The sequence below is a fragment of the Lygodium microphyllum genome, chromosome 8 (assembly GCF_053477565.2).
Source record: "Lygodium microphyllum isolate KBCC chromosome 8, Lygodium_microphyllum_v1.1.10, whole genome shotgun sequence".
Classification (NCBI taxonomy): Eukaryota; Viridiplantae; Streptophyta; class Polypodiopsida; order Schizaeales; family Lygodiaceae; genus Lygodium; species Lygodium microphyllum.
Window position 1 is genome coordinate 95,393,697 of NC_141142.1, and position 288,358 is coordinate 95,682,054.

The 288,358-nt window shown below is 41.3% G+C and overlaps 1 protein-coding gene and 1 long non-coding RNA gene across 2 annotated transcripts; one reads left to right on the forward strand and one right to left on the reverse strand.

The window, feature by feature from the left end:
• Positions 1-105,258: 105,258 nt before the first annotated feature.
• LOC148032622 (uncharacterized) lies at positions 105,259-106,196 on the reverse strand. Its single transcript, XR_015691761.1, has 2 exons — positions 105,845-106,196; positions 105,259-105,745 (listed from the first exon to the last, which is right to left on the reverse strand). It is a non-coding gene; the product is annotated as an uncharacterized LOC148032622 (long non-coding RNA).
• Positions 106,197-203,616: 97,420 nt separating this feature from the next.
• LOC148032623 (jasmonate-induced oxygenase 2-like) lies at positions 203,617-206,685 on the forward strand. The gene is made up of 3 exons (XM_087683242.1): positions 203,617-204,470; positions 205,700-206,024; positions 206,402-206,685. Exons 1-3 carry the CDS (start codon positions 203,911-203,913, stop codon positions 206,663-206,665), a joined length of 1,149 nt encoding a protein of 382 aa, XP_087539368.1. The 5' UTR covers positions 203,617-203,910; the 3' UTR covers positions 206,666-206,685.
• The last annotated feature ends 81,673 nt before the right edge of the window (positions 206,686-288,358 follow it).

The following is a 288,358-nucleotide window of genomic DNA, read 5'->3' on the forward strand; positions in this document are numbered from 1 at the left end:
AGAGCATGCAAAATGTAGTATTTTTTCTTGGCAAGAAGGCGTCACCGGAAGTCCCTTCCTAGATGAAAAATATTGCATTCTCTCCCTCTCATCCCCTCTCTCATCACTCTATTACTCTCTCTTTTCCCCATGCTCTCTATTCTCCGACTTGTGGATTATTATTATTCGATGAGAAGGGGTCGTCGACAACCCCTTCTTGAGCGAAAAAAACCCATACTTTGTTGCTCTCTCTTCTCCCCATGCTGTCTATTCTCGAAACCATGGTTTGTTTTTTTCACCAAGAAGGGGTTGTCAGCAGCCCCTTTTACTGGGTTTTAAAAAAAACCACAAATGTAGTTGGGCAAAAATTTACTCTCACCAAGAATGGGTCATTAAAAAAAACATCCAATAAGGGGCTGGTCGGTGACCCCTTTCTGGTGAGAAAAAATTACACATATCGCATGCTCTCTCTCTCCCCCCATTTTCTCTCTCCACCTATTAAAGAACCCATCCCCCCTCTTCACATTGCAAATCGTTTCCATGACTCTCGGTATGTGACTCTCTCTCTCTCTCTATCCCTCCCTCACTCTCTCTCCTTTGTCTTTAAAAGGACCCCCCTCCCCTTGCAATTCAAGTTCATGTTTTCTGTCCCCTACCCTCGGCACAGTTCTCTCTCTCTCTCTCTCCCCCCTCTTTGTCTCTCTCTCTCTCTCTCCCTCTCTCTCTCTCTCTCTCTCTCTCTCTCTCTCTCTCTCTCTCTCTCTCTCTCTCTCTCTCTCTCTCTCTCTCTCTCTCTCAGCCACACATACTCTATCTCACCTTTCTATCCAAGGCTTTTTCCCTCTCTCTCCACCTCACACTCTCTCCCTCCCTCTCTCTCTTAATCTATCCCCATCTTCCTTCCTTCCTCTCTCTCCTCCTTCCTCCCCCCTCTCTCTCTCTCCCTCTCGCTCTCTCTCTCTATCTCTCTCTCTTATTCTCTCTCTCGATTGGTATTTGATTGGCAGGAAATTGAGGAAGCAATATATCTACAAGAAGTAACCATAAGCCCCTCTATCATGGCCAAATCAGTTTTCAAAAGACAAGATCATATCACCATTTTCGAGGGCGATAAAAGGATTGCAGAAAGTTTAATTCAACAAACATTCCCCTCACTGAGCTTGCTTCTTGGATGAGTGGGAGTTCTTATCACCATCATGCATTAGAGGGATGTGAAGGCCCGTGGCAAAGGCAATATTGAGATTGATGTTGAGGAAAATGCAATTCTACAATGGCCAATAGAACAGACGGTAAGCAACCGTTCTCTTGATTTTTGTTACAGTTGCTCTATCTTCCCCTCTTACCCTATTTTGAATCATTGTTTGCAAAAAAGAGAGTAACGACCGAATGAGTCTCCCAAGGACTCTGACTTGCCTCTTGTCACCAGCAACATGTAATCACAAGGGGGGAGTCACCCTCTAAGAGTGAGAGGGAGAGCAACACAAATGCGATCATTGACTTCCGCCGAGCTACATGCAATAGTTGCAATTACATGTGGGAAAGGAGTGACATCAGGAGAAGGTGGGCACGCTTCGATGATGCAAATGAGGAAGGGAAAGAGCAACCTCTTAGTGTTGGAGAGTGATACTAATGAGGAATGTGATGGCCATCAAAGCATCGAGTCCTTTAGTGCACAGTAGGGGTATGGCCCCATGCAAACCAAGAAGAAGCGAATGCAAAGAACTGAAAAGGAGCGCATGACAAAGGCCAGTGAAATGACTAGCGAGACCGCTCTTCATAGTCACTTGCGATAAACGTATTGTGCAAGCATGCATAGAAGACCAGTTGGAAACGTTGAGGATGAGTGCTTGTAAGAGATGGTAGCATGATTTAGATTATGGTTTTTATTTCTTTACATTGATTGGACATTAATCACTTCATCATCTCATTCAGATGCAGACATCCACCCCTTTGTCACCCATCCCATTATGTCATTTGGTTTCCATGCCTACAATTAGACAAGTCACATCGAGGTACATGCAACTCTCATAGACCTTTTTCAGCAACGGGTGCGTTAGAGGGATGGGTATATTCATAGTATCATTAGAGACTCCAAGGCTCCAATGCAAGGAGGTTGATGATATGATTAGAAATGAGTAGGACCCCCATTGGCTAAAGAAGCATGAGGACTTTGAGACAGAAATCAATCGCACCGAATGGGCCTTTTTGTCAAATTGCATGTTTGATGTTTGGGATGGTAACCATCGGCTCATAGGATGGATGAATGAGATACACACATGTGAGTGGCCCTAAACTGTAGGACCTTAACATTTTGCAATGTGTTTGTTGCTTGGGTCATCGTTAACATAATTGATTGTTTGCAACAGCCTTTCCAGATAACACGAGGCAACATGTGCGCGTTGATTGTCACCTTGTGAAAGTGACAAGTGTGGCAGAGGGGGAGATTTTGTCAGCTATTTCTCATACAAACATGTATGCAATGGACCATATTCTCATATGCTTGGATTACCTTTGTGCGCTAAAGGTCACGTGAATGATGAAATATGCATGAGATCCTAAAATAGAATGTACACAGGCTTGCACAAAAGGGGGTTGTTCTAAACTTGTGTCCACCAGACCTTGTTTATAAAGTAAGGATGCCAGGGCAAGCTGACCACAAAACTATTTTTGACAAGCTAACTGATGAGGCAAAGGCATGGGTGCAAGTGCACAAAAAGCCGGTGCCCATTCTCACATGGTACAAGGCACCATTGATTGCACTTGCCCACGTTATGTGGAAGGTAGGTAGTTCTTCAAGCTAACTTAACAATTTTTTTCTTGATGCATTTTTTCCTAATGCAATGATGTTGTCCTTAATTACCAAGTGCAGGATGAGTATGATATGGCAGTGTAACCAATCAAACATAAACGAACACAGCTCTCCAACTGTGAATTCAGAACCAAGTGGGGCAAGGCGTACTATAATGTCAATGAAAAGCTCGTCAAGAAAACTCGACATTTGCTAAGAGTTGCAGACCCCAACCTCTCGGAGAGAAGTGGTATCAGTAAGTTGCTACCTCTTTGTACCTACCATTTATATGTACTCAAACTACATTAGTCCAAAGCAACAATGTTTTTGTCAATGTAGAACTGTCTCATGCTTGAAGTGGGGCTCCAAGACAGGGGGTGTATTGAACAAGGAGAGAGTATACACATTGGCATCCTCAAAGCTAAACAAGGCAGATCGTGTAAGGATATTGAAGGCCATGGAGAGTTCTGACAGGAAAATTTGAACATTGATGGGCATGCTTGAACGTAGGCTATTCTTGTTCGTCTAAATTATGTGTATCATAAGTTTGACGAATCAGTATTAAATGACATAACTTTGACTCAAGAAGATGGAAATGTGTCGTTTCAAAGTTGGGTAAGATAAGAGACCTTTTGGGCCATGTTGCAAGACAATAGAAAGAGATTACTTTTGAGTTGGAAGGACTATTATAACATTCGAGTGAAACACAATTTGTTCTTCCAATATACCCATGAGATAAAGAGAAAACATGGAGAGCAAATGTTTCGCACTGTCTTCCATGATTTCAAGCCAGATGAAGATATAGAGTCATAGAAGTCAACGAAGTTGGCAACATGGAGGCTTCTGTACAAGTAGTTCACAATATCCTTCTTTAGTAGCATGTCTACGGTGCTATCTTGCCAATCCATTCCAGAAATGTAATGGTGACTTTGCAAGTTAGGTTCATGTGTACGGACAGATGGAGAGGGGGGCTATACAAACTCTATTGAGAGAGTGTGAGGATTGGACAAATGTGCAGGAGGATTTCTGCATGTATGAGGATTACCAAATAGAGCAAGAGTGGGATGAGGAGGTATATTGAAGTTGCCCTATTTTCCTCAACTATACAGAAGGTGAAAACCCCTCCAATGAGAAGGGTTTGTACCAAAAATGTTCAAGGAAAAAAAAAACCACAAGAGACACAAGCATCTAGAGGCATGGTAAGTAAAATGATTTGCATCCTTAGGAGTATATTGCACTTTGTTATCTCCTAATAGAGAGACTATTATGGGTTCAGTAGTGCGATTATTGTAAAAAGAAAATAGAAGAGCAAGCGCACATCCAATATTGTTGAAGAGATGCCAAGCAAAGATCGACCCTCATCACCAATTAATTTGGTTTCTCCATACCTAAAAGGTTTGTTGATGTTTTGAAGTACTATAGCCAAGACATCTCTTGTGTCCCTATAGTGAAAATATTTCCTTGAATATGAATCATAACCACCAAAACATGTAGGCCCCTTGATTGATACCACTGAAGAGCAAAAGATCACAATGGAACGCATCACTGAGGAGGTTCGTGACATTGGCATGGATAGAAGGATACAACAAGTTCTTCCAGATCTTGCGGTGGAGAGTGTTACCTTACACACCGCTATAGAGAGATGCATGACAATGATGAGAAGCGGTGAGGCATCACATCGAATTGACACACATATTATAGAGCACCAAGATGGTAAGCTTGCTTTTGCACAAAACTCATGATGTGAAGGCGCGTAATTCTTGTTTATCACCAAAGTAACAATAAAAATATTTTTAACCGTGCAGAGAGTGGAAGAACTGAGTGTCTTGGATTTGAGGTCACATCGGACATATAGAGGATATGCCAGCCACAGACACTAGTGAACTAACGTGTCTCAAGAATACTATCTACAATAACATTTTGAACGAAGCATATGTTGCTAATTATATATTCATCGTGCAAAGGGCCATACTAAAAGTCATGTGGAAGTCCCCTTGCAAGACATCGTCTCCCACGAAGCTACAATGGTGCAAGATGTTCCAACCACACACGTAGGTAAACAAACGTGTAAGAAGAATATGATCTATCATTAACATTCAGTAAGAAGAATATGTTACTAATCAAGGAATCAATGTGCAGAGGTTCACAACACTGAAAGCCCCATGGAAGATCTCTTGCAAGTTGCTGTCTCCCATGCTACTATAATGGCGAAGGTGGAGTGGCGTACTATTCTGTGTGACCCATTTGAGATAGGAGATGCATTGCAAAATGATAAGCCAAGTGAGGCATTCTCTTGATTAGTAGAGGCATTGGAGGAGGTCAACAAACACAAGATGGTCGAGGTTGACGAAGAAACCACAAACATAGCATGTGATATCATGGTGGTTCATCTCCTTGAAGATAGTGCCATGCATGGATTGGGGGATAAATTTCCGTCATGGAGCTCCCATATTGAAGCAGAGTCGGTTAATGCCATATATCTGGCTGATTGTGTTATCAAGGACATAGGGATGTTACTTTTCCTTGCCACAACACACTCCATGGTAGAGCTTGTCGAGCAGGTTGTGGAGGGGGGACACTGACAGATGGAGTTAGGGCAGAAGTGTTGGGCCTTACACATGGCACATGTTGTTCATTGCAAGACGCATGTCTGTGTCATTGGAGGTAGAGAGATGATAGTTTTAAAGTCATGATGGTCATGCCGGATATTGTTTATGTATCACACTTGTTGATTCCATTTAGTGAGTGCAATTACTAAAATTAGTATTCCAAGCTTTAAATGCAAGTACATGTGCTATATCTTCTAGTGTACATGCGTTCAAATATCCCTTACAATGGAATCGTCCCTCATAGTTCACAAAAGACGACATTACTGCAAAAATGAGTGGGTACAAGATATATCAAGATCCCTAGTGAGAGGTCAATATGAGATCCAATGTTGTACAACTACTATGGAGATGTTTTGTAAACATTTAGTAGATTCATAATTTATTATATGACTACCAAATACTATATGTGGCATGCAACGTGGCATGGTTTTTTTGAGCTCATTCTTGCAAACATACACAAAAGAAGGGCACACCATTTTAGATTGCAATGCAGGATGTGGTGACTTTGCATCGATAGCGCTAAATTCCAATAGACAGATTGCATGTCTGTATCGCTTTACCGAAGATGGAAGATATCTAAGAGCAAAGGTAACATGTTTTCATAAACTTGTACAATATCTGATTGTAATGTAGTGTTCTTTTTCATCATACCAATACATGGGTGCTCACCCTTCCACGTGCACCTGTACAACTACCTCCCACAACCCAAAATTTAATCGTGTTCAATATGAATGGGGTGCTTCTACATAGGCAGCCAAAGTAGAAGGGATCATTATCAATGAAGCCCCTAGAAGTGGGCAGCTATTGGGTGATTTTGCAGCCAGGGCTCGCAAGGTTTTTGAAGGAAATATCTATATTGTTTGGCATTGCCATCTGGAGCTCCATGAAGGAAAACAACTTAAGTGAGCTACTCCAATTGGTTAGAAGTGAATGCGTGAAGTCATCAAAGCAAGCACCAACCTTGTATTTCAATATGGACAAGGCAAGTGCAGAGCAACTCCCACAACAACTTCTGTTGGAAGGAGTTACATAAAGCCCCTTTTCATGAAATGTTTTGATGACATTGATTGGCTGCACTTCAACCCAACAACAATACTATTTGTGGATGATAGCATGGAGAAGATGCATATGACCCATCCAACGCCTTTATATGCCCACTCCCGTTTGAGAGAAAACCCGTGGACACTATCCTTTTCAAGCACATGCTTCCCTACTTGATTGAGCTAGTGTGCTTCCGTGGTTCAGTCCTAGACTTTGTTAGGGATCACAAGGAAGAGGAGAAAGAGAGAGGAATGTGCAAGTGAAAGAGATTGTGTATAGGTATTCGTTTAATTGCAATACTACAAGATGTGTAAATAAAGCACATGCAAAATATCTAGGGAAAGGTGGAGTGTTGAAACATGCATGCATGTGAATATATATGTGCATAGTGGATGAGGTAATATTGTTATCCTGATATTAACTATTCGAACAAAGTGAAAAACAATAGATATCACACATTATTGCAATGAGTGTAACAAAGTGTTTGATATCCAATCCTCTTGTAGTAAGTCCACACAATAATGCTCAATTCAAAGTAGCGAAAACATGTGCGATGTAGTTTTGCTTATGTGTGCACAATGGAAGTGTTATATCAGGATATAATATCAAATCATGCACATAAACGTGAGAGGTACGTAAATGTATATATGCATGTGGGAGTAACAATGTGATATTCTTTTCGTCTTGATATTAACACCTAAAAGTGTCCAAGACAATCGCCTCATGCAAACCCTTGATCCTTACAAAAATAAGAAGGCTGTGAGAAACAGATGGATGACCCTTGCAAAATTAAGAGGGGGGAGAGAGATAGAAGTTGCTATTATAGAGAGAGAGAGAGAGAGAGAGAGAGAGAGAGAGAGAGAGAGAGAGAGAGAGAGAGAGAGAGAGAGAGAGAGAGAGAGAGAGAGAGAGAGAGAGTGTGTGTGTGTGTGTGTGTCTTTGTGAGCGCACAAGGAGAGAGAGAGAGGGTGAGTGTAGGAGAGGGAGAAAGTGAAAAGTTGCTAATTGAGAGAGAGAGAGAGAGAGAGAGAGAGAGAGAGAGAGTGTGTGTGTGTGTAAGAGGGGAAAAAATAGAGGAGTTGTTATTTGAGAGAGAGAGAGAGAGAGAGAGAGAGAGAGAGAGAGAGGAGGAAAGGAGAGGGAGAGAAAGAGAGAGAGAGAGAGGAGGAAAGGAGACGGAGAGAGAGAGAGAGAGAGAGAGAGTGTGTGTGTGTGTGTGTGTGTGTGTATTTGTGAGCGACACAAGGAGAGAGAGAGGGCAAGTGAGAGAGAAGGTGTGTAAGAGAGGGAGAAAGCGAGAAGTTGCACACACACACACACACACACACACACACACACACACACACACACACACACAGAAATTGATTGCTACATGGGACTGGGAGAGATGGAGAGAGAGAGAGAGGGAGATACGGAGGAGAGAACCAATAGGTCATCACTATGTTATCATGATGGATTACCATAAATAGAATTACTCAATACCCCTCTTAACTTTTTCAAATAGATTTACATCTAACCTTCTACATGCTTTAAGAATTCTACTTTTAGAATTCCACATAACACAATGTGAGGATGTTGTCATGGCATTCATATGATTAGAAGTTACATGATAAGGTGCATGTAAATAAACGACAGGTAGACTCTCGAGAAGATTCAAGTGACGAGACTCTTTCATTGGAAGAGAGGAAATTACCTATGACACCAAGCCGTCTATTATGCGTCCATGAAAGCCAAATGCTACGAGTTCGATTGCAGTAAATGCCCACCTCCGTTAGAGGAAGAGGGCGCGGGCTATTCATGAGAGGGGCGGCCTGTTCCAAATGCTTTGGTAGGTGCAAAAATTTAAGGCAGGAAGCAGACATCTCTCCAAGACGGCAGATACCTAAAGAAACTGCACCAGCCAATATAGGAGAAGGAAAGAGTGCAGGGTGGTGGACTGGATACCATGGCAGATTAGTAGGGAGCAAAGCATGCAAATAGGAGCACGCCATTCCTGATTAGACGGTTAATATGGCGGGACCCACCCACAAGTATGTGTATCCTTAGCCGTGTGGATTGCACGCCCACATCTACCATGATGCATGCATGTGCTGTGTACAATGATGGTTTGCACCCCCACATCTACCACATCTACCATGATGCGTGCATTGTAGGAAGGAGCTAGTGGAGGAGGATGGGTGTTAGGATGGTGCAAATTAGCTCTTTCTTCCTTAGCTAGAGTTTGGCAAAGGAGGAACTGGAGGGCTGCCTATCTCTCTTTTTCACTTGCCTCCTTCATCCTTCCAACAATCTCTTATTGCGTGAGAGATCTCTCTCTCCAATACGATGAAGAGCTCGCAGCCTTACAACTTAACATGTAGAAGTAGAGGACTTGCATGTTCTTTGACCCTTGCATCAACAAACTGAAGCTGAGAGCCTACATGATCATTGGGCTTTTGGAAGACCTTCTTGAGCTTCAGCCCTTCCATCGATGGATATCACATGCCATTCAAACATGGCTTGCATACTTACATTCCTAGCCTTGTGATCTTCTAGCTGCCTTTGATTCTAGTACATCTATACCAAGTAATTTTAAAAAAAGCATGTGGTCTTAACTTTATGTTCGATGACATACATGTAGATATGCCAATGTTTGAGGAAGGCACTTACTTTGTAGCAAGGCATAAAATTTGAAGCTATCAATAGCAGTGTACAAAGGTGTTCATTCAATGATAATTTTATTGTCATGTCGTCCTCTGAGGTATCCTTCATTCTCTCCCTTTTCATGTATTTTATTAGTGTGAGATATCCCTTCCCTCTCCTGCCAAGGGTTGCTCTTAGTTAAAGCACAATATGGTAAAACCAGCTTCTATTCTTTAAGTGATTAGGGGTACAAAATAAGAAGAAAAGTTGTGCAAATATGTGTACAAGTTACATTGCAATAAAGAGTTCAGGAGGAGTTGTGGCACCAAATTGGACAATCAAGCATCAAAATATCCTATACTTTAGCTCACTATTTGTGTTTTTTGTAAAGTTTTGGACAAGCATTCATAATCAATCCATTAAAAAGACATTTCTAAAGTTGATTACGATTGCATTTAAAAGATAGTTTTAAAGATTATCATGATTACATCAAATCTAGCAGAATGTTTTATGTCAAATATATGCAAGTATTTACACTTTTGTGCTTTTCGATATGGATGCATGCTCTATGCAGGCATGAAGCATGCACACGTATAACAAGGACAATGATTTATCACATCATGTACATTAGGATAGCGAATTGGGACAATAGATGTATGTGATACTATTTGTTGTGAAATAAATACTTTGGACCATCATTAATCTCCTTGGTGGACTTCATCATACCAAACTTGCAAGGAAAAGTCCATTCCACAGATGCACGAGAAAGGACTTGCAATAGCAGCAACTTTCCTTGGGTACTTTTTGAATGTGTTGGTCTTTTACACACACACATACACACATAGAGCTTAAATCAATAAGCATGTGCCCTTTAACCACCATTGTGACTTGCTTAAAGTGATTGATCAAAGAGGGAGTAGAGACTAGAACAACTTGCAAGTGTTCCTTTTTTTTTGGTAGAGAGAGAGAGAGAGAGAGAGAGAGAGAGAGAGAGCCCTTACCCTTAAATTACTAGCCATGTCCCCTTTAACTACCATTAGAACGATTAAAGTGATTGTTCAAAGTAGGGAGTAGAAGAACACATGAGAGTGTCATGACAAGTTGGCATGCACTGTGAGGCATCTAATATGTGCAAGGTTTAGGGTATCACTAGGACGGAAGGTGTTTAGAGAGAGGAGGGGGAGAAAGTGTGTGAGAGAGATGGATTGAGGGGGAGAAGAGGAGAGGGTAAACATCATCACTATATAGTTGCTCTAACAAAGTGCGAAGCACTAGATATATAATATAAGAATATAGATTAAATCTTGGTTTTTTGTGAACACTTTCAATGTTGCACTCAGCACCCCCCACGACTCTGCGGAGTCCAACACGACTCCGGTGGCTAGTCATCATCAAAAGGTCTAAAGTGCCGATGCTCTTGAGTCTTGGTGTCTCGAAATGGCGCAGTCGGTGAGTTCTGGACTGCCGCCACTCCCTCTCGATTTCTCGCTCCACCTTCGTCACAGCAATAATGTATCATCTCCCTGCAACAACCAAAGCTCCCACAGCAGCAGCAGGAGCACCCCCATAGCCGCGGTCCCTCCACAAGCACCACAGCAGCAGCAGCGGTATTTTGCCACCTGTGCCCCCGGCCTCGAGCCAGTGGTCGCGGCCGAGCTTTGCACCCCCGCCATCGCCGCGTCCGACGTCAAATTGGGGTCTTCCGGCGTCTTCTTCACAGGGACCCTTGCCACCGCCTTCAACGCCAATCTCTGGCTTCGCTCTGCCATCAGGGTCCTGGCCGAGCTCTCGTCCTGTCGCCTGCCACCTCGTAGGCGATCAGGGAAAGACGATCCCATCTACGAATTTGTGAGAGAGTCCGTTGACTGGCCCACCTTGCTCGCACACGAAGAACCTGGACAAATAGATGATGATGAGAACGATAATGATAACGATGAAAGCGGCTTCTCGTCGTCGTCGTTGTCATCATCATCATCACAGTTCTCTCATGCACAAGCCAGACGTAAAGGGGCAAGAGCTCTGCACCGTTCACAGAATTGGAGATTCAGGTCCTTTTCGGTCCAAACAAGAACGTACAATTGCCTTCATGTTAACAACTCTGTTTTCGCATCGGTCAGAGCCAAGGATGCCATTTGCGATGCCGTCCGTGATGCTTGTGGTGGACACAAGCCAAATCCTAGTACCGAAGGAAGAGCCTCAGCTGATGTACCTCTGTTTATGTCTCTTTACAACGACCAAGCTACTCTGTACAGGGACATGAGTGGTATAAGCTTACATCGGAGAGGATATAGGGATGCTATGCACCGGGCCAGCTTGAATGAAGCCATTGCTGCTGGTATTTTAACTCTTGCTGGATGGAACACAGGGATTAGTGGATTTGGAGGTTTTAATAAGGAATTTCCGGGGAATTTCTGTCTTCTGGACCCTATGTGCGGCTCAGGAACTTTTTTGATTGAAGCGGCACTAATCATATGCAATAAGGCTCCTGGCTTAATGCGTTCCCATTGGCCATTCCAGGTTTAGATTTGTACTCATATTGCGTGAAAACTGGTCATAATTGTTGTAGCGTAATTTTTTCTCCCTTTCCAGGGTCCTTGTACAGTTATATTTATTCCAATAGCAGTAATTTGCAGGTTGAACAACCGACAAATTTGGCTTGCAGGTGGATATAAGTTATCCCTTCCACAAGGGAAGTACTTTGAGGTCTCCAGATTTTTGAGGGTGTGTATGGGGGTTGGGATGTCAATATGACATTGCCCATCAAGATCCAAACACAGACGATGATTTCAAACTCCTGATGGGCCTTTTTATAAAAAAGACGAGGTCACAGTTTTCACGTGTTGATTTTGTAGGAAAGAAGCACGTCAGCTCAACATGACGTTGCTATAATGGTACAGAACTTAAACCTTGAACTCAAAGTCTCCCCTGATGATGCTAACCTTTTCTGCTGATAAAAATGCAATTAGAGACAGCATTTGCTGTTGAGGACTTGGGCAAAACATGAAACTAGTTGAACACAATCTCGATCAGCAACAGTACAGCACTCTCTGATCAAAACACATTCTGAAATTGAGGCACAGCAGTATTGGCAGCTGGTGACACTAGGCAGTAAATGCAGCCTTTCAAAAAAAAAAATGAGGTCGCAGTTTTCACATGTTGGTTCTGTAGGAAAGAAGCACTTCAGCTCAACATGACATTGTTATAATGGTACAGAACTTACACCTTGATCTCAAAGTCTCCCCTGACGATGCTAACCTTTTCTGCTGATAAAAATGCAATTAGAGACAGCATTTGCTGTTGAGGACTTGGGCAGAACATGAAAACAGTTGAACACAATCCCGATCAGCAACAGTACAGCAGTCTCCAATCAAAACACATTCTGAAATTGAGGCGCACCAGTATTGGCAGCTGGTGACACTAGGCAGTAAATGCAGCACTGATGAACTGAAACTCACAGGCAGCAAAGTACATGGCGAACTGGGACTTGAACAGCTGCCAACTGGAAATTGTTTGGCAGCTGGGTGACACTGGGAATTGAAGTGCAGCAATGACTGACTGAAAATTGCAGGCATCAGGCTAGAGAAGCTGATACAATTAGGTGCCAGTAATACAGAGTCAATTGGGATGCAAAACAACAGCAGTCAGATGCAAAACATGTTAGCCTGCTCTATTTTCATTCTCAGTCTGTCATCTCCTGGTTGTGAGCTCCTGTCAGAGTCTGGCAGGAGACAGAGGAGCTCTGTCAGTTTTGTGTTTGCTGATTTTGTCTGCATTCCCTTCTCGGGTGTCACTCAGCCCAAAATGGGCCTTTTTGTGTGCAGTCGGCCCATATTTGGGCAGGTCAGCCAGTTTCAGCCAGGTCGGCCAGTTTTTCTGGCTTGGGGCTATTTATAGCAGCCCCCCCAGTCATTCTCTCACATTCTTCTGCAGATTCAGCACACACTCCCTCCTCTCCCACTCCGGCATTGGTGCTGCCATTGCTTCCAGCCTGTTCTGGTTCCCTCACTGACGCTCCGGGCTGCGTGCAGGGACTGATCAGTCCACTTTGGTGTATTCAGCATTCCATTTCAGTCAGTGCAGATTTTCTTCCTTCATTTTCTGCTTCCTCTCTCTCTCCTCCTCTGTGTTCGTGTTCTTCCGTTGCGCACTCTCACATGGTATCATCGCCTGACTGAGAGCACGGAGGACCTAACCTTGTGGAGAGATACCTCACCCCTCTTCTGCTGCTGTCGCCTCATCTCCAACTGCCCAGGCGGCCATTCTTCTTGCGTTTGCTGCAGGCGACTCCTCCAGAGGCTGCCACGTCATCAATCGACCCCTCCTGCTTGCGTTTACCATCAGGCGGCCTCTCCTTCAGCTGGGCGACACATCATCAGGCTGCGTTTTCCTGATCTGGTGGTCGTTTCCACTCCTGGCGGCTCATCTCCTGCTGGCGACCCACTCCCAGGCTGTGTTTTGGTGTTGGCGGTTTCTGTTCTGGTGATCTTCATCAACTACCTTTGCGTTTTGCAGCTCTGGTGTTTGTAGGCTATCACAGCCTGCGTTTTGGTGGTTGATGACCATACTGCTGGTCATACTTCGGCTTTGGCACAGTTTTCTTTGATTTTTGGTATTTTGCAGATTGGAAGATGTCTTACCAATATTCAGGCTTTGACGACTCAGAGGATGAGCTCCTTTCTCATCATTCCTCTGAGCGGAGGCGGGATTATCAGGAGTTTCGACGTCGGGAGGAGACTCCTCGCACTCGTCCCTCTTCAGTCCATGCATCTCAGAGGGTTCCATCTACCGTGAAGGTGCCTTCCGTGAAGACTGCTTCAGATGTGTGGATGCCTTCCTTGATTCCCTCTATTCAGGTGCCGATTCTCCCTTCCTTTCCGAAGGAAGATAAGTTGGATGGTTCCAACTACTCCCTCTGGTCGTACAAGGTGGAGTGCATCCTCGATACATTCGATCTATGGGAGCTTGTTTCTTCGCCCATCGACCGTCCTCCCGTGGATTCGTCAGATGGAGTCTCTATGGACTGTGCAGCCTTGTGGGATAGGCTCAACTCTCGAGCCCGTTCCTTTCTTTTTATGAGTTTACATGATTCGGTTCTTGTACATGTTCACAGGTTAAAGACCGTGGCAGAAGTGTGGAAGAAGCTTGCGTCTTTGTATCAGCACAAGACGTTTGCCCACAAGATTTCCTTGGAGAAGAAGTTGCGGATGCTCAGTCTTGATGATTCTTCTTCCATGAAGGAGCACATCACGAAGATGGAGGACATGCGAGGCGAGCTAGCCTCTCTTGGTCGTGTGATATCGTCCGAGGATATGGCGATGATTCTGTGGACTCAGCTGCCATCACCCCGCTATGATGTCTTCTACACCAGCCTCATCACCTCGAGGACCTGGGAGAAACTCCTATGGGAGGAACTTTCCCTGCTTGTCTTGGAGCATGACGAGCGACTCAAAGAGGTGGGTGCCAGTGGCTCCACCAAGGCTTTTACTGCAGGTACAGGTGGCGGCAAGAAGAAGAAGCAACCGAAGGAGAGAAGGCCAAGGACAAGAAGGAGGAGGACAAGAAGGATGCGAAGGAGAAGAAGCCCAAGTGCCCCCATTGTGGGAAGGGTACTCATCCCGAGGAGAAGTGTTGGCAGAAGTACCCCCATTTGAAGCCCAAGGAGAAGAACTCGAAGGCGGTCCCAGCCACGACAGAGTCTGCGTTTGTGCATGTCTTTGTTGAGGAGGATACAGCCTTAGCTTCTACCACTCAGGAGAAGCCTTGGCTTGTGGACAGCGGAGCATCTTCACATATGACCTTCAGACAGGATTGGCTTCAGGATCTTCGTTCCAGAGGGGGCACTGTCACCATTGGTGACAATTCTACAGTTCCTGTTCGAGGCGTGGGGACTCTACCTATGTTTTCTGACAGGCGGTCTTCTTCCGCCAAAGTTCTCTATGTACCTGATTTGGGCTTTAACCTATTGTCTGTGCATGGTCTTACTCAGCTAGGTACCCGAGTCATTTTTACATAGGATGCAGTCACAGTGGAGGATGCTTCTACAGGTGATGCTCTTTGGACAGGTACACAGGATGGTGGGCTTTATAAGCTCACAGCCTTGGTTGCGAGGGCTTCCCACGAGCTTGGGCTGCTTTGGCATGCTCGGTATGGTCATTTGAACCTCGATTCTATTCGGCGGGCTTCCCGGAGGAAGATGGTGGAGGGACTTCCAGATTTCCCTCCTCTCCACACTTTGTGCCCTAGCTGCTTGAGGGGCAAGCAGCATAGGCAGCTTCACCCTCCTCAGGTTGCCTCTAGAAGGGCTACTTCCCCGCTTGAGTTGGTTCACACCGACCTTTGCGGACCTATGGGCACGGTCTCCCTTGGGAAGGCCAAGTATTTGATGCTGATTGTGGACGACTTCAGTCGTTATGTGTGGCCCTATTTCTTGGAGTACAAGAGCGAGGCGTACTCCCGTTTCTGTGAGTGGAAGGTGTTTGTGGAGACACAAACAACTTCCAAAGTTCGTGGCGTTCGAGCTGATCACGGTGGCGAGTTCACTTCTCACCTTTTCTCTCAGTTTTGCAGGGATCATGGCATTCGGGTGGAGTATTCCCATCCGAACACACCATCAGAGGATGGTGTGGTGGAGCGTGCGAATCGGACCATGGTGGAGATGGCCCGATCTATGTTGGAGCATAGGAGTCTTCCTCATTTCCTTTGGAGTGAGGCGGTGGCTACAACGGTGCATATTCGCAACCGCTCTCCGACTTCGGCTTTACAGGACATGACTCCTTATGAGGCTTTCTTTGGGAAGAAGCCTTCCGTGTTCCACTTTCGCATCTTTGGGTGCGATGCTTTTGTCCATGTGAACAAGAAGAAGAGGAAGACGAAGCTCGACTCTAAGTCGAGAAAGCTTATCTTCGTGGGGTATAGCACGACCACGAAGGGATATCGGCTCTACGACCCGACGACACGGAAGATTGAGGTGAGCAGGGATGTGATCTTTGATGAGGCCTCGACCTCCGAGGATCCGATTGATGGTTCTATTACAAGTGCTTCTTCGACATCGACGGACCCCCCCCCACCTTCTCTCCCTTCTCTTCCTTCCAGGATACCTCTTAGCACCCCTCCTTTGTCATCGCCCCCTCCCCCTCCCCTTCCTCCTACTACAGCTTCCCCTTCCCCTTTGGCGGATATGACTCCTTCTTCTATGAGTTCTTCCACCCCTTCAGACTCCCCTCAGGAGTCTTCTCGGGATCCACAGCCATCAGATGGGGAGCCTTCTTCAGATGAGGAGGATCTACATTCACTTGGTGAGGGGGAGTCCCTTGCAGACACAGGTGCTTTGCAGGTTCCGGAGACTAATCGGTCTCCCTCACAGCAGGAGGAGTCTCTTAGGATTCCCTTATGGTATCGCCGGCTCATGCAGGATTCAGGTGTTACTCACTTTCCTGCTTCTTCTACAGGTCTACGCAGATCAGCCCGCTTATAGGCCCAGTGGGATAGTTCACTATGTGTGAACTATGCTCTTATGTCTCAGATTCTTCAGGATTCCGAGCCTTCCATTGTGGAGGAGGCTCTTGCACAGGATATATGGAGACAGGCTATGTAGGCAGAGCTCCATTCCATCGAGCGAAACCATACTTCGGAGCTTGTACCGCGTCCCAAGAAACGGAAGGTGATAGGTGTGAAATGGGTCTTTAAGACCAAGTATCTTGTAGATGGCTCCTTGGACAAGCATAAGGCTCGGCTTGTTGCCAAGGGTTTTGCACAGCGAGCAGGATTGGACTACTTCGAGACTTTTGCTCCTACAACTTGGATGTCTACCATTCGAGTTATTTTGGCTCTTGCAGCTCACCACCGTTGGCCTGTTTATCAGATGGACGTCAAGTTAGCCTTTCTGAATGGCGTCCTTGAGGAGGAGATCTATGTTTCACAGCCTCCTGGTTTTCTTGTGCAGGGGAAGGAGGATCATGTCTATAGGCTGCGGAAGGCTCTTTATGGCCTGAAGCAGGCTCCTCGTGCTTGGTACCAGAGGATTGACCGCTTCTTTCTACAACGTGGTTTTCAGCGCTTCGATCATGATCCCAACCTCTACTTTCGGGTTGTGGGTTCTCTTTGTGTTTTCCTTATTTTGTATGTAGATGATCTTATCATTATAGGGAGCGACACTCAGCAGGTGGAGCATACTCGGTCCATTCTTCGGCAGGAGTTCGACATGATGGATCTAGGGATCCTTCACTTCTTTCTCGGACTGGAGATCTATCAGCTGGCACAGGGCATCTTTATCTCGCAGCACAGGTACATCTCCGAGCTTCTTTCGGAGTTTGGTATGGCCGAGAGTCGGCCTCTTTCTTGCCCCATGGACCTTGAGTCCAAGCTTTTGTTAGATGGAGTCCCCCTTACAGATGCCACTCGTTACAGGTGCCTTGTAGGCTCTCTCATCTGGCTGATTCACACTCGGCCGGGTATCTCTTTTGTGGTGGCTTTGTTGTCTTCTTTTATGAAGACTCCTACACAGGATCACTGGCGGGCAGCCTTGCGTGTTCTTCGGTATTTACAGGGGAGTCGATCCTATGGGATCATGTATGGAGATGGGATCACCCTTTCTGGATGGAGTGATTCTGATTGGGCAGGTGATGTGGATTCGAGACGATCCACTACAGGTTATGCTTTCACCCTTGGATCCGGTGCTGTCTCTTGGAGCTGCAAGAAGCAGCCTACTGTGGCACTTTCTTCTACAGAGGTTGAGTATTGTTCGACCGCTATGGAGGCCGTTTGGCTCCGTTGCTTGCTGGCGGAGCTTGGCTTTTCCCAGACAGGACCTACGGAGCTGCGCATGGACAACCAAAGTGCCCTTGCTCTGGCAAAGAACCCGGTGTTTCATGCTCGCACAAAGCACATTGAGGTTCAGTATCACTATGTTCGAGAGCGGATCGTGGATTCGGAGCTGGCGGTGGTCTATTGTCCCACGGCGGACAATGCGGCTGATCTCTTCACGAAGCCTTTGCCTCAGGCTTCTTTGCTTCATCACATGCGGTTGTTAGGTCTTTAGACCCTCCCAGATTCTAAGAGGGGGCGTTAGCCTGCTCTATTTTCATTCTCAGTCTGTCATCTCCTGGTTGTGAGCTCCTGTCAGAGTCTGGTAGGAGACAGAGGAGCTCTGTCAGTTTTGTGTTTGCTGATTTTGTCTGCATTCCCTTCTCGGGTGTCACTCAGCCCAAAATGGGCCTTTTTGTGTGCAGTCGGCCCATATTTGGGCAGGTCGGCCAGTTTCAGCCAAGTCGGCCAGTTTTTCTGGCTTGGGGCTATTTATAGCAGCCCCCCCAGTCATTCTCTCACATTCTTCTGCAGATTCAGCACACACTCCCTCCTCTCCCACTCCGGCATTGGTGCTGGCATTGCTTCCAGCCTGTTCTGGTGTCCTCACTGACGCTCCGGGCTGCGTGCAGGGACTGATCAGTCCACTTTGGTGTATTCAGCATTCCATTTCAGTCAGTGCAGATTTTCTTCCTTCATTTTCTGCTTCCTCTCTCTCTCCTCCTCTGTGTTCGTGTTCTTCTTCCGTTGCGCACTCTCACAAAACAGCCACACAATCATGTAGGTCTGATCCTCAATCACTAATGCACAATCAAAGTAGCAGATGCAAAACAGCCTTGCAATCATGTAGGGTTGGTTCTCAATCTTTAATGCACAATCACACTTAAGCACTCAACACTCAATCTGACTTGATAGAGGAATGCTATAAACGAGTTGCATGGCCTTGCAAGTGGCTTAGCCAGTTACATCAGATAACATCAGACTAGTTGGTTGTGAGTTACTTAGACATGTACACGAAATGTATCTCCACTTAGATAACACGAGCAAGCACAAAACGGCTAAAGTAGTACAATGACCAGAAAAAGGTACAAAACTAGACCAGACTGAACAAAATGACTGACATTGGCTAGAGCTCCTCATGTCTCTCACTTAGTGTAGGGCTCTCAACTAAGAGATCATGATGATTGCTAACTGGGCCCTTCTTGGAGTGTGGGTGTTCTGAAGGAGTGCAAAATAAAGAGAAGCAAAGGCAATGGAAGAGCCTTTATGGAGATGTCTGCCACAATTGTCCCATCATAGGGTAACGCACAAGCTCCTCTCCTAGACCTCTATGTGCTTCATGTAAGTGTGAAACATTCTGTTCTTGGCAATGGCCAGGACGCTCTAGCTCTCTCATTGAAGAACTATCGACTATCCTTGTGGAAAGTCGAGCTCAGCTAACGTTTGCCTCAACCAGATAGCATTGACTTTGCCTCTATAGAAGAAGGAATGATGGTAGGCTGTTGCTTGTTGTCCCAAGCAGTAGCACTTGAGTCTTGGCCTCAAAGGAAAACATAAACTTGTAGTGGATCTCCATGTCGTGAAGATATGCTAAGGTTTACATAGAGAAAACTGTTAGCAGTCATGTGTGCCATGTTCAGTCATCTCTTGCTTGTGAGCTTCATCTGAGCTAGACGAGGATATTAGGAGCTCTAACATTGTGATCATTTTTCATTTTTTGTATATTAGACACTTTGTGTGGGTTTTAGGTGATCAAGCCACCATTGAGGTGCCTTGGAGAGAACTTGATGTTGAAATTAATCATACCAAAACCTGAAAATAGAGAAGAATCATTGCAGCTCTTTGTGTTTGTCAACAATGCCTTGTAGCATACATGACCATCCAGCAAAAAATGCCTCTGAGCATACGTGACCATGGATTCCTGGACTGCCAATGTGTCCCCTCATGTGAGCTTGGACTAGGAGCCAATCCTGCTCTTTGTCAAGTAACAACCCATCATGAACCTGGATGTCAATCCTAGCTCTAGGATTTCAAAACCTACCAAACTTCAATCAATGTGGAAGGGAAGTCCCTCTCTGTGTTGGGAATAAAGGGCCATCGTGCCTTTTATATGTACACGGGTATGAACACACCCTTGCACATTTTTACTTTCATATATATCTATCTAAAACCTAAAGAGGTACACTAGTCTTTGTATCGAACAAAAAAAGGTGTCATGCTCACTCTCCTTTCTATTGCTCTCTCTACTCTGTGTGTGTGTGTTGTCCGTCACGTTCACTCTCAGCTCCGCGTTAGGCTCCAACAAACTGGTATCAGAGCGGGTGACGGCTGTGAGGTAATTGGCGTGAGGTGACACGCCTGAAGTGATAGGTGACAGTCAGGGTGTGCGAGAGTTAAGGCGAGTTGAGGAGACGCCAGGTTGTATGTGGGCACGACAAGTGTGCGATAGACAAGTCAGAGGCAGGCTCGATAGGCAGGTGCCGCAAGACCGGCTTGATGGGCAGTAGTTGGCAGCTTGATGGGCAGCAGTCGATAGGTTGGAAATTGCTCTATTTTGGCAAAATTGGCCTATTCTATGCAGGTCAGAGACAGTGCAGATGTATGGTTGATGCTTTGAGTACAAAAATTTTGGCGCTTTTGACAGTGCATGTCAAATTTTGTGCCCGTGGGTGCATGTACAACAGAAATTGCAGCTAAAATTTGGGACTTCTCATGTATTGTGATGTATTTGTCCTTGGAACAGCTGTAATCAGTTGTGGAGTGTTGTAGCACATGACAGTCTTCAAATGTGTCAAACACAAGCAAACGCAATTAAGACAGTTGGATCTAATGCCAAACATGTAGAAGAGAGAGAGAGAGTGCTGAAAACGTAAGTGTCAGGAGAGAGAAGACAGCAAATGCAAGCAATAAAGAAGGTGGCAACAGGTGGAGGAGAGACGCTAATGACTGGGCAGTAGTTGGAACTTGGAAATGTAGCAATAGGGCTTGACGTGGTGGGCTGTATGTATCCCCTATTAAGGTAAGACTAAATTTTATGGGGTTATTCAAGTCTAACCTCTAATTATTCTATCAATAAGCTTTCATGTTGCTAAAAACTAGATTTTAGGGTTTATAAGAACATTTGTAATCATAATATATTACATCATCACTTAGTCCCTAGGCAATGATGCCTAGAGCTTTGTTATTAATTCTCTTCCATTCTTTGCTTTTTGGTGTAGCCACTGCAAGGATCCCACTTTTTGAATCTTCTTTCCTGCCATCTGCAACAACTGGATCATCTTCAAAGAGATCCCAGAGGTCTTTTATCATGAGGTGGTACATGGTCTTTTCCTTCCAGGCATGAAAGCCTTCACCATTAAATTTTGCTATTTGTTCAAGTTCAGCCATTTTGGGAGAAGGAGGCCTTACCACGAGTTCATGAGACACTCGGGTAGTGTCTATCCTTTTACAATGGCCAATAAGAGAGCTGAAACTAATTGTGTCAAAGGACACAGGAGCATTAGTGTCAATCAATACTATTTGTATCAAGAGATACTATGCTTGAAGCTTGATGTTGATGTTGAATCTTCTCTTCCTTACCGATTTGATGTGGCAATCCTCAGTGGTATAGTATACTAGAGTGGCAGGGACTTCAATGAACACTATATTAGGAAATTTCAGAATTTCCATGCACTTTGGGAGCCCCCTATACCTTTATTATTTGACCACATGGTTAAATCATGTTGTCTTACTTAAAGGTGAATCTACCCTAAATGCTATATAAGCTACCTTCCCAAATTCCACTTTCAAATATGGATCAAGATTTAGCGACATGGTCAAATATTTATCACTTATTTGAAATTCAGACTTGGAAAATTCCAAAATTCTCTAATATGGTGTTAATATACCAAGGAGATGAGAGAAATGAAGAGTTTTAAGAGCTTGAGTGAAACTGGCTATGGCTTCTTGCATTGGGGTTTTGCAGGCGACTGGTCTTTTCCTTACACAAATGTGTAGAAGTGATCATTCAAGGAAATATTTTATGGGGAGAGAGCTTGGATATGGAGCTTCAAAAGCTCTATGATCGCAAGACAAATGGCGGCTTGTATGCGCAACAACGACTGTATGACCACAAACTAGTGCAATCTAACCAGTGACCACGAACTCTTGCAATGGTGGGCAAGAGGGAGGCCAATGTTCCATTGTGATGTAACAGAGAGAATCTCCAGGAGCAGAGAAAGAAGTCCTCAAAAGAAATCTCAGTGAGATATGCCCTGGTTTAAGAGATTCAACTCCAATGACGCAGGTAGGTAGGTGCTGGCTATGGTAGTCAAGAGAGAGTGTGAAAATGAAGTGAGAGATGAGGTCATGAGCTAAAATTGAGCTAGATTGAGGTTGAGGAGAGCTGAAGAAGCAGAGAACTAAGTTGGAACCGTGCTTACAATAGCTCTAATACCATGTTAAATAGCATGGATCTCGAGCATGGTTTAGTTATGGAGGATAGAATACATAGACATGAACCATGATGACATAGACAAGAGACAATGACTATTACTTAAGTGAATTAGGTTCCAAGATTAAGTGCTTGGACTCATAAACACAATCTTGAGTAGGACATGACAATGATTGAAAGGACAAAGTACAATAGCATTTTTAAAAAAATTAGAACCAAGTACATGCTTATGTAGCTGTAGGGTTGTTCCATTCTCCTCATTGTGCTTATGGAATACAGAGTATCTCTTCTTAGAGCATATATCGTTTGTTCTCATCTTTCAACAAGGAGCGTGTGTGTAGGAACGACACTCAAAGGCTTTAAGGTGGGACCTTTCTGTAGGCTGATCTCGCCAAAGAATACCTCTTAGAGAGTCCGCTATTTTAAGGGATAGCCATGGTCGGATATTGGTTGAGGATGTATATTGAGGTGTTAACAGTCTCAACCCATAGACGATTAGGGAGCTATACCACTAGAGTGGGCCATGTTCATGAGTGTCCAGTTCCTACGCTCTACTCTATTTTGTGAGGGGGAGTTGGTAGAGGCGAGCTGGTGGGAGATGTCATGCTCCTGTAGAAACTTGAAGAACTCATGGGAGGTAAACTCACCACCGCTATTATTCATACAATCAACATGACGGCCCGCAATACCCAAGAAGAGAAATATGTGAAAGCATTTGACTTATGCTTGAGAAAGTAACCCACATGTATTTAGAGAAATGGTCCACAATCAGCAAGAAATAAAGCGTGTCATTCAAGGGGGCAGTGGGCGTCGGTCCACAAACATCATTGTGAATCAATCTTAGAGGAGCCTCAGCTATATGATGGGGTATGGTGTTGTTTTCTAAGTTGACATACTTACAGATATCTCGAGATAGCTTTAGGCGGGAAGGCCCTCGACCGTCTGATGATGTGACAACTCATAAAGAGAGTCATACCCAAGATGTCCTAAACGAAAATGCTAGAGATGCTTAGTGTCTGTAGGCTCTTGTGCAATGGCTAAAGCTTGGAAGTGATGGAACTCGGAGCCCTCGACTGTCTGCTTGGAAAGAAACTGTCATGTGGTACATGCCACTAGGCTGTGCCTTACTGTGAGTAGTCACTAAACTAGTTTGAGAGTCATGGACCCTGACTGTGGTCAATGTAAAGAAGACCACTTGTTCCAATTAGCAAAGTTGTTGAATGGATAACAAGTTCATCCCAAGTTGGGGGACATAGTATAGACATTATCGAGTGTAGCATGATCTAGGCCTTGGTTAGTGGCGAAATTGACGCAATTGTGAGCCTGAATCTTAATCGAGGAGTTGTTTCTGACACGGACTAAAACCGACATTCCTTCCGTGGAGGGGTGGTAATAACCTGATTATAACTTAATTACATCAAGCAATAATTAGTGAAATGCTGAAACATAAACATTGACCAATCAATCTTGGACATTGGACACCTTGTTGGCCCCAAAATTGCCCCTTTCGGTATTTCTTTATCTTTAGTTGCAATTGAATTTGAATACAGTGGGATTCCTTCAATCCCCTTTGCAATCCAACAGCCCCTTGTTGCCAATTATGACCAGCAGGTCTTCAAATTGATTTGCCCCTTGATTTACTCAGGCAATTGGCTTTTACTAACTCCTTGGGAAATGAAATTTGCCCCAAATTCGAATGTTGGCTAGTCCATCACTTGAATCTTGCTGAGAATTAATTCTCAGCCCTGAAAATTCAAGTCTTGAGGCTTCAATCCCTTGGCATGCTTCCTAAGGTTGCTGTCAAGCCCTAATTTCTATTGTAAATTAGGGTTTATAGTAGAGAAAAATACAATTTCTCAGCCTCTAGGGATTAGAATGCTGAAATCTTTAAAGCAAGCTTAGAAAATGGTTGGAGAATGAGAGAGAATGCTGAGGAGAGAGAAAATTCAGACTTCCATCGCAAGAAAATGGAAGAAATCAGCTTGTTGCCTTGTCTAGGCAGCCATGAAAGCTATCTCCACTGATGAAACACACTGAATACGATGTTGTTTGGTTGAAATAGCCCTCAAACTGTTGTCACCTAGTGCTATAGTCTCTTTAGGGCATGTCACCAGCTCCCGAAGGGTCTCTTGCTGGCTGGAAATGGCCTGTCAATTGTTGTAGCAGTGTGGTAGCCTTCTCTTTGTCTCTCTCAGCTTGCACAAGGTTGGAATGACCCCCCCCTCTCTCTGTCCTAGCCTCAAAAACGTCTTTCCCACTTGCATAGGCAAGTTTTGCTAATTGGCAGCCTTCTAAACTTAACTTTTCAGCATTATTTGCATTATTACATTAATTTTCAGCTTTAAACTTTTGAAAATTAATTCAATAATTATTTTAGTGCCCAGAAAATAGGTTTGACCAGCCATCAATTAAATCGGCTAGGCCATTTCATCTCTTAAGTGTTCCCAAGTCTTCTTTAGTCCTCGGATTGGCATTAAGTACCATTAAATACCAAATACCTAGTGTCACCAATTGACACTTATGGCCAATAAAATGTCTTAGGTCAAATCTGGCTCAAGATACCACCTAGTATCTATGAAACATTACTTAAGATAACTTTTGCCTTTGACATTGATTTATTTACTTGTGTCCTTGGCTTGTAAAAATGAAATAATCTCAGTTGCACTTCACATGTACAACACATACTTAAATATTTAATTAAAAATCAATCCAAATGTTAAGTAAAGCAAACAAAATTTCATGTCCTCGTGACACGAACTATCTTGATTGTAGGGGTTCGGGAGATGAGAATGTCCAAAATAGGGGTCATATGATGAGTAGCTCCATTGTCCACAATCTAAGTAGTAATTGAAATGCTCAGTTGAGACGAATAGGTCTTTGCAATCACCTGGTCGGGAGATAACTTGCAGATGTGGATGAGACTCCCATCCTTAAATGTCTCTATGGAGATGATGTGGGCCTCTACGAACCAGTTAGACAAGTCCTTAGGTCTTGAGAACGTTGTTGACTATAATGGCTGACCGTGGATAGTGTGAGTTTGACCTCTCCACGGCCCTTGAGATTGGTTGCCACCACCCGGCCTCCCTTGTTGGGGGTTGCCGGATTGGGGAGCGAGGGTCTGGGACTTGGGTTTTGGTTGTGTGTGCCTTTGATTGACACCCCTCATCAGAATGGCCAATCTTTCAATGTTAACAATACCTATTTTTCTTAGGTACATTCTGCCGCCCAGATTTGAGAGTTAATTAAGTGTTCCTTGTTGAGCTAAAAATGCATTAGCTTGACTTAAGTAGCCTTAAAACATGCTTAATTGATGAAGAAAACATTTTATTTAAAAAAGAAATGCGATCCTAGAAAGTTATTGTGTCCCACTTGCAAAACCCTAATTTGGGTGTCCCAAACTTTCTATAAATATACATGCAGCCCACCACTCTCCCCCAATCTCGTTTTTGCAGGTTTCAGGAGCCATAACTCTGCTGCCCACACCCCGTTCGTGGAGGACATTGTGGTTAGAGCTTCCACCAGCCACTTGCTATCATCTGACACTTGATTCGAGCCTTCTGCACGTGGTGGTTGTTGTTGCTAGGCCTATGGAGCTGTCGCCTCTACTGTTGGGAGCTGTTGCCCACTATTGGATGCTATCGTCACCTGTTGTCTATTGTTGCTAGGATTTTCTCTCTCCTCTAAATGTTGTTTTTGCAGTTTCTGGTTGCTGATTGACATTTTCTTACCTCTGACATTTGCGTTGTATCTAACAATTGTCGCCCAGTTTTTCGCTCTCCTCAAGTATTTGTGCTTTTAGTCTTTCTCTCTCCTGCCCTACCGTTTGCATTAGATCCAGCCTTCCTTGGTTGCGTTTGCTAGTGTTCGACACTCAGAGGCTGCCTCTGCTGCTACGATTTGGGATCCGTTTCAAGCACAACACACTCTATAGCTCGTAACCTTTGCCTTGATCCCAGAGATACGAGAGTTGGAGGTTCAGTATTCATTGCATAGTGTGTTTGCTGCATGAGCATTGCATTGCATATTGATTATTCATTTACTTTATTATTCATTGTGTGCATTGTCTCTGAGTTACCCTAATCCTAACCCTAATTGTGTTTTGAGTTTATCAGTTTGTGCTCTGTGATATGATTGGTTTCATGCTTTTTTTGTGTTTAGAGCATTCCTTCACATTCCCTTGGGTCCCACTAGATTGATTTTGATTTGAATGAAATATTGAGATTTCTTGCCCTTTCCTTTTTGCTCCTTTTGGGAAGAAACAACAAGAGTCCCCTCTATAGGAGATGCCCCATGAAACTGATTGAATAGTTGAGGGTAACATAGTAGAGTGACACTCAAATTCATAGAATGTGGGGATAGTGGGTTGTAAGATCACCTGTTATACAAAGTTGAAATACAATGTGACTTGGTCATTAGGGGACTTAGGAGCCCCTGTAGTGGAGAATTCAGCGAGGAGTTACCGATGCTCTGTTAACTTGGCCTTCAAGTCATCCCTAACAGTGATTTTGAAATATTGAAGCTTATGGTCCAAGTTTATGCAATGGGTCGTGTTATGTCCTTCAATATATGGATGGGCGCTAGTAGCATTGGTCCTAGTGATTATGAAGTGACTTAGTGCGAATGTACTTAAGACACTTTGGGGTTAGGATAGCCAGATCTTATAAATAGGACTCAAGACTCTATTAAGGATATTCATTGTGTGATCACGACTCTTGGACTCGATCGATGCATCTGTATACCGGGATCATGTGGGTTGGTGGTATGGGATTTCAATCCTTGGGATGTGGTGGTTACCTGGAGTGCTTCTAGCTCCCAAGCTTGGGGGCGAGCCTATTTGGCTTTATAATTGAGAGGTGAGTTTGATATCTAGTTTTTTTTATATTGAGTTTGACTTTCGTCGTGTCTCGTGTGTAGGTTGGATCCTAGGGGGACGTTTTAGATCCTAACTTGAGCCGCATAGTGGTCAATCAAGTGTCCCCAACACTTGGATGCTAAGTCAAGTGTTAAAGGTGGAAATGAAACTTAGGCAATAAGCTATACATCAACCCAACAAAAGCAGAGGTGTTCGGAGCCTTCTATGAGCGGAGAACCTTGTGTGGAATAAGTGCAGGATGAGGTTCAAATTCCAACCCTTGCACAATATTCCATAGGTTCTGAGTCAAGGACATGTCTCATTAGGTTTGACCAAGTAGTATAGTTAGATCCGTTAAAATGAGTCTTTTCATTAAATGCATGCTTGGTTGACGAGTTTGAAGAACCATGAGGTGTTTGAGAGGAGGTAGTGTGCGTAAGGTGGTGGAGGTGAAGAAACAGGATGACGAGGAGGGGGGTTAGGTAGAAATAGGATGTGGGTGTCCAATGAGTGCTGATTGATGGGGAGGCATTGGAATATAAATGTTTCCATAAGGTGTTGGTGGAGGTGGAGGCATTGGGACATGTAAGCCCTATCCAAATGTTGGCTGGGGCACTACAGAATGAGCAGGTGTTCCACTATGTAAAGCCATAGAGGCGAATTGTGGTACCAAATCCTCCACACTCAAAGTTGTCCATGGGGGGGGGGGGCGGGGAGGGGAAATAGCCCAAAAGTGTGTGTGGGGGGGGGGATAGCCCAAAAGTGTGTGCGTGGGAGGATGAGCCTCCATCACGGATACAACACCTGGGTAAGAGAAATGAGAGGTCCTAAAGGTTATGCCTAAGTGTGAGGAACCCCTCGATGTGGTGTGTGGAGTGTAATAAGGTGCACTTAATGGAGGTAGAAAGGAGTGTGCAATGGAAGATGAGGGAGGGATGGGTGCGAGATAAAATGGATTTGTAATTGGTGTAGTGGGAAATGAGTTAGGTTCCTTTTGTCCATTAAATGCAAATGATGAGAGTGTTGTACTCTTGAATGGATCACGAAATGCAGAGGGCAGCTTCTGAAGTTGTCAGACACCAGCAAACGCAATTGAGACAGTTGGGCAGACAGGCAAATGAGAGTGTGTGCTGAAAATGCAGCTGTCAGGAGAGAGAAGACAGCAAACACAGGCAGCAAAGGAGGTGGCGATAGCTGGAGGAGGGACGCTGATGGCTGGGCAGCAGCTGGAACTTGGAAACACAATAGTAGGGTTGACGTCGCGGGCTGTATGATAGCAGTGGGGTGAACAACAACAATTGCCTGGCTGACAGCAGCAAAGAGAGGGTTGAAAACAATCATGAACAGTGTGGAATGGTTGGACAACACGTGCCTGATGATGGGCAGCTCCAGTAAGATATCCTTTGCAGTGTGGACAGCAAGGATCTATCATGTGCAATCTGAAAAATGAGATTAAGACTGAATGGAGGGCACCATGCCTATTTATAGAAAGTTTGGGTTCTCAACAATCTAGAAACTCTCCTTGTTTTAGCTCTCTTGAACCGCTCCTTGTTTTAGGGTTTTTACATTAAATAGGCATATTTTAGGCCTATTTAAGAGGCTAATTAACATGTACTGCATGTTTTAGCTCAATAGTTAATCCTATACCTATGTAACCCTAAGTAAGAATGATATGATAGTATCCTCTGGCTGGAACTTCATTTGTTGAAGTTGTCCATAGAAACAACTCAATTTCACCAATTTCTTGTGACAAATCTTTGAATTTTCTCTTTCTATAGCTTCCTATCTATTCTCTTAGCCATATCACAGCTTGCCTCAAAAGAGCTCAACCAAAAATACAATCCTAGGAGGGTGTAATTGAAGAATTTCTGCTGCAACCCTTAATTTTATAGCACAAATTAGGATTTGATAGCCACCTCGAGAAGTGTGCTCAGAATTTGGGGCCTATGACTTGGAATTCAATAGCTGAAATTTGGAATTTCAGGGAATTCCAAGAGGCTAGCTAGCCAACATAGAATTTTGGGCTGAATTTGTCATCCAAGGAGCAAGGTGAAATCCCCTGCAAGATCATGGCGCAAATTAGATTGAAGGTTTGCTAGTCATTTATGACAGCAAGTGGCATTTGGATTAGTGGAGGAGATTGACGGAATTAATTTTAGTGTACTCCAACAAATTGTAATATAAGCTAAAAAAATACTGCAAGAGATGCGAATTTTGGGGCCAACAAGGTGTCCAATGTTCAAAATTTAATTGGTAACATTTCAATTTCAGTTAATAGTCATTGCCACGTGGCATGTAGTTGCTTGCTGCATTTTCTTTGTTTTTATGTAGTCGGCCATATTCGGCAGCAGACGGCTAGATTTAGCTGGCCTATTTGGTTATTTTCTTGCATTATTTTGTGCCTATATAGGAGCCTTGTCCATTGGTCACAATCACTTCAGTTTCTTGCAGGTGTGAGAGCGCTCTAGCTAGTGATATTCTGACAATCCCGTTGTATATATCTGCCTTCAGAATTCAACATTTATACTTTGGAGTCTTCAACATTCTATTGTCTCCTTTCTCTTTCTTTTCATTGTGTTCATCTCTTTCTTTCAGTTTGATTATATACTTCCGTATTTGCTATATTTTGATTGTCACCAGAATGAGAAATAAACTTAATGATTTAATTAAACTTCACGAAGATTTTTAATTGAAATGAACTTTAATTTTGGTATCCCTAGCTCTTGGCATGGTGACCATTGTTCCGGCAATGAAGGATTTGACATTGGGGCATGCGGTGGGGCCATGTAGTACATGGCCAAGGCTAAAGGAGCAAGGTGCAATGTGAAGTCTTCTTTGCACATAGCCATGCTTTCAATATGGCTAGTGATATTCCGACAATCTCATTGTATTTACCTACCTTCAGAATTCAACATTTATACTTTGGAGTCTTCAACATTCTATTGTCTCCTCTCTCTTTCTTCTCTTTGTGTTCACTTGTTTCTTTTAGTACAATTATTTGCTTCCGTATTTGTTGCACTTTGATTGTCATCAGAATGAGAAATAAACTTAATGATTTAATTAAACTTCACGAAGATTTTTAATTAAAATGAACTTTAATTTTGGTATCCCTAGCTCTTGGCATGGTGACCATTGTTCTGGCAGTGAAGGATTCGACACTGGGGCATGCGGTGGACAAGTGTGCAGGCCATGTAGTAGATGGCCAAGGCTAAAGGAACAAGATGCAATGTGAAGTCTTCTTTGCATATAGCCATGCTCTCAATACACAGTCTTCTTTTCATTTGCACATATAGCAATCATGTATATTGTTTTGTCTCTTGGCATGGGGATTTCATTGGGCAGCCTCGAAACTCCATATATAACAAGGTATGCTGCTATTTTTGAGCTAAATATAAGAAAAATAGGTTATGGCAGCACTATAGACTGAGATCCTTTCTTCTTCTTCTTCGAGATCTCAAGCCAAGTGCACTTTTTGGGCAATTTTGTCACGAAGAAAGCGGCATTCTCATAGTTTCATCGTGAGGAGGACCCCCCCACCCCCCCCCCCCCCCCCCCCCCCCCCCCCCCCCACACACACACACACACACACACACACACAAAACACACACACCCATCCAAAAAGTTAAATTCTTTCTTTTAGTCCGATATAATACAGTTCTGCATTTGCTGCACTTTGATAGCAACCGCAAGATTCGAGTGGCCAAAAGGTGCAAACAAAATACCCAAACCCTAGGCATACTGCTGTCTTCCAGACTCTAGTGGGCTTAATGGCAGCTATGCTATATGGAATCTAATTGATTTACAACAGAGATTTGCCACACATCTAACTACTATGAAAACCCTAGGCACTCTGCTGTCTTCCAGACTCTAGTGGGCTTAATGGCAGCTATGCCACATGGAATCTAATTGATTTACAATAGAGATTTGCCACACATCTAACTGCTATGAAAACAACTATGTTACGTACCAAAGGTACAGCTGCAAGACTTCCAATAGCACATCCATCGCTTGAGGTTCAATGATATTGTAGCTCACCAAAACTCAGAAAACTCTAGGAATGTTTTGTGGAGTCTCCAGACTACTCTAAAGTTGCAAACAGCAGTTGCATGCTAGTGTATTGCAGGAGATACATTTGTGATTAGGTGGATGCTCTATCAATTATGAAGCAAGGTTTTTGTAAACCTTCAGTTTTGAACACACATTTGAACTGGGAAATATTTGAGTGCTTGTTTTTCTTTTCAAATTTGCACATGGCACAGGTACTTTCACTTGGCAGGCATAGCATGATGAGACTGAATACATGTTTGAACGGGGAAACAAATGAGTGCTTGGTTCTCTCTTTTCAAATTCACACATTTGTTAAAGCACAAGTACCTTCATTTGACAGGCATGGCATGACTTTGATGGTTCCCTATGGAAGAAGTGTAAGAAACTGGCTGCGGCAGCCAAAACTTTACCTCCTCCAGGAGTCAGGCTTCTAGGCAATGACATACATGAAGGTGCTCTTTCCTTGTGCATGAAGGATGCAAGATGTGCTGATGTAGAGGATCTTCTTGATCTTTCTTGCAAGGATTGCAAGGATTATTTGCCTCCAACCAAACCCTCTCTTGTAGTTGTCAACCCTCCATGGGGTGCAAGATTGGACTTCACCAGGTGAGGTGTTGTTATAAGTGTAGGTTTTTTCTCTTATTCTGGATTGTTGTAATCATATTTGCAACCATAAACAGCAATGCTTTAGAAGCCTTGCATGCTTGTGACCTATTGAAGAAGAATCCAGCTTGTTATTAGTTAACCATAGTAGCTTACTGATTTCTCTTCACCTTGCATTCGACTACAGAGATGATGGACTGGAGGATTCCTGGCAAAAGCTTGGACAGCTCTTGAAGCAGCGCTGTAACAATTCAGACGTGTATATCCTTAGTGGAAATGCATCTGCTACGAGAGGCTTAAGGATGAAAAATGACAAAAGGTGGCCTATCACTGTTGGTGGTGTTGAGTGCAAACTACTGCATTATCATGTTCTGCCACCCAAATGCACAGATGTTCTTTGAGGCGTGATGCTGAAAACAAATTTTGTCTTCTATGAAGTTCTACACTGTCTCATTGGTATGGATCAACCTTTCTCCTGGTGGTTCTGATTCAGCCTAAATTCTGTTCTATCAATTTTGACACAAGTCAACAGCTGCTTTCTTGATCTTATAACTGATTGACCTATTTAATGGTCTATACTAACTGTGACATCTTGTACTTTTGTAATCATAATCTGTGTTGAACTTAAAAAGTGCAAATTAAGCACTCGTCTTTTTTGTGCAAGCTTTAAGCTGTGAAATAACTTCTTCTTTGTCTTCTTGTCCTCGTTAAGTCCCTTGTCTGGTGTGTCTCTTTTGCAGAACACATGATATATGCTATGTAATTATGATAGCCATGTGAATTGATTACTGGGTATTAACTTAAAAAAAAGAAAGATTGGTTGTGGGGTTTTGGAATTTTTTTTTTGTTTGGGGGGGGGGGGGGGGACACATGCAAGACTCTTTAGCCATACTTGCATTATCTAGAAACTTTATGCAAAGAATCTCTCTCACATGATACCCTGTCCTACACGTTTCTATGTGAACCTAAAGCTAGCTTTATATTATGAGTGTGTGCACTGACACACACATGATGCAGGGATTTATGTCTCAATAATGTTCACATAGACACGTTACACATGATGCGGGGATTTTTGTCTCAATAGTGTTCACATACACATGTTACACGTGGATATTTCTCTCTAAACAGGCCCCTTCCCCCTTAGGCCATATCTTGCCTCTTCAAGTGTGCACATCATATTCTCATTCGTGTACATATCCAATTCAATTGCCCTCATATGGAGGAACAAATCATAGATCAATGAGAAGTCACATTTTGGAGGACTCATGATGAAGATTAGTCCATGATAAACATTGAAACATTTTTGGGGGTTTTGCCTGAAATTGGTATAGGAGTGTGCTATATATGTTTTTGAATATCCCTTGTTAAGTTTTTATCCAATTAATGAGCTTTGATATAAGCTTGTGCTCCAGCCCGTAACAATCATTCTGCAACAAATCCCATCTATTTGTTTTCTCTTTCCTTTTCCCAAGCCCATCATTTTATCATCTCCTGGCTGTGAGCTCCATCAGAGTCTGATGGAGACATAGGAGTTCTAACAGTTTTGTGTGCTTTTCTTGTCAGTTCCCAGCCCCTGGATGGCCATGTCAGCATTTTACCTGCTTGAGAGTGCCACCTCAGCATTATCACTGACATGTCAGCATTTCTGCACTTTTTAAATGCAGCTGACTGCAATTAATGCAGTCGGACAGTGCAGACAGCCATATTATGGCAGCAGTTTGTTGGGAATAAAGGCCTCGTGCCTTTTAAATGTGCTCGGGTGTGAACACACCCTTAGCACTTGTACTTACACATATATATCTATCTAAAAACCTAAAGGTACACACTCGTCATTGTACCTACAAACGGGCTCATTCTCTTCTCTGCTCTCTCTCTCTCTCTCACTACGCGTAACGATAGTTTGTCTCGATTTCCGTGCCTAACCAGTCCCTACAAACTGGTATCGGAGCTGCGATTGAGGCGTTCATGCCTCTTGGAGTTCGAATAGGATAGGCGAGCAAGTCGTGAGCTACGGAAGGTCCAGCGTGGACCACGGCGACAACAGGCGTGTGATAGGCTGGGCGAGTAGGCAATGGCCTGATACAGGCGACTCTAGCAGACGTGACGTGTGGGTAGCGGGAGCAGCAATTGACTGGAGCAGGCGACTGCAGTTGACGTGGACCAGGTGCGCGATGGGTAGCAGCTGACGGGCGACCAGCTAACGGTGATTGCAGCGGACCGGACGACTTCAGTGGGCGACCAGCAATTTGGCAGGCACGATAGGTCATGGACTTGAACGGCCCGTTGACCCACAATTTTTTCTCCTCTTGTTTTTCCAAAAATATGCAGCAGTCTTGGACTGCGGGGTGTTACCACCTTTTCCATAGCCAGCTTCCCGTCCAAGGGTATGTGCAACATTTTCTTGGAACGAGGCCACAGAATTTCTTCCTTTTCTTCCATAACAATTTTTTTTTCTATATATATTTTTTCTTTTCTCCTGCCCTACTCCGGAGGGTGTTTCCACCCTTTCTTGAAGAATAGGTTCGCATGACAAGGACTGAAGTCCTTTTCTTCCATGAACAATATATTTTTATTTTGTTTTTTTTCTATTATTATTTTTCTACTGGAAGAGTGGAATGGTAGGAATTCCATGTATCAAAACCATTATTGCCACCTTTGCTAGATTAGATGAAAAGGAAACCAAGGAGGAGGGGAATGTGATTGTGAGGGGCTAACAGAGCAAAACCACATCATTAGGATCAGCAAGAGGGTTATTAGGAGCATTAGGTAAAGTCGTATCAACCATCATGTAAGGAACAAAGAAGCTATCAACGGTAATTATCAGGATCCCCAGGGAGGGTAATGTGCCTTGAGGCGATAGCCATTAATCAGGAAGGAGTCATCCGAAGCATCGACTGTCTGGATTTGGACAGAGAGCCACTAGGGTTGACGACAAGTACCTTATAAGGGCCTATCAAGCATCATTGAAGCTTTCTTAGAAACTTGCCAAATCAAAAATCATAGGCTAGGACTAATCACCTTCCTTGAACTCTCCTCTCCTCCAGGTGTTCGCGCGCGCAAGCATAGTGTGCAAAATCTGTGCAAAATTGAGCCAGAAATTTGGGGCTTTTCTCGAATTTGGGGATCTGAACACAGAATTGGACAATCTAACTCAAAAATTGCAAAGTTGGTGCACATTTGCCCGGGAATTTTGAAACTTTTCACATTTTAGTGAAATTCTTTCAATTTCAGTGTAATTAGTGCACGCAAGACTTAGAAAATTTGGGGATTTGTCCAGATTTGGTGCGCGCAAGATGCAATAGTGATATCTTTCTCAGAAATTGCAGGAATTTGTGACATTTTGTCCCCGACATTTGGGGCTTTTAATGTACATGCACAAATTGGGCTGAAATTAATCCAATTTCTCGACATTGAGGCACATTGGACCCCGTGCAATTTGGGGCTTTTGCAATTTGGGCAAAATCTGTGCAGCATTTGGTCATTTTATGTACATGCAGGTTGAATTCCACGCAATTTGGACATTAACACTTGGTAAAATTTGGGGGTTTTGTTGAAATTTTCCTATTTTGGCAAAATTGGCCTGTTTTATGCATGTCTGAGAAAATGCAGATGTGTGTTTGATGCTTTGAGCACAAAATTTTGGGGCTTTTGACCGTTCGTGTCAGATTTTATGCCCGTGGGTACATGCACAACAGAAATTGCAGCTGAAATTTTGGGATTCCTCATGTAATGTGATGCATATGCCCTTGGAACAGCTGTAATCAGTTAGATAATGCTGTAGCACATGGTTTGGTGCTTCTGAAAATTTAATTACAGATCTGAAATCTGTGCTTCTGTGTGGTCATTTATTGCTGATTGGTACTTGTTTGTACCTTGGTCACTTGGGTGACAGTTTGGCCTGCATTTGCTGGTTTTTTGGTCACATTTGGGCTGAAAATCATGGCTGGCAGCAATGACAGCAGTAATCTGATGCACATAAAGAAGCTTGAAGGCGCACATAACTTTGCAATTTGGCAAAAGCAGTGCTACAATATCCTATTACAAAAGAAGCAGCCAAAGCCGATCAAAACCAAAGGGGCAAAGCCCACAGACATGGATCAGGACAATTGGGATGAGTTAAATGAGCTTGCAGGCTCAACCATAGAGCTATCGATTTCTGATGCCTTGCTCTTCAACATTGAAGGTTTGGATTTTGCATATGCTATATGGACTAGATTGGAAGAACTGTATGCACAAAAGAGTGTTGCAAGCAAAGTGGATTGGTTGAAAAAGCTTATGGATTTGCGTATGAAAGATGGTACAGCAATGTCTACTCACTTGAGTGAGTTTAACTCAATTTTCAGCCAGCTGGTTGCCTTGAAGTTCATGATTGATGAAGAGAGGTATTGGCAGTGTGCCGTTACAATTTCAGCTTGGCTCTGTCTTTACATTTCAGCATGTACAGCATATACCTCAGCTCAAGAAGAGCTTGATTAGCATAGGGCAGCTAGATGATGATGGTTTTCATACCACCTTTGGTGATGGAAAATGGAAGATCTGTAAGGGATCAAGAGTGATTGCCAGAGGTTGCAAGAGTGATACTTTGTATCCACTTCATGTATCTAGTGTGTGTGACCATGTTGTTGCCGTGACCGAGTAGCCAAGTGTTTCTTTGTGGCATGGCCGGTTGGGACACATGAGTCAACAGGAATGAAAGTGCTCTTTCGTTTGGGTTACTTGCCTTGTCTTCGTTATGTTGATTTTAAGTATTGTGATCATTGTATTTATGGCAAACATTCACAAACGTCTCACAAAAAGTTTCTTTCTTTGAAATCTTCTTCTCTAGAGTTAGTACATTCGGATGTATGTCAAATGTCAGGATTATCTTTAGGGAGAAAGAAATATTTTGTCACCTTTGTCGATGATGCTACACAGAAAGCATGGGTTTATCCTATTCGTAGCAAGGATAAAGTGCTTGACAAGTTTAAAAAATTCTTAGCATTGGCTGAAAATCAGACAGATAAGACTCTTAAGCGTCTTCGCTCTGACAATGGTGGGAAATATGTGTCCAAGGCCTTCTAGGTATTTTGTGACAGCAAAGGGATAAAGAGGGAGCTCACTGCCCCTCATAATCCACCCCAAAATGGAGTTGTCAGAGCCTATGAATCGGACCATACAGGATAAGGTCCGTACGATGTTGTCTCATGTTGCATTACCCCATGGTTTTTGGGCAGAGGCTGTTATGACAGCTGTTTACTTAATTAATCGGTCAAACAGGTCTTTTGGGGGGGAGTTCCCCAAGAAGCGTGGTCGGGCAAGCCACCTTCATATGCTCATCTGAAAGTGTTTGGCTGTGAGGCTTTTGTACACATTCGTAAAGAAAAACACAGCAAACTTGAGCCAAAGTCTTGTAAAATGGGGTGACGAGGGTGAAATGGGGTATTAGATTGTGGGATCCCGAGAAAAGGAAAGTGGTATGCAGCAATGACGTTATCTTCCGGGAAGATTGCATGCACAAACAGTCCGAAAAGACTGAGGAGGTCCGTAGGGTACCTTTTGGACAGCAAAATGTGCCCGATGTAACAACAAATACCTACTGTAAATGAACACGGAGGGAGAGAGAGAGAGAAAGCAGAAAATAAGGAAGAGAAATCTGCACTGACTGAAATGAATGCTGAATACAAACGGGAAGGCGGAAGGAGACTGATCAATCCCTATACGCAGCCCACAGCGTCAGTGAGGGCATCAGATCAGGCTGATGATGATGGCAGCACCACCACGGGGGAGGAGTGTCGGAATTTGCAAGAAGGCAAGTGATTAAGTGGGGAGGGGGGCTGCCCATAAATAGACAAAAGGACAAACCCTAACCCTAACCCTAAAAATGCCCTAAAATGGGCGCCCCACAACAGTGACCAAAAAGTGGCCGGGCAGCCAGTGGCTGCCCACTTAAAGAGGCCAAAAAGAAATGCACATCCTAAGACAGCCAGTCGAGAGTGACTAGCCTCCCTCATCATAACACATGACAGACATGTTAGAGCTCCTAATGTCCTCGTCTGACTCAGACGGAGGCTCATAGGCAGGAGATGACAAGGCATGACAAACATGACTGCTAACACCCCCTCTCAGATCCTGGATGCGGTTAAAGGCCGAAGAGGAAATAGATCCTGGGGTGGCAAGAGGAATGCCAATGTCGATGAAGTCCGTCGATGTAGACTGTCCGGTGAAGGAGCTCTTCACGATCCTGGGAATCCCCCTCTAAAACACTAGGGGCCAGGGAATCCATAGCCACATCACCGAGATCGTCCCCCTCTGAAAGGGATGGGGGGTACGAGGGAACCACCGGAGGAGAAGGTGGGGGATGGGAAGGAACCTCTGGAATAGAAGGTGCACAAGTGGGAACGGGTGTAGCAATAGACTGCCTCAGAGGACCTTGCATCAAAGAAGGGGAATGGAGCCTGTAAAGCCCGCTCTCTTGCCAACCTGTAGATAAGACAGCTCCTGTAAAAGAATCCTCAATAACAACGGCATGCTTGGTGAAGATCACTCGTGTGCCAAGCGTCGTAAGGCCATAAATTGAGAGGAGGGGAAGGCCCAAATCCGAAATATGTAGGGCCTGTGAAAAGGAGCTCGAAGGTCGGTCGGTAAACAAAGGCAATGTGCCAACACCACTAATAGGCATCGATAAAATGTCACCAACAGTGACTGAACCCTCTGATGGATGGAGATCCTATAACAAATCATCTCGGGGAGTCATATGACTCGAAGCACCATTGTCCACTAACCAAGGCTGCGCAGAAGACATTGCAGCCACGGAAGAAGGATCCTCCTCCAAAGCATGGATATGAAGGAACACTGACTCATGGGTAACAGCTGGTGTAGAGGTAGAAGAAGGCTCCGATGTAGATCCACCTTTCGCTCCCGGACGAAGGTAAGGGTACTTCTTCCAGCATTTCTCCTCGGGATGTGTTTCTTTCCCACAGTGTGGGCACTTCGGTCTCTCTGAATCTGAGTCAGAGCCTGAAGAACTGTCCTTCTTCTTAGCCTTTGACTTCTTCTTCTTCTTCTGTCCTCCTGAACCTGCAACAAAGGCTCTAGTGGAGTCGGATCCACTAGCACTGACCTCTCTGAGTCGCTCGTCATGCTCCAAGACAAGCGGGGATAGCTCCTCCCATAGAAGCTTCTCACGGGTCCTCGATGTAAGAAGGCTGGTGTAGAAGACATCAAACCGAGGCGATGGCAGCTGAGTCAAAAGAATCATAGCCATGTCTTCAGAAGATCTCGTCCGACCGAGGGATGCAAGCTCATCCCTTATATCCTGTAATTTGTTGATGTGGTCCTTCATGAAAGGACTATCATCAATAGCGAGTATCCGCAACTTCTTTTCGAGAGATATCCGGTGGGCAAACGTCTTCTGTTGATAGAGAGACGCGAGCTTTCTCCACACGTTGCTGTAGTCTTCAACCTATGAACATGAAAAAGGACAGAATCTTGCAAACTCAGAAAGAGGAAAGATCTTTCTCTAGAATTGAGCCGATCTCATAAGGCTGCACGATCCATAGATGTCCCATCTGCGGGATCCACCTTAGGCCGGGGAATAGGAACAGAAACAAGCTCCCAAAGATCGAAGGAGTCCAAGATACACTCCACCTTGCAGGACCATAGAGAAAAGTTGGAGCCATCCAACCGGTCCTCTTTGGGTAGCTGAGGAAGTACGGGTACCTGTACAAGGGGTACCAAAGGCTGCATCTTCGGCCCACTGGAAGGGGCTTGCCGAGATACATGAATAGAAGGGGGACGGGAAAGAGGAATAGACTCCGGACGACGGTCCTCGTGATAGAAATCACGCCTCCGTTCAGATGAGTGTCGAGACAAAAGCTCGTCATTTGAGTCATCAAAGCCCGTAAATTAGTGAGACATCTTCCAATTTGTAAAACACCAAACACCAAAGAAAACTTTGCCGATGCCAAAGAATGACCAGCAGTCTGATCATCAATCACCAAAACGCAGGCTGGGGAGGCCTACAGACACCTGGAGCTGCAAAACGTAAGGTTGTCTGATGAATAGCACCAAGACAGAAGCCACCAGCACCAAAACACAGCCTGGGAATAGGTCGCCAGCAGGAAAAGAGCCGCCTGGAGATGGAACGACAGCCAGATCAGCAAAGCGCAGCCTGGAGGAATGTCGCCCAGCTGTAGGAGTGGTCGCTCTGACTGAAAACGCAAGAAGGAAGTGGTTTGTGATGATGTGGCAGCCTCTGGAGGGGGCGCCTGCAGCAAACACAAGGATGGTGACCTCCTGGAAGGGCCGCCTTGGCTGTTGGGGAAGCGACCAGCAGCAAACGCAAAGATTGTGGGTGTTCTCCTGCGTAAATCTCAGCTCTGTGTACTCTCCTTCGGCTCTGATACCATGTGAGAGTGCGCTGCGGAGGAGGGAATACGAACACGGAGGGGGAGAGAGAGAGAAAGCAAAAAATAAGGAAGAGAAATCTGCACTGATTGAAATGAATGCTGAATACAAACGGGAAGGCGGAAGGAGACTGATTAGTCCCTGCACGCAGCCCACAGCGTCAGTGAGGGCACCAGATCAGGCTGATGATGATGGCAGCACCACCACGGGGAAGGAGTATCGGAATTTGCAAGAAGACAAGTGATCAAGTGGGGAGGGGGGCTGCCTATAAATAGGCAAAAGGACACCCTAACCCAAACCCTAAAAATGCCCTAAAATGGGCACCCCACAACAGTGATCAAAAAGTGGCCAGGCAGCCAATGGCTGCCCACTAAAAGAGGCAAAAAAAAAGCACATCCTAAGACAGCCAGTCGAGAGTGACTAGCCTCCCCCATCATAACACATGACAGACATGTCAGAGCTCCTAATGTCCTCATCTGACTCAGATTGAGGCTCACAGGCAGGAGATGACAAGGCATGACAAACACGACTGCTAAAAGAAATGATGTTGGAAATGATCAGCCAGCTATTGCCCATGAAAATGAGCCATTACATGTGCAGGAACAGCTAGGACAACAAGCTATTAATGCTGATTTGCAGGCTGAAATGCCAGGACAGCATGTGGAAAATGAAAATTTGCAAGAACAGCCAGTAAACAATGACCATTGGGTTAGGAAATCGTCTAGGGCTACTAGACAACCTGACAAGTTTGTTCCTGATGCAATTAATGTGGCTGATTATGTCATGTTGACAGACTATGGTGAACTGTCTTGCTTTAAGGAAGCAATGGACAGACAGGACAACAAGAAATGGTATAAAGCCATGCTGTCAGAGATGGATTCTCTTGAAAAAATGGCACTTGGGACTTGGTGCAGTTGCATAAAGGGCAGAAAACCCTTCCATGCAAATGGGTTTACAAGATGAAGGTCACTTTTGGTTCCTCACCAAAGTATGAAGCAAGATTGGTTGCAAAGGGGTATAAGCAGGAGCATGGAATTGACTTTGATGAGATTCTCTCTCTTGTAGTCAAGATGACTACATTGAGAACCATTTTGGGCTTGGTTGCAGTTGAGGATATGGAGCTCATATAGATGGATGTAAAGACTGCGTTTTTACATGGTGATCTGCATGAAGATATATATATGTAGCAGCCTAAAGGGTTTGTTGAACAAGGGAAGGAAAAAATGGTATGTTAACTCAAAAGGAGTTTGTATGGGCTGAAACAAGCACCGAGAGAATGGTATCATAAGTTTGATACATTCATGCAGTCCCAAGGCTTTCATAGAAGTCAAGTGGATCACCGCTTGTACACCAAGAAGGCAGCAGATGCTAGCTTGATTATCTTGGTTTTGTATGTTGATGACATGCTGATTGCTGGGAGGGATACTCATGCCTTGGATTCATTGAAGCAAAGTCTTCATGGTAGCTTTGATATGAAGGATCTTGGTGATGCAAATCACATTCTTGGCATGCGAATACTCAAAGATAGATTGAAAGGCTTACTTTCAATCTATCTCAGTAGGAGTATATCTCCAAAGTTTTGCAATGTTTTAATATGGAGGGGGGGAAAACAATTGGGGTTATGTGAAACTTAGTGCAGAGGATAGCCCTATATTTGATGATGAGAAGGCTGAAATGGCCAAGATACCATATGCTTCAGCTGTTGGCAGTTTGATGTATGCTATGGTTGCTACACGTTCTGACATTGCCTTTGCAGTGGGAGTGGTTAGTAGATACATGATGGCAACCCCTGGCAAGAAGCATTGGGATGCCGTGAAAGGTATTATGAGATACCTCAAAGGCACAAAGGAGTTGTGCATCTGCTTTGGAAAGCAGAAGGCATCTGTTGTTGGCTTTACAGATGCAGACTATGCTGGTCATGCGGATTGCAAGAAGTCCACTTTTGGGTATGTGTTAACTTTCACAGGAGGAGCAGTCTCTTGGATCTCCAGGCTACAAAAGTGTGTTGCATTGTCTACTATAGAGGCAGAGTATGTGGCTATCGCTGAGGCATGCAAGGAGGCTTTATGGCTTTCATGTCTGGTGGGAGAGCTTGGCATCATAGAGTTACATGTTCTCCATTATGATAGTCAGAGTGCTATTATGCTAGTACGGAATCTTGTCTTTCATGCAAAGACAAAGCACATACATGTGAAGTATCACTTTATTAGAGATGTCCTTGACAGCAAGAGCATTGAGCTTGTCAAAGTGCATACAGATGATAACCCTACAGACCTTCTCACAAAGGGTTTTCCAGCTGAGCGGTTTGCTCATTGTTGATAGATGATGGGAGTTGGATAGATATATGTATTTCAGCTTTGTATATACCTAGACTTAGCTGATTCTTTTTTCCTCTTCAGGCACATTGCCTTTAGGTGGGAGGTTGTTGGGAATAAATGCCTCGTACCTTTTAAATGTGCTCGGATGTGAACATACCCTTAGCACTTGTACTTACACATATATCTATCTAAAAACCTAAAGGTACACACTCGTCATTGTACCTATAAACGGACTCACTCTCTACTCTGCTCTCTCTCACTCTCTTTGTCTTCACTGCGCGTAATGACAATCTGTCTCAATCTTCGTGCTTAATTAGTCCCTACACAGTTGGCCAGTTTTGTCGCTTTTCAGCTATTTATAGTTGATGTTTAGGCTGGGACAGATCACTTTTGTCATGAGGACATGTATTTTTAAAACCTCACTTAATATGTGGATTAATTTTTAATCACATGGTTAAGTAAATGTTGCATATGTGAGGTGTAATTGGGATTAGAGTAAATTTACGAGCTCGAGACCCGAGAAAATCGGGCGATGTCAAAGGCAAAAGTTGCTCTAAGTTATGCCACACAGGTTCTTGGTGGTATTTGGTGCCAGTTGTTGGCCTAGGTCATTCATTTGGCCATAAGCGTCAGTTGTTGACATTAGAGAAGTGGTATTTAATGGTACCTAACGCCAATCTGATGGTCAAAGATGGCGCAGAGACACTCGGGAATGAAGTTGCCTAGCCAATTTAATAATTGGCCAGTCAGATTATTTTTCATGGCACTGAAATAATTATTAGATTAATTTTCAGTATTTAAGGAATGAAAATTAATATTTAATTATGAATAATGCTGAAAAAACCATTTGGGAAGGCTGCGATTTGTAAAAAATGCCCATGGTAAGAAAAAACCAATCAACAATAGGTGACAACATCTATAGGTTGCTGAAATAGGGCAACAGTAGTAAATGATTGATTTTCTTTAGTTCTTTGCATCTACAAGCTCTTGAGATAGGGAAGTAGTAGTAAATGACAGATTTTCTTTAGTTTTTCTCAAAGAAAGTTTGAACTTTATCTCTCCTCAGCATTCTCTCTCATCTCCCAACATTTCTACAGCCTTACTTCGAAGATCACAACATTGAGATCACGAGAGGTTGAGAAATTTCAGATATCTCTGTTGTAAATCCTAATCTGCAATAGAAATTAGGGTTTAGCAGCAGCCTTGAGAAGCATGCCCAAAATTGGAAGCTCCAAGACTTTCATTTAACAAGGTTGAAGCTGTTGTCAGCCAAATTCAGGTGGAGGAACCAAAAAATCAATGAATTTGGGGCATTTTTCATCTCCATCAAAGTGAGTGAAGGCCAATTGATTGCTGAATCAAGGGGCAAATGAGATTGAAGACTTGTTGGTCATTTTGGACACCAAGGGGAGTTGGAATATTGAAAGGGATTGGAAGAATCCCATTGTACATCAACTTCTTCTTCAATTAATTTAAATAAATACTAAAAGGGGCTCCAGTTTTGGGGCTAACAAGGTATCCATTGTCTAAGATTGTAAGTTCATTTGCATTTCTCAGTTGTGTATTAAACGTTATTGCTATAACTAAGTTGTAATTAGGGAATTACCATCCATCCATGGAAGGGAGACTGGTTTCATGGTTCCATCACCGGGATTACCACTCAATCCTTTGATTTGGTGGGCCTGAGGCACCTGATTGTAAGCCAAAGCTTTGTGCTAGTGTTGATTTTCTCTCAGTTGAGAAATTACAGCAATATGTCTTTATACAGTGAGATGGACTTGAGCAGTGATGATACCTCTCAGTATGAACATTCACATGGGAATGAAAGAAATGCAATGCCTGACCTTGGACAAGGCTCAGACCATGGACAAGAAGTTGAAAATGTTGCTGTTGGGCAAGTTGCACGGCCTTCAGGGCATAAGGAGGTTGATGATTAGCAAAGATATAAGGAATTTGATGACCACTGATGGACCTAAAAACGGGCCGGCACTGGCTCATGCACTAGCCGAACCTCGTCACTATGCACAAGACAACCCCTCGGCCTCGCGGCCAGGAGCGTCTATCAAAATCTCTGCCTTCCTAAACATTGCGTTTGTAATACGTTGTAGTCCAACTGATCCTAACCCAATATTACTCCTCAGAGGGAGTCCCTTTCACATAGCCAAAAGGCTCGAATCACATACACATGGGGTTCCTCCTACAGCTGAATGCCGTCAACCCTCTGCGACTCTCCTACACCTTGGGGATTGGCCCCTCGATGCGCCGCTCAACATTTAGACATTTCGCACAAACGTCACTCAAGGTACCAAATAAGCGTATCCAGGAATGTACCATTTCCTCACTTGCTATCCCCTATAACCCTCGTCTATCCTACAGCATAGGAACCTCACGCTCTCAACGGTGGGTCAAAGGCCTACTGAAAACAATTGCTATGCGTATCCAGGAGCTAACTCTGATACTTTTAATTTCCTCTAAATGATCATGCAAAGAGGTGGATGCCTAGTGCTCAAACATTTTAAAAACCAGCAGCGTGCAAGTGCAAAACATCTCCTTCATGCTTTTCTTTCTAACCGCTTTGTGCTTCGCTGCAACACCTAGCACCGAAGTGATCTTCGTGCTACTAGGTTTTAATTTTTATCAGTATTATTCCGTCCTAGATGCAATGCATATAAAATCAGCAAATTATCCCTCATGCTCAGCGGCATTTAACCATTTTTTCCACAACTCTACCCTTCCCCGTTTTGATAGTGCATCATTACATTCATTTCTTTCAGGGTTTCTTTGTCATTTTATGTGGAGAAAGGAAGGAAACACGCACTAAAACATATAAACAAGACTGAACTGAAGCATAACTTCATGCCCCAGCCTTGCTATACATCAACAAACATAAATCCTATTTTCCTATATTTTTCGCAGCCCCAAATGTATTTTTCCCCTATTTTTCATGGTTTTTTTATCATTTTCCTGCCATTTTCTTCATTTTCTTGTATTTTTTTTAAATTGCTGAAAATGAAAACCAGTTTGTGGGCTGTGGCCCTTAGTTCATTTGCAACAAAATTGAAAGATTAGTTGATGTGTATCGACGGTTTTCCCTATTTATATGCCCAAAACCCTTGTTTTTCCCCATTTTTCATACGTTTTCGGGTTTCTTGACATTATTTCGAGCCATGAAATGCATGTTTTTCATAATTTCTGGTTATAAGCAGTAAGAACTCAGAAGAATCAGCAGCATAATCAAATCTTAGTCCATATGAACGGCATTCCATCAATCAAAAGCATAAAACACTAAATTTTCTTTGTAATTTTTTAGTTTACCGCTTAAACGCGTGTTTCGGGTTTCTTTTCCATGGCTGTAGATTTGGAAAACAGCAACACTTCATGTCCAGCAACATCACAAATCACCATTCTCAGTCCGTGTAGCAATCCGGTCCATGCCGGACAAGCCTCCATCATTCTTTTTTCATTGCTCCTTCCCACACATGAACTGCCTCTTAGAAGAGAGAGAGGGAGGAGAGAGAAAGACTAGAATCAGAAATTTCAAACCAGGCCATCATTCGACGGGCGAAGGGCGGCGATATGATCAGCATACGGAGTGTAGGCAAGGGCCAATGTCAAATAGGGGGGTTGTGTGCAGGCAGGGATCTCCATTGATCAACATTGAGCGCAAAAATCGGCGCCTTGCAGACGTCGTGTTCCTCCATCTCTCCACGATTTTTTTTCATCTAAAATGTCAAGTGGCATCAAATGCCCCAACTCCCCAAAGGTCATGACCACTTGACCAAATTTTGTCCACCTTTTCAAATCTTGACCGATTTCTTGGCCATGTCCTCGTCCGGACTCGGAATCGAGCTCTGAAAAATCCTGGGCGTCCGGCTTAGCATCCCGCATTGGCCAGTAGCTTGTGTCAACCCGCACGACTGTCTGAAAAATTATGAAAAATCAACAAGTGTCGCTCGGGCGCCTTTAAAGCACTTTGGCGCTTAAAATCGTCCTAGATCGAGCCGCCGCCTTTGACAGTGAATATTTTTCCCTTGATCTTCATAATTTTTAGCTATTTTTAAGCACTTCCCGTCACCTAAATTCCGCTCTCATTGGCGACCACGGGATAGGGCGACTCAGCTCGTCGAATCCACGAACATATCTGCACATAAACAACCAAAGAAGCATCAAACTGATACAAAACAATTATCATCATAAAACTCAGCACAATGCTCCCCCTACCCCTGGCAGAACCAAGGCATAACATCCACAAGGAGTAGGCCTAGCATTATTTAATAGAAGATCCGAAGCGAATCACTAACCAGCTGCTCCAACACAGCCAAACTAAAAAGAACTGCCAAAGAGGTTGCCCTAAGTGGTAGTCTGAACTACTTACCAACTAAAGACAACACAACTAGGAGCTCCTACAAGGCGATGACTCCTATAGCCTGATCAAGGAATATTTTCATTCAGTACATGTCTTCTTTTAGGGTTTTTATTGGATGAACATACTTGGGCATGTAAAAAGGAGGGAGCTGAGCGTAGTGACCCAAGGAGAACAGGGCATCGGTCTCAGGACCTGTCTCGGCACCCAAGAACCTACCAAGCCCTCGCAAGGCGACACTTAATCCTTTTCTAACGCTCACTTTTATTTTCGCTCCAACCTTCCTTGTTGTGATATTATGTTTCCAGCAAGAAGCCACCCCTAGGAAGACAAGGTATCGGCCCCGGGTCTGATTCGTCCCCAGGAACCTACCAGGCCTTCGCAAGGCAATGAGCAACGGCTTATATATTTTCATTTTTCCTCTTCGTTGATAGGGGTTAGAACCCCTTTTTACACACCTTCGCATTTATATTCATCTTTTAGGACAGTCAGGATTTCTTGACATCATCATTATGATTTTCTAGCAGGCTTCTCTAACTGCCTCGCTACTAACAAGAACTCCTAGAACGGCTGCCTAGCAGGTTAGCAGGACAGGGCCACTAGGACTTCCTTCTAAAACAGGTCTTTCAATGTCTAACAATGTCTTTACAGGAGGCAATGACTACTCCGACCTCCCTCAAACATACGTAGCCTAAACCTGGGACTTCATGCCTTGGTCGTCGGTCCCCAACAAAAAGTATCCCCTCAACAAGTACAAATACACATATAACAGGAAAGAAAGGTACTCGTAAAGGAGAAATATCACCTGGAGTGGCCACAAGAAGCTTCCATCGCAGCAAAGGCTCCTCCAGGCTCCACAAAATTCCACAACCCGCGAAACCTGTCCAGCACAACACTAAAACAAAAACCCAATTAAACGCACCCGCACTAGACAGGGAAATGACCCTCTTGGCCTAATGAAATCAGACATGACTTTGCTACAAAACTGAATCGGCCCTCTTGGCCTAATGAAATAAAACAATACTATGCATAACATCCTCCTGGAAACAACCATGATAGACATCAAAGCATACTATTCCCAGGGGAACAAAGGCGCATAGCCCTAAACTAGGTGCATTAAATTATGACCTATCCCTCCTGCGTATATCGCAAGAGGTGTTCGCATCACATGTCGTCGAATCAGTCTGTGGGTCCGAGATAATAAAGGTAGATGAGTCTCGCTTACCCTCTACATCACCCAAATCAACCATCGTCTGCCAAAGAGGGCATGTTCAGAAAGCATACCCCACAAACGACCAGGTCCTGTCTCACCATCAATAGATATATCGGGACAAGGGCCACAATTAAAGAAGAGGTCCTCTTCATACGCAAGATTAGCCAATGAATCGGCAAACTGATTCCAATTCCGTGGAATCAGCTGAAAAGATACTCTATCGAATTCGTCTAGCAGGGCTATGGCAGTGTGATGGTACATACAAAGGATCGGGTTCCGCACCATGTACGTCCCATTGAGTTGATTTAAAACCAACTGAGAGTCCCCTTTCACCAACAACTGGCGGATACCACCCTTCTTTGCAATATTCAAACCCATTATCAGGGCTTTGTATTCTGCCATATTATTAGTAAAATTCGCCTCGAGATAAGCAGCTAACTTCATGACAATGCGTCGGCGGGGGTCTCGGATGACAACTCCTACACTTCCTTTTTTGTATGCACCCCTGGACGCCCCATCAAAGTACAAGGTGTACGTCCATAAAGGGTTTACATATTCTGCCATCCTGAACTCTACCCGTAATTATGGTAATCGAAATTCAGCATATTCAACGGGTGGACTGTAGGCTCCATCCCTCCATCATCATTGAATTCAACAGGGATGCTCGTCAAAAGTTGTAGGCAGTGATGGCAGAAGACCTTGATTTCCCAAATGAATGTCCCGCCTTCTTGCTCAATCACCTTGTATCCTTTGCTCCACCAAATGAGCTTTCCCTGATGATACCTCTGTTCCAAATATGGGTGTTCTAAATAAGGGATCAGATGACCCATCAACCTCTATCACGATTTCCTTGCAGATGTTTGATCAATCTTGTCTAGACCTGCAAGGCAGTCATAGCATTAGTACAATCAGAAGTAATAAGGTTTAATCTTATTAAGATTAACCTTATTTTTAAATTCTATCCCCTCAAGGTCAGCTAACAGCATTGTAGATTTATTCTTTCCTATTCTAACGATCTTATAGGGCCCATCCCATTTGGGTTATAGCTTGCCTGGGAATAATTCTCGTCGTGCGTCATAATACAGAACAAGCTGTCCTTTCTTGAAGGTGTATTTCTTGGCTTTGAGGTCGTGTAGCTTCTTCATTCGGCGCTTCGCCACTTCTTGGTGCAATAAGCTCTGCAACTTAAGCTCATCTAAATGTGCCAGTGTCGTCAAGCGCTCAAAAAGAGCGTCTTCATCGCTCAAAGAATGATTGATGGCAAACCGAATAGTCGGCAGCTCAATTTCTAAAGGCAAGACACACTCCTCCCCATATACTAACTTGAACGGGGTATGGCCAGTGGCTCGTTTGAAAGTCGTATTATAAGCCCACACTGCCACGTATAACTTTTTATCCCAATCCCGTTTCTTTTCCGACACAGTTTTGGACAGGATGCCCACAAGCTGCTTGTTGGTGCTTTCAACCTGACCATTGGCTTGCGGATTATATGGGGTTGTCTTGTTATGCTTGATGTTCCACAACTCTGTCAAACCTTTGATCACCTTGTTCAGGAAATGAGTTCCGCGGTCCGACACTAATTCTTTCGGTGGACCAAACCGGCATATTATCTGCTCTAAAAGGAAACTAGCAGTTTCTTTAGCATCATCTTTCCTTGTTGCACGTGCTTCTGACCACTTTGTGAAGTAGTCAGTTGCTACAATGATGTACCGCTTTTGCGTAGTCGATGACGGAGTAATAGGACCCACAAAGTCTATTCCGCACTTCTCAAATGGAAGTATCGCCATAATAGGGGCGAGTGGTCGTTTCCTATTCTCTCGACTATCATGTCGTTGGCAAATATCGCATCGCTTAACATACGCAAACGCATCCTGGAAGATGGCAGGCCACCAATAACCTGCTCTTAAAGCCTTTTGTGCTGTAAGCCGTCCAGCAAAATGGCCACCGCAAGCAGAATCATGGCACTCTTCCAAAATGAATGGCACCTCGTCAGGCATCACACATCGGCGATAGATGTCGTCAACCCCTTGCCGATATAATGTACCTGCGATCAAGGCAAACTTTAACGCTTGTTGCTTAATTTTCCTTTTCTCAGTCTTAGATAATTCGGATCCCGCCTCTCCTGTTGATAAATAATGCGTTATTGCAGCATACCAGGAGGGAATAGATGCCGTATCTATTTTAAATATCATCTCCATGTCACTACCTTCAGCCACAGATTCTTTCGGCTCCCCAAAGTCCACTAGACATTTCACGATGCCTTGCAACCTTGGTGGCTTACTCTTGATTTCATAATCAAATTCCTGCAAAGTGATCAACCACTTCGCTAAACGATCAGGCGGCTGTAACTTATTCATCAATAGTCGAAGTCCCTCCGCCTTCGTATAAAGCACCACTTTTTCATAGAGAATGTAATGCCTGAACTTCTTGGTCCCAAAGACCATTGCTAGACACAGCTTCTCCATGTAGGTGTAATTGATTTCGGATACCCCCAGCTTCCGACTAGCAAAAGCAATCGGGTGGTACCACTTCTCTTCCCAAAATTGGGCTAAACAGCAGCTGATACTATACATGGTGGCTGCTGAAAATATATAGAACACCTCACCTCTTTTAGGTGCTTTTAAAACGGGCGCTCTTGCTAGCTCTTGTTTCACATCCTCGAATGCTACCTTACAAGGGTCACCCCACACAAACGAACAGCTAAAGGACAATAAATTTGTAAGTGGCAACGTTCTTTCTGCTAAGGCGTTAATGAATCTACGGTAGTAACCAACCGAAGACAGAAAGCTATGAACTTCTTTCGGAGTGTGTGGTGGACCCATGGCAACTATAACTTTGACCTTCTCGGGGTCTGTCGCAATTCCTACCGAACTGACCACATGGCCCAGCAATAGCCCATAAGGTACTCCAAAAGTACACTTTCGTGGGTTTAGGGCGATGCAAAATTGTCTACAGCGCTCAAAGCATTTCCTCAAAATGATCAACTGCCTTTCTCTCACGGTGGCAGCCCCTAAGTCATCAATAAACACCCTCAACTCGTCAGGGGATATGTCACCGAATGTCTTATCGGCTGTTCGTTGCCACGAACCAGGCGCATTGCATAAACCAAAAGCCATCACGTGGTACGCAAAAGTACCAAATACAGTGATAAAAGTTGTTTTCAACTTGTCCTCTTCTGCAATTGCCATTTGGTTATATCCTGCAAAGCAATCCATAAACGAATATATCTCCCTACCCGCTAATTGATCCAAAATCTGGTCAATAAATGGCAATGGGTAGTAGTCCTTAACTGTCTGCTTATTCAGCTCCCTAAAGTCTACACATAAACGGATCTGATTATTATTCTTCTTTCTAATCACAACTGGCGAACACCATTCCGTGTGTTGCACAGGAAAAATCAAACCCGCTTTTCGAAGCTTCTGTAACTCTTCAAACAGCCCGTCCCTCAATTCGAAAGGCATACGCCTTACTTTCTGCCGTACAGGACGACTGTCCTCTTTCAACGGAATTGTATGAACAGCAAGACTAGGAGGAATGCCTCTCAACTCATCATAACTCCAGGCAAAAATATCACGGAATTCCTGGATCAAGGCCACATAGTCCTCCCTTTCTGCTGTGCTGAGCATAGAGCCTAATTTGATTGGCCGCGAATCACCAAGCGTACCAAGGTCTAGCTCGATAACATCTGCATCTCTTATACGCTCTTGGCCCTCTATCGGCTCGTTTAAAGTGATCTGATAGATGTCCTCCGTGGTGGATCCCTCTTTGGACTCATCACTCGATGATGTCTCACTAGCAGATAAATCTTCTAATGTCTCCAATTCTGTAGAAGATAGAGGAGCTCTCTCACTCTGCGGGGACTCAGGGTAAGCATCAACCACCACACGCTGGGCACCTCTGCCGAATATTAATCGACCGGCAGGTATATCCACTTGGCAATCCGCTTGCAAGATCCAAGGTCGTCCAAGTAATACTTGATAACTTGGTCGCCCTGCAAAACGAATCACCCTAAAGTCCAACAGGCATTCTACATTTGCAACAGTGACATGGACCTTAGTAATGCAGCCTTCCGGCTGTCTCAAACTGTCATCTGCCATTCTGAGAATTGTGGAAGTATCTTTCTGAATCGCAAGACCCAACCTTTCCATCAGTTCAGAACTCATAATGTTAACAGATGATCCCGTGTCGACAATAGCATAATCTACTAATATCCCATCGACATAGGCTGCAACCCTTGGGCAATGCTTCTCAGCATGCTCGAACCAGTCATCACCAACTCGCGCAATACCCAAAGGTTCTACGATATACCCGGTATATAGGATCTTTCTAAATTCCTTGCGTACTCCTGGGGAAAGCTTAATAAGCTGCAAAAGGTTCACATCCGGTTTGACTTCGCAAAGAGAGCCCGCCAAATCGAATTCATGATAGTTCGATAGAGCTCGCTTTTCACGCCAAATCATCCGCTCTTTAGGTCGCTGAACTGGCTTTATTGCCTCTTTCTTAACTTTCACCTTCTTCTTTGGTGCTTCCTTATCGGCTTTACTCTCTACGGGCTTCAAAGGTCCCCCTTCTAGGGCAGGATCCAAAACTTGCGTTCCTTTGTCGCCTTGTTTAGGGTTTCCGTCGACAGGCTTATCCATGTCGGCTTCTCTACCCTTTTTACCTCTTGTAAGGACAGCTCGTAGATTAGAGGTTTCAGCATCATTAACGCGTACAGCCTCAATCAAACTAACCCCACTACCACTTGGTAGCTCCTCCACTGTAGTCTTTGGTCGTTGAAGTATTTGTTTAGGCCCGTTTTCTGGCTGGGAATCATTTCCTTGGGCACGATGATTAACAGGCCCTGGTTGCCGACTACCACGCTGGAGAGAACTGATCTTACTCCAGCAAGTAGCTGCTAGATGGCCGGATTTTCCACAAATGTCGCACTTAACATTTGGGCAATTTCTTGGATAGTGCTGCCCGCCACACCATTTGCAACTAAACCTCGACGGTGCACCCTCCTCTGGGTATCTACTTCCTATCAAATTTTGTTGTTTTTTAAGGAAGTTGACATCAACGGCTATTTGTCGATACTGCTCCGTAATCATATCGGTATAATGCTTCATCATGTCCTTAACCTCGCCGAGAACATTGGAAGAACTCGACTCATAGCCTTGGTCATTACCATGTCGTTCAATCGGCCTAACAATTCGATTAGGCACAGGCTGTTGAGTCACAGGCATGGTATTAGAATTGACCGCCTGGCCTCCACCATTTGGAGCCATTTGACTGCCCATAGGCATCGACATGCTAGGGGGAGCTGGTAATAAAGGGACATTCTGTATCATGTTCCCTCTCCCATTAGGGTTAGCCATCGCTATCCTTTGGCCACTACTGCCATTGGCTATTGCCATATTGTTTCCCAATACTAAACCCATGTTCGAATTGCCTCTAGAAGCATAGACTGCTTGTAGTCGGGATTCCACCTCTTGTGCTCGTGTAATGGCAGTATCTATATCCCCCAAGGGGACACTACTCAACTGCAATTGGATATTAAAGTCCAAACCATGTAGGAAATATTGCAATTGGGCAGCTGCGGGGATAGGAATAGAGGTGTCCAACTTACGGAAGACCTCTTTTATCTTCTTCGCATAAGCACGAATATCCTCGTGTGGATCTTGGCGGGTCACGTTGAGTACACGCAACCAATATTGCCCACCCCTTTCAGGGGCAAACTCCCTTCGAAAAGCTCCATAAAATGCATCAATGTTCAATATAGTTCCGGCTTCTAAACCATGATACCATATAGCGGCTCTTCCTTTGAGAGTCATGTTGAAGAACATCATTAAATGCCCTTCTTCTTGAATGCGACAGTTAAACATCAGCTTTTGAAACTCCCTAATGTGGAGTTCCGCATCTTCCTCAACTAGCCCATTAAAAATGGGTAGCGGGTAACCTAGAGCCGGCAAATCCGTCGTTCCTGCTGGAATTGCAATAGGCTGCGCCATGACGAGGATTGGATTTGCACTAGGAATAGGGAACGGTGGGGTTACACCTCCCGCAATTGATGTGGACTGGCTTATGGAAGGAAGGGGAGCACTAGAGCTTCCACCTTCTCCTAACTTACTGCTTGTGGTCCTAAGACCACTAGATCCACTCCCTCGTAAGGGTTCAGCACCGCTACGCTTAGGGGAATATCTCCTAAAAATTTCAGCACCTCGCCTAGCTCTTTCGTCTCTTTCTTGCTTTTGGATTTTTGCTAGACGATGCTTATCAATAAATAACGGGTCAAGCTCAGTATCCTCTGGCATACACTACTAGTTGGTCCTTAAACAACCAGGATTCGAGAACCGCCACTTTTAAGCGGCTCCCGGCAGACGCACCACTGATGGACCTAAAAACGGGCCGGCACTGGCTCATGCACTAGCCGGACCTCGTCACTATGCACAAGACAACCCCTCGGCCTCGCGGCCAGGAGCGTCTATCAAAATCTCTGCCTTCCTAAACATTGCGTTTGTAATACGTTGTAGTCCAACTGATCCTAACCCAATATTACTCCTCAGAGGGAGTCCCTTTCACATAGCCAAAAGGCTTGAATCACATACACATGGGGTTCCTCCTACGGCTGAATGCCGTCAACCCTCTGCGACTCTCCTACACCTTGGGGATTGGCCCCTCGATGCGCCGCTCAACATTTAGACATTTCGCACAAACGTCACTCAAGGTACCAAATAAGCGTATCCAGGAATGTACCATTTCCTCACTTGTTGTCCCCTATAACCCTCGTCTATCCTACAGCATAGGAACCTCACGCTCTCAACGGTGGGTCAAAGGCCTACTGAAAACAATTGCTATGCGTATCCAGGAGCTAACTCTGATACTTTTAATTTCCTCTAAATGATCATGCAAAGAGGTGGATGCCTAGTGCTCAAACATTTTAAAAACCAGCAGCGTGCAAGTGCAAAACATCTCCTTCATGCTTTTCTTTCTAACCGCTTTGTGCTTCGCTGCAACACCTAGCACCGAAGTGATCTTCGTGCTACTAGGTTTTAATTTTTATCAGTATTATTCCGTCCTAGATGCAATGCATATAAAATCAGCAAATTATCCCTCATGCTCAGCGGCATTTAACCATTTTTTCCACAACTCTACCCTTCCCCGTTTTGATAGTGCATCATTACATTCATTTCTTTCAGGGTTTCCTTGTCATTTTATGTGGAGAAAGGAAGGAAACACGCACTAAAACATATAAATAAGGCTGAACTGAAGCATAACTTCATGCCCCAGCCTTGCTATACATCAACAAACATAAATCCTATTTTCCTATATTTTTCGCAGCCCCAAATGTATTTTTCCCCTATTTTTCATGGTTTTTTATCATTTTCCCGCCATTTTCTTCATTTTCTTGTATTTTTTTTAAATTGCTGAAAATGAAAACCAGTTTGTGGGCTGTGGCCCTTAGTTCATTTGCAACAAAATTGAAAGATTAGTTGATGTGTATCGACGGTTTTCCCCATTTATATGCCCAAAACCCTTGTTTTTCCCCATTTTTCATACGTTTTCGGGTTTCTTGACATTATTTCGAGCCATGAAATGCATGTTTTTCATAATTTCTGGTTATAAGCAGTAAGAACTCAGAAGAATCAGCAGCATAATAAAATCTTAGTCCATATGAACGGCATTCCATCAATCAAAAGCATAAAACACTAAATTTTCTTTGTAATTTTTTAGTTTATCGCTTAAACGCGTGTTTCGGGTTTCTTTTCCATGGCTGTAGATTTGGAAAACAGCAACACTTCATGTCCAGCAACATCACAAATCACCATTCTCAGCCCGTGTAGCAATCCGGTCCATGCCGGACAAGCCTCCATCATTCTTTCTTCATTGCTCCTTCCCACACATGAACTGCCTCTTAGAAGAGAGAGAGGGAGGAGAGAGAAAGACTAGAATCAGAAATTTCAAACCAGGCCATCATTCGACGGGCGAAGGGCGGCGATATGGTCAGCATACGGAGTGTAGGCAAGGGCCAATGTCAAATAGGGGGGTTGTGTGCAGACAGGGATCTCCATTGATCAACATTGAGCGCAAAAATCGGCGCCTTGCAGACGTCGTGTTCCTCCATCTCTCCACGATTTTTTTTCATCTAAAATGTCAAGTGGCATCAAATGCCCCAACTCCCCAAAGGTCATGACCACTTGACCAAATTTTGTCCACCTTTTCAAATCTTGACCGATTTCTTGGCCATGTCCTCGTCCGGACTCGGAATCGAGCTCTGAAAAATCCTGGGCGTTCGGCTTAGCATCCCGCATTGGCCAGTAGCTTGTGTCAACCCGCACGACTGTCTGAAAAATTATGAAAAATCAACAAGTGTCGCTCGGGCGCCTTTAAAGCACTTTGGCGCTTAAAATCGTCCTAGATCGAGCCGCCGCCTTTGACAGTGAATATTTTTCCCTTGATCTTCATAATTTTTAGCTATTTTTAAGCACTTCCCGTCACCTAAATTCCGCTCTCAACCACTTCAAGAATCAGATGAGGACAACAGTAAATCTACTTTCTGAATTGGAAAGGATCCTCAATTTACCCGATTTTTAAATGTTCCAAAGAAGGACAGTAAATGCAAGATGAAGAAGACATCTTTTACACCTTTGGGACATCATGATGCACTGAAGATAAAGCCAAACCCTTCATTTGAAGCTCCCAAAGATGCTAATGCAATAAAATAGTTGATACCTACAGGGCAAGGAATGCAAATGCAAGGCCATCACCAATCCAATGGATTTTGGATAGCCAAGCATGCATGATATGATGGGGCAGCTAGGATATTTTGGTGAAAGTATGATTTTTCAAGCTATGGTTGGATAAGGATTGCATATGGGAATGTATGGCACAAATCCCTATGGTATGTAGCAACCAATGCATGGTGTGCAAGGCCTAATGTATTCGGGTATGGTTGGAAATATGCAAAACCCTATGTATGGCAGTATTGGCTTGATGCATGTGTACCCCCAATGCTTGAATACTGGTCATGCAAATGCTCTGTTTGGTGTTGGTTTTGATGTAAATTGAGCAAATGTACCCTTTTTGTAGCAGCCAATATATGACAACTTGACACCCAAAGGTGCAGCAAAAGACTATGATGTGTTAGCAGAGTATTTGTCAGCTCATGTGTGAGTCTGAGCTTGATCTGGGCTGGGCATTTTTATTAGGTATTTTAGGTATTTTTTTAGTGGCATTTTATGCCATTGGGGCATTTTATGCACCAGTCGGCCAACATTAATGCTGTCCGACCAGCATTATTGCTCCCCTTTTTTTCAGCCTATTTATACTCAGTGCTCCTCCTCAGTCATCATCATCATCTTTACCATCTGCAGACTCTATGGAGAGAGGAGCCAGAGCCAGTGCCAATGCCAGTGCCCACGCAGCCAGTGACTCACTGTTGTATGCGACTGTCTCTTGTTCAGATATATGGATTCCATTTCCTGTGCATACATCTGAGTTCTCATCTGTATCGTGTTCTTTTCTTTTCTCTTTTTTGTCTTGTGTTTCAGCAGTTTATTTCAGCACATGTTTATGCTTCCACCGCTGCTCCACTTCTGACATGGTATCAGTTTTCAGGATGTGTGTTTCTGCTGTGTTTTATTGGTGATTTCAAGACTGTTTTCCCCTTTTCTGCTCAGGCGGCTGCTGCTCCCTACAGGCGACCTGTTTCACTTGCGTTTTCTGCAGTCTTACCATCGCCTGCTGCCTACGCACCCTCTACTGCCTGCGTTTTTCATCTGCAGCTGCTGGCGACAGTTTTCTACCTGTTTTTCTCCAGTTTACAGCCTGCGTTTTGCTGATTCAGCGTCTCTCGTGGCTGGGTGACTGTTACTTCAGGCCGTTTTTGCTGTTTTTGGCAGTTTCTGACTGATTTTTTGACTTTCTACAGCAGATTTTGTCTTCTATTGCTCAGATTTTGGGTTATCTTGCATGTGCACTCTCATTTTCTGCCGTCTGTGCTTGTGTTTTGGCTGTGTTTCCTCTCTACATTCCATCTCTTCTCTACTTCTCTTCTTATCCTCTCCATATGGCTCCTCCGTGCACTTCCACTGATGATAAGTTACATGGACCTGATTATCTCACATGGAGTGCTGTCATGAAAGCTTGGTTTGTGCAGAAGCGGTTATGGTACATCGTCTGTGGAGCTATTTCTCGACCTCTCCGTCCTTTTCCTCTTCCTGACGACTTTGATGAGGACAACCATGAGGAAGCGGTGCTCACATGGGACTCGGACGATGCCCGTGCTTACTCGGCGTTGCTTCGGTGTATTTCTAAAGCGGTCTTACCGGCGGTTACCTCCTGTAGGACATCTCCTGAAGTATGGCAGAAGTTGCAGCAGATGTACAAGGCACCTTCCACCATGCGGGCAGTCACACTTTATGGCCAGCTCCAGCAGATGAAGTTTGAGCCGAAAGATACTATTTAGTCTTTTCTTCTTCGTGTTATGCAGGTACAGGACCAGCTTCGGCACAAGCAATCTGCTCTTCCCGAGGCGCATCTCGTCGGGACGGTACTCTACAAGCTCCCCCCGGAGTTTGATGGAGTGGCCAATGCTTTGCGGGCGCAGACATCATCGACTCCTGTCAGTTTTACACATCTGACCTCGATGCTTCTTGAGCATGAGACATCCTTGAGATTACAGGGGCGGCTTCCGGCACATTATGGAGGCGAGGCTTATGTAGCTTCAGAGAGGGGTGACGGGAAGAAGAAGTCGAAGGCCCAATGTTACCACTGTGGCAAGAAGGGACATTTGCGGAAGGACTGCAAGACGTTAGTGGCTTCCAGGAAGAAGGAGCAGAAGAAGAAGCAGGCTCTTGACTCTACCGATGAGTCCTCTCCTTCATCAGACTCCGACTCAAATCCTCCGACCAAGGTGAAGTCCAAGGCGCGGAAGGGATCATCTTCTTCGGATCGCGGGAAGGGCTTGGTGGCTCCTTCCTCGGCTGCTTTCTAGTGGTGGTGATGAGGGCATTCCTCACGACTCTCTTGTGCCAGAGAGGGAGTGTGAGCGGGTGTTCAGATGGGGCAGCCGCGCCTCATCTATACTTTTATACAGGTGCACAAGTTCCAGAGAGGGACGTCCCTGACGCATCGACTTCAGTTTGGCGGAATCAAATCCTGGAGCTGGGATTGACATCCAGGTTCATGATGAGCTGGTTATCTGACAGAGAGAGGGAGGCTTTCGTTTGGCGCTCACACGAGGGGACCCCTCGGCAGTCTGGCCAAAGGTGGGGAATCCATGGTCACCTATGTTCAGGGGCATTTTTGACAGGATGGTCTTGTATGCTACTGCGAGATATTGGTGATGGACACAGAGACATGCTATGATATTCTCTATTTGCAGGTGTTTGGTACGATCGACATCGATATCAGGTTCTCTTCGAGGCACCTTGGTGGTGGCTTGATCACCCACTGCTTGGGTATCCATGGTTCTACTTGGTGGTTCTATGTTGTATAGTTTCTGATCCCTTTTCATTATCCTATTGTATTGTATCAGATCACTCATGATCTGAGAAAGGGTGTTAGCAGAGTATTTGTCAGCTCATGTGTGAGTCTGAGCTTGATCTGGACTGGGCATTTTTATTAGGTATTTTAGGTATTTTTTTGGTGTGGCATTTTATGCCATTGGGGCATTTTATGCACCAGTCGGCCAGCATTAATACTGTCCGACCAGCATTATTGCTCCCCACTTTTTCAGCCTATTTATACTCAGTGCTCCTCAGTCATCATCATCATCTTCACCATTTGCAGACTCTGTGGAGAGAGGAGCCAGAGCCAGTGCCAGTGCCAGTGCCCACGCAACCAGTGACTCACTGTTGTATGCAACTGTCTCGTGTTCAGATATATGGATTCCATTTCCCGTGCATACATCTGAGTTCTCATCTGTATCGTGTTCTTTTCTTTTCTCTTTTTTTGTCTTGTGTTTCAGCAGTTTATTTCAGCACATGTTTATGCTTCCACCGCTGCTCCACTTCTGACATGATGAAGGTGGAAAAGCAGTGAAGTTTAAGTCATTCAGTGGTGTACAAGATAGGCTGAAAGGTTTAACTTTCATTCAGTAGTTTGATACAACCTATTTAGGGAAAAACTTCACGGAGTTTTCAAAAATTTGAAAGGCAGCCACTTTCTTGAAAGGGAATGCATTACAGTGGTGGTTCACTCTTTTGATGCAAGGTAGAGCACCGTCAATGTGGGTACAATTTAAGCAAATGTTTGTATCGAATTGGTTGATAAGTACCTTTGAGGTGGACATCATGACAGCTTGGAATAAGCTGGATGCTAAGGAATGTATGAATTTGGAGCAATATAATAAGAAGTTTTGGGATGCATTGCTGCTAATTACTCCTTATCGCCCTGTACCTCATGAGCAAGTGGAAAAATATGTTTGTGGGCTATCCAAAGGAATCAGGGATTTTTGCATTAAATCCACCGTGTCTAGTATGTCTCAGCTCATAGAGATTGTTGCTACAGCCAATGCTTGGCTGCATGGGAAGGAGTCGGGCTTCCTAGAGAGTGGGAAGAGGCTGAATTAAAAGTTGTTAAAGGTTGAGAGAAGGGGCATATTTGAAAAACAACTAGAAAAGTGGCCAAAACAGTAAAAAAAGGGCTCGAAAACATTGGCACAACATGGGAATCGATGGTTGCAAATAAATGTTTTATTTATGTATATGAGACTCACATTACAAGGGACTGTCCCAATAGGCAGCAAGCTGGAAAATAAGAAAATCACGGAAATTCTAAAGGAAAGAAGCTCAAAACATCAGTGGGATTGGAGTTCGATGTTGTTAGCGATTAGCCCAATGATGATGCTATTGAGTTGTGTAGAGCATGAGGCAAAATTAGGGATTAGTATGCATTGAATTTCTTTATGTAACATGTCTGTTTATCGATTGTCCAGGCACATTTTTAGCGGTCAATTGAATCTAATCGACGCTGCCCGGCTCTCCCATGGAATGTTACGGGGTTTGTCGCTTAGGGTTTCTGGAGTCCACCTCGCAATGGAATGTTCGCGACCAAACCCATTGGGATCGACGTGAAATTTGTTATTGGCTCATTATTCTGGCCTATTTACACTTTCTGAGATATCTCCTTTGTGGTGGCATTGTTGTCTTCTTTCATGAAGACTCCCAGTCACGCTCAATAGAGAGTCACTTTGCGTGTTTTGCGCTATTTACAGGGGACTCGATCCTATGGGATCATGAACGAAGAGGGGGCTACTCTTTTTGGATGGAGTGATTTAGATTGGGCATGTGATGTAGTTTTGAGATGATCCACTATATGTCATGCTCTCTCCCTTGGATTGGGAGCTACTCGTGGAGTAGTAAGAAGCAACCTATTGTGGCACTTTCTTCTATAGAGGATGAGTATCGTGCCCTTTATTCCATAGCTATAAAGATGGTTTGCTCCATTAGATGTTGGTAGAGATTGGTTTTCCACAAACATGTCCCACTCAACTATGCGTGGATAATTAGAATGCCTTAGCTTTGGCTAAGAACCCTTTGATTCATGCACTCACAAAGCATATAGAGGTTCAATAACATTTATGTATGGGAGCAGATCATGGATTTCGAGTTAGTAGTGGTCTATTGTCTTACGGTGGACAATATGACTGTCTCTTCATGAAGCCTTTGCCCAAGGCTTCTATGCTTCATCATTTGTGATTGTTGGATCTTTGGACTCCTAGGATCTGAGAGGGGGTGTTAGCCTGCCTATTCTGGTATGTAAGTTTGTCATCTCCTGGTTGTGAGCTTCGTCAGAGTTTGATGGAGACATAGGAGCTCTGACAGTTTTGTGTGCTTTTCTTGTCAGTTTCTAGTCTCCGAACGGCCATGTCAATATTTCACCTACTCAAGAGTGCTAGGTTAGCGTTATTGCTACCACGTCAACATTTTTCATTTTTAAAGGCAACTGACTGCATTTAATGTAGTTGGATAGTGCAGACGGCCATATTTAGGCAGTAGTCAGCTACATTTTTTTTCCTTACACATTGGTACATGCATTAGATCATCATCAATGGTGTCATATCTCGATACAAATGGTCATGCCTTATGGTGATTATAATATTAACATCTTTTATGATAGCCCCATTTATGTGTATACCTAACCCCTTCAAGTGAATGAGAAGTCAAAGTTTGATTTTGAGATTCCTTTGCATACATGAGTGTCAACATCTTGACATTCCACATCATCATCTAGTAAGGGTTGTAATTATCCACAAATTATCTTGAAAACACATTCCCATCAAATACATTAAAGATCACTTTTTTAGATTGAAATACGAATACAATGTAATTCTTGGTGTGAAGGGACCTTAGGGATGTGGTCTCTCTTTTCTTTTGTTTATCTTTTACCATATCTCTATTACTTGTTTGGCTAGAGGTTTGCTCTTGAGACAATGAAAAAACTTGAAATTTGACTATAAAGGCTGATGTGTCTATCATATGGATAAACATGTTGCAACCTTTGTATTTGAATGCTGAATTTGCAAAAAATATTAAACAAGGTCATGATAAATAATTTGGTCTTCTTATGCCTTTTTCTATCTTACTCAGAACATGATATTGATCATCATTGATTGCTTTAGCAAACATGCTTACTTCATCCCATGTAAGAAACTATTATCTCAACCTCACATGTTGCTCCCTTGTTTTTGGAACTTCTTAATCATGGTTTGCCTTAAGTTATTATGTTTGGTTGTGATCCTCATTTTTGTACTTTGGATATCTTTATTCTTTGACCTTGGGGCTAAAATTGATTCTAGTTTTGCTTTTCACATCAAAACTAATGGGTAGATTGAAGCCACAAACATCACAATTCTTGGCTTTTAATGTTCTTATATTATCTTATGGCTTGGCATTTGGGATTTTTACCTAGATCTTACACTATCTCAGGAATTGATAATTGATATTCTTACCTAGATCATCTACTATTTGTATATAGCAAGCACCTCATACAACCAAAAAAAGGAATGTGTTGAGATTATTCATTTTATGCTTATACTTGCACATCTTTTGGCTAACCGAATTCTTGGTGTTGATATTAACTAGATGCCACTAAAATTTAGTTGGCCAAGCTAACTTCATCACTAGAGCCCAGCAAGCCTATTGGACATTCAAGAAGAGAATGGTTATGTATGGCTTAGATTAGAAATTTAGAAAAGCATCAATTTAAAATATAGAAAAACATCTAGTTGTAAACTTACCTTTAAGATTCTATGGTCCCCCTTTAAAATGGTTCACAAAATTACTAAAAGTGCATTTAGACTTAAATTCTTTCCCATTGGAAATATTGTTTTGTGAAAAAGGTGTGCTCATAAGAAGTTTATAAAGAAGTACAAGGTCTTAATAGTCTAGTTGGGGGCTAGCTACAAATTAGAACATAGTTACACATTCAAGTCTCTCAAAAGCGATGTGGGGGGATGGGGAAGAGAAGCCATGGAGAGGGGATGTAATGCCATGGACAATAACTTGCTTGTAACATGAAAAATAGGCCATGTTCAACCCGGATATGAATGAATTATTGATGAGGCTCCCACCATTGTTGAGACTCACCTTGTAGCTATTCCAATTGGCCATGATGTGAGTGCATGATGGAGAAGTATCCCATTGCTAGAGTAGTGTACACTAAAAGGATCCCATTGTTGAAAATCATATGGTAGTCTGCCTTCTAGATGTCCTCTTGATCTCCCAAACCTACTATTGTGATGTTGTAGGCTTCAATACTTGGGGTTTGGGCAAGACCTCTAGGCCTAATATGGCCCATGAGCTGGGTGCAACGATGAAGCTCATGTCAGTATCTTTGCTTTGTACTATAAATGGCGGCCTTGGGTAATTGATTGCCAGTAGAGGGCCCTCCACGAAATGCACTCCAAGTTAGGTGCAACTCAGTGGACTTGTCAATAAACTCCTTACCAAACCAATTGTGCTACCTCGCATGACTATATGTAATACTTTCGAGTCTCCAAGTGCGATTGTGGGTAGTGCTTGTGAGACTTTGTCTTGCTACATTTGGGTCAGTCAACTCTCGATTGCTAGCCCTTACACGCTATAAGCCATATGAAATGGGATACTCTCCTTGATTGCTAGTAATCCCACATGCATAGCCAAAAGGTCACGTAGAAAGTATCTGTAATGCTAGGCTTTGCCCAATGTTTGTTGCCTATGGGGTCTCATCCATGTCAGCTTGCATCACTGAATGTTGGCCAATCTTGACCATGTTAGCAAAAAAAACTTAATAGCTTCTAGGTGATTCCTAAGGTTGGCTAGAGCCACTCTCTTTGATCCCAACCCAATTGATCCAAAGGCCGCCTTGTATTCAAACTCAACTCATCCCAACCCAACTCATCCAAAGGCCACCCTCCCAAACCTAGAGGCACCACTCTTGGATATTTGACTAGGTAATGAGTGGATCCAACTGCCATGTCTTTCTTTGGAGGTTTATGAATTTGATCCTCCTTTAAGGGATATCAAGGAAGTCTAGACCCTACTATTCTCTACCTAGAGCTTATTGGCCACCCTTCTATATTGAGAAGAAGGTGGTTTGTTTTGGGGTGGGGAACCCATGACTCTTAGCATCACATGTAATGCATTAGGGAAATATGGACTTCCAAAGGGCCTCATAAGAAAGAGAGTAGGAGAGGATTGCTTTTTTCGATCTTGTACCATGGTGGGATTAAGATGTAATGATGAAAGGGAAGGGAATCTAGTTTTCTTGTGAAAAGAAATTGGTGATTTTGGAAGAAATTTGAGAAAAAAGAGACCATAATTTTAGTTTATGACAATAACAAATAGGTGATACTTCACAAGTGGCTCTTTCTCCTAATGGTAGGGTAGAGGGCCCATAAAGGCCGCCTCAGCAGGGGGTGGGTTTCTCAAGGGCATTATCACTTCCCCTGCTTTCCCCATACAAAACTTATGTGGCACATGGGAATGGAATTGCTTGGTGTGGGGACATGTAGCATGCACTTTTAAGCCTACATCTTTTGGCTCTACAAAATTTCACAATTTTTAATTCATATTTCTTCCCCCAAGAAAAATATTCAAATTTGTATTTGAAAACTCCCTCCAACCACCTTTCCACATATCAAGCCATAAGTTATTTTAGGAACATGCCACCTTTTTTAAATCCAAAATTTTGTCTTTTAAATGTAAAACCTCTCAACTTTTTTGCCAAACCACTTTGTGGGCCAAAGGTAGAAAGATAAGTTGATAAAATGTGCACACCACCCCTATCTCATTGGTCCATCTCAAATTTTGTGTGAATAGAGAATGGACTAAATATAATCTAAAGGCCCGTTCTTGAGTCCATGTTTCCCCTAATAGGATGCCCACAGGTGAGGACTGTGCTATCCATCCTTGTCTTGGGTATATTGGCTCCTTTGGGGAGGGGGGCTAGCCAATCCTGGGGAATCACTACTCATCCCCCACCTCTTGACCTCTACCTCTCTTTGATATCTTACTACATATTGTAGAACCTCCAGATTCGCACTCTCATAGATATCTCTATAGCCTAACATATTAGGCAGGGTCAACCTCCTATATGTTTTTTTTTTGGGGGGGGGGGGGGGGACGGGAGGGGGCATCCAATCCTGGGCAATCATTGCTTATCTTCCACCTCCTAACCTGTCCCCCTCTCTGACATCTTATTCCATATTGTAGAACCTCTAGATTTGCACCTCCATAGATCTCTCTCAATACCCTAACATATCAGGTAGGGCCAACCTCCCATCTAGCCCATTGTGTATGTGCACTCCCCAAGCTACATTATGTCATGGTCTCAGATTTGTTGTAGGCTTTGCTAAACCTGTATCAAATTGTGAGGGAAAGATGTTCTAGGTAGTGTGGTTGGTGTAATAGTAAAATGTAATGTATCCACATGCCAATATCCCTTGACACACATGAATGCTTCTAAAGCACATATATTGTCGACTAAATAGACATGTGAATGGCCGAAACATGTGCAAATACCTTCAAGCTACAAGTGAGCATAATAATAATAATAATAATAATAATAATAATAATAATAATAATAATAATAATGATGATGATGATGATGATGATGACGATGACGATGACGATGACAATGACGATGATAATAATGATAATAAATGGATTAGGTTTGTTAGTAATGCGAGTCTGTAATTAGTTATTAATTAGGTTACCTATACTTAATTAGTATTCTATAACTAAGTTAAGGTAGTTGTTGATGTAACTAACAACAATAACAATAACAATAATTAAATAATTAACATTTAAGAAAATGAAAAATGAAGGTATGTGTGCAAAAAACCATACCTTATCCTTTTTTCATATCTTTGCAAGAGCCATTCTGTATTTGCTCGAATCATATTTGGTTCAAACATGTTAGCTTATTGTCTCTTGATATTGGTGGAGCTTTACACAACATAACACTTAAAGCACGTTGTTTGTCTTTGTTTCTATGAGCAAAGGGAACCAATTGTACAATAGCAAGACTCGTTCGCTTTGCTCACAAAAATGCAAAGCAAGTGAGATGCATCCTTGTGAGCTTTGTAAGTCCACAAACTATACAACACATGATTAGCAGTCCTGGTCATTGACAATATCAACCAAGCCAACTAGTATAAAATGAATTGTAAAACTTACAAAACCTCTTTCAAAGTTTAAAGAAGAAGGTTTAAAGTTTTGAGCTTTACAAAATCTTTGGTTATTAAAATGACAATTGCATGTAAATTTAATCCAAAAATCCCTCCAAAATTTTGAGTTACAGGTTTTTGTATCTGCTACCATTTTTTTTTTCATGAACACTAGCACAGATGTATAATGCTTATGCGTGCACACACACAATGTAAACGTTCTTATTTCATCATTGTCCAATAAGAGTTATTTAAATTATATATATAATTTTTAGACCTCTTTTCATTCACATTTTAGTATTATTGACTCACGTTGTTAGATCTAAAGATATCATTAAGCTTACTAGATTACATCATTTGATGATAGTGAATATTGATTGTTAGGTCTAAAGATGTTAGAATTTGTCAATTCCATGGGCAATGCCCAATGTTTTAGTTAGTTGGTTTGTAGTGTGAATACAATAAAGTCGTGTCACCACTTCTAGAGTTAGTTCTAGAGTTAAATTAACTCTAGTTGAGTTCGGGCTAACTTAAGACCTATTGTACTTTCATTCTATCATTCTAGTATTTGCATCTTTTGAGTGTGAAATTGTTGTCCACTCTTGCTCATTAGCTTGTGTTCATTGTCACTCACTCTCTTTCTTCATTTCCAACATTTGGTATTAGAGTTAAATACATGGTTTCTCTATTTCCACTCTTTAGTTGGTGTTACCTACGCGAAGTTCACTTAGTGGACAAAGAAAGACGATTTGTTGTTTTGGAAGGAGAAGTTGCTGTTTAGGAAGAGAAGTTACTGTTTTGGAGAAGGTGATGCTGTTATTTTTAGCTTGATGCAATCTTGTACATAGTCTTGTGTGAACCTCTTCACACATAGCCTCTCTCAACCTTGCTCATGATATTCTCATCTTGCTGGTCATTTTCTCAACCTTGCTTGTTATTTTCTTAGCCCTATCTGTCTTTTTTTTTACAAATTAAAGAAAAAATACAAAATCTTAATTTTTTAAATTTGGAAAAGTTTAAAAATCTTTGCAATTTCTCATATGTCTTGCTCATCTCTTACTTAATTTCGAAGAGCTTTTTATTTTCTCACACTCCATGTTAATAAATATGGGGATTTCTATCGACTTTTTTAATTTTTAAACATTTTAATTTTTTTTTGAAAAAAAGTTGGGGCTTTTTCCTGATTTGAATTTTCATGCATGGATTTTCATTGAAATTGCAACATTACACAATTTCTTTGATATTAGTTTGAGAAATTTGAGGCTTTTTAGTTTTTTAGCTTTGATATGCATCATGAGGTGGATTTCAAGTGTTGGTTACTATTGGTACACGTCTCAAGGTGACACTTTTGTAGAAATTCGAATTACAAGGTATAATTTTTTTGAAAATTTTAAAGATTTTATGAAGAAATTTGGTACTTTTGCTCGACACGCATTCCAAGGCATATGACATGTGGTATAACACTATTATCTTGCTATGAAAGTCAGATTTGGTCGCAAATTTGGGAAAATTCAAGAAAATTTAGTGAGAGTTAGCATTAAGTTGCTACAATTTATACTTTTAAAGGCATACATTTCGAGAAAAGTGTGGTACAATGGTGCATTGCTGTTATTTTTAGACTTAGTGCTCATTTAGATGACATTGTGCACACCTTGACATTTGTGTGACATTTTGGTGCTTGTTTTTAAATATAATGGGGATTTTTGGTACTTTGAAAAGTATACACAATACTTCAGCACTCAATTATTTGGTTTGCAGATTTTGTCCATTACTAATAGCATTGCATGATAGGGAAATAATAATCAGAGTAAGATTCTTGGTGTCCTTACTTAGGAGGACAAACTTGATGGCTCAAACTATCAGTTGTGGAGTTTTATGGTCCGTAACCTTCTTGTTTTTGTGAAAGACTTGTGGGACTATGTTATAGGTGACTTGCAGTAACCAAGAGGTCTAGTACCTTAGACACCTCACTATAATATTGAAGGATAGGTTGATGGTGTTGCTAGTGTTGTTGTTGCTCGTTCCCCTCCTACGGAAGATTAGACGAAATGGGATTGGAAGGATGCATAGGCTTTTCTTTGATTTCCTTGCCAACAAAAAGGGTCATTATAATGTGAACATGGATGAGGGTGATTGCATGATAGATTACCTTATTTATATATAGGATTTGCGTGATCATTTGCTTAATGTTGATGAGATTATTCAAGATGTTGAATTGATGAACATCACACTAAACTCTCTTCCAAAATCATATCTTGGTTTCCATACCTCTTTGATGTCGTCTTTTGGGTGGGAGGGGGAGGGCTGCAGGCCTTTATATTTGTGGAGTTGGAAGGCCTCTTGTTGCAAGAGAAACAGTCTCAAAAGAATGTTACATTTCGTTAAGGTGATATTGCTATGCTTTCCAAGTTCAAAGGTAAGGTAGAGTCAAGCAAAATGCAAAAAAGTAGCGAAAGGGTGATGCTAAATAGCCATAAAAAACGTTGTCCAAGACTCATAAAAGTCTAAAAAAAAGAGAAAATGCCATTATTGTAAGAAGCCCGGTTACTATATTGATGGATGTAGAAAGAGAATGACCAAATAGAGAAAGAAAAACTTCGGTTTTGGTTGTCCTAGGCTAATGCATATTACATTGGGATAGTCACTATTACTATTGCAAATGGTTTTGATTTCATGCTTCTAGATGCCTTGTTTGTGCTTGGCATTACAAAGAACTTATTGTCTATCTTTGGTTTTAGTAAGCATGGTTTTTAGGTTATCTTTGAGGATGACAAATGCATTGTTAGAGACATAGAGATGTATTACGCACTGAAGCTCTGCGACACCCTATATAAGAGTTTATTCTTGATAGATACATATGATAGATAGTCTCATGATGCTTTGGTAGTCACTAGTCTTTCGCTTGCTACACAGAATGCAAAGCTTTGGCATGCCCGCTATGGACATACAAGCTTTGGGAGTTTGATGACCCTTCGGAGGCGTCATATGGTAGACACATTGCCTCTAGTGTGGGAGCCCCACGTCCTCAAGCATGCGATGGATGTATTTTGGATAAGATGCACAAGTTTGTCTCTAGTGGAGGCTCCACATCCTCAAGCATACGAGGGATGTATTTTGAGTAAGATGCATTGGTTTGCCTTAAAAAAGGATGGTGCAGTGCGTGTTGTTTGAAAAATATAGCTTATTCACTCTGATATTTATGGTCCCATGAGGACATGTGCACTTGGGGGTTGTCCTTACTTTCTTACATTTATTGATGACTACTCATGGTATACATGCGTATATATGATGAATGCTAAGTCTGATGTATTTATGCATTTTAAACATCTTGTGGCAAAGCTTGAGGCTGAAATTAGCTTAAAAGTATAGACATTTCACATGGATAGAAGGGGGGAGTACGTGTCTTGTGCTTTTGAGATATATTTACTTGATCATGGCATTATACATCAAGCCACTATAAGAATGACTCCTCAGCAAAATGGAGTTGCTAAAATAAAGAATCACACTCTCATAGAAATGACTTGTTGTATGTTGAAAAGCAAAGGGCTACCTCATAAATTTTGGCTAAAATGCCTTTAGTGTGCTAATCATGTGTTGAATTGTATCCCTACTAAGGCTTTGAAAATGATGATACAGTTCAAAGCTTGGAATGGCAAGAAACCCAAAGTTGACGACTTTCGGGTGTCCAATTGCATAGCTAATGCGCATATTCTGAAAGAGCTTCGTGGGGGAAAAGCTTGATCACAAGGCTATACAATGCATTTTTACAGGCTACACTTTGGAGATCAAGGGCTATTGTTTATATGATCTATGCACAAAGAAAGTTTTTGTTAATAGGTATGTCATATTTATTGAAAATATTACATTTTTACATGAGCGGTTTTAAATGCTAGGCACCCATGACATTGATGATGTATTTAAGGGTCTTTTGCCACTTTCTTTAGAGTTTGTGCCTGTTATAAATGGCAAGACATACTTATTATAACAAGCTATTGTTGCACCATATGCTCCCACATAGTAGTGTATTGATGATGGTTTACCACGTGTAGTGGAAGAAGCAGTGCAACATGAAAGGGTGGTTGTAAATGTATCTAAAATAGTCTTGAGATGGTTGTTACAAATTCTCCATGAGAGTAAAATGGATGCTCCTTTACCTTGGTGCACTAGAAGGGCTGCTAGACATGTAGCACATGATGCAGGGGGTGCACATTTGGCTAATTTTACGGAAGTAGATGATTGTGATGAGCATGTATTTATGAGACAAGTGTTTGATGATGATGAGTCTACTTTCTTACATGAAGCTCAGCAAGATGTACATTGGATACATGCCATGCAAGAAGAGTTAAGACTTTATCGCCATTAGCTCTATATGGGATCTTGTGGATTTACCACATGGTAAGAAGGCCATAGGCATGAAATAGGTTTTTAAACTCAAACGTGATGTTGATGGCACTATTGATAGCTGCAAAACACGGTTGGTAGCAAAAGGCTATGTATAGAAGAAGGGCATAGATTATGAGAAAACCTTTGTGCCTGCATGAGTAGGTGAGATTTGTGATTGTTATGGTTGCAAATTATGGATAGAAAGTACATCAATTGGACTTAAGACTACATTTTTGAATGCGGATCTACATGAGAACGCGTATGTGTCACAACCTCAGATTTGTGATTAAGGGAAAAGAGTACATGGTTTGCAAGTTACATAAGACTTTTTATGGTCTCAAATAGGCTCCTCGTGTATGACATTCTAAAATTGGTGCTTATTTGTTTAGTAAAGGATTCAATAATAGTCCAAATACTCCTACTCTAGAATAAAGGGGGGGGAGGGGAGGGGGGGACTCGTTAATTATACTTCTTTATGTGGATGACATGTTGCTTAGTAGACCTAAAAGGGATAAAATTGTAGATTTCAAAGTTGAATTGAAACATGCATTTGCTATATCAGATATGGGCTGCCTATAGTACTATTTCGAGATTCAGTTCACCCAAAATCAGCATGGCATCATTATGTCAGAGTCATAGTATGTAGACGAGCTTTTACATAGGTTATGCAAGATTGTGAACCTATGTGCACTCCCATGGATCCAATCTATGCATGATGGTGAAGAGATATCTAATGTTGCAATTTATAGCCAAGCTGTTGGGTGTCTTATTTATCTTTGCAACACATGCCTTGACATTTACTATGCGATGTCTCAGGTGAGTAGGTATATGCACATCCCATGGACTATACATTGGCAAGTTGTTAAGCAAATATTCAAATATTTGCAAGATACTCAATTACATGCATTATTATTTGCCATGTGGGGAGACTTGCATCTATAGACTTACACCGATGATTCAGATTGAGCTAGTGATGCAAATACTAGGCAGTCTACTACTAGACGCTGCTTTTTGGGCTGCTCATGCATTTCATGGCTAAGTAAGAAACGACCTACAGTGGCTACATTGTTTTGTGAGGCTAAGTATAGGATTCATTGCAATAGTGGAATGTGTACGATTGTATAGATTGTTGGTTGATCTATAGATTTATTTGGAGGGTCCTATACCCATTCTTTCTAATAGCCAAAGTGCTATTGTAGTGGCATGGAATCATGTGTGTGTGTGTGTGTGTGTGTGTGTGTGTTCATGCTTGCATGAAACACATTGTGGCACATTACCATTATGTTAGAGAGAGATGCTATGTAGGAGAGATCAGTTTGATGTAAGTCCCTACACATGAGAATATTGTAGACATTTTTACCAAAGCACTTCCTCATGAAAAGTTTGAGGCTTTTTGAAAGTCCTTGAGCTTGCTACTATTTGGTGATTGATTTTCTTGTACGTCTACCACATTGGCATTGTAGGGGGAGGGGGGTTACAATTTGCCAATTCTATGGGTAGTGCCCAATGTTTTAGTTAATTGGTTTGTAGTGTGAACACAACTACATTAATAAGTTGTGTCACCATTTCTAGAGTTAGTTCTAGAGTTAAATTAACTCTTGTTGAGTTAGGGATAGGTCTAACTTAAAATATAATGTACTTTCATTCTATCATTTTAGCACTTGCATCTTTTGAGTGTGGAACTAGTGTCCACTCTTGCTCATTGGCTTCTTGTGTTCACACACACACACACACACTCTCTCTTCCATTTCCAACATAAAGATATCATTTAGCTTACTAGATTACACCATTTTGAGGATAACAAATATCTAGTAGCATAGAACAAGTGGGTCTTGATTGTCATTTGAATAATTATGAGCATTTCTTAATCCATTAAATTATCATCACATAAGAAGAGAGAACATTGACACGTGAATAATTATGAGCATTTTCTAATCCATTTAAATTGTCGTCACATAAGAAGAAAGAACATTGACTACTTTGTTTGCAAAAATCTCAATTTATTACAACTCATAGGTTTAAAGTGCTTTTGAGTGCATGTTTATACTTGTAATTTATACTAAACATGTAAAACCTTTAAAATTCTCTCTTTACAATAAAGGTAGACCCATGAACAAACAATACACATATGACAATATATACTTGGGTTAAAACTTCTCTTGAAGACACTTGGTAGAAAACCTTGCATTCAAGAAACATGTTAACACTTTTATAAGTATTTGGGGTGTATTTCCAAGTATTTTGCTTGTATTGATGCATCAAATTTGAGTGTGTATATGCACATTTGAATGTCTTGGTACTACTCTTAGACTAAGGAATGTGGCATAACTTTAGGTGAAGAATATAACATGAGTGAGATCTATAGCATGTAACATAAGTTAGTTGCACATTAATGTTTCAGGAAAATTCCTATCATTCCTTCATGTCTATAATCTCTTGTAAATTCTATTTGCTATGAACAAAGTGCTTTCACTCTATGGTCATTTCTTAGGAAAAGGTAAAGACTACCATGTAATGAACAATTGCATAACTCTCATGCATTTTTGGGTATTTCTCGAAGGCACACAACAAGCAAGCCACCCTTTTGCATCCCTACTAATTACATAGCGAGTGTGGTTCAAAGTGCATTCAAGTGTAGTTCTCACACTCAAGTTTTTTGTTTGTGGCTTATCATGCCAACATCTTCTTTCAAGGTTTATCAATAAAGAAATTCATAGACGTTAACTATTCAACCTAACAAAATCATTGAGGATAGTATTGAAAAATGGCTTGTAACACACCAAAGGAATATTGACTTATTGGTGTACATTCTGTCTTACATAGAAGTTTAGAAAATATTATCACATAATAAGATTTACTAGATACTTTGAAGAGGAATCAAACTCCAAGCACACCAAAAAAATATGCTTGCAAAGCCATCGACTTGCAAAAAAATTTAAGAATGGGATAATAAAATTCATGAGTATAGGGTCTTCTTGCTTGGAATTGCACACCTAGGTGTCCAAAGAGTATTATTTGCATCCATTTTTATCCTTTGCTAATATGTCGGTGTTGTTCCAGTCTAGTTGATGGGATAAAGGGCAATTAATTAATTTTGGTTTTTTGATTAGCTTCAAAGCCCCATATTTTCCTTATTACAATTGAACTAGACCTATCTACCTCGCTAATTTGCCTCTACTGTTGGAAAACTACCTTCGGTTTACTAAGGGTATCATGTTGGTGAAAATGATAGCTCCTTTGAGAATAAAGTCAAGGATCTCAATTTATTTTTTATTTCATTTTTGAAGTTTGAAAAATTTGTACGTCACCATGTAGGCTTGGTAATTGGCATGCCAAATTTGGTTTGCCTTGGTGGGTTTGAATGTAAGAGATACTATCAATGACTAAGACACTTGGGTTAAGGAGGCATCACATGATGGCACCCATGACATGGCAATACATCATCCATTACAAGGGTGTTTATATATGATTAAAAAGGTTATGATCTACAATATATATGATTCATTCATAAGGAATAAAAGATTATAATTTACAAAGAGTAGTTGACTTATACAATCAGTAATCTTTAAGGCTGGTTTTAGACAAGGATACACATTGGACCATAATTTTCACATTAATGGAAATTATTGAGGAAGGTCGAGCATGCAAGCAAAATATGAATTACCATTTTGTGGCTTTTCATAAGCCATTTGATACTATGTGACGTGCCAAACTCACACCAAGGAGGCTACATGATATTGGTGTCTTGAGGAGATACAATGGAGTATCCATGCTTTATATGACATAATGACAAAGACCTTGGAGATATCTCAAATGCTAGAGCTCAAACAATACCACTATTGGAGTGAAATAGGGATGCTTGCTCTCACCCACTTTGTTTAGGCTTTATATACGTGACATACAACATAACACGAAAACATAAATATGGAATTACAAGAGAAATAATACTATGAGGGTATTGACAAAAAAGGAGAGATAGGAACATAATAGACACAAAATACAAGGCACATCCATAATCTTCATTCATTTATGTCTCGAGTACATTTCCTTCATGAAGAAGTGCAATCATGATCTGCAAAATCATGTGTGTAGTAATATGCAACTCAAGCATATTCACATTTGCTCAAAATATAATATTGCGGTATCATAGTAATCTCAAGGCATGACATCTGGAAAAGCTCAATGATTGGCTGGTCATAGCTAAGATCCAAACCCTTAGTACATGAAGTCAAATGCCTTATCCAACACAAACTACTCTAGAGAGTACTAGTAGGCCCCGCTGGAAGCCTTCTCCCTCAAAATGAGCCACATTGAGCAACCATGGATAGAGCCCCTCTAGGATATCCATAGCCCTCTTATGTAGAGGCATAATAGTCCCTAAACATAGTTAGATAAAAACATAGGCAATACAAAATATGAGGGTAATCTCCTTAAATATATTACTACCGCATGAATTATACTGCTCATGAATTACTACATGAGTATTAGAACTAAAAATCTATGTTAGTGCTTGATTTGTGGACTGATCTATATGATCCACAACTATAGTACATCACCTACAAAAATTAGAATAGAACTAATGTGCATGTCATGGAGTTTATTGACTATTAGCTCCCTAATCTTTAATTTGGTGGTTAATATTAGATAATATGTCAATAATTTCAGACCTAAGAACATCAATTCACTTTTGGACATCTAATTCATCATCATGCTTTTCACCCTACAAAGTAGACAAAACCTTGATCATTTTATCATGCTTTGCTTGCATACTTTCCACCCATTTTTGAATTCTATTCTTTTCTTCAATCAAACTTTCAAACCTTTTGATGTAAACCATGCTAAAATACACCATAAGATCTTGCAATTACTTGATCCATGTGATTAGCAATCAATTGCCATTGCTTATGCATATGCTTAGTCAAAGAGGCTTTCATGACATTCAAGTCCTCTTGCATGAAGAATGATCCTTTCAAATCTACTTCCATATCATGCATAGTTTGCTTCTCAACTTGCAAAAAAGATTGTAGCCTTTCATCACACAATATTCTCTCAGCCCTCAATGTAGTATTGTCTTGCATATCTCTCATGCATATCCACTATCCATTGTTCTCTCATGCTCTTTTGGATCCAAATCCAACCATTCTGAAAAGTCATCATGCAAATTAGTATCCATAGACATTTTGGCATTATGCAAATCTTGCTCATAAAATCCAATTTCTTATCCTCATCATCATGATCATCATGTGCTCCATGATTTCCTTGCAAGTCTTCATCATTAGACTTGTTTCCATCCATATGTATATTTTTGGCATGCTTTACACCCTTTCCATGAGCACCATGCATTGGATTATTTACCATGACATTCCCACAAACTCTTCTTTACATTTGGATACATATCAATAAGCCAAGCATGTAATGTTGCAAGTAAGGGACTAATCCTGCTCTTTTGATTCATATATAGGACAGTTGAATATCTTAGCCCCATAGGCTGACCATGAAGATTAATTTGCTGAATTTTGAAATTGCACTATTTTTTGTGAACCATAATATTCCAAATGTATCCTTAGTTATCATATTCATCTTTATGAACAAAAGGAAGTGCTCCATGAAGTGTCTAACAGGATGTTTTTGAAAAGGATCTAATTGTTGAAGCCTCGATTGGGTTGAGTTGACCAAACTTGGCTTGTGTAGCTTCATCCGTGCATCTCTAATGCTTTAAATTTTCATTAAGATAAATATGAAACATTTTAGCTAGAAGAGCAAGGGTAAGCTCCAACTTTCCACTCACATTTTGTGTTTTCCTAATAATATCAATTTGGAGGCCAGCATGAAGATTGCTTCACCATTGCTCCCATGGCAATCCAACACAGTGAAGCAAACCAATTTGCATTGACCAAGCCCTAGTATTTGCATCAAGTGTGTCCAATTGCAATGTACAATCCATAAAGGGTGTGAGCTAACTAGATATATGAAACAGTCTACAGGCTTTGAAGAAAAAGGCAGGGAACACCTAGTGTGCAAGTTGTAAAGAGCCTTTATGGCCTTAAGCAAGCACCTAGGGAATGGTACCACAAATTTGATGTGTTTATGCATTCACACAAATATAACTATAGTGCTATGGATCTATGTTTATACAGGAAGAAGGCTCATGATGGAAGCCTTATGATTTTTCTCCTCTATGTGGATGATATGCTTATTGCTACAAGTGCTCATGATGAGCTAGATGCCTTGAAAAATCAGCTTAAGAAGAGCTTTGAGATAAAAGATATGGGACAAGCCTTTCATATTCTTGGGATGCACATCACATGTAATCACTCAAGGGAGCTCCTTTATCTATCACAAAAGGAGTATGTCCAAGTCCTTGAGCACATTCATATGCAAGATGGTAAGCTTATTGGCTATCCTCTATCTTGTCATGTGAAGGTTAGTCATGTTGATTGTCCACGGTTTAATGAGCAGAAGGCCGAGTTGGCCAAGATCCCTTATGCATCCATGTGGGAAATTTTATGTATGCCATGATAGCAACTTGTCTTGTCATAGCATTTGCAATGGGAGTTATGGCACATTATGTGGCTACACTTAAAAAACGGCATTGGCATGTCGTCAAGGGTATCATGAGGTACCTAAAGGGAACAATAGCTATGTGCATATGTTATGATAGCTAAGATGCAAGAGTTGGAGGGTGCACTGACTTTGGTTATGTAGGACATGCAAACAGTAGGAAGTCTACCTCTAGCTATGTCTTCACCTTTGTTAGTGGACGTGTTGTTTCTTAGATGTTCAGAGTGCAAAAATGCATGGCCCTCTTTTTACTAATGAGGCCAAGTATATTGCAGCCACTAAGGCTTGCAAGGAGACTCTTTAGTTAGGCCATCTAGTGGCTAGACCTTGGTATTACTGATGTCATTCCTACATTGTATTCAGATTCTATGAATGCCTTCAACATAGCATTTTGCCTTCCTTAGGACATTGATGGTGGGTGTTGGATGAGATGATGTATTTTCTTATCCTGTTGTACTTATGTACATTTGTACTTTTAATTTTTTCTTATTCTCTCCTTACTCGAGGCACATTCACCTTTAAGGGGGAGGTTGTTGGGATTAAAGCCGCCCATATAATACTACACTAACAATACTTGCACACATGTACACTTCAAGTGGCACACGTGCCCATCACTGTCACTTCATTCTTTATTCTTTTACTGACATTTGAATAAATGGAAGGCCGATCACACATTGTAACTGTTGGAGTTCCCACATCTTGTATCTCTCGCTCTCTCTTACTCTTTCTCCTTCCACCATAGCTCTTACTTCTGCTCGTGTGCTTCCACTCTGAGCTCACTCCCTTCAATAATCTACACAAGAGGGAGTTGGATCTCCATAAATCTATAGAATAAATTCTATAAATTTGTTTTATTTTTTTCCAATTTGTAGGTCCTTTTCTCTTTGCGATTAATAATGTGCCAATTCCCTCAAAGACCATTGTTTCTCCTTGTTCCATGAGACTATTAAGGGCAAGTTCAAAGTTGTGACAACAAGAGATGATCCTTGCTAAGAAAGCTAAAACGTTTGACAACACATGTCAAATGAGTCTAACACATTTATGCTATCTCAAGTTTGTCCTGGTCAACAAGGGCCTCAGGAGGCCTAATGATTCTCACCACGAGGAAGATGATTCTCAAGTTGCCTTATCTTCTTGTACATCTCAAGTATGGATCTAGGAAATGGAGGCCCAATGGTTCTCACCACTAGGAAGATGGCCCTCACTCTATATGCATAACAGTGTTATGCCACAAAACATGAAGTTGTTACACTACTTCGATGCCCAACTCTTGGTTTTCGTGTAGGTGGACACCTTCCTCCCACTTCTCACAATGCAAAAAAAGGAAGGATACTTAATGCAAACAAGCAAGAACTTGCAAGACAAGCTAAGCATCATGCATGCTAGATGATTCAAGAGAAGACTCCTTCCCCATGTTCCAAAGAAAAACGTGGCAAAGTGAAGGAGACCAAATGATGCCAGGAGGCATATTCCACGGTGGATTCCGTGAGGTTTTACGGTGGATTCCGTAAACTTAGATGACCGGGGCTCATACGCAAAGAGGATTCTTTGTGCGAGAAGTTGATGGGGACGCCTGTCCTTTTCGGGCGTTTCATTAATTTAGTGTGTACATGGGTGATTCCATAGCGGGTGATTCCGCAAAATGCATATTAAATTAATAAACGTTTATGAGTTTAGAGTGCGCACTCGTAATAAATTAAGGTTAGGATTTATTTCTAACCAGTTGATTTATTTATGTAGCTGAAGACTGCTAGGTATTCACTTTTGTCGGTTTAATTGTGTTATTTTACTAACGATTGTGAATGCTTCAGTTGATGTGTAGAGATAGCAGCAGTGGCGGAGGAAAGCATTGGAGTCTAGCGGGTTTTCGACCTTTCGACTATATTTTGATAGGCGCCACACCTATATTTTGATTATGTCTATAGAGACATCGACTATTTATTATTATTTTGTATGCGCTTATGCGCCTGGATATGTTATTTTTATTTGGACATTGAGATTGGGCGTGCCAGACTCTTTGGGCACCGTCCATTAGCTTTATTTTCCTATTTTTGGTAGAAAGCAAACTCAAAAGCTAAAAGCTTGTCATATTTTTGTAATTGGGCTATTTTTGAGCAAAAAGATTAGAAATATATATTAAATACATGCTTTGTGAAGCGCTCACACAAGGCATGGGGGAGATTCAACCCAATTTGTCTCTTGTCTTATGTCGTGCTTGCTTTCACATTGGTTTTTGTGCTAAAAAGTAGAGTGCTTTGTTCTTGGGGACCTTTGGGAATTCACTACGTGAGCTACCTGCGTCCGATCTGCGCACCAGTGGTATCAGAGCGGAGCAGAGATCAAGGGCTTCCAATCGCTACCAATCTCGGGCGAAGGCGGAGCTCCAGGAACAAACGGACTCTACAGTCAATCTCGTCGCGAACCGTAGATACAGACAGACTTCTGGCGATCAAGAACCCCTGTTGCCACTGTCAGATCGCGAAGGACCACTCTCTGTCGGCGGAGGACCACTCCCTCATCTTCATAAACAAGTCGTGATAAACCAGTAAGAGCCATATCTATTTCTTCATTAAAAAGCTTAGTTTTAAGCTTAAGAAGCTTATTAGCTTCAAAACGTCTCATCGTGATCAAGAAGTGGAGCCCCGAAAATCGCGCGAAGGAAAAAACGGCCCCCCCCCCCCCTCACGATCAAAAACGACGGACTTACTGATCTTCTTAAGCTTATTAGCTTAAGCTTAATTTATTAAGCTTTAGTCATTAAGCTACTCTGCAAGTTCTACTGGGCAGACAAGTCTGCAAACTTTCGGTCACGCACTCCAGAAGACAAGTTTCGCAAGTCGACACTAATCAAGTACTGCAAGTCCTGCAAATCAGCTAAGTTCAGCAAGTCAACAACCCTGCAAGTCTGTTAAGTTTGCAACTCTGCAAGTCAGACTAAATCAGAACTGACTAACGCTCGAAACTCCTAGAAGACTTGTTCGTTTGCAAAAACTCAGAACTGGAAAGTTGTTCGCAGCAAGCTGTTTTACCTATCTACAAGTTCGTTGAAGTACTTTCAGCAAACGGAGACAGAAATATTGCAGAATTTCTGAAAATTGAAGAAGAAAATACCCAAAAATACATAGCCTTGTAACCCCAAATTTGAGCTACGCTCATCCCGCTAACTGATTTTGAGTGAGAAAGGTTTGTTGAGTTTTACAGGATGACTACCCCACATATGGATGATCCTATGGCTGAAGACGACCTACCCGAGCCTACCATGGAACAAAAGCTGGATCTTATCATGTTGCAATTAGACGAAGAGCGAAGAGCTAGGCAAGCCTTGCAAGCGCAATTGACAAAGCTACAAGGAGCGTCTACTGATAAAGAAGAACCTCAAGCTGAAGATCTGATTCGCCGTACCATCGACGCCACTCTTGAAGCACAAACCATTCGCAAGGAATCCAAGATAAGTAAACGAAGTTTCAAGTTTCGCACTTTCAATGGCATAAGAGAAGGAAAGACTGTTTTATCATTCATTAGCCAGTTTGATGACTATTTCCATGAGGAAACTTATCCTGAGAAAGATAAAATCAAGTGTGTTACTAATCATCTGATAGATAGAGCATCACTTTGGTGGACTGTTGTCCGCAAGAGCATAGAATGTCCTGCTACATGGGAAGATTTCAAGAAGAAGTTCATGCAAAATTTCTTACCACCGCAATTTCATGAGAAGGCAATCAAGCAATGGGATTTACTCCAACAACGCGACCGTGAGCCTATTCCACAGTATACAGAGCGTTTTTGGAATGCACTCCTACAGCTACGCATGCTTGAAGACGTACCAGAGACGACCCATAAGCGGAAGTACATGTCTGGACTTCTTGGACATTATTACGCTGAGGTGAATATGTTCAAGCCTACTACTCTTGAAGATGCCATCTCCTTAGCTCACGACACTGAAGATAAGTTACGTGGAAGAGATCGACGACCGCAGCCATTCCAAGCAAACGGTAATTATGGATCTAAACAATTCAATTCAAATTTCAGAAGGTTTAATCCAGGTCGTTTCTCATCACCATCTTTCCGCAAGAACTGGCCTAAACCACCCGCATTACCAACCACTGTCAACCCAAATCCTAAGCCTATCCAACAAGGAAATCCAAATATACCCAGACTCCCAGCCATTGCAAATAATGTGACCAAAGCCAAGCCTATCGTATGTTACAAGTGTCACCAGCCAGGCCATCTCGCAGCAAATTGTCATTCAAAGAAGCCATCAGCACATATCAACTACCTTGGAGCTATGGACGAAGAAGAGCATGAGGATATGCCGGACTTCACTGAAGAAGAAGATGATCCTACTACTACTTCCGACACTTTACCAGGTATGCCTACTTTACATTCATTGTTGACTATGAAATGTATGGTGCATGGAAAAGAAAGAATTATATTGCATGACGACGGTAGTACGCATGATTTTATTTCAGCAAAATTGGTAAAGGAATTGAAATTGCATACAGTACCTACGCACTATCGCATAAAAGCTGCATTTTTAGGCACTAGGTACAATGGCACACAAGAAGTTCAAAATTTAGAAATTCAAATTGGTCCATATATTGAAAGAAGAAATTTCTTAGTTGTCCCATTACAGTCTAGCGACATTATTCTAGGAATGCCATGGAGACACCAACATAATCCCAATATAGATTATTCCACACACACAATGAATATAAATTTTCAAGGAAAATCTATTACATTATTTGGTATGCATGCACCTCATATGTTTCCACTGCTTTCGCATACTCAAGCAAAACGTGCACTACGCAAGAATACTAAATCATATCTCATTTGGGTGAATGAATTACACGCAAAAGAAACTCATATGCACCCTAGACATAAGGAATTTCTTGCATATTTTAAGGACTGTTTTGCAGAAGACCTACCACCAGGTTTACCACCATCACGTCCAGAAGACCATAAGATTGACCTAATACCTGGCACACAACCACCTTGCAAAGCCCCATATAGGCACAATCAAATAGAGCAAAAAGAAATCCAGAGTCAAGTAGAAGAATTACTAAATAGAGGCTTAATTCGACCTAGCAGTTCTCCATTCGGTGCACCTGTGCTCTTAGTCAAGAAAAAGAATAATACTTATCGGATGTGTATTGACTACCGAGCATTAAACAAGATCACTGTAAAGAATAGGTATCCTATACCTAGAGTTGATGACCTTATGGACAAACTGCAAGGATCTTCTATATTTAGTAAAATTGACCTTAAATCTGGATATCATCAGGTGAGGCTAGATAGATCTGACATATTTAAGACTGCATTCAGGACACAGTTTGGCCATTACGAATTCTTAGTTATGCCATTCGGATTAACTAATGCACCTGCTACTTTCAGTAGAATGATGAACCGTATTTTTCTAAAATATCAATATTGTGTGATTGTTTTCTTTGATGATATTTTAGTATTCAGTCAAAGTGAAAAAGAGCATTATGAGCATTTATCATTAGTTTTTCAATTACTGAAAGAAAATCAATTGTTTGCAAATCCTGACAAGAGTGAATTCTTTAAGACAGAAATAGAATATCTAGGTCATATTGTATCAGAAGAAGGAATAAAAGTTGATCCTAAGAAAATTGACGCAATATTGCATTGGCCTACTCCTAAAAATGTACATGAATTACGCTCATTCCTTGGTCTTGCTAGTTTCTATAGGAAGTTTGTACGTAATTTCTCATTACTTGCTTTACCACTGACCAAACTTCTTAAGAAAGGCATTGTTTATCAATGGACTGAAAACCAGCAGAAATCCTTTGATTTACTTAAACGTGCATTGACTAATGCCCCTATTCTACAATTGCCTGACTTTAACAGACCATTCTTTCTAGTTGTGACCGATGCTAGCGGATCAGGAATAGGAGCCGTGCTAATGCAAGACAACCATCCAATAGCATATTCTAGTTCTAAGCTGAAACCCTCTGAGCTCAAATATTCCACCTATGACAAGGAACTCTTAGCAGTTGTCCAAGCATTGAAACAATGGAAGCATTATTTAATGGGTTCAGAATTCATGATAAAGACTGACCAGCAAAGCATTAGACATCTACTTAGCCAACCCCAAATTTCTGACCGCCATATCAAATGGGCTTCATTCATTCAAAGTTTCCATCCTATCATTCAATACCAACCTGGAAAAGAAAATGTAGTTGCTGATGCATTGAGTAGAAGACCTGCAATTCATAACATTTCTATCATATCTTTTGATTCTTTGATTGCTATGAAAGACACATATCACCAGGATATTACTCTTCATTCTGATTGGCAAAAATTAGTTCAAAATAATTTCATTCCTGTTGATTCATTATCATATAATGATGGATTTATGTTCTTTGAAAAGAGACTGTGTGTTACTATTCCATTCCGATCTTTTATCTTGAATGAAATTCATTGTCCCCCATATCAAGGTCATAGAGGTATCATTTCTACATTACGCATGTTAACTGAAGATTTTTATTGGCCGCATATGGATGTAGATGTGTCTAATTTTGTATCTGAATGTCTGATTTGTCAAAGAATAAAAAGACACCACGGTTAACAGTATGGGTTATTAATGCCTTTATCTATTCCATCTAAACCTTGGGAACATATATCTATGGATTTCATTACTGGATTACCAAATACTAAATCTAACCATGACATGATTTGGACAATTGTAGATAGATTTAGTAAGCAAGCATATTTCATTGCATGTAAGAAAACTTTAACAGCATCACAAGCAGCACAATTATTTTTGAAAACTGTTTTTACTAACCATGGATTGCCAAAAGTGATTATTTCAGATAGAGATTCTAGATTTTGTAATAATTTCTGGATTACACTGTTTGCAAATCTAGGCACAAAGATTGATTTCTCATCTGCATTTCATCCAGAAACAAATGGACAAACAGAAGCCACAAATAGCACTATTTTAGATCTTTTACGTGCATACACTATCTCTAAACCTCAAACATGGGATACTCATTTGCATTTATTACAGTTTGCTTACAATAATACACCGCACACATCTACAAAGAAAGCACCTTTTGAAGTTATTTATGGACATAGATTATCTACACCTGTTGCATCTTTGTCTAATAGAATACAAAGTGCTGATGATATTGCTATTATGCATAACACTATTTTTGATGAGGTAAAGGATATGATTGCTAAAGCCCAACAATCATATACCAAACAAGCCAACAAGAAAAGACAAGCCATGAATTTCAAAGTAGATGATTATGTTTGGCTTAGAATAGAAAAGCGTAGACTGCAAAGTGTAGATAGACATCCAGTTGTTAAATTAGCCCCTAGATTCTACGGACCATTTAGAATCATTCATAAGATTAATGACAATGCATTCAAGTTAGAACTGCCATCACATTGGAAAATTCATAATACATTTCATATTAGTTTATTGAGACCATTTAGAGGACAATTACCTATCCACCCTGTCTATGAAAACCCACCTTTACTAGAAGAAGAGACTGAAATCCTTGAACCAGAAGCCATCATAGACACTGACTACATGACTACTAGAACTGGCAGAAGGTACTCTAGATATCTCGTGAAATTTAAGAACCATCCTGTAGAAGAAGCACAATGGATGCACGCTAGAGACCTAAATGCTTTCCCCACTCTGTTAGCTCCACATTGAGCTAATAGCAATTGAGGTCAATTGCTATCCCACCCCGGGGGTATGATGCCAGGAGGCATATTCCACGGTGGATTCCGTGAGGTTTTACGGTGGATTCCGTAAACTTAGATGACCGGGGCTCATACGCAAAGAGGATTCTTTGTGCGAGAAGTTGATGGGGACGCCTGTCCTTTTCGGGCGTTTCATTAATTTAGTGTGTACATGGGTGATTCCATAGCGGGTGATTCTGCAAAATGCATATTAAATTAATAAACGTTTATGAGTTTAGAGTGCGCACTCGTAATAAATTAAGGTTGGGATTTATTTCTAACCAGTTGATTTATTTATGTAGCTGAAGACTGCTAGGTATTCACTTTTGTCGGTTTAATTGTGTTATTTTACTAACGATTGTGAATGCTTCAGTTGATGTGTAGAGATAGCAGCAGTGGCGGAGGAAAGCATTGGAGTCTAGCGGGTTTTCGACCTTTCGACTATATTTTGATAGGCGCCACACCTATATTTTGATTATGTCTATAGAGACATCGACTATTTATTATTATTTTGTATGCGCTTATGCGCCTGGATATGTTATTTTTATTTGGACATTGAGATTGGGCGTGCCAGACTCTTTGGGCACCGTCCATTAGCTTTATTTTCCTATTTTTGGTAGAAAGCAAACTCAAAAGCTAAAAGCTTGTCATATTTTTGTAATTGGGCTATTTTTGAGCAAAAAGATTGGAAATATATATTAAATACATGCTTTGTGAAGCGCTCACACAAGGCATGGGGGAGATTCAACCCAATTTGTCTCTTGTCTTATGTCGTGCTTGCTTTCACATTGGTTTTTGTGCTAAAAAGTAGAGTGCTTTGTTCTTGGGGACCTTTGGGAATTCACTACGTGAGCTACCTGCGTCCGATCTGCGCACCACCAAAAGATGTGAATTCAATGGACCTACATAGAAGCAAACAACATGCACATACTTGGGATTACTCCTTCTGCATAAGGAGACATGATGATGGCATATCTTCAAGTCAACAAGATGGAAAAAGTGGAAAATTTAGTCACTAAGGTCCAACTCTACAAGGGGAGGTGCAAGCACCTGGCTTCACATCTTTCATCATAAGAAGTACAAATCTCTCCAGACATTTCATGCTCCTCTCTTGCAGTAAGGTGTATCCACATGGACTCTTGCTTTTCTACCTTGGCATAACTAGTCTAAACTTTTATGTTGAGCTCATGCCAACTAGCAGCTTTGCGCATTCAAGCTACCTAGCCAAACAAGGATTCAAGATATGCACATTGGATATTCCAAGTTACCTTCTTCACACATGAAGGGAAAAGTGAAGTACCAAAGAATAAGCATTATCTTTGCTATTCACAAAGCATTGTCACCTAACAAGCTAATCATAATCACTTTTAGGTTACAGTGGCCAAGAAAGAGGTTCTTTCATAAAATTCCCCTAAGCCTCCATGCTTTGTCATTTCTGCTAAGCCCTACAACATGATTCCAACAAGTCTTGTAGAAGACTCCACTCCAAATTTATAATCAAGCCATAGGTGGAGGTAATTGTATTTGAAAGACCTTGCTCCTCACTTGTAATCAAGTCAGAGAGCAAGGCACTTGGCACCTATATTATTGGGCAAACACTAACCTACTTGATAGTGGTAAGGCCCCCAAAATATTTCAAGTTTGCTTTGAGTCATGATGAAAACTCTCCATTTGATTCTTGGAATAGTCTTCATACTCATGAGATATTGTATTTCTCACTCTTTGAAGATGAAGAGTTCCCCAAGGGGAGGTGTGTATGGAGGATGTGAGAAATTCTCTTGTGCTAGTCCCTCACACATGGTTTGGTCATAAAACAAATGTGCATTAATAGCTCCTCCATCACCCATGAGCCCCTCATTCCAAATCCCCCCCCCCCTTCTAAGAGGCCTTTGTCTTTATATCTTCAATGATAATAAAGGTTACCCCTAAGAAGTGCCATTGCTCACCCTTGTGCCCATAATTACTCTCTTGTGTCTTCACATTGCATCCATGCCATGTTATGCTTCCATGTGGCTTTGTGTAGGGCAATTTGTGATGAAACCTTACATCAAGTCCCCTTCAAGGATACTCCACCACTAGCCCACGATGGACTAGTCCCTTTGGAGCCACCCCAAACAAGCAACAAGGTATATTATGCAACACTTATTTCGATTATATTCAAATATAGTGTTTAAGAGGCAAATGCATATAAGTAGAGGCTGAATGAGAGAGCAATGGCAAAAATATTCGAGGGCTTTGAGACAATAAGAGGTATCCCCATTCATATTTAGGAAAACAACATCATCCAGGAAATTTCATCGAGCATTGTTTATTTGGATCACATTTAGATATGCCGTTTGAAGACAAGAATGTGTATAAGTAGTCTAAGCCAAATGAGAGAACAATGGTAAAAATATTCAGGGGCTTTGAGACAATGAAGAGATATTCCATTCATATTAGGAGCAATCGATGGTTCACACATTCCAATAATCGCTCCATGGATGTATCATGTAGACTACTTAAACCACTAGGGATGGTACGATTGGTGGTTATGGCTAATTGTCGTGTCTTGGATTATGATGTTGGTTGGGCAAATGCTATTTTAATCTATGATATTTTCTTAAAGAAATCTTGGAGAAAGATGTGACTCAAGGACTTGAAAAATATTGCATGCTTGGGGATTGTGCATACCCAACAAGGCAATAAATATTGACTCCATATAAAGGTTCTAAGGAAGGCTTGAACATATGTAAAGATCATTCAAATTTCGTCCAATCAAGTACATGATACCATGGAGCAAGAACTTGGTATATTAAAGTCCAAATTTAAGATTTTTTATAAGGGATGTGACATGGACTTGATGAATGTTCTAAGCGTGGTTGCAATATGTTTAGTCATACACAATGTGTATAGTGCGTGGGGATTCATGTATCAAAAGTTGGGTAAATCTAGCGATGATTGATCCTAATACTTCAAGCAGTGAGAATGAAATCCTACTATAAGCCATATCCACCTTGAATGAAGTTCGTGCAATCACTACACAAGATATAACAATTAAGAGAATAGAATGTGGATGAGGTCCCTCTAAAGAATAGGAGTGAGTATCATTGTTTGGAGTTAGGAAGTGATAGAAGAGAAAATCTAGCAAGGTCCATGTTAAAGAGTACCTTCGATGTCACCTAGATACTCACCAAGAAGACTATAGAGATTTAGATGCACACACTCAATGTATAATCCATACTAGAGTTTGGTTTATGTTTGGATTTTCCAATGGCATTGAATTGAAAACTCCAAAGAATTTTGGTTTTTCAATCAAGCATAATTAATACCAGTTCTATTTTTAATCTAAGGCTACCATTCCAACAAGAGAATGATATACTAATTTTATTTTGGCTTACAAGAAGGGGGGAAGACCCTTTCCCTCCTTCACATAGCGTATAATGATAGGGTTCAACTCACCTTCCTTCTGTTGAGTTTCCTAAACTACACTTTGTTACACTACTAAATGTCATCTTCTTTGGACAAATAGGCATATCTATTGTAATGTTTAGTTACTTTGAACCTAAAGGGGTAGTTGATTTTATTGATTACAAATTTTCAAAAAAAAAAAGATCATGTTTCTTTGCACAGTTAATCAATTGAGGCAAAAGATGATAGGCTACTGGAGTGAAAACCTTTGAATCAATGTGATATTACAAAGTATCCAAGTATCCAAGTCACTGTCTGAATGCAACTAGTGTGAAAATACTATTTCCAAAAGTCTAGTTCAGCTAGCCATGTGCATCCAATCTAATTCCATTTTATGCATGCAATTACAACTACCTAGGCTCCATTTAAATCAAGTGAGAGTATTCTAGTTTCCTAATCTTTAATCAAGCTAGTCCCAAGGCTTGTTTTATATTAGAACTGTCTCGAATAGTTGTGTTTTAGCGATTTGATGCTTTCAACTCTCATATGCATCAAATTTTGCTCATCAATATCTTTATTTCTTTTGGCTTAGGCCAAATTCAATATTTTTAACATGATTCTTCACAACATGAGTTGTTTGCAATGTTTTCAACGCTCTATTTTTTAGGTCTTTTTAGGGGTCTAAAACTTCATATGCCTTCAAGGGACTTTTCTCATACACACATGCTAACATTAAGACCACTGTAAACAATAAAAATAGGAGCAACAACAATGTAAATAATATAGCTTACACTAGCTCTTTTCATACTTTAGGTAGGAGCAACAACAATTTAAATAATAATTGCATTTACATCTGCCTTGATATGTCCTTGAGCATCCGAATGGTCACTAATAGAATTGATCACAATGGTCATGAAGTGACTTAGTACATTCACACTAAGGGCACTTCAAGGTTAGAACAATCAAGTCGTATTTATAGGACTCAAGACCCTATTTTGTGGGTTCATTGTATAATCACCGCTCTTTGACTCATATCCCATTGGTTGATGGATCCGTACATAGGGATGATATGGGCTAGTAATGGGATGCCAACCCCTGGGATGTGGTCATGGCCTGAAGTGATGCTAATTCTCAGGCTCTGAGGTGAGCCCATTGGGCTTTATGACTTGGAGATGAGTCTAATGTCCAGTCCCTTTTGTTATAAGTATGGCTTGCATCATGTTTCATGTGCAAGTTGGATATTAGAGTGACATTTCATTGGTTACAAAGCATCAACCTACAATTGGATGCAAGATCTGATTATATGTACAAAGGCACTATTTCTCATAAAACTATGATGATTCACACCTGACATGTACAACTTTATTTGATTCAAGGTGATATGGGACACTGGTAGGGGGGGAGGGGCTTGCATGGGGAGACACTTGTGTGGATGGTGGGTACAAAAACAACGTATGTTTCTTGTTTTGTACTCATGCTTGGGCTTTCTATTGAGGCAATGCTTATGCACAAGAAATTTTAATGGTTTAAATTTTGGAAGTTTGAGAAGCTATCACTCTAGGATTATGGCAAATCATCGTCAAAACGAAAGTTGAAATCTTGTAACCCAAATTAGCATTAAAGTTTTGATTGACAATAATTTTTATCCATTCAATATTTAATATTAATGTTATTAATTTTATACTCATGCAACATTAAATATTTTTATTATTACATTAATATTTAGTATTACATTCATGTTAATCTTAACATTAAGATTAAATATTATATAAACATTGTCGTGAATATTAAGCATTGAGAAGAGAAATATATAATCATGAAAGAGAATCTGGCAGATTTCAATTGTTAAGTAAAAAAGGGCTAGTTGATGACAGACAAAAGTAAAGTCTCGTCAAGAGAGAATAAGAGAGTTGAGGTCAAAAAAAATGAAGGGAGGAAAACAACTCTTTACTACTCTGAATAAATGGTCCAATGAGATCATCTAATCCTAAGGTCTAGAGACAATTTAAGTTCAAGTGAAATATAATAAGCATTGTCCTCAAGCCACAAGACTTCCTCAATCAAAATAATCTACTAACTTTGTCCCCATGGTTCTTTTAAATAACTCATTTGGCACACTTGGTTAACTTGGATTTTTGAAGGTAAGTCCAACTCATAAGATACAATACTTCTCTTCTTAGTTATTTGGAAAGGACCATAATACCTTGGAGATAATTTATAACACTTGTTGGCAATCATTGAATCAAAGTCCTTTGGAAGCTTAAGGTAAACCCACATACCTTCTTGGAGCTCCCTAAAAGTACATGGTACCATTATGAGAATAAGTACTCTTAGAGAGCGAGAAGATTGTTGTCACAAATTAAAAGAGAAATTAAACTAAAACCTGGTTGTAAGATAACTCTATTGAGACGTCAAACTCAACACATGTGGACATTGATGATGGACCACTTGGATACTCACATGGCCATGACTTATTAGTTATTATATTTAGTTTATTATACCTATCTACAACTGGCAAAGATATAGCACCAATCGATTAGTGTAGTTTGTTATGCATTGTTTAACTTAGTAGGCCACTTTTCTTTATGTTGTATCTTATCTATACTTTGTGTACATTGTATAGTGTGTGAAAGAAGAAGAAAAAATCAGCAAGAAAACGTTTTGGCCTCCATCTCTCTTATTGTGTTCTTGAGTGAGCTTCCTCTTGTGTATATAGTGTGTTTTTTATGCAACAGCTCAAGCAAGTCCCCCCCACCACACGATTCTTAACATGGTATCAGAGCCATACTACTGAGAGCGGTTGATTTTGAAGGTTGAAGTGAAGGAAAAGAAGGAAGGTTTGAGCAAGCAAGCAACAAGTAAGAAGCTCTCCCATTCTTCCACTCTTTCTCTTGGATAGTGCCTGTGGAGGCACCGGAAGCAGGGTAGAGTGAAAATCTCATATTGTTGTGAGATTTGGTGTACGAGTAGAGCACTATATATTCTGCAAATTAGTCCTTTGGGTCTTTCTTATAGTTTTTTAGGCATCTGAGGCCATTTCAGGCCCCGTTTTTAGAGCCACAAGGTTGCGAATAGCAGTTTCAAGATACACTGTGATTTCGACTGTATTGACCGAAAGTGGATGCACAGGTTGTAAATTTTGAATCTATAATTTTTTAGGCGTTTGCTAGAAAGCAAACATAAGGTTTATATACAAACAGGCTACAAATTACATGTACTATTGAGCAATCAATGAAAAAGGTTGATTGGTGTATTGCTATGCACTTATTGTGAAAGGTTGCAGAAGACTAGCTTGCTGTGTTGTATCCGTTTTTGTGATAATGGCAGAGAACATTGGAAATCCCATCATTGAGAAGCACGACCAGAACAACCACCCTTCATGGAAGTTCTGTGTGACAAACTTCCTCATTGAAAATGGCCTTTATGAGTTTGTTTTAGGTGAAGAAAAGGAGCCAAAGCTGGATATCCCTCTCGGTTTGCAGATAAATTAAAAGCATGGAAATAATGGAATGTGAAAGACAAAAAGGTGATGTATTGGCTATATGGAGTCATTGATAATATGATCTTGGGACATATCAGGAATGCAGAAACTTCACATGTAGCTTGGATAATTTTTTAGAACATGTTTTCAGTAAATACAAAGGCATGGAAGATTCAACTTAAGCAAGAGTTGAACACCTTGAAGAAATGGGAAATCTCTGTCAATGATTATGTTTTTGAAGGTGAGAAGCGTTGCAAATGCTTTAGCAGCAATTGATGCAATGCCTGATGATGATGATTTGGTTTCATCCACTTTGAGTGGCCTTAATAATGAGAAGGTATGGAAATCATTTGTTACTTCAGTATACGTATAGAAGCCATTTTCAAATTTTTATAAGCTGATATCTCTCATGATTACCGAAGAGATCAATGTGTAGGAGGGTGACTCATCTTACTCAAGTTCAGGGAGGTGACATAGTAGATCCTCTTCAAGAGGCCGTGGTATGGAACGTGCTGTGGTGATAATCAGCAAAATAGGTTCAATCAACAATTTGGTAAAATGCAGATTTCAAGAGGCCGAGGAAACTTTAGAGGCAAGGTGAGCTCTAGTGGAAGAGGTGGATGGCAAAACAGGGGTTCTGAAAATTCTGATATTGTTTGCCATTATTGTGGCAAGACAAGTCATACTGCAGCCCATTGTTATGTTAAGAAGGATGATATTCGTTGTGGTAAATTGCAACAAGGAAACCATGCATCGTCTGCACGACAGAATGAAGACAAAAATAGACGTCTATTTGTTATGCAGCATATGATGCATGTAATTACAGGAAAGGGGACACGTGATTATGTATGGTATGTTGATTCAGGTCCACCTAATCATACGACCAATCATGTTGAATGGTTTGGAGAGATGCAAGACTTACAAAATCCAAGTTATGTGCAAACGGGTGATGATTTATACCACCCAATTTCACACATTGGAAAGGTTCCCTTGTCCTTGTATGATGGCCAGATAAAGAGTCTGATAGATGTATTACATGTGCCAAATGATAGAGCAAGGATTGCATGCTCGAATCAATGCAAAAGGTTGTTTTGTAGAAGACTTTAATAATAAGTGCAAGTTGGTCACAAAAAGAAGTAAAGTTTGCCGCATGTTTACTTTAGATGTTGGGATTCTTACAATGGATGTTGCTATGTATGCTAAAGGAAAAAGAGTGGTTGCAGATATTGAAATATGTCATAAACATATTGGACATGTAAATATACAAAGGTTGAAATTAATGTAGTCCAGAGGATTGACTACAGGGTTGCCTTCTTTTAGAGTTGCAGAATTTCATAAAGTCTGTGGAGCATGCCAGTTTGGTAAGCAGGCGAGACAACCCTTCTTGCATGACAGAGAAGTGAGCAAAAATATACTTAATGTAGTGCATATAGATGTTTGGGGGCCTACACAGAATGTATCTTAGTATGGCAGCAAATACTTTCACATTTATTTATGACTGTTTAAGGAAGCTATGGGTATATTTCATGAAGGAAAAAAGTGATGTATTTGAGCACTTCAAAACCTTTCAAGGCAACTGTTGAAACAACAAGCTTGAAAGTGAAGTGCTTGAGATCATATCGAGGGGAAGAGTAACTCTCTAATGAGTTTAGTGGCTTCTTGAGGACTCATGGGATAAAGAGGTAATTTACTTGCACATATACCCCATAGCAAAATGAGGTTGTAGAAAGAAAAAATAAGCATATTGCAAAAGTTGCACGGGCATTAATGGCTGAAAAGAATATACCAAAATATTTTTTATCTGAAGTTGTCTATATTGCTGTCTATATTATGAACAAAACCCCCATAGCTGTAATTCATGGAATGACTCCCGAAGAATGCTTTACTGGCAAGAAGTCCAATGTCTCACACTTAAAGGTATTCGGCTGCATTGCATATGTTCATGTGCCAGATGAGCTACGGAAGAAACTTGATCCAAAGGCTGAAAAATGTATTTTTATTTGATACTCTTTAGAGCATAAAGGGTATCGTTGTTGTAACCTTATCACACAAGAGTGAGCAAGTATGTTATTTTTTATGAGATGAGCACTTGGTATGCACCCACTGGTGATGTATAAGATGATGACAGTGATCATGATTGCTATGTGTAGAAAGAAAAGCAAGAATCACAAAGTCTTACTGGACCAGAAACATCATCTGGTACTACATCTACAATGAGTCGAGTAGCCCCAAATCTTCAGGTATATCTATAAGTGTTATAGGCAAAGACAAAGGAAAGAAACTACTAGATGGTAATGATGCATCTACTAGTCATTTGGGATTTAATGCAGATTCTAGTGGTTCAGAGAGTTTGGATGATGAGCTTGGTATTCCTTTAGTCAGGACACCAAGTATACAGAAAGCTCATAGTAATGTAAATGCTCCATTGAGTGATCCAGTGGTACACAATACTAGTAGGGTCAAATACCCTGTTAAAAGATTTGGCTTTGAAGGTTATGCAGCTCACCATTATGCTTATATGGTGAAACTAGTTGAGCTTATTGAGCATACTTGTATTGAGGATATTGTTGGTCATACTCATTGGGATGCAGCAATGGATGAAGAGATGGCTGCATTAGAAACCAATAAGACTTGAGATTTGATACCCTTGCCTAAGGGTAAGAAAGTTATTGGTTGTAAGTGGATTTACAAAGCCAAGCATAATGCAGATGGTTTAGTTAGCAGATATAAGACTAGACTGGTTGCAAAAGGCTATGCTCAAACATATGACATAGATTATGAAGAGACTGTTGAGATATCGAGCTCCACTCTTGATATGCCAGGGTGACCGTTGTGCATTTATGTCACCGACGTGTCAGTTGCAGATGCGGTTGGTACACCGCCTATGAATAATAGCTACATGACAACTATCCTTATCTACTCTAGTTCGTGGCTTAGTTAGTATGCCACCTTAGTTAGTTGAGTTTGGTTTGAGACCCATATATAGGGTTCTTCTATTTTTTTGTATGAGACTTTTTTTGGCTTACACAACTAAGAAGAGGAAAACTGTTTTCAACCTCCACCCTTGTGTGTATTCCCCCATTGTGCAAGCAAGAAAGCTACAAGTAAGACTCCTTCCTTCTCTCCCACAATCTTGACATGGTATCAGAGCCTTGTTCGTGGTAAGGAGCTCAAGAAAGCAAGCCAAGCTCGCAGTGTTCTGGTAAGAGGAGTAGTGTTAATTTCATTTTCTGTTTTGGGAGCAGATCTCTGCAGGTAGCACAGCTGGAAATTGCAAGAGTGCATTGTCTCAGGTTGAGACGCCCTTCGCAGTGAAGCAAGAGGGCAGTATATGCTGCGGGAAAGGGCTTTAGCCCTTGGCGACCCTGTTTTTTTTATTTGAGGCCATTTCGGGGCCTGGTTTGGAGGCGGAAGTTTTCTGCACGCACTTAGGAAAAGGCCTAGTTTTATGCTGTGCGACCACTGTTTTACAGGTCGGTGAAAAGTTACTGTAGAAATTGCATCGTATGCTTGTATGCAGAGACATTGGGAGTTACAGAATCATCCTTGTTGCCTGTTGATGCAAAATCCTCACTAGAAAGTGACTGTGTAGTCAAATACCACTTTCGTCAGTTTTGTAGATTAGCCCTTGTGAGGCTGAAGCTGTGTTCTTTGCCGTGACAGAACTTTTTGCAGTGTTCTGTAATGGCGTCTGATTCTCTCTCACAGATTGTCACTGAAAAGCTTGACAAGAACAACTTCCAAGCATGGAAGTTTAGAATGACGAATTTCCTTATGGGAAAAGGATATTGGAAATTTGTTGCAGGAAATGAAGAAGAACCAGTTCTTCTTGATGTTCCCAATCAACAGCAAATGCAGGCATTTAAAGCATGGCATGAGAGAGCCAGGAAAGTTATGTACTGGCTGTCTATCAGTATTTCAGACTCTATGATTGTGCATATTCAGGATGCAAGTACGCCAAAGGAGGCATGGGATACTTTGTCAAAAATGTATAGCACAAATACTCAAGCCAGGAAAATGCAGCTCAAGCAAGAGTTGCATAATGTGCAAAGAGAAAATATGAGCATCAATGACTACCACATGAAGGTGAAGAAGATTGCGGATGCACTTGCTTCCATTGGGTCGCCAGTGGAAGATGATGATTTAGTTTCTGTGACCTTGAATGATCTAGGAAAGGATTATGTACAGTTTCGAACATCCATTTTCATCCGTAAAAGATTTCCTGATTTTGAGGAGTTGATTGCTCTTCTAATTTCTGAGGAGCAGAGAAATGGTGGTGCATCTTCTTCAGGAGGAACTTCAAAAGAAGCTGTCTTCTACTCAAATGCTGGAAGAGGTAGAGGCAGAGGTAGAGGAGGCCGATCTGGAGGCCGTGGTAGAAATCAGAATATGCAGCAAACTCAAGAAAACCAGCCCTATGGAGGAGGACGTGGTAACTCTAGAGGCAGGGGGAGCCAAAGAGGTCGTGGTGGATGGCAAAGAGGGCAAAATGCAAACAGCAATGTTGAATGCTACTACTGTGGTAAAATGGGTCATATGGCTAAAGACTGCTATAAAAAGCAGAATGACATCATGAATGGAAAACTGCAACAAGGAAATTATGCATCTTCTAGTAGACAGGGTGATGATATAAATGAGCATTTGTTTATGGTGCAGCACATGAACAATTCTGTGACAAGTACAGAAGAAAGCAACGATGTATGGTATGTTGACTCAGGTGCATCAAACCACATGACAGGTCATGCAGAATGGATGGAGGATGCAAGGAAAATGGAAAAACCAGGATTTGTGGAGACTGGTGATGATACTGCACATCCTATTGTGCAGATTGGAAAAATTCCCTTGTCTATGCAGGATGGAAAAAAGAAATACCTGTCCGATGTATTTCATGTCCCGAATATCACCAAGAATCTAGTTTCTGTTGGTCAAATGGTTGAGCAGGGCTTGCAGGTCAGATTTAATCCTCATGGATGCTTTGTTGAGGATATGAAAAATAAAGGTCGCTTGATAGCAAAAGGAAAGAAGAAGGGCAGAATGTTTATGTTGGATGCAGACATGTCTGAATTGAGTACAACAATGTTTGCACATGGGACCGGTGTAGTTGCAGATATTGATATCTGGCATAAACGCATTGGTCATGTTAATGTACAGCGACTTAAATCAATGCAGGCCCAAAATATTGTTGCAGGATTGCCTAGATTCAAGGTTGCAGAAATGCATAAGGTATGTGAAGCCTATCAGTTTGGAAAACAGGCAAGGAAACCATTTCCTAGACATGTTCACGAGAGTAAGAAGCCATTGGAATTAATCCACTCTGATGTGTGGACTACTAAAGCTGCATCTCTTGGAGGCTGTCATTATTTTGTCACTTTTATTGATGACTATAGCAGAAAAGTTTGGGTGTATTTTATGAAAAAGAAAAGTGAAGTTTTTGGGCATTTCAAAACTCTTAAAGCTATGGTTGAAAAAGAAACAGGCCTGCAAATAAAATGCCTAAGGTCAGATGGAGGGGGAGAATATCTCTCAAATGAGTTTCCAAGGTTCTTGCAGGAGCATGGCATAAAGCAGCAATATTCATGCAGTCATACCCCACAGCAAAATGGAATTGCAGAAAGAAAAAACATGCATATTGGAGAGGTATCTCGTGCCATGCTCAACGAAAAAGACTTGCCAGATTTTTACTGGGCTGAAGCAGTTGCTACGGCAGTCTATATAATGAACATGACTCCCACTGCAGCAATACATGGGATGACTCCAGAGGAGAGGTATACTGGTAGGAAACCAGATATTTCTCATTTGAAAATTTTTTGTTGCATTGCCTATGTACATGTGCCAGATGAGTTGAGATCCAAGTTGGATCCAAAAGCTGAGAAGTGTATCTTTATTGGTTACTCTCTGCAGCAAAAAGGGTATAGATACTATAGCCCTTCTACTCGTAAGTTTACAGTGAGCAGAAATGTTGTTTTTGATGAGATGAGTAGCTGGTATAAACCAGTAAATGTGATTGACGATGTAGATGCACAAAATGGTAATGCTGCACAGAATTCACAGCAGCAGTCACAAAATATTAGTGGACTTGAAGCGTCCTCTAGCAGTGGTTCACATTCTTCGCCATGGACAGGCAGATTGAGATCAGGAGAATCTTCCCAAAGCAATGCAGATAGTGGTATTCAGGTATCACGAAAAGGAAAAGAGAAGGTAGATCAGCCCATGTTTGATGTGAATGCAAGTCACTCTTATGTGGATGGTGAATCCAGTGGCTCAGAACAGAGCATTGATGATGAGTTGGGTATTCCTTCTATTGTTATACCTGGAGTAAGGAAGACCAGGGATGTTTTGAGAGCACCTGGGAGTGAACCTACTTTGCGCAGGTCTACCAGAGCTAGGTATCCTGTGGATAGGCTGAAATATGATGGATTTATAGCCATTCACTATGCCTATATGGTCAAAGTGATACAGGAACCAGAACCCACTTCTTTTGAGCAAGCCATGGGAAAAGAAAAATGGGAGAAAGCCATGGATGAAAAAATGGATGCCTTGGAAGCAAATGCTACATGGGAATTGATACCTTTGCCTAAAGATAAGAATGCAATTGGTTGTAAGTGGGTTTATAAGGTGAAGCACAATGCAGATGGTTTTGTGAATAGATACAAGGCAAGATTAGTAGTCAAGGGGTATGCACAAACATATGGCATTGACTATGAAGAAACATTCAGTCCGGTTGCAAGGATGGCAACCATAAGAGCAGTCATTGCTATGGCTGCATCAAAGGGATGGTCTTTACATCAAATGGATGTAAAGAATGTCTTCTTGCATAGTAATTTGCAAGAAGAGGTCTATATGGAGCAGCCACCAGGTTATGTGCATGTTGTTCATCCTGAGTTTGTTTGCAGGTTAAAGAAAGCCTTGTATGGCTTGAAGCAAGCACCTAGAGCATGGTCTGACAAGATAGGACAGTATCTTGTTACTATCGGCTTTCAGATTTCCAAGGTAGATTTCTCACTTTATGTGAGAAAAACAGAGAAAGGTATTATGCTACTTGTCAATTATGTTGATGATTTGATTACGACAGGTGACAGTGATGAGGATATCCTTCATGTGAAAATGCTATTGAAGCAAAAGTTTGAGATGAAGGATTTGGGAGAGCTGCGTTATTTCTTGGGCATTGAGGTGATTAGATCACCAAGTGGGATACAGCTCTTGCAGAGGCAGTATGGATTGGACATGCTGTCCAAATATGGGATGACAGGCTGTAAGCCTATTTCAGTTCCTTTGGAGCAGAATGTGAAGCTGAGCGTAGATGCAGGTAAGCTTCTGGAAGACCCTACTATGTACAGACGTATAGTAGGAAGTTTGATTTATATGACTATTACCAGGTCAGATTTGAGCTATGCTGTTGGATTGGTAAGTCAGTTTATGCAGGCTCCAAGGAAATCGCATTTGGATGCTGCTAGACGCATACTCAGGTATGTGAAGTCCACATTGCAGTATGGACTATTTTATGAGACTGGGGTTCAGATACAGTTACATGGATACATTGATGCTGATTGGGCTGGTAGTATTTCTGATAGACGATCTACCAGTGGGTATGTGTTCTCTTTTGGGAGTGCTGCAGTCACTTGGAGCAGCAAGAAACAGCCTACGGTTGCCTTGTCAAGCACAGAGGCTAAATACAAGGGTGCAGCAATGGCTGCATGTGAGGTAGCTTGGTTGCATAAGCTACTTTATGATATGCATCAGTCTACAGATGGGCCAGTTATCATTTATTGTGACAACATGAGTAGTATACACTTGGCAAATAACCCAGTCTATCATGCTAGAACAAAGCACATTGAGGTGCATTATCACTATGTGCACGAGAGAGTTTTACTAGGTCTTATTGATCTAGTTTATGTCAGCACAGAGAATCAGGTAGCTGACATATTCACGAAGACATTGGGCGCAGAGAAGCTGCGCAAGTTCAGAGACCTGCTTGGTATGCAGGAATTGGAATTGAGCTCGAGGGGGAGTGTTGAGATATCGAGCTCCACTCTTGATATGCCAGGGTGACCATTGTGTATTTATGTCACCGACGTGTTAGTTGCAGATGCAGTTGGTACACCGCCCATGAATAATAGCTACATGATAGCTATCCTTATCTACTCTAGTTCGTGGCTTAGTTAGTATGCCACCTTAGTTAGTTGAGTTTGGTTTGAGACCCATATATAGGGTTCTTCTATTTCTTTGTATGAGACTTTTTTTGGCTTATACAACTAAGAAGAGGAAAACTGTTTTCAGCCTCCACCCTTGTGTGTATTCCCCCATTGTGCAAGCAAGAAAGCTACAAGTGAGACTCCTTCCTTCTCTTCCACAATCTTGACAGAGATATTCAGTCCGGTTGCTAGGATGGCAACTGTTAGATGTGTGATTGTCTTAACAGCAACCAAAGGTTGAAATTTGCAACAAATGGATGTTAAGATTTCTTCTTGCATGGTAAATTGCAAGTGTATATGGAGTAACCAATAGATTGTGAGGATTTAGAGCATCCCACATATGTGTGCAAGTTTAAAAAGACGCTTTATGAGCTAAAGTAAGCACCTAGAGTATGATCTAACAAGATTGGAGAATATCTTATCAATATTAGATTTTATATTTTCGATACTGATTACTCACTTTATGTAAGAAGAGGAGATACAAGTTTGGTCATCATAGTTATTTATGCGGATGACTTGATTATTATAGGTGACAGTGACAATGGGATTACTAAAGTTTAGGACTTCTTGAAGAAAAAGTTTGAGATGAAGGATTTGGGTGAGCTAAGATACTTTCTTAGTATTGAGGTGATCAAATGTGATGATGGTATATGGTTATCCCAAAGGCAGTATGGCTTGGATATGTTATCCAAGTATGGTATGGCAACATGTAAGCCTCTTTCAATACCATTGGAGCAAAATGTGAAGTTGAGTGCTGACGTTGGGGATGAGATAAAAGACCCTACTATGTTCAAGAGGATAGTAGGGAGTTTGATTTACATGACTATCACAAGGCTAGACTTGAGCTATGTTATTGGCCTTGTCAGCCAGCTTATGCAAATGCCTAGAAAGCCTCATTTGAACGTAGTTAGACGTATATTGAGATATGTAAAGTCCACTTCATATTATAGACTTTTTTATGAGGCAAATAAAGATATACAAATCTTTGGATACACAGATGCAAATTAGGCTAGACAAAAGATCTACTAGTAGCAAAAAGCAACTTATAATTGCTTTGTCGAGTAGCAAAACTTACATGGAATAGCAAAAAGCAACTTACAGTTGCTTTGTCGAGTACAAAGGCTGAGTATAGAGATGTTGCTATAGCAGCATGTGAGGTAATGTGACTGTAAAAGTTATTAGGTGATTTGAATGTGTAAGGAGATGGTCCAATTGTCATTCATTGTGACACCATGAGCACCATACAACTAGCTAGGAATCTAGTGTTCCATGCTATGATAAAATACATTGAGGTCTACTACCACTTTGTGAGAGAGAATGTACTTATAAGAGAGATTGACTTGGTATATATCAACACACAGGATCAAATAGCTAACATTTTCACAAAGGCATTGGGTGCAGAGAAGCTTCGAAAGCTCAGAAGCTTACTTGAAGTTGCAAAGATAGAGTCTTACTTGAAGTTGCAAAGATAGAGTTGAGCTTGAGGAGGAGTGTTGAGATGGCAAGCTCAACACGTACAAACATTGATGATGGACCGCATGGCTAGATAGGTCCGCACATCTACACTTAGTACGTTGATGGTCATTATGATACTCACATGGTCACTAACTTATCACTTATTATATTTAGTTTATTACACCTACCTACAACTAGCACAAATATAACGCCAATCGATTAGTGTAGTTTGTTATACACTGTTTGACTTAGTAGGTGACTTTCCTTTATGTTGTATCTTATCTATACTTTATGTTCATTGTATAGTGTGTGAAAGAAAAAGAAAAAATCAGCAAAAAAACGTTTTGGCCTTAATCTCTCTTATTGTGTTCTTGAGTGAGCTTCCTCTTATATATACATTGTGTGTTTGACACAACAGCTCAAGCAAGTCCCTCCACCACACGATTCTTGACAAACTCAATTACAAGAGAACTTGATTATAAGAGAATGCTCACAAGAGTGTAGTTTAATTACAAGACAAGACAAAAACTAGAAGAGGACTTTCCTCACAAGAGCATGACAATTGATATTAGCAAGAGTAAATTACTTATGACCCAAGACTCCTTTTTATACTAGAATTGAGAAGATTAATGAAAAGCTTCTAAATGATGACATCATTGATTATATAAGCATCATTGACATAAGTGATAACAAAAGCAATGTCAAGGTAAATATTTATGCAAGTCTCTTCTAAAACTTTTCAAAGATTTATCTAAAACCTTTTTAGAATTATCTAGTACTTCATGAAATCTTTTAGAATATTTTGAAATATTTTAGAAACTTCATGGAACCAATGGATGTACCAACTTGCCTACAAACCAAGAATTGTCATTATTTGAGCATCCATTACATTACCCCCCCCCCCCCCCCCAAAAAACTGCTAGCACAAAGTTCCATGAGGAGTAATTATGCACTTTTGAATAAGCCTTGGCTTGATTGGGTATTGAAGATGAAATTCATAAATCTTAATATGGGCGCTTTGAAGATGTGAAGCAAGTTTCCATACTCATTTACTTGAATCGTAGCTCTTCCAATTGACAAGATATTACAATTTACCTCTAAAAATTCTCAAATCCAAGATTTTATCTACTAGGAATACTAGATATATGACTTGGCTCCAAGACTAAAATGTATTATTAGAGACAATGGCTTTGGTATTCTACATTTTAGTCTTGGACTAATATCATACTAGATGTATGACATGGCTCCAAGACTAAAATGTAGAATACATAATAGATTTTGATGAACAAAAGCTAAAGACAACAGGTGATTAGATTTACTTGCCAAGAATTGTAAAGAGCCCAAGTCATTGATAATCCAATTTCTAAGAGAGACAAGAAGAGCATAGATCACGTTGAAAAAGCCAAACTTAATCTCTAATTTTGCACGATATGTGTCACATACAAAGATTGTCTACATCTCTCTAATGTTTATTGAGTTTATTAGAGGCGATGGCTTTGATATGCTTCTAGGAATACTAGATCTATAATATAGCTCCAAGACTAAAATGTAGAATACATAATAGATTTTGATGAACAAAAGCTAAAGACAATAGGTGATTAGATTTTACTTGGCCAAGAATCGTAAAGAGCCCAAGTAATTGATAATCCAATTTCTGAGAGAGACAAGACAAGCATAGATCACGTTGAAAAAGCCAAACTTGATCTCTAATTTTGTATGATAGGTGTCACATAATACTCTTAGTTGCTAAGATGAAGTATGTTATTTTTGTAAACTAATCAACCATCACCAAGATGAAATTATATCCTCTGAATAAAGTTAATACAACAATGAAGTCCATGGATAAAGATAACCATGGCTTGCTTGGAATACATAATGGTTTAAAAAAACCATAAAATCAATAATGAACTTTCGCTCAATTTCACATTACAAGAATACACAAAGCCCTTTACTAGTTTCCACATTCTCAACCACCAAAAATCCCTTAAAACTAACTCAATAGTCTTATTAAACCCAAATAGCCATACTATGAAGAGATCATGTCCTTGTTTGAGTATTTTCACTTGCAAAGAATCATGATGACAAATATAAAGAGTCCTATTTAAGAGAGCCAACCATTCATATTCCAAAAATCTCTAAGTCTTTTCTTGGTTTTGATATAATTATTCTCTTATGTCCCAAGGGAATGAGTTTTTTTCTAATTTTCTTTTTTACTTTTGCTAAGAATCCAAAGACTTGTAGGGCTCTCATGGATAATTGCCCTTAACTTCAATTGCTCAAGTTCCAAGATTACTAAATTCTATTGGTCATGGGTATCCATTATCACCTTTTGATATTCGATAGATCTACAATTTATATATCTTCCCTTCCTCCTTGGTAGCAAGACCTAGAGATGACAACTAAGTCAAATCTAAATAGAAAACCCCTCCATCTTGCTTGTCAACAATTCAAGACAAAAGAAGTCGATAAATATTCCAAATTCTTGTGATTCATGTAGATAGTGATTTTATGAGGTGCATCTCTTCAAGTAGACCTCACCAAATCTCCAAGGTGCCCACAATAACTAAAAGTTCCTTGTTATGAATTTCATAGTTTATTTCTATTTAAAAATTTTGATTTGAAGTAAAAGGCTTCTGGATAAACTCAATTGTCATCACCAATCTATGACAGAATCAAACTAAGTATAAAATTTAAGATAATCATACTTCTTTCCCAATTTCTCTTTTTCAATAAGACTCTTTTTTGCCAAGATTAATGAATCTATCTCCATAATTAAGTGCTACAATGAATCTTCATAGATAAGAAAGGGAGCTAAGTTGAAGGCTTTCTTTAAAAAGCTTGTTCAAACTTTTCAATCTTATACATGTAGATAGTGATTTCATAAGGTGCACCTTCAAGTAGACTTCACCAAATTTCCAAGGTGCCCACAATAACTAAAAGTTCCTTGTTATAAACCTCATAGTTTATTTTTATAAAAAATTCTTTTGGAGTAAAAAGCTTCTGGATAAACTCGATTGTCATCACCAATTTATGATAAAATCAATCCAAGTATACAATTTAAGACAATCATACGTCTTTACCAATTTCTCTTTTTCAATAAGACTCTTTTTTGCCATGATTAATGAATTTATCTCCATAATGAAGGGCTATAATGGATCTTCATAGATAAGAATGGGAGGTAAGTTGAAGACTTTCTTTAATCTTTAAAAAGCTTGTTCAAACTTTTCAATCTCCAAAGAAACTTGTCCTTTCCGATCAAGTTGATAGAAAGGACAATAATATGAAAGTAATCCTTAATAGTAATCAATACTTGCAAAATCATCTCACATAAATAAAGGATTCTCCCATTCTAGAAAACTTTATTCCTTCCTTCGGTCCATAAGCCAAAATCAACATTAAATCAAAAACTCACTTTAATTTGAGGATATGAACATTCTTTGAACTTTGTATATAACTCTACTTCTCACATTTTTTTAAGACTAGTTAGACCTGGCTTAGCGATGCTTTGTGAGGGTCTTAGCATTGGTTCGAAGCAAGACCCTCACGAAGGCAGCAGACAACATTGGTTCTGTATGCGAAAAGAACTGCAAAGCAAGATTGTTATGAATCGGCCATGAGGAAGGAGATCAACGCCTCTGAGCGATCTGAAGAAGCCGGGCCTTGCGCATGATTCGCTACCTGCCTTGAGTTAGCGTGGCGATGATCGCGCCATCGTCTGTTGCCTCCAGCGCAAATCTATACACGATGCTCGTTCTAATAAAGTAATGCATCATCAGAGTCCGCTAAATTGCTAGCGCGAACCAGGCCCATGGCCACACATCATTATCAGACCATCAAGTCGAGAAGGACTGCCCGTGAGCTTTACTTCATAATCCTTCTCACCTGAGATCCACCAGATTAGCCTACGCTGACAGAACCACCAGAGACAAACTACCTTAAGAACCCTATTGAATCACTGCACTCTGAGGCCATCTACCATACCTACGCTATATTTACACCGGTTCGCAGGGGAGAAGGCTCTCAGTGACTTGGAGCTCAGCATAGCCCGGTTGCAGGCTGTTAAGCATAGCGTATATACAACAGTCTCATCGCATCATCAAGCCTTTCCATAGCTTCATCCTCGGTTTTCTCTCTCTCTCTCTCTCGCTACTGCAGCTCCTCCACCGATTCGCTTCTCGCTTCTGCTCGTCGCTTAACATTAGCAATTTCGTAACGTGCATATATAATGGGTTGCCAAGCCCTAACCCTAGAGAGAGGCGAATTGGTCGTGTTTCCTTATTTAAGCATCTGGTCACACCGTCCTTGCCTTCATCCTACCTCGCGTCATTTTGCAAGAAATGGACTCTCTACTAAATATACAAGTTACAAATGGAGCTTAAGAGTTCAGCAAGGCCATATGCCTTCACATTCCCATTGAGTTATCTCAATCTTGTACCATTATGATAGACTTGATTGTCCTAGATATGGGTCTCATTGACATCATTATTGATTGTGATTGGCTCAAAAGGCTTAGTAAATTTTTTTTGGATCTCAATCGTATATTTTTGAAGTTTACTTTGGAAAGGACAGCAAGTAACACTCAATAGCATAGAGAGGAAACAAATGGAAATAATCAACAAAAGGAAGACGAAGAAGAAAATAAATGCTATGGCTTGCATTTTCACACTTCTTCTTTCGAAGATGGATGAAAATCAACAATCTTCATCACCCAAGCAGTCTGATCCATTTCTATGTAAACTTTTGGACGAGTTTAAAAACATATTTTAGTCGTGGTACACCCACGCACACGCTCCTCCATGACTCAAGCATATGATCAACCATGTGTTGGCGGGTTACCACAGTATTTCCTTTACTATTGTGACACAGAATATGTTACAAATCTGTTAACTGGAATCTCCTTGATAATTGGAAGGAGAGTGCATGTCAATCCATCTTGCAAGTAGAGTTCTTGTTAACCAGTAGCTGTAAGTGCAATTGCCACATGTCCTCTGCAAAACAATGGTACACAATTTCATGCTTGGAGGCTTACCTAACATTTGGGAGGCTGCCTCACCAATCTACAATACAATTGTGGTGAGGCCATCATGATCTTTCAGCCTTATGATCTCCTCGTTTGCTCTAGCTAATTCCCCTAGCATGTATTCTTGCATAACTTCATTATCTCTACAACAAGATAAAGTATTGTAATCTCCATCATCTTCCAACACTAGTGATGCACACCCTAATAACATTCTATAACATCATTGATGTGTACTCCTCTATGAGATACCCATAGGCTAGAGGGGACATTGTTTGGTAGTTACTTGGACACCTCTCCATGAGCACCACCATGCAGACCCACTTTGGATACACAACCTTAGTTGATCGAATAATCTTCGAGCCTACTTTGCAACACAACACTAAGGCCTTAGCTAAAAGAATCAACTTGAGGGTTCATAAAATACGAAGGTCTCCTAGCCATCAATCTAATGTCCATCTAAGAAGGGTCACTTTATAACTAATCAAATGTGAGAGTGGGCTAATACCACACTTGATTCAAAGAGAGTTGAGCTATCTTTTAAACTTCCATGGCCATTAGGAGGCCATTAGGACCTACACTCAACCACACTCCGATTCCCTAAAATGATGTTAAGTCAATTAAATATCATACCAAACTAGTTGGACATGTTCTAATAGCTCTATCTAGTATTTAGGAAAGTTACTTGATTGATCGGGTCCACAGAACCATAGACTCTTACTCATAAGAACCAAGGTCTCCCACTTTCCTTGATAGGTTTGTTTTAGTTATCTTATTAACAAATCATATCACCACATTATGAAACATATAAAAACAACTTCTTCTATTTATATACAATGTTCATTACACATAATCAAGGTACAAGACATAAACAATTAATAATGAAACTGATTCCTTTTAATTAGGATTCAATTCCTTTATTACAATCTCGGTAAGAATCTAGACTTCCATAAAGCTATCTCAATCCCCACAAGGATGCTCAATCCCTCAAGGCAATCTCTTGACTAGCATTCGAGGGCATCTATCCCTAACTAGCGATGGGGATCAGGAAAATCTACATCCCTATTCTTGGCCACTAATAAGGGATTTACCAGCTCAAAGCCCCTCTAAGCTCCTCTATCTAAGGTGATGTTTTCACCACTTATTTCTCGACCATATCAAGCAATGCCTTTCCAGATTTATTTTAATCACTCCAATGTTTGTGTTGAACCTTGGGGCAAGTCCAAATGCCAATGGCTTCATTGGTCTCATGGATCCAACAACCATATATCCTCTTTCTATTGATCTCACAAATCCAACAACCACATATCCTCTTAAATCTTCTTACTAATTCACAAGCACAATCATAAAGTAAACATATCGATATAAGAAATACAATATTTTTCCATCAATAAATAAGATTAACTAAAGCAATACTTTTAACTCAAATAAAACTAAGTGAATGTAAAAGCAATCATCACTAGGAGGGCTTCTACCCCACTTGAGTTTGTTTGCATCGACCTTTGTAGCTCTATGGGCCACAACCTCTCTTGGAAAGGCCAAGTATATGATGCTAATCATAGACAACTTTAGTCATTATGTGTGGCCTTATTTTCTAGAGTACAAGAGTGAGGAGCACTCTTGTTTTTGCGAGTGGAAGGTATTTGTGGAGACACAGACTACTTCCAAAGTTCATGGCATAAGAGGAGATCATGATGGAGAGTTTATGTCTAACCTCTTTTCTTAGTTTTGCATGGATCATGGCATTCAGGTGAAATATACCCATCTAAACTCACCTTCAAAGAATGGTGTGGTGGAGTGTGCGAATGGGACCATGCTAGAGATGGCCCAATCAATGTTGCAGCATTAGGGTCTTCCTCATACCCTTTGGGGTGAGGTGGTGGCTACTATGGTTTACATTCGCAACCATTTTGTGACTTCTACAATATAGGAACATGACTCCGTACAAGGCTTTTTTTGGTCAAAAGCCTTCTATATCTCACTTTTACATTTTTGGATGTGATGCATTTGTCCATGTGGACAAGAAGAAGAGGAAGACAAAGCTTTACTCGAAGTCTAGGAAGCTTATCTTCATGGTCTACACAACTACCACAAAAGGCTATCGACTCTACAACCAAATGACACAGAAGTCTGAGCAAGGATGTGATCTTCAATGAAGCTTCGGCCTTTGAGGATCCTATTGATGGTTCTATTCCAGTTGATTCTTCGTCATTGATTGACCCTCCCCACCCTCATTTCCTCTCCGTCCTTCTAGGCTGCCTCTTAGAACCCCTTCCTTGTCTTTTGCTCCTCCCCCTCCTCCTTCTCCACCCTCTGCTATGGCTTTCCTACCACCTTTGGTGAATGCAACTACTAATTCTTCTTTGTCGCATTCTTTCATCCCTTCAGCCTCCCTTCCGAAGTCTTTGAGGGGGGGCTAATCAACCACACCATAGAGGGGGCATTTTTCAAATGAGGAGGATTTACCTTCCCTTAGTGAGAGGGAGTCCCTACCCTAGATGGGTGCATTATAGGTACCAGAGGGTACTCAATCTCACTAGCAACATGATGAGCCTCATTGGTACTCACTACTCACGTAGAATTCCAATGTTTCTCACATTCCTGCTTCTCCTACAAGTCCATGTAGATCGGCTTGGTTAGAGGCCCAATTGAATAGCTCAATTTGTGTGAACTATGCTCTTATGTCATAAACTCTTCATGCCACTGAACCTACTACAGTTGAGGAGGCTCTTGCAAAAGATATTTGGCATTAGGCTATGTAGGAGGAGCTCAATTCTATCGGGCGTAATCAAACTTGGGAATTGGTTTTGGCATCCCTCGAAGTGAAAGGTGATCATTGTGAAGTAGGTCTATACCTCACTAGTGGTTCCTTGGATAAGCACAAAGCTAGGCTTGTTGCCAAGGGTTTTGCTCAAATGGTAGGTTTTGACTATTTTGAGACTTTTGCACCTATAGCTAGGATGTCCACTATTTGGCTTATTTGGGATCTTGCAACCTAATAATGCACCTACAGCTAGGATGTTTAATGTTTGGCTTATTTTGGCTCTTGCAACCCACCATCACTAGCTTGTTTAGTAGATGGATATCAACTCTGCATTCTTGAATGGTGTCCTTGAGGAGGAGATTTATGTCTCTTAGCCTCTAGGTTTTCTTGTGTAGGGGATGAAGGACCACTTCACGCTCCTCATGCTTGGCACTAGAGGATTGATCGCTTCTTTCTATAGAGTAGCTTCCATCGATCAGCTCATGACCCCAACCTATACTTCACAGTTGAGGGTGACATGTGTTTTGCTCATTTTGTACATGGATGATCTTATCATTATAGGGAGCTCTACTTATTAGGAGGTTGATCGTACATGGGAGATTTTGTGATAGGAGTTTGACACGATGGATCTTGGGATCCTACATTTCATCCTTGGCTTGGAGATCTATCAAATGGCATAGGGCCTTTTAATTTCCCAACACATGTACATTTTTTAGCTTCTCTGGAAGTTTGATATGGTCACTTGTTGGCCTTTTTCTTGCCCCAAAGTCCAAGCTTTGGGTATCGGAGCTCCCCTTACAAATGCCACTTGTTGTCGTATTGGCTCCCTCATCTAGCTTATTCACACTCAGTTGAATATTTCTTTTGTTGTGATATTGTTGTCTTTTTTCATGAAGACTTCGACCCAAGAGAATTGGAGAGTGGCCTTGTGCATTCTTCATTATTTATAGGGGACTTGATCTTACGCGATCATGTATTGAGAGGGGGTTACTCTCTCTGGTTGAAGTGATTTTGATTAGGTAGGTGTGATGTGAATTCATGACAGTCCACTACAAGTTATGCCTTCTTCCTTGGATTGGGAGTGTGGTAGATATCTTCACAAAGACTTTGCCTAAGGCTTCTATGTTTCATCATATGAGGTTGTTGGATCTTCAGACACTCCCAAGATCTAAGAGGGGGTGTTAGCCTACCTATGCAAGTTATGTCACTCTATCATCTCCTACTTGTGAGCTCCTATTAGAGTTTGATGGAGATATAGAAGCTTTGATAGCTTAGGTGCATTTTTAAAATTTGTCAGCTTCATGTGTGCATTCCTAGGCTAGTTACTACTTTCCATAGTCCACCTACACCTATGGACATTGTCATTGTCATCTGGGATTTCTCTACAAACCCCCTATTTTTCTAGCCTTTTTTTGCATTAAATGCTCGTTGGCCACCATTTATGGCCCCTACAAGAGCAAATCAGCCAATTTTTTGGCGATTTGGCTATTTATAGCTAATCCTCCCACTTGGCAAACACATATACTTTTCACTCTTTAGTCTTCCCTTTGCAAGTGCACACTCCAACACTTTGACTCTTCGTGCTTGGTGCTTCCATCGTGATTAGCTTGATTTGGTGCCCTTGTTGACATTTTGGGATGTGTGCATGGACTGATCATTCCATCATCATCATTGTATTAGCATTCTTCTTCAGTCAATGTAGTATTCTCCCTTCATCTTTTGCTTCCTTTCTTTCTCTCTCTCTACTCCTCTATGTGTTCATGTTTCTCTTCCATTGCGCTCTCTCACATGAACTACCTTGTATGATGCAACGTCAAGTGCATTTTTGGCACTTTTGGCCTTTGGGATTTTGTAACATTTCTTATTCCTCAACTTACCATGGATCCATGTGTCGAAGTGACATTGCACTTGACACCTTTATAGAATCTACTGAATACTAGAGCCTACTTCTTTTCTAGAGTTGTATAGATTTTGTGCTCATGCATAAAAGATGCATCCCATCACAAAGGTTTGGAAGAGATTGGCTTCATTTTACTAGGTCAAAACATTTAGTCATCTCATGTCCCTTGACTTGAATCTTTGACATCTATCTATCATAATTTCCCCTACAATGAAGGATTGCATCAACAAGTTAGAGATTTGTGAACAAGCTTACATACCTTGGTAAGATTGCATCTTTGGAGGACCTTGCTGTGACACTTCTCTAACATTTCCCATCACCACAGATGATGTGTCCTACACCAACCACCTTATCTCTCATACTAGGGACACCATTGTTTGGGAGAAGCTAGCCCTGATGGTGCTTGAGTAGGGTGCATATCACAAGGAGACAGCCAATGGAGATGACGCATAGAGTCGTGCCTTTGTGGCATCATCTTCAACTAAATGAAAAGATGAGAAAAAGAAAGGGAAGAAAAAGAAGATAAAGAAAGGGATGAAGAAGTCCAAGAAATCGAAGTCATATTTAGATTTTGATATAAATTCCTAGGGAAAGTACAAAGGATATCCAAGTGTCCCCACTATGGGAAGACCTCATAGCCTAAGGAGAAAGTGTTAGAATGAATATTCTCACTTTTATTTGAGAGTGAAGGATGGATTTATATCATCAGAGCCACCCTTTACCACTACTTTTCAACCTACACCTATTACTATTTCATCTGAGGGCACAATCACTATTTGTGACATTTCATCAATACCTATTTGTGGTGCTGGCACCTTGCATTTTTTGCCAAACCATCCTTCAAAAGTCCTACATTTTTTGGACCTGGGCTTCCCTCTCCTCTCAATTCATGGCCTTACTAGACTCGACATTGAAGTTATCTTCATTGAAAAGGCTAGTTTTAATGAGGATTCTTTTTTAGGAGCCATTCTTGTGACATCTTAGCAAGAGAGGGGGTTATACATGCTTCATTTTCCTTCCATTGTGCAGGGACCTCCAATGAGAGGAAGCAAGTGTGGGATGTGAGATAGAAGCCATCCAATGCAAGAGGTTTGAGAGAAAAGCACAATAGATTTTTTGGGTAAAATGGATGGTATCTTATTCTTTGTTATCTTCCCTTGCATATGATTGCACAATGTATACTTATACAAGGTGTGCCCTATTAGCCATTGGCCTTTACCCCAACAACCTCCCATTTAAAGGACAATGTGCCTTTGTGGGAGCATAAGAAGAAAGTGAAGTACTATTCAATACTCGTAAGCACTTTGTAGTGTGCAAAGTGCTTAGTAGGTAAACTCTTCCTGAGAAGGTCTACATGGATATCGAGAGGGCTATCATCCACATGGACCTTAACAAACTCTTTGTGAGATGATTTGCAAGGTTATTATCCATATGAACCTTGACAAGCTCAATATGCTTGTCCTTAAGAATCTCCATGATGAAGTGATACTTCATCTCAATGTGTTTTGTCTTTGTATGAAAGGCACGATTCCATGCCAACACTAAGTGGCACTTTGACTATTATGATGCAATGTAGATACCTCTCTTGCAATGCCCAAGTCTCCCATTAGACAAGTAAGCCATATAGCTTCTTTCTTACAAGCCTTAGTGGCTACAACATATACTCACCCTCAGTGGTAGATACAATCGTACATGGTTGCAATCAAGAGATTGTACTTTTTGAGGAGGAAGTAAAGACAAAGCATGTAGTAGACCTCCTAGAAGTCTATACTCCTTGCAAAATCAACATCTACATATCCAAGGGACTATACTACCTATGAAAGTAAAGACAAAACATGTAGTAGACCTCCTAAAGGCAAAACATGTTATAGACCTCTAAGAGTCTATACCCCTTTTGCAAAATCAATATCTGCATATCCAAGGGATTGTACTACCTGTGAAAGTAAAGACAAAACATGTAGTAGACCTCTTAGGGTCTATACTCCTTGTTGCAAAAACAACATCTACATATCCAATAGCAAATGCATCCTTACTTTGGAAGCATGTACATAGGTCTAGTGTCATTCAAGTATCTCATGATACTCTTCCTTGCCTCTCCTAATGCTCGTTGCTATGGCTTGCCATATACCTACTAACCACTACCACTACATTGTTTGCCTTGTACTTAGCCGATGCATCAAATGGAGATACCTTCAACTTGTCGATCCACTTGCATGGTAATGCATGTTTGTCCTTAGGCTAAGGAACTACCTCCCATGTAGCATTTTTCACCAAAGAATCCATCTTTGACTATATAGCCTTCTTCCACTTATAATTGTCGTCCCTATCTTAACATTAGCATAATAAGAAGGCTCACCACAATCCATAACAATAACATAGTCTATAGATGGAAGTATCTATCTAGTAGTCTAGAAACCCTTGTAGACTATCCTAGAACTATCTCAACAAGAGTCTATGATTGTCCCACTTGTCCATCTGGTAAAAAATGAGCTTGTCCACTTGTTTGTGACACTCACACCTTGAACACTACCCTATAAATCTCAAGTGCTTTAGTAGGCTACCTATGCATGTTATCATAATTAAATATGGTATCATGGTTGTATACTTCCTTCTTAGACTCAAGATTCCATAAGTGACCTAGGAGACCTATTAATCAAGAGTATTGTTGTCTTTATAGCTTTATCCCAAAACCCATTAGTGAGACTAGTGTTAGAAAGCATATTATGGACCCTTTCTTAAATGGTCATGCTTGTTTTTTCAGCCACAACATTTTTAGTAGGATTTTTAGGAGCGGTCAACCCTCTTTTGATACAGCAGCTTGCATAAAAAGTTTGAAAAGATATGAGAAGTCTATGTACCACCATTGTTAGTTTTTAAGTACTTAAGCTTTTTGCTAGACTAATTTTTTGCAAATGTCAAGACTTTTGAAATGCATGTAGTACATCACTCTTCTTACAAATAGGGTAAGCCTAAACCTTCCTAGTGGTATCATCTATAAAAGTGACAAAAGATAAGCTCCACACAATGAGATTGTGGGCATAGGTTGACACAAATTACTATGAACCAAATCCAAGCACTTTGATATTTTAGTACCGTTATGTCTTTTATGTGACAATTTAGTTTGTTTACAAAAAAGACAATGCTCACAAAAACCAAGGTTAGAATAGCTAAAACATTGAAGGTAATTCAAACACCACAAAGCTTTCATTCCAATAATTGGCATGTGCTCCACAACATGGTCTTTAACCCTAGAAATATACAAAGGATACAAAGTATCAGATTCAAGCCCCTTGGCAATATCAAGAGATCCTTTTAAATTTTCCATACATGAGCTCTAGAGATCACCCTAACCTTAGTCATTGAGCTATCATGTACTCTCCTAGTCCTGTTTAGAATATGCTATACATTCTACAAGACAAAAAATATCCATTAGATAATGACATATATATATTCCCCATAACAAAAATGACACACACATAACGTGTTTTCATCTTGTGGCGTCATAAGTAATGAACCACTCTTTTTGTAGAGTGACATGGAATGATGCTTTCAAGTCCAAAAGCCAATTCTATGACATGCCATTATCAACTAATAATGCATCATTAAAAGAGGAAACACACAATACATCTCCATCATCATTGCTACATGCATTGATCTCTTTGCCTTGTTATTCACTTCCTTTTTGCACCACCCTAATAATGCTTTGCCAGTTTTGGTTGTTCTTCCACTTGTAGCAATCCTTTTTTGTATGGCATTTCTTATTACAAAAGAAACATTCCACATCTTTCTTGCTACGAGACTTACTTTCTTGACTTGCCTCTCTCACAAGAGTTTCCCTTAGAATTTGACCTTTCTCTCACAATAAGTGCACTAGAGTTCTCTTGACATGCATTGTTCTTTTTATTCACCTCCTTAGTCCTTGGAGCAGCCAACTGCTCTAAATGTTAGCACTCCTAAGAGCACCTATAAGTGCAAAGTTACTAATGGTTATTATGAAAGCCTTATGAAAGATGAGCATTAAAAATATAGCCTTGACTAAATTATGAAAAGTGATATATTGTTATGTCAACTAGCTAAAAATAGTATTACTTCATTGATAGATGGTTAAACATGGAATTCTCCTTCTCCATGTGAAGAACAATGAGTTTCTTAAATTAGTATACATTTGAAGCATCATTTTCTTTCTCATATAAGTCACAAAGCTTCTTTCATATACCATATGCCCAAACTACCATGTCTTTTACATTAAAGTATACAAATTTTGAGAGTATTGATATGATGATGGAACATTCCAACTTATCCATTTCTTCCCACACATATGCATCCATTCCATAAAGCTTAAATACCATTGCATTTGATTAGCTTTACTAGCTTCTCATGAGACTAATACATTATAGATTTGCTCTTTCTAGTAAGAAAAATTAGTTCCATCCAATTTTTCAATATTAAATAATGCATTTTCACAAGTAGATGATGAAGCCATAATGGTTACAATATGCCTTGCATAGTAAAATACCAAGATGTGCCCAATGGCAAGGTCAAAAGAAACGAAAACTAATTGCAATTTGAGTGCCTCACAAAGGAAAATGACAATTAAAGCAACATCAAACTAGCCCAAAAATTATGCAAATTTGATCTTCCAATGCTCCCAATGGTAAGAATTTCTTACAATTTTTTTATATTTATTCAACTGTTTTCTAAACATCAAATAGCCACTTGAACCCAAATGCATACAAACTACCTCCATAAATCCAATGGAATCAACATAATCATTGTAGTACAAGCATGATATAACAAAAATATATCTCCAAGATGATCAATTGTTGATGCCAATGTCAACAAGAAAGTTGTAAATATGCTTTGGGTATGCTCTAATGTGAATGAGGCTTAAGTTGAGTTGGATTAAGTCTTAGGACTTAAAGGCTTGATAAAAAAGCCTTAATCTTTAAAAAAATAGAGAGTTGTAGGATACAAGTGTAAAAAAATAGCGCCCTCTTCTTGTGATTATTCACTTTTATACTCCAACAAATGATTCCTAGTCAACTTGAAAGAGAACCTCAAGCTCCATGTGGAAAGCCACAACAATCACTCTTTCTTTTGTTCTCTTATCTCTATTACAAACACAAGCAACTTTATTCTCTATTATAGACACAAGCAAGTCCCTTGCTTTACAAATGGCAACATGCCCTTTGCTTAAGGAGGCCCTATGCTTGGATACACAAAAACCATGTATCAAAACCTTTTTCTAAGCATCCAAAGCTAAATTGTTTCGCATCAATTCCAACCATTGATGACTACCTAAATAGTGACAAAATGGGCTATTGTAGTCCCCCCAAATTGACCATTAGTGGCTCCTTAATTCAAAGTACATGTTTGCCTTAAATGTATAGAGTTGAGTGATGAACAATACCTCTATCGTGATGCAAATAGCAAGCAAAACTATCATAGAAGAAGCTCAAATCCTTGATCTTCACAATAATAAAGCTTCACTCCTCACACTTCTTGCTCCAAGCACAAGCTCCCATAAACACCACTTTGATACCAATCGAGAAAGAAAAAATTGTGGGATATGAGATAGAACTATGGAGTGTAAGACGTTGAGAGAGAGAGAAGCACAAAATGGTTTTATATGTACAATGAATGGTACCCTTATTCTTTGTTATCTTCACTTGTATATGATTGTATGGTTTGTACTTATATAAGGGATGCTTGCCCCTCAAGCATCCTCAAGCCTCTTCCTTGAAGCTCCATCCTCCATAGCCACACGCGGGGTGAGAGAAGAGAACAGAAGAAGAAGAGAGGAGATGGAGGAGGGCTTCACCTCCAAGATCTCTCACCCTCACACACACACACACTCCCTCCCTCTCTCACACTCCCTCCCTCAAGCACTCACAAGCAAGCAAGAGAAGAGAAGAGAAGAAGAGAATAAGAAGAGTCCACTTTGCCACACACAAAAGAATGAGCTCTCATTCACTTCTTGAACTTTATATACAAAACCAAACCCTAAATCCCTTTTGGGCAATCATCCCCTTATCCCCTTTTTCTTACATGGGTGGCCATGGACTAGACTCTTTTTTCCATTGTCCTCCTTTCTTTCTAGCTTAGTCCTACCACCCGTTCATTGTTACAAATTGCATAGGAGGGAGCCTGGTGCTCTTTTACAGAGATTTTGGCTGTGCCTTTATATTTACAGGTACACCTTCTTGCTTTTGGCTTCTTGTGGCTTCCATGGTTGCGTCTTGTACTCTTGGTGGGCCCACTCTCTTATAGGGCGCCCTTTCCTTTTTTCCACCTTGTGCTTTTCCTCTTGATGCCTCGTTTTCTACTTCCTTCGCTTTGCAATAAACATTACCCCCCTCCTAGTTGAATGCTAGTCCCATGGCACTGCTGGGTGGTGAGTCGGACGGTGTTGCAGGGGTAGCCATGTGGCTTTTTGAGTTTGTATACAAGCCAAGTTGGAAGGTGTGTTGGAGGGATTTATGGAGCTGGAAGGCCCTTGAGTTGGATATGAGCCCTGGTGTTGGAGTATTTATGGATCTAGAAGGCCCTTGCATTGGATATGATCCCTGGTGTTGGAGGGATTTATGGAACTGTAAGGCCCTTGTATTGGATATGATCCTTGGTGTTGGAGGGATTTATGGACTTGTTGGAGGGATTTATGGATCAGGAAGGCCCTTGATTTCCATGCATGATTGGACTCTTTGTAGTTGAGCTTCCAAGTCCTAGTGTTGCAGTGTTAAGGTCTTATATTCGTGTCATAGAGTCACCAATTCTTGAATTTCATCTTTGAGATGTTGCCTCTAGGTTTTCTCCTCATCCTCCTTAGGGCTTAGGGTGGCCTTTAGCTCACTAATCTCTTTTTGGTATGTGGCGACATGTTGAGTTTTTTCCAATCAAAAGGCCGCCACTGCCTCTTTCTCAACTTCCAGCTTAGCCACCACTATTCTTTTCTCCTCCTTGGCTTTCTCTAGTTGAGAGAAAAGCTCCTTGACATTTTCAGCATGGTCTACAGGTGGCCTCTTTGTTGCAGGGGTGGAGGTTGTGGAGCCTGCCACCCTTTGCCTCTTCGGGTCCTGCCTCGACTCGGTGTCTGCTGTAGCCGGTCTTTTGGTTCCTACTAGGGAGTTCCTTCTCTTGCTCCTTGGCCCACTTCTTTATTCACGAAGTACTGCACCTAAGCCATTAAGTTGTTGGCGTCCACCTAGGTCATAGAACTGGGAGTGGAGATGGGGGTGGTGGTGATGGGTGTCTTGAGTGGGGGAGTGGGGGTGATTGGGGCCTTGCCCTTGCCTTCTTGTACTGCAGGTGGTACGAACTCTGGCAGATGGGCGCTTGTGAGCTCGGCCCTTCATCTCTGATGGGACTCGCGAGTTCAAGCTTGTCTTGCCTGAACTGCTACTCAATGGACCTGTGCATGGCGAGGGCCATGTCCTCATCCTCTTTTTTTCTTAACTCCTCCTCCTCTTCATGCATCTTCTTTATTTCCTCCTTGACCTTTTTGGACACCCTTTAAGCCTTTTGCAGGTTCGCTTTCTCTTTTTACCTGCTCTCCTCTTCTTGGTGTTCTTGTGCAATTTTCTTCTTCATCTTCTTGGCCTTTCTTTGGCTAGTTTGCTCTTCTTTTTCCTTGCTTTCTTCTTCTTCACTTAGTGTTCTTTCACTGGAGTGCGGCTCCTGTTCCTGGTGAGGTGGCGACTTGCTTGGTGTTTCATCTATTCCTTTTCATGCTTCTTCCTGCCCTTATCCCAAGGCTTCCTTGATGATTGCGGTGAGGACCCTACCAAATCCGATGGTTGCAGCCTTCGAAGACAAAGCTTTTCATTTAGCCTTGGTGGCAGGAGATTCTCCTCCGGTAGGCTGTCCTCCCATTGCCAAAGCCTTTGATGAGGTCTCAATGGTCTTTCTGACAAAACCATTGAGGTTCGCCTCATCCATCGACCTTGCTGTGATGCTCTCTAGCAGGGGGACGTTGATGTGGCTCATGATAGTGTTGTAACTCTAACTAGAGAACAATGCGTGCACCATCTTGGCTTGGAGTTGGACTTCGGGATCCGAGATATCCGCCAAGCTGATGTTGTCATTGGTGTGGACCTTTACCTTGTCCATTCCTAGCAAGGCATAAACATCTCTTTTCAGCTTCCTCTCTACTTTGTTTACCAAGCCAATGCCTTTTCCACCAGCTTTGGGGTCAATTCAATCAGCACCTGATGAGTTCCCTCTCCCTCATGCACAGTTACAGTGCCATGGTTCTTGTGGAAAGTCCTTAGGATCTCTGCATAGTGGAAGTAGTCCACCCCTTGGATTACTACTTCCACGTATTTTTGTAGATTGCATTGCTTGATGATCTGCTTCACAGCCTGCTCTTCAATGACTACACCAAAAGTCCATATTTTGCTTGTTCTTCCCCTGAAAAAGGCAATTTGCCAGCCTTTTCTTGGCCTGCCATGATGGATGCCTGTCATGAAGCCACATTCACCATTAGTGTTTTTTAGAATAATTATAAGCAACAAGAAACGACTACATACTTGTTGAATTGAAATGCTTGAGTGGAGAAGTAGATTTTTTTCCTCCCAGTAGTCTATTGATTTCAAATTTTATTGACCTTTTTCTCAATCACAAGTTGTTGCATTCTACCCTTGCAATGTGTGATTTTCCTTTATTGTTTTCCTTATGTGTTTGGTTTAGTTCACCTTACCCCCACCTTATCCCCTCCCCCTTCTTAGGATTAAAGGGTTAGAGGATGAAGGGCCTTTAGCACACAATCTTAGTGTTTTACTTTCGCATGAGCCAAGCGTAGAAATTCGAATTATATTGTAACTTGGCATAGCAATCCATATCGAAAGGGTAGATGCCTACATGTGTAATGTAAGTGAGGACATCAAGCAAGAAGTCACCGGAGTCCACTTGACTAGCAACATGCAACTCCTCCTTAGTGAGGATGCAATCTAAATAAAGATGTCCCTTAATGTGTTCTTCAAGGGGCCGATTACGGAGGGTAGCCAACACCCTATAGGAAGTTGGAGTGACATAGGTTGGGTCATATTCAGATGCCTTGAATGCACGTTGATGTTCAGCGTTGGTCATTATTTGGTATTCCTCTAGCTCCTATTGCAGTTGTAGAGGGTACCATTTTCGCAAGGGGGAGTTGTTGTCAGCAAGTTGTTGCAACTTCTCGACTTCCTGGTTTGTGGCCATGATCGTGTTCTTGCTATACGACGTAATGAGATGCTATTTGATTGCTTATTCCTTGGATATCTCGGTTGCAATTAACTCCTCAATTGCTTCAGAAGCTTTAACAAATACGAAGTTTGACTCCTCCAAAGAGCAAGGGAGTGTTTGTACTTCCGTCGCTATATGTTCTTCTAAGAGGCCTAAGTCTAGTCAATCGTAGCTTTTAGTCAATGTCATGAAAGTAGCATCCAAGCGTCGGAGGCAAGCAACCAAGTCGTCCCTAGTATTTTAAGCTAAATCCATGGCCAAGGTTAGAATTGATCGCTGCTCATAAGAGGGTCTAAGCCCGACGTGGTTGAGGTTTGACAGTGCTAGAGAGGTCAATAGCTAATGTTTGTTGCTTGGTTTGCTCCTAAGGTTGTAGCTTGGCCTTATGTTCAATGGGCTTGGTTGTAGCTTCTTGGTTGTAGTTGCAGTTGACACACCACTAGGCGCTTCGAAGATTTGAGGGGCATCACTGAGACTAGATGTGGTCGGTTTGTTAGTAGTAAGTTGCGGTTTTGGGCAATAGATTGGTTTTTGCCCTACTGAGCTAGGCTTTGGAGGTTCCATGGACTTAGTGGCTTGATTCTCTTGTGGTTTGAGCGTCTCTGATGGGACATTTCGTGCAGTCAACCGTGAGGATGGCGTTTGAGTAGGGCCTTTGGTTGTTTGGGCTTTAGGTAGCCAAATCCAGGTGTTACCTGCATAGTAGCCTTATGCTTGCAATAAGATCTTAGGGACCCATACCATACGTCGATGTTTACAGTTTCATCTTAGATTCTCAGGTTTCGGGTGCGAATCATTAGCCTTGCGAGGCTGTGGGTTTCTATCCCTAGGTGGCGCTCTCTATTTAGGTACCCATTTGAATTGGGATTCATGGGCTTCAGCGTTGGTTCTAGTGGGTTGCTGGCATCGAGGGTTTGGTAGGTTGTGATGAGTCATGACCCCCCTCCTTAGACTTGACGGCGGGTTTATCTACCGGTGGCTTTGTGGACTTGGAAAGAGTCACATCGCTCTTGTTGAAAGCTATAACAACGCGAATGTTGCCCACATCTAGGTGGATATGCTGTGACCCATAGTCGACATTGCAACGAGCTTGCTTCTTGAAAGTTTGTCCTATTCAGTGCTTGCATTCTTAGTGTTGGGCAACACATAGAAGATTATCGGCATGCTTTCAGACTCAATAGAAACTGCAACCTTGCACTTTTCCAAAAGTGTGTAGGGTTGGCCTCCATAAGGGGTGAGATTAGCATTAGTGGTGGGATATGCAAATGCGGTTTGCCAACTTGGGTCGAATGGTCATGGGTTAAGATATTAAAATTAGCTTCCTCATCAATCAATGCATTGATGGTGCACGTGTGTTTAGCACTGACCATCATGTGTAGGTAATGTTGAGATATTTGCAATCACACCTACTGTAGCCTCTTTGTATGAGGCAATTCTAGGCTTAGGACATGCAGGTAGACTAAATCCCATATGCACAGAGAGGGAAACTGCTACCCATCCAGCAACTATAAAGCATTGTACTTGACTACTACTTTTTCATATATATGATGAATGGAATATCATGATGCTTTACCATTTCAATTAGTGTCTTGGTCATTGTCAGTATTTATACACAAGATTGTGTTTATGAGTCCAAGTCTCAATCTTGGAACCTAATTCACTTGTGTAGCAGGTCAAGTATTCAGTCTATGTCATCACGAGCTTAATCTTCATCTTCCATCTGTTGTAGCCATGATCTAGATCTCGCGTTTAGAGGTGAAGCTCAATTGCCAAGACCTACACAATGCCGCTTATTGTTCAAGCGTTTCAAGCAAGCACTAATGGCTCCCTCTCACATAGCCGATGCGCTATCCCTCTCTACGAGTGTAGTGGGCTTACCTTGATGCCCGATTGAGTTGCTTCCTCTCTCATGCACTCCGATAGCTCCACGATTCGTGATATAAGCTCAAGCATCCTCAAGCCTCTTCCTCCAATCTCCATCCTCCATAGCCACACACAAGACAAGAGAAGAGAAGAAGAAGAAAGGAGAAGGTGGAGAGCTTCACCTCCAAGATCCCTCACTCTCACAAGCTCACTCCCTCACTCCCTCCCTCAAGCACTCACAAGCAAGCAAGAGAAGAGAAGATGAGAAGAAGAAGAGTCCACTTTGCCACACACCAAAGAATGAGCTCTCAATCACTTTTTGAACTTTATATACAAAGCCCTAAATCTATTTTGGGCGGTCATCCCCTTATCCCCTCTTTTACATGGTCGACCATGGCCTAGGCCCTTTTAACCATTGTCCTCATACCTCCTTAACTTCCTTCTTACTGCCTATCTACCTTTACAATTTGCACAATGGCACTCTTAAAATAAATCATGGTGCACCTTGCACTTTTCTACAAAAATATTGACTTGCACATTTTCTTGTGCGCCTTTCTCCTTGATTTAGGATTTTTCTGTACTTCTTGTGTTTCCATATTTTTCTTGGCATGCCTTCGTCTTCCATTCCACTTTTACCTTGGCCTTGCCTTTTGCTTTAGATTTTCTAGATTTTTCACCTTGTTCGTCTGAGGGTTAACATTACCCCCTCCTAGTTGAGTGCTAGTCCCAAGGACTTATGCTGAGTTGAATAGTGTTGTCGGGGAGGCCAAGTGGCTTTTGGAGTTTGTATACAAGCTGTGTTGGAGGGATTTATGGAACTGGAAGGCCCTTAAGTTGAGAATGAGCCCTAGTGTTGGAGGGATTTATGGAACTTTGGAGGGATTTATGGAAGTTGAAATGCCCTTGTAGTACTAGCCCTGGTGGAAGGTGTGTTGGAGGGATTTATGCCTTTGAAATTGAAGATAAAATTGGACGGATCCATTGGTTGCCCCTCCGTGACTGCATTTTCTAATGTTGTTTGAAATGCCTCTTGTTTTGTTGTGCCTGCATAGTGACAGGCCGCATAATATGGGGAATACATTGCATGGATGATGGGGTCTTTGAAGGTGGTGGCGGGGCCTTCGCTTGAACCTAAAAAGAAAAGAAGGTGCACTACCTTCTACCTTATCGTGACATGCGTGGTGCTGGTGCTTGTGGGACACTAGGAGATGGGTCCAACCTTGGGTAAGCCCTCGGTGTGTCCCACATTTGAGAACCCAGTTCGTGCATATAGGAGGTGCGGTGCGTGTAGCTTTGGGTGACAGGTCTAATCATAGTAGAGTGTTGCATCCCTAGGTGTGTCCTATCCTTGATGTGCCCTAAGCGTGAAGTGGGGGATCAAAATGAGGCTAGGGGTTTAGGGATGGAATCGGCCGACTAGGCCACCGGGTGCACCCAACTTGAGAACCCCTAGGTACAATGATGGTGATCGATGTGCAGCTTGCGTTTTTTTTGTTTTGTTTTTGAATAACCAATTTCTTGAATTTGGAGCAATAGTACAAGATGACAGATTCATTTTTGGGTTCGTGGGCGTGGGATGGGGAAGTTGGGGGCTTTAATGATTTGTTAAGGAAGTGCTTGCTTAGCATATACCCTTTTTGGCCTATTCTAACATGGAGAGCTGTGGTGGACAAAAGTGGATGGCTACATTTGGTAAATTGGCCATCGTTCATGTCCTTAAGAAGGGCCATGCAAAAGGATGGGAGTAAAGTAGTGCGGAGCATTGACTGAGTCATGGCACACCCATCTATTCCCACATTGATGTCAAAAAAGAGTGGCAAAAGATGATACTCTGCTGGTGCGGGGGGTTGCTTGAGGAGAGTCCTAAGTAATCTAATATAGTTACATGTTGTTACAAAGGCGGGGTCTAGGCAAGTGGAGAATTCCATTAGGAAATGGGCCATGGAGTCCCATAGATCTTGTTTTGAGAAGGCGAGTGCCTCCTCTGGTTTTGTGGCATTGACATTGTAGAACCTCAGGAAGTCGTATCAGCCATGGATGTCAGGTCAAAATCTACTGGTACATAGGTTGGGTCATTCAAAGGGTAGAGAGCCACAAAACGACATCCATGGATCCACGTTGCCATTCCAGACTCTTCTGCTCCATTTAGGTTGGGATTTGTAGCCCTTCACCATGTGGGGTACCTCCTCAACCTTGTTTTCCTAGTAATCTGGGGACTATGTCCCCCCAAAACTATTGGATTTTTCTCTCTTTTAGTGAGCCATCTTTCACCAAGCCTTTTTCCCATGGTGATTACCTCCGTTATTGCTTCGATGGATAGCACTTTGCGCAAACCCGCTGGATTTCGGAAGGTGAAGTCAAAGATTTGGTGACAATTTTCCCATTGCTCCCACACCGACAGCTCTGTATTATAGTTCATGGGTTAGCAGTCCCTTTCTAGTGGGATGGGCCACTGTGGAACTGCAAGTGGTTGTGCTTGAGCTCTTTTGCGTGCTTGATCTAACATTTTGGCCCATTTCTTTTTTGCTTCGAGCTTCCTTTCCACTGTGGCATCTTGTTCTTAAGGGGGCTCTGGTTGTGGTGAGGGGGGTGGTGGGATCCACTCCTCATCTTGTTGCTTTCCTTCACGGCTTGACCCTACCTCTGCCTCTCGTGGGGTTGTCGTTCTTGAAGTTCCAGGGCGCCAATCTCCTCTGGTGTCAAGCCTGCTCGTAATTGTTTCTCTTGCTGATCGACTGATTAGGTTGAGGCTTGCATCTTGGACCTGGGAGCATAGCCCTTTTTTGATCGCCTTTCAGGCTATTTCTAGTTTCCTTTTAAGCACATCAACTGCCTCCTCCTCCTCAGAGAGTGTGATGTCTAAGATTGTGCTGAGGAAGGCACGTTGTTGGATTTTGAGGCTAGCTTGAGTGGCACTTGCCCTGCCTTCTGCTAATATTCAGCCTCCTTGTGCAAGGGCCAAGTGGCTCACTAGATCCTTTACTTACTTCGCACACTTGGATTCCCATTTCCTTGCCTTTTTTTTCATTTCTTCTAGGCCCTCGCTTTGCCTTTGTGACAGCGCCACTATCACCGGCTCCTGCCTTTTCCATTTTTGTACAAGGTCCTCTTATTCTTCTATTAGGCGCCCAATCTTCTCCTCTAGTGTTGCTCGTTCTTTCCTTTGTCATTGCATTCCATGTTCTACTTCTTCTCTCTCTTTTTTCCATTCTTCCTGCTCTTGTGCTCTCTCTACTTCCCGCATGGCGAGCTCTTCCATGCCCTCTTGAAGTTTTCTCACCTACGCTTTGAGCTCCACCTGCTGTAGAACCAAGAGCTTGTATTCCCTTTGCATTGCGACCAACTCCTGGTTCTCTTCCTCCAGTCTTTTTTATTACTGTTCTTCGTCGTCTTCTTTTTAGGTGTCTTCGCCTTCTGTTTGCTAGATTGAGCTTCTTGCTCTCCCTCTTCTTCACTAATCATCCTCTCACTTGATGGTTCTTTGTCGTGACGAGGAGGTGACTTCTCAAGTGTTTCACTTGATCCCTCTTCTTTGTCTTGTGCCTCTTTTATAGCCTCTTGGATAAGGGTAGTCAAGAATTCTCCATACCCTATGAATATGGCCTTGGTCAAGGCTTCTTCCTATCAGTTCCCTTTGATGCTGGGGATTCTCCACCCATGGTCTACTTCCAAGGTCAAGTGTTTTGGCTGATTGGTCTATGGTTTTCCTAACATAGCTCTTCCAGTCCACTTCATGCAATGAATGAGCAGCCACACTCTCCAGCACGGGCATGTTGATTCTATGCATGAGCAAATTGTACCTTAGGCTGGAGAAGAGGGTGTGGATCACCTTTGCTTGCAATCTGATCTGCACATTGGGGATGTCCTGGATGCTTATGCCATCATTTGTTAAGACACTTTCCTTCTTTATCCCCAACATGGCATATAGCCTCTTCTCCACCTTCAGTTCCAATCCCAATGCCTTTTCCACTAAGGTCTTGCTAAGCGTGACTTGCACCTGCTCGATTCCTTCCCTGCTTGCCAAGGACACTGTCCCACTCTCCTTGTCAGGGTCATACGTCCTCAAGAATTCCACACACCTAGTGTGGTCCCGAACTTTTCGATATACATGGCGAGGTTGCACTAATCCATAATCCTCATAATAGCTTCTTTGTTGGTCACCACCCCTTCGATGTTGTGGATACTCCTAAACCTGAGTTGGTTGTATGCCCGATTTTCAAGGGATAGGCAGCACTTTTCTCTTTCCTCTTCCGTGAAAGGTAGGTGGTGGGCTTGGTCTTGCTAGACATCCTCAGCTCCTAGCATAAGCCATGGTTTGCCATTAGTGCTTTTCCACCTATCTTTACTAAAAGAAAAGACTTCATGCTTGGCAGATAAACCTATTTTTAGTACATGATTAGACATTTTCCTTCAATAGTCTAAGTTCATTGCTTTCAAGTTTTATTGTCAATTCCCTAGTCACAAGTTGCTTCGTGTTACCATTGAGGTCCCTCATGTCCTACACGTATTATTTTCCTTTATGATTCTTGTTATGTGTTTTGGTTTGTTTCACCATGCCCCCCTCTTGGAATTGAGAAGAATCCTTCCTAGGATTAAGGGGTTAGAGGATGAGGGCTATTTAGCACACAATGTGAGTGCTTTACCTTCACATGAGCCAGGCATAGAAATTCAGATTATACTCGAGGTTAGCATAGCTATCCATGTTGAAATGGTGGATGCCTACGTGTATAATCTTGATTTTCTCCATGCTCTCTAATGTATTTGAGATTAACCCTACTTGAGCCTTAACTTCTTTAGAATCATTTGTATGCGGGGTGTGGGCTAACAATGCCCCTTCTCTAAATAGCTCCTACTACTGGCGATTACAAACTTATAAGCTTCAAATTGCACCTTATGCTGGCTTTCACCATACTATGTTGTACTTATATCATTGGAGAATTTCATCAAGCCATTTCATAAAATCTTTGTGTTTCACTTTTCACTTGGGCAACATCCTTTGTCAAGCTAGCAATGATTGTTTCTTATAATTCTATGTATATAGCTTTCCATTGGCCTTGTAACAGCAAATGTTCTCTTGTCAGATCTTCATGTAAGTTTGTTTTAGTTTTTACTTGAGCTAACTCAAGGGATGTCTCTGTCAAATTTTGGTTCATGGCAAGTAAATACTTGCAGAGCTTTTTCACATCTTCCTCCTTGACCTTGAGTGTTGCATCTTTCTCTTGGAGCTTGAAGTCTTTTTCTTGAAGCTATGTGTCCTTTTCCTTAGTCTGACCTTTTGGAGCTCTTGCAATTGGTCTTCAAAATCAACCATGAACCTCTTGTATGCTTCCCGAGTTTCATCTAATCTCTTTTGAAGATCTTGCCTTGCTACTATGGCTTCATCATTGTCTTTCCTAAGCTCCTCATACAATTGCTCTAGAGGTCCTACTCTACTACTGTTGCACTCTGGTCTCCTATAGATGCTTCATGGGTGCTCTTGGACAATTCTTTTGGATGTAGCTTGTTTTCCTAACTCACTATTGTAGTTTCTCTTGCCTTTGTGAGCTCATTGATTTGCATTTTCATGCTTTCTAATTGAGTCACCACCTCACAAAGGGTTGTTGACTTAGATGTCTCTGACTCCTTTGTTCCTTTTTCATTCCCCTTGAATGAGTCTGCATTTTCTAGCTAGGATCTGTGCTAGCTGTTGGGAGATTGATTGATTCTTCTTGCATAAGACCTCCTCAATGGAAGCCCTCATTGCTCTCTCATGTTCTTCTTAACTTTACTTCATTTGGTCCTCTAGTTTTTTCCACTCTTTTTCATCTCTTTTTGGCAACTCTAATGATCTACACACTGCTCTTCCATCTCCCCCTCATCAGACTCTTTTGACGATGATGAAATTAGTTCAATGAGCTTAGCTCAACCTCTTTCCTTTGTTTCTTTTTTCATTTTTCTTGTTCCTTAATGAGGTTTGGGTTTTTAGCTTCCTTCCCTTTTTTTTCTTTCTCTTGGGTGTTATGTTCTCTTGTGTAATCCTTTGGCATTTGTTGTTGGCTTATAAAAATTGATGGTAAGATGTCTTGCAAAGGCATACCCATACTAATTGCTATGACTTGAGTTAGTGTGTTGCCATAATTAACAATGCTATTGTGTGCTATAATTGACAATGCCATTGTGTGCCTCTATGTAATGTAACTTCAAATTTGAGTTGTTTAGGAGAACCATAAGCTTTTGTTAAAGATTCTATCACACATTCCAACCAGAGAGCATTCAAGTCTTGATTGACAATGTTTTCCCTTATGATGTCTTCTAGTAGTCATTTTGGAACTATGGCTAGGATGGTGGTGGTATTGTAAGTGAAGAGGTGGTGGAACACCTATGCTCCAACTCAGAGCTCTTTATCAATAATGATTTTCAATAGAACTCATTCACTATTTATCACTATATTGTCCCATTACTGTGTGACGACCTGAGGTGCTTTTTGTGTTCTATTGTATTTACCTATTCTAGATTCATCTTGAGTGTTTCTTCTATCAGCTATAGGTTGAGTTCATAATTCACTATTCTATTTATAAACTAGTCATCTTGATTTAGGGCACATGAGAATCTATTGGATCTAGTGGTTAGGTGGCTACGAGAGTTGAACACACCTTGAAGCGAGTGCTAGTTGTCATGGGTTGGATGTAGTTACTTAAGCTACATTTGGCTATCAATTCTTTAGTGGTCTAGTATGTGTTGACCAAACCTTCGAGATCAATTAGGAGTTGGAACTATAATGGTCATGCTCCCCACATGCTTACCCATAGATTGAAATCTAGCCTTTGTTGCATGGTGATTACCAGTTTGTCCTCATTGAGGGGGTTTTTGTGATTAGGGTTGGGTGAAGAATGGGTAATGTTAGAGGGATGCGGGCTTGCTAAGCTACCATCTACAAAAAGAAATAACACTTATTAGAATAATATGCAAAGGCAGAAATAAAGTACAATTCACTTACCACTTTTTACTTGATTAAAATTTTCAACAAAAAGTGATTATGGGTAGGTCAAGGTCTCCTTGATCATTAGTTTCCTTGTAAGGAAGAGTTGGACACATGAGGATAGCTTGAAGCTTTTCCCCCTATAGAAAGACTACAAGCTTTCTAAATTGTGGACTCAGGTTTAGTGTGTGCAGAGCTTTTTGAGTTTTCAAAGGCCTTAGTTTTATTAATATTTACATTAAGAATGCATTATTTATTTAGTGGTGTTATTTATTTAAAATAGGAGCTTTAAGTATACACCAATTGTAAAAATCATGGTTATATGCAACCTTGGCGAGGGTATCCAAGTTGGCTAATTGAACCATAAGGATGCACAAATAGGACATAGTGTCAGTGAGCAATGAGGGTCCATTAAAACAACACGATTGGAAAGGTGAAGCTCTTGTTTGTTTAGGGTCGTCTCTAGCTATGGGTGATGGAGTAATTCTTTTGATGCATTGAGTTTGTGTGACTCAAGGATAGATCTTTAGGATATCCAATCACAATATGTGGGGTCATTACTTAGCAAACTGATTGCATGATGCTTCTCAACCAATGTGAAAAGGTAACTGCCTTTAATGGCAGTTTTGAGGCATTGTTGATTAATTCCATACAAAGTGATTGGAGGAGGTACGCTCTCATTTAAGTTTTTCTACCTTGGAGGGGTCTTGAAGCCTTGTACTAGTTGCATGGGTGGAAAGAATGTGGCATTTTTACAGTTGTTGTTTGGATAGTTCACGAGAGAGTTGCTCTTGGATAGGACTGCTCTTATGGTATACATGCTTGTGTTCTTCCCATGTGGGGTACCATTGGGATGAGAATTTAGTCATATCAACATTATTTAGATTAGATCCATCATAGCAAAAATATTTGCAAAGGTACTCAAGGTAGAATCTAGACACAAGAAGCATTTGATCAGGGTGTCCTTGATTTGCTAGGTCATTTTTTCCACCATTTCATATATGGAGCGATAGCACTGGGGCTTCTTTAGATGGCCCAAGGGAAGTGACTTGTGGTCATTGATCCTAAAGGGGGTGCATTAAGTTCATGCATGGTGGAGGTAGCATAGTTGGGGCTGCAGGTTAGTTAGAGATTTTTTGTGAGGCATTCAGTTGTCAGCTAAGCCCACAATTTCCAATGATAGAGGTGTCTTAGGAAGCGCAAAGGTCTCAAAGGGATTGCTTAGGTCAATAAACCATGATGGGCCTAGTGTCCTTTAGAATATCAATAGTGTTGGATGGTCTAAGCACAATAGGATCTATGACTTGGATGATAAGATGGGTTTTGCAATCATCCCATAAGTGTTCATGAGATGGAGTAGTAATGCGGGGTTGCCACTATTGTGTTTTCTAATTCTAAGTGTTTGCACAAGCTGATATAGAGCAACACAATGACTCTTGATGGTATGAGTGTATTGGCATGGTTTGCTTAGGGAGCCAAAGATATGTATAGCCTTGATATTACCCTTGAGCACCTATGAGGGCCTTAGGAACCTATCAAGGTATCATTCACAGATTGCAATGGCTAAGATGATGCTTACTGCATGTTTGTCTAGAAATAGCAATGGTCTTAGAGGATTTGGATATTTTGTGAGAAGTGGACTGGGGTGTTTGATGGGTTTAAGGTGGTCGATCATTTATCCCTAAGTCTTTGGTTTTGCACTTGTGGGGTTTGTATCTATGAGAGAGGAGGACTGTGTTGATTATGGGACTAGGTTGCAAGGGTTGTGGGGTAGAAGTACTAATTGGGTGGGCCATAGAGTTAGACCCCCAAGATTGAAGGTTTGGATGACACTTGTGCTAGGGAACTTTTAGTGAATGCATTGTCAATGTAGTTGACATGGAAGTCTCTGGTGAATTTGAATGAGCAATCCAATAGGATTTCAAATCAAACCCCTTCTCCACTTGTTAGAACGTAGAAGGAGACTAGAATGGCTTTAGTTTCTACCATCAATTGTACTTTGCACTTTCCCAATAATGAGTAATATTGGCCTCCATAGGGCCATAGTTTTGCATCAATGGGTTGCATCAACAGTTGACCTAATTCTTGCCAATAATAGTTAAGAAGGGTATTATAGTTAGCACCTTCATCAATGAGCACATTAGTGGTGATATTCTTGGTGGCAATCAATCAAATGTGAAGGTGAGTGGGTGAAATCTAATGCCATCCTCTGATCCTAGGTTAATGATAGTGGCTTCTCTAACATTGACATTTCTTGGGAAAAGACTAATTGAGGGTTGATGGATGAGTTGTATGCATTGCTTCATTTGTTAGTACCAAGTTTTTTCAATCCCCATGATGGATCACACGGGGATGTTGGGCTCCTTCATGGTGGGTGACTCACATAACTAGTGCCCTAGGGGGTGGTAGCATTAATATGACTACTGTTAAAGTGGCCAATACTTTTCTTGCTATCCAACATTTCTAACTCCACATTACATGGACGTGGTAGGGTCCAAGGCCTTGAAACTTAAGTTTTTGTTGGTGGCATTTGATTGAGTAAAGCAGCATGGACACCTTCCTCAAAGGATTACAACTTATTATGTTTATCAAACTAGGCCTTTCATCAGGATTTCTTTGCAACAAGCAAGGTGTGAGTTGTAAGTACTCATGTTTCACTCAAGCATTAAAATTTGTAAAATCTCTAGTCCAAGATTTTGTAAGTTTCCAAATTTCTTGAGAGTGGGATTTAAACACTTGAGAAGTGCCAAAAATGGACCAAATTTTGTCAATTCGAAGTGTAAATTAAAGTTCAAAGGGAGCTATAGATGTGAATTTGATAAATTTAAGCACCTTTGGAAGACAAGAATTATAATTACTTTAGAAGACAGACTTCACAGTGGTTGTGGTTTTTCATAAATTTTTTGGGTATCGGATCAAAGAGAAATATGGTCCAGGCACTTCAGTACTTTAAGATGGACAGGTAGAATTTTTTGGACTATGAATTAGATACTAGAAATGTAAGAAGCCAAAGGTCAGGCATGAGGGACAAATGTAGTGTTGATTCGGATTTTTTACAAACCGGATTTCTACCACAAAATTTGGCCAAAACCCCTATCAAGAGCCTTACCCATAGCTTAAACCCTATATCTTATCACTTTGGGTTTACTCTTCAAGCACTAGGTATGCTACATTGCTTCTCGATTATGATAACTCTAGCAAGTGGGAAAAAAAGTTCTTAGGAGGGATGTCAATGTAAAGGGTAAAAGGGATGGGTTATCTTAGTGAAGATAGAAATGGATTACACCTAGGGGTTGAGTGAGTGCATAGATATTTTTTCAAAGGACTAGCCTCCAACTACACTTGGGTTCCACCTGCATCACCAAGATTTGGAATCTATCACCATCATTAGAGGACACCTCACCCTTGTACACAAGTCAATGTCCACATCATGGTGTCATTTGGATCTTACACAGATTTGAAGTTACAAAGGTGCAGACTGCTGGCTGCATGCAATTTTCTTCTCTCTTTCACCCTTATCACATCAACTTTCCATTTTATCCTTCTTGTAAATATATTATAATAATGTGCTTTGGGCACTCACCTCTTGTAATCTAGCTCCCTTTCTCTAGCTTGTCTACCACCACCCTTGGCTTCTTGCATGATGACCAAGGTGGGGACTTGTCCCATCCACTATTCTCCATATTATCAAAGATGCCATACATCATCTAGGATTATGTTAATCAAGAAGATTAACTTAATCTAATCCCTCATGGAGGCTATATAAGGTGCCTATGGAGATGTAAAGAAAGACACAATTACAAGCACATGAGATTACTCTAGATCACCAAGCCCAAAGGGGAGCCACTAAGAGCACATTATGCAACACCCTCATGCTAGTCCATCTCTTTGAGGTAAGCTACGAGTGAGTCTCTTTTTTTATATAGCATTCCATGAAAAAATAATGGAAAGCTTTCTCTACCTCTTCTCCTTTTGTCTCCCTCTCTCTCATATTCTAATATGATGTCTAGATCATATATGCTCTCTTCTAATTCTTCCTCTACATTCATACTTAAACTTGTTACGTAAGACTTGCCATAGGCTCTATTGGTGGGGAATCCTTATTTTCTCATGTTATATATATGTTTTTGGGAGAAATTAGGAGCCATCACCTCTCTTAACTTAAGGCTTCAAAGACACGCGGCAATAAAAAGAGGAGGGCTCACTCACGCCTACGCATTGAGCTAGATGATTTTTCCCTGGGTAAAGGTACCAGAGCTTATGATTTGCTTTGTTGATGTGAGGGATCAAGGGCAAAAAATTTCATGGTCACAATTACTGCATCTATCTCCAACAGTGCGGTGACAATGGTCAAAGATGGTAAGCATTAGACCCATGAAGAATAGACACGTGAATGTAATCAAGGCTAGAAAGATGAAATATATTGTACCTCTAGTGGAAGCCAAAATCAATGGGCAGAGTTTATTAAAGACATATGTGAATAGAGGTGCAAAAATTTGTGTCATGACGGAAAAGTTGATGCATCGTTTGGGATTAGAGGTAAGTGAAACTACTAAATTTGGGGCCAAAATGGCTAACAATGTAGTAGTAAATTGTTTGAGAGTTATAAAGAAAGTCAAGGTAAAGGTGTGTGGAGTGCAATTGGAGCTTGACATGTATGTGATGCCAGTGAAGGGGGACGGCTATCCACTCATTCTTGGGTGACCATGGCTAATGGGAATGAAAGCTAGGCAAGATTGGGAGATAGTGACTTTAGAGCTAAGGCCACAGAAGGGGTTGCAGAAAAAATGGAAGAGCACTATCTACAACATGAAGGAGGGCCGATAGGAGGATCTTGTGTTAGAGACCACTGTTGATGAATGGAGTTCCAAGAAGGATTGGTCATCTACGATAGAGGGTGAGTCTTCTAATGAGGAGGAAGAAAGTTCTCTAGAAGTGATGGGGATTACATTGAAAGGGCCTTCTAGTAGTGAAATTCTACAGCAGCTTCCAAAGTTCGAGAATGAGGGGTTAGAAAAAAATGTTGGCTAATGATCTATCAGCTGAGGAGAAGGCAGTCTACGTGGAAGTGGTGATAAAACACTTTGCACTTTTTATTTCTGATTATGAACACATCAGAGGTGTGATGGCAATACAACATCACATTAATCTAAAAGATGGAGCAAGGCTAGTGGTGCAGCAGTTACGACGGTTGGGAGTAGTTCAACAAAACGCTCTATTCACTGAGGTGCAGTGACTTTTCAAGGCAGGCTTCATCTATCTAGTAGGGGACTCAGAGTGGGTTTCACTTGTAGTGGTGACACCCAAGAAGAACGGCAAATGGTGGATTTGTGTGGACTACAAGCCGCTAAATGCTGCAACAAAGAGAGATCACAAAGTGACAGGTATTCATGTTATTTCCAAATCCGAATAGCTGAGGAGGATCAATAGAAGACCACATTCATCACACCTTGGGGGTGTTTTGCTTACAACATAATGCCATTTGTATTACAAATGCTCCAGCTACCTTCTAGCGATTCATGAATTATGTCTTCCAGTCATATTTTGGTAAGCCCATTAGAGTCTTTATTGATGATTTTTGTATTTATAGTTCTAAGGCTCTACATCTAGGAAAGGTGGATGAAGGTTTCAACTGCCTTGCATGAATGGGGGGGCAGCTAAACCATGAGAAGTGTCATATTGGCGAAAGTAGTGTAACTTTGTTAGGGCATGTTGTAAGTGAGAGGGGCATTGAAGTGGATCTAAACAAAGTTAAGGCCCTATTGGCGGTGCCGTCACCATCTTCTGTGAAGAAGAAACTAACCTCTTTCATTTAGAAGGTGCAATATATGGGGAAGTTCATTCATCTCCTCTCCCAATTAGTGTTTTCTAATGTTTACTTTTCTAGCAGAGTAATGATAGCATCAGAACGAGGGTACAAGATGGTGGAGGTGATGGTTTTGTCTCTAATGTTTGGTGTAAGAAAGTTTCGTCCTTATCTTCTCCCTAGGCCGTTCATAGTGATCACGATAAAAGAGCATTTTCCCTATGCCTTACAGCACATGGATGTTTCAGCCACAATTGCTAAGTGGGTGATACAACTCCAAGAGTTTGACTACACCTTCAAGGTGGAGGACTCTACTTGGGCCTGCCTGGGCCTACCTTGCTGATTTGTTGACTCATAGATGCCATCAAAAGAAGGAAAAAGAGAAGGGAAAGGTAAAAATAAGAGACAACTCCTCTTGAGGACCCGCCACAAGTGGAGAATGCCCATGCCCTCTACTTTGATAAGGCCTACAAGCGTATTAAAGATAGAGCGACAGCATGAATAGTGGTGTTCAATCGCAAAGGTTATTTATGGAGAAGGTATCAGCTTGGAGGATGTCCATTTTAACAATGAGACATAATATCAAGCCTTGCTTTTAGGTTTGAGGCGGTGTCTCTCACATGGTGTCACTCGGCTTAATGTTTTTGGGGATTCTATGCTAATTGTTAAGAAAATGAAAGGAATATGGACTTGTAAAAATGATAACTTAGCCATGAAAATGAGAGAAGCTAAAACTCTCATGAGGAAGCTACATGAAGCCCAAATCTATTTTGTTCCAAGGTGTACAAATGGCGATGCATATGCTCTAGCAGCTGAAAAATTGAAAGAGTTAATGGTGGGCATCGTTGCAATAAAGCTCCCCTTGTTTTAGGGTAAGTTTCAACTACAAGATGTGCTTTATTTTCTTGAGCATAGTGAGGCACCTACACATATGAATAAGAGTGAGAAAATGTGGTTGGCTACTAAGGCCACTAAATACCGCTTGATAAATGATGTGTTGCATTGCAAAGGAAAGGATACAGTGCTTAGAAGGGTGCCAACAACAAAGGAGATTATGGATGTGATTACTCGGCTAGAACACCATGGTCGACGTGTAGAGGATATCATAGTAGATCTTGATGAGGAGAGAAAACTGGCATGCAGGTCTTTGCATGGCCTAACCACATACAACCAAGACCAACAAACTAGGAGCTTATGCTAGAGCATGGAAATGTGAGAGATCCAGAGAGTGCTAGCCCTAGTAGGCAAAAATCAATCGAAGAGCGAGAGAGCGCTAGAAGTAGGCCTTACACTGGAGCAAGCAATTGAAAATTTTTGTGGTGGCAAAGTAGCTGTGGACAAATACCAAGCAAACAACGACCTGTACAGTTTTGTGGAGTAGTTCGAGCAGATCTACGAGGCCAACGGCCTCACTGATCCTACTCAATGCTTCCAAGCTTTTGGACTATGCTTAGGTAACAAGGGTGGAGGACCTGATACACGAGTTTGGATGCTATAGAGCATGCCAATTCCAATGGCTTGAAAAGTCTCTTCATTAAGAGATTTTTCAAACCTAGGTACTCTGACAACCTACTGGTGTGACATGAACGTCAAGCAGAGAGAGAAAGAGGATATTCGAGATTATGTGACCCATGTGAGGAGCCTCTTCAAGAGAATCCCTATGGGCGAGAGACCAACCAAAAGAGTGGTATCCACGGTATTCATCAATGGAATACGAAGTGAAGAGCTCTATAAAGCCTTGGCTGGCAACTCGAGCTTGCAATAAGACGCACTAGCAAGGGTTTTTGAAGAAGCTGTTAGATTGGATGACCAGCTCAAGGAAAGAAGCTCTAGAGGCTCTAATCAAGAACAGTCCAGTGGCAAGAGTTCTGAGACGGCCTCAACGCCAAGTGAGAGAGAAAGCCCAAGCGTTCAGGACAAAGGAAAGGGCACTAATTTGGGACAAGAGCTAGCAGAGATTAGGATGGACATAGCCAAATTGCAAGAGATGATGAGATGACCAATGCGCCCACATGTCCAATGTGTGCATTGTGGCAAATGCCACTTGCCAACCGAGTGTCAGGACCCTAGGTCACGACCTTGCACTAATTGTGGTAGTTTCGGCCATGATGCCATGCATTGTCGACTACCTCAGAGATTCCCATACCCACAGCCTTACGGTCAACCCTACCTTGCAAACATGCCACCGAACTTCTTTGGAAAACGAGCCCCATTGGCCCTCCCTGCACCTAGTGATGCTAAGCCATCCGTCCCTAGAATGGAGATAAATCCTACAGGTATCCCTAGACCACCTGGACTCTACGTGACCCATCCATCGAATGATACTCCAATCCACTATGTGGACAAGCCTAGCTGTGACGTAAACCCATACATATCGTATGATGAAGAAGGCAACATAGTCTTTATGGACTATCGACCAGTACTAGTGATGGTGTTAGGTGGAGGGAGAGGCAGAGGCCTAGGAGCACAGACCCAAGAGCCAATTGTGTGTTGGACTTGTGGTCACCCAGCAAACACATTTCTTCGCGCGACACAGAGATGGAGCAAGCAAATAGAGATAAGACTGACTTGAAATGTGCTAAGTGTGGAATCACTCATCTCTTTGTCGATTTCCCTACATGGAGGCTATCCTCTAGTTTGGCAAAAGAGCCATCGGTTCCATTGGGGTTGTTTGGTATTGAGACACTCGATGGGGAGGCCACGCCTATCCCATTGCATATCATGACCCGCCCGCACACGAAGCAGGCCATCATTGCCAGGGCCTAGCAACCTTGACACAACCTCAGTTGGAAAGAAGAGTTGGAGACAGAAGAAGAGTAGGCCAGATGCTAAGGTCACCCTCAAAACCAAAAGTGCCACAACACTGCATGTTGGGAGGAAAGTCAATGACGCAAAGGAAGAAACGTCGGCTCCACGGATGACTGAAAAAGGAAGTGCTAAGGTTGGGGAGTACCCCAACCCGAAGTGCCAACTCGAAGCCATCAAGAAGGTGAAAGAGTGGGTGAAGGAGGCCCAAGAGCACCTAAAAGATGCTGAGCCCATACTAGAAGACGAGATTGATGATCTCTCAAGCAGAAGCATGCCACTCTCTCTCCCACGACCAAAATTAAGGGAGCCAATGGCACCACAAATAGGGCCGCCTAAACAAAGTCTAAATGCTTCGGACCAGCAAAGCAGTAAAGGCCATTGGCCAAGAACCGCAGAATTAGGAGAAAGGCAAGTGGCCTGAAGCCTTTTTAATACATTGGTGACCACCCCTGTGACTCTAAGCTTAGGCGTGACCTTGTTAACCCTTAGATGAATAAGGTGGAAAATTGGGAAAATCTAAAGCAGAAGATAAGGTCAAGGCAACAGTGAAATGGGAGATGAAGGTGCGCTAGGAGAAATATGGAAACACAAGAAGTGCAAAAAAGTCTTGAATCAAGGAGAAAGGTGCACAAGAAAAAGTGCAAGTCAATGCTTTTGTAAAAGAATGTAAGTCGCACCATAATTTATTTTAAGAGTTTCGGTTGCACGGGCTCTCACCCATGCAAATTGTAAAGGTAGATGGACGGTAGGAAGGAAGCTAGGAAGATAGGAGGACAATGGAAAAAAGGGCCTAGGCATGTAAAAAGGGGATGATTGCCCAAATGGGATTCAGGGCTTTGTATATAAAGTTCAAAAGATGAATGAGAGCTCATTCTTTGGTGTGTGGCAAAGTGGACTCTGCTTCTTCTCTCCTTCTCTTCTCTTGCTTGCTTGTGAGTACTTGAGGGAGGGAGTGAGCTTGTGAGAGTGAATGATCTTAGAGGTAAATCTCTCCACCATCTCCTCTCTTCTTCTTCTCTTCTCTTCTCTTTTATTGTATCGTGTGTGGCTATGGAGAATGGATCTTGGAGGAAGAGGCTTGAGGATGCTTGAGCTTGCATCACGTATCGTGGAGCTATCGGGGTGCTTTAGAGAGGAAGCAACTTAATCGGGCATCAAGGTAAGCTCACTACACTCATAGAGAGGGATAGTGCGTCGACTATGTGAGAGGTAGCCATTAGTGCTCGCTTGAAACACTTGAACAATAAGTGGTCCGTGGGTCTTGGTGGTTGAGCTTGTGCCTACCTCTACATTTTGGTTTCGTTTGCTAGGACCAATGGATTTAAGATTGAGTGCTTGCGCACTTCAAATCAAGCATCAAAGTAAGGGTTTCACCCCCGAATAGGAGCTTGAGGTAGATAGGAGATTTAGGCATGTTAATCGTCAAAAACAAGTAAGTATTTTTGCGTTTGGATGTGTGGATGAGTAGGTCAAAGAAGCATTAATGCTATATGGTGATTTTTTTATTACATTCGATAGGATAGGATTAAAATAGTGTGAGCACATAGTAGGGTTTTACTGCTATATAACAAGTTGAAACAAGGAAAACAAGGGCAAAAAATGAAACCTTGGGTTAAATACTTGTAAGAGGAGCAAGATTAAGGTGAATGTAAACTTGGGTAGGGTAATAAGAGGCCAGGAGTGGCAAGGAAGACCTCATTTTGCATGAGAGAGAGAGAGAGAGAGTGAGAGAGAGAGAGAGAGAGAGAGAGAGAGAGAGAGAGAGAGAGAGAGAGAGAGAAACCTGCTGATCATAGAGGAGATCAAACGCTTTGATTTTGGTGTTTTTGACCAATCCACGTACGTAAGAATCTTCTTTATATGCTATTGATGTGATCTGGAAGGTATACAGGGGGCTGTGATGAGCGCTAGGAGAAATCAGCCAAAAATAATTGCATTGCACCGTCAGGTTCGCAGTCGGACCGTCGAACCAACTCCCAAAGTTAGATAGTTGGACCACACAGACTGGGAGCATAGGACTATCCAACTCCATGAGTCAGACTGCCACCCCGAGTCCGATTGGACCACCCATCATCCAGTCGAACACTCTTTAATAGTCGAAGGACCAACTCAACGGACCACTTGGACTCGGATCCATCCGATCGCGACGATTGGTCCATAGAGTCAAACCAACCCATCTTGTCTGATCGAACAGACCCTATCCGATTTTGAAAATGGGACATTCCATAATCGGGCCATCCAGAATCGGACGCCCCAAAATCGAAATCCTATCAAATTAGATGTCTGATTCGTAGAATCAGATTCCCAAAATCAGATGCATGAAAATCGAGACCAAAAACTGCAATCAGACCACATGAACAGTCAGACCACCTTTGGGGGTCGGACAAGAACCCAAACCTCGTCTGATTTCAGGAATCGAACTAGTAGGGTAGAAGACAAAAGAACTAGGAGTAGGACCACCCCCAGGGTACGACCTATTGGGACACATTCCTGAACACCTTAGGAAACCCACCTTGGCTCTCCAAAACCAATAACTAGAGGAAACCATGATTATGCCACTTAGAGATAGACTCTAGGAGTTGGTCGCATAGCCGACTATGCTTGTATCCCAAGGATTGATCTCTACACTATAACCCAGCCTTGATAGAGCATAGATGGAGCAACATAGATCTTGTACTACCCTCAGGAGCAACGAGAGACTGCGTATATTAGGTCATAGACACAAAAGGGGGATAGTTAGAATTGCATAATCATGTCACAGATGCACCCTACATAGTGATTTCTTCCCCAAAAATGCACTGGAAAAGGACTTGATTTTGCATGGTGCACAATGGAACACCCAGCACCAAGTGTACATAAGTTGAGGATTGTTTTGAATAACAACGAATGCAGTTAGACTTAATAACTCAAGGAACACACCAATAGGAAGGGACCTCATAACATAGTCAGATGCTTTGGAGCCCCACCAATAGGACCTTCAAAAACAACAATGGAACCAAAGGGAGAGCAAGATTGAGGGAAAATCGCTACCAGAGTTGCTAGGACTAATCGACAACCTCGTGGAGCGAAAAACAGGAACGATGTCAAGAGCAAACACAGACCAGGGAGACGACCAGCTGGACCTGGGTTAATTCCCGATTGTGGTCCAAGACATGGTCAACGAGTACGACATGCTAACCAAGATAGTAAGTAATCCATGGTAGGCCAGTAGAGGAGGTAGTGGCAAGCCTAGAGGAAGAGAGAAAAGCAGTTATAGGAGAGCACTGCAGGGCATAGCTGCCTACAACCGCAAGCATAGAACTAGGAAGCTCCAACAAGACATAGATGTGCATAAGGATCGACGCGTGCTAGCCTTAGCTAGTAAAAACAAGGTAGGAACAACCACGGCAGAAGAGAAAGCACTAGAGACAGGCCTCATGCTGAGGGAGCTTGTGATTAAGCACCTCATCGAAAACACAACTATTGAATAGAGTGCGGCAGCATTAGTGACCATTTTACTCTCAAACCTAGGAATTACTCAGGGGGTGAAGAGCCAATAAAAAATCCCTATAGTAGCTAAGAAAATGGACAAGAAACATCCTAGTAGCGACCCATATAGTTTTGTGGAGCAGTTTGAGTAAGTTTGCAAGGCCAACAGTCTCATGGACGTAGCACAACGCTCCCAAGCGTTTGGCTTTGCTTAGGCAATAAACGTAGAACTTGGTACAACAGCTTGGATGTGGCAAAGCAGGCAAACTTTGCCCGACTAAAAGATCTCTTCATTAAGAGATTCTTGGAAGCAAGATACTTTGACAACCTCATAGTCCCAACTGATGAACATCTATCAAAAGGACAAGGATGACATAAGAGACTACGTCACTCATGTGCATAGCCTCTTCAAGAGAATCCCCACGAATGAGCAACCAAATGAAAGAACAGTCTCCACCATGTTCATGAACGGAATCCATAGCAAGGATTTGTGCAAGGATTTGGCACAATCAACTCTAGCTTGCAGCGAGATGTGCTAGCTAGGGTATTTGATGAAGCAATTAGGGTGGATAACCAACTATTGAATGTTGAAATGACTAGATTTTTTGCTTGATTTTTGTTTTTTTAAAAGCCTAAATGGTTGATTTTTGATGGATTTTGAGTGATGTTTAGTTATTTTGAAAGTGTTTGAAAGTTTTTTGGATGATATTGATTATGTTTTGAAAGCTCATGATGATTCTTAGTAGAAATATAAGGTTTGTGATGTTCTGATAGGTTCTCTTGAGGTTATGATTGGTTTTGATACCTTCTGTTTAGCTTCTGTTTTGTTCTGATTTTCTTCTGTGTGAAGAATGGATTGATGATTGATGAAGGTTGAGGTATTTTGAAAGATTATTGAATAGTGTTTGATAGTTTGGAATGGTTTTAGTATGAGTTATGAGGTTCTGATGTTCTCTGTTGACCTTCTATAGAGCCTCTGTTCCTGCTCTGTTTTTGTTCTATTTTGTTCTGTAGATCTTCTGTATGTGTTTTGTGATATGAGAGTGTACTTTGGGAAAGTTTTCTAACTTTTGGAAAGAGGAGAATCTAAGTTCAAAAGAGCTAAAACAAATGGAAGAAGCAGCTGTTAAAGACTGAAGAGAAGACTAAAGTGAATTGACAGTTTTGAGCTATGAAGAGACATTGTAGTGGCTCTGGTGCCCTTTCACACCTCCCATACCTCTTGGGAGGTGCATCCATGACCAAGAGAGGATTATTGAGAGTCATTATTGATTATTGTAGTGAGGAGAGGATGTCCTATTGATGGAGAGAGAAGGAGAGAATCCAAGATAGCCAATTCTATCAAATCTTCTGCTTGTCCAACTGGCAACCCATTAGAAGTTGGTAGAAAGAGTGTTCTTTACAATATATACAATTGAAACCATCAGAAGCTGGCATTATTTTGATGATGGCGCAACAACGATCCTCAAAAGAATGAGTTTTGATACTTTTAGAACGGAATATCTCCCCCTTTGTAATGGTTTGAAAGCTGAATTCAGAGACATTGAAAAGAAGGAAGTAGAAGAGATGTTGGCCAAAGAATCCTCCAGATATTGAAGCCTTCCTCTGATTCTATTCTTTTGAGTACAGATCAACTGGTTGGAGCCAAACCCTTGATGAATGATGCAATCAAGAGGCAACCACTAGAACGAGTCCAGAGGTACATGAAAAGAGAGAAGGCAATAATCAAGGCCGAGAATGAGCTTGCAACAAAAGCCTCCTTTGATGTCTTAAAAACACTCTTTACAGAAGTCCCCATGGTGACTCAAGGTCCCCTTCCTAGTTAGATTTGTCTTGGAAATATTGATGATAGGCCAACAAATGTTGTCCGATTGCCAATTTTTAAGGGAGAGTATAATGAAGACCTTGATCTTCATGTAGCAAAGTTTATGGTAGTATATGTGGCTAACAATGCCAAAACCCCCGAGCATTGGTTAGTAATCTTCCTCGCCACTTTCAAGGGCATGATATTTTAGTGGTATGAGAGACAAGAAGCAAGAACTTTTGGCACATGGGATGACCTGAAGTTGGCCTTCCTCACTAAATTCAGGCATGAAGGTTTTGAAGAGTGGATGCAAGAGGAGTTCATGAACCTAAGTCAGTCCTATGGAGAAAGAGTAGAAGCTTATGTCTTGTGAATGGAATCCATCCTGAAGAGAGAGACCAACTATCATTTGGATGAAGGCATCTAGAAAGGAGTGTTCCTCAAAGGCCTACAACCAGAAGTTTGCAAGTTTGTGGAATTGAGAAGACTAGTCAATCTGCAAGCTACAGTGGAAGGTGCAAGACTGAAGCAAGGTTGTCAATGACTCCAGAAAGAGGAGTCTTACCTCCTCCCATGCTAGGAATGGTATACCCACCAAATGCAGTTCCTGGGACAGTTCCCTACCCCTACCCCCAGATGCAAACAGTGCCACAATACAATGCACTTAATCCATAGTGGCCACAAATGACAATGCCTCAAATAATGGTTCAACCACAACAACGGTGGCCTCAAACAGTTCCTCCAATGGTGACTCAACAACAATGGAATCCTACCCACTGGAATCAAAAACCCCAAGTCTCAACAAGAGCTCTGAATCAGAACCAGAATAGAGGACCTCCTGGATCAACCCAACTTGTGTATACAATAATTACAGAAGCTTCTTGAAATCCTACTACAAGTACTTCAGGAGGTAAAATCTGAAGGACTATCTATCCAATTCAGTCATAAGTATCAAGAAAGAGCTTATGGATGTGATTACGGAGTAGGTACAGACGCTGAAGGTCAATACCGCCAACATATCCACTCTTGTGGGAGGTGGGAGAGATGTGATGCGTTCTAATACATGGTGCAGAAAGTGCCATCAAGCGGGACATTTAGCCACTGAATGTACCCGAAAACCAACCATTCCTGGAGCCTTCTATTCATATTATTTGAGGAAGAACCATATAGAGGATATTTGCTCTCTGAAAGAGATGCATGAACAAAGAAAGAAAGATGAAGATGCAAGATTCAACTTGCTGGAATCCAAAATGACAACACAGGACATTGGACCAAAGCCTAGGGAGTTTGGTCCTAATTTCGGTTTAAGGACATTTCCCTCTCTAAGTTATAGAGGACGATAGTCTAGTGGCGGTGGTCAGAGATCAGAGGTGGAAGGTTACAGATGTGGAGAAAAGGGTCATATCTCACCGAATTGTCAAAACCCTAGAAGATCTGTGGATTACAAGCCCTTATGTAGTCGATGCAAAGGAGAAGGCCACACTGCAAAAGATTGTCCAACTCCAACCCCTGTGAAATCTACTTTTGATACCCAATAGAAGACCCAAGAACTTGCTTCCAATTTGGTAGAATTGGAAGTGGCCACAATAACACGAACAAAGAAAGGAGAATCCGTAGTTCCAAAAGAGAACGTTCCTTCTGCCAAGACTGTCAAGTTCAACCTTTCTCAAGAAAAACAAAACAATGCAGTCCATAATAATGTAGTACAGAGCACTACAGAACCACAGAGAGCTAGGAAATAGAGGATGCATAAGTACCTCCTCATGAAGAAGAAACGCAGACGTTGCCGCTCCTAGAAGAAAAAGGGAAGATAAAAGTGGGAGTGGCCCCATTTCCCAATCGATTGGAAAAGCCTGTGGATCCTATCAAAGAGTATGATTTGGTCAAAGACCTAGATACCTTTAAACCAAACCTAACATTCTAACAATTGCTGATGCTATCTCCCAGTTACCAAAAAAGATTTAAAAGCATCTTGACAAGAAGATGCAGCCTAAGGATTGCTCCCCCAACAACAACAAAGTCCAATAGAGCCTCAAAACCCGTGAAGGAAGTAGATGTGGCTAACACCTTCTTGGATCTTGGAACCCCAGAGATTGGCGTATGGATATAAGGATGCTTTATTTCAGATGCATTGATTGATGGAGGCTCGTCAGTAAACATAATGACGGATGCGACGATGAAGGATCTAGGTTTGCAAGGAATGCAATCTACACAGTAGCTTATCAGATTGGCAAACCAAAGCAAAATCAAACCGTTGGGCATCCTCCCATACGTAAAAACAACCCTTGTAGGAAGAGACTATTGGTTGACATATTTGGTGGTAAAACCAAATTCCTACAAGACCTCATACCCTCTGCTGTTGGGAAGACCTTGGCTTTTTGAAGCAAGAGCAAGGACGGACTGGTTCAAAGGAACCCTAACCCTAGGCAGAGGACCCAATAAAGTGGTGTTGAAGTTGTATGAATTGCAAAAAGGCAGTGGATCTATATCCATCAAATTCATAACATAGACTCCTCCAATGAAGTAACAGATGGTACATTAGGAGACGAAGAGGTTGTCAAACAGATCTTTTCCAAGAAACAAAGGCACAGTCCCTAACAGTGGGCATTATAAGCTAACTACCAAGGGAAGCAAAGTCTTTGTCCATGGGAGAATACCTCCTGCCTAAACCCAAATTAACTTTTGAAATCACCTTTGCCAAATGAAATAGAAGCGTGGATGTACTGTTCTCCCTGTTACATGGTAGTCGTAGAGTTAGAGACAGAAGCAAGCAGAGACAGAATCAGAAGTAGAGATAGAAGTAGAAGCAGAAGACATAACAGAGAGCTTGTTCTTCTCTTACAGAATACCCACAGATGTAGAAATAGAACCTGGAGAGGACAAAAGTGATAATGCAGAAGAAGATTATGAAAGCGAGCTAGAAGGATCTATCCTTATAGAAGGCAAAGATGAGGAAGACGTTCCTGATGTGCTTGAAGCCTCAGAAGCAGAAGATCCCTTTTTGTTTGACAAAATGATTGTGGTGCCCTTTGGACTGCTCCAAGAATCATGTCATATGCAATGTCTTTGTAAAAAATGGATTAAGAAGAATAGGCCTTCCTTCAGCAGTGGCTCTTATCATCCAAAGTTAGCCTTCTTTAAAGAAAATGATGACAATGCACCTTGCTCCCAGCCCTGTAGCTCAAATGAAACACTGGAAGTTCATGTTATGTGACATTGTTGGATGCATCTTTAGAAGACAAATTCTTGAGTCAAGAAGTAACTCATTCCTGACCCAAACTTGGAACCTCAATGATACCCTTTCAGCCTCCCAAAGAGCAAGCTAAGCCTATATTAAAAGACAACAATAGTTTCATTGCATCATTAGAAGATGAGACCACTCCCTTGAAGGAGTCCTAGAAACAATCCATGGGACATTTATCCGTGAAATGGAAGGTGAAAGGCAATTGATGTTCTAGATGCTGACGATACTGAATGTCACCTAAAAGTGGGTCAAAATTCTAGAAGAAGGGGATTGACCCTACAGTCTGTCAACATCACATTAACCTTGAGTCTAATACTAAACTAGTGAGACAAAGATAGAGGTGTATGAATCCCAATTATTCTACTCTAGTGAAGGACTGAAGCTTCTTGAAGGAGAGTTCATTTATCCCATGGCTAACAGTGAATGAGTTTCGCCCATTGTGGTCGTACCCAAGAAGAATGGAAAACTTCGAATATGTGTGGACTTTAGAAAGCTAAACTCGAAGACAAAGAATGATCATTTCCTTGTCCCATTCACAGACCAACTGTTGGGAACACAATGGCATGCCATGAGTTGTATTCCCTCTTAGATGGATTCAGTGGATACAACCAAGTCCAAATCACAAAAGAAGACCAATCCAAAACAACCTTCACAACAGAATGGGGAACCTATGCTTACAGAGTGATGCCGTTTGGGCTCTGTAATGCTCTTGCTACCTTCCAACGAGTAATGATGGTTGCCTTCCAAAACCATCTACATGATTTCATTGAGGTGTATCTCGATGACTTCTGTGTCTATAGCCTAATCTATGAGCATTGGGGACACCTAGAGCAATGTTTTGACACATGTCGAGAGTATGGGATTTCTCTCAATCCGGACAATTTTTGGCATCTCATTAGGAGTTCTTCTAGGCCACATTATCTGTACACAAGGGATAGCAATAGATCTTGCTAAGATTGAGAAGATTGCCCCCTTGATAGCCCCAATGAACCTTAAGCAATTAAGGGGATTGCTTGGCCATGTGGACTATTACAGAAGATTTATTGCACACTTTGCAACCAAGGCAGCCCCTTTGCACAAGCTCCTAAGGAAAGATGCAGATTTCCTTTGGACTGATGACTGCAAAGAAGCCTTCAATACCCTAAAATAGTGCCTCATCAAAGCATCCATCCTACAACCTCCTGATTGGACAAAGGAGTTCCATATGCACACAGATGCGTTGGTAGAAGGACTAGGCGATATCTTATGCCATAAGGGCTCTTCCAAGTTGGATCAACCAATATATTATGCAAGCCAAAAGGTCACTAATAGAGAACAGAACTATACAATGATAGATCTTGAGTGCTTAGCAATGATAGATCTTGGAGAAGTTTGGACACTATCTACTATCGACGCATTTCAAATTCTACGTGGACCATGAAGCCCTGTCCTTCATGATGAACAAAGTAGATGCCAAAGGACGAATGATGAGATGGTTGCTCCTGTTCCATGAGTTTGATTTTGAAGTGGTCACTAAGCTTGGCCATTCCCATGTCCTAGCCGATCATCTATCACGGATCCCTCAAACTACAAAAGAGGAACATGATGATCCGGACCTCCCTGATGCTTCCTTATTTTTGGTTGAGATTGTAACTCCCTGGTATGCAAACATAGCCAACCTCCTCGAAACCCAACAGTATCCCCCTAGCCTCTCTATCAGAGAGAAGAAGAAGCTTCTATTGGAATTAGCCCCCTACACCTTGCTAGGCGGTGCATTGTACAAGAAGGGAAAAGATGAAGTGCTACGAAGATGTGTTGCACGAGATGAGATCGGGATTGTTCTTAAGGCTTGTCATGATGAGCCATGTGGTAGACGCTTCGCAGGAGAAGTGACAGCTAGAAAGGCCTTACTTGTAGAATATTGGTGGCCAACCATCTATAAGGATGCTTATGACCACTACAAGAGATGCGATGCTTGTCAGCGAATGGGAAGGCCTACCAAATCTAGTGCCATGCCCTTGCATCCCATTCTTCCCCTATAGCTGTTCGAGAAGTAGGGGATTGATTTCGTGGGTCCCATTGATCCGCCCACCAGACGGAAGCAGAACAGATACATCTGGTATGTACGGATTATGTCACCAAGTGGTGTGAAGTTAAAGCTTTGAAGTGGGACAATGGAAATAGCGTGGCATTATTCTTGTATGAGACTATCATCACCCATTTTGGCAGTCCCCTAGAGCTTGTAAGTGACTGAGGTACACACTTCCTTAACAAGATTATGGAAGAGTTGACAGAATTGTATAAGATCTGCCATCGCAAGTCCACCCCTTATTATCCCAGAGCCAACGGCCAAGTTGAAGTCACCAATCTCATCCTCTGCTCGATACTAACAAGAACGAATGCTGCACATCGTCGTGATTGGGATGATAGACTTACAGAGGCCCTTTGGGTATATAGAACCTCTTACAAGGCTGCTACAGGAAAAACCCCTTCCAGTTGGTGTATGGCACAGAAGCCGTCTTCCCTGTTGAGCTGGAGTAGCCCTCTTTGCGAGTGGCAATCAAAGAATGCCTTGGAGATGATGAGTCTCTCCTCCTCAATCACAACCAAAAAGTACAAAGTGTGTAGAGGCTTTAGTAAAAGCAATCCCTATAAAGTGTGGGCACACTATAGACATGGCAAAACACTAGAGGCTGTCGCAGAAAAGGCTAAGTGTGGGTACCACAAACATGTTGGACATCAAGAGGCTGTAACAGGGGCCTCACAAAGTGTACAGAGGCTGTAGTACAAGGCTACATGAGGAGTTTACAAGCTTATGTCAGAAGCATTAGGGCTAGGCATTACAAGGCTAAAAAAGTCTAGTAAAAATTGGGTTAAGGACTGGCAAGCCCTTGCAGTTTTCATCATTTCTTTTGACATAGATCTTCAATTCATTAGAGGTCTTCTTGTCGATGTAGTCCAATTTGTTCTTTTTTATCTTGTACTTGTTCTTCACTTTTCTTGCAGCTTCAATGTCTACCGCTTTGATCTTTTGGTCCTCTTCTTCTAGGTTCTCTTGGTCTTCTTCTTTATTGACTTTGCTTGCATTAGTTTTCATGTTTATGTCCCCCTCAAGTAAAGGTATCATCATCTTTGAGGCAGCAGAAATGTCTTCAAAATCTTGCACTTTCTCCAAGGTAGCATGTAGTTCTACAAATGGAAATATTGATGGCATTTGGATATAGGCAGTTCCTTGTCTTCCTACAAGTAGATCACAAAAATCTTCTATGTATTGTAGATAAGCAACACAAGTCATATTACTCTTCATGAAGTGTCTCCACATAGAGATCTTCTTGTTTGTCATTGACATCAGTATCAAGTAAGTGAGATCAGACTAGCAATGAGTTGATTCTTGAATATGTCAAAGGACACAAGGAGGTAGTGTGAAAACACACTATGGAGTATTAAGAGATACTATGCTTGAGTTTGATGATGATTCTTATTGCTTGTCTTATCCTTCAGCTTGAGTCCCCTCCTTGTTGATGTGATGGATAAATTTTACTTGAATCCTTGCTAGAAATTGAGATGGGAGCTAAGATCGGAGTGGCAAAATCTTCCAATGGAGTGAGAAGAGTGAGATGGACAAGGAGCTTGATGATGATATTTGATTGAATATTCCAAGTCTTCCAAACACTCCACAAATGTCTTCACCTTGATGTTTATTAGTGAGTAAGTCAATGAATCAGAGTGGCAATGTCTTAATCCAAGTGGTAGGGGAGAGAAAATGAAGTAAAGATGAAGCTTTTGAGAAGTTGGCTATGGCTGCCAACTCTAGGGTTTTTGGGCAGCCTTGGTTTTTCTACTCGTGTAGCTCATGGACTTAATCATTTTTCTCAAGACTTGATGGGAATGAAGCTTGGGTAGTGGGCTTTCAAAGCCCTATGATTAGAATGAATGTTGCATTGTGGATAAGGAGAACAGTCCTAGGAACAGACAACGGGTTGTAGACAGGCAGTGACCACAAATTTTGACAATGTTGGGTTGTAGAAGGGCCAATGTTGGTGATTGAGCTAATAAGGAGCTGCACTTGGAGCAAAGGAACAAATGCTTAGAAGAAAGCCAGTCAAGATCTAGGTGATGTGTGGCTATGGCAGGCATTGAAGCTTCATTGAAGGTAGAGTGAGAATTGGAACTATGAGTTGACCTGAGGTTAGGAGAAGGTGGAAGAGCAGAGAGAAGAGCTGGGTTGAGCTAAGGTCATGCCCAACTGGGCTCTGATACCATGTTGAAAGATGCGGGATCTAGAGCATGGCCGTAGCTATGGTGGATCGAAGAGGAAGATTAAGCTCATGATGACATAGACAAGAATTAACCTGTTACACAAGCGAATTAGGTTCCAAGATTGAGACTTGGACTCATAAACACAATCTTGTGTATAAGACTGACAATGACTAAGACATTAACTGAAATGGTAAAGCATCATGATATTGCATTCATCATATATGTATGAAAAAGTGGTAGTCAAGTACAATGCTTTATAGTTGTTGGATGGATAGTAATTACCCTTTCTATGCATATGGGATTCAATCTGCCTGCATGTCCTAAGCCTAAACTGCCTCATACAAAGAGGCCACAGTGGGTGTGATTGTAAATCTCAACACCTTCAACTCCACTTTTCACCCCTGTTCTCCTCTCTTCCATTTTCAACCAATAATTTGGGCGAGGATGGTTCTAAAACTTGGCAGTTCAGCCATTCCATTTATTTTGAAAAAAAAGGGGAAAAAAACAAATATAGGTATGGGAGAAAAGGACTTAGGTTCCTGTCATGCTGACCTATTCTTCAAGAAAAGGTGAAAACACCCTCGGGAGTAGGAAAGAAAAAAAAAACTGTCATGGGAGAGAAGGAAGCAATTCCTTGTCATAGCAGGCCTCGTTCCAAGAAAATGTGACAAACACCCTTGGGCGGGAATCTGGCTGTGGAAATGATGGTAACACCCCACAGTTCATGATAGTTGATTCACTAGCAGAACTTCTTAAGATACGATTCCAAGCCACCTCCCTTGGTGCATTGTCTTTGCAACTTCATCAGTCTGTCTGACCCTCTTTAATCGACAATCTTTAATACAAATCATCGAAGTACTAGACATGTTGGCTGCCTCCTTGGATGCACCTCATCTTCAGCACCTTGATGACAACAACAGACAAAGCGATATTTATCGACAACCTCTTGAGTGATGCGAGCTTTTATCCTACTCAGATAGGGATGTGAGTATGGTTTACCCTCTGTATCTATCAGTCAATGTGAGACAGAGGTGGGGCGAGTGACTAGTCATTCCCTTCAATTCAAATGAGAGGAGCGATGTGTGAATGGAGTGTTGCATGCATGGGTTGGGCCGCTCAATGCACAAAGCACGATCTGTTCCTGTGCACTGCACTATAAGGTTCCATGGCCTTCCTTCTCGCACTGTATGCCGACACAAGGTGGGATGCACAGTTGCACCATCAAGTGCACACAAGGCATACAACCTGTGCACAAGTGACTGTGAGGATAACATCAATGGGTGTAAGGAACGAGCTGCCCTCCTGTATTCATCGACAATGCGTGAGACAGAGGGGGGTCAGTGTGACAGGTGTGTCTTCAAAACAATCACTGCGAGGTGAGGATTGAGGGACATTACGATAATTGGAGTCAGATACGTTCTCATTTCCCTATGCACCCTTGGGATGGGTCTCTGCCGTCATCACAGGACACGCCATCCTCTTTTGTACACTGCACAACAAGGCTCCCTGGCCTTCCTACTTGCACCTATGTCAGACCGGGTTGAATGCACTAATGCACCATCAGTTGTGCACCCTGGCATACTCCCTCTGTACTATCCTCCTTGTCGATTCCTAAACCAGGTGTGAGATTTGGGTTTCCTTAAATATTACCTTGAGTGATGTAAGTTATGGGGCGAGTGACTATTCCTCCCTTTCCATTTGAGTGATTGTGCACTGAGTGCAACCTTCTTTGTCATCATCGGAATTCCTGTGCCTTCATCAGCAAAGCTACCTCCCTGGGTGTTGATGTGTGGTCCCTGCCATGTAAGATGTATGTTGTGAATACATTTGGGTACCTTCTACAGCTAATTGTGACACATGACACGACGTCAACCGTCAACTGCAACTCTTGGCAAAATGGGCCAAGTTTTTCTAACCCTACACCTTATGTTTGCACATGACAGTCAATGTTTTAAGTGTGGGGATGTTAAAGTAAAATCTGGTGAGAAGTTTTGTGTTAATGCAGCGTCATTTTCCCGTACCCAATAAGTGTGGGGACTCGTCCCTGCGCATCTACCGAGCCTATATCTTGCATTTGTGATTCATGGAATCTGCGTCTATCCCCTATCTTCCTTTTTCCTTCATGGATCCCTTGCCCACCCACCATCCCTCTTCTACCTTTCCTAGTGACGGCTCACATGGTTCTTTCTTTTTAAATGGTTTTTTGGTCATTTTGCATTTGAACAATCCCTATGATCACCAAAACCCAAATTCAACCTTACAGTCCTATTTATCCCTTTACATTGTACCTTTTTCCTTTTCACCATCCCAAACCTGAGTTGCAAAGCCCACAGAACTCGTGACGATTGCGGTCAAAAAACCCCAACCAATATATCGACCAAAATAGCAGCTCGATATCCCAGAATCATCTACGTCTAGAGAACTTGGCACCCCGGTGGCTATGAAAGAGGGAAGAAATACACCATCTATGCCATTGAAGCCACCCTCAGTATCCCAAAGCAACATTGGACATGAGGATTGGACTACAAAGTTATCCTTATATCCAACACTGCCTAGTCCGCCACCCCTCGAACCATTATTGTCTAGCTCAATTCCACCCCAACCACCAACAGATCATAGGACTTCCTATGAGAGTGACGTTCATTTCTATCGGTCGCCAAAGACCTTGCTTACTAACAATACAGAAGATGACTTGGTGACTTGTATCAAGCTCTTGTAACACCTTTACCACATTTGCTAGGATCTATGAAAGACTTGACCTTGACTTGCTTGATGAACCCCTTGCCTCTGAGATTTGTTTCTTATCCTGCACTTGGGAAGAATAACCAGTTTATAACTGTAACATCCCCCAAAGTCTCAAAGGAGTTGATCGATAATGGTGAAATCTCAAAAGTGCACGCATTCATTAGACAATTAATAACATCCTATCGCAAGCCCCAAAGTCTTGCATCAACTATTGAGATTGAGGAACTTACACACCTCACTGACTCTAACTCCTCATTCCTACAAAAATGGGGTAACCTATGTCTCCAATGGGAGAAGCGAGGTTGCCAAATAATGACTAATGCTGAGCAATGAAACGCCATCAAGACAACTGAGTATGACCCGACTTATGTAGCACTAACCTCATTTAGGGTCTTGGCCACCACTCACTCCAAACACCTAGACGACTAGGTCTTGGCCCATCCTTACATTGGTTGTATCCTTACGGAAGAAGAGCTACATGTGGCTAGCCACATCAACTCGGGTGACTTTCTAACCGATGTCTTGATGTACATTACCCAAGTATGCATTAGCCTTCATAATCTTGATTTCATGCCCAATTGGAATACAACCCTGATTTCTATAATTGGATGATGCCCAAGTAAATAGCACCCTACAGTGCTTAAATGTCTTGCCTCTTCCATGTCTAATCCTAGGAAGGATTCTTCTCATTTCCGAGGGGGGAGGGGGTAAAGGTGAAATCAAGGAAAAGTGTCATAAGATCTTGGAAATAAATAGAACTACTGAAGGGGAAATTCTTTTTGTTGCTTAAAGCATGTTCTTCTTGACATAAAAGCATGATCAATTCCTGTTTATTTTCCAGCAAGAAAATGTATTGGGAATACTAATGGTGAACCATGATATATGACAGGAACCTAAAATGGCAGGGCAAGATAAAGGCAACAAGCTTTCGTTCACGGAGGAAGAGCAAGCTAAGTATGGCTTGACTGTGGAACAAGACATGGAGGAAGGGCCTGCTAACCTCAAGCAAGTATTCGAAGAAGAACTGCAAATCCGAGAGGCCAATCCGCCCGTACCTAATCTACCCCCAGAAGAGTTGGAGGGTACCTAGGTTTTCGAGCGTGTTATTGCCGCAAGAAGAAGAAGACAGACACAACAAGCAGTTTTGAACTATCTACAGTCTTCTAGCCTGCATTATGGTGAGTTCGTCCCATTGATCATGCTATTTTTATCAGTAAGCTTGATGGTACGAATTACTCTTATGGGAAGAGCTAGATTTGGTAGGTATTGGTGCAGAAATCACAGATCAAACCATTGAGGTTCAGTGGGCAGCCGCCTGCAACTATGCCAGATGAGGAATGGTTTGAGCTTGATGAGTTATGCAAGTCCACCATTGTACTATCTCTCATAGAACAGGTTCATTACAATGTATTTGAGGAAGAACAGAGTGCATGGCAGTTGTGAGATAAAATCAAGAATCTCTATGACAAGAAAAGTCCAGCGAGTCAAATGTATTGGTGGGGGCTGAAGCAGCTTATGGATCTGCGTATGAAGGAGAATGTGACTATGTCTGCTCACTTGAGCCAGTTCCATGCTATACTCAAGAACTTGACTTTGCAGGACATCATTTTTGCAGAGGATGTCACTCCTCTTTTCTTGCTTGGTACTCTTAATGAGTCATGGGATGTCTTTCGCACTGCATTATGTGCCTCTGCAGCTACCTTGAAATTATCTGATGTTGAGAGTGCTCTTCTGTAGGAAGAGGTTAACCGTAAGAATTTGGATGCCTCTCATTTGTCGCATGCTATGACAGTTAGAGGCAGGAATGATGGATATGGAAAGCATGGCAGTGGTAGTGGCCATGGACGGGATTCTCAGAAATTTTGGTCCAAGTCTCGTGGGAAGTCACATAGCAAATCCCATGGCAAGAATGCAGATGTTACTTGTCACCATTGTGGGAAAAAGGGCCATATTAGGCCACAATGCCATGAACTGCGTAATGAAAGGTGCAAAGATAAGGGGAAAGACAAAGTGCAGGATAAGTCTTCTGATCGCAGTATAGTGCCTGCAAAGTCCAGTGTTAAAATTGAAGAGATCAATGTTATGTAGCCTAAGGATGTTAATGATGATGATTATATCCTTGCAGCTTCTTCTAGTACTTCACAGATGACAGAGATACACTCTATGTATGCATAGTGTTGGCTCTTGGACTCAGGTGCGTCCTTTCATGTGACACCTTGCCGAGAGTGAAAGATCCTCGTAGAGACCAAAGTAGAAGCCGCCCAGACAGCCTTCAGTGCCCAGCAAAAGGCCTTCATTAACACACTAGTGGACACCACCCGCCCAGAAGAAGGAGAGTCGTTGGAGGTGGTACAAAAAAAACTCAGTATCACACGCAGAGCTCTGCATGCAGGGCTGTAGATGCCACCCCAACCTGGGGAGGTTAGGCTGAGCCTAGAAGAGCAACAAAAGTACCTACTATTGGTTGGCCTAACCCCCTAGGAAATTGATGCAATGGGCTTTGAAGAAGGAGCACAACAAGGAGACCGGCAGGGGGAGGAGGCTGAGCTTGAATTCGATATGGGGAGATTCAGAGAAGAGGTGATCCCACAACCCCCCTTGCCGCATTCCCAAGAGCAACAACATGTTGATCCATCTGCGGAGAGACAAGCCGCGCTCAAGGAAAGACGGAGAAAGTTAGTCGAAGAAACCAAGAAGCAACTAAGAGCTAAGCCAGTCGTACAGCCGTTCGCACCCCTCCCATCTTGCCCTGATGACATTCCCGCTGGATTCCACGCAGAGCTGGTAGTTTGGGAGCGGCAGGAAAGAGAAAAAGACCCATTCACCTTCAGCTTCCTCATGCCCAACATCTTGCGGAGGGTCTTACCGCTCAAGGTGATGGAGGAGGTGATCGTGATTGGTAGTGACTGGGACAGAAGTGGCTGGAGGAAAGGGAGAAGACCCCCACTCTTTGGGGAAATGAAGAAGCCGAGTTTTGGCAAAACAAAGTGTTTGAAGTACCACATATCGTACAGGGATATAACTGCCAACCCCTATGGAGGAGGCCGGTGTGCGACATCAGCATGCTTGCCTGGATGGCTTTTTGCAACACACTGCCTTATGAGAGGAACAACCCCACGTTCATGGCATACCCTCATAGGGTAGGTGTGGATTTTGATGCCACCCTCCATGGGCGTTATGATTTTCCTATCATTTATAACTCTAATGTTGTCTCCTTCGAACATTCCCTCCTCTTTAACTCGAAAAGCTTGGATGACTCCATGACTCGTTTCCTTGCGGATTTCTCTTCTTGTCCCGATCCAGCTTTTGTAACTACATGTAATTATCTTAGGTTACTTAAATTATTACTTAAGCAGGACCCGACTCTACAAGAACGTGGCTTGCCTCCCCTCTTCTTTGACCCTAACGCCATTGATAGATGTGCCATGGTGCATCTGATGATGAGGGCTAGCCTCCTCCCCTCTTTTTGCCTAGCTATCCTAGAAGACATGAACGATAGCCAGTTCACTAGCTGCAATCATCCTTTCCTCTCCACCACCTCCCTCCATGTCTGCATGAATCTGAAAGGATACATGCAAAGCTATCAATTTTTGAGCAAATCCATCCGACCCCCTTCTCCCCGCCTAATTCAGACGATGAGAACTAGGCACTGGCTATCATTCTGCTAGTGTAATACTATTATTTTTATAAAAAAAGAAAAAAAGAAAAAGAAGGAAAGAAAGAAAAAGAAAAGCATGAAAGAAAAAGCTAGAAGAATATTACATACGGAATGGACAAAACAACTCACTTGCAGAAGCGCTTAGCACCATATAAAGCACGATCACTGCACCTAGGGGTCCTCAAGTTAGGTGTGCCCGGTGGCTTCGCTCAGCTGGCTCCGATCCTAACCCCCTAGCCCTTTTTGCTCCCCCACTTCACGCTTAGGGCCCATCAAGGGTACGACATACCTAGGGAGGTAACACTCGCCTATGGTTAGACCTGTCACCCTAAGCTACTTGCACTGCACCTCCCTTTGCACGAACGGGGTCCTCAAGTGTGGGACATCACCCATGCTAGCTTGTGGTTAGACCCAACTCCCCATTCCACTAGCACGAGCACAATGCACTACACAATAAGGTAGACACCCCCCTTAGGTAGAGTACCGCACCTTTTCCTTTCAAGCATCACAAAGGTGACAAACCACTGACTTCGGAGGCCCTTGTCATCCACTTGCTATCCATTTGGCTTCTCCAACAAACATCATTACCAAGATTCCACAAGCACTCGAGTTTACATGTGGCCCTACCCTCACACGACTACTTTACCAACTGCTTATTAAACCCCAATAGGAGCCAAAAGTGTCATGGGACTGGCACCCGTCTCGGAGGGAGGTAATGTTAACCCCAAGTCAAGAAAGCGAAAAAATGAATGAAAAAATAGAAAAAGGATGGAAAAATAGCAAAGACATGCAGGCGGCCTCTAAAGCTAAGTTGGGGCCAAAAGCGTAATTTAAATGAAAGGCGCCTAAAAAAACTCCAAAAACTCGTGTAAAAGAGCGCCAAGCTCCCTCCTGTGCCAATTGTAAAATATTGGACGGGTGTAGACTAGAGACATAAAGCTAGAAGAGGAAATAGAGAAATGACCTTGCCACAACGGCTGGTCATGTAAAAAAGAGATGGGTGTCCATGGGATTTTAGGGCTTGTATATAAAATTCAAAAAGTGAATGGAAGCTCATTCTTTGGTGTGTGGCTAACAAGAGTTCTCTTCTTCTTCTCTTCTTCTCTTCTCCTTGCTTGTGTGTGCTCTTAAGAGAGGAAGTGTGAGAGTGTGAGAGAATGAGTGTGTGGGAGTGAGGGATCAAGAGCGTGAAGCTCTTCACCATCTCCTCTCCTCTTCTTCTCTTCTCTTCTCTTCTCTTTTCTCGCACGCGCAGCCATGGTGGATGGAGCTTGGAGATGGAGGAGGCTTGAGGATGCTTGAGCTAGCATCTAGGATCATGGAGCTACTAGTGTGTGCGAGAGAGGAGGCAACTCATATCGACCTCAAGCTAAGCTCACTACACTCATAGGATTGACGGCGCGTTGGCTAGGTAAGAGATAGCCATTAGAGCTCGCTTGAAACACTTGAAACAATAAGTGGTCCGTGGGTCGGCGCGGTTGAGCGTGAGTTCCCTCTACAACCAAAAATGGGCTGGCACTGGCTATGGCACTAGCCGGACCTCATGCACACAATAGAAAAATCCACCACCACATGGCCTCGCAGGCCAGGAGCATCTGTAATAACTAAATGCACACTAGATACATCTAATATTGCGTTTGTAGCTGGATAAGAGTCCAACGGGACCTTCCCCAAAACCCCTCAAAAGGGGGTATCCTACACATATTGGCAATAAGTGCCACGTATCACAGACATAGGAGGCACCTCATCGACTCATTGCCGTGGCCCCACTGCAGCTCTTCTACATCTTGGGGATTGGCCCCTCGATGCGCTGCTTTTACATATAAATACATTCGCACAAGACTCCTCTTTTTGTCAGCGAGATCCAGGAGATACCATATTTCCTCACCGATAATTTTCCCCAAGAAACGAACGACTAACCTACGGCAAGGGGAATCTCACCCTCTCAAGCGTGGGTCAACTATAATTCAAACAATTGCTATGCATTTCTAGGAGTTGATACCACATGTATGATCAATGCAATAGTGGATGTCTCATCGTGCACAAATAGTTATGTTTTGAAATCAACCTATGTGCTAGTACACAAATAGTCGTTTCATTAATTCCAACTAATACGTATATGCTTTGTTGTAAGAATCTAGCACCAAGGTGAACCTTCTACTACTAGATCCCTTATTTTCAAATAGGCCGTTTCCTAAATGCTATGCTTAGAAAAACCGATAATAATTTGTATTATTTCAGCCCTCAATTTGTTGCACAAAATCCTCCCCCCCTCACCATTTAAGTTTTGATTCGTTGCATAGGTGTATAGAGGTTGTTTTGTCATAGTTTAATGTATAAAAAAGCAATAAATCACACACTGTGACAAAACGATAGGGCAAACTAAGGCCAAACCTCATGTTTTTTCCCTACCATACATCCACTACCACTTATTATATTTTTTCGTATTTTTCTAAGGCATATTCCTATTTTTCTCTTTTTTTTTCATTTTTTCTATTTTTCTAATTAAAAAATTGATATATTTTCAGAGTTGTGGCTCTTGGTTCTTAGAAAAATAGAAATATAGATTTTATTGGCATTTTATTCCATGTGTATTGGTTTATCCTACCCAAAAACACCAAAAATTCTAATTTTCTCATAAAAATCGTATTTTACGGGTTTCTAAAAATGATTTCCAGCAATTTAACTTTGTGTTTTCTGATTTTTTCACTATGCAAGCATTAAAAAAATAGTAAATAGCATGTCTACCAATTTTCACTCCATAAGAACAACACTAGCTCAATCAAATATAAAAAACAAGCAATTTTTCTTTGTAAAATAGAATTATCGATTTTTTCCTTCTTTATAGGTTTTAAAATCTGATGCAAGACTGTAGATCAGCCCTCATTCAAGGCTCAGCCCACCTCCAAATAGCCAAATCTAGCCCTCCATTGATTCGAGAGTGATCCGGTATACCGAATAAGCATCCTTCAACTCAATTCTCTTCTTGGTTCTTCCCACATGAATTGCCTCTTGGAAGAGAGAGAGGGAGGAGAGAGAAAGATTGGTTTTTGTTCTCCATCTTCAGGTAGCCATTCCATGGGCGGAGACTAGCGATAGGGAGCGAAGAAAGCAAGAAGATCAGGCATCTAATCAGTTGTGGGGCTATTCTTCAGTCCCCATAGCCTCTCCTTGCCTCCCTCCCACAAATCGTCATGCAAAAGGCGCCATCTTCTTCCTTCACGCCATGGTGAAAAAAACTCCTCTTCCCCCTCCTAATTCATCAAAATTTGGTTGGGGCCCCAAAGGGAGCCCCCAAAGGCCACACCCTTTGGGCTAAAGTCTCTTTTACACTTGGCCCTCTTGGTCCTTGGCCTTCCGAGCATCCCCAATTCCTCGTCCGGCATCGGATTTGGCCATTGAAAAATTATGGGCATCCATCTCAAAGTCCCGCACTATGGGCATCTCTAGAAGTCCTATCTGACAGTCAAAAAATTTATGAAAATTCCCCAGCCGCCGCTCGATGGGTCTTTAAAGCACTTTTGGGACATTGTCGCTTAAAATTATACTGATTGCAGCTGCCGCCTTCGACAAAGTCTATTTTCCCCTAAAATTTGGATTTTTTGGCTATTTTTAAGAACTTCTTGGCGTCAAAAATAATTTGTCATTGGCAACTACGAGATAGGGCGACTCAGCCCGTCGAATCCCATGAACAGATCATACAAAAAGAACCAAAGGAAGCATCAAGCTGATACAAAATATAAGCAACAAAACACATCACAGTTCTCACCCTACCCCCTAACAAAACCAAGGCATGAAATCCACGAGAAGTAGGCCTAGCATAATCTGATAAGAGCCTAAAGCTAGTCACTAACCTACTGCCCCAACACAGCCAAGCTAAAAAGAACTATCAGAGAGGTCATCCTAAGTGATGGTCTAAACTACCTACCTAAGGACAACTCAACTAAGAGTTCCTACTGGGTGAGGACTCCTATAGCCTGATCAACAAATATTATCTTTTAGCATATTGGTCTTTTAGCCTCTTATTTTTCATACTCCGACATGTAAAAAGGAGAGAGCTGAGCGTAGTGACCCAAGGAGAACAAGGCATCGGCTTCAGATCCTGTCTTGGTACCCAAGCACCTACCAAGCCCTCGCAAGGCGACACTTAATCCTTTTCTAATGCTCACTTTTATTTTTGCTCCAACCTTCTTTTATTTGCTTTGCTTTTCAGCTAGTTGCCACCCCTCGGAAGACAAGGTATCGGCCCTGGGTCTGCTCGTCCCTAGGAACCTACCAGGACTTTGCAAGGCGATAAACAATAGCTCAAGGATTTTTTTTCTTTCATTTTCTATTTTTTATAGGGGTCAGAATCCCTTTTTACACACCTCCGTATATGCATTTTTAGCTAGATTCAGAAATTATTCTTCTCTTGATATTTAAGTGCAGGCTTCTCTAACTGCCTCACAACTAACAAAAACTCCTAGAACGGCCGCCTAGTAGGTCAACAGAACAGGATCACCAGAACTCCCTTCGAAAATAGGTCTTTCAGTGCTTGACAATGCCTTTATAGGAGGCAACGACTACTCAGACCTCCCACAGATATACCGAACTTAAACTTAGGACGTCATGCCTTGATTGCCGGTCCCCAACAAACAAAAAGAAAGTATCCCCTTACACATGTATCATTATTTTCTTAAGGGAAAAAAACTCGAAAAGGGCACGAAACCACCTCGAATGGCCACATGAAGCTCCTCCACAACAAAGGCTCTCTCCAACGACTTCATCAATCTGTATGATGCAATCACTAAAACAACAAACCGTTAAATGTACCTGTACCAAACAGACATATGGGCCCTCTTGGCCTAAAGAAATAGTACATTTGTATTGCAAACTAACTAGCCCTCTTGGCCTAAAGAAATCAAACAAACCAGCTCATATAGATCCCTCCTTGGAAGAAGGCAGATATACAAAAAATACGCTCTATTCCAAGGGGAAAAATAGGGCTCTCAACCCTAAACTAAATGCATCAAGTTGTGACCCATACCTCTTGCATATATAACAAGAGACGTATGCATAACATGTCGTCTGACCAACCTATGGGTCTAGGATAATAGTGGTAGATGGGTCTCGGCTACTCTTCACATCGCCCATATCAACCATCGCCTACCATATAACACTTGGTCTAATAACATTCCCCACAAACAACCAGATCCTGTCTCATTATCAAGAGCAACATCCGGACTAGGACTGCAGTTGAAGAAGAGGTCCTCTTTATAATCAAAATTGGCTACTGAATCCGCAAACTGATTCCAAGAACATGGAATCAGTTGAAGAGATATTCTCTCAAATTCATCAAGTAGGGTTATAGTAGTTCGATGATACATACGAAGGATAGGATTCTAGATTGTATATGTCTCATTGAGTTGATTTAAGATCAGCTGGGAATCCCCTTTTACTAACAACTATCGAATACCACCTTTCTTGGCAATATTCAGTCCCATAATCAAGGCTTTATACTCTGCCATGTTGTTAGTGAATCCTACCTCGAGATAAGAAGCTAATTTCATTGTAACTCTATGTCGGGGATCTTGGATAACTACTCCAACACTCCCTTTTTTATTAGGACCCCTAGATGCCCCATCAAAATATAATGTGTACGTCCATAATGGTTTTACATAGCGAGCCATCCAAACCTCCCCTATTCATAATTATGATAGTCAAAATTCAACATATTGAGAGGATGAACTGACGGCTCCATCCCACCTTCATCATTAAAGACTATAGGGACTCTCGTCAAATTCTGCAAACAGTGATGATAAAAGACTTTAATCTCCCAAACGAATGTCCCGTCATCTTGCTCAGACACTTTATAGCCTTTACTCCACTAGATGAGCTTTCCCTGATGATATCATTGCTCTACATATGGGTGCTTCAAATAAGGGATCAGTCAACCCATCAACCTCTATCGTTGTCTACTTACAGATGTCTGATCAATCGCGCATAGACATGCAAGGCACTTATGTCATTAGCACACTTAGAAATAATAAGGTTTAAGCTTATTAAGATTAACCTTATTCTTAAAATCCACACCCTCAAGATCTGCCAATAATGTTGTGGATTTATTCTTTCCGATCTTGACAATCCTATAAGGATTGTCCCATTTGGGCTTTAGCTTTCCTAGAAATAATTCTCTACGCACATCATAGTACAACACTAGCTATCATTTCTTAAGAGCATATTTCTTTGCTTTTAGGTCATGGAGCTGCTTCATCCGACCCTTGGTCACCTCCTGATGTAGCAAGCTCTGCAATTTAATCTCATCGAGGTGTGCCATAGTCGTAAAGCGCTCTAAGAGGGCCTCCCCATTACCCAAAGAATGATTCATCGTGAATCTTATCGTCGACAACACGATCTCTAGAGGTAGGACGCACTCCTCTCCATATACTAACTTGAATGGGGTGTGAACAATAGCTCGTTTGAACGTCGTATTGTATGCCCACACTGCCACGTACAACTTTTTGTCCCAATCTCGTTTCTTTTCCGATACTACCTTAGGCAGAATGCCCACAAGCTACTTATTGGTACTCTCGACCTGCCCATTGGCTTGTGGGTTATAGGGGGTTGTTGTATTGTGCTTGATGTGCCAAGCCTCAGTCAGGCTTTTTATCACTTTATTCAGAAAATGTGTCCCTTGGTGCGATACTATTTCTTTTGACAGACCAAATCGACATACTATTTGCTCTAATAGGAAACTGGTGGTTTCCTTTGCATCGTCTTTTTGTGTTGCACGTGCTTATGACCACTTAGTAAAATAATCAATCGCTACGATAATATATCTTTTCTATGCAGTGGACAACAGAGTAATAGGGCCCACAAGTCGATCCCCCACTTCTCAAATGGAAGGATCGCCATAATAGGAGTGAGTAGTCGCTTCCTATTCTCTTGTCTATCATGTCGTTGACAGATGTCGCATCTTTTAACATATTCGAATGCATCCTAGAAGATGGCCGGCCACCAATATCCTGCCCTCAAGGCTTTTTGTGCAGTTGGCCACCAAGCAAAATGACCTCCGCAAGCAGAGTCATGGCACTCTTCTAAGATGAAAGGGACCTCATCGGGCATTACGCATCAGCAGTAGATATCGTCTACCCCTTGTCGATACAAGGTGCCTGCGATTACTGCAAATTTTAAAGCCTTCTGCTTGATCTTTTGCTTTTCTAACTTCGATAGACCAACTCTAGTCTCGCTTGTCAATAAATAATGCATTATCGCTGCATACCAAGAGGGAATATATGCCGTGTCAATCTTGAACAATGAGTCCCAGTCATTGCCTTCTGCAAGAGCTTTCTTTGGCTCCCCAAAGTCCACAAGGTACTCTACGATACCCTGCAACCTGGGTGGCTTGCTCTTAGCCTCATAGTCAAACTCCTGCAAAGTGATTAACCACTTTGCCAAACGGTCGGGCGATTGTAGCTTATTCATCAGCAGCCGTAGCCCTTATGCCTTCATACAAAGGACAACCTTCTCATAAAGGATGCAGTGCTTGAACTTTTTAGTCGTAAAGGCCATCGCAAGGCACAACTTTTCCATATAAGTATAATTAATCTTGGATACACCGAGCTTCCAACTGGCAAAAGCAATCGGGTGATACCACTTCTCTTCCCACATCTGCGCTAAACAGCACCTAATGCTATGCATGGTAGCTATTGAAAAGATATAAAAATTTCGCCCCTCTTCAGTGCTTTCAGCACAAGTGCTCTTGCGAGTTCCTGCTTTACATCCTCGAAAGCCACCTTATAAGGGTCACTCCACATAAACAAATAGTTGAAGGATAACATACTTGTCAGTGGTAATTTTCTTTCTACCAAAGCATTTATGAGCTGTCAATAATATCCAATTGATGACAGAAAGCTATGGACTTCTTTGGGGGTGCGTGGCAGACTCATGGTAACTATAGCTTTGATCTTTTCAGGATTCGTCGCAATCCCTACCGAGCTAACTACATGGCCCAATAGGAGCCCATAAGGTGTGCCAAAAATGCACTTCCTTAGATTGAGAGCTATGCAAAATTTGTTGCATCGCTCAAAACATTTTGTAAAATAATCAATTGCCTTTCTCTCAGAGTGACTGCCCCTAAATTGTCAATAAATACCTTCAGCTCCTCAGGGGAAATGTCACCAAAGGTCTTATCGGTAGTTCATTGCCAAAAACCAGGCGCATTGCATAGATCAAATGCCATCACATGATACGCAAAGGTCTTGAAGACTATTATGAATGTTGTTTTGAGCTTATCCTCTTCTACGATCGCCATCTGATTATAGCCTGCAAAATAGTCCATGAATGAGTATATCTCCCTACCTACCAATTGATCCAGAATCTAGTTGATAAAGGGCAGTGGGTATTAATCCTTAACTATTTGCTTGTTCAACTCTCGAAAGTCAACAAACACAGTCGGATTTGATTATTTTTCTTCTTCATGATCACAACTGGTGAACACCATTCAGTGTGCTGCACAAGGAAGATCAAACCCGCTTTCCGTAATTTCTATAACTCCTCGAACAGCCCATCCCACAACTCAAATAGCATATGCCTAACTTTCTGTCACACATGACGGCTTCTTTCCTTCAATGGAATTGTATGGGCAGTGATGCTGGAAGTGAAAATATCACGGAACTCTTGGATTAGAGTGACATAATCCTCCCATTCCTCTTCACTAAGCATAGACCCTAGCTTTATTGGCCACTCATCGTCTGGCATACCAAGGTCTAGCTCGATAACATCTGCGTCCCTTATTCTATCTTGAGCTTATAATGGCTCGTTCAACGTTACTTGATAGACGTCTTCTGTGGTCGATCCCTCTTTGGATTCGTTAGTCGACGATGTCTCACTTGCAGCCATCTTCCATTGTCTCTAACTATGTAGAAGACAGGGGAGCTCTCTCACTTTGAGGCAATTCAGGATATGCATCGACTACCACATGTTTAGCACCTCTGCCAAATATCAATCTACCAGCGGGTATATCTACTTGACAGTCTGCTTGCAAAAAAATCCAAGGTCAACCAAGCAATACTTGGTAGCTCGAACACCCTTCAAATCGAATTACCCTAAAGTCCAATAGACATTCTACGTTGGCAACTGTCATGTGGACTTTAGTAATGTAACCCTCTGGCTGTCTCAAACTATCTCATCCATTCTAAGGATTGTGGAAACATCTTTCTGAATCACAAGACCCAACCTCTCCATCAATTCAAAACTCATAATATTAACGGAGGATCCTGTGTTGACAATAGCATTATCCACTAGAATCCCATCAACATAGGCTGCAACCCTTGGGCATTGCTTTTCGACATATTCAAACCAGTCATCCCCTACCCACACTATTCCCAAGGGTTCTACGATATAACCCATACACAAGATCCTTTTAAATTCTTTGTGTACTCCTGGAAATAGCTTGATTAGCTGCAAGAGATTCACGTCTGGTTTAACATTGCAAAGGGAGCTAGTTAAATCAAAATCGTGATAATTCGTTAAAGATCGCTTCTCGCACGAAACCATCCGCTCTTTAGGACGTTGCACAGGCTTTATTGCCTCTTTTTTAACTCTCACCTTCTTTCTCGACACCTCTTTATCTCTCTTGGCGTCAACCTTACTCTCTACGGGCTTCAGAGGTCCCCCTTCCTTGTCAGGATTTAGAACTTGTGTTCCTTTATCATCTTGTGCCTAGGGTTTCTATCAACAAGTTTTACATTATCTTTGTTGCCTTCTCTATGTTGTTGGCCTCTTGTTATGACACATAGGCTAGAAGCTTCAGTGCCATTAACCTACACAGCCTTGATGAGGTTCACTCCACTGCCACTTGGTAGTTCTTCGACAGTAGCCTTAACCCTTTGGAGTATTTGTTTCGGCCCATCATCTTGCTGAAAATTGTTTCCTTGCACACAATGATTAACAGGCCACCCTGGTTGTTGACTGCCTTGCTAGAGGGAACTGATCTTGCTCCAATAGGTGGCTGTTAAATGGCTAGACTTTCCACAAATGTCACACTTGACATTTGGGCAATTACATGGATAATGTTACCCACCACACCATTTGCAGCTAAATCTAGAGGGTGCACCCTCTTCGGGGCATCGACTCCCTATTAGATTCTATTGTTTCTTTAAGAAATTAACGTCAATGGCTATTTGCCGATATTGTTCAAAGATCATATCCGTGTAGTGCTTCATCATGTCCTTGACTTCGCTAAGGACATTTGACGAACTCGACTCGTAGCCCTGATCGTCTACCCGTCGGTCCCTTGGCCGCACAATTTGATTAGGCATTGGTTGCTGATCCACAGGAACAACGTTAGGGTTCGTTGTTTGGCCTCCCACATTTGGAGGCATCTGATTAGCCACATGCATAGTCACCCTAGGAGGAGCTGGCAATAAAGGCACATTCGACGCCACATTCCCTCTCCCATTAGGGTTGGCCATCCCTATCCCTTAGCTTCCACTGCTATTGATCAATTGCGAATTATTTCCTGATGCTAGACCCATATTGGGATTGGTTCGAGAAGCACAGGCTGCTTGCAGTCGGGATTTTATTTCTTGCACTCGTCTAGTGGCATTGTCTATATCTGCCAAGGTGACACTACTCAACTACACATGGATGTTAAAATCAAGACCATGCACGAAGTATTATAACTGGGCAATAGGTGGGATAGGGATAGAGGCATCCAATTTATAGAAAACCTCTTTGATCTTCTTGGCATACGCTCGTATATCTTCATGCGGTCCTTGGCGTGTCAAATTCAACACACACAGCCAATATTGGCCACCTCTCTCAGGGGCGAACTCCCTTTGGAAGGCTTCATATAATAAGTCCACAGTGGTTATGGTTCCGAACTCAAGGCTGTGATACCATATAGCTGCCCTTCCCTTCATGGTCATGTTGAAGAACATCATTAGATGCCCTTCCTCTTGGATGTGGCAGTTAAACATCAGCTTTTGGAACTCCCTTATATGAAGCTCTACATCCTCTTCCACTAACCCATTAAAAATGGGTAGGGGAAAACCTAAGGCTGGAAAATCTACCATTGCCGCAGGGATTGCGATAGGTTGTGCCATGGCAATGATCAGATTTGCTAATGGAATCGGGACAGGCAAAGCTGTCACACCACTCGAAGTGGGCAGATTAATTGGGAGGGGGGTAGTACTAGAACTTTCACCTCCTAAAGGCTAAGGTTACAAAGACCTAGCCCTTGAATAGGTTCAAGACTACTCCTTTTAGGAGAATAACTCCTATTGATTACGGCACTCCGTCTAGCCCTCTCGGCTCTCTCGTGTTTTTGGAGTTCGGCTTGATGGATCTCTTCAAAGGACATCAACTAACAAGTAGGTCCCAAGAGACCCTAGATTTGGAAACCACCACTTTGAGGCGATCTTGGCAAATACACCACTGATGGGACCAAAAATGGGCTGGCACTGGCTATGGCACTAGTCGAACCTCATACACACAATAGACAACTCCACCACCACATGGCCTCGCGGGCCATGAGTATCTGTAATAACTAAATGTGCACTAGATACATCTAATATTGCATTTGTAGCTAGATAAGAGTCCAACGGCACCTTCCCCAAAACCCCTACTTCTCACTGTCCAAGAGTTCATCCCCATGCAATGGAGCCTCGAACAGACTTTGCAGTATAAACAACCAATGACTGGGGATTAGCCCCTTGATGGGCTGCTTTTGCATATAAATACATTCGCACAAGACTCCTCTTTTTTTCAGTGAGATCTAGGAGATACCATGTTTCCTCAACAATAATTTCCCCCAAGAAACGAACGACTAACCTATGGCAAGGGGAATCTCACCCTCTTAAGCGTGGATCAACTATAATTCAAACAATTGCTATGCATTTCCAAGAGTTGATACCACATGTATGATCAATGCAATAGTGGATGTCTCATTGTGCACAAATAGTTATGTTTCGAAATCAGCCTATGTGCTAGTACGCAAACAATCTTTTCATGAATTCCAACTAATAAATATATGCTTCGTTGTAAGAATCTAGCACGAAGGTGAACCTTATGCTACTAGATCCCTGATTTCCAAATAGGATGTTTTCTAAAAGCTATGCATAGAAAAAACAATAAGAATTTGTATTATTTCAGCCTTCAAACTATTGCACAAAATCCTCCCCCCCTTACCGTTTAAGTTTTGCTTCTTTGTATAGGTATATAGAGGTTGTTTTGTCATAGTTTAATGTATAAAAAAGCAATAAATCACACACTCTGATAAAAAGATAGGAAAAACTAAGGCCAAACATCATGCTTTGTCCCTACCATACATCCACGACCACTTATTATATTTTTTCGTATTTTCCTAAGGCATATTCTTATTTTTCTCTTATTTTTTCTCAATTTTCTCTATTTTTCTAATAAAAAATGTGATATATTTTCAAAGCTGTGGCTCTTGATTCTTAGAACAACAAAAATATAGATTCTATTGGCATTTTATCCCATGTGTATTGGTTTATCCCACCCGAAAACACCAAAAACCCCATTTTTATCATAAAAATCGTGTTTTATGGATTTCTAAAAATTATTTCCAGCATTTTAATTTTTTTTAAATTTTTTCACTATGCAAGCATAAAATAAACAATAAACAGCATGTCTACCAATTTTCACTCCATAGAACAACATTAGCTCAATCAAATATAAAAAACAAGTAATTTTCCTTTGTAAAATAGAATTACCGATTTTTTCCTTCTTTTGCGGGTTTTAAAATCTGATGCAGGACTATAGATCAGCCCTCATTCAAGGCTCAGCCCACCTCCGAACAGCCAACTCTAGCCCTCCATTGATTCGTGAGTGATCCGGTACCATACTGGACAAGCATCCTTCAACCCGATTCTCTTCTTGGTTCTTCCCACATGAATTGCCTCTTGGAAGAGAGAAAGGGAGGAGAGAGAAAGACTAGTTTTTGTTTTCCATCTTTAGGCAGCCATTCCACGGGCGGAGACCAGTGATAGGAAGCGAAGGAAGCAAGAAGATCAGGCATCTAATCAGTTGGGGGGATTGTTCTTCAATCCCCATAGCCTCTCCATGCCTCCCTCCCACAAATTGTCGTGCAGAAGGCACCATCTTCTTCCTTCATGCCATGGCCAAAAAAATGCCCCCCCCTCCTAATTTGTCAAAATTTGGTTGGGGCCCCAAAGGAAGCCCCCAAAGGCCACACTCTTTGGGCTAAAGTCTCTTTTACACTTGGCCCTCTTGGTCCTTGGCCTCCCGGGCATCCCCAATTCCCCATTCGGCATCGGATTTGGCCACTGAAAAATTATGGGCATCCATCTCAAAGTCTCACACTGTTGGGCATCTCTAGAAGTCCCATCTAACAGTCAAAAAAATTATGAAAATTTCCCAACCGCCGCTCGGTGGGTCTTTAAAGTACTTTTGGGACATTGTCACTTAAAATTGTACTAATTGCAGCTGCCGCCTTCAATAAAGTCTATTTTTTCCTTGAAATTCAAAATTTTTGGCTATTTTTAAGCACTTCTTGGCGTCAAAAATCATATGTCAAATGAAACCCTTACTTCATCACTCGATTTGAGTACGTGCTCGAGCTTGAATTGGTTGGTCCTGGCAACAATGTAACCAAAATGTAGAGGCAAAGCTCATGCTCAACCGCCAAGACCCACAGACCGCTTATTATTCAAGAGTTTCAAGCAAACACCTATGGCTATCTCTCACCTAGCCGACACACCTTCGATCCTACTAGGGTGTTGTGAGCTTTACCTTGATGCCCAAACGAGTTGCCTCCTCCCTCAAGCACACCGATAGCTCCACGATTCATGATGTGAGCTCAAGAAACCTCAAGTCTCCACCTTCAAGCTCCATCCTCCATAGCCACGCACGAGACGAGAAGAGAAGAAGAGAGGAGATGATGGAGAGCTTCTTCTCCTTGATTCCTCACCCTCACACACTCACTCCCTCACACTCTCCCACTCCCTCTCTCAAGCACACAAAAGCAAGCAAGAAGGAGAGAAGAAGATGAGTCCACTTTGCCACACACCAAAGAATGAGCTTCTCATTCACTTTTTGACTTTATATACAAAACCCTAGATCCCTTTTGGATGGTCACCCCCTTATCCCCTTTTTACATGGCCGGCCGTGCTCTAGGCCCTTTTTTCCATTGTCTTGCTATCTTCCTAGCTTCCTTCTACCACCCATCTACTTTTACAAATTGCACAAGAGGGAGCCTGGCGCTTTTTTACAAAAAGTTTTGGGGGTGCCTTGCATTTAAAAATGCACTTTTGTCTTTGCCTTAGCTTTTGAGGCTACACTTGCGCTTTCAGCCATTTTCCTTCTTGTTTCTTCTACCCAATTTCCTTCTAAGCTGCCTCTTTTGGCTCTCGGCTTGCACATTTCCACTTCTTCCACTTGTTTTCACTTTTTCTTGTGCTGAGGTTTATAGGGCCCATCATTGTCATTTCATTCTTTATTCTTTCAGTGACATTTGAATAAAGGAAAGGCTGGTTACACATTCTGATTGTTGGAGTTTCCACATTTGGAGTCTCTCTCTTTCTTGCTCTTGCTCCATCCGCCATAGCTCTCACCTCCATGCTATCTTGCTCAATCCTACTCGCCTTTTAACTGGTATCAGAGCTTGGCTCTTTGAGGTCTTAAACATGGTCAGGCACTCCTTTACATTCATTCAAATACCTACACTCTTGTCTTCACTCTTGGCAGCCATAGCCACACCTTTTGAGCTTTCGGTTGGTCTCATCCTTCTCGGGCAAGCAATCTCAGGGCATTCATCTACAAGTATTGGATGTTGGAAGAGAGGGAGAGAGACAGAGTGGAGCAAAAGATGAGTCTCAGCTCATTGTTGTTCTTCTTCCATTATTCTTCCATCATACTTATTGAAAGAGACTTACACACATACGTATGACTAACCAAGACTAACTGTGGTTAAGTCACAGACTACACCGACTTATTGAATGTCACAAACGTGTACAGCTGTATCCAGCTAATGTCGGTCACACACATAAAGATAGACTGGCTGAAGAGTAAAGGGAGCTTGATATTCTAACACTCCCCCTCAAGCTCAAACCATTTGATAAACTCCAAGTAGTTGTTTGAAATATATGAACTTTTCTTTACTAAGAGACTTGGTAAATATATCTACTACATGGTCTTCAGTCTTCACATGAATCAAGTCAATCTACTCTATAAGAACCATTGCTATGATGAAATGGTAGTGAACCTCAATATGTTTGGACCTAGCATGGTAAACATGATTGCTAGCCAACATAACATTGCTGAGGTTATCACAATGCAATCTCACTCTACTTTCCAGCTGTATTCCCAAGTCTTTCAACTATTTCATTAACCAAACTACTTCACAAGCTGCTAAGGAAGCTCCTCTATACTCAGCTTCTGTACTAGACAATGCAATAGTGGGTTATTTCTTACTCTGCCAAACTGATCATACTACTACCCAATCCAAATGCATAACCACTGGTTGACCATCAAAGTAATTAGAGATATATTCTCCATCTCCATTTAATTTAAGACATGAAATTTTATAGCTCAACTCATTTTTAGCACGCTTCTTGAAGTCCTCGAATGCATCAAACACATCATCCTTATGTTTCAATATGTAAAGCCAAGTATACCTGTTGAAATAATCAATGAAGGATACATAGTAACGAGCACTGTGGGAGTTTTCACTCAACCGCCAAGACCCACGGACCGCTTATTGTTTCAAGCGTTCCAAGCGAGCTCTAATGGCTATCTCTCACCTAGCCGATGCGCCGTCGATCCTACAAGTGTAGTGAGCTTACCTTGATGCTTGATCGAGTACCCTCCCCTCTCTTGCACCCCAGTAGCTCCACGATTCTTGATGCTAGCTCAATCATCCTCAAGCCTCCTCCATCTCCAAGCTCCATCCTCCATAGCCACGCGCACAAGAGAAGAGAAGAGAAGAGAAGAGGAGATGGTGAAGAGCTTCACTCTCTTGATCCCTCACTCCCACACACACACACTCCCTCACACTCTCACACACTCTCTCTCAAGAGCACACACAAGCAAGAAGGAGAGAAGAAGAGAGGAAGAAGAAGACTCTTTTTGCCACACACCAAAAGAATGAGCTTCTCATTCACTTTTCAACTTTATATACAAAATCCTAAATCCCTTTTGGGCGGTCATCCCCTTTTTTCCTTTTTTTTACATGGCCGCTGTAGCCTATGCCATTTTTCCCATTTTCCACCACTCTAGTTTCATCCTATTCCCAACTAATGCGTACAATTTGCATAGGAGCAAGCCTGGCGCTCTTTTACAAGGATTCAGGAGCGCTTCCATATTTAATGGTGTGCTTTTTACTCTTTTGTTGCCTTGAGGCGACACTGAGATTTTCTTAGGGTCGTGCTCGAACATTTAAATTTTTGAGGTTCTGGTTACCGGTTAAGGCACATTTTTCTGCTTTTATCCTACGCCTTTTTTGCTATTTCCTTTTTTCCATTTTCCGCTCCTCTGTGCTGCGGGAAACACAGTAACATTACCCCCCTCCTAGCCAAGTGCCAGTCCCATGGCATTGCGATGGGGAGTAGCGGCTAGTTAGGTCTGCTGCGAGGCGGAACGGGTGGGTGGATGACATCACTTCCAAGGTGATTGTGTAAATGAGAGTGGATGGATTTTAGTGACGATGACTAGGAGAGATTTTGACGTGCTTTAGGCTCCATGAAGGTGTTTGGCATCTTTCACACAGTTGTGGTGTTTATATAGCCGGTCGTCCCTTGAGCATCAGAAACGCTTGAAGCAATAAGCAATCCCTTAGGAGGATGGTATTGGAGGGATTTATTCTGGAGAAGCCCCCCCCGAACTCTATCTTAACAAAGATATTGTTTGTCCTTGCATTGAAAATTTGTGTCTTTGATTTGAAGGTCTTTGTCTTTGAGTTGAAGGTCTTCAGTACTGCGTTGAAGATCTTCAACTCTGCATTGAAATTCTTCAGGCTTGTGGAATCAATAAGCGATCCATAGATCTTGAGGCGTTGGGCATGCATATTTGGAAGACGAGGTTCCAAGATCTATGCCAATGGCATATCTATCTTGACTTGGTTCAATCATGGTAGCCATCAACTCGGAGATAGCTGGTCTCGCCGGCACATGGAAAAAGTTTTGGTCATTAAAGGATGCCATGGGTGATCCTCTTCAGCGGAGTAGCCTTTTCTTGAAACTCGAACATAACCTGCAAGAAAAGTTGTGCACTCCCTAAGGGGTGTGTCTGCCTCTCCGTGTAGTGCGTGGTGCCTGTGGCAGTGGAACTGGGAGATGGGTCTAACCTTGGGCAAGCCCTTGGTAATGTCCCATACTTGAGGACCCAGTTCGTGCGTCGTTGGAGGTGCGGTGCAAGTCTTAGGGTGATAGGTCTGAAAGTCCTACCCTTGATGTGCCCTAAGTGTGAAGTGGGGAGGGGGCTAGGGAAAACCCTAGGTGCAGTGACTGAGGTGCTTTTTTTAAAAAATAAAAAAAATAAATGATAACCAGGCCTAATTGTCTTCATCTGAATGAGGAGGGGAAGGGGGTCGGATAGATTTGCTAAAAAACTAGCGACTTTGCATGTAATCTTTCAGATTCATGCGGACATGAAGAGAGTGGAGAGGAAAGGGTGATTGCACCTAGTTAATTGGCTATCGTTCATATCTTCTAGGAGGGCTAGCTAAAAAAAAAGGAGACTAACCCTCATCATAAGACGAGCCATGGCACAGTTGTCTATAGCGTTAGGGTCAAAGAATAGGGGAGGTAGGCCGCGCTCTTGTGGAGTCGGGTCCTGCTTAAGGAGTAGCCTAAGTAACCTAAGATAATTACAGGTTGTTACAAAAGCGGGGTCAGGATATGAGGAGAAATCTGCAAGAAAGCGCGTCATAGACGCATCTAGGCTTTCGGCGGTAAAGAGAAGGTCATGCTCGAAGGATACTACAATGGAGTTATAAATAATAGGGAAGTCGTACCGCCCATGGAGGGTGGCATCAAAATCCATCCCTACCCTTCAAGGGTATGCCATGTAGGTAGGGTTGTTCTGCTCAAATGGCAGGGTGTTACAAAACGTCATCCAGGCGAGCATGTTGATGTCGCATACTCGCCTCCTCCACAAGGGTTGGCTTTTGTAGCCCTGTACTGTGTGTGGTACTTCAAAAAAATTATTCTGCCAGTAGTTAGCCGCTTCTGTGCCCCAAGAGGTCGGGGTCTTTTCTCGCTCTTTGAGCCATATTTGCCCCAACCGACCACCGACCGCGATTACCTCGTCCATCACGTTGAGCGGCAGGACCCTCTGTAAACTGTTGGGTAGGAGGAAACTAAAGGTGAATGGATCCTTTCCTTGTTTCTGTATCTCCCACAGCACCAATTCTGCGTGGAATCTTGCAGGAAGATCATCAGGGCACGGTGGGAGGGGTGTGAATGGTAGCACAGTTGGTTTGGCTCTGAGTTGTTTCCTGGCTTCCTCTACCAGCTTTTTGCGTCTTTTCCTAGAGGCGACTTTTCTTCCGTAGATGGGTCCTCTTGTGGTGGCTCTGTGTGCGGTGAGAGGGGTTGTGGAACTACATCCTCCCTGAAACGGTTCATGTCGATTTCTAGTTCTGCTTCCTCCCCCTGCCGTTCTGCCTGTGCTGCTTCTTCCTTGAATCCGAGGTCTTCGATCTCCTGGGGGGTTAGGCCGGCCAGCAAGAGGTATTTTCATTGCTTCTCCAAGCTCAGCCTAACCTCCGTAGGTAAGGGTGGCATTTGCAATTCAGTGTGTAGGACTCTCTGCGCCATGCCGAGCTTTCTCTGCGTCACCTCCAATGACTCTCCTTGCGCTGCGTGGGTGGTGTCCATGATGGTATCAAGGAAGGCCTTTTGTTGAGTGCTGAAGGCCACTTGGGCCACTTCTGCCTTGCTTTCTACAATGATTTTCTCCTTTTCTGCCAGAGCAAGGCACCACGCTAGTGTCTTCACCCTCTTTTCATTGTGCGCAGCCCACTCCTCTGCTCTTTTGTTCATCACCTGCAAGCTCTCTCCTTGCTTTAGGGTTAGCATCATGAGTTTCTGCTCATAGTCTTCCAACTCCCTAACGAGCCTCTCTTGCTCTTCCTTTCCAGAGGTCAGTTGATTTGCCAGGCGCTTGTTCTTCTCTTGCTGCTCCTTCATGCCTTGTTGTCTCTCCTCATCCCTGACATTCAGCTCAGCCACAAGCACATCCACCTGAGCAGATTTCGTAGCAAGCTCCTGATATTGCATTATCAAGAGCTTGTGCTCTCTTTGCATTTTGACTAGTTCTTGTGTCTCGTTTTCGAGCTGTTGTCTCCAGTGCTCCTCCCTCTCATCCTTAGCCTTCATTTCTTGTTTGAGATCTGCGATCTCCCTCTATTGCATGGCTATCATTCTTGTTTTATCCAGCTGGAAGGCGGCCACTGATTCCTTCTCGGTTGCCAACTTAGCCACGGCTATCTTGCATTCCTCCTTAGCTTTCTCCAATTGGGAGAGCAGCTCGGTGACGTATTCGTCGTAATTAGCCGATGGCGTCATCGTTGTGTGGATGGGCGAGGTTGAGGCTTCTACCTTCTACCTTTTGGGCTCTTGCCTGGATTCCGCATCCGTTTAGCTGGCCTCTTTTGTCCTGTGGCCGTGGTTTTCATGCTCTGTCCCTGGCCCATCTCTTTGTTGATGAAGTATTGTATCCACGCCACGAAGCTTCACACGTCGGCACTGGCCGTGATGCTAGGGGTGATGGTGGTGGGTTCAGCGGAAGGCATTAGGAGGGTAGGAATTGGATGAATTGGGGCCTTGCCCTTGCCCTTAGGGACTGGAGGTGGCACAAACTCTGGCACCTATGTGCTAGACCCTGGCCCCTCTTCTCTATGCGAGCTCAGGCTCCTCAATTCATCTGCTCGGCTCTGTTGCTCGATGGACCGGCGTGTGGCTTCCGCCAGGTCCTCCTCCTCCTTCCTTCTAGCTCTTCCTCTTCCTCATCCGCCTTTCTTTTCCTTTCCTCCTCTGCTTTTATTTGCTCTTCCTTCTTCTTCCCTTTTTCTTCTTTTTCCTTCCTTTTCTTCTCCTCTGCTTCTTGTTTTGACCCCTTCTTTGCTTTCTGCAATTCTTCTTTTTCCTTCTCCTCCTCCTATCTCTTCGTCCTCTCTCTCTCCTTGGCCTCTTTTAGGGACTCTTTCTTTGCCCTTTCCAAGTCTTCTCTCTCCTTCTTTCTGCCTTCGTCATCCTTCTTCTTCCTCTGCATTGTCTTCTTCTTGGGTCTCCTGGTTGTCTTTTTGCTTGTCTGTCCCTCCCCTTCTTCTTCTGTTTCAGTTCTGTCGGTGGACCTATCCTTGTCCTGGTGAGGAGGTGACCTCTATGGTGTTTCTCCTTCTTCTTCTTCCACCTCTTGTGCTTCCTTCACTGCCTCTTGGATGAGTGCAGTCAAGACACCTCCATACCCGATGAAGGAGGCTTTCTTTCTTTCTGTGACTTTAGAAGCCGGAGATTCTCCTCCTGCTGGCATGCTTCCTAGGGCCAACGCTTTGGCCGCTTGATCAATCGTTTTTCGCACGTACCCATTCCAATCTACTTCGTCTAGGGTATGGGCTGCTACATTCTCCAACACTAGTATGCTAATTCGATGCATCAAGGAATTGTAACGCTGGCTGGAGAAGAGCACATGTATCAGCTTGGCCTGCAACCTGGCTTCTGTGTCAGGGATGTCATGGATGCTTATGTTGTCATTTGTGAGCACCTCTTCCTTCTTCATTTTCAGCATGGCATAAACATCCCTTTTTTGTTTCCTCTCCGTCTTTGGCACCAATCCCAAAGCCTTCTCCACCAAGGTTGGATCTAACCGGGCCTGTACCTGCTTTGCACCTTCTCTTCTGCCCATTGTTACAATACCACATTCTTGGTCTGGGTTGTATGTTCTGAGGAACTCCACGCACTTTAGGTGGTCCAGCTCCTGCAAGAATTTTTCAAGATACTTTGTGAGGTTGCATTGTTTCACCACCCTCCTGGCTGCTTCCTCCTTGGCCACCACGACTTCTATGTTGTGGATGGTTCGGAATTTGAGTTGGCTGAAGGCGCAGTTCTCTAGATGGATGCGGTATTGCTCCCTTTCCTCGTCTGTGAACGGGAGTCGATGGGCACGGTCTTGATGCGACATTTTATGCTCCTGCCATAAATCGTAACTTTCATTAGTATTTTCCACATATCAATTCGCTGATTGCGGGAAAATAAAAACTCTATGCTTTTTGAATGAATTCCTTAGGAAGCCATGTAGATTTTCCTTTTTAGACTTGGACTTTTGCCCTTTACTTCAAAGTTTTTCCTGCCCATTTTCCTACCCCGTCCGTTTTTTTCATACTACATGCTTATGCTTTTCACTAACTTTACTTTACTGTATCCCTTTTGATTCATTTCCCATCTGATTCATTTCACCTTACCCCCTCCCCTTCCACCTTGAAAAGAATCCTTCCTAGGATTGGGGGTCAAAAGGTTAAGGCTTTCGGCATGTTGGGGTAGGAGTTACTTGTGAAGGAGCCAAGTATAGAAATTTGGATTGTATTCCAGTTGAGCTGCATGGTTTAGATTAAAGAGTCGAATTCCTATGTGCGTGATGTATGTGAGAACATCTGTGAGGAAGTCACCAGAGGTGACCCGACTCGCAATGTGGAGTTCTTCCTCTGTTAAGAGGCGGTCAAGGTAGGGATGCCCCTTGATATGCTCGTCCATGGGTCAGCCCTGAAGAGTGGTTAACACTCTATACGAGGTAGGCACGACGTAAGTGGGATCATACTCTGCCGTTTTGATGGCTCGGCATTGGTCATTATGCGACATCCTTCAACTTTCCATTGCAACCTAAGAGCATACCACTGCCTCAAGAAAGGTGATCTAGTGTCAGCAAGGTGTGATAACCTTGCGATCTCTTGGTCAGTGATAGCAGAAGTGGTCCGTGGATCATATGACGTGATGAGACGTTGTTTAATGGCTTGCTCTTTGGAGATCTCATTGCTGAGCAACTCAGTAAGAGTGAGAAGCTTTTGCAAATTCGAATTCAAAAGTTTCCCAAGAGTAAGGCATATTGCGTACTTCCATTGCAAAGGGTTCTTCTAATAGACCCAAGTCCAAGCGGTCATAGCTGAGGGCTAGCAACACGAAGGTGGCATCAAGTCGTTTAATGCATTCCACCACATCATCCCCAGTGTCCTCCACAAGGTCAGCGGCTAGCGCTAGGAAGGATTTTCGTTCGTAGGAGGGCGTAAGGCTGACAGAACAAGCACTTTTGACAACGAAGATGGGCGGTTGGGAGTTTCCTTGAGCCTGCGGTTGGGCTATTTGGAATATGGGTGGATTAGGGTCAGCCCCAACAGATGGACTGTTGCATTCAGCTTTGCTCTGGGGAGTCGGATTGACTTGGTCGGATGATGCCTCCTGTGACGGTGGTTGTTGCTTGGGCCGATATGTTTGCGTGACTTTCTTGGGCCAAAGCGTAGATGAGTCAGATGGCTGGGGCTCTGGAGAGTATTGCAACTTAGGGTTTTGAGGTGTTACGAGACGTGGGCTGATCAAGCTTGAGGATGTTTCTACCAGTGGCTTTGCGGATGGTGATGGTGTCAAGCAGCCCTTGCTGAAAGCTGTGACAATGCGCATGTTGCCGATTGCTAGGTGGATGCACTGCAATTCATAATCAACATTGCAGTGAGTCTACTTTTTGAAGGTTTGCCCTAGCAGTGACTCCATGCCTGCGTCTGTAGCACTTGGCAACACGTGAAAAAGCATTGGGACAGTCTCAGACTCGATAGAAATGGTGACTGTGCACTTGCTGAGAAGTGCATATGATTGAGCCCCATATGGGTTTAATTTGGCAGTTGTGGGTTGAAGTAGTGGTTTTCCAAGTTGGATCCAATGATTGTGGGTTAAGACATTGAAGTCTGCTCCCTCGTCGATCAAGGCGTTGAAAGTACATGTTTGCTTGGCAGTGAACCGTGACATGGAGGTAAGCGGGTTCTATGGCTTCCTCATCATCTTCGTTGATTTTAGCGATTGTAGCTACTTGTACTTTGACCGGCGGCTCTAACAAGGGTGGCTCATGCAAAGGATGTGTGGGAGGAAAGTACTTCTTGACACGGCTGCCATTGAAGAAGCCTATTCCCTCACCGTCTAGTGTCTCAAGCTAGACATTGCCGGTTCAGCTGATCGCACGAACCTTGAAGGGTTCAAGACCTCTAAATTTCATTTTTTGCTTATGCCCCTTAACTGAATAAAGGATCACTAAGTCACCCTATTCAAACTCCCGCTGCTTGACATGCTTGTCAAACCAGCTTTTGCATCGGGCTTTCTCACAAATTAGCACGTGGGTGGCTAGAAGACGAGTTTCTCATAGGTGTTCCAGCTCGACCAGGCGTTGCGTCCATGCCTCCTTCCCTTCCCATCATTCTTGAAGTGCTATTCTCAGGCTAGGAGTGAAGAATTCTAACGGTAGAATTGCCTCAGTTCCATAGGTCAGCCTAAAGGGGATTTGGCCGATAGCCGTTTTATAAGCTGTGCGGTAGGCCCATAAGGCGGCCATCAGCTTATTGTCCCAGTCGCTGCGTGAGGCTGAGACTACTTTAGTCAGGACATTGATAAGAATCTTGTTAGTTGATTCTACCTGGCCATTAGCCTAGGGTAGTATGGTGAGGATTTGCGATGGATGATGAGAAAGGTGGATAGGAGATGTGCTATCACTTTGTTGATGACGTGTGTCCCTTGGTCGCTAACCAGTTCGATGGGGCAACCAAAGCGCGAGATCACTTGCTCCCATAAGAGCTTGGCAGTTGTCCTAGCGTCGTTTTTTCGTGAGGCTCTTGCCTCTGCCCATTTTGTGAGGTAATCTGTGGCCACTACGATGCACTTGGCTTGTGAGTATTGTGCCGCTGGATTGATGGGTCCTATGAAGTCAATTCTCCATTTTTCGAAGGGTTGGCGAGCAATAACTGGGGTCAACTCCATTTGATCTTTACAAATCGGGACTTTTGTCCATTGGCACTTGTCACAATGCTTGACGAATCGCTTAGTGTCGCGGAAAAGTGTGGGCCACCATAGTTGAGACTGCAGCACCTTCCGTGCTGTCGTGTCTCCACTAAAGTGTCCTCCCGCGATGCCGCTGTGCACCTCTGAGAGCAATCGTGCATCTCATGCTCACACACAAACCTACGCAGTAATCCGTCTTGCCCCAGCCTATAGAGTTGGCCTGCAATCAGCTGGTAGGGCTAGATCTTCAGGATCAAGTGCCTAAGTGGGGCCTTTTCTATTGGTCGCTCAGATAGTCCATGCTCGAGCACTTGGACTATGTCGTCCACCCAATATGGCATTAGATCAGCCTTAAATAAATCCCTCTCACTGAACAGGTGGAATAAGTGGGCGTCAGGTAACTCGTCAACGATGCCTTGTCCAGCGGCTTCTCCTGTGGGGATGCGTGACATGTGATCAGCCATGTAATGCTATTTTCCCTTTCGTACTACCACGGAGAAATCGAACTCTAGGAGTAGGAGGAGCCATCAAGCTATGGGCCCTGTAGCACAAGGTTTATTCGCTAAATAGAGCAGGGCTTGATGGTCCACGAAAAAGATAAAGGGTGTGGCCAATAGATAATGCTGAAATTTTTTCACAGCGAACACCATGGCTAGTCCCTCCCTTTCTGTTGTCGAGTAGTTCATCTTCGTCTCAGTGAGTTGTCTGCTAGCAAAGCTTACTGGATAATCTAAGTTGTGCTCATCGGGTTGGCACAACACTGCCCCCACGGAAACTTGGAAGCATCGATGTGCACATGGAAGGTAATGGTCCAATCTGGGGCTCGTAGAATTGGTGCTGTTGTGAGAGCCTAGAGAAGAAGAGAGGAACAAGAAGACTCATTTTGCCACACACCAAAAGAATGAGCTTCTCATTCACTTTTCAACTTTATATACAAAACCCTAAATTCCTTTTGGGCGGTCATCCCCTTTTTTTCTTTTTTTACATGGCCGGCTATAGCCTAGGCCCTTTTTCCCATTTTCCACCACTGTAGTTTCATCCTATTCCCAACTAATGTGTACAATTTGCATAGGAGCGAGCCTGGAGCTCTTTTACAAGGATTCGGGAGCGCTTCCATATTTAATGGTGCACTTTTTACTCTTTTGTTGCCTCGGGGCGACACTGAGACTTTTTGAGGGTCGTGCCCGAACATTTAAATTTTTCAGGGTCTGGTTACCGGTCAAGGCGCCTTTTTTGCTATTTCCTTTTTTTCGTTTTCCGCTCCTCTGTGCTGCGGGAAACATGGTAACAAGCACTACCTAACGAAGCATTATGAGATGGACCCCATACATTTGAATGTACCAACTGCAAGGGTCGTGATCTATTTTGTACATGTCTCATAAATGGAAACCGTGCTTGCTTTCCAAACTGACATGCATCACATGCATGTCAAAAGTCATGATACTTGAACTTAGGCAGTCCAAGGACAATCTCCTTCTGCTACATAGATTTCAGCTTTTGTACAATCACATGGCCAATTCGCTTATGCCATATCTCAACATCCCATATAGCACCATCATCATGTGTGTTAACCCTCAAACAAATAAGGTGGAAAAGCCGAAAAATCTAAAGCAGAGGACAAGGCCAAGGCAAAAGTGAAACAGAAGACGAAGGTGCATCAAGAAGAATCTGGAAACACAAGAAGTGCATAAAAGTCCTAAATCAAGGAAAAAGGCACATGAGAAAAAGTGCGAGTCTATACTGTTGTAAAAAAGTGCAAGGCGCACCATGATTTATTTTAAGAGTGTTGGGCTCTCACCCGTGCAAATTGTAAAGGTAGACGAGCGGTAGGAAGGAAGCTAGGAAGATAGGAGGACAATGGGAAAAAGGGCCTAGGCCATGGCTGGCCATGTAAAAAAGGGGATAAGGGGATGACCGCCCAAAATGGATTTAGGGTTTTGTATATAAAGTTGAAAAGTGAATGAGAAGCTCATTCTTGTGTGTGGCAAAAAGTGGCTCTCTTCTTCTTCTTCTTCTTGCTTGCTTGCTTGAGCTTGTGCTTGAGAGAGGGAGTGTGAGAGTGTGAGGGAGTGAGCGTATGAGGGTGAGGGACCGAGGAGGAGAAGCTCTCCATCTTCTCCTCTCTTCTTCTCTTCTCTTCTCTTCTCTTGACTTGCTCGCAGCAAAGGAGCTTGGAACATAGAGCTTGAGGATGGATCTTGCTTGAAGCTTGCACTTGGATCATGAAGCTACCTGAGTGCGTGGGAGAGGAGGTAACTCAATCGGCATGGAGGTAAGCTCACTACACCCATAGATATGGATTGCACGTTGGCTATGTGAGAGGTAGCCATTAGTGCTCGGCTTGGAACGCTTGAAGCAATAAGCAATCCGTGGGTCTTGGCGGTTGAGCTTGAAGCTCCCTTCATTTTGGTTCCATTGCCGGGACCAACGGATTCAAGCCTTGAGTGCTTGCACGCTTCGAATCGAGCATTGAAGCAGGGTTTTCCCAAGGGATTTCGTCGAATTGGTGCTTGAGGTAGATAGGTAGAAAGAAAGGGAGTTTGAAGAGGTATTCAATCTCCTTAGCAAGTAGATTTTTGGTTTTTTGGGTTTGGAAAAGAATACTAGAGTAGTGTAGGTATTTGCTTTGTGATTTGGATGCACTAGGGTAGGAAAAAAAAGGAAAAATAAGAAAAATAAGCATCAGGGTTTCTACATAACAGGGCATGAGGGTTTGATTCATTTGTCGATTCGCATTTTGGAGTTTATTGGCTATTCCAAGTATATACAACTCTTCTCCTCCATCCATTGCTTTGATTTGGAGGTGCGTACGATAGGCCGTGACCTGAATCGTGTGATTCGAGTGATTTATCATTGTGCCAGCCAAAATCGCACCGCGTTCGGTCCGCCGTCCAAGTGATGGTGATCCAAGTCCCAGAATCGGACACTCAAACTATTCACTCTAATAGTTGGACCACCTGTGGTCCGATCGGACCACTCATCCAATCAAACACACCACCTTAGAGTTGAACCATCCGGTCCGATCAGGCCAACTATGCAATTGCACCATCCAACTCTACCAGTCAAAGCCTGCCACATGGCAGTAGGACCCATTTTTAGACTCGGACCCACCCATCTGATTACCACTGTCAAACAGTTGGACCCAGACACCAAGACTAGGATCGGACCACCTGGTCCGATTGGATAGTCCGACTTGGACAGTCGGACCACCCAGAATCGGGTCTGATTTTGGGAATCAAACCACCAGGGAAAAACATTCTAAACTGGTAAGTGAGGCACATGGGTAGCCTAGAGTCAACCTCTAGTAGCAAGCCATAGAACCGAGAGACCGTATAGAGCTGAAACCACATCATAGATCTATCACTGGGCTAAAATCTAGAGCAAGTAGTTCAAAAATTGGCTATAAATGATCCTTCAAATCGCGCATGGCATTTACCGTAGCGGCCTTGCAGGCCACGGGGGACTGCCCCCCCGGACCCTCGTAGAGGGGGCTTTGCCATCTCCGCACCTCCCCCAAGTAGGTTGGAGAGAAAACACGTACCGTGACAGGTCCTCCAAATTAGATCCTAGTGGGGTAGTGGCTCTACACAAGCATAATTTCTCACTTGCAAAACAGCAACGAAAAGCCCATACCCAAGCAAAGACAAACAGAGACCCTAGAACCTCAAATAGCCAATCTAGCCAACAAGGGAAAAAAGGCCACACTGCAAAAACACATATGTGTTTCATTTGAACTACATCTAGTCAAGGCAGAAATCAACAACCTCAAGCTACAGCTACGAGGATGACTAGACATGACAGTCTTAATGATAGATGCACCTTGAACGGCATTGCACAGACGACCCAAGACATTAGTAGATAATCCACATTTGGTCACGTAATTGGGGACTCAAGGGCATTTGTCAGAAGGCTTAAATTTATAAGCCAAGACCCGAAAGATGAATACATAGTACCACCAGCTTATCTTAGGGTCAAACTCACCGCGAAAAGAGAGCACGCTATCGATGCTCTAATTGATGAAGGAGCAGATTTTAATATCTTGACCTATGAAGCATGGACCCTACTGGGCCAACTAGAGCTCACACCGACTAATGCAACTCTTAGTCCTTACAGGGGGGACACTCCCAAGCACTTATAGGGAAGTGCAAAACCCTTGTAACTATTGAAACAGAAAGCTTGCCTATCCTATTCCATGTTCCTCCAAATAGTGCTAGTTGTGGAAAGGAAACCCTCCTTGGATGACCCTTCAAAAGGGCAACCAAGTGTGAGGCCGACTATATAGCACAGAGGATACACTTGACACTACCGGGTGTGAGGATAGTCACAACCTTTAGTAAGAGTGACCTCATTAAACCTCGAGGGAAAGATAAGGAACATTCTGACATACCAGGAAAGCCTAGTAACGAGAGCAAGGACTTGTTGAAAGAGTTGATAGAAGTGCAGGTTGAACAAAGAGAACCAATGAGCAAGGCCAGTCTTGAAACAAGAAGGTCAGGAGGCAATGCCAAGGACATGCTTTGGACTTACAAATATCGTAGAAGACCACAAGAAAAACCCAGGCTTTATAGACGAAGGCATTGATGTAGAGCCATCACAATGCCAAGATGGATATCCAAAGCATTGCTATGTGCTCAAGGGTATTACGTAGGTAACCGATGGATTTGGGTGCCAAAACCCCCTACTAAACCACCTCTGACAGTTGAAGGCTAGGACGCATCAAGAGCGAAGAAGCACATGAGGAAGTCTAAATTAAAAAAAAAGTCTCTAGTAAAAAACATTGGAGTGGCTGAGCCCCCCACAATTGAAATCAAGAAACCAAACGGGACTATTCGAAAGGTAGATCCTCAGCCTAGCATGCTTAACAAGCGGACATCAGATGTAACTGTTGAGTGTGCACAAAGACCATTAGTGCCCAATGATCCTTTGACTTTCCAAGAGGATAAGGAGCATCATAGGCACAACATTGCTCATGATAAGGCCAATTGCTCAATGAAGCAAATGGCAGAACTATCTAATAGCCACGAGCAAATCGTCCAGCTAGTGTCAAAGCCACTTAGGAGTCCCACTTCTCCTATACCCTCTTTCCCTAAATGGACACATGAAGCACAACAACAGTCATCAATTGTAGCTGCTCAATCCCAATCTCTATCCAAGCTTCCAAATGTCCAAGAGGTGGGACATGACACCACCCGTAGCTCTCGGCCTAAGGATATCCCTATGCAATCTAATGTGACTAGATCAACTGAGGCTCGATCTACACAAGTGAATGCTCAAAGGGAAACAAAAGACACAACCACATTCGATCTGCCTGAAGACCTGATGCTGCAATCTACTAATAGTAGCCAGTCCACTAAACTAGCCATTACTACTTCCAATCAGGAATCACAACAGTCACAGCCTTTGGCCGTGACGACACCTTTGGTGGAAGGCGCCCTTGGCCATCCACATGTGAAAGAGGTGTCGCAAACAACATCTTTGACACCCTTGGCACTTCCAAAGCACCTGAAGCCTAGATTTGAGGAGAAACCTCTCGAAGATGGGGCCAAGGAGAGGGTGCATCTGACCAATCAACCTAGCAAGGCTATTCAGTAGGCCATAGCCATGCCCCATAAGGACACACTAGAGAAAGAGAATGTTGAGGCCCAACCAAACACATCAACGGTTGACCTGGTTCAAGGTCCTGAGTCCTTAAAGGATGCACAACAATTACCCAAGAAAAATAGGAGAAAACAATGGTAGTTGCTAGTGGCTGTAGACACCAAGAAGATTGAGACCAAGAGCACTGATGAATTGAGGAATAAAGCGTCGAGTCCATCTACCAATGAGCTCATTGCCATCTCTCCTAACAGCGGTGAGACCTCAGACACATCTGTGTGCTTTGAAAAATCAAAGTAACCATTAGCATCAACGGTTGCTTACAACACTCAATCCACCGACAACAAAACTTGCATTGACCAATCAAGAGTGGATACAACACTGTCATAACAGGGTGACAGGACTATACCGGTCACATCCAAGGAGAACCATGACACAATAGCAGCAAGGCCTTAAGAGAAACATGGAAACCCCAAGAGCATAAGCAATCCTAGCATTGACCAATCTTGCTCATCTAGGCCTGAGCCCCAGCTATGCTAAAGTGTAGGGAAACTCCTAGAACCTTGCATGAGATAGCAACCAAGCAAGCCCTCACTGAACATAGAAGTGTTGCAGAATGCTTACCTGAGTTGAATGCTAAGCTCAAAGTGGTCACACGTGTCTACGTCCTTGCAAACATGGGTGCATTCCCTAGGGAGCAGCTTGAAGAATACTTGCAATTTCTACTCATTTGTGTTCCAAATTAATAAGAATCGAGCAAGTTTTTATATCATATTATATCCACTTAAGTGTATATCTAATTCCACTTTCCTAATTATTAAAAAATTTCAATATATTTTTTGCAAATATCAACAATGAGAGAGAAGAATATACAATGCAAGCATATTGAAGAAAAGATCTCTTTACTATTAATATAAAATACATGTACAAATTTTACGGTAAATTTTTGTCAGCCATCTCCATGACTTATACACACAAGGGCTTATAAGCAATGCAGCAAAGCTACTTCTTTTTTTGAGAACTTTTCTTAGGAGAAGGGACATCCTTTGTAGGAGTCCTTTTTCCTTTCTTTGATGCTTTGGTTGCCTTGGGTGTTGTAGGCATAGCTTCACTTGCTGCAATTACATGCACCTCTTCTCCTTCAATGTCCCTATCCTAGGAAGAGCAAGAATAGCTTGGCGAGCACTATGGCAGGCTCCTGCATGAACGCATGCGACTCATTTCTGATGAGGAAGCCAACGAACTATGCTTAACTGTGATATTCAATGATGTGATCTGCCAACCAAATCCCTTAGAGATAGAGCAACTAAAATGAAAATCAGAGGGTCGAAGTCAATTTGAAAAGCATTGGTTTGAAAACCACGTTACAATTGCCGAACTGGGAGTCTAGATTATGATAGTTTCAGAGGAGCAATTAGCCAAATGGCGGTCTCAAAGAGACCCAACCTATGTGGCGCCAACTTCCTTTCGAGTACTGATTGCCATTCGTAGTATGGACTTAGACGGAACTAGCCAAGAGAACTCTCTAGCTGATAAGGTTCTCACTGAGGAGGAGCTACATGTTGTCAATAGACTCGAACAAGGTACCATGCTACTCGATGTTGCAAAATATCTATTGTTATTGAGTAAGCTACCACAAGTACTGGATGTGTGTGCCACACTCCAGTACAATCCTAAGTTCTACAATTGGTTTTTATCCTTATGAAAGTGACATGGGTTCGTGAATATGTACATAAATAAACAATGAGTTTTGTGACCGTGTATAGATAATACCAGCATACACAAGCAATGATAATCAAGCAGAAGGAGAAGAGTTGGGTTTGACAAGCTGAGCCCCTCAGGTCCTCCTCTCACCGTACGTCTAGAAGTCGTGTGACTAGTCCTGCCTCTAGGTGGAGGGCATGCAACCCTCATTACCACCATAGGAAGCCCTGACCAACAATCTTTGACTGCGTAGACAGGGCGCTGCCCCCTTCTATACACATTTTCCCTTTTGGGTCTATCTTTCCGGGGATGAGCCCTGCTCCAATCCATCACAACCAGCCCACGCAACTTAGCATAAGCCAAGATCTGCTAATGGCTGGAATATGCTCCGTAGTCGAAGTAGAACAAATATCATCATGGGGGCCATCCCTCTACAACAAATGCTACATGTCTCACCTCACCCCTCCTCCTCATAAGCGCTTGCTAATCCACTGTTTGATCCCTTTCATGCAAATAATTCTATCATGCCTAAAAGCCTAACCTTGGTTCACATTTTGCAGATTCCCCCACAGTAGCCGTCATGGAGCACACAATGCAGCTGGCATGTAAGGAAGCTCTCCCCCATAGGAGGGAGCATAAGGCACTAGCACCTCCACCAAAATGCTATGTGCCTACTCTAAAGAGGTACGCACCGAAAAGAGGCCCCAAGAGACACTACCCATGAGGCAGGCCAAAAACTCCCCAAGCCAAGAAGACGAAGGCTCAAGGGAGCACCCGAGGTGTAGCAACACCGGCCATGCAGGCCCCCACCAGACGCTCAGGCACCAGGTGCTCGAAAGAGGAGAAGGGAGCTAGAGACAAGCAGGAATTTGATGAATTGTTTAAAAGCATTCTTGAAACAGCTGCAGCCAGGGACTACACATTCGGGTCCCGGCCGATATCTTCCCTGCCTAGCCACCACCGGCAGAGCCCTAGTCATCTGATCACCCAAATTCACCACGCCTCATACAAATAGAATAGGCCCTATGTTGTATAAGCTACTTGCCAAGTGCCATTTTGTCATAACTTTTTGTCCTTAAGTGGTTAAAGGGGTAGGCTCCTCAACTGTATAAACCTCCCTTACATACTACTAATATATATCATGTCTTTAACAAGCGCCAATGATATACATTGCAGTTAGCACCATAGGATTTTGATAAAGTAATATCTTTTTGTGTTGCATCTGTCATTATAATTGATGCATGTAACTTGCATATACTCTCACGAAGTGTCAAGTGAATGCAAGATGACACAGGTCCTTGTACGAGAGTGTTCAGTGCCCAAGTCACCGCAAGACCAGCAATCTCACAAGGAGCCATGACGAAGCCTCATCGTCAAAAGCGAAAATCACCCTTGTCGATCGCCCACATCGCATGGCCCAAAGCATGATCAGTGGCTCTCTCTTTCTGGGTCAAACTCTACACCTAGCAGTCACGACAACTGTTACCTCAATTGTACCAATATTGCACGTGACAAAGAGGTTTTGCAAAATCTCCAATGTATCTCCCCATCTCAACAACTTTTCTTCTAGCAACGAGGCTAGGACACAATCATTGCTGTAATATCCAGTTTCACAGCCTTTGAATCTCGACATTTCCCGCTCCAATTGAAAGGCTGATAGCCTCAATGTATTGCAATGGTTGTATTCCTATTATTATTTATAAAAAAAAGGGGGGAAAGAAAAGGAAAGAAGAAAAAGAAAAAGAAAAAGAAGAAAAAGAAACAAACAAAAAAAAAAGAGAAAGAAGAAGAAGCACTCACAATCACAACACGTCACCTAGGGGTCCTCAAATTAGGTACACCCAGTGACCTTGGTCGGCTAGCTCTATCCCTAGTCCCCTAGCCCTTTACACATCCCCCACAATTGTTCAGGGCACATCAAGGGTAGGACATACCTAGGGCGCTCGTCTCGCCTATGGTTAGACCTGTCACCCTGACCCATTTACACGATTCCTTTTTGCACTCCGCCTTAATACCATTGCAATCCATCATAGTAAGCAACGCATGAACAGCCATGGAAAGTACACCGTACTCGTCAAGCAACACAAGTAGCTACCTACTACCAAAAGTAAGGTGTCGCTAAGCTCAATCATGCTACATTGTGTTGTCACAGCACAAATAATGTCTCATGCACCTTCCTGTGTACTTCCCCTCACCATTGACAACTTTTTCTACCTCACTGAACCCTTGCTTCCTCCATACGTTGCTATGAGGAACCAGACCCGCGGTCTCCTAACTATGTAATATCTAAGTATGCATATGCACTCACATAATATCTGCACCACCACAATATATATACAGTTTGGGTCCTCAAGTGCAAGACAATACTCTCAGCCTGCTGAGAGTTTGACCTATCTCCCAAACTAATCAGCACTACGTCTTGTGTACGATAAGAAGACTAGCACTAACCCTAGGGAGAGACCACATATAAAGCTTTTCAATCACAGGTATTGTAGACTCCAACGGAAGTATCGTTAGCTCTTCATCAGCACTCCACTCTGAATTCGTATCCTTCATCATCCTGCAAGCCCACCAACGAATAGTCGCTCAGCCCCAGCATCCCCCGAACATCAACACATGTGCCAACCCATGAATGCAACTCTCAACAAAAACCAGTCCTATCCCCAACTTCAACACCCCTATCACCAACCAAGTAGGCCAACAACGTGCCACCAACCACCTTCATCCGCACCGCCACTAAAATTCCTCCACACCAAACCACAGATGTCCCTTCCACCCACGTCTTCGGTGCATGCCAAAGCATGCTACCTACGACGGTGAGTGCCATGGATTGGCACTCGTCTAGGAGGGGGATAATGTTAACCCTCAAACAAATAAGGTGGAAAAGCCGAAAAATCTAAAGCAGAAGACAAGGCCAAGGCAAAAGTGAAATAGAAGACGAAGGCACGCCAAGAAGAATCTGGAAACACAAGAAGTACAGAAAAGTCATAAATCAAGAAAAAAGGCACATGAGAAAAAATGCGAGTCTATACTGTTGTAAAAAAGCGCAAGGCGCACCATGATTTATTTTAAGAGTGTTGGGGCTCTTACCTAGGCAAATCGTAAAGGTAGATGAGCGGTAGGAAGGAAGCTAGGAAGATAGGAGGACAATGGGAAAAAGGGCCTAGGCCACGGCTGGCCATGTAAAAAAGGGGATAAGGGGATGACCGCCCAAAAGGGATTTAGGGTTTTGTATATAAAGTTGAAAAGTGAATGAGAAGCTCATTCTTATGTGTGGCAAAAAGTGACTCTCCTCTTCTTCTTCTTAGTGTGAGAGTGTGAGGGAGTGAGTGTGTGAGGGTGAGGGACCGGGGAGGAGAAGCTCTCCATCTTCTCCTCTCTTCTTCTCTTCTCTTCTCTTCTCTTGACTTGGTCGCGGCAATGGAGCTTGGAGCATGGATCTTGAGGATGGAGCTTGCTTGAAGCTTGCACTTGGATCGTGGAGCTATCGGAGTGCGCGGGAGAGGAGGTAACTTGATCGGCATTGAGGTAAGCTCACTACACCCGTAGATATGGATGGTGTGTCGACTATGTGAGAAGTAGCCATTAGTGCTCGGCTTGGAATGCTTGAAGCAATAAGCGGTCCGTGGGTCTTGGTGGTTGAGCTTGAAGCTCCCTTCAATGTGCAAACATGGCTACTTTCAATTCTAGAATTGATGCATCAAGAGTAAACATTCTACCATCTCTTCGACCTCTAGCAATCAATTTGCAACCATTACCATATTCTTCAACAAAGCATCCATCTCTATTAAATCTCACCTGTAGATTATGTTTTGTCATGTGTCCAACTGACAAAAGATTCTTGGTTATTGTAGGTACGTGTAGTACATCATGCAGGCTCGTTTTCTTGCCATCAGGCATCAACAACATAACAATTCTTGTGTGTTGAATGTCATGTTGGGTGTCATCCCTAGTACACACATAACCATGTGAACCTGCAACCATCTCATCAAACCATTCTCCATGGGGTGTCATATGATTTGAAGCTCCTGAATCAATGCACCATTCTCATCTCTATTCTTCCTAGATACATTCTTAGACACATGCTGCATGGCAAACAATCTGTCAACCTGCTCATCATGAGCACCGCTAGAAGATGCATAGTGCCCATGTTGTTTGCCCTTTGACTTCATATCTCCCTACTTCTTGTAACAATCCTTTGCAATGTGTCCATATCTGCCGCAATAATGGTAATCCTTATCTCTCTTTGACTGATCATTTGATTGCCATAAACCAGATCTACCACCTCTACCATGGGGTGATCTCCTCCCGCCTCTAAAGCCACCAGATCCATGATGTCCATGTGTGTTTGCCATGCCAGGCATTCTGCTGATGCTGTCCATAAGCATTTCGAGTGTCTCCTCAACCTCGAAAAGAGCCACGGCCTCTACTGCCTCTGCCACGCTGGCTAGAGTAAAGAAGTGTTCTCTGCTTTGAGGCGTACTTGAACTTGTATTCAACCCAAGCTTAACTTCCTCATGCAGCAACAAAGCAATCAGCTCATCCCAATCAGGGGATTCAGCTCTCACAGAAATAGATGTATCAAATGCTTTATACTCTTTGCCAGGTCCATTCAATGTCACTGCAATCATATTATCCTCAGACACTGAAGATCTAATGGTGACAAGTTGCTCCGCTATGTTCTTGATCTTTGTAGTGTAGGCCTGAATGCTTCTACCATTCCTAGACATGCTATTGAACTATTGCTTTAGCTGAATCTTTCTTGCATGTGTTACATTTCCATAGTTCTTCATGAGTATGTCCCATGCATCCTTTGGGGAACTGCATCCATTAATCTATACAACCATAGCATTTGATATACATAATGAAAACCAATGTAACACCTTGCATGCTCTCTCAATCCATAGCTTATGAGCCCTTTTCTGATCATTTGTCGGATTCCTTTCATGCATTTCAGGTTCAGCCTCATCACCTATACGTAAGTCCCAATAACCTCTACCAACCAAAAAATTATTCATACGAAACTTCCATAAAGCAAATTTTTTGTTCTCCAGCTTTTCTCCCACAATTTGAGTGATATTGTCAGTGCCTTGAGCATTTGCCATAGTTGCAACTTAGGTATTCACTGATGTATACAACCTGTAAGTATCTGATTCCTTTTCCTAGAGTTCACGACCAGTTTCTTGCTATTTAGGATAGTTTCCTACAATTCAGGACAGCTTTCCTGATGACCTACTTGTTGTAAACTATATTCCAACAATGAAAAAACACAGTCAACTGAGCATAAACCAAGTTCAAAACATTCTATGGTAGTGGCAAAACATCCCAACAATAAACTATGTCTATTCAAGTATCAATGTTTGTAGTGTATGCAAGTAGCAGTACCAAATACATCCAGCCCACTGCTATAACCAACAGTATCTTCTCTGTTAAAACAAGAGTATTCAGACCTCAAAACAGCCCCAAAACATCTCATTCAGTTGCCACTCTATGCAGGAGTTGATACATGTCCAACCGATTAGAATGTATTGCATGTATGTCAAGTGAAGATGATAGGTATCCTTCCTACAGAAAATAACCAGTCAATACCTTGGTATAACCAGCAACAAATCAGTCTAAACTTTGAACTTTCAGCACTCACAAATCCCAAAAAGCATCTACCACTCAAGTGGTATGATCCAAGCATTTGTTAGTAGCAAATAAGCATCACAGATACTTCAACCATGTAGGTATATTGTTTCCAAATTCAAGATAGCAACCAGTTCACTGTTTCCAGCCTGCAAAAAAGCTCCAAAACTGAGCATTTAACACTCCAATATCATGCACAAATGCATGATAATAAGGGCATATACATTGCTAGAATGAAAGCCACCAGTGCACTGGAATCACCTATTGTTTACTGCAGTAAATAGCCAGTCTACACAGGTATGTGCTAAATATCTCAAAATCTGTGAAAAATTTGAAAAAACTTTCTTCTGCAAAGTTGTAGATCACGTCAAAATGGTCACGAAATTTGGGTCGTTTCTCCAAAAATCATTTATGTAGCAAGATATAGCTTTTGCAAAAAAATAGGCTGCAAGCACAGTCTCCTTTGATGACGTTTTCTTCAGATTTGATGTCTTGATGTCAAATGGCCACTGCCAAGCCTTCAGGCTTTAGGCATTCAGGCTCTGATACCATGTTGAAAGAGAGGGAGAGAGAAGACAATGTGGAGTGGAATATGAGTCTCAGCTCATTGTTGTTCTTCTTCCGTTATTCTTCCATCATACTTACTGAAAGAGACTTACACACATAGGTATGACTAACCAAGACTAACTGTGGTTAAGTCACAGACTACACCGACTTATTGAATGTCAGACATGTGTACAGCTATATCCAGCTAATGTCAGTCACACACATAAAGATAGACTAATTGAAGAGTAATGAGAGCTTGATATTCTAACATTGGAGCTCTCATTCCACTCTTTATTTCAGTCCACAAGGTTTGAACAATAGGGCAGCCATGGCTCAGCCCATGAAGGTTTGGAACTAAGCTCTCTTTCTTCTATGCCTATTGAGGCCTCTTGGGAAGCTTCTTTGGGAGCCACAAAAGCTCCCTAACCATTAAGTAGTGCCCAACTCCCTCAACAATATCAAAAACATAATTTCAGTAGGTTGGACCATTTTCTCATCCTGTCAAAACGTGGCCTTCATCTCCAGTATCTCTTTAGGCCATTGGCACTACATAATCTCATTTGAGGCATAGGAGCATGCTTCAACCATGGCATTGAAGGCTTGATCTTGGCATTGACATTTGGGTCTGATATATTTCAATTCAAGACAATTGTAATAGTCCATAGGCAGCCCCAAATAGTGCTACATTAGCATTTGATGTTTATGCTTGCTTGATACTAGCTATTGATGCCATTTGATACCCAAATCATGCCCGTCGGATGTTATGGAAGCTATGCATATGATATGCCATTGATTTGGTGCTGATTTTGGCCCTGTTTATGCTCAATTTGATAGTGAATTTACTACTGTAATAGAGCAACTTTCTGGATGCTTGTTATGACTGTTTGGATGCAAATGGAGGTTGGCAAATTTCTTGGATGGTTTCGGAGTGTATTTTGAGCCTTGTTTGAGCTTCATATTGGTTGGCACTTACTTGACATTGGTCTACACTGGCATGCTTTATGATAAAGGCTATACCTATGGTCTATGCATGACCGATTGGTACATGCTTTGAAGCATATGTCAGTGATGCATGCTGCCTACATTGTTTGAGCTTCTTTGCCACTTGAAGCTTTAGTTGGGCTTGTACTTGGATACTTTGGAACCTCTTTTTGATGTTTCTTGGCTTGTCAAAGATTGACTTGGGTTTGTACATGATGTACTTGGATGCTATCAGATGCTTGACCGCTTACATGCTCTTGATGCTCTCATGATGTACGGTCTCATGATGCTTGACCGCTTACATGCTCTTGGTGCTCTCATGATGTACGGTCTTGTCTATGAGATGTCTTATGCATTTACATGCTATCTCTCTGAGCTTGGTTGCTCATTTGCCATCAACTTTTGTGCAAGTGGGAGCTTAATGCTTATGGTCTTGGATTTTCCAAGGGCTTGCGAATTATGAATTTGAGCTATTGCTTGAGATTTGAGACTGGGATCTCTTACACGTCCTTGACTATGATATTTACTTGGTAGATTCTTCCATGTCTGCTCTTGGATGCTTATGAGTCAATTTGATCTGTCTTCATTAAGCATACATTGACCTTTGTTAAGTCTTGCTAGTGGTGTGTACATCATGCTTATTACTCATGGGATGTATCGGTTGTACTGATGGACACTCTTGACACATTTGGGTGTTTGGCTCATGTTCATTGGTTGTCATAGTGCCTCTATTATGCTTGCTTGATGCAGGATTGGACTTGGTAGTCATTGTTGTCATTGGATCTCTATTAGCTCACTGTTTTCTCTCATTTACTCACTACTGTCATTTATTACAGCAAGCTGTTTTATGTAGACTGTTATGTATTTATTGGGCTGAATCATGTCATTTTGATGTACTATTGATAGTACTTGGTGGGAAACATCATTGATCACTTGTACTTTGCCATTTTGTCTTGGTTTACTCGTGGTTTTGGGCTATTTATAATAGTATGCATCAAGTTGTTTTGACTGTCTACACTGTTTTCAACTTGCATTATGGCTAGTTCTTCCATTGATAATGCTATATTCAACATCACTAAGTTGGATGGTACAAACTATGGCTATTGGAAAAGACAAATATGGCAAGTAGTTGAGGAATCATAGAGTGCGCGGGATATTTGGGAGAAAATTAAGAACTTGTATGACAAGAAAAGTCTTGCTTCCCAGATGTACTGGTTAAAACAACTTATGGATCTCCACATGAAGGAGAATGTGACTATGTCTACTCATTTGAGCCAGTTTCATGCTATCCTGAAACATTTGGTTTTGCAGGGCATTGATTTTGAGGAGGATGTGACTCCATTGTTCTTGTTTGGCACTTTTAATGACTCTTGGGATATCTTTCATACTACTTTGTGTGCCTTTGCTACTACACTTAAGCTATCTGATATTGAGAGTGCTCTTCTTTAGGAAGAGATAAATAGAAAGAATTTGGATGCCTCACATGTCTCTCATGCATTAGTAGTTAGAGGAAGGAATGATGGAAATGGAAAGAATGGCAGTGGTAGTGGTCGTGGACAGGAATCTCAGAGATCCCACTCCAAGTCTCATGGGAAATCACATAGCGAATCCCATGGCAGGAATGCAAATGTTACATGCCATCATTGTGGGAAAAAGGGCCACATTAGGCCACAATGTCATGAACTACACAATGAAAGGCACAAGGAAAAGGGGAAAGAGAAAGTGCAAGAGAAGTCTTCTAATCATAGTATCGTACCTACAAAGTCCAGTGTTAAGATTGAGGAAATTAATGTTATGCATCTCGAGGACTTTTATGGTGATTATATTCTTGCAGCTTCTTCATGTGATGCCTCATAGATGACTAACACTCACTCTATGTATGCCCAGTGTTGGATTTGGATTCAGGTGCATTCTTTCATATGACAGCCTATAGAGACTGGTTTCATATATAGCACACTATTTTTGGTTATGTGCGTCTTGGTGATGATAGGTCTCTTGATATTGTGGGCATAGGTGATGTTATGCTGTAGTTTTCCTCTGACAACACTTTTCTTATGCATGATGTACACCATGTACCTGCATTGACCCACAGTCTTATCTCAGCTAGACAGCTTGATGATGCAGAATATCATGTGTCTTTTGGGGACTCAGCATGGAAAATTACTCGTGGCAGGCTTGTACTTGTAAGAGGTGCCAAGTCTGGCAGCCTCTACCCCTTGGTTGTATTTGGTTCTACTCTTGATCATGTTTTGGCAGTGGGTTCTATCCTACATGTATCTCTTTGGAGTGCTTGTTTGGGGCATATGTCTCTCAAAGGAATAAAAATGCTTCATGCTTGCAGTACATCCTACCTTTTGAATCTTCTGACTTTGCGTCATGTGATCATTGTTTATATGGTTGGCAGACTAGGAACTCGCAAAAGAAGTCAGGTATGCCATGCATGGGTAAGCCATTGGCTCTTGTGCATTCTGATGTTTGTGGACCCATGCCCTGTCGAACACTAGGGGATGTGGAGTACTTCATTACATTTATTGATGACCTTTCACATAAGGTTTGGGCTTATCCCTTAAAGCAAAAGTTTGATGATGTCTTGGCAGTATTTTAGCGTTGGCTTGCTTTAGTTGAGAACCGGTCTAGGCATAGGCTAAAATGCCTAAGGACAGATAATGGAGGTGAGTATGTTGCACGTGATTTTGAGAAATTTTGTGATGAGTACCGGTATTAAGCATTAGTTGATCGCCCCTTACACCCCTCCCAAGAATGGTATGGCTGAGTGAATGAATAGGACTATCCAGGAGAGGGTATGCAGTATGCTTAGCCATCCAGGCTTACCACAACATTTCTGGGCTGAGGCAATTACGATTGTAGTGCATATCATTAATAGATTGCCTTCTTGCAGTGGCATTGACTTCCAGGTTGTAGAGGAGGTATGGATAGGAAAGCCTCCCTCTTATACTCATTTGTGTGTCTTTGGATGTGAGGCATTTTGCCATGTGCCCAAGGACAAGCACAATAAGCTGGATCCTAAAAGTGCAAAATGCATATTCCTTGCCTATGGAGATACAAGTGAGATGGGATATTGTCTCTAGGATCCATAGGGGCATGGAAAGTCATCCGCATGCATGATGTTGTTTTCCATGAGGAAAAAATGCATAGACAGCCTGAGAAGGCAGTGGAGATACGCAGGCTTATCTTTTAGGAGGAGCTACCTGCTCCCGTACATCCAGATGGATAGCCTACAGTAGCAGTTGGTACTCATGGCCAGGATGTTAGACATGATGTTGGACATGTAGCACAACCTACAGTGAGGCATTCTACTAGAGATAGACACCCTCCTGATCGCTTGAGCCCTCTATGCACTATGTCTTGGTTATAGATGCAGAGGAGAGCCTTTCACCTATGATGAGGCTATGCGCAGGGGTGACAGTCACTCCTAAGAGAGGGCTATGCAGTCTGAGATAGACTCACTACATAAGAATCATACTTGGGATTTGGTTTCCTTGCCTAGTGGCAAGAAGGCTCTGCCATGTAAGTGGTTGTAGAAGTTGAAAAGTACACTTGGACACCCCAAGCCAGCATACAAGGCCAGATTGGTAGCAAATGGTTTTAAGTAGGAACATGGTGTTGACTTTGATGAGGTCTTCTCTCCTATGGTTAAGATGGCCACCATGTGCTTGGGTTTTAGCTTTGGCTGCACAGCTTGACTTGGACTTGTATCAGATGGATGTCAAGACAACATTCTTACATGGGGACTTGCATGATGAGATTTACATGGAGCAGAGCCTAAGGGCTTTGTAGAACCTGGCAAGGAACACCTAGTGTGCAAATTGAGGAAAAGTCTTTATGGCTTGAAGCATGCACCTAGGGAATTGTACATAAGTTCAATGTATTTATACAATCAGAGGGCTACAACCGTAGTGCTATGGATTTGTGCTTGTATATGAAGAAATCCCATGATGGATCTTTATTGATTTTGGTACTCTATTTGGATGACATGCTTTTGGTAGGAAAAGCTCATGATGAGCTAGATGCTCTTAAGGCTCAGCTCAAGAATAGCTTTGAGATGAAAGATTTGGGACATGCCTCTCATATTCTTGGTATGTGTATTATGCATTAAAGGCATCGAGGACTACTCTATCTATCACAAAGAGAGTACATTCATAAAGTCCTTGAGTGCTTTCGTATGCAGGATGTAAAGCTTATTGGTTGTCCATTGCCTTCTCATGTGAAGGTATCACAGGCCGATTGTTCGTACATAGATGAGTAGAGGGCCGAGATGGCCAAGATTCCCTATGCATCCACAGTGGGCAGTCTTATGTATGCCATGATAGCCACCCATCTAGATATTGCTTTGGCAATTGGTGTTGTGGTACGTTATATGGCTACACCTAGTAAGAGGCATTGGGATGCCGTGAAGGGTATCATGAGGTACCTGAAGGGCACTGCTGATATGTGCATATGTTATGGTAGCCACTACGATACAGGAGTCATGGGATAGATTGACTGTGACTATGCAGGACATGTAGATAGTACGAAGTCCACCTCTAGCTATGTGTTCACTTTTGCTGAAGGTTGTGTTTCATGGATGTCTACGATGTAGAAATGCACGACCCTTTCTACTATAGAGGCCGAGTATGTTGCAACCCCACTTGAGACTTATAATGAGCCATTTGCTTGGGTCAGTTGGTTGCTGACCTTGGTATTGCATATGCTATCCCTACATTGCATTCGGATTCTATGAGTGCTATCCAGTTAGCCAAGAATCCAATATTCCATGTGAAGACAAAACACATTGAGGTGAGGTATCACTTCATTCGTGGGATCATTGAGGACAAGTCTGTTGACCTTGTCAATATCTCAATTGACCAGAATCCTGCAGACTTGCTCATGAAAAGCCTCTCTATAGAGCGCTTTGCCTTCCTTAGGAAATTGGTGGGTGTTGGATGAGATGATGTCTTTCCTCATCCTCTTGTACTGTCTTTTTTTTTTCCCTTTTTTCTTCTCACTCCTCACTGATGTAGGTCTTCCTTTAAGTGGGAGGTTGTTGGGGGTAAAGGTGTCTCTGCCTAGCTGCTCGTGTATTACTACACATACAATACCCGCACCTACACATTGTAGGCGGCGATCGCCCATCACTGTCACTTCATTCTTCATTCTTTCAATGACATTTAAATAAAGGGAAGGCCGATCACACATTGTGACTGTTGGAGTTTCCACATTTGGAGTTTCTCTCTTTCTTGCTCTTACTCCATCAGGCATAGCTCTCAACTTCGTGCTCTCTTACTCGATCCTTCTCACCTTTCTGTCTTAGAATGAGTTAAGGTCCTCAACAAGATGCCATGAGCCATGCAAGACAATCAGGACGGAAGGTTCTAAATCTGCATTTAGACTATTGTTGAGAAGTAAAAGGAGATCTTCATGAATTATTTGGGATAATCAATTGTTGCCAAATCTGTCTGTGTCTGATTTTCCATCCCCCCACAAAAGCATAATCAATTGAGAGGAGATGTCTATCACCCACAAGAATAAGATAGGTGCAAGTTTCTAATGGATCTACAAATTCATTTCGAATGGTTCTACATATTTGTCAACTATCCCCAAGTGTACCACTACACGTACTAAGCTATTGTGGCCATCAACATAGAGCTTGTCTTCTTCAAGGATATTCATAAATGAATTTCATAATTCATGGTGTTTCCTATCTCTACATCATAACCAAACAATGCAGATTGTGGAAAACCCTACTACTATTGATCTTGAGCTCTCGTTTGGAGGGGGGGGGGGGGGGAGTGTTGTTATCACGTGGCTAGATCTCCCATAAAATAGTAGTTGTTTTGTATTGTATATGATCTAGAATCCCTTAATGCAAGCCTTTGCTTAGTGACAAGCACTAGAAGCCATGTTGGAGCAAAATCATGATAAATCTAATGATCTCGTGGAAAAATAAGACTATTGACAATAGCACCATTCACACTACTGACCTCTGTAGTTAATTTCGTGATGAAAACCTCTCAAAATCATGATAAATCTAATGATCTCATGGGAAAATAAGACTATTGATAGTAGCACCATTCACACTGACCTCTATAGTTAATTTCGTGATGAAACCCTCTCAACAGGGTACTCTACCTCTCTTATAGATGTTGCCAAGAAGGTCTTGAGACATTCGAAAATGATGAAAGGTAGATATCATAGAGGGAAGTAGAGATTTCTTGAGCCAAATCCATGGGAGCTTGCATGTAAGCTTAAAAAGGAGAAGGGGAAGAACTCTACTTCAAAAAGTAATTGTGATGTGAAACTCTGTTAACTCCAATAGACTCACTTGGACCATGGTGCCTCCAAAGATTGCATAAAAGTGGGTGACAAGTTGCTAAAATGGTTGGTATGCCTCTAGATTTGTCCATAATTTCTACCACACCTCTTGTGTGCCCTTAAAGAAAGGCTGCCAACACCTTGTGGTACTCCATCACTCGTTTATTTTTGTTTCTTAATTACATATTAGTTGTATGGATAGTTTCATTGTCGTAAAGGGCTAAAATGTGACTTACCTCCTTTGGATTCGTTTGTAAGTAGAATGATTGATTTGTATAAGTGCTTTTGATAAAATCCTAGATATTTTAAACTTGTTTACTTAATAAATCATTAATGTGACTAGAAGCAATGTTATCTAACCAGAGTTTAGTTGCTTTCACTTAAGTGACACATCTAGAAGACATAGCTTAAGTAATGTTAATTTGAAAAATTGAGTTGTTGTCCCTTAAGCGACACTTCTCCAAGACATTCCTTAAGTGATGTTAATTTGAAAAAATGTGTTGTTATCGCTTAAGTGATGCTTTTGAAAGTCATCGCATGAGTTGCGTCTTGCATTGAATAAAGGATGTTTTTTAGTCATTACGAAATGTCACATAGATGACCTTATGACTCTTGCTTTTTCATTATACAAGTGACCAAAACTACCATCATTATGGGTTGTACTTTCTACTAGAAAACTGTAGTTACACAAAGAACCACTAAAGGTGACAAAAGCACCATAGAAGGTAAGGGATTTATCATTTGGTTAAAAACTACCCATGAGAGTTTGGGCACTGTGTTGGGCCCCATGCAAAAAACCATGAGGAGTTTTTAATTGGCACATCATGACGTTCGTGGATGACATGGAAAATGAAAAGTTAATTCACTCTAGTAGTCAGGTCACACCGTGAGTGAGGTATGTGATAATGTTAAAAACATTACATTGCGTTTTGTGAACCTTTATGTTAAATCCGATTGGTGGAAACCCTCCGGAGTCCTGCCCTTTAATGCTGCAAATATTTGTTGCTTTTACTTTTGTACCTGTGATATATAGCGGAAAGGCGCCCCATGTGGAGGAGGTGTAAATCAAACCCATCGTAAGGCGATAACGATGGAGAATACTAATTAAAACGTGAAAAAAGTCACAGTAGGGTTTTAAGGAATCTCAGGATCGGAGAGAGGCAGAAATGGCTATAGATTTTTGTGATAGCAAGAATGAAAGTAGGGCGCCCCACATGACGAGCGGCAACATGCCAAACGGGGACAAGCTACAAGGATAAGCACCTGAGAAGGTTTTTTTTTTTTTTTTGCTTGTAGGTGAAAGAAGAAGAATATATTTATGTAGAAGGATGGAACGAATTTGTGAGAGAGCTGAAAATCCAGAATCGCGTTAAAATACTGTATATTGATTCCTTCTCCTTTGCCTTTTCTAAAAGCTGTACCAGCTTGGTGCTTTGCACTCTCTCTCTCCCTCTCTCTCTCTCTCTCTCTCGCCCCTTCTGTGTGGCAATTGTTGGGTGCATTGTCAAGCCTTTCAAAGTGTTATGAAAGGGATAGTCTACTTGGGACCCTTCTACTCCAACACTGTTGAAATTCTCTCTTTAGAGAGAGAGAGAGAGAGAGAGAGAGAGAGAGAGGCAGGCATGTATTTACGTGAAAGAAATATTTGCAGACCCTGTTCCTCCGATGCTTTGGTTTAAGGGTCCTCGCCCCCCCCCTCTCTCCCTCTCTCTCTCTCTCTCCGTGTTTGTGAAAAGGATTATCTACCGAGCCACAACCTTTCTGCAGATGTGTTGGAACCCAAGCTCCAACGATGGAACGTAGCGAGAAGACTACGAGTTTAGAAGGAGGAGAAGAAGAAGAAGAAGAAGAGGACGATGATCTAGACGAGTGGGAGGAGCCAGTGCAAAGCGTGCAAGAGCTGGCCGAGACGCAGCACATTCAGGCGGTGCCTCCAAGCTACATCCGCCCACCATCAGACAGGCCGCCATTATATCCTCCTCCCCCCCAGCTCCACCAGATCCCGGTCATCGACTTCTCTGCGCTCTGCATGTGGGGTGATGACGACGATCAGGCCAGGAGGGCCATCGCCAGAGCCTGCGAGGAGTGGGGCTTCTTCCAGCTCGTGAATCACCCGGTGGCGCCGGGCCTCATGGAGCGAGTCAGGGCGGTGGCCAGGCAGTTCTTCCAGCTGCCTCTGGAGGAGAAGCAGGCCTTCGCCAACACGCCAGGGTCCCTCACCGGCTATGGCAGCCGCATGGGAGTGGCAAAGGGCACCATTCTCGACTGGGGCGACTACTTCTTGCACTACCTTTGGCCCCCTGAGGATCGCGACATGGATCAAGTCTGGCCTGATCAGCCCCCGTCTTATCGGTGAGTGAGCTGAATCAGTCAGTCTGATCTCGTTTATAATTCTTCTTTAATCTACATATCTGTTACATTAAATTAACCAATGCAGTGCATCGGGCCAGTATCGATCTTGTGTATTAGCCTGTCTCTTAAGCTGCTTGAATCAATACATCGTCAGTCCATAAGTTAATCTTACTCTGTCGCTACTTAAAACATGCAATGCACTCCATCTCTTGAGCATCATCCATTGCGGATCTTATGCATTAGTCTGTCCCTCAAGCCACTTCAACCCAACGCATCAATCCATATCTGAAAGCTACTTAAACCAACAAATCAGTTCATCTCTTGCGGCTCTTTTAAGCTTACTATTTCATTCCTTAAAAATCAAGAGTTTAAGATTTAAATCATGCATTCATCCATCTCTTAACTTTGTTAGTCTCTCTATCTCACACACACATTCACAAATTAATCCATCTCTTCTTTGCCTATCTAATCTCATGCATTATTCCATGTTTGAGTGATGAATTCTTTCATTGCATGATGAGCTAACTAAAGTTATGGACCTAACTTGAAGATATTTTTGCAAAAAGTTTGAACATCAATCACATAAAAATATCTAGTATTTCATAAGTTTTCTACATTGGAAATCTAGTAGCATTAAGAACTTGAGTAAGAGACCTTGGATAGTAGGACTTTGTGAGTGTGGACATCCAATCAAATGCAACAATGCATCTTTTTTCATACATTGCATCACATGTACATGTCGATTAAAGAGGTATGGAGTTAGTCAAACAAATCAAAGCTATTTGTGGTTTCTTTGACCCTCTAGCATATTTGAGTTTCATTTATGACTAATATTATGCCTGCAGTAGTGTAATATGAGAGAGAGAGAGAGAGAGAGAGAGAGAGAGAGAGAGAGAGAGAGAGAGAGCACTTGCCGTTATGCTCTCATTAGGTTCAAACTTGTGTAAATGCATGTCCTAATTAAGCATAATAACAAATTAACTTTCCTTCGTTGTAGTAGATATATGAAATGCCACCTTAATGCACTTAAACATCTATGTTGTAAATATGTTAGAAATGCTGACAATGTATTAGTTTCTTTATGCTTCTTTACATGTCAAGATATGATCTTTTGCTATGTAAATAGTTTATCTTGCTCTATATCATTTAAATTGTAGGTCTCTATTTCTTTCATAACTCCACCTTGAATATCCTAATCATCCAATCCATTTTTCATGTTTTTGGGGCAGGAAAACCATGGACCAATATGGACAAGAGATACATAAACTCTATAAGATTTTGATGGCAGTACTATCATTAAACTTGGGCTTAAAGTCAACATATCTTGAGACTGCTTTTGGCAAGGGTGCTAGCCTCCTATTAAGAATCAACTATTATCCAACTTGCCCTCAACCTCATGTTACCTTGGGGTTGGGTCCCCATTCAGATGCAGGTGGCATGACATTTTTGCTCCAAGATGAGGTTATGGGTTTACAAGTAAAGAAAGATGATGCATGGGTGTGTGTTAAGCCCATTCAAAATGCAATAGTGGTCAACATCGCTGACCAATTGCAGGTACATATAGTTATGTGTTTTAGATAATGTCTACACCCTTTCTTTTCTTTATTTTAGTGAAAGGACAAAGGAAAACTCAATCTACCCCTTGGAAGTGTGATTCTTGTCTCCATCCTACATTCTACAAAAGCTAAGCACTTCTCCATTAGTTTAGAAAATCTAAGACCATATAGATAAATACAAGATTTCGTCATCATGTTGAAGAGATTCTTAAATTTTAATTTTACCATATGTGTAATATTCAGGAGTGATTTGCAACTTTACATGCTCAATCTAACAAAATTTACATGAATTTTTTAGATGCTCAATCTAACAAAAATCAAGAGCGATTTGCAACTTTACAAGGTCAATCTAACAAAATTTACATGAATTTTTAGATTATTAGCAATGGCAAGTACAAAAGTGTGGAGCATCGAGCAGTGGTCAATAAGCACACCCCTCGTATGACAATGGCAGTCTTTTGCAATCCAGCTGATGACACAATTATATCACCAGCACAGGAGCTTCTAGATGATAAGCACCCACCTCTCTATAGATCAATGACCTTTGGTGAGTTCTTAGCTTCTTTCTTTAAAAAGGGCCTAGATGGCAAAGGTTATGTAGAATCTTTTAAAACGAGCAACACAATTTCTAATGGCTAGGCTATTTATATTTTGGTTCATGTTGGTTTCTTGCATGTTTAAAGTGAAGAGTACCAAGATCTTTCACATTTATTTAAAATGTAATTTAACATGCTTCTTTGTCTCTATCTCTACCCCCTAGACATGACTATATTGATTTACATTCTAGTCTTTAATCATTTTTAATCTTTATTAAAGTCCTCATTAGTGTGAAGTTTTCCCTTCATCTTTGAGAAGTGATAAAAACTTAGTTTGTGGCCAAGTTCTACATATAGATATTCATCATAAATGACAAAAATTTGTTCAAATAATTGAGGATGCCTTTTTTAATATGTCGAAACCATTGAAATTCACATGAGACATGCCCTAATTTTCTTCTTACTTTTAAAGACTATATGCCCCTTATCATTATACAAATATACAATATGAGTGTAATTGTGATATGATTCTAAATTAATAGTTCTTTATTGGTTCATGATAATGCAAACACTTAAGATTTCCCATCCAACCTATGAAATGGGTGAATGCTGAATGCCAACACTATAGAGTCTTGCATGTTTGCATTAGTTCTTTCTATCATTTTCTTTAACTTGGTTGAGTCAAGCGCTACCCAATGAACAAGGGGTTTTTTTCTAATGAAGGGTGTTTCACCCTATTGAGAAAATCACTCTCAATGACATTTTTGGTTTCCAATTACTACAAAAAAAACCATCTAGTTCCAGGTGTTGTATCTTTATGGTAAATAAATTTTTACAAGCAATTTTTGCATCAACAAAAGTTGACGCACTTGTAGAAAACATTTCAAAGCATTCATGTGTAATTTATAAGGCATTTCTCAAAACATTTTGTAATGCCTCAATACATGCACCACATCCAATACTATTTCTCTTATTGAAACGAATTTCATTGGGGATTTCATTAGAATAATGATGTAGATGATGAAAATGCAAGAATGTTGAGTGGTTATGTTGTCATATTGTTATGATGGGATGTAGTAAACATGGCAAAAGACTAAAACTCATCGTAGGCGTTGAAGCCACAATCTTGCTATACATCTTAGCATTCATGCAATCACAAATTTAATGTGCATCAATCATCACCATTAAAAAACCCTCCCTATGTTTCTTCTTTATGGCTCTTATGCTTAATAGTTTCTTTTATGGGGTGGTACTACTAGCATTGACATACAAAATTCTTTCTATGTTTCTTGTTACGGGCTCTTATGCTTGATAGTTTCTCTTGTGGGGTGGTATTACTACTTGCGGATGCTAATGAGCCTAGAAAAACACAACTATAAGCTACCATGGATTTAGATGAGTGGTTCTAAGTTATGAGGGTTCAATGAGCTAAAAATTTGGTAATGTCCTCATCAATTGATGTATTGTTGATTGCCTAAATACACTATACATATGGCCAACTCAACACATGTATGTACTCTTGGATATAATAGTAACTACAAATTTTATCTCCAAGTGCATGATGGCATGCAATGGGAGATTGGGCTTCTCACAAGTGCTAAGAATATGAGATGAGGTTTCAAAGTGAGAAAGATGATAAATGTGGTTTTAAGGCACATGGATAACATTTTTGGCTTTTATCAAGGAGCCAAGCATTATGCATATGGATAGGGCATATCACCCAACGTAAAGTGTAAGTATGCCAACTTTGGTTCACTTTTTGCAACCACCACTTGTGCAAGCTAGTCACATATTGAATCATGGTGGCTAAGTAATACTAAAATTATGTCACCATATTCTTGACGATTAGAAAATATAGATGTACCAAACTAAAAATCCATATTTCTTTTGAAACATATAATCAACAATGAAATATTTTGGTCTCCCTTATCTAATTTCTTTTATTAAATTATATGGATAAATAAAAAACTAATCAAAAAATGTTTGCAACAAGCAAGCTTTCGAAAGAAAAAACTCACATATTAGCCCATCCACCTGGAATTTGACTTGGTTAATACAAAAAACATAAAGAGAAATGTTGATGTATTGAAGAACCTTCAAAATAGTGGCTCGTCCATGTAGTATGTTCCTAGTTTGGTAGCATTAGATAAAATAGCAATCAAAAGATTTTTGTACCAAACAAGCACGAAAACATAGAACATTAATCCAACATTAGTCCATCTGTTTAAAACAATCAACTTAGTTGTAAAAATAAGATAGCTTGGTTTGAGAAAAATAAATATTTGACTTTGGTAAAAGGAGCCTAAGAAAGAATGGTTCCCTTGGCTCTTTTTTAGTGCATTAAAGGCAAATTAGCAAAATGATATTATCCCTTCACTATAGGATGGTGTTCATGCTATATATACCAATGATTGGGATATATCATGCGTGTTTAGAAATCATTTATCTACTATTACAATGGCCAAACAATAAGTCAATGCTAAGTGCAATAGAAGACATGAGTGATGTGATCTTTTCACTAGCTCGCCTTCAATCAAATTCTTCCTTCCTAAAGTGATACATATGAAGCAATATTATTTCTTATTCAAACATAGTTCAAGATCGAGTGTTCAATCTAAGATTAGTCAAAGATCTAGTGATGGAAAGTGGGTAGAAGGATGCCATATTGTTGAATATGGACCTTGAAAAGGCTTATGGTAGGGTTAGATGTGAGTTCATTCTCATTTTTCTTGAGAATGATGGACCTTGACAAGGCTTATGGTAGGGTTAAATGGGAGTTCATCCTCGTTATTCTTGAGGCTGATGGATTTAGCAAGAATCTCTACATTATGACTAAGTCATTATTTTCCAATAGCTCCAAAGAGGTGGCAATTAATGGGTTGGTCTCTAAATTTTTTTGTCTTAAAAGATCAAATTGCCATGTCGCCCAATTGCCCCACTTCTATTTGCAAAGGTCATGGATCCTCTATTGAGAAACATTGATAAGGTGATATGAGGGGGGACTCTTGACACCATGAGTTTTCTTGATGGAAGTTTCTTTTCAACCCAATTCTTTGCAAATGATAACTTCAATCTACTAGAAGTAGATAGAAAACATCAATAGAAACCTTGATCGGGCTCTGATGATTCCTTAGTTGCTTCTAGTTCCATTCTCAGCAAGCATAAAATGGAGCTTGTCTTTCTAAGCTAGAATGACCCACCTCCATCACCACTAGAGTATGGTTTTAAGCTAATTCAGAAGGGCCATGTGTTTTGATACTTGGGTTGCCCTCTATGTGTAGGGGATTCATTAAAGTAAATTTAAGTTCTAGAAGTAGTTTTCCTAGTATTTCTAGATTTTTATTTTAAGTTCCAAAAGTCTTTTTTTTAGTAATCTTGGTCTCCATGGTGGGTACCACCAAGAATTTGACATTTTTAATCCTAGACTTTCTGTTTTGAAGTTCTAGATGTTATCTTGTTCTGTCAAAGTGAATAGCACCCATCCCACATCTATCCTATCTATCCTATCCTAACTTATCCGCCTCTTGCCTATTATTTGAGCTAGGGAGGGTGTTGGAAATAGGCCTCTCTAACAAGGTCACAATCCTCCTCTAGTTCGTGGAAAATGGGGGAATGTATCTACACCCTTTTGAGAAAAGTAGTTGGATCTATAACATTACTGATGATGTAAGCAAACCACTTGCCTTAGCCTATAAAAGAGGTGCATTCTCATTGTAACACACAATATTTGAATCTATCAATATAAAAACATTTCTACTTTGCATGTAGCTTTTTTATCTTGTTCTCTTTTTTCTTTCCACATACACATTCTCTCGCACACAAAATCATGAGCACTCTACAATACCATCCTCCATAGCCATGACTTTGAGTTCATGATTATATGGAAGCACTACAATTTCAACATTTACGTGCACAAGCATGTGTGCGCTTGCTGTCTCGCTTTCTACCTGCTTGCCTAGATGGGATTGCTCTATCACCACCAAGGTAAGCACTACTGCTCTGAATTGCTACCTCTCTACCAAGCTTGCATGTTGCTACTTGATTGCTTGCCTATCACTATCATAGCCAACCTCATTGCTAGTGCCGAGACCCCATGGACCCTACTGAGCTCGCTTACTTTTGGAGAGAGAGAGAGAGAGAGAGAGAGAGAGAGAGAGAGAGAGAGAGAGAGAGAGAGAGAGAGAGAGAGAGAGAGAGAGAGAGAGAGAGAGAGAGAGAGAGAGAGAGAGAGAGAGAGAGAGAGAGAGAGAGAGAGAGAATATACCATTATCCCTTGTGTTGTTGTGCTCCTACCTTTCTATTTTGATGTTGCTTGCCTATTATGTGTGTGTGTGTGTATGTAATAGAGAGAGAGAAAGAAAAATGAAAGACAAGAGATGTCATCTCCTTGCTATGAGAGAGTGAGAGAGAAAGGGGGGGAAGGGAAGGGATGGTTTGAAGGCCGAGGCTGTTCAAACTCTTTTTACTAAAAGAAAGAAAGGGAATTTGAATTTGACACTAAAGTGTATGTATAATGTGTCAAGAGGTGTTACTACTAAGAGTCATTGCATTTACTACATGGCCATGGTCAACAAGTCCAATGCTACTAATTAGAATAACGCATTTAGTAGACATACCAAAGACCCAAACTTTCAAACTATTCTAGGTAACACTTTAGCAAATATCCACATGCATTGTCTATAATCGTTAAGAAATTTGTGCATCTTTACATTGGATTTGCATGACATTGCAGCCCCAAAAGGCTAGAGAAAATGCTATCAAGGCTACTAATAAGGTTTTGCTCTTCATGGCATCCCAATGCCACGTACCAAGTGTTGCCATACAATGGGCCACAACTACAAATGGTACGTCAGGTCTAGTTGCTATCATAGCACACATCAAGTTACCCAAACTACAAATACATATGGGAACTTGGCTATCTTAGCCTTTTCATAATTTGATTGGGAATAATATTCCTGGGCTGACCTTCACACATGAGAAGGTAATGGACAACCAATAAGTTTTCCACCTTGCATATGGAATCACTCAAGGACTTTATGAATGTACTCTTTTTGTGACATGTAGACGAGTTCTTTAGAGAGATTGCACATGAGAAGGTAATGGACAACCAATAGGTTTTCCACCTTGCATATGGAATCACTCAAGAATTTTATGAATGTACTCTTTTTGTGACACGTAGACGAGTTCTTTAGAGAGATAACCAATAGGTTTTCCACCATGCATATAGAATCACTCAAGAACTTTATGAATGTACTCTTTTTGTGACATGTAGACGATTTCTTTAGAGAGATTGCACATAATGAGCATACCAATGTGTGAGAGGTATGCCCATGTTCTTCATCTCAAAGCTCTTCTTGAGCAAAATTTTCAAAGCACCCAATTCATCATATTACAACAATCATCATGTCATCAACATATAGCACAAAAATGATAAGGCTACAATCACGGGCCATCTTCATGTAAAGAAAGATCCATAGCACTAGGAAATAATCTTGTGAATGAATAAAGGCATCAAACTTATAATACCATTCTCTAGGTTCCTACCTAAGTCTATAAATATACTTTCTTAACTTGTACACTTGATGTTCTCTACTCTTTTTCTCAAAGCCCTTAGATTGCTACATGTAAATGTCCTTATGCAAGTTTCCATGAAGAAAAGTTATTTTCATATCCATATGGTATAAGTCTAGATCTATTTGTGCAACCAAGGCCAAAACCAAGTGTAGCATATTCGTCTTGACTACAAGAGAGAATGTCTCAACAAAGTCAACTCCCTTCTTTTACTTAAAATCCTTAGCAACCAATGTAGTCTTGTATGCAGGCCTAGGGCGACCACAGATAACTCTTCAACTTGTATGTCTGCTTGCATGGCAATGCATGTTTCCCATTAGGAAAAGGAACAGAATTCCATGTACAAGTTTTTTATAGTGAATCATACTTAGACTACATGGCCCTTTCCCAAGATCATATCATCTTTTCCCATAGCCTTGCCCATAGCCTCCTCATAAGTGAGGGGATTATTCATAGTACATTTGATACCATGACATAATACATAGAGGGCTCAAAATGATCAGGAGACTGCGAGGCTCTAATGGAGCATCTCAAGACTAAATGTGGGATATGTATGGTCTATCCTCTTTGTCCAAAATCATGATCCTACAAAACATGTGGATCTTAGGCCACTATATCATCATGAATTGTAGTAGGCTATCTAATTGGGGTTGGTTGTACTAGTATAGGAATCTCCTCCTCAAAGATCACCTTGCATATCTCAACTACCTATTGTTTTGGTCTCATGTACATCCTTTTCTCAGGGAATATGATATCATGGCTCCACAGATAACCTTCTGAGCCTACAGATCCCAAAGGTGATAGCCCAATCTCACTTGCATCACCACATCTAGGAAAGATGCATTTGATAGACTTTGGATCCAAATTATTGCATTTGTCGTTGGGAATATGGTGAAAAGCCTCATATCCAAAGACACACAAGTGTGCATAAAAGGGAGGTTTATTAGACCATACCTCCTTTGCAACTCTACCATTAAGAGTAGTGCATTAGGATCTATATACAAATGAACTACAGTAATTACTGCATTAATCCAAAAGCATTGTGGTAAGCTTGCCTAGCTAAGCATACTACAAACTCTTTCTTAAATAATTCTATTCATGTGCTCTAAAATACCATTCCACAGTACTCTGTATGAGTTAGTCAATTGATGCTTAGTATCCCTCTCATCACAAAACCTTTGATTTTCCCATGAGTACTCAAGAGGGGTATTAAGTGTCAAGCTATAGTAAGAAAAAGCATTGAAATATAGCTGATACCTCTAGCTTCTAGTTAATAGGATAGGACTAGACCTCATATGAATAATCATCGAAAAACAGGACAAAGTACTTAGCACCACCTAATGATTGACATGGTATGAGATCATGAGCATTTGAATGCATAAGAAGAATGAATGACTTACCCATGTGTGCAGAACTAGATCTTTTATGTAAGTTATGAGTCTATCTACCATGTAAACAATGATCACAATATTCAAAACATGAGTACTCAAGAGGTGAAAAATATTGCAAATGAGTGAGTCCTTTCATTTCTTTAAGGGACATATGCTTAAGATGGAAATGTCAAAGAGATACATGAGAAAGAAAAGTCATGGCCAAAAAAACATAATCAACACATCTAGATACAAGGAAAGGATACAAGTTATCAATCTTAGCACTCTAGCAAAAATGATATTTCCACATCTAATATTTCATGAAAAATCACCAAAGGAGATGTAATGTGTATGAGAAATATGGGATGCATCAACATTCTTCCTATTTACTTCTTCTATAGGCCCCTCTACATCCTTGGGCTGAAAGCCATCTTCAGGAGAGTTTGTACTCACAGCAATGTTGGAATGTATCCCAAGACTCAAGCAGTATGAGAAGTAAGAAAAGAGATTATATTCTCCTCAAACTTAAGACATTGTGAAGTAAGCTATTTGAAAATGGAATGAAACTCATTTAAGTGAGAAGACATGGATGTTCCTTCCTTTATACAAAGGTCCACGAGTTTCTTAATCTAATACAATTATGTTGCAAGACTCTGCTTATTATAGAGATCACAAATCTTTTTCCATAATGTTGAAGGGAGTGAGCCTGAAGTGAAAGCAAGAGCTATGATGGAAGGAGCAAAAGCAAGAGAGAGAGACACACACACAATATGTGGGAACTCCACCGGTCACAATGTGTGACTGACCTTTCCTTTATTCAAATATCATTGAAAGAATAAAGAATGAAGTGACAATGATGGGTGCCTACCACCTGTAGTGTACATATATGCACGTACTGTCAGTGTAGTAATACACAAGTGGCTAGGCACATGTGCCTTTACCTCCAACAACCTCCCACTTATAAAGGCAAATGTGTTCCTAGTGAGGGAAGAACAAGAAAAAAGTGACAAAGTACAATGGGATGAGGAAAGACGTCATCTCATCCAACGCCCATCAACTTCCTACGGAAGGCAAAACGCTCCATTGGGAAACTTTTCATGAGTCAATCTGTGGGATTTTGGTTAGTTGAGATCTTGACAAGGTCAGTAAACTTGTCCGCAATGACCTCTCTTTGATGAAGTAGTAATACACCTCAATGTGATTTGTCTTTGCATAGAAGGCTAGATTCTTGGCTAACTGGATAACACTCATAGAATCCAAATGTAGTGTAGGGACCAAATGAGTAATACCAAGTTTTGCCACGAGATGGCCTAACTGGAGATCCTTCTTATAAGCCTCAGTGGTTGTAACATACTTGAAATTGGTAGTAGAGAGGGCCATGCATTTTCGCACCCTGGACATCCAAGAAATAGCACCTCCAGCAAAGATGAAGACATAGCTAGAGGTGGAATTCCTACTATCAATATGTCCTACATAATTAGACTCAGTGTATCCCACAACTCCTGTATCTTAGCCACCATAACATATGCATATAACTGCTATGCCCTTCACGTACCTCATGATACCCTTGATGACATCCTAATGCCATTTGCTAGGTGTAGTCATATAGCGTTGTCGTGTTGCTGCGCATCCGAGTCGTTTACACCTCCATTTCTTTTGTTGTGCATTTGTGTTAATTTTTGCGTGTGATTCATTGTTTGTGTGATGCATTTTAATAATCCGCATCCAATGTATATATTCCCTTAATGCATGCGCCTAATCTAGACGTTCATTCTGGTGATGACTTTTGTGACTATGTTGAAGCCACTAACCAGGCTGCCCATATTTATAATCTTCTTGGAGATTTTTGTGAACATGATGAATATTTTGCTGCTTGGGGCAATGCTGATCTCATTGAGAATATTCTTCAAATTCCTGATCATGTTGCTACTTCTGCTGACGCAATTACTACCCACTTACCTCATTCTGCTGGAAACAGAGATCATAATGCTCAACAGAAAGAGGTAACGTTCAGTCATGTAATTCCCGCCATCAACACTAATATTTCAAGCATGCCTCAAAAGGCTGCAGAAGCAGCCATTCCTGCAGCAATAAAAGAGGTTGGTCCTCTTACACAAGAAAATTCAAAAGGTTCAATCCCCTCTTCCTCTTTGGAAACTTTAAAGGGTCCAATTCCCCCTCTAAAGATAGCAAAGTCACAAAGTGCTAGCCTATTCTGGGGAGATAGGGGGATATTTTTGAAAAAAGGAAGAATGGCGGGCTGTGGGGGGACGAGAGGACCCAGGGGCAGACTTATCGGAAGAGGGAGCAGGATATGGGCGCCGTTCGGGAGGTAGACACGGCCCATATACCGCTGAGCCCATAGGGAGCCGCCATAGCCACCTTCACGAGAAGACAGGGATATTGATTCCAAATGCAATTCTAGCCAGTTCCACTCCAATGCCCACCATAGTATCTTGATCGAACTCGATAGCTTGAATCGGAGGAAGGCGAGTGCAAGGGGCAGACCGCTGCTGCTTCTGTGACCACAGGAAGGAAAACCTAGACATGAACGAAGAGGAGAACCGGGCTACAGCACCGAAGGAGTGAGGCGGGAGGAACAGAGTACTGGAGTAAATCAGACCTGGTCCTCCGATGGTTGCTGTATTGCCTCTGGTTCAGCTGGATCCCAAAATTCACAGTTTTGACATAAGATACAATTCTAAAGAGCCCTTACAGAGCATCAAAGCACATCAAAAACAAGTTTTTTAATGCTGCCTGGCATCACAGTCTTCCACTCCTAGTTTCAACATCTTTCAACCTGAATATTGGTTTGCACAGATATGATGTTTGAGCTGAAGTATTCACACTGACTTTTGATGGAGTCATTCAGTGAATTCAGGAGCTATGCGTTCTCCTGAGAAAGGATTCGGCAGTCACTAAATGTTTGCATAGATCCGATGGAGTAAGCTAAATTGACTTCGATATTGGAGGGCGATGGCTGCTGCTTTTGATCATTGCCCCCAGTCGACAAAGTGCTTGAGAGAGAGCATGCCTCATTCGTGGAGGCCGTTCCATTCAAGACAATAGTCCTGTTCACGCTACTGCAGCAGGTCTATTTACTCATTTGCTTTGGCATCACTTGGATTCCCATCGTGGGCATTTTGTTTCCTCTGTTGATCATGCTTTTGGTGCCCATCCGAGAGTATTTACTCCCTAAGTTCTTCATGGGATGAGACATTGTTTGACCCAGAGAAACACATCGACGAGCTAATCCCTGTGGTGGTGAAAGAACAACGCGGGAGTAATTTTCTGCAGTCTTTGTTGGAGGCTGCATGCATTGCTGCTATGCCTATTCTGAAGAAGATCCCCACTTCTGTACTGTGGGCTATTTTGCTTTCATGGCCATTGAGAGTTTGCCTGGAAATCAATTCTGGAAGAAACTGCTACTGACCTGAGCACAATACATGTCGTAAAATATTTGACAAACAATATAATGAACTTGGCATTAAATATTGTGATATCGAGATCTTCTTGATAGTCTTTATTTCTTGATGTACCTTGAACCCCGTGTTCTGCAGTCTTTACACGAAATCTACGACATTTCTGGTGAACCCGACGTGAAAGTGCTGCGTCATCAGCAAGATGGGAGACTCGCAAGAAGAGATGTTGGAGGCTGCATGCATTGCTGCTATGCCTATTCTGAAGAAGATCCCCACTTCTGTACTGTGGGCTATTTTGCTTTCATGGCCATTGAGAGTTTGCCTGGAAATCAATTCTGGAAGAAACTGCTACTGACCTGAGCACAATACATGTCGTAAAATATTTGACAAACAATATAATGAACTTGGCATCAAATATTGTGATATCGAGATCTTCTTGATAGTCTTTATTTCTTGCTGTACCTTGAACCCCGTGTTCTGTAGCCCTTACACGAAATCTACGACAGCGTGCCACAACTCCCAGTATAAATGCTATGTTAGGATGAGTGGCTATCATGGCATGTATCAAATTGCCCATGATAGAGGCATAAAGGATCTTAGCCATCTTGGCCTTTTGCTCATCACAGATTGTGAATAATTTGCCTGACTAACCTTCATATGAGAAGGTAGAGAACAATCAATCGGCTTACCATCCTGCATATGAAACCACTCAAGGACTTTCTATATATACTCCTATGACAAATAATGGAGCCTCTTAGAGCGATTGCATATGATGCGTATCCCAATAATATGCAATGCTGCCTACTCCATGTCCTTCATCTCAAAGCTCTTTTTGAGGTGAATTTTCAAGGCATCCAACTCATCATTAGTGCTCCCAGTAATAATCATATCATCCACATATAGTACAAAAATCATAAGGTTTCCATCATGAGCCTTCTTTGCATATAAATATGGATCCATAGCATTATGGCTATATCCCTGTGAATATATAAAAGCATCAAAATTGTGGTACCATTTCTTAGGTACCTACTTAAGGCCATAAAGGCTCTTTCTCAACTTTCATACTAGGTTTTCCCTACCTTTTTCTTCAAAGCCCTTAGGCTACTGCATATAGATCTCATCATGCAAGTCCCCATATAAAAAATCTATCTTTATATCCATGTGATAAAGGTCTTGATTTAGTTGAGAAACCAATGCTAGTACCAAGTGTAGGATCGTCAGTTTGACCATAGGAGAAAATACTTCATTGAATTCAACACCGCATTCTTGCTTGAAATCCTTAGCTACCAATCTAGTCTTATAAGAGGGCTTGGGGCATCCAAGGATACTTTTCAGCTTGTATACCCACTTGCATGGCAATGTCTTCTTACCACTAGGTAAAGGAACTAAATCCCACGTATGTTATTCTGTAAGGAGTCAAACTCCAACTTCATAGCCTTATCCCATGAGTGATTATCATCTCTGTGCATGGCCTCATCATAAAAGAGAGGCTCACCTACATTTGTCACCATAATATAATCCATGAAGGGAGTAAAGTTCTCAGTAGCAGGAAGAAGTCTAGCTTTAATAGAGTGTCTCAAAGTAGATTGATATTGCACATACATATCCCATAGATGATAGCCCATCTCACCTGCATTCTCATAACTAAGAAAGATGCATTTCACGGGCTTATGATCTAGCTTATTATGCTTGTCCTTCGAAACATGGTAGAATTCCTCACAACTAAAGAAGCACAAATGAGTATATGACGAAGTCTAGGTCTCCTCTACAACTTGAAAATCAATACCATTGGAAGGGGACCAGTTAACCAAGTGTACAGAAGTACTAATTGCCTTTGTCCAAAATTGTTGTGGTAAGCTTGCATGGATAAACATATTGTGGACGCGGTCCTAAATTGTCATGTTCATGCATTCGACAATACCATTCTGGGGAGGGGTGTAGGAAGGCGGTCAACTGACACTCAATACCTCACTCATCACAAAACCAATCAAAATATTTTGAGACATACTCACCCCTATTATCTAACCTTATGTATTTCAGCCCATACCCAAATTGGTTCTCGACAAGAGAAAGTCAACCCTGAAAGGTAGACAAGACATCTAATTTCTGCTTAATAGGTTAAGCCCAGACCTTATGTTAGTAATCATCAATGAATGTGACAAAGTACTTCACACCACTTAACAATTGGCAAGGCCTGGGACCACATATATCCAAATGAACAAGAGCCAGAGGCTCACCAATGCGCTTCATGCCAAACTTTTTACCTACCATATAAACAATGATCAAAAGACTCAAAACACGTATAGTCTAGGGGTGGAAGATATATTACAAACTTGTAAGTATTCTTCTTTCTTTCAAAGACATGTGCCCAAGGCAACGATGCCAAAGAGATACATCTAAAATTGTAGCCACATCGAAAACATGGTCAATTGGCCCATATATAAGCAAAGGATAGAGTGTACTAGACTTAGTACCATGTGCAATAACAAGATTCCCACGTGAAATCTTCCATAAGGAATCACCAAAAGAGACAACATAACATGTATAATCCAAGGTGCCAGCGTAGAGATAAGGCTCTTTCTGAAAGTTGATACATGACGTGAAGAGTGAATATACTGTCAAAACCAAAATGTAGTCGAACATCACCAATATCAACTATCTCCAATGCTAGGTCATTATCCAAACAGACACATCTAGTTATACATGATAGGAGTGAAATTACTCTCTATCACATGAAAGGAAGCCATGAATCTATACCAACACTGAGTATAACTTGACAAAGCATTAATAAGCTATGAAGCATCCAAAGAAGTAGCTACCAAAATAAGATCATTAGGGAAAAAATGGACTCACAAATGGGCCTTTCAGACCCCCCTCTCTTCTCCTTAAAACAAGGAAAAGAGGAGAGAAGAATAGTAAAATAATCCTCTTCTCTCTCCACTTTTGCAATCTCATTTTTCCTTTTTTATATTATCTACAAAGATATACTCAGATTCCTTTTCTCTCCTCATTCAAGAAGTCTTTTTCAACCAAATTTTATATTAAAAAATGAGTTAGTTATGGGAGTGCGGTGCTTTGTTTTCAATGCAAATGATTAGTAGATATGAGGTAATTGATTTTTTAATGGAGAACAAGGAAAATGAAATTTCGAAAGTTCCTTTCAAGATATTTTGGGAATTTTTTATATTCTAGTTTTTTTGTCAAAAAACAAGCCAACTGGTCAAATTTCGTGTTTTTTTGGAGGTAAAATAGAAATATCTAAAACACGAAAAGTCTTGGACATCCCTACCCTTTGAGCTATTTCCCCCCATATCTATACTCTCTCATGGCTCTATTGTGACCTCTTCTCTGTGTTTATGCAACCTTCATTAATAGAGTGAATTACTTACACCCTCCTTTCCCTTGGCACCTTTGTGTGCCTTTCTGTGCATCTCCACTCTACCTCTTATAACAACCAAGTAGGCTCTCCATTTCTATTAATAGTAAAATTAATACAGGAAAGAAGGAGCTGTATATTGAAGTAGAGATTGAATATGCCCCATTATTCAAAAGAACCAAGCGTACCAGTGTCAACCCTCCGGTTTTGCAGAGTTACAGGCAAATGGGATTGAAACATGTGGATTTGTGGGTTGATGGGGGAATCTACCCAATTGACCCCTTAAACAATAGACCTTCAACTTTCTTAAACAAATTTGCTGAAGTATGTGTGCGAGGGTGAAAATGGGTTACTCAGTTATCTCAGCTGCTGTGGATGCACAATCTATTTGTGAGACAGGACCGGTATTAGCACAACGACTTACTCATGTTGAGATATCGAGCTCCACTCATGATATGCTAGGGTGACCGTTGTGCATTTATGTCACCGACTTGTTAGTTGTAGATGCGGTTGGTATACCGCCCATGAATAATAGCTAGATGACAGCTATCCTTATCTACTCTAGTTCGTGGTTCAGTTAGTATGCCACCTTAGCTAGTTGAGTTTGGTTTGAGACCCATATATAGGGTTCTTCTATTTCTTTGTACTAGAGTTCTTTTTGGCTTACACAACTAAGAAGAGGAAAACTGTTTCCAACCTTCACCTTTTTGTGTATTCCCCCATTGTGCAAGCAAGAAAGCTACAAGTGAGACTCCTTCCTTCTCTCCCACAATCTTGACATGGTATCAGAGCCTTGTTCGTGGTAAGGAGCTCAAGAAAGCAAACCAAGTTCGCGGTGTTCTGGTAAGAGGACCAGTGTTGCTTTCATTTTTCTGTTTTGGGAGCAAGTCTCTGCAGGTAGCACAGCCAGAAAGTGCAAGAGTGCATTGTCTCAGATTGAGGCACCTTTCGCGGTGAAGCAAGAGGGCAGTATATGTTGCGGGAAAAGGCTTTAGCCTTGGTGACCCTATTTTTTTTATTTGAGGCCATTTCGGGGCCTTCTTTGGAGGCGGAAGTTCTCCGCACGCACTCAGGAAAAGGCCCTGTTTTTTGCTGTGCGACCACTATTCTACAGGTCGGTGAAAAGTTACCATAGAAATTGAATTATATGCATGTGCGCAGAGACATTGGGAGTTACAGAATCATCCTTGTTGCCTGTTGATGCAAAATCATCACTAGGAAGTGACTGTGTGGTCAAATACCACTTTCCTCAGTTTTGCAGATTCGCCCCTGTGAGGCTGAAGCTGTTTTTTGCAGTGATAGAATTTTTTGCAGTGTTCTGTAATGGCGTCTGATTCTCTTTCACAGATTGTCACTAAAAAGCTTGACAATAAAAACTTCCAAGCATGGAAGTTTAGAATGACGAATTTCCTTATGGAAAAAGGATATTGGGAATTCGTTGCAGGAAATGAAGAAGAACCAGTTCTTCCTAATGTTCCCAATCAACAACAAATGCAAGCATTTAAAGGATGGCATGAGAGAGCCAGAAACGTTATGTACTAGCTGTCTATCAATATTTCAGACTCTATGATTGTGCATATTCAGGATGCAAGTACGCCAAAGGAGGCATGGGATACTTTGTCAAAAATGTATAGCACAAATACGCAAGCCAGGAAAATGCAGCTCAAGCAAGAGTTGCACAATGTGCAAAGAGAAAGTATGAGCATCAACGACTACCACATGAAGGTGAAGAAGATTGCAGATGCACTTGCTTCCATTGGGTCACCAGTGGAAGATGATGATTTAGTTTCTGTGACCTTGAATGGTCTAGGAAAGGATTATGCACAGTTCCGAACATCGATTTCCGTCCGTGAAAGATTTCCTGATTTTGAGGAGTTGATTGCTCTTCTAATTTTCGAGGAGCAAAGAAATGGTGGTGCATCTTCTTCAGGAGGAATTTCAAAAGAAGTTGTCTTCTACTCAAATGCTGGAAGAGGTAGAGGCAGAGGTAGAGGATGCCGATCTGGAGGCCATGGTAGAAATCAGAATATGCAGCAAACTCAAGAAAACCAGTCCTATGGAGGAGGACATGGTAACTCTAGAGGCAGGGGGAGCCAAAGAGGTCGTGGTGGATGGCAAAGAGGCCAAAATGCAAACAACAATGTTGAATGCTACTACTGTGGTAAAATGGGTCACATGGCTAAAGACTGCTATAAAAAGCAGAATGACATTATGAATGGAAAATTGCAACAAGGGAATTATGCATCTTCTAGTAGACAGGGTGATGACAGAAATGAGCATTTGTTTATGGTGCAGCACATGAACAATTCTGTGACAAGTGCAGAAGAAAGCAACGAAGTGTGGTATGTTGACTCAGGTGCATCAAATCACATGATAGGTCATGCAGAATGGATGCAGGATGCAAGGAAAATGTAAAAACCAGGGTTTGTGGAGACTAGTGATGATACTGTACATCCTATTGTGCAGATTGGAAATATTCCTTTGTCTATGCAGGATGGGAAAAAGAAGTACCTGTCGGATGTATTTCATGTCCCGAATATCACCAAGAACCTGGTTTCTGTTGGTCAAATGGTTGAGCAGGGCTTGCAGGTCAGATTTAATTCTCATGGATGCTTTGTTGAGGATATGAAAAATAAAGGTCGCTTGATAGCAAAAGGAAAGAAGAAGGGCAGAATGTTTACGTTGGATGCAGACATTCCTGAATTGAGTGCAGCAATATTTGCACATGGGACCGGTGTAGTTGCAGATATTGATATCTGGCATAAACGCATTGGTCATGTTAATGTACAGCGACTTAAATCAATGCAAGCCCAAAATATTGTTGCAGGATTGCCTAAATTCAAGGTTGCAAAAATGCATAAGGTATGTGAAGCCTGTTAGTTTGGAAAATAGGCAAGGAAACCATTTCCTAGACATGTTCAAGAGAGTAAGAAGCCATTGGAATTAATACACTCTGATGTGTGGACTACTAAAGCTGCATCTCTTGGAGGCTGTCATTATTTTGTCACTTTTATTGATGACTATAGCATAAAAGTTTGGGTGTATTTTATGAAAAAGAAAAGTGAAGTTTTTGGGCATTTCAAAACTCTTAAAGCTATGGTTGAAAAAGAAACAAGCTTGCAAATAAAATGCCTAAGGTCAGATGGAGGGGGAGAGTATCTCTCAAATGAGTTTGCAAGGTTCCCAGGAGCATGGCATAAAGCAGCAATATTCATGCAGTCATACCCCACAACAAAATGGAATTACAGAAAGGAAAAACAAGCATATTGGAGGGGTATCTCGTGCCATGCTCAATGAAAAAGACTTGCCAGATTTTTACTGGGCTGAAGCAGTTGCTACAACAGTCTACATAATGAACAGGACTCCCACTGCAGCAATACATGGGATGACTCCAGAGGAGAGGTATACTGGTAGGAAACCAGATATTTCTCATTTGAAAATTTTTGGTTGCATTGCCTATGTTCATGTTCCAGATGAGTTGAGATCCAAGTTGGATTCAAAAGCTGAGAAGTGCATCTTTATTGGTTATTCTTTGCAGCAAAAAGGGTATAGATGCTATAACCCTTCTACTCGTAAGTTTACAGTGAGCAGAGATGTTGTTTTTGATGAGATGAGTAGCTGGTATAAACCAGTAAATGTGATTGATAATGTAGATGCACAAAATGGTAATGCTGCACAGAATTCACAGCAGCAGTCACAAGATATTAGTGGACCTGGAGCGTCCTCTAGCAGTGGTTCACATTCTTTGCCATGGACAGGCAGATTGAGATCAAGAGAATCTTCTCAAAGCAATGCAGATAGTGGTATGCAGGTATCACGAAAAGGAAAAGAGAAGGTAGATCAGCCCATATTTGATATGAATGCATGTCACTCTTATGTGGATGGTGAATCCAGTGGCTCAGAACAGAGCATTGATGATGAGTTGGGTATTCCTTCTATTGTTACACCTGGAATAAGGAAGACTAGGGATGTTTTGAGAGCACCTGGGAGTGAACCTACTTTGCGCAGGTCTACTAGAGCTAGGTATCCTATGGATAGGCTGAAATATGATGGATTTATAGCCATTCACTATGCATATATGGTCAAAGTAATACAGGAACCAGAACCGACTTCTTTTGAGCAAGCCATGGGAAAAAAGAATGCAATTGGTTGTAAGTGGGTTTATAAGGTGAAACACAATGCAGATGGTTCTGTGAATAGATATAAGGCAAGATTAGTAGTCAAGGGGTATGCACAAACATATGGCATTAATTATGAAGAAACATTCAGTCTGGTTGCAAGGATGGCAACCGTAAGAGCAGTCATTGCTGTGGCTGCATCAAAGGGATGGTCTTTACATCAGATGGATGTAAAGAATGCCTTCTTGCATGGTGATTTGCAAGAAGAGGTCTATATGGAGAAGCCACCAAGTTATATGCATGCTGTTCATCCTGAGTTTGTTTGCAGGTTGAAGTAAGCCTTGTATGGCTTGAAGCAAGCACCTAGAGCATGGTCTAACAAGATAGGACAGTATCTTGTCACTATTGGCTTTCAAATTTCCAAGGTAGATTTCTCACTTTATGTGAGAAAAACAGAGAAAGGTATTATGCTACTTGTCATTTATGCTGATGATTTGATTATGACAGGTGACAGTGATGAAGATATCCTTCATGTGAAAATACTATTGAAGCAGAAGTTTGAGATGAAGGATTTGGGAGAGCTGCGTTATTTCTTGGGCATTGAGGTGATTAGATCACCAAGTGGGATATGGCTCTTGCAGAGGCAGTATGGATTGGACATGCTGTCCAAATATGGGATGACAGGCTGTAAGCCTATTTCAGTTCCTTTGGAGTAGAATGTGAAGCTAAGCGCAGATGTAGGTGAGCTTCTGGAAGACTCTACTATGTACAGACGCATAATAGGAAGTTTGATTTATATGACTATTACCAGACCAGATTTGAGCTATGCTGCTGGATTGGTAAGTCAGTTTATGCAGGCTCCAAGGAAACCGCATTTGGATGTGGCTAGATGCATATTCAGGTATGTGAAGTCCACATTGCAGTATGGACTACTTTATGAGACTGGGGTTTAGATACAGTTGCATGGATACACTGATGTTGATTGGGCTGGTAGTATTTCTGATAGACGATCTACCAGTGGATATGTGTTCTCTTTTGGGAGTGCTGCAGTCACTTGGAGCAGCAAGAAACAGCCTACAGTTGCCTTGTCGAGCACAAAGGCTGAGTACAGGGGCGCAGCAATGGCTGCATGTGAGGTAGCTTGGTTGCATAAGCTACTTTATGATATGCATCAGCCTACAGATGGGCCAGTTGTCATTTATTGTGACAACATGAGCAGTATACACTTGGAAAATAACCTAGTCTATCATGCTAGAACAAAGCACATTGAGGTGCATTATCACTATGTGCAGGAGAGGGTTTTACTAGGTCTTATTGATCTAGTTTATATCAGCACAGAGGATCAGGTAGCTGATATATTTACGAAGGCATTGGGCGCAGAGAAGCTGCCCAAGTTCAGAGACCTGCTTGGTGTGCAGGAATTGGGATTGAGCTCGAGGGGGAGTGTTGAGATATCGAGCTTCACTCATGATATGCCAGGGTGACCATTGTGCATTTATGTCACCGACTTGTTAGCTGTAGATGCGGTTGGTACACCACCCATGAATAATAGCTAGATGACAGCTATCCTTATCTACTCTAGTTCGTGGCTTAGTTAGTATGCCACCTTAGTTAGTTGAGTTTGGTTTGAGACCCATATATAGGGTTCTTCTATTTCTTTGTACTAGAGTTCTTTTTGGCTTACACAACTAAGAAGAGGAAAACTATTTCCAGCCTCCACCTTTGTGTGTATTCCCCCATTGTGCAAGCAAGAAAGCTACAAGTGAGACTCCTTCCTTCTCTCCCACAATCTTGACAACTCAAAGATATTCAAAGGTGTGAAGACTGGGTTTGGTCGTGTGCTAAAGAGAAATATAATCGTGACTCTTCCTCAACCTTCAAAGTTAATAGAGGCTCGACGGCAACTTAATACAAAGGTTTTGGAGCTGATAGGAGATCCCATGCATGTTCAATGCATGGAAACACTAAAGGTTAGGACCAAAAATGCATATGAGGTGAAGTTCACCGAACTCAGCAATTACCATTTAGATTTGTACAAGGTTCAGTCGACAATGGTAATGTACGACAATATGTATGTTGAGGAATGTAATGGTAAATTGCAGTTTGTTATAAAATTAGATGAAAGTGAGGTCGTCAAAGGAGTAAAGCTTGAAAGAGTTAGTGTAACTCTAATGAATAGAGCTTTACAATTCGATAAGAATAACCCAGGAAACTTTAGTGTTCAATCTGAGCACCATGTGTGGTAGCTTGCTGCACTTGAAGTTCCTAAGGAAACATTTGAGGTGCTGTAGCTCTTCTTTATGCACACAAGCATTCCAAGCATCATTCATTGTTAAGAACATGGTGAGATGCTCTCAATTGAAGGGTATGGTCAATACTTGGTTGAATGGCATCTTGCAGGAGACTTGAAAACTTTAAAATGCATGTGTGGAATCTCCAATGGTGCAAATACAAAGAATCCATGCCTATATTGCTTGACAGAGAGGGTGGAAGGAAAGGACGGAAAGAAAAACTAGCAAAGGGTGACAAGTGCTGCATCGACACACAATAGAGAAGATCCCACTTAGAAGCCCATCTTCAACATTCCATTGGATCATATTCACATTTGTTCATTGCATGTTTTTGTCAGAATCATGGAGAAACTTGTATATGAATACATTTGCTTTGCTTATAGGATGTCACCAGAAAAAGAAGCCATTGCAACGTGCAGGAATGTGGAGCGAGTGCTATCGAAAATTGTGCTACACAAACATCAAGTGACAATTGAAAAAGATGAGAAGAGATCAAGAAAATCTGGTAACTTGCCAAAAAAGCCTTGCTTTGGAGGACCAAAGGCTAGGAAGTTTCTCTCAGCACTCATCAATGAGGAAGGGAATGTCATGGTTCATAGGCTGCGGGACTCCGATGGGTGGAAAAAGTTACATTTTGTAGTTCCTGATCGAAGTAATGGAAGGAAAAACAAGATTGGGCAAAGCTAAGGTTTAGATAAGTCTTAAAAAATTGGCTCCCTTACTTTGCAAGATGGTGTTTAACAATGAAAATAAGCAAGAATTTATCAATGTTGTGCATAGCTTCTATGAAAACATGGTGGAAGCATGGGGCAAATGCTCTATCACACATTACATGGTGCGCGTATTAAGTTAATATTTTAAAATTGTATGAATTGTATAAACTATTGAGCATAGTTTTACTCATCTATGATATCTGTCTTTGTAGCATATCCTTGAGACACATGGGCCATGCTTTGCAGAAAAGGGAAGCACCAGGATTTGGTCCACACAAGGGATGGAAAATTCACATTGGATAGTGTCAAGATTGTGGGAGAGAAGGAAGGAGTCTCACTTGTAGCTTTCTTGCTTGCACAATGGGGGAATACACACAGAGGTGGAGGCTGAAAACAGTTTTCCTCTTCTTAGTTGTGTAAGCCAAAAAGAACTCTAGTACAAAGAAATAGAAGAACCCTATATATGGGTCTCAAACCAAACTCAACTAACTAAGGTGGCATACTAACTGAGCCACGAACTAGAGTAAATAAGGATAGCTATCATGTAGCTATTATTCATGGGCAGTGTACCAACCGCGTCTGCAACTAACAAGTCAGTGACATAAATACACAATGGTCACCCTGGCGTATCACGAGTGGAGCTCGATATCTCAACAGATAGTGTATGGTGCATACCAAAGAAAAACTGATCATGGTGGAGGGGTGAATGGTAGCAATCCAATGATGCAATTGCTATCTTGATGGTATAGGATTATAGTAGCAGATGAAGCTAAACTCTCGCAAAAGAGAGCAAATGAAAGTGTTGATGAATCGGCTGCAGACATGATGGAATCACGTCATATCACTAAAAGAGTGTGTTATGAAGCCTTAAGTATCAAAGAAAACCATGCCAAGTGGCTAGAAACAAGGCTTCGACAAGGCAACAAATGGGTTCGAAGAGAGCTAAGATAGTAAGATGAACAATGTGTTCAGTGTGAATGCGATTCATAGTTTAAGAGAGAAAGAGAGAGTGTGCATCTATGTGAATGAGTCTTACAGTTTAGGGTTATATAAAAGAGGGTTTCACTTTCTATCTTATTCATTGAGTTCTCACATCTCTTGTGCAGGAAAGATGGCTAGGTCTGAGATAGTTGCAAATAAGCTTCCGCTCAGAGCCCCATATCATGTTCAACCCCTTGGAGTATCTACTAGCTTAGATGCACCCCCTTCTCAACCCAACCCACCTTCCTCAAGCCGCCCTCACAAGGGTCCTCCTCAGCATCCCCACAAGAAACGCAAGTGGAAGCCAAGTACAGTGGCCTTGAGAGAAATTAGGAGGTATCAACACTCTTTTGATCTCATCATTCCGAAGGTGAGCTTCTCGAGACTTGTTCGCAAGATTGTGCAAAATCTCTACCGCACAGAAAGAAGGAGGTGGTTTTTGGCACAAGGTCAGGATAGACCTTCGCTTCACAAAAGAATGTCTTCATGCTCTACAATGTGCTGCAGAGGCATTTTTAGTTGACTTGATGACTGATGCTCAACGTTGTGCAATACATGCGAAGCGCGTCACTGTAACTCCCAAGGACTTCCAACTTGTAAAAAATCTTCAAGCAATGAAGGATGCATTCGTTCCAATGGAATGAACATAGTTTGTAATGTTATCTTTTTTGGCATAGTGTTATCCTCGTGCATTGGACATATGACTATGTCCCAGTGAAAAACTATTGTATGCGACCTTAAAATATGAATTAAAATTTTACACTTGTCCTTCGCTCTCAACTTTGATTGTGCATCTTCGTTGTATCTTCAATTCTTACTTATAGTTTTTGTTAGCACTGTCAATTTCAATAGGAATAACATGCAAAAATTTGCCATTTCTTATTGCAAACTTTACTCTTGATGCCTTTGTATAGTCTATGTGGTGCGAAGTTTCTAAGGGCTAGTAGTCGCAATGTTGATTTCTCAATTATCAATCCATCCATAATTTTGGTGTGGGATAATTTTTAAAATATTAACTTTATCGAAATTCGGCGAAACTTCACACGTGCACTCGTTAGGTGGCCAAGAGCCCAAATTATTTTTTTTGAAAAAAAAATGCATGTAGATCCTTGGTTCGAAGTCTGGTGTCTGGAGCCACACACCAAACTTTGGACCAGGGGTTTGCTGGCATTTTTTTTCAAAAAAAATAATTTGGGCTCTTGGCCATTTAACAAGTGCACGTGTGAAGTTTCGTTGCATTCCGATAAAAGATTATGGATTTACGATCACACGATGGACAGTGCATATGAAGTTGCATTAACCCGATTTTGGGATTTAAATGGGTTAAAAGTTCATTCTTCTTCTCATTTTCACATCTTGCTTTCTTTGCTTTCTCCATTTTCACATCTCTAACCTCTGTCTCTTCTCCATCTAGCCCTCCTCGAGCTTGCATGGCACGCACCAAGCAAGCATGTCACCGTTTTGGCCCCGGGAAGACATCACGCCAAGGCCCACCACCTGGAGCACAAGGTGGAGCCTCCTCTAGTGCAGCAGCAGGTGCTCCCCATAGAGCACAAGGACTACCACAGAAGAAGAGGAGATGGAAACCGGACACTGTCGCCCTTCGAGAGATAAGGAGAATCCAACGCGGATAGGAGCTTCTCATCCCAAAAAGTTCTTTTCAGAAGGTTGTTCGGGAAGTCATCCAAGACTTGGAGCTGAAAAGAGATGGGAAGATTTTGGGCACAAGTGCGGGATGGCCCACCAGTAGGAAGGTGGATTGCTGCAACTATGGAGGCCCTACAAATAGCTGTAGAGGGGTTTCTCATCGACTTGTTTGATGATATATAGCTTGCGGCCATCCATGCAAAGCATGTCACAATCACAGATAAAGATATGAACTTTATCATTCGGCTTCGACACGGCAAGGGGAATCTGCCATAGTTTATTAGATTAATGATGAAGGTTTGTAATGAGTGTTATAGCACAATAACATCTTGGAATGCCAAAACATTTTGCATACTCTACCACATTTGAATATTTATTTATATATGCATAATATCTCATGCAATGTGTACTGAATTCAAATAATTGAGTAAAGCTGTTATGTTTTGTTTCTTGAAATGCATGACTCTTAATTTTTGTTGAACGTATGAACGCATTGAAAATAGTAATACATATAGATACAAGTTACGTTATTGCTTATGCACAATCACAAGTGCAGTACTACGCATTGAATTATGTAAATGTATGTGGATGTGTCATTCACGTACCACACATTATCATCAGACTTACACAATCGCAAGTGCAGTACTACGCGTTGAATTATGTTAAGGTATGTGAATGTGTCATTCACGTACCACACATTATCGTCACACTTATACGAACCACACATTTATTTAATAAATATTTATTTTTATGGACAAAGTAAAGTATCTTATATTCATCAAGAAAAATACATTTGATGGATGCTAGTGATGGTAGATACAAAAAGCCGATAGCCAACAAGAACTCTCAATTGTTCCTTGGATTTTTCATTAGTGGAGAGGAGGGGCCATCTTCCGATGAAAATATAAGTTTCTTCTTTGCTTCAAAAATGATGTGCTCCCTCTTCAGCTCTTTCTCCAGGAGAAGCTGATCTAACACTTTAGCGAGGTCACCTAATGTAGCAAGCACACACATTGCTCCACCATGCATTTGGTCAAACAAGTAAAGAAGCTTTGACCACTTGATTAGCACCATCTTCTCCAAGCTAGATGCCACAAGTATCACTCGAAAAGGTTCAAAAGCTCAAATTTTTATGATTATTTCTTGCCCTCCTGGTGAGCACTTCTTATGGAAGACCACCAAATCTGCAACAAGGTTACCAATATACTCCTTCAGAGCTGAATCCTTCCATCGATCTGCATGTCGAGCTCCTCCTTGCCTTGATGCAAACTCATCTATATAAAATATGTCTTGAATTACAAAATCAAATCAAACAATATATTTAGTGACTAACCTAGAGTTATCAGAAAGCAATGAAACTTGACGGTAGGGTGTGTCGGGTCCCCAGGAGTCCATCAATGAAATCTTGGCCAAAAATGATGCCTGCAACTGCCCTGCCCGAAGTCTGGCATCTGGGACCACTTTTTGGCTAGCAAAAAGTGGCCCCAGATGCCAGACTTCGGACAGAGCAACTGCAACCATCATTTTTGCCAAGATTTCCAAGATTTCAGTGGTGGACTCTTGAGGACCTGATGCACCCTACCGTCAAGTTTCATCACATAAAAATATATGGTAATTAGAAATCTCACCTTCTCCAAATCATCTTGTATCTTCATTTTCTCGTATGTCAGGAAGACACCTCTTTGGGTAGAGGGATCTACAAACTCCTTGGTAGAAAGCTGGGGCCTTGGTCCGAACAAATCATGCTATAGTGCTTCAAATTCAACATCTGGCACAAGGTAATCTTCTTCAACCGAGGTAATATGCTCTTGTGTTGCTATGAGGTCACTCATAGTATCTTATCTTCCAATCTCTACCATCGTCGGATGCACATCCACGTAATCATAATCGATCAAGTTTTCCATCAAATCCCTGACTAGGATGGAAAACAACTCTTCTTCCTTCATTTCTAAGTATTGCAGTACATCTGATAGAAGCAAGTATTGTACACCATTTACTTCAATGGGCGTCAAGGAGGCAAGGTTGGGTTTGTCGACTTGTGGTTGTTTTAAAGAAGATGGCACCATGAGAGCTAACCCTTGCTCTACCACCACCCGATGTTCCTCTTCAATATTTATGAGCTCTTCAATTGGTTCTTCTCCTTTGTGTATGTGATAGCAACAACCTGTGGAGTTGTATCTTCATCGCTCTCCTCCTCTAGGGGTGTATCCAATGCAAGGAGGTAAATTTCCAATGTGCAATCACACTCCATGAGATCCAAAGGTGATGTACCTGGTGCACTTCCCATAGGAACAGTGATGTGTGAAGGATCCACATGGGTCATACACCTATTCACTACTTTTTGGTAATTCTTCCCTGCTTGAAATACCATGAGTTGTTCTAGAGGCACCCAAGGCATGTCAGATCTCTCGATGGAGTATGTGCATGTAGCAAAGGTGCTCACAAAGTCTTCCAAAACCTGAAGGGGGGGATCCAACGATGAGAGCACGCTTTCAAGGTTGAAGCTCTTAGAGAAAACCTGGAATATCTTGTCACCCTGGTTGGCAAAGATAGTCTCATGGATCCACTCATCAAAGTGTGCACGAGCATCCATCATAGCAGGTAGGAGGGATGTGGTGGATATAAAGAGATGAAGAGAGAAAGTTTATATGCATATGTAAATGTGTTGATGTGAAAAGTGTATAACAAGTGTATGATGTTGCATAAATACCATAATTTTTTAATAATGGAAGTTTGTAAGTGGCAATATTCTATTGGCAAAAAAAATTCAAAATTTTATAGGTGTTGGATATTACAACTTGTGGAATTGGGATTTTTAGGGAGACTCTACAATTTCTAAAATATGTGGAGCCACACACTTTGCGCTGGTAGCAATATCCTCAGCTCGGCTTCGAATTTTCCTACCATCTAGTTTAAAATAGAAGCTAACACGTGGATTCTGCAGTAACATTGTAATTTCCCAGTGCATTATACCCAAGGGCCAATCATCCTCCATTTGCAACACTTGGGACTCATGGCCCTCACAAATGATAGTAACATCCATAGTTGCACTTTTACACATATCTTGATCAAGGCACAACCATTTACCCTTGAGTATCCTCCATCTACGATACTTGAACACTAGGCATAAAGTCTGTTGTGCGATAAAGTACTTGTAATTAGAAAGGAAAGTTAGCCGATTCATCCCAAAGTAAGATCATAGTCAACTAAGAGAGAAAATTTTTACTTGAAAGCCATGTCTCTTGTTGTGACTCGACACTCCACTATGTCAGAACTATGAGTTATTTTTTATGTCCAAGTTTTTCCTAGAATCCTTATTACATAATCCTCTGATGCATTTTTTATGATGTATGTGCTTTTGGTACATCTCAAACCCTTACATTCTTTGAACATGTGTGCAAAAATTGCAATCAGTATGAACCAGCTTAGATATACATTCTTTGAGCTGGTGCTTGGCTTCATAGAATTCAATATATCTGCTGAAATTTTTGTGCTACACATGTGCAAAATGTTGCTACTACACAATGGCCATTCTATGCTATTGAGATTCTATATGTGCATAGACTCAAGGGTTTCATATTCTCGACTCCCCTTGGGCAATATGTACTTGGAGTCATAGAAAAAAACAAGGTCCTCTGCAAGCTGCTTAGCTATACGCCCTTAAAGAGCAATCTACCAATGTCGAGGTGGTAACACTTAAAAGAACCAGTGAAACTCTCAACATTTTGCCATTCACAGCAATTCAAAGGGTATACTTCTATAAATACGAGACAATGTGTTACATAGGTATCATGAAATTTCTCACTCTCAATGAGTTGTAAATACTTATTGTTTACAATGTTTCATTGAAAGGGCACAGTGGGCGCAATATGTTTTTGTTTTTGCATGAATACATGTTGTACAAACGCCTCTATTACAAGGTGAGAATCAACATTCCTTTGTCCGAGAGCTAAAATTTTACCCTTCTAGTGCTTTGATACATTTGCAATTGCAGATACTTTCACCCTGAAAGCTCCCTTCATGCTTGGACGCATATGTACCCAAGACGAGCAATGATACGTATCTGTGATCCAATTCCCTTCTTCATCTTTTCTATTACACGTAATTCTATTGAGAGAATGCTTGTTCTTCTCTCAAGCATTATAACCTACGCATTAGATGTAAAGAAGTATGTATTAACCCCTAAATAATAAGCATTCTAAGTATATCTTGTAATCACCAATATGCCATACAAATCAACATGGCATTAAGAGATGTTAACACTTTTGTAAACAGACATAAACATTGATATCGAAATGCATGTGAATATATATATCAACACAAAGTATAGATTCAATTTCAAGGCATCACTTTAATCATACCATTTACATGAAATATAATGAAAAGAATAGCACAAGAATACTCATAGAATTTTGCCGAAATAAATTTTATTATAATGAAGAGGAGTCTGATTTGACTCAATACATTGTATAAAATATAGGTATTATAGAGTAGTTGTTACAAGGATAGCAGCCACATGGCATGCAAATCTTAATAGGCACATTGGATTGACACTTGAGATATTCTAAGACTCAACACATTGTGTGTTATATGGATGATATGATACAAGAGTTTCATGGATCGTTGCCAATTTGCATGGAGATCCAAATGGACACATAGGACTAATAAAGCAGAGGACTTTTGAACCATCAACTTCCAGTAGATCCATATCATCCAGCATAAAGGAATCACTCACCACATCAAAATAGTCGATTGAGAATTATATACTTCACCTAAACCTTGTACAATATCTACATGAATCCACTTTAACAAAAATACTTGCATGAATCCCTTTTAGCAAAAAATATCTAGATAACTACATGAATAGAAGCAATACAAAACAAGGCCAATTTACCTATAAGCTGATATGCTGAAGATAAGATTGAATCATTGCTAATCAAAACCCATTGCAAATTATGGACATAAGAAAATATCAATCCCATCAAACATAAAAGTCATTAATTAAATGAAGAAAATTTGGCACCACAAAATATGGCAAATTTACCTGTAAATTGAGCTACATAATCTCTGCTCTACCTTGTGTTAAGTGCTGCAACAACAATTGATCCTTAAGTTAGAACTAGCATCAAACCCTATTGTAAAGATAGTAGAAAAGGGATAATGCAGAGAGAAATAAAGAGAGTGTGTGTGAGTATGCGGGAGAGAGAAAGAAATAAGCACCTATCCAATCTTGCCCAAATTGATCTCTGCAAAAGACAATAGCAAGAGTTAGTATTTACATGAAGGTATATTGAAAAAACAATAGAAAAGAGGAAACATAGAGAGAGAAAGAGAGAGGGAGAGAAAGATATGCACTTATGCAATGTCACCCAAAATGATCTCTGCAATAAAATAACAAGGGTTAGAACTAACATTATGTTGTATTGAAAAGATATTAGCAAAAAAAACCAAACAGAGAGAGAGATTAACTGTAAGGGGCATAGGAACCCTCCCCTTAAATATTAAAGGAAAATGTTTTTATTTTCTTTCATTTGACTGCAGACACGGGACCCTCCCTGGGCCCTCCAAAATAAACGGTCTCCTTGTTTGGGCCATGAAGGGAAAAGGGTAGAGGGAGAGGATAAGAAGAAGAGGGTGGGAGAAGAGAAAGAAGGTAAGAGAGAGAGAGAGAAGAGGAGGAAGAGGGAAAGAGAAGAAGGTGAGAAGAAGGAGTGAAAGAAAGAGAGAGAAAAGAAGGAGGAGGTGGAAGAGCAAGAAGGAGGGAGAGGGAGAAGGGAAGGAGAAGGAGTGAAGGAGTAGGAGTGAGGGAGAAGGAGTAAAGAGAGAGAAGAAGGGGGAGAGGGTAAGAAGTAGAGGAAGGAGGTAGAAGGAGGTAGAAGGAGGAGAGAAGTAGAAGCATGAGAGGATAAGAAGTAGAAGGAGGGAAGAAAAAGAAGGAGGGAGAGAAGAGGAAAGAAGAAGGAGGTAGAAGAGTAAGAAGGAGGGAGAGAAAGAAGAGGAGGAGTGAAGAAGAGGAGCAGGAGAGGATAAGAAGTAGAAGGAGGGAAGAAAAAGAAGGAGGGAGAGAAGAGAAAAGAAGAAGGAGGTAGAGGAGTAAGAAGGAGGGAGAGAAAGAAGAGGAGGAGTGAAGGAGAAGGAGTGAAGAAGAAGGAGGGAGGAAAAGAAGGTAGAGGAAGAGGGAAGTAGAGGGGGAGTAGTAGAAGAAGGGAAGGAGTAGGAGAGAGGTAGAGCAAGAGCAAGAAAAAGGGAGAGAAGGAGGAGAGGAGAAGAAGAAGGGAAAGGAGAGAGGAAGAGGAAGAAGAAGAAGAGGTAGAGGAAGAGAGGTGAGAAGTGGTAGAGGAAGGAAAAGAGGAAGGAGCAGAAGGAGAAAGAAGTGGGAGAAGGACAAGAAGAGAGGTAGAATAAAGAAAAAGGGGGTAACCACTACGAGTCACCCAAACCACTCTCCTGGCAACGAACCACATCCGGCGGTCTTCCCAACCGATTGTGTCTAACCAAAATCGTTAAGGTCCGGACTGCCCCAATCTCCGCAAGGTGAATGGCTCCCAAGAAGAAAGTTGTGAGAAGCATAGGCGCCCAAGCCACCAGCAATGCTGGAGGGACGAGCGGAACGACCAACGTAGCACACACGAATCAAGTCCAAGTTTCAAGCATTAAAATTTTTAATTTAGGACTTAGTTCTCATGGAAGGATTAATATCATGCATAAGGTTTTGTTTATACTAAAAACTAAGTTGCATGCAATGGTAGGGTTGAATTCGCATAAGTTTTTACTCACCTAAAATGATAAGGTTATCACCTTACCTCACATGAAATGATAATTTCTACACACATAAAATGATGGGGTTATCGCCTTATTTCACATAAAATGATAGCTTTTTAACCAGTTCAGTGCATGAATAGTCATTTAGAATTCACGTTGCGCAATTATGGTTAAAAGAAACACATGAAATGTTAATTTCTGTTCATAAGACACATTTTCTTCGTTAGGAACAAAACCCTAGGACTTTCATAGACCCAAGTCACATGTGATCCGGTGCATTAGAAATAAGTACTCATTGCCAGGAATAAAGGGAGATAAAAGCTATTTAGGGGACAACTATACTAAACGCACAACGTACATGATGGTTGGGAACTCCTACATAGAACCGCACTAAGAGAATTGGAAGGATCGCATGCATCTAAACCACATCTTGAAAATTTAAATGAGAAATCATGTGTTGCCATGTGTGTTAACTGAGCTTGACTGGAACTAGAGATTATAAGACCCTTGGTTGGGTCGCAAATAAGGCATGTCCATTGCCTTGACTGACCAGCTAGTGCTTCAGTTAGGGACTAAGATACCCTAAGAAAGTACAAGTCAACTTACCAATACCATTTGCTCTTATTGAAATTATTGGGATTTCGCCAAGTCGCAGAAAGACCCAAGATCGAGTGCTGGGCATCCGAGAAAAAGGAGTCACACCTTAGCAGTCACACCTCAGCAGTCGGTCTCACAAACTACCTCCAAAATGTTTGTGCTTATACTTAGATACATTATTTGATTTCTTCACTCAAGGAACTAATTCAAGAAAAACACTTAATGCTTCAAGTCAAAAGCCTGGAGGGAGAGGCAGAAACAGTTACCTCCGAGACTGTCTGTCTGGCCCTATACAAGGGGGTTGTTAGCCGTGCCGGGTATATGGACCTAACTCGCCGCAAGAGGTCTCTCCCTGGGTACTGCTTGGAGCGAGAGGACACTTGGGTGCCAGGGGAGGCTTTGGCTGTAAATCCCTTACCTCCGGATCCCGTACAAGAGGCCGATGTGACTCGAGATGGGATCTTGAGGCCCGTGTACTAGTCTACGGGCGGAACTTGGAACAACGATCTTGTAGATTGTTGGGATGGCCTTCGGGCATGATGTTGGATGTAATTCGGAATTATGATAGATAAAGAACATATGCTTGAGAAAAAGGAACTTGCTTGACATTGTTTTTGTGTCAGTGCTTAAGTTATGTGAAGAAACCCGTGATTAAGTTGTTTAATTAAGGGAGCTGATTTTGCATGTCAAAACGTAATGTGCTAGGTAATTAGAAAACTAAAGCAAATTGAAGAAAGTGTGATGGACGTGACTCAGGTCCGTCCTACGGAAGGGTGGTCCTGGTTAGCTGGGATTTTTTCTCAAATGATGAGATGATAAGACAATGAGGACCTAGAGACTTGTCGGTAGGAAAGGAACCCTGACCTCAGGTCGATCCCAAGTGGGAACGGCTAGACTCTTCTGCTCGGGGCAGACTCGAGAAGACCTAGATTGCAAACCTTGTGTCATTCCCTGCGAGTGCCAGGCGGAGCCTTCTAGACCCTCCTCCCGATGGGCTACTAAGACGTATTCGCAATCGGACAAATGGGCACGTTATATTAACACCTTTGCCTCTTGCTCCAAATAAACTACAATTAGAACCAACATCAAATTCTATTGAAAACACAACATAAAAGAGAAACAACACATAGAGAGAGGGGGAAAGAAAGGAGAGAGAGAGAGAGAGAGAGAGATGAGCACCTCTGTCTCCTGCCCAAAACAACCTCCGTAATAAAACAACAATAACATTAAGAAACGATATCAAACCCTATTGAAAAAATAGCAAACAAGAGAAATGCAAAGAGAGATGGGCACCTGTGTTTTGCCCAAAATCTACAGCTGCATGGAGAAGAAAGTGTAGAGGTAAGCAAAACACTCAAAACCCTAATTACCCTCAGCAGAGGGAGCTTCAATGGAGACGAAAATTCACGAGTATAGAGAAGAGAGGGAAAGTGGTCTATTGCTCAACTTTTGGGTCAAACTGGTTTCGTGAGAGGGAAAAAAACCGAAATTGAAAATTCTCCAAAAAAGAGGAGAAATATAAGGTGAGAGAAACTCAAATTTTGTGTACTATTCATTCTCCCCTTTTTTAATCCCCCACTACCCCTTTTTTTAATAGAAAACCCAAGATTTGGAGAGAAAAGATTCACCCTCCATGGATGTCAACATCTAGCCTTCCTATTGGATAATCCAAAAGGCCCACATCTTAAACTATATTATTTTTAAGGGCCCATTTGTGAGTTCATTTTTTTTCTAATGCATCAAATATATCAACTTGTACTACATTAATTTCTTCAAACTTGACACTAGACTTGCTAGGCACAATGTTGTGATGTTCATTCTTGTCCTACACTTTACCCTTTCCCTTTTCCTTGCGCTTGTCTTTGTGCATTTTATGGCATTGTGGCCAAATATGACCTAGTTTCCTAGAATAATAACAAGTAAGACTAGACTTATGGCCACGCGACTTACTCTAAGATTGTCTACATGTCCTAGACTAAGACCTATTAGAATCTCTACCACTAGACATTTTCATCCTGCTAGCATCTCATAGTAAATGGATGGGAGGTACAGGAAGCATTGCTATTCTTTTTGTTCACCTCTTCTATCAAGAGGGAACTCTTAACATCCTACAATTTTAGCCCATCCTTAGCACAAAGAGCCATATGAAAAGTGTCCCATGACTCAAGTAGAGTACAAGTAGAAATAAAGGATACAAAGTATCCTTGAACTCAATCTCTTGTGAAGAGAGTGAAACTCATTCAAGTGTGCAGACATAGAAGTCCCTTCCTTCATGCGATAGCCTATTAACTATTTCAGTCAATACAGAGACACGAGAATTTGCTTGTCATAAAGATTCTTAATCTGTGTACAAAGATCCTACATGGTTTTATTTTTTGTTACAACATTGTAGTAAACATGCTTAGAGAGTGATAAAATGATTGTGGACTTGCATAGCTCATCCAACTCATCCCAATCCCCTCAGCTACAATGTTATTGGATTTGGCATCCCCATTTTTGAGTGGTCAAAATTTACACTTTTTGTACTAAAACCCACTATATCTGGATCTTCTAATAGCTGTAATTGGTCCCATCTAGTTTCTCAATATTGAAGATAGCATAGTCTCACAAGAGCCACTAGCCATATAAGACCAAGCAAGTACAAAGAAGGGCAAGATGAGCTACTATAATACCTTGCAAATCAGTCCCAAAACCAATGATATATCAAGTGAAAGACTGGAGATACTGCCAAAGTAATTATCTGTCCACAACTTGTAAGCAAAAGAATATTAAGACTAGGTGGTTGCCCTCGAATAGAAAGCATAAAATTAAATGATAAGCTAATGTAATAAACTACAGCAATATGTCAACAACTAATTGTGAGTAACCAAGAAGGAAGAAGCCAAGAACAATTGATATTGAAGACTATCACAACTGTAATGTGTTAGAAACCATACATGTAATAGATCTAAGCAGCATGTATAGGGCATATCTCAAGGGTGAATGAAGAGAACTACTAGATGTATAACCCACTGAGCAAAATCTCAACACATAACAACCCAAAAGCATATAAATACCATTGATAACACCCTGATAGTGGGTATAAGTACCAAGTCCAAGCCAAGAGATCAAATCATCCCATGATAGGGTAATTCTATCCAATAAATATCATGAGAGCATGTACATGTCACAATGAGCCCTATTGTCTCACTGTAATAAGCTTGAGCTCAACTGCATAAACCAAATGCTTTGTGGTATATGGAAGTGCTAATGTGGCGCAGTACATGAACCCAAGTAGCTCCCACACTAAAGCAAAATTCAGATGCCAAATGAGAAGCAAAGCTCAAAATATCATATAAATGACATCAGAGTATCCAAGATACATGAAGCATAAGCTGGGAGCATTGAACCCAAGTAGTCTGCAAGACTTTGACTATAGCGTCCAAGTAGCTTCCAAGAAAGTGAATGATAGTCAATATCAAAGCATCCAAGTTTCAATCTTAGCTTAGGAGCATGTCATAAATATATCCATAGGTATATATGATAACCGAAGTGTTGGTACATCTAATGTATGATACCAAAGTAGCTTCAAATTGTAATGAGCATAATCTTTATTAGACAATTTCTTGCTGTTCACTATGAACATTAGGGTATGATAGTCAAAACTGAGTGAGGTACGAGCTCAATTGAATCCTAAAAGCATTTTAAGACATGTGTGAAGCATCCTCACGTGTCAAACGAACATTCGGGCATCAATACCAAGCCTCAGAAGCATCAAGTTACAAAGGGACATATGTTTTTTCCAAATAAATGATATCCATCCTTGTTATTTATAACAATGAAATCTCTAAGAAAACTATGTCAAATGTGTGCTCAAATCAGTCAAAACCATAACCATATCATCTAGGCACCAAAATAGCATCCTCGAAGCATCAAACATGCATTATGGAATTTACTATTTGTTGTCCAAACTAGAAAATTTCTATTCTATGTGAAATAGAAAAATAGAAAAATACATAAAATTGACTTATTGAGTACCTGGATTTGTAGATCTCGTTATGCTCCTCATTTCTAGCTATAGAATACGTAAATCCGATATGGTATGCAAAAGTTATGGCCAAAATACGACAGTGTTGTAAATTCACCATAGCTATCTACAACTTCTACAATATACTTTGTGTTCACTCAAAATGGATAAAATGGCTACTTCTCAGCTCAATAAGCACTCAATAAGGCTCCACTAATCCTTAGGAACCTCCTCAACAAGCAGGAGCAAGCTGGAATAAGGTGGAAGAAGGAAATACTCAATGCAAACCTTGAGAGAAGGAACCAATGGCTACCATGAAACCTTGAGTTGAAGCTTTGAATCTAGGCCAAAGCAAAGGATGAAGAAGCTTCTCAAATGGTTAACTGTGATACCAATTGAAGGGATTGATCTCAAAGTGAAAACACATGAGTGGAAGTAAGAGCTATGATGGAAGGAGAGAGAGAGAGAGAGAGAGAGAGAGAGAGGGGAAACTCCAACAATCATAATGTGTGACCCAGTCTTCCCTTTATTCAAATGTCACTGAAAGAATAAAGAATGAAGTGACAATGATGGGCACCCGCTGTTACCTGGAGTGTACATGTATGTGAGTACTATCACTGTAGTAATACACGGGTGGCTAGGTATAGGTGCCTTACCTTCAACAAATGTATAAGCACCACCCTATGCTTTGACAATAACAAAATAATGGTAGATTTACATAGCTCATCAAGCTCTTCCCAATCCTCTATATCATAAAGTTCTTGCTTTATACCCTCTAATTTCAATGGCTTGACTTACTTCTTTTGCACTAATAGATGCCACATTTGAGTCTTCCGATACTACAAGCTATGGCTATCTAACTTCTCTATGTGGAAGATAGCACTCTCATGGAAAGAATTTGAAGCACATGCCATTATTTATGCCAAATAAGGAGAATATGGACTACTATAATAGCAATACAGTAATCCAAAAACTAAGCCAAAAATCGTGTAGTAGGAGAAAGATGGAGCTGATGCATTGCTCTCTACAAGTAAGAAGCACTAGAGTACTAAATACAAGTGTCTAATCTTAAAGAAACTGCTCAAAACTAATTTTTAGCATGGCTATCCATAAAATTATAGTAAATTAATATGTAATTGTAGGAAAACATGCAAAAAAATTTAAGCTTTCATTACTAGAAAAACTCAGATAGCAATTGGGATGTACAATATAACTAGCAATATAAAGTTAGAGCATATACCATCAAGTACAAAAGACTATCAAAACATCCAAGATATTAGGTAGAGCTCTCAAGAGAACACCAAGAAAACATGGATCTTGCTACAAGAAAATCTATCTTATATTCATCAACAAGCTTGTTTTCATCCTTTATATAACCACAATTGGAAAAAGAACACCAGGCAGGAGCATAACAATTCTTCATGCAACATCATAGAAAGAATCTCTGATGGATTTTCCTTTAACAAAATTAATCATATTCTTTATATTCTTCTCAAAATCCATCAAAGAACCACAAAAACACAAAATAATTCTCCACTTTGAATGGAATTTCATCACATAGTATTCATCTTCAATGTCTTCATAGTCTTCTCTCAATCTCTCATATAGATATAATGTTTTTCGACATAGAAATGACTATCTCTCATACTCTATCTCTCTCACACATATCCTCTCTCAATATTACATTGGAATTACAATGAATCATCCTCAATAACTCTCTATTGGCTGTGGATACCCCTCCCAAGAGGTATATCTGATATGAAGAGTCACCAGAGCCACTACAGTGTCCCTTCAGAGCTCACTATTGTCATGGTCACTGTAGTCTTCACTTCAAGTCTTCTTCAGCTACTTCTTCAACTTCTTTGATCTATTTTGAGCTTGTGTTCTTACTTTTTCAAGATTGCTAACATCCCCAAGCTAAATATACATCCCATAGAACATTTATCGAAGCAAACAGAAGATCTACAGAAGCTCAACAGAACACTATAGAGGGTTAGCAAAACACATAAAAACCATATATCTTTAACACAAATCACTTCAAACCATCCAAAACCATTCAAGACACTCTTAATCATTCCTCAAAAGGCTTATTCACAATCCCAACCTCACAAATAGAGAGAAAATAGATCAGAACAAAAGTAAAGCAGACCCTATTAGAACCAAACAGACACATTACAGAACATATTAGGACATCATATCTCAACCAAAAAATATCATGAGTTTCTCAAACATATTCAACCCATCCTAAGACATTTTAAAAAACTTTCAGCTAAAAAAAATCAATCAATAAGCCCTCAAAATCAACCATTCAACTCACAAAAACAACAAAAATCCTCAACATATCCCCCGCACTTAATTAGGGAGCATCCTCTCGCGACCTTAAAAAAGGAGAATAAAAGCTCAAAATGCTAGCTTATCACTGTAGCTTCATTAACAATCATCTAATAGAGGCAGCAACAACAACCAATCACAATTCCATCCGTTATTTAAAATAACTTGGATCTAAATAACAATATATAAAAGGAAAATCCATATTAACATGAACCAATCATTATTTGATCAAAAAAATAAGCAAACTATTAAAGGATATGAGAGGTTATTCATTTGTCCACTTGCAAAGCTTCATAACTAATCCACCACTAAGCAACATCTTGTCTGATTATCTTCATCGTCATCTCCAACTTCCCATGACAAGGATAATACACTCATAACATATAACACATATCACCACAAAATATAGAATATAACATTCACAATCACAAATACAAAATAGTCTGAATGGCAACTTTCCTCAATAGTGAAAGACAACTAGAAGAGATTCCATTAATTATGAAAAAGAAGAAGAAAATACATCTCAAAACTAATCTGCCTATTTGCTAGGATGAAGATACTTTTTCTTGGATTGCATACTAAGTTTGAGGTACCTTAGGGTTTTGCTTTCATCCACAAAATGGAGAGGTACATTTTGAAGGAATTGCAAATGTCATATCCTTTCGAACAATATAATGAATCTGGTAGGAAGGGCTTGGGCAAAATAATAGAGCACATCCATTTGAGCCACTGGGACATCTTCATTAGGACTAATCATCAAATTTGGTATAGAGTTCCTTGTGTTCAAATGTGACTATTGATGCATAAAGGATAAGTGCCAACAAAAATGTGCTACCAAACGTATGGATGTACCCTTTGACTGAGCCATTGATTAAGAAAAATGAAGAAAATAATTTGAACATGCCAAAGAAGTGCTCCAAGTCCGTGGAATGAGAGGCCAATAAAAAACTTGTATTGTCAGAGAATCATGTAAAGTCCATTGCCATCGACGAAGGATATCATTATCAAATCTATGAGTGTCTACATGTTGAGGTGGAAGATTGATATATTCTATAAGAGGTGGAATAGGAATGAAGGTAGAACATTAAAGAGGTGGATATAATAGAAGATAGAAAGAGGGAAAGTGTAAGAATAATGATGCTGGAAATGGAGAAAATACTACTAAAAAGACTTAGTTATTCTTAACAAAAGGTGGAAGGAATAGGAGAAACAACAAGAGAAGGATTTGTAGGAGGAGAAGAGGTAGTAGGATCAACAAAATAAAAGGGCATAAAGTAAAAATTGGAATATGAGGGGATAAAGCAGGGGTAAAAAGATAAAATAGGAATGGAATCAGGATAAGTAGTAAGAAGATGAATATAAGAAGGAAGACAAAAAACAATGAATGATTAGGAAGTAAGATCATGAGGATAAATAGAACAACATAATTTAAAATTTTGGAAGAACTTGTAAACAAGGGATTATTAGCAATGTGCTGGAACACTTTAGCACAAAGCTTTTGGATATCACACTTATAAAAATAACTCCCTCATGGCATGGACCCATGATAGCATCATCCAAAGGAGGATGCCAAGCATCTCCTCTACACCATGATGTGTGCTAATGAAAATTTTTACACCACCCATCCACAAGATCTAACTCCACAAAATGTACATACAATATAGCTTGCAAAACCACATCCCCCACATAAATATTCAAATCCTTCTCATCTAGAATTTGAAAATCCCCTTTAATATATATGAAAGAGAGCAATTTGACTTGAGGATCAAGCATGTCATCTAAGGATTGTCAAGAATTGTGTGGTGGGTGGACTTGCTTGAGATGATGCGCCAAACACACCTGTATACACAAGAGGAAGCTCACTCAAGAACACAAGAAGAGAGATGGAGGCCAAAAAAAATTTCTTGTTGATTTCTTCTTCTTTTTCCACACACTACAATGTACACAAATTATAGATAAGATACAACATAAAGGAAAGTGGCCTACTAAGTCAAACAGTGCATAACAAACTATACCAATCAATTGGCACTATATCTTTGCCAGCTGTAGGTAGGTGTAACAAACTAAATATAATAAGTGATAAGTCAGTGGCCATGTGAGTATCATAATGACCACCAAGGTGCTAAGTGTAGAAGTTCGGACTCATCTAGCCAAGCAGTCCATCATCAATGTCTGCACGCGTTGAGCTTGCCATCTCAACACTCCCCCTCAAGCTCAACTCTATCTCTACAACTCCACGTAAGCTTCGAAACTTTCAAAGCTTCTGTGCACCCAATGCCTTTGTGAAAATGTCAGCTATCTGATCCTGTGTGGTGACATATACCAAGTCAATCTCTCCTGCAAGTACATTCTCTCTCACAAAGTGGTAGTGCACCTCAATGTGTTTTGTCCTAGCATGGAACACTAGATTCCTAGCTAACTGTATGATTCTCATGTTGTCACAATGAATGACAACTGGACCATCTCCCTGCACATCCAAATAACCTAATAACTTTTGTAGCCATACCACCTCACATGCTACCATAGCAGCACCTCTATACTTAGCCTCTGTACTACTCGATAAAGCAACTATAGGTTGCTTTTTGCTGCTCCATGTAACTGTTGCACTACCAAGGGAAAACATGAATCCACTAGTAGATCTTCTGTCTCTACCAGCCCAATCTGCATCTGTGTATCCAAAGACTTGTACATCTTTACCTGCCTCATAAAAAATTCCATAATGTAAAGTGAACTTCACATATCTCAATATACATCTAAGTATATCCAAGTGAGGCTTTCTAGGCATGTGCATAAACTAACTTACAAGGCCAACAACATAGCTCAAGTTTGGCATTGTGATAGTCATGTAAATCAAACTCCCTACTATCCTCCTGAACATAGTAGGGTCTTCTATCTCATCCCCAACGTCGGCACTCAACTTCACATTTTGCTCTAATGGTACTGAAAGAGGCTTAATTCTATCATACCATACTTAGATAGCATATCCAAGCCATACTGCCTTTGGGATAGCCATATATCATCATCACATCTGATCACCCCAATACCAATAAAGTATCTCAGCTCACCCAAATCTTTCATCTCAAACTTCTTCTTCAAGAAGTCCTTAACTTGAGCAATCCCATTGTCACTGTCACATGTAATAATCAAGTCATCCACATAGATGACTATAATGACCAAACCTGCATCTTCCTTTCTCACATAAAGTGAGTGATCAACATTAGAAATATGAAATCCAATATTGACAATATACTCTCCAATCTTGTCAGACCATGCTCTAGGTGCTTGCTTCAGTCCATAAAGCGTCTTCTTTAACCTGCACACATATGTGGGATGCTCTAAATCCTCATAACCTAATGGCTACTCCATATACACTTCTTCTTGCAATTCACCATGCAAGAATGCATTCTTAACACCCATTTTCTGCAAACTCCAACCTTTGGCTGCTAGCAAGGCAATCACACATCTAACAGTTTCCATCCTAGCAACAATTGGACTAAATGTCTCTTCATAATCTATGCCATATGTTTGAGCATAGCCTTTTGGAACCAACCTAGCCTTATACCTACTACCTGAACCATCTGCATTATGCTTGACTTTGTAAACCCACTTACAGCCAATAGCTTTATTACCCTTAGGCAAGGGTACCAAATCCCAAGTCTTATTGGCTTCTAGTGCAGCCATCTCCTCATCCATCATTACATCCCAATGAGCATAATCAACAGCATCCTCAAAACAAGTGGGCTCAATATCCTCAACTAGTTTCACCATATAAGCATAATGGTGAGATGCATAACCTTCAAAGCCAAATCTTTTAACAAGGTGTCTGACCCTGCTAGCCCTACATACCATTGGATCACTCAATGGAGCCTTTACATTACTATGAGCTCTCTGTACACCTAGTGTCCCGACTAAAGGAATACCAAGCTCATCATCCAAAATCTCTGAACCACTAGAATCTCCATCAAACCCCAAATGACTAGTAGATGCATCATTACCATCTAGCACTTTCTTCTTTCCTTTGTCTTTGCCTGCAACACTTATAGATACACTGGAAGATGTGGGGCTACTCCTTAGTCTCCCAGACCAAGGGCTCACTGTAGGTGTAGTACTAGATGATGTTTCTGGTCCACTAAGACTCCATGATTCTTGATTTTCTTTCTGCACATAGCTATCATGATCATTATCATCATCTAATACATCACTAGCAGGTGCATACCAACTGCTCATCTCATAAAAAATAAAGTCCCTACCTCACTTTGAACTCACCTGGACAAGGCTATAACAATGATACCCTTTCTACTCTAAAGAGTATCCAATAAAAATACATTTTTCAGTCTTTGGATCAAGCTTCTTCTGTAGCTCATCTGACACATGAACATATGTAACACAACCAAATACCTTCAAGTGTGATACATCGGGCTTCTTGCCAATAAAGCATTCTTCGGGAGTCATCCCATGAACTGCAGATGTGGGGGTTCTATTTATAATATAAACAGCAATATGGACAGCTTCAGATAAAAAATATTTTGGCAGTTTCTTTTCAATCATTAGTGCCCATGCAACTTCTGCAATATGCCTATTTTTTCTTTTTGCAACCCCATTTTGATGTGGGGTATACCTGCAAGTAAATTGCCTCTTTATCCCATGAGTCCTCAAGAAGCCACTAAGCTTATTAGAGAGGTACTCTCCCCCTCCATCTAATCTCAAGCACTTCACTTTCAAGCCTGTTTCTATTTCAACAGCTGCCTTGAAAGACTTGAAGTGCTCAAATACATCACTCTTTTCCTTCATAAAATATACCCATAGCTTCCTTGAACAGTCATCAATAAATGTGACAAAGTATTTGCTGCCACCAAGAGATACATTCTGTATAGGCCCCCAAACATATGTATGCACTACATCAAGTATATTTCTGCTCACTTCTCTATCATGCGAGAAGGGTTGTCTCGCATGCTTACCAAACTGGCATGCTTCACAGACTTTATGAAATTTTGCAACTCTAAAAGAAGACAAACCTATAACCAATCCTCTGGACTGCATTAATTTCAGCCTTTGAACATTTGCATGTCCAATACGCCATATTTCAATGTCTGCAACCACTTCTTTTCCTTTAGCATACATAGCAGCATCCATTGCAAGAATTCCAACATCTAAAGTGAACGTGCGGCCAACTCTACTTCTTTTTGTGACCAACCTGCACTTATCATTAAAATCTTCTATAAAACAACCTTTTGCATTGAATCAAACTTGCAACCCTTATTCTACCATTTGGCCAACAGACACTAGATTCTTTGTGATTGATGGCACATGTAATACATCTGTCAGACTCTTTGTCTGGCCATCATACAAGGACAAGGAAACAAGGAAACCTTTTCGATGTGTAAAATTGGGTGGTATGAATCATCACCCATCTGCACATAACCTCGATTTTGTAAGTCCTGCATCTCTACAAACCATTCAATATGATTGGTCATATGATTAGATGCACTTGAATTGATATCACATACATCATCATATGTTCCCTTTCTTGTAACTGCATTCATCATATGTTGGATAATAAACAGATGCTCATTTTTTTCTTCATTCTGTCATGAAGATGATGCATAGTTTCCTTGCTACAATTTACCATTGCGAATATCATCCTTCTTAGCATAACAATGGACTGCAATATGACCTGTCTTACCACAATAATGGTAAATAATAGTAGAATTTCTAGAACCTCTATTCTGCCATCTACCTCTTCCTCTAGAGCTCCCCCTGCCTCTAAAGTTTCATCAGCCTCATGAAACCTGTATTTCACCAAATTGTTGATTGAACCTATTTTGCTGGTTATTACCAGCATGTCTTATACCACAGCCTCTCGAAGGGGATCTACCATGTCCCCTTCCTGAACTTGAGTAAAATGCTTGGACCTATTCACCATTTTTTTCAGATGAGTCACCCTACATATTGATCTCTTTGGTAATCATGAGAGAGATCAACTCATCAATATCTGGAAATGGCTTCTGTACGTATACTGAAGTAACAAATAATTTCTATGCCTTCTCATTATTAAGGCCACTCAAATGGAAGGAAAGTGAAACCTAGGAGGAAGAAGCTTGGTGGTGAGAGCTATGGCGGATGGAGAGCAAGAGAAAGAGAGAGTGTGAAACTCAAAGTGGAAACTCCAACAACCACAATGTGTGGCCGGGCCTTCCTTTATTCAAATTGCCACTAAAAAAATAAAGAACAAGTGACTCTGATGGGCACCCGCCACCTGCAGTGTGTAGAGGCAGGTACTGTCAGTGTAGTAATACACGGGCAGCTAGGCAGAGGCGCCTTTACCCCCAACAACCTCCGACTTAAAGGCAAATCTTCCCCAATGAGAGAGAAAAGAAAAGAAAAAATAGTAGAACATGTACATATGTACAACATGATAAGGAAAAAGACGTCATCTCATCCAACGCCCATCAATCTCCTAAGGAAGGCAAAGTGCTCTGTAGCAAGACTCTTCATGAGCAAGTCTACAGGATTTTTCTCAGTTGGAATCTTGACAAGGTCAATAGACCTATCCTCAACGATCTCACAAAAGAAGTGATATCTCACCTCAATATGTTTCGTCTTCGCATGGAAGACTAGATTCTTGGCCAACTGAATGGCACTCATAGAATCTGAATGAAATGTAGGCATAGCATCTCTCATACCAAGTTCTGGAATCAAACGGCCTAACCAGATAGCCTCCTTGCAAGCCTCTATGGTTGCAATATACTCAGCCTCTATAGTAGAAAGAGCCGTACACTTTTGCGCCCTAGACATCCAAGAGATAGCCCCTTCAACATAAGTGAACACATGGCTAGAAGTGGACTTCCTACTATCTATATGTTCTACATAATCAGAGTTAGATTACCCCACGACTCCTATATCCTGGCTGCCATAGCAGATACACATATTAACCCCAAGTCGAGATGGCGGAGAAATGAAGGAAAAAGCGAAAAAAAGATGGAAAAATAGCAAAGACATGCAAGCGGCCTCTAAAGCTAAGCTCTAAAAACTCTTGTAAAAGAGCGCCAAGATCCCTCCTGTGCCAATTGTAAAATATTAGACGGGTTTAGGCTAGAGGCATAAGGCTAGAAGAGAAAAATAGAGAAAGGACCTTGCCACAATGGCCGGTCATGTAAAAAAGGGATGGGTGCCCATGGGATTTTGGGACTTGTATATAAAGTTCAAAAAGTGAATGGAAGCTCATTCTTGTAGTGTGTGGCTAACAAGAATTCTCTTCTTCTTCTCTTCTTCTCTTCTCCTTGCTTGTGTGTGCTCTTGAGAGAGAGAGCATGAGAGTGTGAGGGAGTGAGTGTGTGGGAGTGAGGGATCAAGAGGGTGAAGCTCTTCACCATCTCTTCTTCTCTTCTCTTCTCTTCTCTTCTCTTTTCTCGCGTGCGCGTCTATGGTAGATGGAGCTTGGAGATGGAGGAGGCTTGAGGATGCTTGAGCTAGCATCTAGGATCGTGGAGCTACCAGTGTGTGCAAGAGAGGAGGCAACTCATTTTGGTATCAAGGTAAGCACACTACACTTGTATGATCGACGGCTAGGTGAGAGATAACCATTAGAGCTCACTTGAAATGCTTGAAACAATAAGTGGTCCGTGGGTCTTGGTGGTTGAGTGTGAGCTCCCTCTACATTTTGGTTCCATTGCTGAGACCAATGGATTCAAGCTTGAGCACTTGCGCGCCTCATATCGAGCATCGAAGTAAGGGATTCATCCCTGAACCAGAGCTTGAGATAGGTAGGAAGTTGGATTTTTTTATATTCGAAGCAAGTATTTTGGGTTATTTTGTTTATTTGATGATTGAAAAACATGGAGAAATCATTTCAATTTTTTGCTTTTGATTCTTGTTGCATTTAGCGTAGGTTAGGATTAGGAAATTGAATTGAAAAAGGGTAGGGTTTACCGTTGCAAAACAAGGAAACACAAGGTACAAATCATGCAAAAAATGGTAAAAAGATTGCTTGGGATGCTTAATGTTGGCAAGTGAGTGATTGGGAGCGTCCAAACCATACTCAGGAAGGAGTTTAAGAGCGGAGAGCTCATTTGCAACCCTTGCAGTAAGTGAGAGAGAGAGAGAGAGAGCCCGCGGAGAATTGATTTTATCTTGTTGTCGGAGAGCCTACCAATCGCTTCAGGTATATCAATCACTTCCCCTTGTACCCTAGTTGTGATCTGGAAGGTTGTGTGTGAAATGATTAGCTAAATCATCAGTTTCAGTCAACTCAGTCAACTCAGCCCAAAACATCAGTTTCAGTCAACTCAGTCAACTCAGTCCAAAACCCTACTCGACCCTTCCGAGTGACATCACTCAGACCCACTTACAAACTCGGCCCTCGACCACCAACCATCCCGCTTGGCCCTCGGCCGCCGTTCGAGTGACCCAATTTGACCCTTGGCCCAAGCAAAACTCGGCCCTCAAATAAACCTGATTCAGCCCTCAGTCCGTGTACCTTAGCCCATCCGAGCAGACTCCCTCAGCCCATCCGAGTGACCCCGTCCGAGTGGACCTTTTTGGCCTGTCCGAGTCAGCATCTCGGCCTATCTGTGTCCACCCTGTCTGAGTTGTCCATTTGGCCCTCGGCCCCTGCAATTCGGACAAGTTGGGCCGAGTGTGGAATTTTCCAAATTTTTCAGAAATTTGACCAGACCCGCCGGCTAGAGCTTAGCCGCACAACCTGTCGCGAGTCCTCCTGACGCTCAGAACTCGATTCTGGCGCAAGGAATAGGCAAAATCGTAAAGCGCAACTGCTTAGTAGCTTGTGTAGGCTATCACGAGACCTAGAGTCCTAGAGACAACCCGTTGAGCCATAAACCTTGGCTGGACCAAGAATGAGCAAGGCAACATAGTAGGAAAAGCCAAAACCCTGTCAAGACGGCCAGAGAATTGATCGACAAGCCCATCAGGCCCAAAACGAAGCGAGAGTGCGTAAGACACTCAGATATTGTTTGCCGCACTCACCTTAAATTTCCACACTTAAAGTACACTTAAGGAAAACTAAAAGCTTGATTGAGTACAAGTGCACGGGAAGGAACACACACACTGAGAGGAGATAAATTGAGGATTGTATTTAATAAGTTAAGAAACTCACTCAAATAAACAACTCAAGGAACCGACCAATAGGAGAAGACCCAAAGATATAGATAGACTATCGACACACAGAGTAGGACTAAGCAAGTGGCACCAAAGAGGTTGATTTGACAAACTTACTCAACCTGATCGATAGCTTGGTGGAGCACGAGAACACGAAGATGGCAGAAGAAAACCTAGACCGCAGGCTGAACAAGGAAATCGACTTAGGAGTATTTCTACATGCGATTTAGTAGTGGTTAGTAGCTACAATACGCACCCTCGATATGAGCACCGCTGCAAGACAGCGATGCCATCATCGCACACTTAGAAGAGGAGAGGAAGCTAGCCCACAAGGCACTTCAAAGCAGGCAAAGCACAGAATTGTGCAAGGTACAGCGGGTGCTGAACCTAGCTGGTAGAAATTGAATTGATCACGAGAGAGCCCTGGAAGGAGACTTAACACTGTTGAGTGAGATTCTCATGAAGTGACTGCTAGACAACACAGCAGCAGAGCAAAGTGTCGCAGCACTAGCAACATCACTGCTAGCATGATAAGGAGCAAACCAAGGCTCCAAAAGCCAATCGTGTGGAAGAAGAAGAAGAAACCAACAAGAAAACGTTTTGGTCTCCATCTCTCTTATTGTGTTCTTGAGTGAGCTTCCTCTTGTGTATACACTGTGTGTTTGGTGCATCAGCTCAAGCAAGTCCCCCCATCACACGATTCTTGACATTATCTAGCAGTCACTTCGTTAGGAGCTCACTCAGTGTGAGGTCTCCTTCTAGTGCCCTCTTGCTCTCCAACCGATTTTTGCCTACTAGGGCTAGCGCTCTCTAAATCTCTGGCATTTCTAAGCTCTAGCGCAAACTCCTAGTATGCTGGTCTTGGTTGTATGTAGCTAGGCTTTACAAAGCTGTACGTGCTAGCTTCCTCTCCTCCTCAAGATCTGCTATGATATCCTCTACAAGTCTATTGCAATACTCTAGCTAGGTCTCAGCATTGTATTTGTTCACTATCTACTACTGGACAGCCTTAGGGAAGTCTCTGAGGTTAAGCTCCTCATTGCTTCTATGGCATGAGCTACCCTCTTCCATGTCTAGGACTTCCTATTCTACCAAGTTATCAATCAAGTTGATAAGGCTGGGTAGATCCACTTCCATGGTATTGTTTGTCCTTGTTGCGTTCAGATTTTTGTCCTTGTTCATCACTTAGTCCTACTTTTGGGGATTCAATCACCCTTCTATGTCTTTGGATCTTCTCTTATTGGTGGGTTCCTTCAAGTTCTTAAGTCTAGTTGTGTTCCTTGTTAATTACAACCAGTCCTTAACTTACCCTCACTCTGTGCGTATGTGCATGTGTGTGCTCTTTTCTGTGCACTATGCAAAATCATGCTTTTAGCTTTTCTCAATTGTGCTTTGAGGGCCGGAATTCAAAGTGAGTGAGAAGACAAGTGCCTAGACGACTCTAGCACTCTCGTCGGGGTTTAGCCTGATAGGCTTGTATGCTTGACTTTTGGTGACTTTTGGCCGTCCTACGCTGGTTTATAGGACTATTTTCTATTCCCTCCACTTAGTCATGATTTGTTAGTGCTTTAAGACTCCCATCGATGTTGCTTCCGGGGCTAAATCACTAATGATTGACTAGTGTCGCCTCTATACCAAAGTCTCACTGATCCCTTGTTCCTTGTGCCAGAAAGGCTTCTCGAGTGTCTATATGGTCTTCGGATGTTCGTACAGCAGCCAGTGTGAAAATTAGACTCGGCCCAACATGTTTGGATTGCAAGGGCCAAGTGATTGATTTGGACATGGAGTACAAGTTTGTCTGAGTGACTAATTCAGACGGGGTCCGAGTGTTTGATTCGGACGGGTTGAGCAGTGGGCGTCCGAGTCGAGAGGGCCAAACACAAGAACGACCGAGGGCCAAATTTCTACGAGTCCAAGTTGATTGGGCAAAATGGCCAAATGGGAGTGGACCGAGGGCCGAATTTCTACAAGTTCGAGTCAAGTGGGCCGAGGGTCAATTCTGGGACTCGGCCCAGAATCAACATAATGAGAACGCACCAAACACGATATATTTTTTTCCAAGTCCACGACAAATTTGCCGCGTCGAGTGATTGTGGCCTCCACACTAGCCAAGCACTTCAAGATCCTACCTATGCATGAAGGAGAAGGTGTGAGTATACTTGTAGTGAACAACAAACTTGTCAGCAATGCAATTGAAGCGGATCCACGCAATGGAGCTCACTCTCCCTCTCTCTCTCTCTCTCAAACAACCAAGGTTTCAAATGAGCTCCCTCTTGGTCTCCTGGCTATTAAAACCCTGTTTCACAATGTTCTTGCCATTCCTGGCCCTTCATTTGTCGACCTCAACCCCCTTCATCACTTCTTGTTCCCATTTTTTCCAAATCTGTGTCCTGTTTGGCCTGTTTTAATAGCAACAAACCCTACACTTTTCCAACCAATTTTCTAATCTTAACCTACTCTTAATGCAACAAGAATCAAAAGCAAAACATTAAACAGATTTCCCCTACTCAACTAACCATCCAAAATAAAAAATACTTACTTGTAGCACAGATTAAAGACCCAAAACCTCCTATCTATCTCAAGCTCTGGTTCGGGGATGAAACCCTTACTTTGATGCTCGATTTGAAGCGTGCAAGTGCTCAAGCTTGAATCCGTTGGTCTCGACAATGGAACCAAAATATAGAGGCAAGCACAAGCTCAACTGCCAAGACCCACGAACCGCTTATTGTTCAAGCATTTCAAGCGAGCACTAATGGCCACCTCTCACATAGCTGATGCGCTATCCCTCTCTACGAGTGTAATGAGCTTACCTTGATGCCCGATTGAGTTGCTTCCTCTCTCAAGCACTCCCTCATGATGCAAGCTCAAGCATCCTCGAGCCTCTTCCTCCAAGCTCCATCCTCCATAGCCATGCGCGAGACGAGAGAAGAGAAGAGAAGAAGAAGAGAGGAGATGGTGTAGAGCTTCACCTCCAAGATCTCTCACTCTCACACACTCACTCCCTTCCTCAAGCACTCACAAGCAAGCAAGAGAAGAGAGGAAGAGAAAAAAAAGAAGATTCTACTTTTCCATGCACCAAAGAATGAGCTCTCATTCACTTTTTGAACTTTATATACAAAACCCTCGTTCCCTTGGGTGATGTCGGAGGGGTTTTTGTCAAAAGGTCGAATCCACCGAGGATCAAAGGTAGAAGGAAGTAGAGATAGGAGATGGAAGAGAAGAAAAAGAATACAAAAGAGGTAAACACAATAACGACAAAGTAAAATGAATTAAATCAATATGTATTGATAGAACCTGAAATCCTTGGTTTGGCACTACTCAGAAGCACTCTGCAGGCATTAGATCTCCTGGAGCTCCTTTATAGACCAAAAACATAGATCAAAATAACAACTCCTTCTCTGTTGCTCTTGGAACCCAAATATGATGGCTCCGTTGGATTTGGAAGGGGGGTCAAACCCCAGGACACTTGGTCAAGGATCTCCCAGATCACTTCTTCTTCTTCTTCTAGTTCAAAGTGCATTTTTTAGCTTGTCAACAGCGATTGCAATGCACATAATTTTGTCTCTCTTTATTTTCTATGAAAAATCTAATAATTGGCTGAAAAAGCAACTTGCTTTTTGCATGCCATCCTAATCTAGAAGCTTTTTTAACTTTTTCAAATTTTTACAATAAATAATATAAAAAATATATTAAAATTATCCAAAAATCTAGATTTTTTGGATAATCCATGCCATGGACACTAGCACTAATGACTCAGATCACATTGACTCTCTACATTAATAAGAAAGTCAGATGATGATGCATTCCATACTTTTTCACACTGTGTCCGCATAGCATCACGACAGTGGTCATCCCCTTTTTACATGGCCGGCCATTTTTTCCATTGTTCTCCTGTCTTCCTAGCTTCCTTCATACCGCCCATCAGAGCCTGGTGCTCTTAAAATAAATCATAGTGTGCCTTGTTCTCTTTTACAAAAGTATTGACTTGTGCTTTTTCTTGTGCGCCTCATTGATTTAGGACTTTTTTACACTTCTTTTGTTTCCTAATTTTTATTGGCATGCCTTCATCCTTCATTCCACTTTTTCCTTGGCCTTGTCTTCTGCTTTAGATTTTTTGGATTTTTCACCTTGTTCATCTGAGGGTTAATAAAGGCTCTTCTTGGAGGATACTAGGGGCCTATATTACACAAAGATGTCTACGACTATTGCAAACATTATGATTCTTGTCATTACATGGGAAAGCCTACCAAAACTAGTGATATACCACTATAGCCCATCCTTCCCTTGAAGCTATTTGAGAAAAGTGGGGTATCGATTTTGTGGGTCTCACTGATCCTCCAACTAGAAGGAAGCAGAACCAATACATCTTGGTTATATAGAGACTATGTGACAAAGTGGTGTGAATCCAAAGCTCTCAAATGAGATGATGGTAATAGTGTCTTCCCTATCGAGTTAGAACTCCCCTCTTTGTGTAACGTACCTACCCTTAATTATGTGACAAATAACGTTTTAGTAGTTTCCCAGAGTTTACCTTCTAGTCGTCGTCGCTATCCGTACTCTAACCATAATGATCAGATTTTGTCTAGCTTGTTAACCCTAGGTCTACCCCATAGGGGAAGTGTCCTGTTGTTACCCATGGAGCACCGACTTGAAGGTTCCCAATTGACCTAACATTCACCTATCAACAACTAGCTCACATTCGGAGGTGTCCTTTGAGAGGCTTTTTGTCTAGAAGGAGCGGCTACTACCATTACCCTTGGTTCATGGAGTACAACACTTTTTTTAATAAAATACTAAGGATTTATGAAATCCCTCGCAGTGCTCTAGCATAGCCGATGTACCTTTCCCCTAAGATAATTTACAGTTTAGGGTCTGAGACCAAACCCTAGGTAAGTTAGCAAATCGGCCCTTCCTAGAGTTTCTTCCTAACATTTCTTTTTGGAGAAACCTCTAAGCTGATCGAGACCACCCTGCCATAGGATTGGATTCGTCAAGAATCCATCCACATGCTTCCCTCTATGGAAGTTCTTAGTTATCTAATTACCTATCACATTACGTAAAACATATAAAAACAGCTTCATTAATTAAAAAGAATCCTTGTATGCACAGTTGTTTGTTTGCATAATTTACTCATGGACATACAATCATAATAAAATAAATTCATTGATTATGTTCCATAATGTGCGTTCTCTCGCCCATACAGGAGAAAAATTACAATTTCACGTATTGTCTCATCCCACGCATTTGCATGTCACCAAGATCAAATCCACCTATAGGTAGCGTTTTAAGGTATCCCAAGTAGAACTTTGGTCATACAGGGGACCAAGTAGTTCCTAGGTGCGTAAAGTATTTGTTAGCCAGAGTCCCCCCTGGCACTTTAACCACCTCCTACTTAATATAATCCCTGCTAGGAGACCCCTCACCATCAGAGCTGGTCCATGCTTCCGCAACGGTAAAAACATCCCCTCTTGGTATGGGGATTCAGCACCTACCTTGAGGGAGGTATATGGCTCCTCAATTTATATCTATTCCAATAATTAATTAAATTAGGATTATCTAATCTAAAAAATCACAAACAAGATTGATGTCTTCAAGCAATTATGACTTCAAACACTCACGCAACTTTTAAGTGATGATTAATCTTGTAGCAATTGACCTTTGAAATTCATGCAGTGAGCTCTTCCCCTAGGGTATCTAGATTTTGGGGTCTTTACCTCTCAGTTTAAGGTTTATAATGACATTCTTATAACCAAGTTTCTTGGTCTTAAGTTTGTTTCTTCAACTTAGAGATATTTTCAGTCTTAAAATCTTCTATCAAAGCTTCTATATTAAATTATGTCCTTGACTAATTTCTTCAGGGTTCGGTTCGTTCTTAATAAATCCGTATTGAAAAATTCCTCATGATTTCTCTTTAGTTCTAGAATTTCATAGTTTCCCTAATAGTTTCTAGCCTATAAGATGTTCTAATAATTTACCAAGCGAATACTCTAAGATCGCAGTATTTCTTAAGAGACTTATCTTATTTCTATTGAACTCGGATTAGAAATTTTTAGAAAAAACCTATGGTATCGAAATTGGTAAAGGGATGTTATCCATGCTTGTGACTCCGTTAGTGACTCCCATGCTCATAACTTCAATTATTGCTTCCATGTTAGTAGGGTCATTCGTGATTTCTACTTTTGAATTCTTTTTCTTTGGGGCCATGACAGAAATATGATTTGTAGAAGAAGAAGAAGAACACGGCAGTAATACCGGTTGGCAAGGGTGTAAGACTCTTGATGATGATGATCTTTATTCAATGATGTAGGCCTCGTGGATGATTCTTCTTGCCTCGTGGAGAGCAATACTTCTCTCTGTCTAGTAGACGGAATAGGGATGAGAGTAGAGGTATGACTTCTAATTGGATTGATAGAATAGGATAAAGTTCTTCAGTATATTCTCTTCTTGGATTGGAGTAGAAGAGGATGAGAGACCTTCAGCGCATCCCCTTCCTTGGGTTGAATGGAATGATGTCTCTTCGTCTCATGGAATAGAGTCTCCTCCTTCTCGATCAACATCTTGTCCTTGTCAAGATTACTCTTGTTCCCCCTTCCTGGTTATTCCCAAGCCCTCAATATATAGTTTTGCAAGGGGGGTAAAAGAGAGGACGCTTGCTTTTTAATGTTTTTCAATGAGATCATCAATAATAAAGAGAGAACACTTTCTTTTAGCACTTCTAATGACATCATTGATGGTGTTAGAGAGGGAGTTCCATTTTTACAATGCAAAGATAAAAATTCACAAATCTATGAGTGAGCACCACGTGGCACATCCTCGAGCGGCCATCACTCCAAGGCTTATGACCAAGGTGATGACCAAGGCATAGACCTTGGCATCTTGGCCTTGGCATACTTGGCAATGAGCTATGAAGGCTTCGTTGGCACCATTGGCTGCGCGCGAGAAGCTCCCACTAGCTTGTAGGAAAATTTTCCCGGGAGGTCGCCCATCTCGGAAGTGTGTTGTCACCCAAGTGCACTTAACTACCAAGTAACTATCCACTAGGCTAGTTCTTTTTGTTGTTCTATACTATAAACATAGTTTTAATAAGCTAGTCTTGGGAGGGTCTACCAAGTCTTTTTTCCATGAACTGTGTAACGTACCCGCTTGTCCGCTTGTGGGACACATCTTAGCAGCCCATCGGGAGGAGGGTCTAGAGGGCTCCGCCTGGTACTCACAAGGAATGACACAGGGTTTGCGATCTAGGTCTTCCCGAGTCTGCCCCGAGCGGAAGTGTTTGGCTATTCCCACTTTTGATCGACTTGAGGTCAGGGTTCCTTTCCTATCAGCAAAGTCTCTAGGAAGAAGCTAGCATCGAGCTCTAGATGTACCACTTTGCGTAGGAACAACATAGTCGAAGCGGTTTCATGCTGCACTTGGTTCATGGAGAATAGGAAACGAGAGGGATGCGGAGCTCAACCTCTCTGCCATACGGCATAGTCCCATCCCTTTCCCCTAAAATAGAATAAACCGGGATTCTACATCTACTGACACTAGGTCTTCATAGTCTTATTATCTCATCATTTGAGAAAAGTCCCCAGCTAACCGGGACCACCCTTCCTTAGGACGGTGGACCTAAGTCACGTCCACCACACTTTCCTCAGTTTGCTTTAGTTATCTAATTACCTACCACATTATGTTTTGACATGCAAAAGCAGCTTTCTTAATTAGTCAAATTAATCACGGGTTCCTTCACGCAACTTAGGCACTGACACAAAAACAATGTCAAGCAAATTCCTTTTTCTCCAATATCTACTCTTTATTTTTTAAAAAATCATGGAGTACATCCAATATCACGCCCAAAGGCTATCCCATCAATCTATAGGATTGCTGCTCCAAGTTCCACCCGTTGACTAGTACACGGGCCTCGAGATCCCATCCCAAGTCACGTCAACCTCTTGTGCAGAATCCGGAGGCAAGGGATTTACAACAGAGCCTCCCCTGGCACCCAAGCATCCTCCCGCTCCCAGTAGCACCCACAAAGAGACCTCTCGCGGCAGGTTAGGTCCATATACCCGGTGTGGCTAGGCTAACAACCCCCTTGGATAGGGCCAAGCAGAAAATCGAAGGTAACTGTTCCTGCCTCTCCCTCCAGGCTTTCAACCTGAAGCATTAAGTGTTTTCCTTGAATTAGTTCCTTGAGCAAAGAGATCAAATAATGTACCTAAGTACAAGCACAAACATTTTGGAGGTCAATTGTACGACCGATTGCTAAGGTGTGACTCCTTTTTTTCTCGGATGCTCCCAGCATTTGATCTTGGGTCTTTTCGTGACTTGGCGAGATCCTAATAATCTCAAACAAGATTACGCAAGCAAATTATCTTGGTAAGTTAACTTATTTTTGACTTGCCCTTTTCCTTTGGGTTTTACCTTAGGGTATCTTAATCCCTAACTCAAGCATTAGCTGGTTAGTCAAGGCAACAAACATGCCTTATTCGCAACCCAACCAAGGGTCTTTTAATCTTCTAGTTCCAACCAAGCTCAGATAACACACATGGCAACACATGATTCTTCATTTAGACCTTCAAGATGCAGTCTAGATGCGTGCGATCCTTCCAATTCTCTTAATGCGGTTCTATGTAGGATTTCCCAATCAACCTTATCCATCATGCACATGGTGTGTTTAGTATAGTTGAATGTCCTAAACAACCTTTATCTCTCATCATTCCTGGCAACGAGTACTTATTTCTAATGCACCAGATCACATGTGACTTGTGTATATGAAAGTCTAGGTTCCTTTTTCGACGGTGCAAATGCATTTTTCGAACATAAACTAACATTTCATGTGTTTCTTTTAATCATGAATGCAAAGCATGAATTTTAAATGATTGTTCATGCACTGAACTGGTTTAAAAGCTATTATTTTATGTGAAATAATACGAAGGATTTATCATTTTATGTGCGTAAAAACTATCATTTCATGCATATAATCTTATGCGAAATCCATACTCTATCGTTTCACGCATGCGACTTAGTGCTTAGAGTAAGCAAAAACCCTAAGACTCATTCTAGTTCTATGAATGTCAGAAACCCTTTCATCTCTTCCACGAGAAATAATACCTAATTAATTTTAAAGCTTAGAACCTGGGCTTGATTCGTGTTTGCTACGTTGGTCGCTCTACTCGCCTCTCCAGCATTACCGGCGGCTTTGGCTCCTACACATTCCGTGACTTTCTTCTTGGGAGCCATTCGCCTCGTGGAGATTGGACAGTCCGGACCTTAACGGTTTTCAAGTTGACAGGTTCGAGTAGGAAAAACTAATGGATGGGGTCCTTCGCCGAGGGAGTGGTTTGAGTGTGGCTTTTTGCAATTACTCACCAACTCTCACGCCCTCTCCTTCTTTCTCTCTCTCTCTCTCTCTCTCTTCTTCTTCTTTTTCTCCTCTTCTCCTTCCCTCTCTTTCTCTTCCTCTTCTCTTCTTTTCTCCTTCTACCTCTTCTTCTTCTTCTTCTTCTACTACTTCTCTCCTCTCTCATTCTACCTCTTCTTCTTCTTCTTCTTCTACCTCTCTTCTTCTCCTTCTTCTTCTCCTCTCCTCTCTTCTACCCCTTTTTTTTCTCATTCTTCTACTTCTCTCTCTCCTTCTCTTCCCTCCTTCTCCTTCTCTCCTCTTCTTCTCCTCTTTCTCACTCCGTCTTCTTCTCTCTTCTCTCCTTCTCCTTCTCTCCTTCCCCTTCTCTCCCTCTTCTTCTCTTCTCTCTCCCAATCCTTTTTTCTCTCCTCCTTCTCTCCCTCTTCTACTCTTCACTCTCCCACTCCTTCTTTTCTCTCCTTCTCCTTCTCTCCCTCTTCTTCTCTTCACTCTCCCACTCCTTCTTTTCCTCTCTCCTTCTCCTTCTCCTTCTCTCCCTCTTATTTTCTCTCCTCACTCCTTCTTCTCTCCTTCTCCTTCTCTCCCTCTTCTTCTTCTTCCTCTACTTCTCTCCTACTCCTTCTCTTCTTCTACTTCTCTTCCTCTACTTCCCTTCTTCTCACTCTCCCTCACGAGGGTCCCACAGCAACTAGTGATCAGACGGGGGAGGTGGCTACAGTCGTAGGTCCAGGGACGGGGGGTGTAGCTGCTGCCAAGCGAGGAGGGGGGGAAAGAGCCGACTGACGATGGGGGAGGGGGGGGGGAGGCGGTTATGGTCGAAAGCCCCAGGGGGGTGACTATTGTTATTGCGGATGGGGAGAGGAATGATCTTCAGTCTCGGGGGCCCCAGGGGCCGCGCAACAGTTGATGGGGGTGGCGACATATGAAAGGGGGCGTAATCTCCACTAAAGCCGAGGGAGGGGAGGGGCCTCCCCTTATATAGGGGGGGGAGGAGGTGGGTGGCATGGCCAACCCTCCCACCTAGGGGTTGCATGCCTCCCCGCCAGCACCACCACTCCCACTCTCTCTCCCCCCGTCGACGCGCTGTCCGGCGGGGAGAGAGGGGGGAGTTAAAAAAATTATACTGATGATAATAAACTTTTCTTTTTTTTGAAATTACAAAGGGGGGTTCCTATGGCATGTTACAAACTGGCATATGCACATTGAAATAAACTAAGTAATAGGGACATTAAACTTTGTAAGTGGCTATCACCGAATGCTTGGAAGATGATGAGTCCTTGCAACATCATCTCCTACACTTGGAATGTCTAGATGAACTATGATGAATGGCCTTACAATGTTTGGAAGCCACAAAGGCTCTATGAAATGCAATATTCATTGAGCCTTTGTGGCTTCCAAACGTAAGGAATTCAAGGAAGGTGACCTAGTCCTCACCTATGATTCAAGATTTGGCAAGTTCTTAGGAAAGCTCCAATAGTGCTAGATGGACCCCTACAAGGTACTTGCTATCAACCCTAATGGCTTTATCTAAATATAAGTTGTTAATGCCTCTGAACATCCCTTCCTGATCAATAGCTATCTCCTAATGAAGAAGTATTACCCTCCTTAGGGATCCTGACAATCACAGCCGATAGCCCCTTCATTCCTTGCGTGTCAATTGGTAATGCTTTGCATACTGGTACATACTGATAGCCATCATTTTTCTTTTGATGAGATGGATTGTGCCTTCTATCCCCTCAGTTCCACCTCTCACCCCTACTCTACTACCTTCTCATTTAATCCCGTAGAGGTGGCATGGATGGTTCTGATAAGCAATGTTCTAGCTCGGTGAAAATAAAAAAACAAAAACAAAAAAAGTAAACAAAAAAATTAGTCATGGGAGAAAAAGTCTTTGGTCCCTATCACATAGACCTACTCTTCGAGAAATGGTGGAAACATCCTTGGATGTAGGGGAAAAAAAGAAAAAAAAAACAAAAACCACAAACTATCATGGCCGCAATAGAAAGCAATTCCATGTCATGACAGGCCTCGCTCTAAGAAAAGGTGGCAAACATCCTTGGATACTAGGAAGCTGGCTGTGAAAAAGGTGGTATCACCCCACAGTCTAGACTAGTTGATTCCTCTATTTCCAAGATCCAGTTCCGAAGTTGCCTCCCTTGGTGTGCTGACTTGCAACTCTCTACAGAGTGTTTGACTCCTCCAGCAGATGTAACCTCCTATATCCAACACATGTTCCTAATCTATCACATCGGCTATCTCCTTGGATATGTCTCTCCATTGACAAATATTGTTTGACATCATCAACAAGCCAATGCTGATCTTCATCAACAACCCCTTGAATGAGTGTTGTGAGCTTGCATCCTAACAGTGATGGGGGAATAAGTATGAACTACCTTCTGAATTTCTCAATAAAGTGTGAGACAGAGGGTGGGGTAAGTGATTAGTCCTTATTCTTTAAATCCAAATGAGAGGTGAGATGTGTAAATGGAGCATTGCACACACAGGTGGGCCTCTCAATGCACAAAGTATGATCTATTCCTATGCACAACACTTGAAGGCTCCTTGGCCTTCTTTCTTGCACATATGCTAATAGAGGGTTGGGTGCATTGCTACACCATCACTTGTGCACAAGACATACAACCTTCGCACAAGTTGCAGCGAGGATTATCTCAATGGGTGTCAAAAATCAGGTTGTCCTCTTGTATCTATCAACAAAGTGTGAGACAAATGGGGGGTTGAGCATGTCTGATTTTCCCTTCAATCAATTGAGAGGTGATATTCGAGAGATGTTATGATCACTGCGATCAAGTACGTTTTCATTTTCCTATGCTCTACCATCACCATGGACATGTCACTCTGTCCTATGCACTGCACTATAATGCTCCCTGGACTGCCTACACGTACCTATGGCAAACGAGTTGGGACGCACACATGAACCATCAATTGTGCATGCTGGCATACTTCCTCTACATCATTTTCCTTATCAATTTCTTAATTGGGTGCAAGATATGGGTTCCTCTTCCTTTCTCCCTAAGTGATGTGAGCCATGGGGCAAGCGGCTGATCTATCATTCTTATATAAGCGGTCATTGAGTTGAGTGTGATATTCTTCAGCACCAACAACTTAACTAGTTCTTCATCAACATTGTGACCTCCTTGGGTGCTATTCCATAGTCCCTACCTTGCTAGGCTATGGCAATCCATGATACCTTCAATGGATTACTTCAACTCCCAGCGCATTGACAACGATCTATATCGACCCCTTGAATGGGCCAAGTGTCTCTAAACCTACCTCATGCATTTACTTATGTGTGTGGCATATCTTAAGTGTGGGAATATAAGGGTTTGGGTCATGGTTAAGTACTAGGCCCCTGTTGATTAGACAAACTAATCTATTCACATTTTAATTGTAGGGATGTGTTTATGTACGTCTTGTTTGCATATATTCATAAAAACCCCTCTTTGATCCTTAAATGCTATCATATTTTATTTATACCCTATTGAGGTCCTTCCTTGCCCCCCGCCCTATTCTACCCCGTTCCCATGGTCTTTCCTTGCCTTTTAGCCTTTTTTATCATTTTGTTAATCCTCCATATGAACTCACCCTACATCCATTAAAATTGGAGTCTAATCTTACAGCCTTGTTTATCCCTTTGAATTAGCCACTTTTTCTTTTCACAGCCCTTTGTTTCGAGCAGTGGTTCATTAGTTATTAAAATTTTAAGAAATTTCAGTGAATTAGATGTGTTTTCATACGAATGCATCTTTCTCATGTGCCAAAACTGCAATTTGACATGATAGCCCTGATCGTTCCCTTTTGTTGGATAGTTTTTACTTTTATAGCTTGTCTTTTTTATGCATGGAGTGGCTGTTATTTATTTTCACATGTTTGTAGGTTTCTTTTTTATGTAAATTTTGCTCTTTTTCCCATGTGAACACGCTCTTTTCTCATTGGGATGGCATTTTGCTTGGATAGCCTTGAGTTGTTGGTCCCCCCAAACATTTTTCATTTTCTCTCCCCCTTGTTTCGGTCCACCAAATTTTTTATATTAATTTTTTACTTGTGTTTTCCTATGCCTTTTTGAACTTTTTCCATGTGAACATGCCTTTCTTCCACCAAAATTGCCTTTTGACTTGCCATCCCTATCAAATACTATCCCATTAACATTTTTTTCTTTTTGTTGCTCTTTGTTTTGACTGACGAATTGTCTCAAATTAATTTTTGTTCTGATTTTTGTGTGTATTTTTATTGTGTTTTCCATATGAACACCCCTGTTTGTCATCACACCCATGCTTTAATCTGATAGCCCTATCTATCTTGTCAAAATAAATATGTTTCCTTCTCGTTGCATTCCATTTCGACCACCCAATCTTTCATTATTAATTTCTAATTATATTTTTGGGTTCTCTTTTTTCTCATTTTCCCATGTAGACGTGTCCTATTCTTGTTAGAACTTTGTTTTGACTTGACAAGCTTGTGCGGCACTTTTGCCCATCAATTTCTCATTCTTTTTACACTTTGTTCTAGCAAACACATTTTTTGTAAATAAAATTTTTATTGTATTTTCTTGTGCATTTTTAATCTTTTTTTCATGTGAACGCCCGATTTTCACCTCGTGATGCATGTCGATGCATCCACCGTGTCCCATGCCACCCACACATGTCTCTCCCAATTGCATCCGATCCCATCATTGCAAATTTTTTTACCCCCACCTTGTGATGGTGTGTGGGACGGGGGGTGATTATTATTGTAATAATTTTTTTAGCAAAAAATAAAAACTAAAAAAATCAAAACCCCCTCCCATGGCAGTTACTACCCCCACCTTGCCCCCTCCCTCCCTCCCTCTCTTCTTCTTGTACGTTCTTTCCTCCTACTCCCTCCTCGCCCGCTACCTTGCCCTCCTTGCCCACTCTCTCCATCATGCCTGCCTACTCCCTCGCCTCAGCCTCCTTGTCTCCCACTCCCTCCTTGCCCCCTGCCCTAGTCCTCCTTGCTCCCCACCCCCCCCCCCCCCCCCATATGACTTTCGCCCGCCACCCTCGTTCTACCCCCATCCACCACCTCCTCGATGCCCCTACATGCCATGCTCCACGGCTCCATGCACTACCTCCTCCACATCTTCCCCACCACCCGCTTGATTTCTATCCCCATTTCCTAGCCCAACCCACCCATCCCCCACCCCCCCATTTTGAACCCCAATCCCCTTTTTTTTTAACAATATCTCCCCCTTCCCCGCTCATCTCCTCCCTCATTCCTTTTTTGGGTCCCCTCCATTGGACCCTTGCCCAACCTTCCTGTCCCCCTTAGCTCCCTTTCCCCTCACCCTCTCCTATGCATACCCCGCCCCCTCTCGCAGTTCATGTGTGCCCATGTTTGTATTTGTGCGGGCATTCATATGTTCATGGTTTATCATTGTTGTTCACACACGTGCCTGTAGTGAATTTTTTGTGTGTTTTACACTAAGCAGTTGTTTATGCGTGGATTTTCTTAGCTCGCATGTGTATCATCTTAGAGCCCCCATTCACGCGCGAGGATGCACGTGTGGTCTTTCCGATGCGATGGACACTGCTATTCACATCTAGCCTACTATTTAAAAGCAATGTAGCCGACTATCCACCTTTCACCCACTTATTTATTATTGTTTTTAAAAACCCCAAAAAATACATTAAAACCTATTTTAAAATCCAATTAAATGTGTAAAATTACTGGAAAAATCACAAGAAAATTAAAAAATGTAATAAATTTGGGATAGCAAAACCCAAGTGGAAATTTATTTTTCATTTTTTGAAAAAACTAATCAAAAGTGATAAAATTCATGAAAATATCGTAAAAATAGCCGAAAATTCCCCAAAAAATCCTACAATTTTTTTAAAAAATGTACACATTTTTCACACATTTTTGTTGGTGTTTGGACATTCAAAATTAAATATTTCTGTATATCGACACAATATAATTAAATAAAAGTAAACACCAACACAACACAACACCAAAATAAAAGAAAACCCAATAAAACACAACTCAACTCACATACAATTTACATAAACTTCAAAAAAAAAACAAAAGAAAAAATACACCCTAAAAAGTGCAAATGGTAAAAAAAAAACATAAACATACACTTAATTTTAAAAAAAAAATTTTGATCAAAACTAACAAATAAAACCAAACACTCCTATTGATTTTCTGTATACATGGCTATTATCCATCGTTGTTTTTTAAATTGTCTAGAAGGTAGGCTTTCTACTAATTGACCTATTGTCTTCCTATTTGTGGATTTTTCGGACGTGGGATTTGCACTACTTCTTTTTGCACCACGCCATCAGACCTTGAGGGTATCACATACATACTACCATGTTCTATTTTTTTTCTCTTTCATGTGCACAATAATACACATTTAATTTATAAATAAAATTAATCCAATAGTTGCATGCGCAAAACTAATAGAATGCACTTCATAAATTTAAACTTAAAATCAACCAACTGTTATGTTGTAAACGAAACCCCCTTTGTTGCACACACACCTTACATAATCACCCACATAAATTTGAAATTAACCCATGATGTTTCTAGTGCACGTGCACATGTGCTATAGATACATTTAAATTGTAAATAAAAATGAACCCCCCACCGTCATTCATGCATGTGTTGTGCGCCAAACATAATCTAACTTGTAATAAGGAAGTGCATTTGTAGAGACCATCGTCCAATCGAGTCCAATCTACGTGGGTTTTGGGTTGCGAAATACTACTCATTGTGCATTAAGGGTATTATTTAACAATGAATTGTTGCTAATATCATTTACTATAAGGAATCCATATAGTTTTCTCCTATCCATATCACCACATAATAGATTAATGAATTGTGCTTACAAGGATGGGATTTATCTATCATACATTGGTCTTATCAATCCCTAGCAGTTTTGGGTATTAACTAGTGGTTCTATTATGAGTGCATTTGGATATGTTTGGTTTAGTCTCAGTACCGGGGATGCGGCATGATTATGCTTATATTTGATTTGATTGCTTATTACGGGGGATTAGGGTGCATGTTTGTCTACATGATTGTGCTTATATTTGAATCGATTGCTTGATTATAAGGGACTAGGGTGCCTGTTTGTCTGCATATCATGAAGCTATCAGTCACATGTGTGTGTAGGTCATGTCATCTCAATTGCAGTCTATGTATTGGTTTTTTGCAAAAATTTTCTACATTTTTTTCCTAGTTCTGTGTGTTTTGTCTTAAATAGTCTAAATGGCACCTCTTGAACCTCTACACTTGTGATTCAATATCTTCCCCTCCCGGTCCATGATTATCATTAGGAGAAATATGGACTCTCTTTTTTGCCCCTTAAGGGATTTCTCTCACCTCTCTCTCTCTCTCTAAAAAGAGATTTCAAAATAATATTATAATAAGAGATCTTCTATAATCAAGCAAATATTGTATTTGTATTTTCAATAGATTTCACATATTATGTTATTCTCAAATTGTAAGATAAGGCCATTTTTCTCAAAATCCTCATAACTTAAAAATACAATTCTATTTACTCTAAAAGCGGAGACAATCATTAATATATGACTCTTTAATGCCCTCATGACTTTTCAACATGAAAATATGTTAGAATCATTCTCATTCTTGCTTCTTAAAAGGACAGAAGTTTTAAAACAATATAAAATGACATACGCATCATATTTTAAGATTAATTTTTATCAAGAGATACCTTTTTGACTCGAGAGTTTCCTTGTAAATTTTTATCATTTTTGAACAAGTATATGCCTATTTCTGGGTATTTCTTCATTCCCTCTCAAAGCTCTAGTTTTGTCCGAAATTTTGTGTGCTCTTCTCCTTCCCTCCAAAATATGGTTTCTTGCATGCGAATTCTTATGAAGCAATACTCAGTACTATCTACAACACTCTCTACCGTGTTACAAGCAATCTCGAGAGTGGTTTTGATAGCATTTGCTGAAATCAAATAATCTCTATCTACAACACTCTCTACCCTGCTACAAGCAAACTCCCTCTTCAGTACTATGCTATAAGATATCTTCCTCTTCAACACTCTATGCTACAAGCAATTAAGTGATAATGGAGGTATCTTTATTTTTTTAATCTTTGTGATGTTATTATTCTTCATAGGTGTTGTTTAATCCTTAAGTGTCAATTCATATATATATATATATATATATATATATATATATATATATATATATATATATATATATATATATATATATATATAAGAGAGAGAGAGAGAGAGAGGATTGTGTGAGATGAACTAAGAAAATAAGTGATAGAGTGACAGAGAGTAAATTAGGGTAGAAGATAAGATGATGTTACTATTCTCAACTAGCCAAGCTTCTATATAAATGTGTTTAAATATCTTTGATCAATTCTTTTTGAGTGAGAGAGAGAGAGAGAGAGAGAGAGAGAGAGAGAGAGAGAGAGAGAATATTTTGGATAGAACAGAAGATAAGATTTGATGATGATTAGAGGTAGATTAAAAGCTAAGATTACAGGTAGATTAGGGTCTATCATGATTGAAATCAAGAGAAATAGAATATCCAAATGGGTAAAAAAGAACACATATATAGTGAATTAAAGGGGTGTAATTGTGTGATTTGAATGTTAATCCAAGTTAAAATTGGAATATATTTTTCTTTACAAGATGTAGATGCAGGACGTACCAAGAGAAAGAGAGATATTCACTATCCATTGGATGATGAATATGCACCAATGTTTAAAAGAACTATAGACAGGGATGATGCAATAAGATACATGATACAATAAGAAAGAAATGCAGGGAAAAAAAATGTGGACCTTTGGGTTGATGGGTGCATTTATCCACCTGATCTAGTCATACAAAGGCCACCACAATTTGAAGGGCTTACATCATTTGTAAAGTTCATTTGTGAAGGCAATGAAAGATTGTATGGATACGCATGCAGACTTGTCACACAAGGATTAATAGGGGTTCATCAAGCCTTGAAAAATATGTAGGCAAGATTATAAGGGAATATGCAGTCTTTGATGGAAAATGATAGATTATTGGTTGAGAAGGATAGGGAGAACCGGAGCCTACAACAAGCAATGTTTGTCATTGAAAATGCTATGCATGCTACACACGTGCAAAATATGGAGTTATAGTCTAAAGTTATGGATTGGAGAATTGAAACATAAAGAGAAAGCTCACAAAAACTTTGGAGATTAGGCCAACTTTAAAAACCAAAGAAGCACATCGGCGCATCCAATTAGTTAAACCAATTCACCAATTAACCAAAGGAAGTGGACAATATCATAGATGAATATATGCTCAATCTGTTACAATGATAAATATGTTCCCTCATGTAGAGAAAGATACTATTGCCAAAGTCCTAAGCAAGGATATGGTAAAAAATGCATTGGAAAATCGTAAATTCAAGGACATTGTAGATGGTGTCGTAAGTGAACATCTTAGGGATGTGAGCAACTTGTTTACTGCTACAGATGCTCATGGATTATGTGACAAGGTGGGAATGAGTTTCTAGTGATATAGTGTGCTCTATCAACAATTGGATACATGATTTAAGCAAGTATTAAAAACTAAGTGAGTAATGCCTCTGCCAAAACCATTTCATATGAACAAGGCTTGAAAACAACTAAATGAGAAAGTTTTAGAACTAATTAGTGAGCCAACGCATCTGAAAAATACACACATATTGAAGTATGGTTCCAAAGAAGTTGCATTTGTATTGAATGCATCCAACAACTTTGTATTGGATATATTTAGGGTTCAGATTGCTATGGTCAAGTTCTACAATATGTCTATGGAAGAATGTAGAGGCAAGTGTCTTCAAACTTGATGAGAGTGAGATTATTAAGGGAAAAAAACTTGAATGTGTGAGTATAATACTTATGAATTGAGCATTGGATCCCAACATTGATGAAAAACATCAATTATACTTTAGTGTACAATCAGAGAATGAAATATGGTGGCTTGCAGCATTTGAAGTACCAAAGGAGGACCATGAAGTACTTAAAGTTTTTTAAAACCTCACTAATATACCCAGTGTTATTCAACAGCAAAATAATTGAGCAATTTTACACATTGAGGGATTTGGGGACTATCAAGTTGAATGGCATCTTGTAGGTGATTTAAAAGCATTGACGTGTATGTTTGGTTTATCAAATACAGTGAATGCAAAATTTTCGTGCATATACTGCATGCAAACTAGGAAGAAAGGGAAAGATGGAAAGAAAGAATGGCTTGCCAAGGCAGGACAACAAGGTGCTCCAACACGTGATCAAAAAGTCATGGGAAATGGAATGCTAGTTCTAGTGGATCCAAACTGACACTCTATTTTTGAAATACCACTAACAAGGGTTCACTTTTGCACATTGCATTGTTTGGATATCATAATTCAGAAGCTAGTATATGAATATATATGCTTTGCATACAAGATGCATCTTGTGTCAGAAGCTGATGCTACATGTAAGAAGGTAGAACAAGTCCTCTCATAAGTTGGATTGCACGGGGCCAAGTAGAAATAAAAAAGGACAAGAAAAAATCGAAAAAGAGTGGAAATATCCCTTGTAAACCATGCTTTGGTGGACCCAAGGCTAGGAAGTTTACACGGGGGACTCACTAGTAGTAATAAGGAGACGTCACCTGCGTGCAAGAAATATATGAAAATACCCCTTATCTACCCTCTATTTATGGTACCTTACCTTATAAAATGTACCTTCCTTCCCTTAAAAAACCCCCCTCCCTTACACTCACATGGTACCACACGATAAACCCTAGTGGACCCCTCAAGGAAGTTTATATCTCCACCTTGAGACAAGGAAGGCAATATACTTGTAAAACAACCAGAGAAGTATGAAGCATGGAAAAAGTTTCAACTTTCTATTCCGAATTGGAGCAATGGGGGATGAATGAGGATTGCAAAGGCACGAGTGTGGACACACCTAGATAGATTAGCAGCTCTCTTACAACAGTTGAGGTTTAGGGATGGTGATGCCAATACATTTAAAGGGACAATTGCTAAATTTCATAAGTCCATGGTGGAGGCATAGACCACAAACAGTATAACACACTACATGGCCAGTATTATCACCATTACAAAAAAATGTCATCATTGTGAATTAGTTTGTGTTTCTAATCTCTCTTCTTGTGCAGCAAATACTTGAAGCACATGGTCCATACTTTGCAGATCAAGGAAGTTTGGCAGTATGGTCAAGTCAAGGCATGGAACGATCTCATTGTTGGCAAGCTCGTTGTGCTTTTCAAAAGGCAATTGATCATGGTGGTGGCATCAATTATTTCAATTCTATGAGGCAATTATTACAATGGTGGCATAGGAGATTAGAGATATGATACGAAGAAAAAGAAAAGAAGTCCAAAACCTCTCAAGAAGAATTTATAAGTAGGGCAATATATGAAAAGAGAAAAGAAAGATATGAAAACATCAAAACTAGACAACACCACAATGATTGGCAACCCAAGAGAGTGATGGAAAGAAATGGAGATCTAGATAAGGATAATACTTTTGATGCATTATGAGTCCACGAGAGAGCATAGGTACCCAGGATATGACACATCAATACTCCTATCTTTAACATGATATGTCTTGCAAATTTTGTTTAAAATTTCGAAGGTTTGTCACTATGTTTTTCAAAGTAAAATTTGATCTATGTTTTTTAATTATGAAAAGTCTATTTCAATATCCTAAGACAAAGATATGAAAATTCCAAGCCTTGGAACATTCACTGGCCTAGACAGAGAGGGGCATGAGGGGGGTGGTAGGAGATAGAGAGAGGCAATGATGGGGTGGAGAAATGAAATGAAATGATAATTTTAAAGTTCATTTATAGCATAGTAAGTTTAAAATCTTCATACTTAAGTCAAGTCTCTCCTTTTATTTTTTCACATTATTCTTCGCTCTAGCCTCCACCTTTCTATCCTTCATCATCACAACCATGGCATGTTCCAAGATTCCTATCAGGAAGGCACCTGCGAGAGTAAGAGCTCAATACTCTTCTGAATCTAGTGAGCATATTGTGAGTGACAAAGGTCCCTTAGTGACCGAAAACGATGGCCCTACTGCAACTGATAATGGTGGTGCTACTGTGTCCAACAATGGTGGACCTAGTGTGGTCAATAATGATGGTTCGCCATTGTCCAGAAATGGTGGTCCACATGCTCAGTTGCTCCACCTCCCACTACTGCTCCAGTTGGTAATACACGTCCTCCAACACATAAGAAGTGAAGATGGAGACCAGGCATAGCTGCACTACGTGAGATAAGGAAATTTCAGAAGAGTGCCAACTTGATTATTTCTAAGGCACCATTCTCTAGGTTGGCGCAAGAAATACTGCAAGATTTGAATTTAGGGCATCATCACAAGTTCTTTTCAAGGAACTAGGGAAGGAATGTGGGGTGATGGTCAGAGCCAAGCCTTGCTTGCTCTCCAAGAAGCAATTGAAAGTTACTTGATTGATCTAATGGGTGATTGTCAACTTTTAGCCATTCATGCCCGACGTATCACTATAAATCCCATAGATATGGTTCTTATTCATAGGATCCACAACAACAAGGATGCATTTAATCTTAATGTCAACAATATGCTTTGAGAAGCTACCTTATAATTGGATCTATATTTTCAGCTCAAGTTTGGTTGTAGATTGTAATAAGGAGCTTAGTTTTGGGTTATCTTTGTAGCAGACCTTCAAGTATTTGATAGCAATGGCCTACAAAATGGAGCTAAATTTAGCCTAGCTCTAGTTATACTTGGTGCAATGCCAGTGATCTACCATGTATTTTATGGTTTCATAATGTCAAATCTGATATTTGATATTCTATTTTACCATGATTGCATTATGCGTATTTCTAAGTTTCTAATTTTGAAAGTAGTTTTGTTGAGGATAAATTCAATGTGCAATCACACACACATCAATGATCAGTTGTACATGGGCCAATGCACTATATCTTTACTATATTTAGTGGTTTGGCAATACTATATCCGATATGTGATATTCCATTTGACCCATGAATTATTTTTTGTGAATTTTTAAGTTTTCAATATTTCACATAGTTTCGTTGACAACACATTTAATATGCAATTGTGCACACTCAGTGTAATGGTGAGTTTTTCTATTATCAGTGAAGTATAATCCAGTTAATGCATTTTTAAAAAGTGATTGAACCGTGAATTTTATAAATCAAAATTTGGTGAAACTTCACACACATGTCAGGCATCATAAAAACTCATGGATATTAAAAAATTGGCCCCATCATAAGTCTTTGGAATCCAGGGCCCCAGACACTAGCCTCCGGACAAGTGTCCTAGAGACTTCTGATAAGGCCAAAAAAACATGTAAAATTTCACGTCAATTGGATCACTGGTCATATTTTTCCAAAGCTTGGATACATTAATTCAGGTTTAAGGGTTTTTAAAAAGTTTTGCTATAAGTTTAAAGTTTCACCTCATTTTGCACATTTCACTTTTGAGTTTCGAGTTTTCTCTCCTAGAAGACATGGCATGCACCAAGCAAGCGGCCTGGAGATACCCCCTAGAAATCCTATGTACACACCACCTCCCCCACCTCCACTATGACCACGCCAGCATTGCAAGTATCAATGGAAGCTAGGCACAATGGCTCTTTGTGAGATTTATCATTACCAGAAGACCACGTACCTCCTGATACCAAAGGCTCCATTCAAGAAGCTAACACATGTGATTATGGATGACATACTCATTAAGAATAGTAGGAGGCACTTCCTAGATGGATCATGCTTGCAACAACCTGATCGCTGGACTACCCAAGCTCTCCTTGCACTACAAGAAGCTGCCAAAACTTACCTCATCGACTTGTTCGAAGACTCGGTCTATGTAGCAATACATGCAAGGAGAGTCATTGTCACTAATAGGGATTTACGAATAGTGAGGTTCTTTGGGTGATGGCATAGGGGATTCACTAGTAGTAATAAGGAGACGTCACCTGCGTGCAAGAAATATATGAAAATATCCCTTATCTACCCCCTATTATATGGGACCTTGCCTTATAAAATGTACCTTCCTTCCTTTAAATAACCCCCCTCCCTTACACTCACATGGTACCATACGGTAAACCCTAGTGGACCCTCCGGGGGTGATGGAAGGATAGTCCTCGTAGACATCAACAACAATAGGGGTGTACTACCAAAACATATACATAATATAGCTTCCAAAGAGATTTTGTAAAACCCTAGTTGTAATGGATCCCATTAAAAATGTTATGAATATGATTTTTTTGGCACATATTATTTTTGTGTATTCACTTGTTATTTCTTTTATTTATGTCTTTCAGTTATCATTACATGCATTCGAACAAATACATGTTGTGCACAAACTTGATAAAGCACTACATATTAAATTTAGGATACAAACCATGTTGCATATAAATTTGATAAATAAACATAACATTCAAGTAAAACACAATAATAAACTATGCATATGACAAACTACATTGCATGCAAATCCAACAAATATAAGTTTACATTACATTGTTGATGAGATTTCATTTGGCACTAAGTACATCTACTCTCTCCTAGGCTTCTTCAAGCTACACTCCCCATGGTCAGCTATTCTTGATCATAGGTAGTAACACATTTTGCCCTAGTAGTTTCTGCCTAATGACATTGGGGTCTTGAACACCAACAACCATGCCACAAGTCACCATGGAAAAAAGTGGCCTAGACCTAGCACTAGAGAATAAGTAGAGGAGCTTCGAACGTTGAAGCAACACTACTTTCTCCAAGCTAGAGTTTGTTGGGATGGTCTTGAAGGGTCCTCAACTTCAAGAAGTTCTCAACAAAAGCCGGAGAGCATGTCTTATGGAATTCAATAATGTCACTCACAAGCTGGCCTATATACTCCTTCAATGACGAGTCTTGCACCCTTCCTTAGCTACCAGATTAGCCACCTTGTCTAGATGAAAATTCATCTATATAGACAATGTTCTGCATTACACAAGTTTAGTGTCAAACTCACTATACATGGAGTGTGCTAAAGATATATATATCGAATTTGCACAAAAATTTACCAGTAGGGCCTCTAGGGCATTGGGAGCATGGAGATAAAAAAATTTCTGAGATCGGGCCCTCAGAGTAGCCTTGGCCAAAGGCTCACGTCTAGGGGCCCAAATCTACAAGTAAAATTTTATATCCATGCTCCCGATGCCCTAGAGACCCTACTGGTAATTTTTTGTGCAAATCTGATAACATTAATCCCACAACATTACCTTATTTGCATCATCTATTTGTTGTTGTTGTAATGGAGTATCTAGGTCTGCTCTTACAACTGGGCCACCCTCGTCTCTCTCTTGGAAAGGTACTGCGTAGTTGGGTCGAGGTCCAAAGATGCTTTCTTGTAACCACTCAAACTCCTCATTCGAGATCTCATACTGTGGCATTGCATTCTCAATCTACTCTTGGATGCTCACAATGGCAGAGATGTCATCGACACTTGTGCCATCATATCGAGCCACCTCATCAACATGTGTGCTAGGGAATCTTGTATATCAAAATCTATAAAATCATCAGGTGCAGCACACACCATGATACAATATAGTTCTTCTTCTCTTAGCTCCAAAATTTCTAGTACATCCTGCATAAGTAAATATTCCACCCCCTCAATGATGATAGCATGGAGAGAATTGTTAAATATACCTGATCTAAAGCATGGCAGATGCAAAAGCTATGGAGGTTGAAAAGTTTAAGAAGAAACTCATGAAGACATCGACCCTAACAAGACAAATTGCCACACAAGTGAATTAGGTTCCAAGATTGAGATTTGGACTCATAAACACAATCTTGTGTGTGGACAGTGACATAGACACTTTACTGGAAAGAAAACAGTACTATCATTTCATTAGAAAAGAGTGCAAGTACAATGCTTTATAGGAATTGAATGGTAGCACTTCTCCTACTGTGCATATGAGATTCTGGTCATGAGCCCTCATTGCTCCTTACAAAGGGACTGAAGTAGGTGTGATTGCAAATATCTCAATACCCCTCCTCAATCACAACTAGAAGTACAAAGTGTGTAGAGGCTTTAGTGAGAGCAACTCCTGCAAAGTGTGGGCACACCATAAACATGGCAAAACTCCAGAGGCTGTTCGCAGATAGGCTAAATGTGGGTACCACAAACATGATGGACATCCAGAGGCTATAACAAGGACCTCAGAAAGTGTACAGAGGCTGTAGTACAAGGCTAAGTGAGGAGTTTACAAGTTTATGTCTGAAGCATTAGGACTAGGCAATACAAGGATTAAAAAGTCTATCACAATAGAAGGACTGATGAGGTCTCCTGGTGTTCTTCTTCTTCTTCTTCTTCCTTTGCTTCATTTTCTTCTTCTTCTTTAACTGCAACTAGATAGGCCTTTTGGGACCTCTTTCTAGCATGGTAGAACTTCTCGGTGTGTCCAGTCCTTTTGCCAGAAGTCATAGAAAAGCTGGTCCTTCTTGCCTTCATACCTATTTTGCCATCATATAATGCATGTTCATCTCTAAAGGTGCTTGGTTCTTCCTTGGTTTTTAGCTTCTTTTTCTCCTCTAACAGTGATGCTTGGATATCAACAAGTTTAGGGTTTGGCATATTGATTAGAGTTATTGATACATTATTATATTCAGAAGGCAAACTTTTAAGTAGAACATCGATGCAAACATCTTATTCCATTTCAATGTTGATTCCTGCAAGTTGGATTAGAAGTCCTTCCACCTATTTTAGATGTGTGGCAAGTGATGTGCTGGACTTCATTTCAAGCCCAAAAAACTCAATCAAGAGACCATACGTTGATGACTTAGACTGTGCACTAAACAAAGTGTCAAGTCTCTTCCATGTATCCCATGAAGTATCACAGTTATCCACATGGTGGATATAGCTTTTGTCTAGCTCCAGTTTGATAATGGCCTGAGCCTTATCATTGTTCTTTTGCCAAGTGACTACAAGGTTTGCATCACAATGCTTCTTTTCTTTTCCAGTGGTAATGGCCTAGAGGCCCTTCTTCATTAGGATGAGTTTGATGCAGGTTTTCCAGGTGTGAAACCTAACTCCTTTGAAGAGAACAGTTGGAGAGTCTTTGCCCATGCTAGATGACTGGAGTAGTAGAAAACAACTTCAAAATTCTCAGATTTTATTAGTGGAAGAGCAGATTACAATGTGTCAAGAGACACAAGTAATGATAGTGTGAAGACACACTATGTAAAGACTATGTCTAAGTTTTATGTCAAACTCGAATCTTCTTAGTTCGAGGTCATTGATCTTTCGTCAATCTTTCCATGTTCTTCCCCTCCTTGATTTGATGTTGGGATAGTAGATCAGAGTGGCAATGGGTTGTTCCAGGTGGCAGGAGAGAGAAAATGATGAGATTTTTAAGCTTTAGTGAAGTTTGGATATGGCTTCCTGGATTAGGGTTTTGATCCAGCCCTGGTTTTTTGCTGATTGTGGGAGCTACAATGGATCATTTTGAATTTTTTTTTAAATGGAAATTAATCACTCTTCATGCTCTATCAAAACCCCATAATGATGGTCGAGATTGCTGGTAGATTCAGGTGCGCATGGCGGATGATGGCACCAGCACAATCTTTGACAGATTTCGACGTTTTTGATAATGCTAAGGATATAGAGTACTAATGTCAATGAGTTATGGGCTAGGAGGGAGTGCATAAGTGGGGGAAGATATGTCTAGAAGAGAGTTCATGAAGATATGCTATGTATTTGGAGATCCAGCTCCTCTAAGGTGGGTATGTCTTGCAGGCCACAGACTGAGGTTATAGCAGCAACTGACACAAGTGACAATGGTAAGATCTAAATAAGGAAATGTCAAGATCTTATGTGATATAGAGAACCCTTGGAAGTCAAGGAATAAATATTTAGAGGATATCTTAGAGGGATATGCCCTCTACAAGTAGTTATGGAAGCTCAAAGGCGGGGATGTGCAGGCTAGCTATGGCTGCCACAAGGTGATCTGAAGATGAAGTTGAAAAAGAATGAATTCATACACTGATCTTGAGCTGGATGTGAGCTGGGTAGAGATTGAGAGGGACCAAGAGAGGCTAGAGAGGTGGCTCTGATACCATGTTAAATATATGGGATCTAGAGCATGGCAGATGTGGAAGCTATGGAGGTTGAAAAGAGGAAGAAGAAACTCATGAAGACATTGACCCTGACAAGACAAATTGTCACACAAGTGAATTAGGTTCCAAGATTGAGACTTGGACTCATAAACACAATCTTGTGTGTGGACAATGACATAGATGCTTTACTAGAAAGAAAAGAGTACTATCATTTCATTAGAAAAGAGTGCAAGTACAATGCATTATAGGAATTAAATGGTACCACTTCTCCTATTGTGCATATGGGATTCTGGTCTTGAGCCCTCACTGCTCCTTACAAAGGGACTGAAGTAGGTGTGATTGCAAATATCTCAACAAGAAGTGAGGGGTGGCTCATTGCTTGTCGGCGTCTCATCAGGGCAAGGAGGTGGGTGCACTTTGGCTAAGCTTTGTGCTATCTCTACTCTCGGATCGAGTGTGATATTCTTAGACTCCCTCTCAAAATACTCAGTGTGTCGATGTCTTCGCCACTGTCCTCTTGCACCTCAATGCACAAAACATATATGGCAAATGCTTCATCGTGCTTGATGAGATCCATTGTGACATGGCCCTGGGATAAGGTGGACACCGCTCTGGCACGAAGATGCTGCCCCACATGCACGAGGGCTCGATTTATTACATTTGCATAGATTGATCTAGCACATAAACTATATAAGAAATCTATGGGGACCCATCTGAGAGCAGATTCCAGAATAGAGTAGGTGAGAGGGTTTGCTGCATCACAAAACGATGCCACTATACTAGAGCTAGGGTCCACGGTGGAAAGCGAGCTCTCTAGACTCAAGGTCGCACAAAACCTAGGGTATATCTAGTCTCCTATGTGTGCGTAGCATGTGGAGCTAATCCATGCTGTAGAGAAGGCAGGAGTGGTAGCGATGGCATACAAAGAGAGAAGGAAGGAGAGCACAAGTGCAGGGAAGTAGAGAATGAAAGTGAAAATGAGTTTGGAGTTATAGCTTTTATGTATCTAGGGTTTTAAATAAATGTTCTTTTTTAACCCTAAAGTTTCAAATTAAAACTCTTACCTTAGTTTCTTTATTTCAATACTTTAAAGTCACTGTTAAAATTACTCATATAGACAAATTCTTCGTTCTACATTATTATATTCTCAAATATGCTTGGATTGCTAAGTATATTGAAGTCCAACTAGAGAAAATATAGAAAATTTTTAAGAAAAGAAATCTAAAATACCTTCAAAATCCCTTGGATCCAATTTAATATTTAATTTTAAGAAATAATTAGAAGAGATGAGATAAATTTTATCATTATGCAAAGACAATATTGCATAGATTATAGAACTCCAGCGTGCAATTTAATTATGATTTTAACTAGCACAATTGACTAATTACAGTATGTATTATTGCACGCATGGATCACAGTAAACTAAGATTATCTAAATTGAAAGTACTCAAAACTTTTAAAAAAGTTTATATTCGTTCTTTATTTAAAAAATTACAAGGATTCCACTATCTCAAGGATATGTGGAGAAGCACATTGTTTACATGTCATGGATTGCTTACTAAGAATCCTAAATTTTCTATTATCTAACTTGAAATAGAAGTTGCAAAGGGGATTATTAGACATTAATTGGATTTCTTGTCTTAGAAAAGAAATGAGCCAATGGCTCTCTGCACCGACCACAAAAGGATTATGACCATTAACCACATCTATGAGAGCCATATGTGTCTCATCTCGGGTATCTTGATCCAAGCCGATCTACTCCCTTTGCAAAAATCGCCATATTCTATATCGAAAGCGAATGCATAGAGTTTGTCTAGTGATGAAATACATGTAATAAAAACAAAAATAACGATAAGTAAATGTGACTAACACAACAATTCATCTAAGTACGACCTATGTCAATTAAATCAAGGCATTCAAAGTAGTAAAAAAGATTTACATGAATGTGAGATTAGATTGATTGACCTTGCACTCAATTGTCTCATCAAAATGTGTTCTTTTGACTTGCCAAGACTCACCCAATAGCTGACTCATCCATTCCTCGGATGGACACTTGCATTGATAAGTAATCTTTGTTTTCTTGAGAACATCATATGAACCAAACAAATGTGCAAACAATGAGAATGGAATAAACCAACTAAGATGCACATCTTTGGAGACTGTGATGGGCTTCATAGCACTATTGATGTTAGATTTTATCTTGGACTTACATGCTCCTAACAACTCCAAGTTACTAATAAACCATTCACCACTATAGATAGTGGCACCAATGGGACATGCTGCAATCTTTGGCTTTCTACTATATACAATAAATTATAAAAAAAGATATTTTGAGTTGCAAATTGACTTGTAGAGTTATTATCATAGATCAAAGAACCTATGTCTTCATGCCAAACATGTATCTTGCTACTCAAACATTCCACATTCTGCCATTCATGCAAAGGTGATGGATATAGAGCAATCAGTAAAACAAGATTGAATTAAAACACTGCAAAGATTTTAAAAAACAACTCTGATGCAAAATAATAAAAAATGATAAAATTTAAAAACTTACTATTTTGTTTAAAATTTGCAATGTAGTTTTTGTCGTATATAGAGATTTGTTTGTGCATTAAAACATGTTAGATCAACACTTCTGTTATTGTACTTGTTCCATTAAACACTTTTCTGAACTCTAAAATTCTACATTTTCAATGTTTGCTAGGGTTTGCAACATCCTTATGCCTGACCTTGAAACTCCCTCGAGTACTTGGGTGCATCAAAATCCAATCCAACTTATAGTACTTCTCACAAATCCAATTACCGCTAGTATCTTTCCTATTAAAGACCTCCACTGCAAGTATGTTACTAATGTTTTTCCTCTGTGAAGACATCTATAATAACCAAATAGAAAAGTTACCTATCAGCATGTGTAAAATTTGCAAATGTTCTCTCCAAATGAAATGAAATTTAAATGGAGCAATTTAAAAAAAATATTGTACTTGTAATTATTTTAACAAAGAAGCCCAAAAATGTTGAACAAAAAGTTGACTTATAACAAGACCATTGTTCCTTCACTGACAAATTCCTAGAGTACAAAAACAAAAGAAATATTGAGTCAAAGCATACATATAACTTACATAGGCTTTGTCCAAATGAGTTGAAACTTAACCATGGAGCAACAGAAAAAAGTGATAATATACCTTTGGCTCTCGTTGCAAAGAAGCCCAAAGATGCTGAAGAAGTTGAGTTTTTAAAAAATCATTGTTCTCCAACCTTGAAGACTCTTGGCGTAAAAAAACAAAGGAAATATTAGAATGCATATAGCTTGCATACATTTTGTCCAAACGAGACAAAATTTAACTATGGAGCATCAAAAAAATAAGACAACATACCTGTAACTTTGTTTACAAAGAAACCGTAAGATGTTGAGTGTTTAAAAGATCATTTTTCTTGACTATAAGAGACTCCTAGAGTATCAAAACAAAAGAAATTACATATCAAAGAATGCACATAACTTGCACAGGTTTTATCCAAATGAGATACAACTTTACCATAGAACATCCATGGAAGAGAACAATATACCTGTAAAGTTTTGTGAAGAAAGTCTTAAGGCTTTGGTAGAACAAGCTCTGCTATCATAAAACATGTGAAACTCACTCTGTGTTTGTGTAGAGGAAATGAAATTTCATAGGGTTGCAGATAGGGCAAGCAACAATGAGGCTATAAAATTTCGTCAGGAAAAAAGAAGTGGGGAAAGAGATATGATAAATTTGAGTTCTGCCTTAGAAAGAGGGAAAAACTGAAAAGGGGAGAAATGAAAAGTCAAACATAAAAAAATAAAAAAATAAAAATTCAAGTCACAAACTTCTAGGAAGTGTCAACATTGTATTCTCCACATTTTCCCTTATTTTATTGTTGAGGAAAAAATTGGCCAAGATATGGCTAGAAGATTCATGTTACGTGAATCTAGAATCCTAGATCTCTCATTGGTTAGGCCTATATTTGTTTATTTACTCCTTAAGGGGAAAAAAAGAGAGTCCATATTTCTCCTAATGTCCCTCTTGTTGGATGTTGATTGCATTTTGATGGGACCAAAAATGGGCCAGCAGCATTGGCTATGGCACTAGCTGGACCTCATGCATACAACAGACACCTCCACCACCACATGGCCTCGCAGTCCAAGAGTGTTTGTAATAACTAAATGCACACTGGATACATCTAATATTACGCTTGTAGTTGAATAAGAGTCCAACGGCACCTTCCCCAAAAGCCCTCAAAGGGGTATCTCACACATATTGGCAATAAGTACCACATATCACAGACATAGGAGACACTCCATCGGCTGATTGCTATGATCCCACTATAGCTCTCCTACATCTTGGGGATTGGCCCCTCGATGTGTTGCTTTTACATATAAACACATTCGCACAAGACCCCTCTCTTTGTCAGCGAGATCCAGGAGATACCATGTTTCCTCACTAATAATCTCCCCCCAAGAAACAAATGACTAACCTATGGCAAGAGAAATCTCACCCTCTCAAGCGTAGGTCAAGTATAATTCAAACAATTGCTATGCATTTCTAAGAGTTGATACCACATGTATAATTAATGCAATAGTGGATGTCTCATTGTGCACAAATAGTTATGTTTTAAAATCAGCCTATGTGCTAGTACACAAACAATCTTTCCATGAATTTCAACTAATATGCGTATATGCTTCGTTGCAAGAATCTAGCACCAAGGCAAACATTGTGCTACTAGATCCCTAATTTCCAAATAGACTGTTTCCTAAATGCTATGCATTTTTAAAAAAAACAAAATTTGTATTATTTCAACCCTCAAACTGTTGCACAAAATCCTACTCCCCCTCATTGTTTAAGTTTTGCTTCGTTGCATAGGTATATAGAGGTTGTTTTGTCATGATTTGGTGTATAAAGAGCAATAGATCACACACTATAACAAAAGAATAAGGCAAAATGAGGCCAAACCTCATGCTTTGCCCCACCATACATCCACAACCACTTATTATATTTTTTCGTATTTTTCTAAGCCATATTCCTATTTTTTCTCTTTTTTTTCTCTATTTTCCTCTATTTTTCCAATTAAAAATTGATATATTTTCAGATCTATGGCTCTTAATTCTTAGAATATCAAAAATCTAGATTTTATTAGCATTTTATCCCATGTGTATTGGTTTATCCCACCTGAAAACACCAAAAACTCCATTTTCCTCATAAAAACTGTGTTTTACGAGTTTCTAACAATTATTTCCTGCATTTTGACTTTATGTTTTTTTATTTTTTCATCATGCAAGCATAGAAAAAATAGTAAATAGCATGTTTACCAACTTTCACTCCATAAGAACAACATTGGCTCAATCAAATATAAAGAATAAGCAATTTTTCTTTGTAAAATAGAATTACCGATTTTTTCCTTCTTTGCAGGTTTTAAAATTTGATTCGGGACTGTAGATCAGCCCTCATTCAAGGCTCAACCCACCTTTGAACAGCCAACTCTAGCCCTCCATCGATCCAGGAGTGATCTGGTACCATGCCGGACAAGCATCCTTCAACTGGTTCTCTTCTTCTTCATGGGCATGAATTGCCCCTTAAGGGGAGAGAGAGAGAGAGGAGAGAGAAATACTATTTTTGAATCTCAGCAACTGGGCAACCATTGCTCGCACAAAGACTGGCGATGGAGAGCATGGAGAAGCACAAATTCAAGGATGTAATCAGTTTTGGGGGTTGTGTTGAAGCTCCATGGCCTCCTTCATAAAAAAAAATTGACTCCCTGTCAAGAACGTCACCATATTTCTTCACACCATCCTGTTTCTCTCCCTGCCCTAATCGAGAATCTCCCTCTCTCTCTCCAAACGAGTTTAAATAGGAGAGGCATCGAGCAAAAATGAGGAGGCGCATTGACGCTTCCGTCTTTTCGACAGTTTTTACATTAGTTTCAAGGCTTTTATTAAGCCTAAGTTTTAAAACTTAAAATAAATGGTTCATCTTTTTGTGTTCACACTATCTTGCAAGTGGATTTTTCAAATTTGAAGACCCAAACAAACTCTGATTTACAAGTTGACTGGATAGGCAGCTTCATGGCATCGAACTCCATCAACCTGGACTCTCCCACGCACTTTACGGCTTTCCAAGTAGCTACTTTATAACGCCGAACCTTGTGGGGATTAAATGGAGTGTCAAACAACCTCCGATTAACAAAGCAAGACTTGTCTTGGATTCCTGATGTCGAAATGAATCTAGGAAAACTCCAACTTGGCCATTTGCCACCATTTGGTTTTTCATGAAAATTTGCTCCTTAACGCCTCTCGGGCACTTTTTCCGGCTCCAAAACGGGCTCCAACGCTCCAAGAACGGGTCCAAATTGGGTCCTAAAATCTAGCTCTCACATTTGTAAGGTTGGTCTTCATCTTTTTGTGACCCTAAAGTTCCCTCCAGTGGATGCAAAACTTTGTTACTCGTTTCTATTTATCCCCTACCACTGCTAATGAGGCCTTGTTCTTGCCCTTTGCAGCTTCCCTTGTGCCTAGTGGTAATCATTTATTATCCTCGTATTCCTCTTGACCTAGTACCAGCGTATTAGGGTCTTTAACTTCTTCCACTTCCACCTTTATTGGTGTTGAAAGGTCATTGCCTCCATGAACTTCCCGTTCTGACAACTCATAAAGTGGTTTAGGGAGGCATATAGCTCCTAGCATGTCATTATAATCCTTTCTTAGAGGATCTTCCATATCTTGCCCCTTCCTAGGCAGTTCCATGATGGCTTTATCTAGGAGCTTCTGTCCTCCATCAAAAGCAAACTTATCCTTAGCACTTAGGACCTGGGGACCGTGCCTTTTAAGCGATGGTTTTCCCTTTATAGCTAGGGCTTCTAGCATCCTTGTGATACCTAAAATTTTGGCATGATGCCCCACCACATGGGATGTTTCAGCCATAACTGCACTCCACTGTATGTTGAGTTTTTCCCCTGGCACTACGGCTTTAGCATAATCACTTGTTGATGCCATGACTGCCATAGCTTCCAACATACTCTTTCCATGCCCTCTAGGTTGATGGATGGTTATACATGATTTCTCTTGGGTAGAGACCACACCAAGGCGAACCTCGGCCCATGCCATCGCATTAGAGGATGGTATAACCACTAACTAGTTACTCTTCTCATCACCTAAATTATCTTCTGTAGAGGACTCATGCTCTACATAACTAACTAAATCCATCAGTAAGTTTTGTATAGGGAAAGCCAAGGTTTTCCATCCTTGAACGAACCCCACTTTATGGATAGCTTAGCACACTACTAATGGAAATTATAAACTTAGGTCCCTTTACAACCTAGATTTGGTAACCGCCACTTATAGGCAGCTCCAACAAACATACCACTGATGGGACAAAAAATGGGCTGGCACTGGCTATGGCACTAGCCGAGGACCTCATGCATACAACAGACACCTCCATCACCACCCAGCCTCGTGGTCCAGGAGTATCTGTAATAATTAAATGCACACGAGATACATCTAATATTACGTTTGTAGCTGAATAAGAGTCCAACAACACCTTCCCCAAAACCCCTCAAAGGGGTATCCTACACATATTGGCAATAAGTGCCATGTATCACAGTCATAGGAGGCACCACATCGGCTGATTGCCGTGACCCCACTGCAGCTCTCCTACATCTTGGGGATTGGCCCCTCGATGTGCTGCTTTTACATATAAACACATTTGCACAAGATCCTCTCTTTGTTAGTGAGATCCAGGAGATACCATGTTTCCTCACTAATAATCTCCCCCAAGAAACAAACGACTAACCTACGGCAAGGGAAATCTCACCCTCTCAAGCGTAGGTCAAGTATAATTCAAACAATTGCTATGCATTTCTAGGAGTTGATACCACATGTATTATTAATGCAATAGTGGATGTCTCATCGTGCACAAATAGTTATGTTTCAAAATCAGCCTATGTGCTAGTACGCAAACAATCTTTCCATGAAGTTCAACTAATATGCGTATATGCTTCATTGCAAGAATATAGCACCAAGGCAAAACTTGTGCTACTAGATCCCT

Coding starts and splice junctions, on each gene's coding strand:
- LOC148032623 (XM_087683242.1), top strand. CDS start 203,911: ATGGAACGTAGCGAGAAGACTACGAGTTTAGAAGGAGGAGAAGAAGAA. Junction 204,471..205,699: donor GATCAGCCCCCGTCTTATCG/GTGAGTGAGCTG, acceptor TTTTTGGGGCAG/GAAAACCATGGACCAATATG. Junction 206,025..206,401: donor ACATCGCTGACCAATTGCAG/GTACATATAGTT, acceptor ATGAATTTTTAG/ATTATTAGCAATGGCAAGTA.